The 288358-nt window shown below is 39.6% G+C and overlaps 13 protein-coding genes, 2 long non-coding RNA genes and 1 other non-coding gene across 32 annotated transcripts; 9 read left to right on the forward strand and 7 right to left on the reverse strand.

Moving 5' to 3' along the window:
- The first annotated feature begins 4094 nt into the window (after positions 1 to 4094).
- On the forward strand, positions 4095 to 23568 carry pinx1 (PIN2 (TERF1) interacting telomerase inhibitor 1). Its single transcript, XM_031731959.2, has 7 exons — positions 4095 to 4190; positions 4789 to 4898; positions 5007 to 5099; positions 5333 to 5414; positions 6145 to 6234; positions 11014 to 11096; positions 21940 to 23568. Exons 1-7 carry the CDS (start codon positions 4172 to 4174, stop codon positions 22606 to 22608), a joined length of 1146 nt encoding a protein of 381 aa, XP_031587819.1. The 5' UTR covers positions 4095 to 4171; the 3' UTR covers positions 22609 to 23568.
- Positions 23569 to 26799: 3231 nt separating this feature from the next.
- On the forward strand, positions 26800 to 30348 carry sox7 (SRY-box transcription factor 7). The gene is made up of 2 exons (XM_031731960.2): positions 26800 to 27501; positions 28500 to 30348. Exons 1-2 carry the CDS (start codon positions 27270 to 27272, stop codon positions 29489 to 29491), a joined length of 1224 nt encoding a protein of 407 aa, XP_031587820.1. The 5' UTR covers positions 26800 to 27269; the 3' UTR covers positions 29492 to 30348.
- Positions 30349 to 30874: 526 nt separating this feature from the next.
- Positions 30875 to 37559, reverse strand: LOC120433346. The gene is made up of 4 exons (XR_005608506.1): positions 37488 to 37559; positions 36376 to 36522; positions 31157 to 31215; positions 30875 to 31069 (listed from the first exon to the last, which is right to left on the reverse strand). It is a non-coding gene; the product is annotated as an uncharacterized LOC120433346 (long non-coding RNA).
- A 359-nt stretch (positions 37560 to 37918) lies between these two features.
- Positions 37919 to 38001, forward strand: trnal-cag. Its single transcript has one exon. It is a non-coding gene; the product is annotated as a tRNA-Leu (tRNA).
- Positions 38002 to 55650: 17649 nt separating this feature from the next.
- LOC116314108 (dentin sialophosphoprotein-like) lies at positions 55651 to 61191 on the forward strand. Its single transcript, XM_031732006.1, has 2 exons — positions 55651 to 55743; positions 59698 to 61191. Exons 1-2 carry the CDS (start codon positions 55651 to 55653, stop codon positions 61189 to 61191), a joined length of 1587 nt encoding a protein of 528 aa, XP_031587866.1.
- A 5414-nt stretch (positions 61192 to 66605) lies between these two features.
- Positions 66606 to 172703, reverse strand: si:dkey-71h2.2 (low density lipoprotein receptor adapter protein 1). Of its 7 annotated transcripts, XM_039598876.1 has the most exons (11): positions 172579 to 172703; positions 172310 to 172467; positions 148101 to 148243; positions 144592 to 144704; positions 136527 to 136641; positions 136097 to 136169; positions 135857 to 135943; positions 133560 to 133687; positions 132349 to 132383; positions 128361 to 128389; positions 127222 to 127770 (listed from the first exon to the last, which is right to left on the reverse strand). In XM_039598876.1, exons 2-11 carry the CDS (start codon positions 172392 to 172394, stop codon positions 127667 to 127669), a joined length of 912 nt encoding a protein of 303 aa, XP_039454810.1. In that variant the 5' UTR covers positions 172395 to 172467; positions 172579 to 172703; the 3' UTR covers positions 127222 to 127666. The 7 variants fall into 7 exon arrangements, with proteins under 7 accessions (XP_039454811.1, XP_031587824.1, XP_031587822.1 ...); XM_031731964.2 differs by lacking the exon at positions 127222 to 127770 and adding an exon at positions 122916 to 126011 and having other exon boundaries at positions 172310 to 172677; XM_031731962.2 differs by lacking the exon at positions 127222 to 127770 and adding an exon at positions 122916 to 127215 and having other exon boundaries at positions 172310 to 172677.
- Positions 70436 to 80813, forward strand: blk (BLK proto-oncogene, Src family tyrosine kinase). Its single transcript, XM_031731961.2, has 14 exons — positions 70436 to 70525; positions 71482 to 71568; positions 71743 to 71839; positions 71964 to 71994; positions 72361 to 72454; positions 72552 to 72650; positions 72779 to 72882; positions 72997 to 73146; positions 73653 to 73805; positions 73898 to 74077; positions 75813 to 75889; positions 76647 to 76797; positions 78281 to 78412; positions 78539 to 80813. Exons 3-14 carry the CDS (start codon positions 71744 to 71746, stop codon positions 78739 to 78741), a joined length of 1470 nt encoding a protein of 489 aa, XP_031587821.1. The 5' UTR covers positions 70436 to 70525; positions 71482 to 71568; position 71743; the 3' UTR covers positions 78742 to 80813.
- fndc4a (fibronectin type III domain containing 4a) lies at positions 92966 to 116348 on the forward strand. Its single transcript, XM_031732004.2, has 6 exons — positions 92966 to 93722; positions 100903 to 101018; positions 103193 to 103397; positions 111364 to 111453; positions 113937 to 114070; positions 115380 to 116348. The coding sequence occupies exons 1-6, from the start codon at positions 93647 to 93649 to the stop codon at positions 115419 to 115421; spliced, it is 663 nt and encodes a 220-aa protein (XP_031587864.1). The 5' UTR covers positions 92966 to 93646; the 3' UTR covers positions 115422 to 116348.
- A 2374-nt stretch (positions 172704 to 175077) lies between the features above and the next one.
- Positions 175078 to 202881, reverse strand: si:ch211-278j3.3 (E3 ubiquitin-protein ligase RNF19B). Of its 6 annotated transcripts, XM_039599165.1 has the most exons (13): positions 199244 to 199314; positions 197428 to 197687; positions 196971 to 197040; positions 193694 to 193758; positions 190535 to 191078; positions 189564 to 190051; positions 186422 to 186627; positions 185225 to 185372; positions 182678 to 182840; positions 182175 to 182289; positions 178940 to 179071; positions 178530 to 178800; positions 175080 to 176864 (listed from the first exon to the last, which is right to left on the reverse strand). In XM_039599165.1, exons 5-13 carry the CDS (start codon positions 190685 to 190687, stop codon positions 176573 to 176575), a joined length of 1968 nt encoding a protein of 655 aa, XP_039455099.1. In that variant the 5' UTR covers positions 190688 to 191078; positions 193694 to 193758; positions 196971 to 197040; positions 197428 to 197687; positions 199244 to 199314; the 3' UTR covers positions 175080 to 176572. The 6 variants fall into 6 exon arrangements, with proteins under 6 accessions (XP_031587826.1, XP_039455099.1, XP_039455102.1 ...); XM_039599168.1 differs by lacking the exons at positions 193694 to 193758; positions 196971 to 197040; positions 197428 to 197687 and having other exon boundaries at positions 190535 to 190696; positions 190813 to 191078; XM_039599167.1 differs by lacking the exons at positions 196971 to 197040; positions 197428 to 197687 and having other exon boundaries at positions 199244 to 199261.
- On the forward strand, positions 202246 to 212710 carry znf513a (zinc finger protein 513a). Of its 3 annotated transcripts, none has more exons than XM_039599169.1 (5): positions 202246 to 202460; positions 203170 to 203311; positions 206381 to 206515; positions 209445 to 210206; positions 210322 to 212710. In XM_039599169.1, exons 2-5 carry the CDS (start codon positions 203272 to 203274, stop codon positions 211278 to 211280), a joined length of 1896 nt encoding a protein of 631 aa, XP_039455103.1. In that variant the 5' UTR covers positions 202246 to 202460; positions 203170 to 203271; the 3' UTR covers positions 211281 to 212710. The 3 variants fall into 3 exon arrangements, with proteins under 3 accessions (XP_039455103.1, XP_031587827.1, XP_031587831.1); XM_031731967.2 differs by having other exon boundaries at positions 203202 to 203311; XM_031731971.2 differs by having other exon boundaries at positions 203202 to 203311; positions 210328 to 212710.
- Positions 212711 to 215213: 2503 nt separating this feature from the next.
- On the reverse strand, positions 215214 to 245024 carry snx17 (sorting nexin 17). The gene is made up of 15 exons (XM_031731972.2): positions 244206 to 245024; positions 240179 to 240253; positions 238289 to 238406; positions 236755 to 236819; positions 234918 to 235028; positions 232062 to 232152; positions 230034 to 230121; positions 222334 to 222403; positions 221663 to 221755; positions 221163 to 221366; positions 217109 to 217237; positions 216670 to 216747; positions 216455 to 216529; positions 216320 to 216361; positions 215214 to 216217 (listed from the first exon to the last, which is right to left on the reverse strand). The coding sequence occupies exons 1-15, from the start codon at positions 244263 to 244265 to the stop codon at positions 216116 to 216118; spliced, it is 1401 nt and encodes a 466-aa protein (XP_031587832.1). The 5' UTR covers positions 244266 to 245024; the 3' UTR covers positions 215214 to 216115.
- Positions 245025 to 245581: 557 nt separating this feature from the next.
- atraid (all-trans retinoic acid-induced differentiation factor) lies at positions 245582 to 249157 on the forward strand. Its single transcript, XM_031731973.2, has 7 exons — positions 245582 to 245724; positions 245902 to 246035; positions 246624 to 246692; positions 247139 to 247210; positions 247294 to 247415; positions 247511 to 247611; positions 247703 to 249157. Exons 1-7 carry the CDS (start codon positions 245632 to 245634, stop codon positions 247805 to 247807), a joined length of 696 nt encoding a protein of 231 aa, XP_031587833.1. The 5' UTR covers positions 245582 to 245631; the 3' UTR covers positions 247808 to 249157.
- A 111-nt stretch (positions 249158 to 249268) lies between these two features.
- eif2b4 (eukaryotic translation initiation factor 2B, subunit 4 delta) lies at positions 249269 to 255783 on the reverse strand. Its single transcript, XM_031731974.2, has 13 exons — positions 255708 to 255783; positions 255211 to 255248; positions 254917 to 255106; positions 254605 to 254820; positions 253213 to 253295; positions 252126 to 252217; positions 251900 to 252014; positions 250760 to 250836; positions 250548 to 250650; positions 250291 to 250424; positions 249936 to 250113; positions 249655 to 249835; positions 249269 to 249566 (listed from the first exon to the last, which is right to left on the reverse strand). The coding sequence occupies exons 1-13, from the start codon at positions 255727 to 255729 to the stop codon at positions 249367 to 249369; spliced, it is 1629 nt and encodes a 542-aa protein (XP_031587834.1). The 5' UTR covers positions 255730 to 255783; the 3' UTR covers positions 249269 to 249366.
- A 2060-nt stretch (positions 255784 to 257843) lies between these two features.
- LOC120433267 lies at positions 257844 to 260180 on the reverse strand. The gene is made up of 2 exons (XR_005608443.1): positions 259568 to 260180; positions 257844 to 258293 (listed from the first exon to the last, which is right to left on the reverse strand). It is a non-coding gene; the product is annotated as an uncharacterized LOC120433267 (long non-coding RNA).
- Positions 260181 to 268290: 8110 nt separating this feature from the next.
- nme6 (NME/NM23 nucleoside diphosphate kinase 6) lies at positions 268291 to 273703 on the forward strand. Its single transcript, XM_031731975.2, has 6 exons — positions 268291 to 268591; positions 268830 to 268932; positions 270450 to 270552; positions 270769 to 270808; positions 271450 to 271610; positions 272503 to 273703. Exons 2-6 carry the CDS (start codon positions 268840 to 268842, stop codon positions 272652 to 272654), a joined length of 549 nt encoding a protein of 182 aa, XP_031587835.1. The 5' UTR covers positions 268291 to 268591; positions 268830 to 268839; the 3' UTR covers positions 272655 to 273703.
- Positions 273452 to 278023, reverse strand: baalcb (BAALC binder of MAP3K1 and KLF4 b). 4 transcript variants are annotated; one of them, XM_039598536.1, is made up of 5 exons: positions 277845 to 278023; positions 277062 to 277237; positions 276605 to 276818; positions 275136 to 275335; positions 273452 to 273647 (listed from the first exon to the last, which is right to left on the reverse strand). In XM_039598536.1, the coding sequence occupies exons 3-5, from the start codon at positions 276783 to 276785 to the stop codon at positions 273483 to 273485; spliced, it is 546 nt and encodes a 181-aa protein (XP_039454470.1). In that variant the 5' UTR covers positions 276786 to 276818; positions 277062 to 277237; positions 277845 to 278023; the 3' UTR covers positions 273452 to 273482. The 4 variants fall into 4 exon arrangements, with proteins under 4 accessions (XP_039454470.1, XP_031587837.1, XP_039454471.1 ...); XM_031731977.2 differs by having other exon boundaries at positions 277731 to 278023; XM_039598537.1 differs by having other exon boundaries at positions 277058 to 277237; positions 277731 to 278023.
- Positions 278024 to 288358: the final 10335 nt, after the last annotated feature.

Consider the following 288358-nt stretch of genomic DNA (forward strand, 5'->3'; position numbering starts at 1 on the left):
CAGGTATGCACTACTGAGGCATAAAATAGTTTGGTCTGGCTGCAGGTTAAGTTCTCAGAGCCAGTCTTATCCCATAGAACCTCAGCTTTGGATGACTGTATCTGAATGTGAGTGAACATGTGTGTGACAAGAAGGAGGGGCACTAAAGGGTGGTGGAGGAAACAGAGAGGCTCTCATGTTTTTACTACTTCTGTTCTCTTGCCTCTTATGTAAGACATCTCCCTGGGTGCTGCCTTTCACCAGCCAGTCAGAGAGCTTCTCTTGTTGCTCGGCCCCCGCTGCTCTGTTCGTCATCGTGTAACGAGATTCTCACAGTGTGCAGGAGATTATGTTAGACTGGAGCAGTCAGCCGAAGACACCACAGCCTCTGTTCCACAGCCAGTTGTTAGTCCACATGGAGGCTTGTTGCCATGGGGATGGAGGGCAAGACACTCCCCTAACACCACCACCACCAAGGACCCAAAACCACAAGCCTTCGTTTAACACCCTCCACCATCAGCAGAAAACAGTAGAGGCCTGTGCTGTATGGTATAGGCCTCCCTATGAGTGCATTCACTGGGGCTTCTCTCCTCTGTGACACCACTACACAGTTACACACAGGTATGGGTGAAGGAAAGATTCATAAAAATAAAAAAAACATTTATTTACACTACATGAGTTTGCAGAAAGCGCTTCATCCCATAGGGCAATGTTGGTTACAAATTTCTCAGTGTATTTTTCACTGGTTCAGTCGTCTGGAACTGGGCTATATTTACAACTGTCGTAAAATCAATTTTTACTGCGGGGTTATGTTCCCCTTGATGCACTGCGTGGTTAAACTATCTCTAAATTTAGCTCTACGTTTTTAATTTAATGATGTTTAGACCTGATCTGACCTTTTCAACTCAAGTACACGGTGTGCACATGCTTAGAAAAGCACTTTTAGCATTTTATATGATCCGCTTCGTCGCTGTAACACACAAAGCACTCTTTCAAGATTCATGAAAAAATGAATGACGATTGATTAAGTGTAGGTTCTGCTGTCTCATGAGTTAAGATGAGCACACTTTTTGCTACTGATCCTTTCATGGCTTTGGTTATGCAACCTAATTCCCTGCTTGAGGTGTTAACCCCAGCCACAGTTCAGGTCAGATTATATGTTCCCTTGATCCAGTTTTGACCGTTAGAAACTCCAAATGATACCTGACACTGGACCAGCAGATAAAATGAGTGTCGCTCCTTCTAATCCAAGTAAATCTGTGCTATCAGGACAAGACTCTGAGGCATACAAACATGTCAGTGTCCAGTGTAGGCTGGGTTTCACCTTTATGCCAGCCTATCTACAGAGTCTATGTAGCAGTTAGTGACATATTCATTCTTGGCTGTCGGAGAAGCTTCAGTCTTTAGGACAGAAAACATGGAAACCCAAACTGTTCAGTTTGAGTGGTGATCCTAGTGACTAAACGCAAAGATTCAACAAAACAGCTGCATATCAGACAATGATCAACATCCTATGTGAAATCTTCATTTAGAATCACTGTTCAAGAATTCAATTGAAAAAGAAATGGCTTACTAGTAACAACTCCTGCTCTCGCTCTTTCTACACAAACAAATGTGAAGGTGACCCAGGTCAGCATATCAAGAATAAGAGTTTTACTCTTCAGGTTTTCTTCGAAGAAGTCTGATAAATATTCCCAGAAAGCTTCTACAAACACTTACGCCATCCCAACACTTTTGCCTGTAAAGCTAGGACCCTGCAATGTACTGCTGCAACAATTTTAGGTGTCTGTGTTTGTGTAAAAGGATCTCTGAAGTTTGTTTTCTGTGCTTGAAAGCCTCATTAGGCTCTGTCTGTTCTTTTGCACAATTAAAAATTTCTACACCTTTTATTTAATCATTGGTTTGTTGACCTCCAGCAAATTCAAGACTCGCACACCACAGGAGAAAGCTGTTGTGCTCGGGATCAAGGAGGGCAGCTCGCCAAAAACTTTTGTACAGACTGTACAGACTCCTAGTTACAGATAAAGCAAGTGTGACAACATCAATCCTGAGAAAACAACTTTTTCCTGCTTGTTAAACAATATTAGAGCTGTTACGTTTTAAAGGAATTCATTTGAATTAGTTTTAAAGCAGATCAGTGATCTCTAGCAGACATACTGAGCTATGGGCTCTTGGATTTTTTAAGGTTGCTAACAGCAGGTGAAATACATCATAATATGCCTTCATTCAGTAAAGCTTAAAATGCTGATAGATGCAAAATCATAAATCATAATAAAATATGCTCATGCTAATCTGAATATGGAGATTATATAAAGTAAACATCACAAATCTACAGCACTATACAAAGTCTTGAGTCAACCCTCATTCCTTTACATTATGTTTCCAAGGAGACAGATTTTTGTGACTTTGTGGGTATTGAGCAATTGTAAGTCGTGTCTTTAGCCATTTTGTTACCAGCAGCCTGTCAAAAAATGCACAAATGTTTCCCATTTCACCAAATCTATTAAAATGCTAAAGATGGGACAATTTGACAGGCATAAAATAGTATTTTTGCACCAACAATGTATTTCCCAAAGAGAGTTGTCTTTAAATATTTCAGGAAAGTGGACAACTTGAGCAACCCCCCCCAAAAAAAACTATCTACAGCAGATGAACGGTATCTGAACATTGTGTCCTTAAGAAATAGGGAAAAAAATCCAGCAAAGCTCTAACACAGATTTGTGAGATCCATCTAAACCTTCAGTTGATCCATTTACTGTTCACCGAAGCATCGTCAGAAATGGTTTCAGTGGAAGGGTGGCTGTCAAGAAGCCATTCTTAAGGACGGTAAACAGCAAGGAACAGCTGGAGGAGGAGGTCAGGAAAGCATGGTGGAGGCTCTGTCATGGGTTGGGGCTGCAATTCAACCAGTGTTGTTGGAGATTTCGTCAAAACTGATGCAGCTGTGAATGTTGAAGTGTCAGATTTTGATGTACCATGCTCTACCAAGCTTAATTTTTTTGCATGCCAATGATCAAAATGAAAGTCACTATTCCAGAGTCCACCGCTGCATCTGTTGATACTATTGCTGTGTCTTTATTTAAGTTTGTGCTAAGTTACATAAGCATGACTACAGTATTTTGTGTGAACTTCAGTTGGCCCACATGTGCATTTACTGTTTATTCTGCTGCGGGTAAAGCCGCCGAATTCAAAGGCAGTTAGCAGGCTTCTTTTTCAGAGTTCAAGTGCTTCTTCTGTTAGTTGTTAAAGTCCTTTCAACAGGATTTCTAAAGGTGAAAAGTGATATCGGGTATTAAGTGAGAGAGGAGAGATGATTCAGGTCTGCTTCTTTGCTCCCATGAGTTAAGCAACTTTAAAAAAAACCCAAAAAGAAAAACAAACAAACAAAACAATCTTTCCACAGCAGGTCTGCACTGAGATTTCCATAATCATTTGACATTTTTATAGTTCTTCTGGTTCACAAATCATCTTTATATAAAAACCTCTTGAAATGTGTTGCTGCATAGTCAAAGGTCGTTGTGTCACATGCACCACTTAGAACTGTGATATTTCTTTCTCCGCTGCATATATGGGAAGGACATTATGCAGTGCTTTGTTTGACCTGGGCACGGAATAGCTTGGGTGGAACTTGACTGAAAGATCCGGGAGCTGATATCAGCTGAATTGGCTCACTGCACATACATTGCCCAAGTGGTCTTGTGATGTGTGCTGGAATATAGACTGTTTGTATTAATTAATTAATTTCAGCTATGATGTCACTTACACCTCCAGCCCATTTTAGTTTTGTGCCTAACAATTATTGTCTATAGGTGGGCTGTACACTGTACTTGTATATTAAGCATTATAGCAGTATTAAATTCAGAAACCCAGAATAACTCTGATTGGCTGTTTAAGCACGCGTGAGCTGCCACGTGCAGCAAACTGTCCTGACCAATGACTCACCAATGTTTGGCTGTAGCGCCCTCTGTCGGCGAAAAATATTCACCTGTAACGTTAACAAATAAAATAAAGATAACATGAAAGGTTAAAATAATATAAAAATTCATATAGAGTTATTCATAATGAATGAGGCACACAACATTTTCTTCCGTGAGGCGATATTCACCTCCCATACCGCCGTAGTCCTGTATTTTGCACAGGCATATTTTGAGAACCCTCCTGGACCTTCGTCAAGCTGTTAAAGGACCTCAGGATGTCCATGCTCGCTGAGCGTATGTATACTTGTTTCGTTTTTTTGATATACATTTATTTTTTCTGACGTCGTAAGACGCCACGTTTAGGTGGTTGTTTTTTGCAATACCCAGTCTACAACATATGTCACATAGTTTCCTCCTGAAAACGCTCATTAGTTTGTAGAATTGTGTGTTAAAGTATTCCGGTAGTTAGCATTAGCATTTTTTAACAGCTGTCTGTGGACACGTGTTTCTTCTTTTGACTGCTTCCTAACGACAGTAACTCACTCATTTGTAGTTAAGTTTTGCTCTGGGGATACAGAGGTTTATTAAAACATGCTATCTGTTAACTCTTTAATTGTAAGTTGTGGCAGACAGCTCTCTGGAAACATGGTTGGAGGTTGGAGTGTAAAACTTTAATTGTGATCTCTCATAACTGTCAGGATAGCTCTTGTCATTCTCTCTGAACACACGCATAATGCATCCAGTCTTTGTTTTTATCGGTGTTAATCATATGTGCGTTGGCCCCATAAACCCAGTGTCAGTCAGGCGTATAGACCATTTAAAGTAAGTGAATTGTGAGTGAATTGTTCTGGTCTCCTGTTATGTAACACTGTTGCTGCTGTTGTATGTTCAGCTCGTAGGAAGCTTAAGTGGTCTGTCGACCCCAGGAACAGCGCTTGGAGTAATGATGACTCCAAATTTGGCCAGAAGATGCTGGAGCGAATGGGGTGGTCCAAGGGAAAGGTAAGTAATGAAAGCGGTTAATATTGTTTTTCGTCTCAGAGACTGTACATTGGAAGAACTGGTGAGCATGTCTTTTTTTTCTTTCCCCTTTTTCAAATCTGAATTAAGGGTCTTGGGAGGAGTGAGCAAGGCTCAACTGACCATATCAAAGTGAAAGTTAAAAATGACAGCTATGGGCTTGGAGCAAATGCCAGCTATGAGGTAAGCAAACGTTTAAAGCCCAGTTTTATATTTCAATCAAATGGGGGCTTTTAAAAAGTCACATTTGTGTTGACCCTGACCACATCATTTTGTTTTGCGTGGTGTAACTCAACTTTTTTCGACTTTACAAATCCTCATTAATCATCTAAGTTGATTTTAAATTTGACTGAAAAGTATCTTTAACCTGTCATTTTTTTTTTTTTTGTCACATTGTGTTGCCGTTTTTTTCACAGGATAAGTGGATTGCTCACCAAGATGATTTTAATGAGCTGCTTGCTCAGCTGAACAGCTGCCATGGTCAAAACAACAGCAGTGGTATGTACACAAAGCTCAATTACATTTTATGAACTGTATTCAACTAAATTTCTTAGCTGTCGGACTAATAAAGGCGATCATATCTTAATAAGACAAACTAATGAAAAACTAGTGAAGGCTGCTTATCTCGTGTCATAGCACAACACAGCAGCATGTCAAGTATACAATGATATCCTGGATGGCCAGGATTTAGTGACTTCCTACATGTTCATAATTATATTTGGGTAGTTTTATTGTAATAATCTGTGCAGAGATTCTCACTTCATTCTGCCATTGATCAACTATGTAGAGTACTATGCAAAAGTCTTGATTCACCACTCCTTGTAATATATTTTACTAGGAAAATGGGAAATAGGTGAGTTCATGCATTGAAATGTTCAAACATGCATGGAAATGCAGTATAAAATTCAACAACAGAGTTTATATAATTCTAATGACTTTTAAAGTCAATATTTAGTATGACCACTTTTATTGTTCAACTCGCTTGAGCAGTTTTCTTGTCATTTCTTTAGTCTTTTCTTTCAATCAGCCTGTTGGACAGTAGAGGGTGCTACAGTGCAACATTTAGTTACGTAAAGGCAAGGCTATATTCACAGAAACCATTATCCTCAGGGCTGTGACAAAAACATGTTTACACTACTGGATGATGATGATAGTAAATAACATTCTAATTTTCTAACTCAATCTGGGTCATGTTTCAACTTTTATCTTAAATTTTCTTCTTCTGTAGAAACTCCACCAGATGAGCAGAAAGGCTTCAGTTTGGAAGAAAAATCTAAGACATCCAAAAAGAGGGTCCACTACATGAAATTCACTAAAGGTGGGTTTATCATGAGGTGGCAATGGAGCGAGATGAACAGAAATATAAATGTGCTAAGTTATACGATGCTAAACACAGTTTTCTTGCTCTCTGCAGCAATTACCTGTCAAACTATATCCTATTTAAAAATTTTAAAAAGTCAGCCAGCAGGCCTGATATTATATTCTTAACACAGCAGAAAGTTAGAAATGCATTGTGGATAATTAGTTCATTCTAACTGCAAGCAAAAATAACTCCCCCTGCTCTCTTATTTTGATGCCAATATACACCTGCATACCATCTACTCAGGCAGACGGACAGACAACCTCTTTGACCCTTCGTTAAGCTTTGTGCTTTCGTCTCAGACCACAGGCGCTGATCAGAGCTCCGTCAGCCTGTCCTGGGTCAGTTGGCCCGGTGAGCACTAGGGGAGGTTATTTATAACTCTCCCCTCTCCTTGCATTGCTCTTTTACACGTCAGGAAGTTAAGATTTGCTGGTCAAGGCCAGAACACTGATAGGCATAAGGAGGACTTTTGTGTTCCGGACCAAAATGAATAACCACTAGCCCATATTTTACTGCTGAGTCGCTTTATTTGAGCTTGCAGCATAGTTTCACGATCACACACCTAACTTCTTTGGTGAAATGATGAAACTATGTGTTATTTTGTTCTTGGATTATGTAGCTGATACAGATACTATTTTTGTTTTCTATGTTAGTGCGCCCATCGATTGTAAACACGTCTAAATAATCAATAATTGTTTGTCACTAGCTTAAAATCTACCTCATCAAGTCACCCTGCTCTGCAAAAACAAAATACCTCAACTTTTGCCTCACCTGGAAGAGCCTTCTACACTTTACGTCATTCAATAGCAGCTTCCTGCTTCCTGTTTGGGGCATCTGGCATCTCCATTTACTGGCCCCCCAAAAACAACAACCTCCCGTGACCTATTAGATGACCCATCCTGATAAAACACTGCCTCGGTCTCTCCCCCAGACCCTCTTGCCCTGTTTTTGTATTCTTAATTTAGCAGGAGCCAAAAACGGACCCCCTTTTTTTTTTTTTTTTTTTTTTTTTTTTTTTTTTGCGCGTGTTTCCTGGCTGATGAGATTCACCTATACAAGAGACACTTAAAGCATAAAGCGTGGACATGGCGGGATGATGATGATGATTATGATGATGCTCAGTTTTTCTTGGTTCACTACAGATCAGAGCTAGATGCTGAGTACTCGTACAGCCCTGTGTAAAGTTTAGTTTAGGTTTAGGCTGAAACCTTTGTGACTCACCCAGAAGCACCTTTGGCTCATTCTCTTTCCGCCTGCTTCCTGATCGCTTTACATTGTTATATACAGCGCACTGCCTTTTTAACCACATCTGTTTTTGAAATGCGAAATATGGCCAACTAAGTTTCTTATAATATGTTATTAGGCCTCATGAGTATACAAGATAAAATTTGTTTCTGGACAGTTATGTTATAAAATACTGTGCTGAAGCTTAGATTTGAGTAGGTTTACATCAACATCTGTATGGGAGAGGATGACTGTTAAACACATAATTGGAATCGCACTAAGATGTCAAACTCATTTTACATCACGGGCCACATACAGTGAAGGTCCCCTCTCTGTAAGTGTAGAGAGATTTAACTACATGTGTAATAAATGAGAAATCATCATAGAAGGAAAAAGAAGAAAAATGCTGTCAGCATGACTCTTTGTGCTTAAATTGTAAGAATTAAATGTGTAAAATACAGAAATCCACAACTCAGTTACTTTGGTGTAGTTTGAATAGCCATGGGTGAGGTCTTCCACATTTTTTTTTTTTTTTTAAACTGTCCAGTGGACTGGAGTCTTTGTTGACCCCCAGGCTTTGTTTGACGGCTCTGGACTTTTTTTTTTTTTTTTGGGGGGGGGGGGGATCTTCCTGACGAACAAAGCTTCATTTCAAGGGTTTTCATGCATTCAGCTGAATCTAAGCACATGCTGCTTTTAATCTCTGATTTATCGTAGCATGTCTTGTGTGCAAGTTCCATTGGCATAAATGCATGCCCCAGCCGTCTCTATAGTGGTCTCTGTTGTTGAAGATGTAAGTTGAATTTTGTCTCATTAGTCTGAACTGTTGCACACCAGTTTCTTGTTAAATGTGTCTTCTACATGTTGCTAGTGAACCTGCTGAAGTGCTACTCTTATTCCCACCAGATGTTTATAAAATTTCAGAGGAAACTAAAGGGAAAATTAGCAATTCATTGCATTTGGCATGTTGAGAGTGAAACCGTTTAGGGGGATTGCAGGTGCGATCATTGTAGCTGGAATCTTGAAGGACAGTGCAGCTCTGTTGACCGTAGACTTTCAACTGTCTTTGGGAATATAACACCGTTTTAACATGTCTGTACACAAAGAGGTGACAACCGTTGTCACGCAACAACAAGGAGGCTGGTACTTCATGTTTGACCGTACGCAACTTATAATTTAATTGGAAACTTGAGACTCCCAGTTCTCAGTGGTCTGGTAGGCATTTATGTTCAGTGCACTTTGAACAAGAGAACGGTCATTTTTGACCTTTTTAAATTGAGAACATATTTATAGTTCTCTCTAAGTGGCAGGTGGCGGTATTTTATGTATTGGGCGGCACCTCTTGACAGATTGTCATGTTGTTTTCAGTTTATGGCGCAGATTACAACCAAAGAGTTACCTGGCAACATATAACCTGTCACGGCTGTTAGCAAGTTTCCACTGACTGCTCTCCTTTCTGTGAAGCTGTTGCCAAGTTGAGGCTTGGATTTAGAGTTGTTAAGCTTGTTACATGAGAGGTTGAAAAGATCAGATAATAGCTCTGTCATGGACTGTCAGCCTTTTCATGATGGTTTCTCTGGTTGAATATTCCAACTTCATTTGAGACATTTAGAAGTGCATTGTTTATTTTGTAGTTTTTTGCATCTGAAACACTTCAGCACCACCTCCCAGCTTCAGTTGAATTAATTTTATTCTGAGATTGGACTACTTTTAGCTTGGTTTAAAGCAGTTATGCTTGTGAATTGTTTAAAACAGAGGTGTCAAATTAGCACTTTCCAACTAATCTAATAGTTTATCCGTACTCTTATCTAACGCTTGTTAGCCATAATTAAACATTTTTCCATTATGATCACTATTTTAATCATCCAGGTTTTCCTTTTGGCTCTCAGTTTGTACTGCTTAACTTTTTTTTGTGCTCAAACTTGCTTTTGAATCAAAATATAACTTAAAATTCTTCCTGGGCCTTCCCCTCTCACTTCTGCCGAAGTGCCCCATTCTTGAGAATTACCGGCTTGGTCTATAACCAGTCACTGAGCTCAGTGCATTCCTGCAGTACTGCTGTAAAAACATTGTGGCCACAGCATCATCAGTACCTCTCGTTTTCAGTGCGGGTCTCCTCCCGACTCTCCCTTTCTTTTTCCTTTTTTTTTCCCTTTTTTTATTGATATCCTGTTCATGCTGGCTCTCTCTCTGCCAGCGCTGAGGATTGATGGCCTTTGTTTGTGGGGAAAGGCACCAAAATCTCCACTGCTTAGGTCCAGGGCCCACAGCATAAACCAGTAACCCAGTTTTAATTGCCACCTCCATCTATCACCTGTCAGGGCAGCAAGGGTGGTTGATGCAGAATTTAACTACAGCTCTCCATCGGCAGCTCTGTGTGGTGGCTTCATTCCAGCTTTTGGGCGTTTAATTAAACATGTTTTTGCATCACGGCCGATGTGAATTGACGGAGCTTAACAGGCCGTGTGAATTACATGTATAATATCATGCTGAGGACCTCCTGTTCTAATATCACTGACAGTGTTTTCTGTCCACTGGAGCTTCTGTAATTCTCTACTGATAATTGTTGTTTCATCTGTGACCTTGGAAACCACAAACCTTTTCCACTGCAAGGAGGCAGTACCCACGCTTCATCCCATTTGAGTGTATTCATCCAGCTTTAAACGCATAGTGGGAAAAACTAGGATTTTTTTTTTTTTTTTTTTTAAATCAGAACGTTGTTATTTGCACTTTCACCTGAAAGCCTGACAATTTTGACAGGCACTTCCTCATCCAAACAGTAGAAAGGTCAAATTGGGCATAATTTTTATGTCTGACCTGAGTTCACTAGATGACAACCACCACAGCAAACACCCCCCACCCCCCACGGTCCTTTCCATTTATTTTACTTTTCATCGGACTTTCTCGGTTTTGCTGTTTAGACCTTGTATGTGCAGGGACTTTCAAAGCCAAGAGCAGGGGAGATAGAGGTTTAAAAGCAATAAATAACCGAATGTTATCAGAGCCCCGCTGAAGGAAGAGGATGCAGCTGCATGAACAGGACCCAGGCTTGAGACAAGCGACTGTGTGCTTCAGGAGTCTTTGAGGACCCGCTTGAAAAGGGGAATCCGGAGGCGTGGCATGCCAGACCTTTTCGTCCAGTTTATTTTTCTTTACTGTTTTATCCCTGCAAAAAGAAGCAAACCATAGAGCCCCCCACCACCCCTACCCTGTTTCTTTTATTTACTCAGTGACCACCTTCTGCTCACCCCCAACACACAAACACACACAAAGGTACTCAGCTGCAATATTTAAAGGTTTGCCTGGAAAAAAGAGAAACAATAAACAATGTTCTTACTTTGGGGGAAAAAAGCGTGCGTGTTATTGAAAATGGGACTGTGAATCCATTTTTATCACCTTTTAATTCATAGGGTGGTCTTTTTATTCCGAATCATAGTGATACAGCATAAAAGTTTTCGAGCCTCGTGTTAATGCTTTGTACATATTCTTTTCTGCTTATTACTCTTTCAGGAAAGGATCTGTCCAGTCGTAGTGAAACAGATCTTAACTGTATCTTTGGGAAGAGGGCTAAATCAGCAAAAGTCCAAGATCAGGTAAGAGATTACACCTATTTACATCATTCAGAATAAAAAAAAAAAAGTTGTTTTGAGACTTCAATATCATCATTTATAAAAACATTAGGTTTTCATTTTTATTAACCAAATCCACTTAGTTTGTTTTTAACTTGTCAAACTGTCCTGTGGCCTCGAACAAAAGATTTGTAGATAGTAATTCTAATCCAGTGGATAAGTTGCTGTTCCTAAAACATTAGTGCCAGGGAACAGGACTCTGATCTTCCTTAACCTCGTCAAAGTCAAGCGTGCAGTCCAGCAGGAGATGCCGCACCACTGGCCCAACTGGCTTGCACTTATCTGTGTCTCCTTGGTAATTCCAAATGATTATTGGTCGCTGATGCTTCCATCGGTAACTCTGGTATCATCTGGTCCTTCTGCTACTGCGGGGTACGGCTCCTTGAGCAGCCCATGGCCCTAGATTAGCCGTGTCACAGCATGCAGCTTTAACACCTCTAACAGGCCACCGATGGCGGCAAGAGCGCCTAAATCCAGTTAAGGGATTTGCACTCTTACCCCCTACTCCTCTCCCTCGCACTCCTGCTTTGCTGTGCTTCTGTCTCGAAGCGTCACATCAGCTAGTTAAGAGTGCCAGCGGGCATTATTAAAGGAACATCAAAATTGCAGTGAGGTGTGCAGAAATCTGAAATGATGACGCTTGCAAAAAAAGTTTCTTTTTCGCTCTTGGCATTGGTGGGCCCGTCACTTCAAACGTCACTTTGCCATTTGGCGTTATGGTAGGTCTCATGCTTTTGGAGCATGGCTTACAGGCTCCTGTGGGTCCAAGTTGTATTTCGAATCCAGTAAGAACCTTTAGCTTACATATCAAAAACAAAATGTTATTTATGAAATTCGCCTGCATCATCTTTCTATAGATTTTTAAATAAGTTGTCAAGCTGTTTTAATCAGAAAATCAGCTCAAGTGTTTATCTCTGGTGTATGAAGCCGTACTTATTGAAACTCACATCAAAGATGTCATTTATTGAAATGAAAGTCAGATGAGTGAATTGTATAGTTAAAAATACATGTATATAACAGGTGCTATTAAAAATGATCTGAGCTGATTAATAGACCAGATTTACATGTACAGAAGAACTGGAAATTATTAAGCACCCACAAAACTTGTGCTTTTTATTATTTTATTATGAAAAAAAATAACACATTTAAAAATGTGCAATAAAAACTTTTTTTGTTGTTCTTAGAACTTTTACTGGCCCAGTAGAGGGCCAGAAGAACAATAACATATCTAGCTTTTGGACTCCAAGGCCCAGAAAAAGCCTCTTGCTGGCTTCTTGTGTTTATCTCGAGCATTTGGCTTGAAGAAATTGGCATCTTAAATATCCATAAATTGTACAAAAAAACCCTGCTCTATTCCCCCAGCAGGTGCTGAGCCATAACATCACAATGGCAGCTGCTCCCCAGCTGATTAACACTGGAAATGCAAGCAATACACACCATATTTTTTTCCTCTGAACATTTGGTTATGGGTTGTTATTTTACAGCCAGGAGGGACGCCATTGACCATATCGAAAACACTCAACACAATTACAATGCTTTCCCATGAGGCCTTGTGTTGAAACCCAGCAACATCTGAGGTTGCTGGAAAAGAGGTAAAGAGGGTGATGGACCAATCGAGCTCTAGGCATTTTGCCGAATCTCTTGCGAGTGTGTAGGCGACGCTGCCAGTGACCCTCAGCTCACACTGATCTGTGCTTACATTTAACTGCTGTTGCTGCAAAAGTATAATATATGCTTGCAGTAATCTCAGTGCCTCATGGAGTTGTAACCCTTAGTAGCGACGAGCTTTGGCTTGATGGTGTAGTTGATTTGTAGTGGCTTGCAGAAGCCACTGTCACCGGTCGCATTATATCACATATCTGCATCGTGACAAGGTGAGGCCAAGAGACTTTGACCAAATCTGGATCGGCTTCTCCAGACCTGCCCTCCTTCCCCCTCATGAATCTTCCAGCACAATCACACCCACCACCCACTGCTGTCTCTCCAGCCTCCTTTCCACCAGTCCCCCACTGCTGGTGTTTTCCTTCCTTTGCAGTGATGTGCTTCCTGCTCACCTCTTATCGCAGCTCACAACCCTCCCTGAAATGCAGACAAGCGCGCGCGCACGCACGCACGCACGCACGCACGCACACACACACACACACACACACACACACACACACACACACACACACTGTGTACACATTCAGCTGTCCCAGATGCCTCTATTCATCAAAGATGAGAATGTATTGAAAACAGTATGTGAGAATATTTTAATTGGTTATTTACAGGGAGCAGCTGCTCTGTTCCTTTAGTGTTAAAATAAATGTAAGTATCTTGTTCTGAGGGTAGAGCTCTGTTTAAGGTAAAAAATTTATTTCTTTCAGGTTAAGAATCCATTTATTTTAAAGCTGTGCATAATGAAAAATCTGCGTGGGTGTTTTTTGTTTTTTTATTGCATTTTTTTTCTGTTATTTTTGATATTTAAACAATGAGAAATGCACATGAAAGCTTAAGGGAAACTCATACTGACCCTGTTTCCTGGCATAGTTCAGCAGATGTTTGATCAAACCGTGATTAAACAAGCATTTTTGTGTCAACTTTAATTAACTGACAAGTGATTATCTGTGATTAAGTATGCTGACAGATGGGATATTGTAGTGAAATGCACATTACTCCCTCCTTTCTTACAGTGTATGATAGAGCAGGGATTAGAAGCACTCTGTTTTTGGGTTTTTTTTTTTTTTTTTTGTAAATGCATGTACAAACATGTAGTTGAGCATGATTGTAACTTAATTTTACTTGTGCAAGAGTATTTCTTAAGGTTGTTTTCTTAGAGAATCTCCCATTTCATCCATAACCACAGTTTTTATGTAGCCACATGAAAATATGTGCTTAAAAAAAATGAAAAACCTTATTTACTCTGCCTTACTGTGAGGGTTGCGGCGTAGCACCTGTCCATCTACTTACCTCTCTGTTATCCATCACCCATCCCACGCTAGCAACCCGCCTCCATCTCCTGCCTCCTCCTTGTACCCCTCGGTACAATTACTCACCGCATGACAAATGACAGGCGCTCTCTGCCGAGATATCAAAAAAGCCCCGGCCACTTTTAAATGAAGGCACTTTGGCAGCGCCCTGCTCCCCGTTCTTATCGGCAGGCAAGCAGTGCCCCTGGCCGTCTTGCGTCCTGCTCTCCTTCCTCCCCCCTCCTTCTCCACCACCCCTGCTCTCCGTGCCCTCCTCAGGGGGTTTAGTTAGGGGAGCCACATGGAGGGCCAGCCCAGCTTGATTTATCTCCCTTGCCCCTCTGCCCAGCCACTCAGGCAGGCCGAAAGAGCCAACGAGGCTCCAACGGGCCTCAACTCGAAACCCCGGCATTAGCTGAAATAAACCATTCTGCCGCCCAGTGAAAAATGTCCTCTGATTGGCTAATTAATCAGTCAAAGGGGAGCGACGCGGCTTGTGACTTGAGGGACCCAAGCGGGCGACCGCAGAGGGCCTGCTGATAAATAGACTCCCCGCCGATTCATACATCAACAAAAGTTAGTCATTTTTTAAAGCCGCCAGCTCAGTTGAAAGGTGGAAACAAGCCATAGTTTTATTTTTCCACCTACATTTCCTTCTTCCTTTTTCTTTTTAAGGGAGTGGGTAGTGGTAGTAGTAGTAGTAATAGTTATGATTTGATGTATTTTTTTTAAAACTCCTACTAGTTTAAAATTAAAGGGAATGAGATTAAATTATTATCATTATTATTTTTTTTAGTACTTTTAATCTTTCATATACTAAAGTTAAGACGCCCAAGCATGATGGAAAAGTTTGGTGCTTGAGTTTTCAATTTACCAGTTTGAAAACTAAAAACTTGGCTGGTAGTCATAAGAAAAAAGAAACATCTAAAGATTACGGTTTTATATTAACCATTATGACCACTACAGACATGACAGCTGTTCCAACATCAATCCATTCATTAGTTCTGTACTCCTAAAAGTGTCAGGGAAGAAAAATGGTGGCGAATAATTTAGTGCGAGCCTTGTTTTGACGTCTGAACCTCCAGTCAGACAGTAGGCATGGTGCGCCCTGTTCTTGGGTCAGTGCGACCCCTGCGGCCTCTCCCACTCCCACTCGTGCTCCGGCACAAAGGGCCGAGGATCGAGCCTCATCGGGCGGCACCTGTTGCAAGTGCTTCCTGCCCACGCGTTGTCGACATGAAGGATCGCGCTTCAGCAGGGGCTCCCCCCGATACTGCCGTGTTAAGGAATATGGGGCAGGGGTGACACGGGTGGCTCTTGAGCATTTGGAAGATGCGACGCCGAAGTGCCGAGGGGTCGGACGAAACTTTGCTGACGGCGCAGAAGCACGATTTTTCAGGACGTTTTTATTTGATGACATTATTTTTTATAATTCTATTATGCTTTACAGCTTATTACTGAGGCCAGTGGAGAGTAAAGTAAGTTAAAAATGACCAGGAAATGTGGGTGCTTGGTCATAGAAAAAGCCCGAGTACCAGCTTTACTTACGGCATGTAAGCAAACTGAGAAGTTATCTTTCATAGTGTGTATGCAGAACTGAAATGTTGAAAGGGGATGCAGGTGTAAACGTGCATTGTCGCTGTGTGGTTGCCGCAGTTTTAAACGGGGTGGTGCATTCGTGCAGGCTGCAGGGCTCATTGTGAAGCTGGAGAGCTCTAATACATTCTCAGATAACATCTAATTGCCTCGAGCAAAGCATTCCCTTTCTTGAGCATTTTTGTTGACAGGCCCTTTTACACGACCGCCGAAAATATCAAGGCCCGCCAAATATCCCCCCCCACTCCCCAAAAGACACACACACACACGCATCGCATTTGCCACTTTACCTCCCTGGCAGTTATGTGGATTGCTCTCATGCCAGCTCGCTGACACTTGCAGATTAGCGTGGGACAAAAAAAAAAAGGGAAAGAAAGAGTGTCTGTCTCTTAGTTACAGCCCAAGCTAGAATACATGAGAGCAGGGTAATTACCGCCTGGTAAAGCTAACCGCCCAAAGATTTCCAGCTCTCTCGGCTGTTTACAGCCGCAGACTACCGTTTAATCACTGACTCTTTAATCTAATAAATCACAGCGGGGGAAAATAATCACGGTCTCTTCTCTCCCCGGGCTTGGGGTTGGAATGGGGGGGAGTACCCCAATGTTCGTGAGGGGGGCATTGTCAGCAAGCGTTTGCAATGTTAAACAAGCACAGGGCAGTCATGCTGCATGCATAATGTTGTCTTCATTTGTTACTTATGATAAACGTTCTCGCACCAGGCACAAAGTGCAATTTTTCAAACCCATTTTAATGCGTTTTGTCTCAACTGCACACAGAGGCTATGCGTTAAGCAAAGTATTGCTTTTTGGAAGCTTCATGCCGTGTGTGGCATTTGATGTGCGTACACTACATCATTTTATTTACTTTTTTTTAGTTTTAAACTTTACTTTGTGTAGGCCACATTTATACAGAACAAGGATTCATGAAGGAATGACACTGAAGGCAGCGTCAGTACTTAAAGTGGTCAACGGATGCATTTACCTATTTCCCAGGAAACAAAGTATCAATCTATTTTTTTTTCCCTTTTCTCGTGTCCGCCCACATCAGGCTCATGAAGGATGGGGCTGCTGGACTTGCGTGTTCATCAGGGAGAGACAGCTGGCTAATCAGGGCCTGATCCATAGACCTTGAGTATCACCAAATTTATTATTGTGGCAGAACAATGAGGGCACACTCGTGCAATTACAGACCCGACCAATATTGGCTAGAAATTTATTGAAAAAAAAAAGCAAGTAATGCAAACAGGCAGTTTTTTTTTTATTATTTATTTATTTTTTTAGGAAAATAAATGGGCAACTGGAGCATTGTCAAATCCTAATTAACATGAGTTGGAAGGCGTGTTGTGTCTGCAAAACTATTCACATTCACCTGGTTTTTAATGACTTTTAGAAATCAAATACAGGTAAACTTTCTAACTTCCTCCAGGTTTAACGTGCATGTTTGTTTATGCATTTTATAACCTTTGTTTCTTTAAAAAAAAAAAAAAAAAAAAAAAAAGTGTGGTTCTGTTATTGCGTACATTTACTAGATCTGTATTTGAATTTGAGTGGATGGATTTGCAGTATTTCTTTTTTTCCACAGAAATGCACCGCGTGTGTGTGTGTGTGTGTGTGTGTGTGTGTGTGTGTGTGTGTGTGTGTGTGTGTGTGTGTGTGTGTGTGTGTGTACACATTACATGGCAAGTTTAGATCCAGAAAATTCTGAATTTCATGTTGATCTTTTTGCAACACACTCTCTGTGTAATGACCCTTACTCCTGACTGCTAGCACCCTCAAGTCCTATAGTTACTGAGATCCTTTGATCTGGTTGACTGCCTGTAAAAGCCTGGCTCATTTTAAAGTTTGATCAGATTTTTACACCTGAACATTCAACAAGGTGACTATTACAACCAATTGATCACTTACTACCTAACATATCTTGCACTTGGCAAAAATCCTTAATTTAGGATGTTACTTGAGCTGTTGTCCTGGAACTTTTGGTTTCTTTTTAGAAGTAGGCAGACATAAAGTAGCCCAGCTTGCTCTGCAAAGCCGTTAGAGCAAATTAGTAATAAATGAACTGAACATAGTTCTTTCTTTTTGCTGCATTTTGCTGGGGAGAAAAGTTTCGCATGCACTCTGGTGAACCCTTTCCATCATCTCTCTGCTGGCTTGATTGACTCTCCCACTGAATATGTTGGCCTCGGTATCCTGGCACCTCTGCCACATGTCTTACCATCGGCTTTCCAGTGACTACATTAGCACGGAGAGATAGAACTGGAGTGTCTTGAAGGAGACGGCCTGTTGAATGTCTTCCCACCCTCTCCTTTTCTCTGGGACCCTCTGTGGACCCTCCCTGTGTTCCCTGCCCAGCCCCAGCCCCCGCCAGGGGAGAGAGCAGAGCAGGAAGGGCCCGATAGCCAGCCAGGCCGCTCCTCTGCTGAAGGAGCCTTATCTCAGAACTGCACACAGTGCATTGAGCGCATCCTTTTCCTGGGGTTCTGCGTCTGGGAGAAGAGGAGGAGAAGGAGGAGTAGACATGGCTTGATATAGGTGTGTTCTACAGCACAGCCTTATTTATTTAAGTTGTTCTTCTAGTCCCAGCAATGATAAATTTGTACATTTGATACATCCTTATGCAAAGAATAGGTTAGTATATACACACCAAGTAAAAAAAATCTTTCTTTTTTTCCCCTGTTTATTAGTGAACCAAAGTACTACAAGTTTAAAAAAAAGAAAAAAAAAAGAAAATGTCCTTATCCTCTTAATACATATCTGTTATGGCATTTAAATACATACCTGTATCTTTGCATGCTGGAGATTTAGATTCAGTGTTAATGAACCAAACTAACCACTGTCAAAAGGAAAAATATCAAAAAGAAATGACATTTTCTCTCGGTTGATTTTAATAAATAATTTTATGCATACACATTTATAACTCGTAGCCTTAGTGAGAAAGTTATATGCTCTTAATTTTCACTATTGCAGGTGTTTGTGGCCAGTAAAATTAAATCACAATGTTAAGTTACGTGGCTACATCCTATTTTCCTTCTATACCAGTGGAATAATTGGCTGTTCAGTGTATTCTCACTTGAAAATAAACATTTTAGTTTGTTTTTTTTTTAATGACAGTATTTTAAAATGTAGAGATGGATAAAAGGATATAAAAAGTAAAATTGTGGCGTAGCTCACAATGCTATGACAATACATTTCATGTGACAAAAAAATCTCCCAATACAGTGATTATGTGATACTTGGTACCTTATAATACAGCTTTTATATCTGTGTAAATGAAGGAAAAGATGCCTTTAAAAGATTAAGATTTTAAAAAATTGTCTATATTGTACTTTCTTTATGTTCTTTTTAGCAAGGATTTCCTTTCAAGTTTCATCATCGTCACTGAAATTTAGTCAACTTCTGCCACTAAATCATATGGGAAGCTTTACCATAATAAGTCACGAAGCAGCCACCATTCTTGCTGATAGCATAGCATTAATCTTATTGCAACAACAAGGTTTACAATGTACTGTGAAATCCTAATTAAAAAAAACCAAACAAAAACATTTCGCTTTTTGTAGTTTGGGGTCTGTATCACATGCCGTAAAGCAGAAGAAATTACTAGAGAATAGAAGACACACCTGGATATGGGGAAACAAGATCCCAAACATTACTGCCGAGTAGTTTCTTAGTAACATGTTGCCCTCAACACTCCACGCCAAGAAAAATCTCCAGGGCTGCTAGTAATGCTGACTGGATCTGTAGGTTTATCCCCATACTGTATGTGTGTCCAGCCTGTGCTCAGCACAGCACTTCTGCTCCTGTCAGATGAGCGTCTAATGGAGATCCCCAGGCAGTGAGGATGAACCACATACCAAGCTCAAGCTACCTTTCCCTGATGATGAAGATGTTCTTCGCTCAGTCACTCTCCCCTCATTCTTCCCAGCTCTTTCACCCTCCCTCTCCCTCCTGAGAGTAATTTCACAGGCAGTTCTAAAGTGGCCCCCAGCCATCTTCCCAAATCCCAGTTACATGTTGTTTGGCGATGTCAGCTCAAAGCTCCATCTCCACTCTCCCAAGCAGAGAGGATGCCATTGTGCAGTAACGGGGAGTATAGATTTTCTCAGGGAAGTTGAAAAGTTTTGTATAATGGCACCTCACCTGAAGGGCCTCATTCCCCTTGTTAGAAGTTCTTTCTAGTCAGGCTCTGAGGTGGTGGAAAACTTTGTCCATTCGAACACCTGCATTGCCATTTAGCCTCAGTCACGTTTTTTCATATCGTTTGATTTTGTTGTTTTGTAGATGTGATTGTGTTATGTAACACGGATATCCCCACAGCAAAACATTCCCCTGTTCTGATCAGATTAAAATCTGCGTTGCAGCCTTTCTTGCACTTCAGACATTTTTTACCACATGAATCGGTGTATCAGACCACAAAGACAATAGCATTTCCCTTGATGAAACTATATTGACTATGAAAAGCCTTTTAGTTGGCTAAGACTAATTGCTTGTAGGGGCTCACTAAAGTCCCTGGTGACTGGTTTAAAGAAAGGAAAAAACACTTTTACATACAGTAACATACAGTACACCATCCCTACACAAGACCAAAGCCACATCTAGTAACTTCACTCTAGATTAAAGGCCTTTTTAAGTCCCAGAACATACATGCATTGTTTTACCCGAACATTAGTTAGCATATCTGTCTGAATCACTGCCGAGGGGCAGAGTAGTGTAATCTTAATGTAAAAGCTTAAAGGCCAAAACCACGAGGTGACTCGACACAACAGTGTTTTCAATTTATCTCTAATCTGTAGGGTTTGAAAAATGCCATCTAATAATTCACCATCTCTGAGGTAATATGGAAAGGCTATATTGTTTGGTGTGATCCTCAAGAGGAGCTTCTGTATTCTTCTGAACAAATCATTATGCATTGAGTAGGCCATTAGGAAAATGAAGACAAATGGCTCACAGGGGTGAGGTGACAAATTGTTCATGCTGTGGAGTTAAAATCTAGAGTGTAGTTGTTCCTCACAGTTGTAAAGTTGTCCCCTTTTAATGTGGAGCCTAAAGGTCGGCAGAATGTGTCTTTACTGTCCTACTTTTTAACCTTTACGATCAACGTGGGGACGATGACTGATGCGAGCACCTCTCACTTGCATTCAGTTTTAAACTAATCATGCGTCTTAGTGGCAGGCACATACAGGTGCACTACATCGCCACTGAGTCGGCTGAAGGTGTTTAATCTTTTTGAAATACTGGGCAATGAAATATCACTGTGACATTTACTAAACACAAAAAATCTACATTCACTTAGAGGCTTCTTAACAGCAGTTTTTCCAACACCACAATACAGCGATTTAAAAAATCTTTACCATATATTGGCATTGTTGGCCTAATTGGGTATAAGATCTAGAATTTTTAAACTCTTTACTGGTAAAACAAAGATTAATAATAATAATAATAATAATAATAACAATAATAATAATAATAATAATAATTAATAATAATAATAAAGCAAAGCATTAATTATTCTGTGCATTAATAAGCGTGCAACATGCATGATGCAGACAAAGAGCTGTGTACACATTTGCGCCACACACAAACATTTTGTTAGCGTGGAAGTGTTTACATTGTGACTGAAGAGACAAAGTTCGTCAAAGTAAACCATTGGGAGACCACCAGGGAAACATTTGTAACAATAAACCTTAACAGACACTTAAATCACCCTCAGCCAGCCGATCAGCGACATTTTAAAGAAGTGAACAAAGGAAAAGTGGCTAAAGCTATCCAGAGCCAGCCACAAGCTTGCAGCCTCGGTATGAGCAAAGGATCAATGTTAGGAGGGAAATTATGCAACAAATTCAAAATAGAAGAGGCTATTTGGACGGTTGAATTTAGAAACATGCTAGAAAATAATGGAAGTACCTGAAATTTTTTATTGTGATTTACTTGTGAGGAGCCATCACTGATGGGTGACTGTTTAAGAAGCTAACTGTGACAAACACCCACAGCTGGATTGATGGATTTTTGAAGATTATTAATGACTGGATGATAAATGTGGTTCAGTTCTTATTTTAAGGCTTTAACACCTATTGTTAAATCAGCATCCTGTTCTGTGCTCTTTCTTTTCACTCACTGAAGTCTGCCTGGGTAGTTTTTACATGTTGATTGACGACCACTTAAGGCCCCCCTCGCTCTACCATTGGTTGTTGTCTTTATCTGTGTAGATTCTCAAAGTGATGCATCAAAGCCTGACTCTGCCTTCTTACTCGTGTCTTTGTGGTTTAGGAGAGCAACAGCAGTGACTCGCAGGGTGAGGCGGAGGACAGCGTGAATCCTGATCCTTCTGACCAGGACCCAGAATCCATCACTAAGACTGTCACGAGTACTCTTACTATGCAGGAGTACTTTGCACAGCGTATGGCTCAGCTGAAAAAGGCTCGTGGGGCCCAGAATGCAGATCCTCCTGAGACATCAAATGCATCTGAGGAAGTCGGTCTCAACCACAACAGCAATGATGATACCGAAGAGCCCAAAAAGAAAAAGAAGAAGAAGAAGAAGAAAAAGGCTGCAGATGAGGTGGCAGAAGAGCAGTGTAGCACACCTGCTGCAGTAGAGGATCAAGAGAAAGAACGTTCAAAGAAAAAAAAGAAAAAGAGAAAAATGGCAGAAAGCGAAGAAGTAGTAAATGAAAACTGTAGCTCCACCTGTAGCACTGAGTGTGAAGAATTGCAAACCAAGAAGAAAAAGCTTACAAAACACAGTGAGCAAAGTGAGCTACTAAATGGACACGAGCCCGCAGAGGATGAAACGCTACATTTGAATACTGTGCAGAAAAAGAAGAAGCGCAGAGATGAGGTGAACAGTGTAGCAACAGAAGACGGGAAGGAAGAGCTGGTGGAAAAGAAATCCAAAAAGAAAAAGAAAAGGAAGCATCAAGAGCAGGGTTTAGATTAGGGCAGGGTGACTCAGTACTGCGCTATTCTCCTGACTCCTAAGGGGGTACTTGTATTATGAAATTAAATGCCTTGTATATACACACCATAATAATCTGTTAAAGCATCCATTGATGCTTTTTTTTCTCTCTTATTATTCTTTAAATAGCGACTGTAGAAAAAAACTGATAGGGAGTGTTTGTCACTGGAAAAAACCTTGAAGCAGCCTATAAAAAGCCTCAACCTTGCACTGGTGGCCTCTGGAACACACCACTGTAGGAGGAGATAGTATGGACATCTTGCTGACAGTGAGATGAGAATAAAAACACCACTATCATGGCTCAACGGGAAATACAAACTAGGAAAAAGGTCTGGAGCTTCCCATAAAACCCCCAACATGTTTTACCACCAGTGTTGTGCAAGTCAGAAAGGTACACCTGGGCTAGCCATTTTCCTGTTTCCAATCTTTAGCAAAGTTAGCCTCATATTTACTGCACAGATATTAAAGTGGTATAGACATACAGCTATGTTTAAACATGTATTTAATATAGAGAGAGATGGAGAGAAGTTGACATCCCTTTTTAAAATAAAAATAATATTTAGATGATACATGTGCTTCATTCTATGAATTCTGTTGCCCAATGAATAAATATGCGCATCATAGGAAATGTGGCCGATCCTAAAATGCTTTTTTTGGAAAATACAATTTTGTATATTACCATCTTATATGTAAATGCATTACTATTTGCCCATTTTCACAGTGGTTTATTTTTTTCCCACCACTTTTGATGCCCCTTCATTTTATTAAAGTGACTCAGACAGCTTCTGTCAGCTTTACAAAATGAAACGGAAACATGTTTTCTCTTTGATGTCACATGACTGATGTACTTTGATAATGCTTTGCCAGATATATGAAAGAAGTCTTGATTATTTTGCGTTCTACAGGTTTTTTTTTTTTTTTTAAATAAATCTAAATGTCCATCACCCTTTGAATCTGTCTTCCTCTGTTTTATTGTTTTTTTTCTCTCTCCATAGGTCAAGAGAAATGTTGTGCAAAAGTATTGAGACACCTCTGATTTCTTTGTTTTGCTTCCAGTGAGTTAAACTCTTTTCTTCTTACTTTTTTATGTGCTCTTGAGCAATAGTCCTCCAGGCTTCAGTTCAGTACTTGTACCTGACCATTTTCAGAGGATTGTATATGTTAGTGTGTGTATGTATGTGTAGGTAAATTCACCCCCTCCCCACCTCTCACCTATGAATCACTCAGCCATAAAAAAAAAAACTTGCATGATGAACCAGAGCTTCTACACATAAGGTATAACTTGATAAAGAACCAGTTTTGAATTGGATTATTACCGGGAGCCTGCAGTAAGAACATACTTTGTTCCCATTTCTTTAGTTGAATCTAATGAAAAATGACACTGTTTGACAAGCATAAAGTAAAATTTTTGTACCAACAAGGTGATTCCCTGAAAACCTGACATATCTGAGCATGGTGTGCAGTCTGTCCTTGAACATTTGAGAAAACTGGACAAGAAGGAACAACAGATAAACAGGATATGAAAAAAAAAAAAAAAAAAATCCAGCAACAACCTGAAAGATGCATCCGGCCCTTTATTTGATCCACACTGAAATTGAAATTGTTTTACTGGAAGAGGCTGAAGTAAACCCAAGAACTGGACTGAAGATCAACTGCAACTCAGGGAGTGATGAATCCAAATTAGAACATTTTGGTCATCAAAATCTACTAATCTATGGAGGAGGTCAGGAGAGAGTGAGTGTAAAACCTATCAGAGCAGGTCTGGCCAGCTCCAGGCCTCGAGGGCTGGTGTCCTGCAGGTTTTAGATCTCACCCTGGGTCTGCACACCTGAATCAAATGATTAGTTAATTACCAGGCTTCTGGAGAACTTCAAGAAATGTTGAGGAGGTAATTTATACATTTAATTCAGCTGTGATGGATCAAGGACACGAGCCCTCGATGCCTGGGTTTGGACACCGCTGTATTAGAGGCAACAGCTTCATTTTGTCAGCACGACAATTATCACAAACCCACTGCCAATGCCGTAAAAGCATAACTGGATAGAAAACACACAGTGGAACTCGATCATTCATGGATTGGCCTCCCCAGGGCTCAACATTATTGAAGCAATGTGGGATCAAAACACCAGATGGGTCAAGATTTTTGCACTGTAAGAGCATTTAAAAAAAAACAAACATTAAGAAAGAGATGAGGTAAAAAATCTGCTTGGTTGTAGAGATTTCAAAAAGTAAAAGGAAATTCACACAGGTATATTCAAACACAAGTGGTTTCTGGAAGATTCACCTTTTCCACTTCAAATGTGACGCACGACGTTATGAAATCTTCCGAATATGACAGCTTATTAACTAGTCTGTCTTGTTCAGCAGTCGTCTGGTATGAGTCAAAGGAGGAAAAGGGAAACTAAAGCCGTCTAGTCTTGCACATGAAAACACTGTAGTACTCTTCGTCTCTATTTTAGGTTTTACGGAAACCTCTGAAAGTGAAGATGGTGATTGGTCATCCTGTGACGAAAAGACGTCTCGGGTATCTTTTCCTCTGCAATCAATAGCTGTGGATTATGCAATTCAGTTAGTTACCACACACAGAAACCACAATAAGTTTGTGGATAGATACAAAATAAAAGTATCAAAGAGTAAATGGTTTTAGAAATGTAGGTTTTTATTCTTCCTAAATTTCAGCAAGGGCATGGAGGGGTGCGATGATCATATTTCATTAAAAACAAACTGTTTAACATTAACAGAATATGCCATGTGATTGTCCACTTACCTCTGTTTACTCACTTATTTTGAAACTAAAAGGATGATCTTGGGAAGTGTAGCAGTAGGCCATGCATGACAGGTGACAAAGCTTTTACTTTTATAACAGCACAATAGTCTATTAATAAATAGGTTTGGATATAGGCTCGATTTAAAAACATGCAGTCGTCAGGTATGGAGGCAGACGCCGCCAGGTCTTTAGTAGCCACATGTCTTCTAGAGGGTGAACAGCAGGCTGATACAGCTCTCACCCACACAGCGGTTAATACCAGGAGCTATTAGTCATTTCAGTAACCCTCAACTTTGAGCTCTCATGTGTTTTAATTCCAAATTGCAAATGTGATGTTTAGCGCTTGATCTTGCACGTTCACTTTCCTTGCATGCTGACTTTCACTGGCACTTTGACTACACATCAATGTGTGACCCTTGTCAGACAAGCAAGAGGAAGTGTGGCGCTATATATCACCCATGTGCCTGCTCCACACACAATCTGTGGCTTCAGGTGCCGTATCCTGTTCCTGTGCACTGCAAGTTTCACACAAAGCTGACACTTCAGTTTGATGTGTAAGGAGCAGGCACAGCCACCCAACTGAAAGATGCATATTGCAACTTAACATTGATGCCTGTGAACTCAACCTGCAAGGAAAAAAGAAGTGTTCCTCCAGTGTCTAGTCTGCGTACGTGATATAGATCAAGACGCTATCTGACCTGTGATCAGCGTCCGGGCTTGACAAGTGTGTTTGTGAGAGAGTGGGAGCTGCTCCATGGCTGCAGCCCAAGAGTATCCTGTCAACAGGAACTCCAGGATTTGATATGCAGCCGCTTCTTGCCACAGGAGGAAACTGATTTGTTTGTAGTGTGTGTGTGTGTGATGTGGTCTCTTTACAGGTTCCAGAAATTAATCTACATCCCCAACTTCAGAAAAAGTCTCATCACGATTCTTTGTGGGACCATGAGAAGATTCATTGTGAAAAAATAGTTCACTCAAAACTATTAAGGACTACAAAAACATGACCAGTTGTTTTACTGTACCTTTCAAGGTACAGTAATTTAAATAAAAAATGTTTTGTTTTCGTCCTCCCTCAGTTTTAAAGGTATGTGTTTGTTTTACTTGTCACGCTGTTTGCTCTTGGAGTTCAGTGGAAATCTGGAAACGCCAGTTAACCAGTTCAGTCTGGTACGTAAAGCCTTGCGTAGACTGCAAAAACAGGTTAGGTGTGTTTTCTACGGTTTCCTTGTCAACTCGTAAAATCTCTAAAATTGCAAAACCCTCTTTTTCATCATTACACGTGAGCATTAAAGCACCTGTATCAAGGAAACACCACTGAGGTTTGCAAAGTATTTATTTTCCTGTGTGAAAATCCAGCTGATGATGATCAAATGCTGATCAAACGGTGATCAATAGCTCGAAAGAATCATGAATTACTTTTATAAGTTGACCTATCTCTTAAATGGGACATCTGTCAGAGGAAGAAAGTGCTGTTTTGTAGAGAGGCGAGTTTAAAGAGTTGGTAGTGTTGAAATGTTGCGCGCTCTCTCTCTCTTCCCTTCCACGGGGCGCAACTTACAATCAAGGAGGAGCCGAGAGTCCTGCGGGGTTTTCTCCTGGAACCTGCTAGTCAAATATAAAGCTCTTCCTCCCATCCACCAGGAAAGACTGAACCAGAAGAGGAGCCGCTGCCTGAGCACATCTGTGCTTTCTCCCAAATCCGTAGCGATCTAGTGAGTGAGTGAAGCAGCCGTGGAGTTTTAATTGTACTATTATTCTCATTATTATTATTACTTAAGCACGTCTGTGTAGTTTCTCGGTCGCTTAATTAGCCGACAGTGAGAACACAACTTCTCTGAGAGACGCGCATCGTAAGTTTGCAGAGGAGAGCGCGCAGATGGCTGCTCTCATCAGCGCGTACTCGTCGTGGCCGGAGTCCTTCGAGTGTCCTCCGGGAGACGGAGACGGGGCCGACGGGCATGGTCCTCACAGGAATGCCGGGGAAAAGGCGCCGGAGCCGCGGATCAGACGACCCATGAACGCGTTCATGGTTTGGGCCAAAGATGAGCGCAAACGGCTGGCGATTCAAAATCCTGACCTGCACAATGCCGAGCTCAGCAAAATGTTGGGTGAGGAAAAAAGTTATTTAAAGTTACGAGTTTTGTTATCATTATTATTATTTTTGTTATTATTATTATTATTATTATTGTCATCATCATCATCATTATAATTATTATTTTTAAGCTACTTATAACACACTTCACTTCTACTTACTTTTCCTCTCTTAGGCCTCGGTTGTAGTAAAACACGTTTCAATACACGTATCCTGCAGTGCCAAATGAGCTGCTTTATTTAAAATGACATAAAAAAAAAACGCGTTAAAACTTTTTAAAATTTTAATTGGAATAGATTGTCCATTGTCTTTCTTAAAGTAAATGAAACTTCGCCGCAGTTAGAGTTGCCTTCAAAAGCGCATCGCCAGAATCCGCGTGTATTTAGTTTAGTTTAGTTTGCAGCAAATTCGTTACGAGGCAGAAGAAGACAGAAGCGGAGAAAAATTAGCGTTTTGTGCTGCTGCTTAGATTATTGGTAAAGGTTAAGCTTTAAATCTGGCACTTGCGGAAATCGGAAATAATCTGTGAGGCCCGCATGTGTCTATTTTTGTATTTATCTTTAAAAACTGACGTTCGGCTTGAAAGCGGACATTTAATGCGCGTTGGTAAGTTTCTTAAATGTAATTCAGAGCTACAAAAGACGCAGAAAGTTGCGGTGAAATTAAACACTGATTTTTTTTCTTGTTTGTGATCACGAACCTGAGACGTTAATTAAGACTGCGATTTCTAAACAATGACGTTTAATTTTTCCGTAGCCTGTTTTTAAGCTGCCAACGTTTCTAATTTCCTTATTTTTAGAACTGAATATTTTACTTATGAATTAAAAGAAATGTGGTTCTGTAACTTTTAAAAAATTATTTTTGCAGTTATTTATAAATTGTTAGTAAGATAAAAGATGCTGATTTGTTTTATAATAATAAAGACTGCTAAACTAGTGCATATATATTGCATTTTATAACTTGTTGAACCATATTCAGATTGAGATTTTTTTTTTCTTCTTCCTCTGCATTCAGGCAAGTCATGGAAGGCCCTTACTCCCCCTCAGAAGAGGCCCTATGTTGAGGAAGCAGAGAGGCTTCGGGTGCAGCACATGCAGGACTACCCCAACTACAAGTACCGGCCTCGCCGGAAGAAACAGCTGAAACGCATCTGCAAGCGAGTCGACCCCGGGTTCCTCCTGAGCGGGCTGGGTCCTGACCACAGCACTCTGCCAGATCAACGAGCCCTCTGCCACCCCCTCGACAAAGACGAGGGCAGCCCTAATGGAGCCGGCACCAGCTTTTCCAGCTCCAGCCCTGCTCTGCCCAGCGTCAGAAGCTTCAGAGACCCGGCTGGCTCCAACAGCAGCTTCGACACCTACCCTTACGGCCTGCCCACCCCTCCTGAGATGTCCCCGTTAGATGCGGTGGACCACGAGCAAATACCCCCCTCTTATTACTCAACATCTAGTAGCTCCTCTGTTTCCTGTTCTTCCTCAGTCTCCTGTCCAGATGAGCACCACCAGAATCAGACACACATGGGCAGCCCACCCCCTTACCACTCTGATTACACTCACACCCAGATTCACTGTGGGGGCTCACAATTAGGTCACATCTCTCACATGTCCCATACTGGAGGCGGCAGTGGACTGATCCCTGGGCCACCTCTGTCTTTTTACAGCTCCCCACCTTTCCCCCAGATTCACCACGGGGTCCACCAGGGCCACCTGGGTCAGCTGTCCCCCCCACCAGAGACACAAGGTCACCTGGAGACTCTAGACCAGCTGAGCCAAGCTGAGCTTCTCGGTGAAGTGGACCGCAATGAGTTTGACCAGTACCTGAACTCTACCGCGAGCGGCTTCCACCCGGAGCAGGGCAGCGGCATGACCGTTACAGGACACATCCAGGTGGCATCTGCTGCCACCACTTCTGCCACTACGTGTCCCAGCAGCTCCACAGAAACCAGCCTCATTTCCGTGCTAGCAGACGCGACGGCGGCCTACTACAACAACTATGGCATCTCATAAGCGTGGCCACAACTCCTATTGAATGCGTGACTGATCAAAGACACTACAAAGGTTGAAGAAATTTAGGACGATGTTGCACTTGGGTGCTGATAAAAGGGAAACCCTTAGCATCTAAGGGAAAATGAATCCAACCATGATTAAAAACTGAACTGATTATAGAGCAATATGATTGTCTGGAGCCGGGGAAAGAACAAAGAGCAATTGGAGGACTGTGAAGAGAAGGAGATGGACACCTCAGGGATGCAGACACAAAACACTTACAGTATGCCACCTCCAGTTGTCAAGAAATCTCTAAACCAGTAAAACAGTCAAAAAAAAAAAAGAAAGACAAAAGACTTGTTTGTCCACTTGTAAATGTCACCAGTTACTGTTGCCAGCGAGGCATGTACAGATGCTTTTTAGAAGCTAATTTAAGTCCTTTGATGTTTTGCATAAATGCTAACTGTAATGCTCTTATCAGCGCTTTCCATTCGAATGTTTGTATCATGTTCCTGCTCTCATTAGTTTGGGAGTCTTACCTCAGTAGTTGTAATTGAATGAGGTTTTAGTTTGGACATTTCTTATGCAATTTAACAAAGTGATGTATATGATGATGACAGAAAGGCGTTTATACTTCTTCTCAAGTACTTAATAATATATAATCGACCTCTACAATGAAAAATAATAATGCTAACTGTAACTGTATGCTGATTTAGGTTTGTGAAAGACAATAATTTAAAAATAAAGGTCAATTTTTATATTAAGGCATTTGCTGCTTGGATAATGAGCCCGCAGATTTTTAAAAGGCACAATTTTGAGCATCTCTTAAAAACAGGAGATTCATACCTCACCTGCAGAAGGTAAGTTCAGGTAGTGCTACTTAAGTCCTAATAAATACATTTAGATTTCTAAATAAAAAAAAACTGAGGATAGCAGGAGTCCTGCTGGTCTCCATGAACAAATCGGGGAGGCGGGGGGGAGCAAGATCACATCCATCTTTGAATTGAGTGTCACACCGTGTATTCTTCTATTTCAGGCTCTGTCTAGCTGTGAGAGGCCCATTCTACACACCCACTCCCCTGCTGGCTTTTTCCACCCTACATCATCTTTCTCCATCCGTCTCCTCTCGCTTTCATTTCATCCCGGTTCAGAGGATTAGTGTAAAACAGGCACATTCGTCGGCGCCCGCCTCCATCTCAACCGTCCTTTGTTTTCCTATAGTCTTATTCTGGGTGCCATTCTTCGGCACGCTGGACCCCCCCCTTCCACACCCACCCCCTCACCCCACGTTATATCTTGCTGATGCAGACCTTTCGTAATCTGTGGAAAAAATAAGTAAAAAAACTGACTGTTTTACCCCCCCCCCCCCACTCTCCACTCCTCCCCTTCTCAACCTCTCTGTTCTCTTGAATTTTTCTTTTTTCGATAAAAGGAATTCAGGGGGCTTTTGACAAATCCTGGAGTCTGGCTGGTCTTCCTGCATTTTTTGGGAATGGTTGAGTCGTGCTTCTTGTAAAGAGGATGTGGCGGAGGAGCGGTGTTTCCTGACTGATAAGGGAAAAGCCTCTCTCCGTCAGGATGTTTGGGCCTGGCTGGGCCCTGCATTAAAGAGTCAGAGTGAGGGAAGGGAACCCGCTGTTCAGCAGCGGGAGGAAACGGTGCCGTGTTGATTAGCATCTTACTTACCCGTCTTTACTTATCCACTGTTTTTCGGGGAGAGTCTCTGTCAACCTGGCTTATTGTACCTTGACCACAAACATAAAGACACATCACACAAACATACACAACAATGAGCTTAAAGCAGGCTTGTTATCCTGAAAACAACAGTTGTAGTGAGCACACGCACTAACTCTGACCCCTATAGTTACCCACAGTCAACCACAATTGTGTATTTTTTGACACAGCTCGCAGCAGATGTGATAAAACGCACCAGAATGACAACATTCATCATATACTCGTCTTTGCAGCTGGCTGGTATTGGTGTTCATTTCTCTGAGGTTAGATCATTACCCTCTGTAGCTGCAGGGTTTAAAACTCTGTGGAGGGTCAATATGCACGCAACCATATTCTGGATGTCGGACGGGTGGTGCCCCAGGCATTTAAGGTGAGAAGGGAATCGCTGATGGGGCATCAGACTCACAAGTGTCAAGGTCAGCTCGGGGTGCTACTGCAGACTCCCTTGGTAAAGATGACCAGCAATGTCTCAACAATCAAATCCACCACCTCAGGGTGGGACGCCGTGACAAGGACAAAAACGCAAGCATCAACAGAGTATCATCTGACATAAATTACAGAACAAAGCAGAAGTTTGTTCAGAATGAAGGGGGGGGGGTGTTTTTTCAGTGGTAGTAGATTTCAGCAACAGCTAAAGGGCCTAATAATATACACACATAAATATACATGAAGTCGTTTTCCTAAATTACAGACATAGTCCTCGCTTTTTATTATTATACAATACATTTTTCTAATTAATATTTTTTTCCTCAATGCTTTATTTATCTGTTATCATTTAAAACAGGGATGTCAAACTCATTGTACAGCCAACTTTGATCTTAAGTGAGCCAGAGCAGTAAAAATCCTGTTTCTGTCAGTGCAGAGAAGTTTAACTAAACGTTTAATCATTGAGATATTTTAATCCAAGAAAAAGAACAACAATTTCAAGCAATACATCTCACTTTTTCCACATGATAAAGAAGTGCTGCTTTGGGCTTAACTTGCAAGAAATACATGTGTAAAATTACTTTCCAGCAGTTATAAAACAAAAATTGTTTTTTATTTGACAGTATGTGCCCTTTTTGTTTTTTTTCTTGTGAACCCACTGCATAAATACATTTCTATAGTAAATGGTGAAAAAAAACAGGAACTCTCCATCATTTATTTGATTATCTGTTACTTTCACTTTGGTGTAGGACGAGTGGAAATAAAAGAGGTATCAAAGCAGATACAGATAAAGTCTAAAATATATTCCCTCCTTCAAAATTTCCAAAACTGTCCAGTGGACCAGTTTGGTGTCTTCGGTGGGCCAATTCTGGGCCCCAGGCCTTATGTTTGACACCCCTAATTTATAGATTCAGCTTATTTGAATTTTCATAAATTGAGAGATACATAGCTTTCATTTATGAAAGTGGTTTAAACCAACAAGTTCAAATTCCACACATATGCAAATAACCGTGCTAAAATTATATTCCAAGCCATGCTGTTTTTGACTAATGCATGCAGCCAGGTAATAAATAGCATTGTTTTTTATCTCAAACTCATCTCCACTGCCAAACTATTGCACGCCAATTGGTTTGAATTTTGCATTGATAATGAAGTGATTAGCATGCCAGCGTCACTCCTGTGAAATGCCCACAGGAGCTGCATAATTTGGATTGTTTGCTGAGATTTGTGGATTCTGCGACTTTTAAGGTTCTGGGAAGAACAAACACTCAGTTTGTCATCTTCAATTTTTGTCCTTGCTCGAAGTTGACTCATCAGCACTCTAAACCTTTAGTCAGAGCCATCTGCTGAAATCCAAAGACGGCCATTGCCGTTTTCCCAACTGCAATAAATCATCAAGAACGGAAAGACAAAATGACGTGTCAACCAGCGGTGGTGAACCATGTAAATTTTAGATTTAATGCACACATGCGCAGTTAAGCTTTTCCTCTTACAGCAGATTTCTCCACCCTGGCCGAGTTTAATAATACCTTTAATTTGGTTAATTTGATTTTTCACACATGTGCAGGACCACAAATTTACAATTTCAATGATTTTAAGGATATAGACTGAACAAACAAAAGAGGCTCCTCTTGTTATTTCTCTCTGATTGCTGGCTGGCTCAGCTCCAGTCTCAGGTCAAGCCCATGGAATGAGTCTGTCAGGTAGTCTGTTATGTTTCCTATTTCCTCCTCTGCCGTCATGTCACTTCCCTGGGCAAACAAACAACTCACTGGTCCAACGCAACACTAACTGTCAAGGTAACAGAGAAAAGCTTGGTGTGGGTGGACGGGGCCCAGAGCTTTCGCAGCTGTGTAAAGTATTATCCATCTGCTGGGACCGAGGTGATCAGTGATCACTTTGAATATTGTGTCCTCTGGAGGAACTGAGGAGGCCGGCTGTCTGGGTGGACTAAAGTTTATTGTGTAGCTAGAGAGGGAGCGTCCAGTAACGTCATATTTGGATGATGAACATTTGCGCTGTATGACGTTTTTAGCATTAACTATAGGCCAAGAGGATGTGGTTGATTTGTTTTACGTGACTAAGGCATACCATGGAGACTAAGACGCTGTTTAAACCTACGTCCTGTGTAAAAATATAGTGCATTTGAATTATCTAGCTGTTCCTGCTGAATGCTGTGTGATCACATGTGACCTCTTCTCAAAATATATCTCTTTTGCTGCTCAGTGGAGCAAACTTATTGTTCCGAGCAATTCTGAGGGAATTTTCCCACAAAGCTTTGCAAGCACACAAAACAGCAAACCCATTACAACGTCGTCGTCATCGTCAGCAGTAAATGCACTGAACTTTCCACCAAATTAAACTACTCTATGTGACGGATAAAGACACATTTACATCAGCAAACGCTAAATGTTGTTGGAGTGCATTTCCAGTTGGAGTGTGTTACAGCAGCATAATAACCTGTTTACAATTTGTACTTGGCCCTGAATCTGGCCAAAGGAGGAAAAAGAAGGGAAAACACACACACACACAAACAAACACACACACACATCTCACAGCAAGGGATTATGGGTGCAGCTATTCTTCATCTCATTGTGGCTCAACAACAGGCAGAGTGTGGGGTGGCAGGCAGGCGTGTACGTCGCCGGACGAAGAATGGACCAGACTCGTCGAGGGACAGGTGCCATGTGGCAGAGGATGTGCGGGGACACAGATGGGGACCCCTGGAAAACTTGGGGGACTGAACGAGCAGCCAAGGGCCTCCCACCCGTACCTGTGCTGTGAATGCTGCAGCTGAACGGGATCCGGCACCTGTTCTAAGCAGATACAGACGACCAGCAAAAGCACAGAGGGAGGCCAGCACATGGCTGCCAACCCGGGGAAGGAGAAGGCTAGATTTCCATTTACCCATAAGCACGGCCTGATTACCAAATCAGCACAGGCAGTAAAGCTTGCGCGCTACTGCAGAATGCACAAAAAAGGGATTGAAAAATCTTTTTTTTTTCCTCCTCTGTGCATTTCAGTAAACTTTTATAAGTTCTTTCAAAGTGTTTATTTAATATCTCAAAGCAGAAATCAAAAGGTATGAAAACTTATGCATACTACTACAGATGGATTTTTTTTTCCTAACATGAGGTTTGCAAAAATGCAGAGCGTGTCCTATTTTTGCAGCCTGGCCTGCATTGGTGCCTCTCTCTCTACTAGCATGGCTTGCACTGGTCTATAGCACGTATGCTGCAGCGCTATCTGGCTTGTTTTTGACTGCTGCAGATTTTCCCTGGGGTGGTATAACTCTTCACCTCAATGTGGAGGAGGATGTTCCTATTGTGCTTCCTAATTGCAATGTGGTTGTTCCATTTAAGAGATAGAACATGCTTATCTGTTGTGTGTGTGAACGAAAAACCGTGTGTGGGAATAAACGGGGCGATGTTACCTGTGCTGATCCATGTTTTCATTGTGCTAGTTACAATATGCATTGCAATGCTTAATTTTTTGAGAGATATTTGTAATTGATACTTGCGATATCCAGGTAAATGGCTAATTTCTAATTTGGAAACCCTAGAAATTGGTTGCATATATTTTTATGGTTCTTTTTTCCCTTTATACACAGTTATGTAGAAAAAAAAATATATATATAATAATAATAAAAGTACTGTCCAAACATCGGAACATAGCTCTTTTTAAGTGAAAGGGCAGCATGCCTTTGAGCTTAAGTCATGCCCCATCTTAATCCATTTGTAGCTCTGGCTGCGTTCTCTTGCGCTAACAGAGTCTACTCAGCATGCATCCTGAAAAGCAGACGCAGTAATGATTTAGATGAGTGATGTTATAAGTTCAGCAGTGTGAGAGAGTCCCTTTTAACAGCTACTGGGGAGGCTAGACAAAGCAAACCAGCAGGCTGTCTGATGACAGCTTGTGAGACACGAGAACAGCCATTAAGGTTTGATGTTTCAGCACTTATCATTCATAAGATGCATGCAGTTACATTATAGCAGTGGTTACAATGTAACAATTAAAAATTAAAAGGCATTTTGCGCTGTTTCAATGATGAATGCATGCAAAAAAAAAAGAAGAAGAATTATTCTGTTAAGTCTGGACTTATTTTCAAACATAGGAAGACACCACCAAATATTACAAATAAAAGCCAAAGTAATTTTTAAGAACACCAGAACAATCCTATAAAGAAGTTCTACTATCACCATCAGACTTCCCAGATTCCCACACTGAATTAGAATATAAGTACTCAACAGTCTAAACCACTGCAAGTGCACTAAAACAAAAATGTTCTTAATCTTTAGAATTAATCAAGAAACTTGTGTATTTCTTGTGTCTAAAGCTCTAGCAAGCACATACATTTTGCATTCAAGAGAATTAGTTTGCAACCCTTTGGCCCAACCTATGGACTTGATGATTCTGGATTAAATGGATTACATTTTTCAGTCGCAAAACCCCCCCAAAACTGGTCAGTTGCATCTATAATATTCTTTACTATCATCGAAATCATAAAATATGCCAAATCTACATCTCTGGAATCATATCTAAAGTCTCCTTCGCCCAAGGCCTGGAAAGCTTTGTCTCGCGTGGCTGATCAATGATGCAAGTTCCTGTACACAGGAACAACAAGCTTCGCTGTATCGCTGCTTATTCAGAGATGAAGTACGTCATTTCTGACACACAGCATTTCCCGTGCCTTGATGTGTGCTGTTTACGCTCAGAATTTCTGGGTAAGACTGCTTCTGACTGACCTTGGCAGAGGGTAAGTCTGGCATAATTTCCATCCTCGCGCCCATTCCTCTGACTTTACTCTATGGCTTTAATATTCGGGATGTTGTTGATGTCTGAGCTTGAAGGAATCCCTTCCTGCTGGATGCTCGGCCCTGTTTCCTTAAAGACTCAACATCAAAAATGACACACATGGAAATGAGTCACACAGTTGTCCCAGGAGTTCAGACACTTGAGCTAAAGTACCATGTTGACAGGTTCAAAACAGGATATGAGCTGGATGGGTCTATGTTTATTACAGATGGCAGAATACTTAAAGAGCAGTGATAGCTGAAAGCTCTGATAAGCAAATTAGGCAGCTAGAGTCACGTACCCACTATGAGCTTACAAGTGCCCACACAAAGGTTGGACTGGAAGTCACAAACCATTAACGCTAATAGTCTTACAGTAACTTACATTATAGTTTAGGTTTTTTTGTTTTTTTTCCAATGCAGAAGTAACTCTGTTACAGTGTTTGGCATGCAAACTGGCAGCAGGCTCCTTGGACACTTCAAATGTTTCTCAGTTGCTTAACAACACAGAAAAGCAACAAACGTTTGCAAATATTTATATCTAGTTTTTGCAGAATCACAGCTCTTTTATGCACATTGCACACACTTTAATATCACACCATTTACACTCAGAAGGAGCAGAATTCCCAAAGGGTTAGGAACTTTGATAAAAAGGACTAAATAATTATAGCCCATGGCAATATTAAATAAAATCATTTACAAGTTAGTTGGACCATAGTTTTGCAGACAAAATCATTAAAAACAACGAGAGTGCACAAATTACGGTCAGTGACAGCTGTATGGATGACTCGGCTATTAATAACGGTTACTTTTTCTGCCCAGTCATGTCATTGCATTATATTCATCCAACAAAGCTAACGAATACTGAACTCAGTTCATTTTTTCCCTCTACCAATTTAGTGGCTCTTCAGTTTTAATGCTAATTGTTTGCATTGCAGCGAGTTGGAGCACAGCACGCTCCCCCTTGTGAAAAATAAATTGCCTTTCTTTTGAAACAAATAGCAACCTTCTATTTGCTTAACTTCGGTCATCCCCATCAAGAAAATAAATAAAAAACGACCTACCTGCTAATTTACAGAGACACGTTTAGGCGTCCTACCAAAGTGTAGTTCTGTCGGCGTCAGCCTCTAGCGGACATGTGAGGTACTGCAGGCTTAAGCCTTTTCCTCATCCCAGCAATACGAAGCCCCGGCTACGTGTGTTTATGTCTCTCCTGTGGGTTATACTACAGGCTATATTAGTTTATGGTAGATTGTATTCCGTTGTTCGGGAGAACAGCGGGTTTGTGTTTTTAGAGGAGAGGTTAGTTTCCTGTAGCTGCGTCTGCCCTAATCATCTTATAAAGCAGGAGAGGTAAATCATCAACGTTCCCGCCATTGTTAGATTCATATTACACGTTTTGTGTTAATATTCAAACATTTATAACTAAAAGCTGTGGTATTGGTCGGTATGGTTTTATGATTCATATCAAACTGCGTATGTGTCTCACGTAGTTGTCAGGATGGCCGAGCGGTCTAAGGCGCTGCGTTCAGGTCGCAGTCTCCCCTGGAGGCGTGGGTTCGAATCCCACTTCTGACATCAAACATTTTTTGTAAGCTTCGTGCTCTACCTTGTTCAGAACAAGGTAGAGTATGTTCTCCGCTCAGTCTCTATGGTCTGAGAGGAGAACGTTTTTCGCATTTACCTTTTAGCACAGTGTAACATGGTATTTCATCACAGTATAGCTTTAAATTGTTAAAGCTGAATAACCATATTTGTAACTATTCTCAAAACAGTGTTATGTTTTTTTTTTTTGTTTTTTTTTTAAACAGTCAAAGTTTAGATTAGGAAAGTTGTGGGGATTATATTTCCTGTGCATGGAATCCAACATTCAGTACAAGGCAGGCTCAACATGTTAAACCTGTTATTTATGCTTGTCTGGGTGCATATGCAGTAATACAGCATATTTAATAGTGAATACACAGTGTGCCAAACAGGAGTTTTCACACAACCTTTGGCACAAATTTTAAATCCGGGGTTTAAGATGAGGATCCAGGGTTTAAGGGAAGGCCCTTCGTGGACTGAGGGTTTTTACAATTGTTAACAGGCTGTGCAATCGCACATTAAAGTCACAATGGGGTTGTTTTAGAGGTAACTCGGTATAGGAACAGGTATAGCTTTCTATGAATCTTACTGAAGGATGCGTCCTCTTAAAATTCAATTAATATTTAAATAGATTGTCTATTCCTTTGTGAGATTTTTGCTGGCTTACGTTTTCTTGTAAATCTGGATTACCAGATATCAAAGTGTATAAATTGCTATAAATTTAATAGCACACAAAGTAGGGTTATCATTGGCTTTAACTTTTTCTTTCATGAATCCAAAAGCTATTAGAACCACTGATTGATATGTAGCATATGGTCATTTGGCTCAACAAATTATGGTTAATAAAGGAGCAGGTCTTGTACCCTTAAGACAAAGTAGTAGATATTCAGTTTATCCTAAAAGGCTAAATAGCTTAGCAAATAAATAGATAGGGCCACAGCTTGGTTTAATCATGCAGCAAGAAGAAGGTGTTTGAGTACTTTTAGCTGTCACTAATAGGATTCATTTCTAACAGGCTGACTGCTCTAAAAATAGTGACTTTTTCCCCTTTTTGCTCAAAATAGAAATGTTATGTGAGGACATTTGCTGCACATGAATCCCAACACAGTGACACAAACATATAAGCACACTTATACACCACTTCAGTGCTTCACTACACAATACAGCACATGTAAATACAATGAACTACATATTAAACATTTCATGTAAAAGCAAATCCATCATAATCTGTTGACGTGAAACACTTTCAGATAACAATGAACAACACTACAAATGACCAGTAGCCTCAGTGTGACAGGAAAAGGTTAAAGGGTATAACTCCATAAAGCCTGTCTGGATATACTGCCACGAGACTAGCGCAGGTTCTTCTTTGTACAGATTAAGTGACATGAATCTGTAACTTTTGCAGCTTCTTTTAAAACTTTTATAAATTTAGTTTATGAAGATTACAGGCAAAAAAGAAAAGTGTGCTGCTGCGGTGCTGCATAACACATTGTTGAAAAGAAAAATTTGAATTTAGATTTTATTGTTTTACAGAAACCCCAATGTGTTGTGCTTATACCCTTAGGACTTGAGGAAGCAAATGAATCGTTTGCTTAACATTTACACCTGGAGAGAGCTCGTAGGGTTAATGTGCAAGGTCAGGTCAGGTGACTTAAACAGGGATTTAGGGCGATTTAGGGCGTCTTCCAGTACTTTCACAGGTTGAAGGCAGAGGTTGTTGGGCAGCTTTTATATTAGCATGTGGAAGGTTTTTCCATTTGTGTTTTTAGACATGCAAACTGGTTGGTTGGTTTGCCTTAGAAACATCATTCTAAATCTAGTAGTATTTAAGTTGCTAGCCTTTGTTGTCGCTGTATGGATTGTTGGCTTTTCCACTCTATAAGCCAGAAGAATCAGTGAATCCAAAATGAATCCAGTTTCTTGACAGTGTGACCATGTGTGACCACTGATGTACCTTTTAAGTGAGAGTGTTTATCCCATCTTATAGGCAACCTTTGATTTAAATGTCTAAGCCTCACCCTTTAACTGGAGCCATGTATCGGTGCTTCACCTTCCTCTGCATATGCTTCATTAAGACTGTGACTTAATATAGCAGGAGTCCTGGTGCACAGCAGGTTGCAAACTAATTAGGCCTGACATTTTAACTGCAGCCAGGAGGGGGGGAGTGCTAAGCCTGAGCATCACTGCACACGTGCAAGCTTGAAGGATGATGTGCTTCGGGGAGTCCTGCTGTGACTATGATCCACACTGCGTCCGCATGCAGTGGAAGCTGCAAACTAAATTCTAGTCATCTTAAAGTCCATTTAATGTGGACTAAAAGTTCTTAGAAACCTCCATCAGGCTGGCAGAGTATGCCTGACAGAAGTTGATTAAGGGGAGGTCTCTCCCTAGGAAAGCCCATGATTAAAATATTAGCCTCAGTTAGCTTCTGAGTCACTCCTTCACCTCATGACTCAGTAGGGGATGTGGAGGGGAGGTCTTTCTCTTATTTTCTTCTGTGAGTCAGGATATAATGAAATGGTCACCTCCACCCCACTGTGAGCCGTCAAGCTTGTTAAGACTAAGAGCAGATGGTGTAAAGGGTCACCCCGTGGATGTGCGTGTAGTCTTCACAGGTGCTCATGTGACTAAGCACTTCTTGAGACTCCCCACATCATAAGGACAGGGAGGGACTGGTATGCCGTCTGTGAGCCTCTGATAAGGAGAGACCGTCGTGCATCCTGTGGCGGTTTCCTTGTCCTTGAAAAGATTGATCTGACCCAGAGGGATATTTAGACTAGAAAAGTGCATTTTTTTAAATTAGCGTCACACGCTGTGAAGCACATGCAACAAGGTGGAACATATGCTGAAATGCTTTGAGCCTTGTGACTGTGCGTCGCCACAGCAATCTGTCAGAGGAGACTGTGCCAGCCTGCCAGTCTGGGATGAAGTAGGCTAATTAGGGGGGCAGTTCCTGTACTATTTCTATGACACGGCCCCAGAAAATAAATGGGAAATTTAAATGCTGCCATTTACAATGACACGACCCATGAGACAATTCTTTCTGCTGGCCATCATGTCTTAATTGCTTTGTAGGGAGATACCAATGAATACATAGCACGAGACAGCAATTAGAAGACTAGGTGTGAAATAGGTGATGTTCAGCCGGTAAATCATTTGAAAACCTGCAAAACCTGGTGGATATCCTTACATATTTTAAAAAATATCTCAGAGAGATACAGTCATGGTAAAGGGAAACACCCTCTTTAAATTATAAGGTTTTACATATAAGGAACATTCAGCTGTTTGCTAACACGATGCTAAAGAGAAGAAAGATCAGCAATGATTTTACAGAAGCAATTGTTGGCGACCATCAATCTGGGAAGGATTATAAGGATATGTCCAAAAAAAAATTCAAGTCCAAACAGTGAGAAAGATTATTAACAGATTGAAAACAGAAAGAGAGCTGCCAGTCTTCCCAGGAGTGAACTTCCTGGCATTCGTCCCTAGGTCAGACAACTCAGAGATAATTTTAAAAAATGGGTGGATGAAACCAAAGTGGAGATGTTTAGTCATAATGTACAAAAACCCAACAAATAAATGCTTCAGATTCTCTACTTAAAACTAAATCACAGTGAGATTAAGTTATAAGTCCAATCAAATCATCTTTTTGGACATATATCTTTAGTTCTGTTACAGTAACAAAATTACTTTCAAAGCACTAGAAGAAAGGGTTGAATATAATAATATTTTTTTAATTGATTTTTACACTGCCATATATACTAAGGTATATTAAAAAGTTGTATCAGACTATGAACTCCTCTGTAAAACTAAAGTATTAGAGTACTAGAGTCAAATGTAAGGCCATCTGTCGGACAACAAACTGGGTCATGCAACAGGACAATGATCCCAAACACACAAATCTCCAACAGGACGGCTGAAAAAGACAAGAATCCAGGTGCTGCAGTGACCCAATCAAAATCCAGCCCACAATGTGCTTGTGGTGTGACCGTAAGACAGCTGTGCATAAACTGACGTTTAAAGACCTCTGAAGTGATGTTGTAAAGAGGGGTGGGCCAAAATTCCTCGACAACGATGTGAGAGACTGATAAAGTCAAACAGAAAACCATCAATACAAGTTCATGCCTCTCAAGGTGGTTCTATAAGCGACTGAATCAAAAGGTGTACTTAGCATTTCACTCACTGCTTCTGCTTTTTCATGGAATTTTGTTTAAAAAAAAACTGACACGGTGTAATATGTCGTGTTTTGTATATTTTTTATTGCATTGTTAATGCTGTGATATTTAAAATTTTAGAATTGATGATGATGATGTACTTTCTTTTTGCCAAGACTGTATATTTAAATTGTGAGCATGGCAGACTACAATAAAGACTGAAACATGAAAAGATAAAAGGATAAATAGGCAGGTTTTGTGTTCCTGAGAAAGACAAAAAGAGGCGCTCACACTTGCTGATGATCAGTTAATCGAGTGATCATGAGCGTGTAGTTGCTACTTACCCTCCTAACCCCCATGGAAGCAGTATGGGTTTTTCACACGCTGCTTCAGTATTTTTGTTACATACGCAATGACAGGATGTGTTGTTTCTCATCTGCCAAGGACCAGACTATGTAAAAGACCAAAAATGTATGTTTTGTAGTTTGTATATATATATATTCATCTTTGAATAAGAAGATGGTTTTGATTTTTCTGTCTTTTGACAACGATTGATGCAAACCCAAGAGCGAGTTGGTTTTGACAGTGATGGGTCTGAGATGGGTTTTTTTTGTCTCCACTGTCACTGTGACAAATAATAAGAAAACCTGAGCAACAAGACCAGGCGATGTTGTTGAAAACTATTCTGGGCATTAAGGAAGCACTAAGAGGAAAAGGAAGATGAAAAACAAAATAGAAAAATGCTTCAGAGCTTTGTCATGAGCCAGTTCAGCTCATATCTATCTATCTATCTATCTATCTATCTATCTATCTATCTATCTATCTATCTATCTATCTCTCTACATATATATATATATATATATATATATATATATATATATATATATATATATATATATATATATATATATATATATATATGTGTATATATATATATGTATATCCCTATCTCGAGTGAAAACAAGGGTTTGCTATGAAGGTAAAACAAGGTATCGTGCTTAGTCATTGAATTTTACTGAGCCTGCAGTTGCTTTCTAAGTGTTTAACTTAGGGTGTTTAACACCCTTTATGCAATGGTGAAGTCCAAGTCATGTGTCCAAAGCCTCAGCAGATTTCAGTCCAATCTCAGAGTGATTAGCAAGGCTTTTCAGTCTATCCTTAGCATCCCATGTATCTGATTAGCAGGTAGGCCCGCTTCCCCAGGGAGGACTTTTCATTGGTTTCTCTTTTCTTTCCTTGCAATAGCCATGGTGCTTCTCTGGGAGTTTACATCTTACATTCTATAGTTTGGGGAGTTGTTTTAATTGCCTGGACTATAACTGTGGATCATGTGAGTATACTGCCTCTGATTATGTGTATGCTTTTGACTGTAGTTATTGCACATTTTGAGTGAGCTGCTGCACTTAAACTTGCTGGTAAATTAATATCATTTCCATAGCAGAAATGCAATGACTGCAACGATCAAATGCAGTTTCACTTGCGTGAGATCACATTAAGTATTTAAGACATTCTGGGTAATTTTTTTTTTTTCATGTTGTAACATTACATATTAAACTCAGTGGACCCATCTGCATACATGAACTCTTCTGGGAGCCACAGTTTGCTGGGATTCTTGGCATTATTCTAGGGATCCAACCCAACATATATATATATATATATCTTGCAGTTTGGTGAAAAAGAAACAAATTTTGTAGGGTAGATAACTGGCATTTAATTTATTAAATTGAATATTACACTAAGGCATTTTTTAAAGTAAAATATTACGTGCATTATTAAAGTTTGGAAATTGGTTATTTCCATAAACCATCCAGTTTATACAAACACATATAAACTATCAGTTCACACTGATAGAAGTGACACCTGTAATGTTTGACACGAAACAGTGTCAGCATTCAGTGTCACATATAACAGGACACTGAGGTACTTTATTAGTATAGAACACAGATATAATTAAGATTAAATACATTTATAAAAGAATCAAAATAAACATTTACACATAAACTAAGTGAAATGGACATTCATAATCCTGATTGTGGGCAACAAGAAAACCCTTTTCGACTCATGTTTTGGCTTCAATAATCAGAAACCTTTTGGGGGATATAAATGGATATTTAAACGTTAAACGACTTAAAAGTTAAACGACTAAAAATGGCAACATGACATAAGAGAATACGAAATAACTGGCTCTTCTTCTCTTTGGAAATGTTCAGCTTCAGGAAACACTTGCTGTTTGACTAAAAAAAATTACTAATACAAGAACAAGGATAACAGCCAAGACTGTTCTTTATAGGTGCCAGTCAAGCTTAGCCTATTTTACCATTTAAAAAAAAAATCTGTGGCATTTTTATGTGCATTTCATAGTTGGCATGCATCCCTTTTCCATCCGGCAACAATGAATTGACTTTACGTCCAAGTATTGTCACAGTAAGGCTGCATTGTGCCTATTGCAGATATTTCTGCTTTTTTTAGGTAATCCTTGTATTTTAATTGCAGGAAAAGCTGTCCGAGAGTGTATTTTTGTCAGTGACAGGCGCAGTCGCTGAGGTAATGTCCACTTCGACTGTGAGCAGAGACTTAAGCTTGTTATTTAAAGTCACTTAAGGATTTATTTGTGGCTGTAGCCTCATTATCCCTGCCTTTATGCACTCTTTGATCTTCAAAGCAGTCTGTATATATGGCACATGCATGCTGCGTGTGACACAATATAATATCACATTTTTTGTTGGGGTGTAATTGATTTGGGTGTAAATCTCTTAATGAATCCGATTTTAACTGGAATATGTTTGTCTGTGTTATTTCAGTCATAAATGTGGACATGTAGAAATGCTGAAATGAAAGCCTTACTGGAACGTTGGCTAAACATATTAAAGGATAAAATGACACACCAGCTATTTTTAATTTTTTACAAATAAAAACAAGATAAATGGAGAGCAGTATCAAACTTACTACAGTAACAGACTTAAATGTGTGTATTTGTCAGAATTTTCTCTTCTAGTCATGTATTACTATTTTACAACAGTGCAAGGGAAAGCTAAAACAGACACAAAAGTAAAAGTGAAATCGACTGTCTCTATCCAAATAGATTATAATGAACATCCAGTTCAGGTCTTCCTAATCTGTCCAGTGAGCATTATTTAAGAGTCCAGGTAAAATTTAAGAAGCTACTTGAAATTAAAATCATCATCAGACAATAGTCAGTGGATTTAAATTAGATTCATCAAATGTGGCCCTTTTTTGCCCTCCACACCAGCTCTTTACCTGCTCAAACGTGATTGGTCAAATGGAAATCAGAAAAGCTTGATTGTAAGATGTTTCTAATGTAATCTCCTTTCAACGCATGCATTTTCATCTATTTTTTCCACATTTTTTCTAGTGAGGGGAGGTTATGCAGATGTGCGGTGCAACACCTCACCCTAGGCAGCTGCAGAAAAACATGGCAACCTTTCAGGACTGTTTGCCGAAGCTGACCTGCGCCCTTCTTCAGCTCACCTGAACTCATCCTTCCTCCATTCTGAGCACAGACCCAATCATCAACGTCACCACAGTCCAAAATGTCTTCCCGCAGACGCCACTTCCACTCCTTTGATGCTGTAGGAGGCGAAGGCACCCACAGGTCTTCTATTCCTTTTAAGCGCCACAGCACCCGCTTACCCAGAATCCCCCAACATGGCATGGTGGCCCATCATGAACCCACAGCCGAATGCTATCTTTGCTCAGAGTGTAGACACGCCCATGCCTTGGAAGCAGTAGAGACTCAGTTGTCACCTTTCTATCACACTCACCCATCATGCCACCACCACCATCCACACCACTATGTTCTCAGTGGGCCGAGCAGGCCTGAAGAAACACCTCTGGACCACGAACGCCACATTCATCATCACCGATACAGTAAGAAGCTGGTGTTGGTGAAGAACAGCGACCCCTCATTCAGAAAGACCATCATCTTGCACCGCAGGGGTCTACGCAGTTTGGGGCTTTTCTTAGAGGAGGTTTCCGAGCTCATGCAGTACCACATCAGGAAGCTGTACACTGTGGGCGGGCACAAGGTGGGGTCATAAACAGCTGGAGCTAGAAGATCACATATTGAGTTTTGGTTTCCTGATGTTCTCTCACAAACCTTCTGATTTACATGAGTTAGATAAGATTTTAGACAGGAATGGTTTCCTACTACTTTCAGGAAGAAGTTTTGGTTAGGACCAAGGACCATATGTTAATTAGGCACAAATTTTTACACTGCATATCAATCATGATGAAAACCTCTTGTTTATCCTGACTTGGGACCGGGACCATTCAATTGTGACCCCTGAGGCTGTACTTGTGTCTTAAACCAAGGCTCTTTTGCATACAAGTCAAATGTGTTAACAAATACACCAAGGAAACACTATTTACAATGACGATTAAAAAAAAAAAAACTTTAAAAAAACAAATCATTGTTAAATTCCATATTAATTTTTATCTAATTCTTTGGTCCACAGGACCCAAAAAGCTTGTGAATCCTGCAAAGCCGTGCATTGATTTTCCTATAATAAAACATTATAAAACCATTAGATCTCAAAAGAAGTGAACACTTACAGGAGATTTTTTTGATCCTTCAACAAAGCATTTCAGTAAAAACAGGAATCTGCACACTAATACATTTAAATCTACAAGATGCTCTATTTTACCTGGTGTTTAATTGCTCTATAAGCCTCTTTATTGTACAACAAGCACGTTCATAATAAGTCAATAAATAAATAGCGTCATTTCATCAACTTTAGAAATAGTTATAATCCCAGCCAAGTGGGATAAAATACTATGAGGGTGTGAGGGAATGAAATGGGGATATTCCCTCACCCATGCATTCAGATTGTGGAGATTGCTCCAAAACCCATTAATCTTGATCATATCAGTGCTATTTTTGAGAGAGAAGAAACAGGTCAACGTTGAAACTCCCCTACTTTGATACCAGAGGTGTCTCAGAAATGTGTCTTCCACCATGGCAATTAATTATCTTCACCTGGGCTTCGTGTGACCACAGATGAAGCCATTCATCTGCCTTTAACAGCAGTGGCTTTAAAATTCAGAACTGCACTGTCATCACAACCAGCCGTACATGAGCCAGATAAAAATCAACAAAACACTCAATACTTCGGGGCTACATGCTTTCACAGCATTTTATGGCTGTCAGTAGAGAACATGAGCGGTAGTATTTAATATTAAAAACATAGAAAGAGCAATATTACAGGTTCATATTATTCTAAGAGTGGTTTGGTAATTTAGTTCTGTAACAGACATATTTAACATGCCTATAAGAGGATTTAATTCATTCACTTATTAATGCTTAACAAAATAAGTCCTTAAACCTTAAAAGATTGCATTCTCTGAAATCTGAAAAAAAGAATCAAAAACAACAAACATATATCAATCAAGAAGGTTACTCCTGCTAGGCCTTTGTTTGAAAGGTTAGTACACGCTCTGTACCCTGAGATTAATATGACATTTTTCAGGTTAATCATCTCTGACGCAGGAGACAAGTGTTCCTAATGCTGATAATTAGCATGCATGATGTCCAACTTTATTATCCAACTTTTGACACATTTATAGGAGCTGGAGGTACCCTAAAACAAACTAAATCTTTGTGTCTGAGCTTTATTAATATAGATGAATTCCGCAGACATTTAGTCAAACTCTTTTGCACACTCAGCAAGCTGCCAGTACTGCTGAGCCATGCTCATGCTGCTCACAATGGCAGCTCATCATCGCAGGAATGCACCGTCATTTCACAGAGATCATCCGGGATTAGGATAGATGCTTTGTCTTGACTCACTGCATGATTCACACCCTTCTTTGGCAGGGATTTAGAACTCTGCCACTGTGCTCAAGAGGTGCCAGTGTCCTGACACAATGAAGATATTTATTATTATCATCATTACTCAATAAAAGAAAGACCCCACCTGACTAAAATCACTATAACAAAATAACACTGAAATATTTTAAAATGTATTCATAATGTTAGGAAACAAAAACATGCAGTATTCCCATTCTTAGTATGACATCCATTTTCACAAATATGTTGTTATGTAATCCTAATATGTACATCAGCTGCTGTCAAATCCAGCTCTCATCAGCTGATGCTGAGCTCATGGCCCATCTGGATATTCTTTCGCCAGGTCTCGTACAGGGAGCGCTATTTAAATCATTTTAGCCTTCGTACAGTTTCTGCAGGCGATGCATGGCGCTCTATAGCCCACCTTCATCTCACCTCATCATTTTTACACTATTTCTAAATTAATCTAGTCGATCATTGTGCTCTTCACCTTAAGCTTGCTGTGTGCATGGGAAGGTGAGAAAGAGCCCGACAACCAAAGGTATAACTTTTAACTGGTCCTGATTGAAATATGGGACTCTAATTAGTGTGCCAGATCAGATTGTTAAAGGGGGAAACGATGTTTCCCCTACAGTATATAGCGAGAAGCTATTAGATTGTTTCGGATCAAAACAATGGCAGCTAGAGATCAATCAGAATCTGACAACACTGATAAGGGTAACTTCATAATTTCACTCTTCAGATGGCATTAAATTCTTACTTTTGCTGATTAATTGTAATTAATTATGGTATTCTTTTTAAATCATATTCCCTTGTGTTCCTTTAAAGATAACAGTAAACTGTAAACAAACGTATTCGTTATTTGGTTTCAGATCGACAGCGTTCAGAGTCTTCTGCAGTGCCCCGGTGTTCTCGTCTGTGTCGGCCGGGAGCCTTCTCACCCATCGATTGTGGAGAACTTTCGGAAAACATCCGATGATAAACTTCCAAAGCTGAGTGTGAGGTCACGCTCCGGTGGCTGCACTGACGGACATGAGAGTAGGAAAAACTCTTAAAGTGATAATTACATTCTTACAAGTAGTGACTACAAAGTAGAAGTACTGAAAGATATGCTATGGATGGTTCTCTAGCATCTAAATTAAATGACTTCTGTTAACGTACACCTTTAACAAAAGGCCTAATTTGAAATATTTGTCTTTTTTCTTTAATTGCTGCATGAAAAATCAAGGACTCCCTGCAAAGAAAAGTGTCATCCATCCAAACCTGGAATCTGGAAACAAAGTTATCAGGCAGTCAGTGTCATCTGACAAGTCAGGCCCAGATGGAACTGATTCACCAGACAATGTCAACTCCTGCCCACCCACTGGTGATGGGGTGAGGGAAGATGATATAGAGAAACGTGTTCGTGTTAATAAAGATGGCAGTTTATCAATGGAGATGAAAGTGCGCTTTAGACTGCAAAATGATGAAACATTGCACTGGTCCACAGAAGTAAAAAAGACCACAGGCAGGACCTGTGAGTACCACCAAGGAAACAATAACCCGTACTTTCCGACCTATCTTGAATCTGAAAACATCTCTGCTGTTCAGTCAGACGAGCATTTCATGAGTCAGCACTATCAGAGACATCAAGAAGAATCTCATTGTCCTCACTGCTGCGGTCACTGCCAGGATTATGAAATCTGGAAAAATGTACCAGGAACACATGGGGCAAGTCGCCGCATTCAAACATCTAGCTCAAGTGCATCTTCACATACAGTGGTCTCTAGAAAGACAGTAGTGTCTAGATCAAGTGAAGAGCTTACTGAACAAGTGGTGGAGACAGAGACTTGTGTGAAGCAGACTATTGAGGCAGCTGAAACTGTAGAGTATTGCACCATCGGGAGTGAGGCTTGCTCACCAAAGTGCAGTGTGCAATCTTCCACTTTGTATAACTGTCTAAATGAGAAATCAGAACAAACAAGATCCATTACTAGGCAAAATCCACCCCAGAGTCCTCAAGATACAACATCCAATGCTTCAGGACAATCTAGCAAGTCAAAAAAATCTAAACCCTCACACGCTTGTCATTGTGGAGTATCTGAGGAAAATACAAAAGGACAAATCTACACCCGAGCTGAAGAGGAAGGCAAAATACAAAGAGATTGTTCAAGTGCCATGTCTTTAAAATCTAATGCCTCTTGCAGATCAACTGTGTCTGGCAAAATACGGGACCCAGAGACAAAGGATGAAGACGAGAACAGGTCTAAAAGTGCCATGTCAGTTCATTCAAATGCCTCGACAAAATCCAAATCGGATGTTTTGGATGTTGCAGTTGGAGGATCTCAAGCATGTGATGACAATGGAACACACAAAAGACCACTGAGCAGCATGTCTGTTAAATCCTCCAAATCTGACAAATCTGTGAAGTCTGAACCTAAACAACGTAAATCAAAGGAAGATGTTGAAGAAGAAAAACCAATAAGTCCCATCTCAGCAAAGTCAGAGATGTCTATTAAATCCAGAGAATCAAGGGCATCTTCTTTCCCAGGTGAAAAAGAAACAAAGGAGGAAACTCAGCCGAGGACACCTAGTGTCACATCAGCTGCTTCAGATTCCTCTATAGAGTCACCTGAGGCATCTGCAGAAGAAAGCATTCAAAAGCCACCTGGGAATGAAACTGAACTGAGAACACAAAGCACCATGTCTGGGAAGTCAAACACTTCAGGAAAATCTACAAAGTCAAGCGCATCTGAAGATCCACATACAGGAAATGCAGAGGAAAGATCTGAAAGAACACTAAGTGAAATGTCAGTTAGGTCTGTCAAGTCAAATGAATCTGCAATATCTAGAAAGTTAAACGATGAGACAGAAGAGACAAGGGAGGCAACTAGTGCCATGTCAGCTACCTCTACTTCATCAGCAAGATCTAAAGGATCCAAGAGGCCCGATCCTCCTGATGCAACTGAATGTGTTGGTTCATCAGATGATATAAATACTGAAGAGCAAAGCGGAGAGAGACCACAAAGCATACTGTCAGTCAAATCAGCAAAGTCTGTAAAGTCCAGTATTTCTGCAAAATCCTGCAGATCCAAACACGGAGAACAGGGAGAGGAGAAGGGACCAAGTTCTTTGTCAGTAAAATCAGTTCAGTCCAATGTGTCAGCCAAATCAAAAGGGTCAAACACTTCAGCCAAATCTAATATGTCAGCGCCCACCGATATTGAAGCTGAAGAAAAGGCTGCAGTTAATGACCAATATGAAGAAAGACCTCCAAGCAATACATCAACCACATCTGCTAAATCTTTAAAATCAAATGCTTCTGCAGTTACTCCTGAAAGCTGCAGTGATGCTTCTGAAGAAACTAATATTGAATGTGAGACTGAAGGAGAATCAGTGAGCTCATTATCAGTTACATCAGATATTTCTGCAACATCATTTAAATCAAAAGAAGAAGGCACTGAGATGCTTCAAGAAGCAAATGATGAAGAGGAAACTGAACAAAGACCACCAAGCTGCTTATCAGCTAAATCACTTCAGTCACATGTTTCCGAAATATCTGCAGAGCGAGTACCAAGTGCTTTGTCAGCTAAATCAGCAAAATCACGTGCTTCTAACACATCTAATAAACCAAAAACCTATGAAGTTTGTGCTTGCCAAGCCAATGAAAGAAATGGTGAAGAGGAAACTCAAGAGAGAGCACAGAGTGAAGTATCAAACAGATCTGGAAAGTCAACTAATTCTGCAAAATCTCCCAAGTCAAAAGATCATGAAGAGGAAAATATATCTGTTCATACGGAAAATGAAGAGAGAGCTCCAAGCAATCTGTCAGTCAGATCAGGAAAATCAGGAAAGTCAAATGCTTCTGCAACATCTAAAAGATCAAAGGTTTCTGAAATTTGCTTGGAAGACTTTGCTGACCATCCCGAGGAAAGAATCATTGAAGGTGAGAGTGAAGTGAGAGCAGTGAGTGCTATGTCTCCCAAGTCGGCTAAGTCAGATATTTCTGCAAGATCAAACAGAACAAATCATTCTGTTAATGCTCCAGGTAGCGAAAACTCAGAGAACTCTAATGAAGAAAATGACAAAGAGCAAACAGAACAAAGAGCACAAAGTAGCCTATCAGCCAAATCAGGTCAGTCACATATTTCCGACAGATCTAAAAAGTCTGCAGATAGATCACCCAGTGCTTTGTCATCTAAATCAGCAAAGTCACATACTTCAAACAAATCTGTGAAATCAAATATTTCTGAAGTTCTGTGTAGTGATACTGATAAAATAGATGGTGAAGATCAAACTCAAGGGAGACCACAGAGCGCAATTTCAGCCAGAACTGAAAAATCAACAGTTTCTGCAAAATCTAGTAGATCAACGATATTGGAAGATAATATAGTTAGGGAACATAAAGAGAGAGCTCCAAGCAATCTGTCGGTCAGATCAGAAAGATCAGCAAAGTCAAATGTTTCTTCAGCATCAAAGAGATCAAATGTTTCTGTAGCTGTCTTGGAAGGCAATGTTGACCCTTCTGATGAAAGAATTATTGAAGGGGAGAGTGAAGATGGCACAATGAGATCAGCATCTGCGCAGTCAGATATTTCTGCCAGATCAAATAGGTCAAACCAATCTGCTGATGCATCAACAAAAGAAAAGTCAGAGAGTGCTGATGAAGAAAATAACAAAGAGCAAACGGAACAAAGAGCACAAAGCAGCTTATCAGCCAAATCAGTTAAGTCACATGTTTCTGAGAGATCTAAAAAGTCTGCAGATAGATCACCCAGTGCTTTATCAGCTAAATCAGCAAGGTCACATACTTCAAACAAATCTGTGAAATCAAATATTTCGGAAGTTCTGTGTAGTGATGCTGATGAAATAGATGGCAAAGATCAAACTCAAGAGAGACCACAGAGTGCAATTTCAGCCAGAACTGAAAAATCAACCGTTTCTGGAAAATCTAGTAGATCAACAAGAATGGAAGAAAATAAAGTTGATCATGAGGAACCCACAGAGAGAGCTCTAAGCAATTTGTCAGTTAGATCAAGGAAATCAGCAAAGTCAAATGTCTCTGCAACATCTGAAACATCAGATATATCTGAAGCTCTTTTTGGAGACTGCATTGACAATACAGAGGACGGAAGTGTTAAGGGTGAAACTGAAGAGAGGGCAATGAGCTCATTGTCTGTCCAGTCAAATATTTCTGCAAGATCAAATAAGTCAAAACGATCTGCTGATCCTCCAGTTAAAGAGGACAGAAAGATCTATGATGAAAGTGAAGAAAGAGCACAAAGCAGCTTATCAGTCAAGTCAGTTAAGTCACATGTTCCTGAGAGATCTAAAAAGTCTGCAGAGAGATCACCCAGTGCTTTGTCAGCTAAATCCACTCAATCGCATGCTTCTATAATATCGGTCAAATCAAATGCTTCTGAAGATCAGTCTGGCACAGTTGCGCATATTGCTGATGTAGGAGACCCTAAAGATGAAACTGAGGAAAGAGCACCGAGTACAGTGTCAACAAAAACTGAAAAGTCAGCTATTTCTGAAAAATCCTCAATATCAAAAGTATTTCATTGTCCAGCTGAAAACAATATTTGTGATCTGGAGGACCATGAAGATCGGCCCCCAAGCAATATGTCTGTCAGCTCAGCAAAATCAGCAAAGTCAAAGACTTCAGAAGTTTCAAAGAAATCAAAATCTTCTGCCATTCAATGTGATCTCATTGCAGAAAAGGAAAATAAAGAGGAGCACAATGAAAGCAGATCAGTAAGTTCAATGTCACTCCATTCAGCTGATTCAAATGTTTCTGAAAGATCAGGTATATCAAAATGTTTAGCAGAGGCTCCAGCTGAAGAGAGGGTCACCACACCTAAATCCCATGTATCTACTATATCTATAAAATCTAAAGCTTCAAAAGTTGCTTCAGAGCATAAATCACCAGAGCAAGGAAATAATGAGGATGAACCTCAAAACAGAGCAGAAAGTGTAATGTCAGCAAAGTCCTCTATTTCTGCCAAATCCAATGGATCAAAATTATTGGCTGCCCCAGTAGAAGAAATATCTCATGATTCCGATCATACTGAAAGACCTGTAAGCAGTAAATCACAGAAATCAGCAAAATCAACCAAGTCAAATGTTTCTGTGAAATCTAAGAAATCAAAAGCTACTAACATCCCTTCTGAACACAGCACTGAAATTGCTGATGCAGAGTCTGAGGGAAGAGCGAGCTCATTGTCAACACATACGATAAGGTCAAATATTTCTTCAAAATCCAAAAAGTCAAAATGTTCTGATGTACCAAATTGTGAGAACTGCAATGAAGATCATGACAAATCACAAACTGAAGAAAGATCTCCAAGTGTAATGTCAGTCAAATCAAATATTTCCCATATTACAGAAAGATCCAATAAGTCACATGCTACTGATATTACTGAAGACATTGATGAAGTCACAGATGTATCTACTGAAGAGCATGTGGCAGATGTAGTGAGAGCAGATAGTGCCATTTCAGCCGGATCTGCAAAGTCACATGGCTCAACACGATCTACGAAATCAAAAGGCACATTTCCAGGTGAAGGAAGTGCTGACGAAAAAAGCACAAAGTCAACAACAAGTTGTACATCAGCTAACAAAGAAAATGTAGAGCGAGCACAAAGTTCTATGTCAGCAAAGTCAAGTGGTTCAAGGAGATCTACAAAAGGATCTCGAGCTTCTGCTGGAAATCCGGCTGAGGAACATGCTGAAGAAGAAACTGAGGAGAGGTCACCAAGCAGCATGTCGGCCAAATTAAACAAATCAAATGTTTCTGTGTCATCAAGGAGCTCGACAACATGCGAAATATCTTCAGAATGCAACAATGCCAATGATTTGGAGACTGTACAGAGATCTCTAAGCTCCTTGTCAGCAAAATCAGCCCGATCCACCAAATCACTGCAATCCAACATTTCTTCAAAAACTGCGAAGTCAAAACCCTCTGTAGGCAAAGAAAATCATGAAGAGAATGTGGAGAAAGAAACAACTGGTGCCTCCAATATATCTACTGAAAATTGTTTAAATGACACTGATGAAAATACAGGAGAAGACACAGAGAACAGAGCAATGACCTCAATGTCTGCCGAGTCAAATGCAACATCAGTATCTACAAAAACAAGAGCCTCTCAAAAATCAGGGAAATCAAAAGTGCTGGAGCAGGTAGCTGATAAGGCAGATCCAGCACAGAGGAGTCCAAGTGTTTTATCAGTGAAGTCAAACACCTCAGCAAGAACCAAAAAATCAAATATATCTGGAACAGCCCCCACTGAAACGGTTGGACATGAAGAAGAAGCTGATGACAGTGCCATGTCAACCAAATTGGTTAGTTCAACAAAGTCAAATAAATTACAAGGTCCAGAAATCACTACTACAAACAGTTCTGGCCATCCCAATGAAGAGAATACTGAAGAGATATCTGAGAGAGCGCAGAGTGCTGTGTCAGCAAAATCAAAAAGGTCAGCAAAATCAACAAAATCTGACATATTAAGCAAATCAGATGTCCCCATCGTGACTGTTGGGGAAAATGAAAACAGAGTGCCTACAGCCATGTCAACCAAGTCCAAGGCTTCATCTTCTTCAAAAAAGTCAAAAACATCTGAGATCAGTGGAAAGAAAAGTGCAACAGCTGCAGATGTCTCCTCTGGGCGGACCAGTGTTTCTCCACTAAATTCAGAAGTAATGAAGCCAAAGGAAAAGAGCCGATCTACTTTGCACGAAAGCAGTAGTCACTCTACAACAATCAAGTCAAGTAAACAGAACAAAGAAAATCCAGCTGCCAAATCAAAGTCTGGAAGTCATTCAGCAGTGTCAGAAACAAGTCAGAGAGCAAAGCAGCAGAAAGAAAATGAACCACATGTCTTATCTCACACAGAGTCAAATGAAAGTGACTTGTCACAAACTCTGTCTAGTTCAGATATCATCAAAGAGATCTGTGAGTCTCCAGCACACAGTCAGTCAAAACGTAATGTTCCTAACAGGATAAATGGTGACCTGAATACTAAGGAAAGCGGTGGAAGTGTCACTGACAAGAAAACTGACAAAAGCAGCAAATATCTGCACAAGAGCACCGAAGCTCATGATTTTGACCTGGTCCCATCTAGCCTACCCAACGCATCCCCTACTGAGGTTGTAAATGAATGGCTGAAAACACTGCCAGCAGAGGGTGAATTAGATGACGTAGAGGAATTTAATGAAAACCACGATGGACCAAAAACTGTCCCCGCAACAGAAGAAATTAACAGAGTGGATACTGTTAACAACCCAACTGAGAATTCAAAAGGCCCAGTAGAAGGAGAGGCAAAGAAATGTGTTCCTAATAATGACTGCGAAACAAGCAAAGAAACAACAAAGGAAGATAACGCCTCTACTGACGCAGACAATGCCTCAAAAGTATTTAACTCTTCCATACAAGTGATGAAAGTCCTTTTAAATCCAAAGCTAGACAGATGCAACAGTTTACCAGAAATTTCTCCAGCTTATGGACGTAAGCTGAGCTCCTCAGCTAGAGGTTTTTTGGATTGCCTTGTGAAGCTGCAGCTAATAGACCGTGATCCAAAAAATGCCAATGAAAAAAATGAAAGGTATCAAGAACTTATGGGTATTCTTCAGTCCCTTTGGCTTTGTGATCCTCCTGAAAATGAACATGCATTACGGAAAGATGATCACCATTTTGCAGATGATGATTTCAATCATACATCATCCTCTGGCGTGGATGTCAACAGTGGCTCCACAGGTTCCGGGAACAGCAGTGATGGTATAAAGAGGGGCAATGACGTGAATGGTGATGTTTCTCAGACTCACGCCACTGTGGATGTGTTTATGAAGGTACAACAGGTGTGTGAAGTTGAAACAGATGCAGATGTTCAGAGCACATCAGTAAGAAAGGCAGAAGGAATGTGTGAAGATAAGCAAAAGGAAGTCTATCCAGCAAGCACTGATAGTCCAAGAGAACAATCTGAAACACCACATTCCTCAAACAAGAGTTCAAGAAATTTCAGTGAGGGCCAAAAACTCCCAGAAGCTGAAACCGATTCTTCAGAGAACAGCAACTCTGAGAGCCCTCTCCTCATAGAAAGAGAAGAGCTAGCTAAAATGATTTCACAAGATGATCCTGCTTGGGTCTTAACCTTATTAAATAAGATTGAAAAACAGTTCATGACTCATTATATCAAAGCGATGAATGAGTTCAAAGCTCGATGGAACCTGGGAGATAATGAGCAGCTTGACAGTATGATTAATGAACTTAGAGCTGAGGTTCACAAAAGAATCCAAGTAAGTATTGACAGGGAACTGTGGAAAATTCAAACTCAAAAAGGCCAACCAAGACCTCCAAGAGAGACAAAATCCAGTGTTTCAACAACACAAGCAGAAGAGAGAAGACGGAAACTGAAGGTCAACCTCAAACCATCGACTGATTCACATGCAGAAAAAAGCGACGATTCAGCAACAGGGACGTCTTACAGTGACCAGCGCAGTGAAAACGACGATGAATGTTGTCAATGCGAAACGTGCATTAAGAAAAAAAAGACGTGTAGGGCACCTCTTCAGGGAGATTCGATGACAACTGTACCTGCTGCCACGGCAATCAAGTGTGTATCTCACCCTGGAAATATTCATGAAACACAAGCGGCAGAAACCCTTGTGGAAAAAGTTATTGTTAAAGCTTTAAGGGAAGTGGGAGAAGTACATCCGGGCACTGAAGACATCTCTACATTTGCAGCAGATGATATGCATCAAGATGCAGTTCATGAAGATGTTTCTGAAAAGAATGAAGCAAAAGAACATGCTGCCAAAGAAATGCCTGAAAAAACTGTTGCTGAAGAAAATAAGGAGGAGAATGATGCCAATGACATAGGTGAAGTGCGAAAACAAAAAGATGATAAGTCATTTGAGTCATTTGTGGCATCAGCAACTAAACTGGAATATGACAAAGGAGGAGCAAAGAATGAATGGTTGACAGCAAAGAACATAATACTGCCATCAATGCAGTTGATCATGCAGAAGATGAGTGCTAATGAAAAGGATGCCACAGCTGATGAATTGTTACATGAACCAACAGAATCAGGGAAAATTGTGCAAATTGTATCCACAAATGGAGAAGAATTTGCTGAAGCTATCAGGTCAAATGATGAAGTCCCAAAACAAGAAGATACTGTATATTATAATAAACCTGCTCTAATAAAACATATTGTGGTTACGAGTGAAGATGACCCTAAGGAAGACACAGTAGAGACTATTCTGACATCTGATACTAAGAATGAACCTGAGGAAGAAGCAGCAAAGAAGGAATGGTTAACGGTAAAGAATACGTTGCTGCCATCAATGCAGATGATCATGCAAATGAGAATTCGGAAAGACCAGCTGATGAAAGCAGATGGAAGTGATGCAACAGCTGATGAACCGCTAAATGGACCGACAGAAGAAGCTGAAAGTGAAGACACTGAAGACTCAAGTGAAGAGAAGTCTAAGGAAGATGTTGCTGAAGGTACCATGGTTCAAGATGAAGACACACATGTCGCAGGAGCAACAGCTGAGCAAAATCCGATGCCAAAAGAAAATAAATCAGGGAGGTTTAAGGTAAAGAAGAGAGTGCATATGATGCAGGAGGAAGTGGTGAATGAAGATTTAACTATAGTTGATGAATTTGTAAAAGAAGAAGAAGAAGCAGGGTGTAAAGGTAAACTTCCTGCAGAAAATGAGATTGCTGGCTTGAGTGAAGATGAGTCAGGTGAGGAGTCTGCTGAAGCTACTACTACTGAAAATGAAACTACAGCAGTAGAAACCACCACAGAAGCTGCAAGTGAGCATGAATCGGGGACAGATGAGGTCTGGGAAGAAAAAGTACTCCCTGAAGAAGAGAAAACGTCTACCATTAGTGAAGACGAGTCTGTGGATGAAAGCATTGATGACGAATCTACAGAAGAACCAGGTGACCCAGCAACAACTGAGGATGAGACAGCTGCAGAAAAGGAGATTGGTCTCACAGGAAAAGCTGAATCAAAGTATGAAAATGCTGAAGATGAAATTGCAAACAAAGATACTGTTATGGTAGCCTCAACTGATCATGAATCTGAGGGTGAGGAAGCTGTGGAATCACTGAAGGTTGATGATGGAGAAGAGACTGATGCTACCAGCGAAGATGACTCTGACTCTGAAGATTTAAATGCCACCACAAATGAAGAAGACGAGGAAAATGATGTCACAAGTAACGATCTGTCAAATGAACCATCTGAAATAGCAACAACTGCAGATGAGTTCCTTGTAGAAAGAGAGACCGCTGCTACAAGTGAGCATGAACTTACGGAAGGCACTTACGAAGCATCCACAGCTGAAGATGAAAATGTAGCTGTGGAGAGCAGCATGGTGGCCACAAGTGAGCATGAATCTGAGGAAGATGAGGCTGTGGAAAAAGGAACAGTCACTGATGAAGAGAAGATTCCTGCTATCAGTGCAGAGGAGTCAGAGGCTGAAAATGATGACACGAACAAATCGTCAGAAGAACCAGATGGAGTAGCATCAGCTGAAGACAAGGCAGCTGCAAGGGAAGAGATTTCTTCAGCAGGAAAAGGTGACTCAAAGGATGAAACTGCAGTGGAAGAAACTGACAATGAGGAAGCTGTGAAAGCAGAGGATGCTGACAATAGAGAAGAGATGGGTGCTGTCACTGAAAATGATTCAGGAGAGGACCTAGATGCCACCACAAATGAAGATGAGACAACAGAGGAGGATGACACCACAGAACCAGCTGAAGAAACAACCGAAGATGAGCGCGCGATCGAAACAGAGATTGCTGTTTCAACCGAGAATGAACCTAACAGAGCTGCTGCTGATGAAAACGTGGAAGAAACCACAAGTGACAATGAAGCTGAAGATAATAGTGCAGCAGAAGAGCTTGATAATCCTGCATCAACTGAACATGACTCAGACACAGCAGTGGCTGTGGACACCGCCAGTGCAAGTGAATCTGAGTCAGAAGATGAGGCTTCTGAAGCAAAAGAGAGTGCTGTCACAAGTGAAGATGACCTGAAGAAAGCTGTTGTTGAGGCCACTCAGGAAGAGGCAGCAGAAGATGTGACAGATGCCGCCAAGCACGAATTTAACAAAGACACCAGTTCAGATGAGTCAGATGTGAAGGAAACGGATGAAAAACTGAGTGAAGATGAGATTGCTGAGCAAAAGGAAATTGCTGCCACAAGCGAAGATGAAATGGCAGAGGAAGCAGATGAAACAAGTGATGAGTCAGACAAGACAGAGTCGTCTGAAAAAATCGGAGAAAGCAGCGCTAATGAAGAATGTAAAGAAGACGAAAAAGGTGAAGATACAAGTAAGAAGCTAGTAGAAGGTGAAACAACTGGAGATGAATCTGAAGAACCTGGAAAGGAAGAGGTGGAATCTGGTGAAAATGAATTGACTTGTGAAGATTGCACAGAGGCTTTAACAACAGAGGGCGAGACTGAAAAGCATGAAACCACAGAGGAAGACTCAGGACAGCCTGAAGCAGGAGAGAATGAAACTGATGAAAGTGACAGCAGGGAAGAATCTGGAGCAGAAGGTACATCTGCAGGAGAGGAGGCTGAAGAAACTCAAACGGGAAAGGTGGAATCTACAGATGATACGGAAGATGAATCCGAGCAAGATGAAGGACAGAATGCTGTCAGTGAATCAGAGACTAATGCCAACAAACCAGAGAGTGGATGCCAAGAAAGTGATGTCACTTGTCAAGAAGATACTAATGATGCTGATGATGTAGTGGAGCTTAAACCAGGAGAGGATGAGGACGTGGAGGAAAAATCAGAAACCAAAGAAGAAATCAGAGAAAACAACCCAGAGGATGATGTTACACAATGTATTAACATCCCAGATGGAAGTACCGACGCTTCTGAAAAGGAGGATGAGGAAACCGAGACACCCAATGAAGACTGGAGTGAAAAAGAGGGAGATTCAGCTGATGGAGAAGACGAAGCAGAGGAAGACTCAGATGAACCAGAGGAAGAAAGTGGTGACATACAGCTTCCTTTGGTTACCAGCAAGATAGACAATCAAGATGTAGCTAATATAGTACCTAAGAACGCGCTAAAGCCACTTGATACTTTGATCAAAGAGACCGCAGAATCTGAGGACGGCACTTACGCTGACATTGAAAATTCAGAGCCTGAAATAAACAGCCAAGATGACATTAAAAGCCTTGAGACAAAGAGTGTGAAAAAGAAGTTGTTTTGAATTGACCGTGACTCTGCCAAAGCTGAGGGTGACTGATAGAGAGTGAGACATGGAAGAAAAAAATGAGGGGTATTCTTAATATTTTAGGTTAGGTCTCCTAAATGAAAAAAAGCAAAAGGACTGATGTAGATTATCCTATATCTAAAGTAGCACTATTACGCTCTAGTTAACAAGCACTAAACATGATAAGCACACAAGATGAGATACTACAGCAAATTTTAGTATCTGCAGAAGACAAACTGCTCATGCAACAATATGAAAAACTTGAATGTATATAATGCATATCTAAACTAAATCATAGAGTATTTTATTACATATAACCTGCAATTCTGAGCCTTCGACAGAACATGGCACTGTTTATGAGCTATGCTTTCCAAAACTTGACAGTATGGTTCTGTTCCTGTGAACAACTTACAAATGTCACACATGCACACACATACTGTAATTTTTGTCAGAATTGCTGCAGTTCTTTTACATGTTTTGCTGCTTAACATTTTCTGCAGGAGTGTGAGTGTTTTTGAATGAATCCTATTTAATCAAATAGGTTTTGATTCTATTATAAGCATGCAAAAAAATATGTAATTTTCCATAACCCCAAAACTGTTGGGGTGCTGTGTAAAAAAAGAAAAAAGTTCTTTAAAAATCAATTGAGATCTTTATTTATTTATCAGAGTTTTGAAAGGTATAATTCTCAGGTTCAGTATATTTTGTCTTTGAACCTTTTCTAATCAATTATAAATGCATTCTGGCTTCTACCTGTCTTATACAGCACCCACACTTTTTTGGGAAAAAAAAGTTGTAAAATAAGTTTTCTCAGCAACCTGGAAAAAACTAATAATATTTATTTATGTGTTTGGTGTACTGCTGTGTATGTAATGTACTCTTGTACTTTAGTGTTGCATATACAGAGCAAAACTTGAAGATGATCGCCATCGGTGTAAGCAGATGGAAATCTCTCAAAAGGAATGAAAGTCAGAGCTGGTTTTTATGTATCACAACATCCTGCCCTTATGTATTTTAGATGATTCAGCTGTAATTACATGAAAAATCTACGTGATTTTCTGTGGTACAGGGAATTACCTTTGCTCAGTGTACTGCACATATTGATATTAAACATACTTGAAAGTAATTTTGTTTTTCTTTTATAAGCTGAGATTTCACACAACAAACTAAGGCTTCCAAATAAAATGTTTAGCTTAAAAAAAAATCTCCACAACATAATAAGCACACTACCTATAATAGATCGCAGCTACTTTCAGTTACTCCCTTACCACAAGGGGTCACCACAGTGTGTGGGGCTGCATGTTTAATTTGTCAGAGTTTTATGGTGGATGTCGCTCCTGACACAATCCCAAAGGGGATTTGTGTCTGGCTGGAATGGAACCAGGAAATTTTCACTTGCCAAGTGATTGTGTTAACCACTACACTATGGAACTACCTATGATAGATTCAAAACTCATTAAAAATTTTTTTTATATATATACATTTTTTGCTATGACTATTTTTTATAAAGCATGTCACAGTTTGAAATACTTTATACTACTAATTCATCACAATTCACTGTGATTCAATTAAATTAAATGTTATTTACACAGCACAAAATCACAAAAACAGCCATCTCAAGGCACTTTATATTCTAAGGTTAAGACTATTTCTAATGCAGAACCCCAACAATCAGATAACTCCCTATCAGCAAACATTTGGTGACAGTGGGAAGGAAAAACGCCCTTTTAACAGGAAGAAACCTCTAGCAGGACCAGGCTCAGGGAGGGGCGGCCATCTGCTGTGATTAGTTGAGGGAAAAAACAGGACAGAAGACACGCTGTAGAAGAGAGCCAGAGATTAAAAATAACTAATGATTAAATGCAAAGTAGTGAGAGTGAAAAAGGTGAGTGAACAAGAAACACTCTGTGCATCATGGGAAGCCCCAGCACTCTAGGCCTACTGCTGAGTAACTAAGGGTTACATGGTCACCTGATCCAGCCCTAATTATTTATACTTTATGAATCAAAAATACTTTAGGCGTAAACAATCATAAAATTGCTGTTGATCACCAAATTACTTTGTGTGGCCTATTTTATGACCAATCAGTGGATCATAAATGTGTTAGCAATAGTAACTGGCAATAGCTGATAAACAGAGCGGATGGATGTGCCTCTCTCAGTGTTTCCATTTGCAGTCTCTTGCAGTCATGCGATGCACATCATTGCTGTCACTCGCAGTAAAAGGAAGAGCACTCTTTTCCGTCTAGCAAATTGGAATAAGAATACAGCTTGTACTCTCTTAAGTCATTCTGGGTGCACGTGCCATTTGCGTGCAAGAGTTCCTTGCTCTACAAAGCAACACTAACTCATAAGTGCAGTTATGTGGAGTGCAGTTTGTTTGCTTTTTTCTCTATCTTTGCACAAACACGAGGGCTTCTGTGGTGTAGTGGTTAACACATTCATCTTACATGCGAAAGATCTCAGATACTACCCCACTCAAGTTAACTACTACTAGTGCTGGTTGGAAGCCCAAATAAATGGGACGACTGCATCAGTAAGGACATTCAGTGTTATATCTTTGCCATGTCATGCATATCAATCAGCTGTGGTGACCCTTTGGGAAACTCAGTATGCAAAAATTGAAAATGGAACTTCATTTTATGGGTGTATGGGTGCAACAGTTGTATAAAAGTCCCTCCATGACTAGCTTACACTCTTGGATAAAACAGCAAGCTAGCTGCTATAACAATAAGCATACAAAATTTTAACAACTTTTTTTTTATATTCTTCTGTGTTTTCACAATCTGGTCTTGAATATGAATATCGACCATCACCAGTAGTTTGGCTACTGTTGGTTGGTTGGTTGGTAATTTATTTCAACATGTGAACAATATACAGGTACATTTAGAAAAGAAAATAAGAGAGAGAGAGAAAAAAAAATACTATACAAAATACATACAACAAAACCCCATTCTGATTAATTTACATGTTGAAAGGGAGTGAGAAGAAGTAAACACTTATTTAATCCCACCCCGTTGCCATAAATACTGTGTAGGACTGTTATGAAAATGCATGTCTTACCACATCCTTAGTGAGACAGGCAAGTGTGCAGACAAGTGTGTAGCATGTCGCTGACAAGCTGGCACAGCTTCTGCCAATCCAGGAAACTGCTGAGTCATTTAGTTAGTCTAGCAAATTTGACTGTGTCACTGAAGCTAAAAGAAGGATTTCATTTTTTGATTGATTAATTAATGATTAATAAAGGATATTGCTTACCTGGTGGTTTATCAGTGTGCCAAATATTTATTAAATAGCTAGCAGCTAGGGAGTTAAATATCTATTTAAGATATGTTTCTCAGGAAAACTCCCCCTGTTTTAAAAACTCCAGTGGCATGGTAAAGTTGGTCTGTGGATGCATCATGCAAAACTAAGCTAAAATTAAACAAGCTAAAACAAAGTCTCAACCTCTGGGGCTGAAAAATGAAGCAAATCTGGACCAGCTAAGAAGGTAACACCTTCAACGTCTGGGAAACTACAATCAATCGCAAACTGACAGGTCAGTGTTTTATCACAGTTAATCGCTGTAGTATCACAAACAGCTTTCATGTAATTGCCAACTTGACAATTCAAATGCAATCTGATGGCAGACTGATTTCACACCGATGGCCACTGTTGTATGAGACGCTGTTTGTAAACTGAAACAAGCTGAAATTAACGGCAACATTTTTCCACATTTAGCTCAAAACCTTACAAGAACATGTTTTTTCAAGTCAGTTTTTACAACATTTACTAAAATATTTGTAACTTTTTATATTCAAAACACAATTTTAAATGTTTTCAGCTTTGCTTTGTGTTGTCGACATTATGTTAAAACTTAAAAACCCTTAAAGAAAGATTGTGCGTGTGCCCTCATTAGGATAGGGATTTGTGTCGGCATGTTAGCTTAAGCCATAAATTGTTAATTGATAATTATGTGACAGTTCATTTCAGGTCATGTTACAGAATAACATGAAAGTAATGTAACGAGTAATGTAACAAATTCACTCTCCCAGCAATACTGCTGATGGCAGACAGCTTCAGTCTTATTGACTTTTTCGCAATCTTGATGCACCAGAGATGCTTTGAAGGCAACAACTGTCTGCAAGGTCCCCTTCAAACCTTTTCAAAGATTGCACGCTCACTGAACACATTGAGAAAAATGTTTTGTCGTGCTGTGGTCTCTAGCTGTCATCTTCCCTAGCATGACTGTAGTATTATAGATGAAATAAAAAACGTTTAACCTGGTATGAGACACTGTTCCAACGTGGGTGTGTATCAGAGGACATGGGGATTTTTATTATACGTCACCCATTCAAGTTCTGTCAAGGCTTAAAGTTTCTGTTATTAGAGGTGTGGCCACTTCTGCTGACTAAGTAGCTAGCTATTTGCTAGGCTTCACCTGAGCTTATTTGACTTACTGTGTTTCAACACTTCATTTGTGTTGTTTGGGCCTTTTGGCTGTACCATACACCAGAAATAACGCCAACAGTAAGAAGCGTGCGATGTTATCATACCAATCAAAAAAATGAGTCTAGTCCAGCAACCAACAAGTATTTTTTGTCCATTTAGTAAACAGGGATGAGAATAGAGATCTTTTACATTATATGTCAATGTGCCCACTAAATAACTCTTTCTTAAAATATGTAGCAAAGTATATTCTTGTATAAACTAGCTCATTTAAACAACAGTTATGTGTTTAAACAGGCTCCAGATTACAGATGGAAGCTGTCTGCGATAAGGACAGTGCCAGTTTGTTTACAGAGGAGGAAATGTGATCAACTGTTTTCCAAAATGAGTTTCACTAAAAGCAGAAGCTGTTTTAAATTCAAAATGTCATCAGTTTTTAATTCTAATCCTATCGAATAAAAATATGTGTTATTGTCTGGTAAGAATGTTGCAGTAGTGTTTGATTTGCTGAGATGAATTGAATCCTCAAATCTTCTGGAAAAGCAAAGACCTTTTGAGGAAGCACCTGCCCGCTGGCACAGGATAATTTCCACAGTAAACACTGGAAGAGTGAGGAACGTCATCCGGAGCACAATAATAAGGGGTTTTCCCGCAGCCATGTTTACCTCAGAGCAACTTGCCCCTGGAACAGCTGCACAGATTTGCTCCCAAGTACATTAATGCAAAATCCTACTGCACGTGTTATTTGAAAGTTTCATAAGCAGCCTTTAATTAAGGGCAGTGCAGCTACTGGTAACTTAGAATCTTATAGTCATGCATTATTTTACCTTAAATATGCAAAGGAAGAAATAACTGCTAGATAAACATGCTGAATTCAGCAAATTATGGCTGCTATCTTATATACAGTATACTGTCTGATTAAAAGTGCTATTACAGTGAATTCCACAAATTAAGCTACAATACAGCTGAACCAGTGGTGTGTTATGTCTGCAGTACAAAGAGCATAATATGGGAAAATAGTACAAGGAAAACTGAAGCCCAACTAAAACTCATGAACATCCTGGAGGTACAGCAAAGGGGCCTGTTCAATACATCGGGGGAGCTCAATTGTTCCTTGTTTATTGACAATCACTTTGTCTTTTTATGGCAAATGTAGCAGCAAGACCTTCTCTCAGTCGATGTGTGACAGAGGATAAAAAAGGTTCCCACACTGAGAGGAAGTCAAAGAGGGGCCACTTCTGATGCGGAGGGGGATCAAAATTGAGGAAAGTGCGTGCGTGTGAATGTGCGTGGTCTAGGTATTACTCATCTTGTGGGGACCACAATCAAAAAGGGACAAAAAGTATGCGTGTGAGTGGATGTGTGTCTGTCTGTGTATCTAAATAAATAAAACCTATGGTAAGATTTGAAACAGCACTAGCTTGCTGCACAGAAATCATTGTATAGCTTTTCTGAAAACACCCCCACCCCCACACACACGAACACACAATTATAAAACACGCACATTTGCAGTCACACGCAGTGCACACTCACATTAATAATGGGAGTTGAAAGTATCTATTGGCAGCATGTATACTTTTGGCACAGAGGTGGTCAGAAGTGCATTTACTAAAGGAGACCCACGCTCCCTTTCTTTCCCACTGTTGTTCAGGTTATCCTGTGGGGCCACTTATGACCCTTCTGCAGGCAGGATGCAATGTCTGGGGACCCCAACAGAGCTGTACACGAGCATCCGCCAAGCCCTGGGAAGAAAACAAGGGCTGATGGAAAACTAGAAGAAAGGAGTATAAAGAGAAACGGCAGTTAGTAACCAGGACGCACTCAATAACACTCACCATGCACCTGCAGCCTGTGTGTGTGTGTTTGCGTAAATGTGTGTACATGTGTGTACAGTGAAGCAAGGTTGTTCCTTCAGTGAACTACAGCATAGCACAATCCCCACACACAGCACAGGTGGTCCAAACAAAAACCTGTGAAGTGTTGCCCAGAGAGTAATATCCCCACGTTGTGTGTTGTATAAACCCCCCCATAGGAAACAAACACTTCCGGTGTTGTAAGATTTATTGTTTGGTGCACTTATAGGTTACAGTATACTGTGACTGATATCTTCCTTATACGGTTCTTTGATTTATTCTCAATATTTAATAGCAATTTAACATGCACGTGAGACATGAAAGGGTCATAATTACTGCTAGATAACTCAAGGACATATTGTTTTGTGTTTATTGTCTCACTCTGAAGAAGAGGGGTGAATTCCCTTGGCAGTGCATTGTGTGGTGAGAAAAGGAAAGACCTGGTTAACTGTTTTGTATGGTGTGAAAAACCAAAGCATTGTTGTACTTTGATAGACTGACCGCACACCATCTTGCTAAATTTTTGCCCCAGATAAGTCACGATTTGCATTCGATTTCACATCTGCACACCTCCACCTGCACCACATACAACACACAGAGAAATCCACAACGGTTCAACACTATGCTTCTATATGTGATGTCATTGTAAGGGTCATATATACATAGAAATGCCAAGAATTAGTCAGAAATGGTTTTACAACTTTGAACTGACCTACTGTAAGGACAGTCTGGGATTAGAATAAGTCTGGTAACACCCTCTAGTGTCAACACTGGGGAACATCGGGAAGCAATTTCTCATTTTGAATAGTGCTGAAAACAACAATAGTATCAGTACCATTAAAAGTAAGCTAACTAACATGAGATCAAATTATGGCCACATTTCTTGCCCTGTAACCATTTTATATACAAGCAGAAAGATGTCTTAACTTTTTGCTTGACTCGCTAACCTGAACTTTATTAAGTATTTGGTGGTATTGCATTGAGAAGTCATTATAAGCAACGTGAAAAAGAACATTGTCACAACACTCATTTCATACGTTGCAATGTTCGCGTGAAAAACTAAAAACGCCCAATGATTCAGTAGCTTATAGCAGTGACCTGAAGTAACCACTTTCTGTATGACTGCATCAGTCTGTCACTGTCCACTCTACTCTATAACACTATTTTTTTTTAAGGCATTTGTTTATACACAGCTCTCTTACGGTCCTGTAACAGCATTTGAGGTCTGGACTTTGACTGGGTCACTGAAACATCTTGATTTTTTCAGACATACTCTTGTAGGTTTGCTGCTGTGCATTGTCCACCGATTATTGTACACGATCCAGTTTCAGCCAAACTTTAGTTGTTGGATGGATGACCTCACATTTGACTCTAAAAAACTTTGGTTTAACGCCGAGTTCATGGTGGAGTCGATACCTGCAAGGTACCCTGTGGCTGCAAAACAAGCCCAAATTATCAACCCGTCAACCGCCATACGAGACATTGGTATGAGGCGTTTGTGATGACATGCTGTGCTTGGTTTTGGTTTGTTTGGCGAAAGCATCATGGCCAAACATGTTCATTCTGGTCTTGTTGGTTGAAAAGACAGTATTTAAGAAGTCTAGGTTTATTCAGATTCATCTTTTCAAGCCTAAAATGCTCATTTTAGAGAGAAGAGGGTTTCCCCTTGGTGACCTTTTCAAACCAGCCATACTTATTCAGTCGTTTTCTAAACATACTGCACTGAATGAGGCTTTTAGAGTCTCAGATGTAGCTCTTTGGTTACCTTTACCTTCGTTATTGCTATGTAAGCAGTATGAGTGTTGTTTGCTTTTTACAGTACTGCACAGAGTGCTGTAAAAACATTTTCATATGACTATATTTAACTACTTTTGGGTTTCCTGTGTAGTAGAACTTATTGCATACAGCCTTAATAATGAAAAAGTATCAGTAAATGGGAATTGTGAAATCTTGCTCTGTTATTACATGGAAACAGACTTAAACTGAGTGCATGTTTTGGGATATACACATTCACACTTTACTGTTTTCTGTGGTCATCAGGCAATATAGGCAAAAGAAGAGCTGCATTTGTTGCTATTGTTTCTGCAATAAAAATATTAATTAACACAATAGTAATCAGTTATTGACATTAAAACTTGCATAAAATTTATAAAGGGGTATATTACCAGGGTGGTTGCACATCCCACTAGTAGCTGAACACTCCCTCTTGTGGCTGGAATTGTGTATTGTTTTACAGTATTACTGTAAACATGTTTCTTGACACTGAAAGGTAAAGATATGAGTAGCAGAGGCCAGCAGAGGAACTGAAATGTGTGTCATGGAAACCATGCCCTGTTTCTTTATCTTGCATCTTATACACTTGAGCAGACAACACTCCACCACACCTACATTTAACACCAATCACCCAGACACACAATACAACACAGTGCAGACACTTCTTTTTTTCCATTGCATTGTCGATTTGATACCAAAGGTCATTTGCATTTTTTAAAAAAAGATCACAGGCACAATTTTTGCAAATCACTGACCGCATCTACACATTCTGAAGTAAAACAAGCTCTACTGATAGCTAACCTAAAGTCCTTCTTGACCAATAACTTTGAGGACCATACATTTGTGAGTTTTAATACTTAAAGATGACATACAGTTATCAGTTGTGTTCACTGACTAATTGCAGGACTGGGGCGGGGTAACTACTGCAAGTGAAGTTTAATCAGAAGATTATTTTTGCACTCTGTAGGTAGATCATCTGCCTGAGAATCAAGGGAGAAATGTAAGAGACCAGACAAAAGAGCAAACTGCTGTCTGTTTCCAGTAAACTGAATGTAACCCCCAAGGGGAGGTCCTGGTCTTCACTGTTAGAGAGAGAGAGAGCGAGAGCAAGAGAGAGAGAGAGAAATTAGAGCAGAGCAAAAGAGAGAGAGAAACTTTCCAAACCAAAATGAGTGAGTGAGAGTGACACACTGACAAGCACTCAGTTTTCAATGAGGAAATTGAAGACATTTTGCATCTGGAGTACTTCTGAAGACACGAGCCAAAGACAAGCTAAAGGTATTTATCTGCTGAATGAATATATTACATTATAGAGCAGTGACAGGCATTGAGAATTTCTAGATATTGTAAGGTAATGGTGAACATAATAGTGTAAGTAATATTTTATTTAAATAATGGTGTACAATGTTGGTAAAACACATCAAAAATTAAACAAAACATAACGCGTAACGTGGATGATCAAATATGTGCGATAAATAATTGGCAAAAGTATCGAGGCTAATTATTATTATGAATTTTCATTTCAATTATCACTTTTTTCCGCGTGAAATCCATAAGTCAGCGGTTTGTGTAAAGCCTCCCTACAGGCATGCGTTTCATGACATATTGTTATTACACACCACTGAATATTAAAGCACTGCTCTTGCTGTTTTAGGGGTAATTTTCCATTTTAAGACGTAATTAAACCATCGATATTGATAATACGGTACTTACGCATACAGTCTAAAGCATACACTACACTCTACACTACTCTGCTACATCACTATTTTATCAGTGTTGTATATTTGCATGTGCAGTCATTATCTTTAGCTTTTGTAATACACATTACATCAACTATATTTGACTTTGTGATCTAAAAAACACCTTTAAGTTTTAACATTAACACCTCATAAAACTTGCTTCAGACAAACAACAGTTCTTTTTTAACACCATCGCTTGGTTTGGTGTCATTTCTACACCAGTGTGTTTTTAGCTATTTTTAGCCGTTTTCTTTTCCTCTATTTTTAACTGAAACTTGACAATGAAGCCCCATCATAAACTGTACATGCTAATGCAATGGTAAAGAGCTGTAAACACATTTTCACTTCCTCTTTTGAGAGCCAGTTTTTGTTTTTTTGTTTTCTTGTTTCAATTTTATTATTTTTTTGGGTCACCTGTTACCAAGCAATACATCTAAAGAGATGCTCACTAAATACATTTTTAGCAATTTTGAGTCATTAGATGTCGTTTTCCAGCACCGGGCATGAAGTCAAAGAGCAGGCCCTGCAGTGGGAGGAGTGGAGACTAAAAACAGCAGCAGGAAAGCTCATCTGTTTGATCAGGTAAAAGCAAAGTATTGAGCACATTGTAGCTATGTGAGTGTCTTTCCATAAACTTGTTGAATCATTGTTTACTGATACCACACTAAACAGTGCATTCTGTAATTAGATATGTTTTTTTTAGTAAATGTTAGCATCATGTAACATAGCTAAAAAAGATTTCCACCAAACATGCAGGATGGGCTGCACTTGCAGTGGCGAGAAACAAGTAAAAGAAGAAGGATTCTACAAAGGAAAACACAAATCACACGCCTCCCCGTCATCAAACCATATAGTAAGTAAAACACTAAAAAGATTTACTCAGATGTGAAACAAATTTTACTCTAATTACCTCAAAAGGTTTACTTGACAAACTGGACATAATCAACGTCTTCTTTTTTTCTGTCCATTCTTTCAAGGGACGAAGTGGAAACGCCTATACAAATAATGGTAATCACAAACCTCCTTGCATAAATCAAACATCATAGTAGAAAGTAACAGGCCTGCATTCATGGACCCAACTGCTGCTGCGTTAAGAGACATTAGTGGCAGTAATAAGAGCTACAGTTTTGCGATCGAAATCTCAGTTGAATTTCCTCTGTTCTCTTCTGGGGATTAGATGAGATTGCAAATACATGAAAGTAATGTTAATGTCACAGATGTAAAATAACACAGCGGTTGCTCGGAGAAGGAAAACAATATCACCACAAATTGCGCATGTTAGAACACAGGATCATGTCAAAATAAAACGTCTAAGAGTAAAAAGCAGATTAAAAATACACTTTTAAAGAAACTCTGTGCTCTTCTTCCCTTTAGATGACACTATATTTATTGCACAACACGACTTCAAAGCGACCAACGACAGTGATCTGCCTTTCAGAAAGGGAGACAAACTTAAAGTATTGCAAGAGTAAGTCTCATTCTATGGTTCCCACAGTTGTGAAAGTGACAATAAAGAAAGCGCACAGAGAAATAAAATGAATGCGGCATGTTTGTCTGGTGTACAGAACCGGAGAATGGTGGCTGGCCCGACTGCTGACGACTGGACAAGAAGGCTTGATACCATCGAATTATGTAGCCAGAGCAGATACACTGGAAGTGGAAAAGTAAGCTTGAAATATTATGGAATGAAATGTAGCACGCATCTATTGATTGATTAATGTTGTTGTAATGCTTTGTATTATTATATTCAGGAAGAGTGACTTCTATGGTTTTGTGGTGCTCTCTCTTGCAGATGGTTTTTCAAGGATTTGGGCAGAAGAGAAACCGAGAGGCTACTTTTAGCACCCGGAAATAAACCAGGGGCCTTTCTAATTCGAGAGAGTGAGACCTGTAAAGGTGACCACCATCAGTATCTTTCCGTGATCATGCCACAAATCACATTTTTAGCAGCTACCTGTATTCATTTTCAGTGTGGTCAATAAACCCAAATGTCCCTTTTTCCCCTCTCAGGGTCATTCTCGCTGTCAGTCAGAGATTATGAAGGGGAAAGAGGAGATGTAGTAAAACATTACAAAATCCGTTGTTTGGACAAAGGTGGCTACTACATCTCCCCTTCCAACACGTTCTCGACCCTACAGGAATTGGTTCAATACTATACCCGTAAGTAACAACTACAAATACAACATCTCCACCCTCAAAAAGTTTGTATTTTCAGAGATATATAATTTAAGAAACCATATCTATGCACAGGATTTTCTGTTTCCGTGTTTCCAATTCAGCATTTATAATTGTAAATCCTGCATCTTGCATTGATTTGGACTCACGTTAAGCTTGCTGCTTTGAATTATAAAACATCTGCAGTGACTTTGAATTAAAGGGGGAAGTTCGACCCTTGTGATGTGTTGTGCATTTCCTGAGTGAGAGGAGTGATAGTCTTTCCACTCCTGCGACTAAACCACAAGATAAGCAGGCCAGATCTTGAGAAAGGTTGTCTCAAAGATCAACTTATGAAAAAGAAATGCATGTGAGCACGAACAAACATGCTTTTAGAATTATCTAATGAAAGATGAGATGTATGGTTTCTGTAACTAAATTTATCACTCGTGCAAAGAAAGATGGAAAAAAATATTGTTTGTTATATCTGAATGTATCGTATTTGGGTGCAGACACGGCAGATGGGTTATGTCAGCGACTGTATGCTCCCTGTAAGCCTATGGCCCCTCAGCAGCCATGGGCCCATGATGAATGGGAGATTCCTCGAGAGACATTGAAAATGGTGAAGAAATTGGGGGCCGGACAGTTTGGGGAAGTGTGGATGGGTAAGGGAAAGCCACCGATCAAACTGTTTGGAGACACCTAATAAACCAAGATGGCAAAGTCAATAAAGCATTCTGTTTGAATTATTTGGCAGGTTACTACAAGAACACCCAGAAGGTTGCTATTAAGACCTTAAAGGAGGGGACAATGGCGCCTGAGGCCTTCCTTCAGGAGGCCAACCTGATGAAGCAGTTGAAGCATGACCGACTGGTACGACTTCATGCTGTGGTCACTAAAGAGCCCATTCTTATTGTCACCGAATTTATGATCAATGGTAAGTGAAACAAAGAAGAGTTTTAAGAGTTGCTGATAATTAAATATTAACTATAATATATATATATAATGTAGTACAAATTGGCCTTTCACCAATAAATTAAAACAGAAGTAATCTGGTGCTGATTTTCATGATTTATTAAAACATTTTTTACTTGAAAATATTAAAGAACATAATATCATAATACGTTTTTCAGAGAGGTCGCAGTGGCATTAACAGCTGTCTTGATTGTCCGAACAACACAAGCGTTTCCAATAAGCATAACATAAAAACTTTTTGGAAGCAGCTTGAAACTGTAGGCAAAGGGTGCTTTTTTGGTTAGTCTTAATTCTAGAGGCCAGTCAATTATAGGATTTTTAAGACTGATACCAACATCGACATTTGGCGATTCGAAAATCTGATATTACGACATATCAGCCAATATTGTTTTTCTTCCAGAGACATGAAATACAAACAGATTTGCGTAACATTTGTTATTTATTTAATCATTTACACTCTGCACTCTGATTGGATCAGCTTATTGTTGTTTTTTGTCAACAGGGAAGTTGCAGAGTGCTCTCTGCTGAAGGGTGTTTCTCCGGTCTCTTCTTTACATTTTAAATTTTCAGTCGTCATTACAAATTCCAGTGCTGATAAATTGGCAACTAACTTATATCATCCAATAATACAGTAATACCCAATATTTCCCACTTAGTAATAACACAAAAGAGTGTTGATAAAATACAAAATTTAGCAAAAATGCAAAACTTCTGACGATGCAGCTGGTGGTGTACCACAGCACCACAGCGCCTGGATCGCGCCCAGTCGAGATCACTGTTAAAATAAACCATAGCACAAGTTACAGATGTTTGTCACCCAAGGCCTAACTTTAATCATGCAGAAAGCATTTAACTTATGAACTGAATTTTAGTTGCAAATATTTACCCAATTGCCACTGATTAAAAGTTGGTTTCTTTTCTGAAGCTTATCGCTGGTGGGAAACATGCTGTGAAATATATTACTTGTACTTCCTGACTTGGCTTTTATCATTTGTGGAAATGTGTGCAAACCTGTTGACGTCAACTACGCAACCGTTTTTTGGCAAATGTTATAGAGAAGTTCACAGTCATAGCCGCTATGGTAACAACAAGGTGGTAAGGGCGTAAAAAGATATCTGCGCCGGGGCCGATCACAGAGTTGTTATATATAAAAATATAAACACGTGGACATTAAGATAACATAAGATGACATGAGATATGTTATACTTTTTCTTTTCTATATTCATCCCAAAGTTGAGGAATATAATGTATTATATCTGAACACATTAACAACAATATTTGTGACTCCTTTAATATTCTTTTTTTGCAACTGTTTGATTATATGGTTATTGCTTAAGGCCTTAATGTTCGGTGCATTGGTGTGCTAAATGAGATTCTGTAGTAAAGGCAAGCTAATTTAAATATTATAACTACTGACTTCACCAGGAAGTGAATATTAAAATCTTTGGTTTGGGTTTTGATTGGACTGGTGTTTGTTGACTCACTTTAGACTGAACAGACGGCTCTTATTATGGCTAACGGCTAGATAATTAAACAATCAGTCGTATCCTCATTTTTTAAAAATGTGCACCAATCCAAAAGCCCCCAACAACAACTGGGACATCACAGAGCTTTTCTGTTATGAGATATGTAGGTAGAAGTTTCAATTAAACCACAGTAGTTTCAGATAATATGTGCTTCTCTTTTTTTATTTGCAGGATGTCTTCTAGACTTTCTAAAAACAGACGAAGGGAAAAAGCTAAAGCTAAATAAGCTGATCGACATGTCAGCACAGGTAGGAAACTTTTAATAAAGAAATTCAGTTACATGATTTCAGTTAACTGTCGTGTGTATGTGACATTTTCAGTGATAACAGTCACTGATACCATAATCTCATAAATGCCAAAACATTTCTTTTTGCTCTGAGTGTTTCCATAATTCTTTCATTTGTGTCTCTTTTGCTGCTTCTGACTGTGATAGTCAGCGTGACTTTAATGTTTAATTCAAAGATGAATGTATGCTTTGTTAAAAAACAAATACACTAGCCATCTGGCTGACCTCAATGTCTATTTTTACATCCTTGCTGCTCTACAGTAACATTTTGAAAGTACCGTATACTATGCGCTTTGGCATCACACACACGGAAACTGTCAGCAGATGCTATGTGGTTTCTGTGGTGGTGCTTTTGCTTGTCTGATTTGAAAGCCTCACCCTACGTCAATTATTAACATCCGGACAGGAAATCATGCTATTTTTCCATCCACAGTGAGCTCCCCCAGAACTCTTTTGGCCCTCCAAAAAAACTTTTGACTTCCTGAGAGTTGGCACATCCTGTTAAACCTACTCTACTCTCATTTTTTACAATGTGAACATAACTATTAACACATACAATTCGCTTTAGAGGCCTCTTTGCATGTGCTCGGCTTTTATAAGACATTCAGATTCCTATAAAACTGATGTGCTGTTGTCTTGTGTGTTTTTACGATGGAAAACCAACATTTCTTGAATTGACATTTGATCTAACAAATCTGCTATTTCTTTGGTTATACCAGATAGCTGAAGGCATGGCGTACATTGAGAAGAAGAACTACATCCACCGTGATCTGCGCGCAGCTAACATACTGGTCAACGAGACGCTGCATTGCAAGATAGCAGACTTTGGCCTGGCCAGAATCATCGAGTCAGAATACACAGCTCAAGAAGGTACAGTAAGGAGTTTTGACGGAAATGCGCCCCTGGTGCCACAAACAGGATTTTAGAAACACTCGCGTCACAAACAAACGCTGACGTCTCGTCTCCAGACACATTTCCATCTCCTTTAGAAATTTATGACCCAAGTTTTCCTTCTGCTATTAGGAATATAGGTTGTTTTTATATAATGTATTTTTCTGTAGTTTTCGACATTAAGGACGGCAATTAATAGTGTCTGATAAATGTCTCAAGAGGGCCTTTAATTAATATAGCAGAATATAGAATTCAATTCCTAACTTTAAACCAAAGTGCTCATTAATTAACAGATAATTAAATCATATATAAGTAGTGGAAACTTTTTTTTTTTTTATTTCTACACAGAAATTTTGACCTTTTTTTGTTTCTGATCCTGATTTTTTTTTATTAACTTGATTTGTTTCACAGATTAAGAAACCATCACTTAAAATTGGTAATTTTACATTACTTATTTCTATTGCGTTCTCCTTCTAGCCTGCACTTGTGCATTAATATTGTAGCGTTCGTTTCATTGTGTCGGGCAAGTTCTGGATTTGGAGCAGCATGTATGCTCTATTGCAATGAATTGGTATGTGTTGATTTTTGGTGGGCAGGTTTCCATAGCTTATAGTTGCTGAGATTTTGTTATATTTGCTTTTGTTTCAAAAAAAGCAAAGCAGTAAAACCATGTTTGAACTGGGTTATGGGTTTGTGACTATGACTGCGGTGGTACACACAGGAGTGTGGAGCACGATGCGTCGTTCATTATAAAGGAAGATTTTTGAAATTGTTTCAAAGCACTCGTGTTGATGCTCGTCAGGAGCAATATACTGCTTGGTGTATGCACGTGTGAGGGCGAATGTGTAAAATAGAAAAAATTTGATTTCATTTAATCATCTGAGCTTGACTTTGATTGAAAAAGGCACATATAGCATTCAACACCACTTCACATGTAAGCGCAGCTGCCGTAATTCTTTTTCGAGCTGAAGGTAATTTCCTCTGGTAGCAGAAACTCACTCTCCTCGCCTACCAAAATCAGTAAAGAGCGATTGCTTCAATTCATTTTAAAACAGCATATTGTGTTTTTAAAGTATGTCATAAAAGTGTGAGTACAACACCCATAATTTTCAACCAGATGTATACAAGTTTATATTCTAATATCAATATATATTTGAAATTGTATTTAAATTTTGTCTAACTCGGTGAATTCAAAACGTATAAATTTGTCACGGTGATTCAAAATCTTGTAAAAAACAAGAAAATAGAACCCACAGATTTATCAGAGTGATAGAATAATCTTTAAATTCTCTAATGGAAAGCTTTCTCATTATTTCAGAGTATTTCCTGCCCATTAATCATCCCACATTAAAAGGAAAATAAACATATACAAATGCGCACACACCTACATATCCTTCACAGTGAACAACAAGTAACACAACTTCCTTCCATTTTTTTTCTTTTACCTTCGTCTAATAACCAGGTGCTAAGTTTCCCATTAAATGGACGGCTCCAGAGGCCATCAACTTTGGGACGTTCAGCATCAAATCGGACGTCTGGTCCTTTGGGATCCTCCTGACAGAAATAGTCACCTACGGAAGAATACCATACCCAGGTATGGGTTATGTGAAATAACTTCATATTTACAGAAAACAGCTCAAATATTGCTTTGCTATTTTATGAAAAAAAAAGTTACAAAATATCTGTCAAAGTGTATGCTTTTTTTTCCTCTCTTCATCAGGTATGACGAACCCAGAGGTGATCAGGAGTCTAGACAGGTCATACAGGATGCCATGTCCAGATGGCTGTCCAGAGGAACTGTATGATATCATGATGGTGTGCTGGAAGCAGAAGCCTGATGACCGACCGACTTTTGAATATCTTCAGAACACTCTCAACGACTTTTTTATTGCCACGGAAGGACAATATGAGATGCAGCCGTGATGACAGAAAAAGAAAACGTTTTTCGTTGTGGACAATGAAATCTCTTAAAAAACCATGACTTGAATGGATAAAGGACCACATATCTTTCTGATGATACTTTTTTTTTTAAAAATAGAGTGATGGATACGTTTTTCTCACCTGCCTTCTAAGTGAATGTTAAAGATATTCATGGCTTCTTCTGTCTGTAGCGGATATCAGTCAGATATGCAACGCGGCTTCATGTCAGCGCCTTTTCTTGATGGAGTATAAGGTTGCATTCTTAGAACTGATGTATGATGCGTAATAGGACTATGGATATACAAATACAGTTCACTCATGTTGTAAAGCAACATCTGGACCCAGAGAAGTCAGCACAGGTAAAGTTGCAGATTAAACATTTGCATGGTACAGAAACTAGAACCCTGAGATTACATGCACAATACTTTGCACTTTTTTTCTTTTTTTAAAAAACAAATTAAGTAATTCAGCAGATTTTTTTAAAGTGCTTAGCAAAGAGAAGTTATTCTTGCATTTATGTCTTTTGTAAATAAAAATGAAGAACTCTGGTATTTCTTGTATTTAAATCCAAAATTTGAAATTACAATGCTGTAAAAGCATTTCTCATGTAGGGCTTTAGTGGTGACTACTACTTTTTACAGTTTGGTGTTTGAAACAACGAGGATGTGTCTCAATTCACCGATCATAAGAGGAAATAGCAGCGCTTTTTCTTTAAAAAGAAGTTTGACATCTTAAGTGTGAAAGTAAAGCTAGCACTCTGGATGAAATAAAAATAAAAACAACTTTAAAGTACATCACCTCCCACGTGAAAACAAATGGCAGCAATGTGAAGACTGAGTTACTAACTCTAGTTTCGATCATGTGAAAATGATGAAAGGGGTGACTGACCCGAACATGCCCCCCATTTTGAACAGCAACCCACAGGAAGCCTTTAAAAGCAGCTAAATACTAAATTACAGCAGTCTTCAACTGAACCTTCCCAGGGGGAGCACAGACAGTTAACGATAAGAGACTGGAATGGCTGTGTTAGGCAAGGGGTGAAACCCTGCCATTTCCTGAATGGACAGGAAATAGGAAGTGTGCGTCAGCATTCCTAAAATGCCACAAAGCTAGAACAGTCTCACATACCAAGTTAGTAGTTGTCTTCACGTTTTTCCTCCTGAAATACATCCGTTTGAAATTTACTTTTTGTTGTTATTGCTGATCGAGCGCCTCTTAATTGTGAGGGAGAGGGAAACTCTCATTTAAAATAATAGTGATAGTAAATAAAAACTAAAACAACTTCAAGTATTCTTAAAATATATAAAATATTATTATTAATCTTATTCAATAGGAGCACACGAGAATAAACATGCATTATATCTAAAAATGTCTGCCATGTCTGTATCAAAAAATATGGCAGGTGATTTTATGTTGATATTTGTAATATAAAACTGAATATGTTTTAAAATAACCTGTAAATCCAGCGGAAAAGTTTTTAATATGCCTGACCACTGGACTTTTTCCTTATAAATATAAATTAATCTTTAACCTCGCAGAAGACCCAAAGACGTTTCAACATTTTTAATCTCTCATATTATCCATGAATTCTGTTCCATGCATACTAATATCAGATATGGTAGGTGCTATGTCAGCATCAGCGACAGTGTATCAGTGTTTTGGATTTTTCTGTTGTTTTTTTTAATGATTGCAAGCATGAATGTGTTAGTAGTAGTTGAATTTCAGTTCATACTGTTTAATACCAGCAGTGTCTATGAAATCAATGATATAGATTATTTATTCTCTGTAATTAGATTACTCTTTTCACCTTGTGGACAATGCAAATCAAATATGAAAATGCAAATAAATGTGTATTTTTAAAAAATTAAAGTGGGAAGTGAAAAACTGAAAGGCCACAGGGCACAGTGCTGCAGTTTTTTTTATACTCCTATCATCCTGCAGATGTCAGTGTTACATAGTATAGCATTCTGAATGTATCTACAGTATAATGCATGATAGCTTTGGAAATTCTGGAAATTTTTCATAGAGGTATTTGAGAATAGTCCCGGTGAACTCACCGGAAACAAAGGAATCTAGTACTGTATATCAAAGTACTTAATGATAAAATGTCAACACTGTGTCTTAAGTTGCATTTAAAGTAAAAAGGCTTTATTTGTATACTGCTAGTTTATCCCAACTTCCCCTAAACTGTTTTCATAAATTAAAAAGAAGGCAACATGCTGCTCTGCCTACGGCCAAAATATAATATACTCACAAATGCTGTATGTTCTCCACCTTGTTCACAGCTGTGCTCACAAATTCTTCATAAATTACATATCAGTCTGAGCAATTACACAGAAATCCTCACAGCTAACCATTCTGTCACGCACTGATCCTATCACAGTCATCTGTATGTATTTAGTCTCTTTCGCTCTAATTGGCTTTCTTTGCATCTGAAGGCCGTGTTGAAAGACATTTAAGCACGGCAACACACACACACACACACACACACACACACACACACACACACACACACATATACTGCTGTTTGTTCTTTTTAAATGGCTTTACCCAGCTTTATTTGGGGGTTTTTTGTCACACATTTATTTATTTAGGCTGTTTTTTTATGTTAATTTTGCTCTTTACAGTGAATGAATTATCTATTCAACCTCCAGATAAACTCATCAACCGAGGATGAGCGTATTAAGTTATGAGACACAGCCAAACATAGACACAGCAGTCTGTCAGCCAATGAACTGAAAGGACCGCCATTAATAAAATCTCACACTGGAGAATGATTGATAAGAAACATCACCCTGAAAAGAGCTTCATGTTAACGCAAGATGACAAGACGCGAGGGGTAGAGGTTTAAAGGCCAAATCATCCTTGCTCCTCCTCCTGTGCATGACTGCTGGCTTAGAGTAATAATGAAGGGAAACAGTGGCTCGCACACAGATTAATGAGTGATCCCTGCAGAAGGCAACACATCATTAGCATTTGATAGCGATAACCCTGCACGGCCCTCTGGGACAAAAAAAAACAAAAAAACAAGCACATCACCACAGATGAAAAGAGATGTGCTTTCATCTTCCAATAATGTTTTCAGTGGTGTTTAGTTGGCATTATGCTCCTCATAAACATGTTTTCTCTTGGGCTCTCTCTTGGGCTTTGATGTCATTAAAATAATGGAGTCCATCAATCAAATGTGTTCGCTCTAATAGAACTGAGGGCTCTTGAAACCGTGACAGACGATGTCTCCAGAACATTTTACAAGAATAGATAAGAAAGTGCAGATAAGAAAAGAGGTGAACGGAGGTAGTCATGAATTTCACTGAAATTGCTCTCTCACAATAGCAGCTATTTTGTGTTCTCTGTTAAACGTATGAAAAAATAATGACTTGCATCTCTCTCCTGAAACATTACCTAATTTTATGGGCTGTTTAACAACTAATGTCTAATACTTTGAAAAAGAAGCCCAGCTCTTTTCATGTGTGCGGCACGAAACGAATCTGTAAAAACTTGCTGTGCACGAGGTCAAGAAGCGAGACAAACGGCCATTTTCTTGTGTATGCGGAAGACAAATATGTCTAATGTTATACCATATCTCTGTGATGCCATTTACAACATTCAGAAGCTCAATTTGAAGAGCTTATTCAAGTAACATCACTCAACGGTGAAGATGCTCGGACTTGTGTTTTCTCACAAATCCAGCTCATTTTTAAATGTTAAATCCATCAAATCGCTGCATATACAGCAAACACAGTTGCTCGAAGAACTGTTAACTTACTCCAAAAAGCCTCTCAGTTCTGGAGAGCACTGTTTGCTTTCACATTAATTTTGCTTTCAGACCCAAAGCAAGAAGATGACCGACTACAACAGCAGCAACGACGACGAGAAGCTGATAAAAGAACTCAACTGTCAGCACAGAGGCAGAAAGACAAAGCCTGGAACTAGCTGTTGAACATAAAGGAACCAGGGCCAGACATTTTCCCTCACAAGTAGGTGGAAACCAGACTAAAGCTTTAAAGGGATTGCAACATTATAAAGCAAGACACCCCAGCCAAAAAAGGTTCAAACACAGACATTATTTCCCCAGTAAAAAAACTGGGGGCGTTATGACAGCAGATGAGCGCACAGGCCCACAAAGGTTGACGCAGTTTCCACGTACATTGCAATATCGTCACATTATTACAATAAACAAAACAAATTGTTCAATTCCAACTACTTTGGTAAACAGTTGTATCTAACAGTCGTTTAAACATAAGGCAACACATTTGTGCCAGTCATGTATACGTATATGTGAATAATAGCGAAAGTGTCTGGACTGTAACAGCATTTGCTTCTCTGCCCTGGTGTTACATTGGTAAGTCTGTTTTGTGACCTACGTGGTGTCTATCAGTTATATATGTGGAAACGTATGATAGTCTGTGCTACAGTAACACGTTCACCACCACCGCTTTTAAAGGAAGTCATGTGTTACGCTCTTGCTTCTCTTTCTCCTAATTAAGTTGTGTCTTATGTGCTGTAGAGATATCACCTTCAATTTTCATGTAATCCCAAGTGTTGTGTTAAGACTTTTCTCATGTCTTCCCCAAAATTATTAAACCAATACTTAATCAAAGCATCTTTTACACTTACCAGCCACTTTGTTAGGTACATCTGTTCGACTGGTACCTAACGAGTCAATCATATGGCAGGAAGTTAAATAATTTAGTCACTCTAAAGATGACCTGCTGAGGTTCAAAATTATTAAAATCACCTTTCTTCTTCATTTTGTTGGAGAAGAAAGGTGATTTAAATGACTTTGAATGTGGCATAGTTATTGGTGCTATATGGACAGGTATTTCAGAAACTGCTGACCTACGGGTATTTTCCCATTGCCATGAGTCTACATGGTCTGAGAGTCTTATCTTTTATTGCCAGAAAGAAATAACCAACTCCTACTGGGGAAGAGGACAGGCGGAAGACGACGGGCAGATGATTCCTGGAGCCAACGATTCCTAGCTGTATTTCTCCATCCTGCTCCAGCCATGACAGGTTGTATAAGTGGCTGAAGAGAGCGGGTCACCAGAAAGAAGGTCGATGGTGCAGTCATAGGGGACAAAGATAGCTCTTTGTCTTTGCTGAATACCTCCTGTAGGTCACGATACTCCACTGGTATGATGGCGAGATGACAGGTAAGATTCAGGCAGGCAGCGAGTTGGAGTGAAGGAGCAGTGTCAGGACAAAACCAGGGTTCCTCGCTGACCCTGGTCCCACATCTTGGTGGATTTTGTTACCGGTTTACCAGCCTCAAATGGTAAGCAGTCATCTTATCAATGATGGACAGATTCTATAAAGTAGCACACTTCATTGCTCTCTACTCTATTTTCAGCTAAACAGTAGCCGTAAATCGGCCTCCATGTTTTTTTTGCTTTAGGTGTTTCCCTGTTTAATCTTGTGCTCTTTGTGTCTCCAGTTTCCTTTTGTGGTGTGGTTTTCTTCTGACACTGCTCCTTCAAAACTCACTGCCTGCCTGAATCTTACCTGTCATCTCTCCATTATACCTGTGCAGTATCATGACCTACAGGAGGTATTCAGCAAAGACAAAGTGCTATCTTTGTCCCCGCATAGGCCCCATGACTGCACCATCGACCTTCTTCCTGGTGACCTGCTCTCTCCAGCTGCTTATACAAACCTATCATGGCTGGAGCAGGATGGAGAAATACAGCTAGGAATCATTTCCTGCAGGAATCATCCGCCTGTTCTCTTCTGCCCATCCTCTTCCCCAGTAGAGCTGTTTTTTTCTTTGTGGTGATAAACGATAAGACTCTTAGACCATGTAGACTATCGCGGGATCAATGACATCACAGTAAAAAAATTAATATCCACTCTAATTAGCTCCACTTTTGAACCCCTCCATGGAGCCACAATCTTTACTAAATTCGACCTTCGCAATGCCTAGCATTTGGTCCTCATCCAAGAGGGTGATGAATGGAAAACGGTTTTTAATACCCCTCTCTGACTCTTTGAGTACCTGGTCATGCCTTTTGGACTTACAGATGCTCTTGCAGTATTTCAGGCACTGGTAAATGATTTGTTAAGTCTTCGTATATCTTGACAACATTGTGATTTTTTCTAAGACCTTGCAGGAGCACCAAGTTCACAACTGCAGTGTACTACAGCAGCTTCTGGAGAATTGGCTCTGTGTCAAAGATGAAAAGTGCAAGTTTCACTCACCATTCATCACATTTGTGGTCTATATCTTAGCAGGAGGTCAGATGAAGACAGACACACAGTCACAGAATGGCTCATGCTGACTTCACGAAAAAAGCTACAATGCTTTCTTGGATTCACCAATTTCTATCGCTGCTGCATCTGCAACTACAGTCAGGTAGCCACACCTCTCACATGACTCTCCTCACCCAAAGTGCCTTTTGTTTGGTCCCCAGATTCCGAAGTGGCCTTTTACAAATTGAAGGAGCTGTTCACCTCAGCAGGCTTGCTGGTCTCTGTTTTTTCTTTAACTTCTTCAACATCTCCCATCGCCCAGGTTCAATAAATATCAAGCCAGATGCTCTCTCATGCCAGTTCTCAGAAAACGCCAGTCAGCTGGATCCTGAACAAATCCTGCCGGCATCCTGTACTGTTGGAGCTCTAACCTGGGATTTGGAGGAGACCATCCAGGGTGCCCTGTCGGACGACCCTGACTGACACTGGACCGCCCACCCTCACCGCTATGTTCCTACCACAGCCTGTTCCACTGTTATCCACTGGGGGCACACTGCTACTGTGCCTGCCACCCTGGGGTAAGTAGAAATTGTCTTCTGAGACTATTTCTGGTGAGCCACACTAGAGAAAGATATCTACATACGTAGCAGCCTGCACAGTCTGCACCTGAAATGCCAGGAAGAGCAGCACACAACAAGCCTCTGGTCTGCTTCAGCCTCTAGCAATTCCTCACTGGCCCTGGTCCCACATCTTGGTGGATTTTGTCACCAGTTTACCAGCCTCAAATGGTAAGCAGTCATCTTATCAATCATCGACAGATTCTAAAAAAGTAGCCAACTGCATTGCTCTCCAAAACCTAGCCACTGAATTTGGTATAAACAAGATGAAACTATGGGTCAATCTTGCCTCTAGTGGTGTAATAGTGTGGCGGATATATTCACGGCACACTTTGGGCCCTTTAGTACCACCTGGCGATCGTTTAAATGCCACAGCCCACTGATGCCTATTCATCCTGACCATGTTTATCTCTTTATGTCTTGAGTGCAAACATCTTCAGGTGGCTGCTCCATTAGGATAAGGCACCATATCATAAAGCTCAAACCATCTCAAAGTGGTAAACATGCCATTACACTCTAACACTCTCAGAGCACCTTTGTGGTGTGTTGTGATGGGACATTCACATCATGAATGCATAGCCAACAAATCTGCAGCACCTGTGCGATTCTCTCACATCAACATGGACCAAAATCTCTGAGGAAATCTTCTAGCACCTTGTGGAACTGCCATGAAGGATTAAGGTAGTTCTAAATGGTTCCTGTTTCATCAGAAATAAGACAAACTGTCAGAAACTATTATCACAAATAGCTTCTATGTCCTGTATCTTTTTTTGGAGCTATACTTATCAAAAGAAGATACAGGAAATGTCTGTGGTGTTTACCAAGAAAGTACCTACTTACCAAGAGTGGTGTCAGTTAATATAATTCACAGATGTTATCTCATGACAGTGTTCTAAATATAAATATAACTAAATGCATAAATATAACGAGCTTATTAAGCTGTAACTGGATGACTTGTCTGTGTAAATGAAACAGTGATGCATCGCTTCTTAAACTGCACCCACACAAGAATCTCTTGTATTGACTTTATTGATAAAGTATTATTATCATAAACAATTGTCTTCTTATAGGCCAATTTTATATTATTTGCATAGAAAAAAAATGTTCCTAAGAACAATGATAAGGTTGTATGCTAAAGTAAGAACCATAGCAGTGGCAAATGTGAAACTGCAAAGGAACAGGAAACTCTATATATTGCAACGTCAACATAAATGACTTCTATGTAAGTGGTCTTCCACTCATAAATGCAGATTATTTCCATTACATTTCAGTCACTCGAGCAGTCTTCTGCATTGCTCATGACCTAGACAATCGATATATTATGTAACAGTTCTCATGAACTCTGCTGAAAGTCCATTTGGCCAGTGTAGTTTTTAAAAGTGTCACATTTTTCAGAGTGTCTGAGTGAGTGAGATTGCTTTCATGCACAGTAAAACCATGCGGCTTATACAGCTGTTACTGCTGACGCCAGTGTCCTTGAGAAGGACTCTATTCATATTTTCGATGATCTGCAGAAGAAAAATCCACCTTTTCTGTCTAAATTGGAAGCTAGTATCGGGCACCTAAAAACATTTTTATAAAGGGGTTGGGAGAAGAAAAGAGAGCAGCTTGTGCTTTAAAGATCTACACAACAAGCTGACTCAAATAAAGGCTTATGCACAGACCACTGCTGTTAATGGAATTTTCTTTGATGAAGCCAAAAACAAAAGAAATGGGCACACAGGGGGTAAAATTTATGACTGTCTGCTTCCTTTCTTTGAATTGACTGGGACGGATTTAGGAAACCATCTGCTAGATTTATTATTTTTCCTGATATATGAGTCTGTGTCAATTAATTTACTGTAGGAAACAGTAAAACCATGACGCAAAAATATTTCCCCACCCACACAAATGTACAGACGTATTAGGTAACTGTGCGCTGTGGACGTGTTCAAGGGCACCAGTAACTACAGGAAAATGTAATTATATGTGCACTGGTGCGATAAAAAGTAGTAAAGGATATTGTTGGATAATGTTAGCCTGAAATGTAACCACTGAATGTTCTCGCAGACTTTCTGCCTGCACTGTTAAGGATTACAGGAGCATTATTCGAGAGACCGATCACCTCTTAAGGTATGACTGGGAGCATTGATCAAATAATTAACTCCACATAAGCACATACACATTTTACTGGAACGTAAAACACTCACAATGCTGTCAACTTACAGTATGTAATGCGATGCATGCCATCTTAATTTATTCAAAATACAGTGTAATGCCAGTGTTCATCTTTAAACCCCTGCTGTCACCAAATCCGTTCTCTTTGAGGATTGTTTGGTTTTTATTTATCTTTATACACAGCTCAAAAAATAAAATTAAATGAAATAAAGGAACACTTAGAAAGTGTTGGATGGACAAACATAATGCCCCTCTATTAGACTTAGGTCAGGTGAGCGTGGGGGCCAATCAGTGGTATCAGTTCCTTCATCCTCCAGGAACTGCCTGCATACTCTTATCACATGATGCCAGGTCACTCACCAGGAGGAACCCAGGACCCACTGCACTAGTGTAGGGTCTGACAATGAGTCAGCCCAAGGATTTCCCCAACCTAATGGCAGTTGGGGTGCCATTGCCTGTGGAGGTCATGATGTCCATGGACATGCCTACCCACACCATCACTGACCCACTACCAAAAAGGTCACATTAACCGATGTTGCAGACAGCATAATATTCTCCACATCTTCTCCAGACCCTTTCATGTCTGTCACATGTGCTCAGGGTGAACCTGCTGTCATCTGTGAAAAGCATAGGGTGCCAGTGGAGGACCTGCCAAGTCTGGTATTCTAGGGCCAATTGGGCTCCATGGTCCCTACAAGGCCCACGAGAGGTTGTTGGTACCAGTCCTCTTGATTGGTTAAGGACCTTCCACTGCCCCCTGCAGCTTTCCTACAGAAACTATGGCACATACTGATGTGCCATCCTGGAGGAGTTGGACTACCTGTGCAACCTCTGTAGGGTTCAGGTATCGGCTCATGCTACCACTAGGCACACTGACACTAGCCAAATGCAAAACTAGTGACAAAACAGAAAAGATGCAGAGGGAAAAAATGTCAGCAGCCTCTACCTGTAAAACGATTCGTGTTTTGGAGGTTGTCTCATTGTTGCCACTCTAGTCCTTGTGTTCATTTCATAAACACTAAAACAGCTGAAACTGATCGACCCACAAGTTTAACGGACTTCATGCTATACTCTGATTATAAAGTGTTCCTTTATTTTATTTTATTTTAGCAGTGTAATTGGTTTTGACTGGCGTCCCAAAGAACATACTCTAATAATGTGAAGGAAAAAAAACAACAAGAAGGAAATTGCATGCAATATTTATGGGTTGTGTTACTATTAAGTATTATTAATAGCATTCAGCAATGTACTACCACAGCTACATAGAGTGTTTTATAATGTCCTTTTACTAAATAACCATTAACTTTAGATAACTGCTTCATACCCAAGCCAAAAAACTTTTAATGCATAGCAATATTTCTAATATTACACTTCAAATATCTGAAAATAACCTGGCAGAGCAATAAAGAGTCTATGTCTGCTGTCATTTGTTAAGTCCCTGACATCTCATTACTCATAAAGTCCTTTTACTGGCCACTGAACACCAAGCAATTAACACTTTAAGTCTTCCTCATGTCAAGTGATGCTTTCCTTTAGGAACTTTAAACCCCGGGATGCTAAAGAGATGCTGCCTGAAAGTTTTATTCAACTAAATGTAGACCTAGTAGCACAGAGAAGAATTCAAAGTAAAGGGGAGGAGAGAGAGATAAATAGGTTTCAAAAGGGAGCCGGGGTGTGAAGTGACCTTCTACCTTTTAAAAGGTTCTCTGCGTTTCATGCATTTATTAAAATGAGCCTTTTAAGACACCACCTGCATAAAAAGATGTTTTGGTTACATGAAGGTACAAAAATACTGCCAGAGGTTTGTAAAAGCCATTTTTTTCTTTCTTCAGAGTATAAGGAATGAATCTCAGTGAGTTTACCACAAGTTCGGAGAGTAGACAGAAAACAGTCAGAAAACAGTTCATAATGAGTTTGAAAATATACACTAAGAAGCAGTCAATGTGAATGACGATCAACAAGACAAATGAACTGTGAAGTTAGTTATTAAAGCTCAAATAGTATTAAAATGGTTGCCTGGGTCTGATCTTGTATGGGTTTTTTTTATCTTCATTGTAACCTATAAGCAAAGGAATCATCACTACAAAGTACAGTTTCATTGTACAGCATATACATCCCACCAACTGAGTTGCCCAAACTGATCTTCACCTCAAAATGTAATCATTCGCAGTATACTGTAAATTCTAATTTACACTGGAAATGTACAATGCACTCACAGTGAATTTTTCAAGTTTAAGCAAGAAGATAAAAACAGTATAGAGCACTCAATATATCAAGTCCAACATTAGTGAAGTCTAAATGGTAAATGGTAAATGGCCTGTATTTGTATAGCGCTTTACTAGTCCCTAAGGACCCCAAAGCGCTTTACACATCCAGTCATCCACCCATTCACACACACATTCACACAAGTCACAAGTCTAGTCAGAATTGCAATTCTAAACAACTAATTTGAAAGTTATTTTTAAAAAAAAAATATAAAAATATTTTGTGGTTGTATTTACTTAACAAGAGTCTCATTTACTTGTTAAACCATGAAGACTGACTGCCTGAGAAAATGGCAAGTCAAACTCGTACTTGCGCATTTCAGAAATCTACAGAAATTAATGAAAACACAGTTTCATTTTCATCTTTCTGACTGACACTGCTCATCTGAAAAATGAATTTACACCAGTGGAGGTATCAGTGGGAGGACAGTATGACAGTGAAGTGTGAACATTTTTGGTGGCATAATTTGTAGATGAGGCCCAAGTCACACAAAAACAGGCTTAGTTTGCACAGGTTGGCACTGGTTACGTATAACAAGTCACAAAGCATGATTTAATTTCACCTGTGATGGGTTAAAGTCACTACAGCAGACAGTAACATTTTTTAAAGGCAGGAAGCTACTGCCATAGATTAAATAAAATCCAAATCACAAAGTATTAAACATTCAACTGTTTGGGAACTAATTCCTTTTATTCATTGTCTCCTATTTTCAGATGTTTACAAGTGAATTCAAGTGAAGCTCGTGCTGGGATGTCACTCTGGAGTTTATAATTTTATTTGAGATCCATTTTAGTGGACTTGAGCAGTGGCTCGAGATTGATCAAAGATTATCCCAATAATCTTTGATCAATCTCTGTCTTTTGACGCTCATATTAAATCTGTGACCCGCTCCTGCTTCTTTCATTTAAGAAATATTGCCAAACTTAGGACTATTGTCTCCAAAGCTGAACTGGAGATGCTTGTCCACGCCTTCATCTCCTCCTGGTTAGACTATTGTAACGCACTCTTTTCCTGTCTGTCTAAGGCTTCCTTAAATCGCCTCCAAGCGGTCCAAAATGCTGCAGCAAGACTTTTAACCCACAGTAATAAATTCTCCCATATCACTCCCATGTTAAAATCCTTGCACTGGCTTCCGGTTGGGTACAGATATAAGTTTAAAATCCTCACTTTTACATTTATGTCTTTACGAGGTTAGGCCCCCACCTATATCACTGAGCTTCTCCAACAATACTCTCCAAAGTGGATTCTTAGATCCACTAATAGTGGTCTTCTATCTGTTCCACGGACCCATCTGAAAACGAAGGGGGATCGCGCTTTTCAAACCCGAGCTCCAATACTTTGGAACAGTTTACCTCCCCCGCTACGCACCATCCACTCTGTGGCTTCTTTTAAAAAACAGCTTAAAACACATCTGATTAGACAGGCATTTGGGTAATGTTTGCGTGTAATATGTTGTTTTTTTATATGCTTTTATACTTCCTTTATATTGTTATATTGTTTGTTTGATATGATTTTACATTCTCATGTGAAGCACTTTGTAATAGCTTCTTGTCTTAAAAAGTGCTATATAAATAAATTTTACCTCCTTACTTACTTACTAAATAAAGGCTGCAGGGGGGATTTGGGGGGGTAAAGAATAGAAATTCCCAGCATAGCACAGTAAGGCACAGCTTGGTGTGAGGCAGCATCTCTGTCTTCTCTGAAAATTATGGCAATGTAAAAGACTCTAAAGGAGGTTTAGGACATTGTTTACAAATCACTGCAAAACTATCCTGACTTCCAGTCTTACACTGAAGCTGTAACGTGGATAGTACTGGTCCGAATAAACTCATCTTTACATCTAATAAAAATCTTTTTTATTACACTATAGAGAAAGGAAGTTAAGCTTGATGCAAAAGCTGAAAAAGAAAAACAACAGCACACGTCTGCCTCTTCACAGAGTCCTCAATTTTACCATCAAACATCTGTATTTATATTGACTTTCATGCTGAGGGAACATTCACAAAAGAATACAGTCAATACAGTGAGTGCTAACCACAATAGACCCACTTTTCTGAGCTCTCATGAAGATAAATGCCATAGAAATGTCAGCCACAAATAGACAGCTGTCATGGCAACTCCAATATCTAATATCTAAAACGTCACTTTTCCCCACTCCATCCATTATTTTTAAAGCACCTGTCTGCTCAGACTCACAGAAAACTGGACACTAAAAGGTTAGGAGTGCTAATTTAGTTGGCAGAGTTATGAAAAAGAATTAAATGCACGATTAAGTTTTGAGAGGGTACGTGAGTAAGTGTTATTTTGCTTCTTTATTCCTAGTAATTGAAAGATTTGCCACCCGTCCCCAGCTTTACAGTAACAAGAACCCAAATATTTGATGACTTCTTTCCTCTTGTCTGAATAAAGACCGCAGTAGCCCTGCGTGCGGCTGGCAGATTCCCCGTAGATAAGCAATCTGCCTTGAAACGCTCGTCCCATGAGGCAATGCACTCAGCTTATCAACGTGATTCATCTTCCTGATTGTTTGGCGTGTCTTAGGGCGCTGTGCAGTGTGCGGTGGGTGAGAGGCACATCGACCTGCTGCAGCTGGATGGTGGAACGAAATACTAATCATCCGGTATTTATGATCAGCGGTTTAGTGCATGTGAAAGTACGGGAGGACAGGCTGTCTGTCCCATTGTACTGCCATTCACTCACTCCCCTGTTGCTTCCCTCACAGCGCATGCCAGCCTATTGCGGTAAATATTAGCCCCTGGCACTGCTGCTGAAATATTAAAGCATCTGGAGGAGGGTGTGCGCGCACAGGTAGGCGTGCAGCTGCTGCTCTCCTCTGATGACACGTGGAGGATTAATCAGTGCAATGCGCGCGCTTCGGCAGAAGAGCTAAGTGTTAGGAACCTCGCTGGTCTCATTGGCTACTTGGAGAGAGCGAGAGGAGGGGGGGAGGGCTATTTAAAAAAAAAAAAAAAGGTCCGCAGGATGACCAGCCCCGCGTGCCGTGCGTGAATAAACACATACAGGTCCGAAGCTGTAAACAGTTTAAAAAAAGAAGAAGAAGAAAAAGAAGAAAGAAAAGAAAAGAAAAGAAAAGAAAAGAAAAAAGAAAAAGAAGAAAAGGGGAAAAAACCTTGCAGAGCGTGAGGGCTCGGCGGAAACTGGAAAACTTAGGCGCTGTCCATGGTGCTGAATTTGAATAGCCCCTCGCCGTCCCCTTGGGCCGTGGGGGGACCGGCGACCCCGCTGTGAAGCGTCACATTGTTCGGCGACCTGCTCGTACCTGAGCTCACCGGATGATCGATGATCCGGAGGTCGGTGGTGATGGTGTACGATTTCAACCGCCAGGTTTAGAAGGACAGCAGACTCGGTCTCGGTTCGCACGGGAACATGGATGAAGGACTTGTGGGATTAAAAGCCCGAATGAAGACAGCATGTCTCTGAGGAGGCGGCTCACTACGTACTTTCACAGGTTATCTGTTTACTGACCAGATCGAGCCCGATTCAGCCAGCAGCAGCAGGAGGAGCGGGAGCTCATTCACTCATCCATCCATTCATGAGAGGAATTCCAACACGTTGCAAAAAAGATGAACTGCTGTAATTTAGTAACCCATCAATAATAGGAGATTTGCATTAAAAAATATTAACATTAATCTAAGAAGAGCAAATACATCCACCAAGGCATGGCTCGTCTTCTTGTTTTGGTCAACTCCGTGGTCCTGTTGCTTTTTGGCAGCGATGTGTTCTTGGTGGGAGCAAGTAAGTATGAGCCTCTCAAGCAGACTCAAATTAATTATCGTGCCTTTTTGTAGCCTTGTAAAATGCGCCATTACTCAAACTATTACAGCCCTTTGGAAGGGTTCACGCACCTCAATCCCACAACTCATTCATATACATCAAATACATGCTAAAACACGTTTATGCCATTGCATCCAGCTTATAACACCTGTTTAACCTGCTGTATGATCTGGGCCTTACATTATCACTATTCTTACCTTATTTACTCTCTCTAAATCACTAATAAAACCAGATGTAGTGTCTGCAGTGTTTTAAATACACCTTTGGTGTTTTGAATAGCCTGATTACAGATAAACAAAAATCAAACCAAAAACTATTTTAACAAGTCTATCAAAACAGCACATTCTTGTCTCCCCTCTACTCAATTTAAAGGTAATATTATGCGCAATTCTACTAAAGACAATTCAATTTAAGCCTGTTTTAGTTAGACATCCAAATCCATACATTTAATTTCACTACAGCAACACTAGTTGCAGAGCCAATGGTGCCTTAAGTTCAATGCAGCAAAGAGACAGATCACCAGTGCATAAACTGTGGTTTGTTTGCATTTTTTCCATTGTGCGGTCCGCTTCAGGCTTAATATGTATGAATCCTTGCTATTTCTGCCACAGAAGTCTCCTGAGCCTCTGTGTGCATGCATCTACAGTATCTCTGTCTCTTTATCTGTCTACCTCTATCACTTTCCCCCTCGCCTCTCAAGGGAACTGAGTCCTACATGTGATAGCGCCTTGAGAGAATCAGATTGGCACTTCACGGTTTCTGTGGGTGTGTGTGCTCTGTCTGCCTCAGACACCTATTCAGAGCTTTTTTTCTAATGTTTTGTGGCTGACATGTGACGTAAAAAGGCATCTCTGATCTCCGTGGAGTTTGCCCAGAGCTGAAGCTTGTCACTGCTGAACACATAAATGTTACACTCACAGATACAAATGTGGCGGCTGCTCTGAGGTTTAAAGTAAATTGAAATAAATGCTGGATTCATTGCTGCCAGTCCAGACTAAGCTAGGAGAGTGCTGGATTCAAAGTCATTTAGAAGGAGGTGTGACTTAATTTTATGATAATTCGGTGCATGGTGAGGGTACGGAAAAGGATCATTTTAAGTCACTTGGAAGTGCAAATGAAAATGTGTATTTATGGCAAATGTTAGTGTAATACAAAGGTTCTGAAATTAAATTTTCCTTCGTTTTCATGTCTTATTTCATCTGGGCCAAAAGCTGTTTCTGCAACTTGTTACAAACTGGTCCTGAAAGTAATGCATTAAACTCATCACTGCTCTTCCAATTTTTGAGAAAATTCCAGCACTTTCCAGACAAAACCAAAAGTGAGATGCAGTTCTTCCTTAAATCAATCAGTACAAGCATCCACACTCAATGTTTGTCATTCTAGGTGATAAAAACGACTTGAATACTAGTACCTACGTTAACATTCACACACAAGCTAAAGGCAAGCACACTAGGAAATAGATCCCACATGAGGCCGAAGCGTCAGACACCAAACAAATGTAAATGAAAACTTATTGGATTTACTGGCTTGCCGGGCTCATATCATCCTTCAAATTGGCAATATGCTGTTCATAAACCTGGTGACACATTCATGACAAATAGATGTTCTCAGTTACAGATGAATTCATTAAAATGAAAGCCAATATTTGCCCATCTTGTCATAATTTTCTGCCGTGACACGGTATTTATTTTAAACAGACACACACACATAACGGGGGAGAAACGCAAGGTAGATTTTCAGCTGGGTTTTGTGTGTCACTCTTGTCTTGTTCAGATGTCCGCAGAAACCAGTAAACACCCACTGTTGGTGCACATTACACTTTGAGGCAGATAAAGTGATGTCAGCTTGAAACTGAAAAGCCTCAAGGTTGGGCCAGTGATTATATTAACCTTAGAGCGGTGCTGTGTCCCATCTGGTCTCACTGCCATTTCACAGCCTCTGGATCTGCGCGTAATAACACAGAGGGTACCTACAGTAAGGAAAGGGGTGCTAAGTGGTCCTACAGTCAAGAGGATCTGAATTGTGTAGGAAAAGGCGCAGGACTTAGCCAGGCCCGTTTACACACATAACCACTTCACACTGCTGTTGCAAAACTAGATAGAGAAGTGGATTGAAGCGAGAGACTTAAGATCACATCAAATCACTGCTCCGCATGACATCATGTATGAAAGAAGAGAGTCTCAGAAAGGAGAGGATTGAGAGTGAAACAAGGGGGGGGAAAGGCATTCGCAGGTAATACAGGGACGTACGTTGCTGCGGCGGAAATAAAAGCAGCACAGCACTGCTTAAGAGCTCAATAGCAGGCGATTTACAAGCAGATGTGTGACAACCTCCTGTTGTGCAGAGGAGAACATTTAGACTTCCTATGACTGACTCTGAAATATGTCCAGATGAAGCCGTATGAAGATTGACTGGGCAACACGTCAAAATCCGAGGCTCAGTTATTACCTTTATTTATGTCAGCGAGAGTTTTATTTTATGAGGGAGGTTGACATTATAAGTATTAGATAAGGATTAAACTATAAGTAGTCCTTCAAACTGTCACTATCTTAGAGGTAATTGAAATGTGATTAATAATATAGGAACATTAAAAAAAGCCATTGTTCTGCCTTTAAATGTATTTTTATCAGTAAACACATCAGTCCCCCTGGACCGTTTATGCCCTCTTAACTAAACACACATTCATGTTAGACAGCTTTTAAAGTAGCAGCAGCATCAGAGTAGACGTTTACATAGAAAGACTGCAGAAAACATCAATTCAGTTCAATTGAATTCATTTAAAAAATGTGGGAAGAATGAAAAACTACCATAAAATAGGTCAGATATTGTGATATCCAACTGTAGCAGATTTTTTTTTTCATATATGCTCATTTCATGAATCTTTTACAAAATAACATTAATAGATTTAGAAAATCTCTACACATGGGGAACAAAGCTGAATACCCACAATGAACGGCAGTGATCTTCAGGCACTCAGACAGTGTGTTAAAAGCAGTCATAACTCTGTAGTGGACATCACTGCATGGGCACAGAAACACATCCAAAAACACATGCGATCACTACCCAATTCATCTATTCATCTAAAAATGGAAGTTAAAACTCTTGCGTGTGAAGAAAATCAGATATAAAAAAGATCAGAATGGTCCAAATTAGGTTTGAATTTGTTTACATTCTTTTTCGAGCTAAAGCGGAGAGAGCATCAGTCTTATCAGAACACTTGGAGATAAATTATCTGAATGTCAGGAGCAGGACCACGCCTTCAAACACGCCCCTTCCGGGTCTTTTCTATATATGACCCCCCCAGTTCTACAAGCTGTTTGTTCTCATTTTTGTGCCCCACCCTCTCTCCTTGTTTTTCAATCCCTTCACTTCTTCACTTCTCATTAGTACATGGAGATCTGCCAGCCCAGGAGTTGCCTCCAGTCCCCATCGAGGCCTTCCCCAAACAGCAGCTCAATTCTTGATTAAGCCATTCTCCTTTATCTACTAAAAAACGCTGCCCAACCTAAAATGAGGCCCAGCTAGTGAAAGTATGTAAGATCGCATCCATGACTGCTGATGGCATAGATAACTTAACTGAAGCTCAAGTTATCAATGAAGGAACCATTAATGTTGAGTGGCACATAAAGATTCTGAAGCAACACAACACAAAGCAACACAACCAGACAACTCTTTTTTTTATCGAACGCATTGCTTATTTCAGCAAAACAACAACAAATCTCATTTTGCACACATTCAATCACAGCGCTGTGATAAGACAGTCTGGGGTCTGACCGGGGACAGACCTAAAAAATGCTGTTGAGGAGATGAAATCCCTTTTCAAAGCATAATAGGATAATGTCTTGTTCCCAAAAATGCAGCAGCTGTACTCTTCAGTTCCCACAAACTTACTTAAATGATGCAACACAGCCTTAAAAATGCCCGTACTCCAAATATTGTTTTGTGTTGATAGACTCAAATCTTAAGATTTGAACTATAAAATGTATCAATTTCAACATTTAATATTTTGTCTTTGTACTATTTTCACATAAAGATGCAGTTTAAAATACTTCAAAATCATTGAATTCTGTTTTTATTTTCATTTTTCACAGCAATTAAACTTTAAAAAAAAGTTGGCCAAGTAAAAGCATAAACTCTCATTTTCCACTCCCAAATTCCTGTTTAACCATCGTGTCATGCTTATGCATTGCTGAGATCAAAAGCATCATAAGCTGTCTTCCTACAAAAATCTGAACTTTTATTTTCTGACCATAAAACATCTCCAATCAGTCTTATGGTGTGAAGCATGAGCAGCCAATAAGCAAACAGGCAGTTCTGCTTCACAAGCAAACATAGAGGTCAAAATAAGAGATGCCGCCCCTTTATCTGGCTCCGATAAACTCAACCTGGGCTCATTTCCACACGGCTCATCAGCCATTCAAAGATCCACCAGCCTTTTCTCCATGTCTGTGTGTGCACTCTGGTTAGACGGGGCACTAGCTAATGTGCTCTGCTTTGGCTATAAGCTATGATTCATCCTGGCAGTGCTCCCACATCCCGAGAGGGATGTACCTATTGCCTTTTTATTTCAGATCTTACATAATGCATTCCGTGGAGTGGGGCTTACCCCAGCCACATGGCAGATAAAAAGTACTCAAGTCTCTGCAATGACAATCATTACTGCAGTGGAGAACATCAAAGAAGCTAGAGGGGATCATTTGAACTTCTGGGCTGCACATTAAAGACAATGCTGTCTAATAAGCCAGCTGTGATTCAGTTTTATAAATGTAAACACCTATTTTGTTTACTTACTCCTTCAGATGACTGAATAGTAGTTTTAAATGTAAGTATTTCAGCAAATCCTTCATTTATAATGCCTCATGCTTCAGGTTTAAATATGCGCGTCCCAGTCAAATGTGCAAGTAATGGATACGGCACCTTATAGGAAGCGGGCTTTCACGTAGTGCATTACATTAGCAATGATTCAAGGCCTGATTGCCCTTTACTGTCACTTGCTCCATCATCACCAAATGATCCGCAGACAGAGCATCATGGATACGAGCTGTTTCTTTACCCATGCGCGACTTTGTGTGACCCTCATTACCTAAAGGACAATGAGCTTCAAGAGAAATGAACATATCCCATCTGGGATGAATGCTGCCCCCTGCTTCTGGAGAAGGCTCACTTTAGAGCACGTGCTGATGGCAATCAAGCCTTAATGGTCTGTCGCTCTGTTAACAGCAGAGTCAAGTGTGACCTCGCTAAACAACGAGCAGGGGTAACTCTGCTGCAACAACAACTGAAGATTCTGTGGAGCTAAAAGGCACCATTGCTGTCAGTCAGTCCCAGGATGTTGGGATTTAATTTGAGTGATAAAAGATTTGAGCATAAACACGACACATTCACAGTCAGAAGACATTTAAACATTGTCACAACAGAAGGTCGTTTGAACCATGATTGTATATATATCTACAACATCCTAAAGGATTTCCAAAGTTCAAAGAAAATCAAAAACTATACAGGACCTTCTGTCACTCTTAACACTGTATAGCGCCTTCTTACATAAAGTTGTTCTCATTACATGGACAAAATGAGGCAGATATAACCTCCGAACCTCTTAATGCCTGTGTTACCCCCCCCTCCTCCCACCTCCCCCGTCCTCCCCCCGACTATCTCCACAGAACATTAATTTCCTCTCTCACTTTCCATCACAGGGTAAGAATTAGCCCAGTCCCTTGTTCAGCTCATTCACTCCCTTCCACAAACCAATCCGAGCGTGTCATGAGCCAGAGAAACCGAGCGTCATTCTCGTGATTGACCCTGACCCCCATGTGCCACGTAGTGCCATGAGGGCTGGGGCAGGGAGACTGATAACCTTGTCTCACCCGGGCTCCATGGATCCACCTCAATGTCACCTTTTGCACAGAACAGAGCGGCTGTTGCTGATTGTCTCAAAGATAAAATAGGAGGCAGGAGTACCAGAGACAGAGATAAAAAAAAAAAAAAAGACAGACGTATGTAGATAAGCGCGACTGAGCCAGGAAACCGCACATCATCTGAAAAACCTCTCAATTTCATCATTTCGGCTTTCATCTTTCTTTTTCAAGTGGAATTTTTTTGACTAAATACGGTCCGTGCACAGCACATGCTGTGATCTCAAGACAGCTGTGTTATGTATTATTAAATCCGTGATGCATGACTTTACAAAAGTGACTGAAATACAAATTTACTTCATAGCCGTCGATTAATGCTCACTTTGAGGTGAATTGTTAGAGCAAGCTTTACTTAAAGGGGCCAGTTGTATATGTTTTATAAGGTCTTCTTTGATGCTATCCAGTATTTTGTCTTTTGTCATGTCATTGCAGAAAATTTCCACTCATGTGACATTTTCCACATATCACCAGCTACCAAGAGCCCATTGGAAATAATGGTAGCAACAAAAGCCTCACAGATAGTGTCCAGGTTCCAAACTGTCGAGCCTGTCCCATCTTACCTATTCATCTGACCTGAGTGATTGCTTATCGCTGTTCAGGCCACCCCCCCGTCACTCTGTGATCCTCCTGCTCTTCACTTGCCCCCGTTTTTGTCCCCACTTTGCAATCAGCATGTGTACTGGCAACCAAATCATGATAGAAGGCTGCAAAGTGACAGGCTGAAGAAGCATAACCCTGTCTAGAGAGGTGTACATGATATAGACCACTATAAGGCTAGTCAGTCAGGCTGACCCAGAAGCTTGTCAGGACTAGTGCAAATATATTTGCAGGTTCATTTAAAATGCAAGTACACGGGTTATTTAAATTAGCTTTCAGGTTGATTTATTTGTCATTTACAGTAACTTTTGGGTTAAAAGAGGCAGAAAAATACTGGTGCCTTCAAAAACACACATTAAAAATAATTAAAATAAGTCCAGAGTGTACTAATGGTTTGTGGATGCCTCTAGAAATAGATCTTATTCATCACATATTGTTTCACGAGTACAGTACATTAGATTTTACAAGTAATACCGAAATAAGTGAGTAAGTGGGTTCTCTGAATGTAAGACTTCAGAGTACCAGCACGATTTTAGAGACCCTCCATGGACACAGATGGCATGGATCTACTCAAATATCTGGAAAAGCTGCTGGATTAACAGATCTCTCTCTTGCTGTTTACTCTCCTCCAGACCGGCCACCAGCTCCTGTCAATGTGTCTGTCATGCACCTGCGAGCCGACTCGGCAACTATATCATGGGAAGTTCCAGAGGGGGACATTATAATTGGTTTCTCCATCTCACAGCAGGTAATTCTTAAAACTTCAAATGCAAAAAAAGGAAAGAAAATTAAATTCAAATACTTTCCTTCTTTCTTTCTTTTTTGTTGTTTTAGCCATTTTGATTTGTAAATAAGCTTTCATCATTTCCTGTTGAAAAGGTTTTATGGTGCCAACAAGCCAGCAGGTAGACTGGTGAAGTGGTGCATCATAATAATTACCTGCATAAAATTGGTACTGGCTGAATGGAGCATGGCTCTTAGCGTGAAGCTAGAATAAAACCTGGTATGGCCAATTTGCAGAGAGAAAAGATGAATGCACAGAAGTATGTGACGCTGCCAAAAGTGCTTTTTTTTTTTTCATAATGAAAAAAATTTCAGGCTTAAAATAGGAAAGCCAGTAAATGCTAACAATGAATGACAGAATGCAATATGCTGCTGTAATCATGTTTACGCTTTATGCAGCTGAAAACATTATGCACCCATTTACTTTGTTTTTCATTCAGTGTGACTGATGGGCTGAACACGACACCCACTCTCCTTCTTGCTCCTGTATAGCAGCTGCATTTGAACACGATCAGCATTCGCCTTGAGTGTCTATGGCAGTTTAATCACAAGATTATTCATTGTTTACAGACAGCTACATGACTTTTTTTCTTCCCCCAACAATAAAATCTCTCTGTCAAGCGCGGCCATAGAAATAAATAAGAAGACATTTGGCCTGACGTCACTCTAAGTGCAGATTGTTTGTGTGCGCTGAGATCCCTGCATGTTACTGGAGGAGTAATTCTTTTTTGCTTTAGGTCCTGATTGCTCCAATAGCGTTGTGAGAAGTCAAAGATAAAGTTTGAGATTGTGAAAACTTGTCTCCCGGCACTTGTGGCCTAACTTAATCAGACATCAATTCCTAGTCGAGACCCCATATGGTGAAAATAAAGTGCCAACTGCTAATATAATAAAATACTCAGCATGACTTTCACCAGAACCTGGAATATTTTCTGGTGGGTCACCTCTACCTCACATTGGCCTCCCTGATTGTTTTTTTAAAAAAAACAACATTGGAGAGAAATACATTGTTGACTATAGCACTGGCCTAAAGATAAAACCTCATGAGGTGAAACAAAGACTGTCTTACCTTTAGAGCCATTTTAGAGGTTGTATTTATGCTTTGTCCCTTTGATAACGATATCACTCAAACTGGTAATCACTGAATGTACTCTGCTCTTTGCTTTCTGTTTAACCCTGCGATTTCAGACATTAACAGTATTGCTAAATATCCAAATCATTTTTTAATGTTTCTGTAATGGTTAATCTAGCAGTATGTGCAAGATCCTTAATCCAAATTCTATTTTTAATGCTTTAATATGATTATTGTGTTTATCCATGAATTTTCTTATTTTTTGTTTTACCAAAAAGCTGAAAAAAAGTGCATTATTATTCATTATGTGTTGATTAAGATGCTAATTACATTTATATACCTGCAATCCTGAACAGAAAAATGAGTTTTAGTGGTTAAATGTTAAACTTGATTAATTTCTAACTTGTCAGAGAAGTCACATTTGGTTATGTGCCTAGTAAATAAAAGATATTTAGTTTTTGGCAGATTTCTAAAACATTTGTGGTATCTTATTTTTATTACTGGTGATCCAATACATTTGTTAAACAGTGAATATTTTAAAAAAGATTTTACTTTTTTTTTGTCCAAATCTCAAGGTCTTGTTCAAAGACAATTACTGTGTTTCTCTCTAGAATATATGTATGGTGGGTCTTTACCACAGAGTGTATATTAAGGAGTGACATAATCTTAGTCTGAAATGTGAATCCAGTGCAAAAAGACCTAAAATCTGCATTCTTTCTAATCATCAGCAAATGCGTTGCTGGTCTTATTTTGCACAACATGATGTCTGGTTTGTAAGTGATAGTGCAAGGAAAACAGATCATAGAGCAGGTTATGCTTTAGGGTGGACCTAACTTTTGATAAATTGTTAAAGTGTGAGTGGGCAGCAGAGACATCCCTCATTTGTAATGTCTGATTTAAAAGAACCAAGAAGGTGCCAGCCTAAATGCTTAGCTCAAGACTTCATTCTATAGCATTTGCATTACAATACAAACACTATGCAAACATTTGTTGTGAATTCATGCCAAATAAGAGAGACCTGAATTCAACTCACTATCGTTTTGTTTTTCTTCTATTCAAATATTCAGAGGCAGGATGGACACATGCAGCGATTCATTCGGGAGGTCAACACAACCAGCCGTTCTTGTGTTCTTTGGGACCTGGAGGAGGATACAATCTATATCATTCAGGTCCAGTCTATTGGCCTCTATGGCGAGAGTCAAGCCAGCAAGAAGGTCCATTTTCATACCCTTAAGAAGTCAGACCGCTTCCCGTCCAACAGCTCCAACCAAGGTATGGTACTCTGAGACCTTGAGCAAAATTCCTCTAAAAAAAGGGGGGAAAAGTCTCACAACATGCTATGAGTACCAGATGTGGAGTTGTCATTGAAGCTGTAGACAGACATGATCAAGATTACCTCTTTGCTTACAAATCATTGAGACCTGCATGCCTTCGACATGCCAGGGAAAGAAAAAGAATGTGACAAGAGCAGAATTCTTGCCAGTTCTGCAAAGAGAACAAAATGATTCTCAAAATGAGATAAATATGTGGATTGCTATTATGTTTCAAACTGAATACGCTCTTCATTTAGTGTCCGAGGAGCCTTCAATCTTATAATCAGTCATTAAACTAATTAAACAGAGAAGTACGCGGCTAGATGTTTGGTATTATTGTGTGCTCCACACAGAACAGCGAAAAGGAAAAACAAAAGCAGCAAGTTGTCTGAGGAGATAAGAAAGAAAGGATTCCAAGGCATGATGAAGGTGAAGACTACAATACATCTCCAAGCAGCTTGAATCCTGTAACCAGAGATGAAATCTAATTAATAAGTTTGAGGGCCACAGGACTGCAGCCAACCTATCTGGAGATGGATGCAGAGAAAAACTGACACAAGACTGAATAGAAGTTTAGTATGTGTAGAAGGGAAGACAACCAAACTTTGAAACAGTACAAGTCGTTTGGAGATTACAAAATGTGTGCGTGTGTGTGTGTGTGTGTGTGTGTGTGTGTGTGTGTGTGTGTGTGTGTGTGTGTGTGTGTGTGTGTGTGTGTGTGTGTGTGTGTGTGTGTGTGTGTGTGTGTGTGTGTGTGTTCACATGAGCTCTGTGTTCATAGAAAAAGACAAAATTAAGCTTTTAAAGAAAAGAAGAAAATATGGTGTTTAACAAATTTTGCATTGTCCAAAAAACAAGAAAAAACTAACACTTTAGGAATCTGTCAAAAACTTGTTTAAAGCTAAAAATTATATTTCTCATTTATTAGGAAAATAACAAACTGAATTCATGTTTTTACGCCCAAATGTGAGGCGGCACACTCAACCGGACTCTGAGAAGTCGCAACTTAGTCAAGCAAACTCATTTTACTGTTCAGAAATTCAAGTTAATAACTGTAATTTAGCATCTTAATTTAAAAAATAATAGATATATTTTACATGTTTTCTTACATTTTTTGTAAAACAGAAAAATCGAACGTTCACAGATGAGAAACAATGATTATTTTTTGGCATTAAAAACATAATTCAGATTAAAGACTCCGTACATACTGCTGGATTAACCATTCCTAAACATAAAATATGATTTTTGTAATTACCAAAATTTTGGGTAGCTATGGCATAAACCTTACATTGGGTGATTGTGTCAGAATTGTCGATGCAACACCTACTGTACATTATCATTTTTTAATCAATTTATTTATTTATTTATTTATGTTTTATTTGCAATTCGTGACACATGGTGGCATAAATGTGTACAGAGTACAATAAAACAAAAAAAATCATCAGTGTCAGAGAGATCTGTTGTGTCACAGCTGCTCTAACAGAATAATGACCTCTAACATCTTAAAGCACCCATATTGACACAATTCAGAAGTGAGCTCTGAGTCCCAATCTTAACTCAGTCATAAGAAATCGCACGTTCAACCTGACAAAATACATTCAGGAAGAGTGAACAATCTACCATCTACCAGATAAGACATGTGGAAGTCTAATTAAGTGCCAGATTCCTGAGATTGGCTTAAACAGATGGGTTATAAACGATTGGGTTAGGGTGGGCAAGATGCTGTCAAATTTGTCTAAGTGCAGTAGAACTGATAAGTTCACAAGAAGCCACAGCACCAGTTTTGTGCATCATGTAACACATTTGCTTTTAATTCTACACGGTCTGCCACGGGCCTTTTTCCCGAGGCACAGGCAGAAGCAACCCATTACAGGCACTCTTCCCGCTGTTGCTCTAAAGCTTCTTCTGACTCCTGAATGCTTTTAAGCACCCTAACACTGAGAATGAGATGCAGTAAAGGTTAGACAAGAGCAAGTAACCAGAAGCTTCCTCTCAGAGCAGCTCTCTCGCAGGCGGGGGGTAGTGGGTTTCAAGGTGAGGGGTTTTATGCAGTTTTATTTCTCCTACAAACCAACACATTATTGACAGAAGCTTCAAGCAGGTCTGCGGCCAAACCGCTCTGAATTTATGCAGCTCTATATCACTCTGGGTGTTCCTGTTCAAACTCTAAAACACTTCATATTCCATGTGTCGACTCAGCTCGCGGGCAGGAGAAAAAATGAAGACCGTGACCAACAGAGAATAAGTTTAGTAGCTCTCAATTTCATACAGCTCAGATGTGGAAAAGGCTATTTGCACAAAGTCCTCTGCTAATCTTCTCCGCAGTATTTCAGCCATGATTGTGGGATGAGCCAGATGCATTAACTCATAGAATAACGGCACGGTATTCGACATTGCTCTAGAAACACGCCTGACGCTTCAAAAACTGTTTTGTGATTTTTATAGTCTTATCAAAGTCGTATATAAGGAAGTGCTGATGCAAGGGAATCATAAATGTTTCTGTTCAGCTGACTCAGGTTGCGTACCATTAGTTAAGCTGGCAAGCCTGGCCAAAGCAAAGAGAAAGAAACTAATTCCCGTTCAGCACATGAGTCTGCTCTAGTGCAGGAACTGACATTGCATTCCTTTCCTGTTGCTTTACATTAAGTGTCCAGGGAATTATTTTTTTGGCACTTGTGTTTTTAACTTAAGTTTTCTTTAAGTAAAAAAATTGACCTCGGAAAGCTAAATAACCATCAATACATCTCAATAAATTGCTGAGCAAGAGCAAAGACACGGCCGGTGCAGACGCTTGGAAAAGATTTATTATGCAACATTAATCAGGATTTGTAGCCTCTCGAGTCATCCAACTGGGTCAGAGAAACAGCCCATTCAGTGATGCTCCTCATTTGTAGGAATTTGTTTTGGTGCGTAAAAGACGTCAGTGTCAGCTTTCCATAAATCTAATGCCGACAGTGCTGACTCCTCACGCCCCAGCTTTAAAGTCCAATCACATCAAGTTTCTAGATGCAACTTTTGTAAACCGCATTACTCAACTTCTCTTTTCTTGTTTGACCCTGTATCAGTATTTATGATTTCAATTTTCTTGTCAAACCTAATTCAGACTGAATTACGTTCACACATGATGTGACACAAATCATCCTGCGTTAATAGAGGGTGTAGACTATTGTGATTTTCCTTTTGATCAAAGAAGAACAAAAGCACAAGCACAGTGACAGCTGGTACTCTCCTAATGTGCTAACAGATTAGGAGACTACACAACACAATTTACAAGATGTAAGCTAAATACACCAATGGCACTGAAACCTCAGAGAGGAGATTAAGTAAAAAAATACATTTTGAAAAGTAGTCAGTGTTAAGTATTAGGATTTACATTCCACAGACATAATGAGCAAATCCAATCAATGACAGCATCCATTCTTATATTTCGCCCATGAAAACCTGTTCCAGTTTAACTCTTATAATAAGATCTGCAGTTTGAGCTACAGGAATCCAATGTGACCCATTTTTCACTAAGCATTCACCCACAGGTTAAAAACAGAACTAGGCTGTCTGGTGGTCACAGCCCACAACTGGGTTATAAAAAAAAGGTTTCCACATTCAGGAGTGAATGTCTTAATGTTAAAATACGCATATAAAAATATCTGAACACTACAAGGAATCAAGCAGATGAAAAGACAGCAGACTCAGCTAGCTTATTATTTATCACAATATCAATAACAAAAAAAGACTCCCCTAAATTTCTGCATATTAAAAATAAACAAACAGAAAACGCAGTGTCTGTAATGTTTTTAATTTATAATTTTTGAAATCTTAATGCACACTGAGTTCATGTGATATTTTTTGCTGGAGATCTTCCTGCTGACTGTTGTTCCATAAAAGTCATTTTATTCTAGCTGGCTCCAGCACCATAGAGCCATTTCAGAGCTCCTTTGTCACAGCCAAGTGCCTTCTATTGAAACTAAATTGATTTGTGGTATACACCAGACATCCCAGAGTCAGAGCTATGATACATATGAATCAATAGGAGGGTTTTTTTCTCTCGCTTTTTTGTGAACAAAGTAATTTTATTGATAATGTGATTACATATTGGTGTATATTATTTACCTGGGCTGGCCAGACTCTGCATCCTCCCATTTTCTATGAAGTATTTCCTGGCAAGATTCAATAAATAGACTGGAATGGACTGCAGCACTCCTTTTATAGCATCAGTATTACTTTCCAAAGTCTATTTCAGCTTCATTAGTTTCACAGAAAGCTTTAAATGTGAGTGTATATTTATGTGTGTCACCTGTCCTTCAAGAGGGAGGTAAGCTGTGCTGTAGTTCTGGCTTTCACTTGATTCCTGTTTCAGTCAAATTTCAACTATACCAAGAAGATAGAGAGCTATCCCATATGGAAAAGAAATAGAAAAAACTTATAAAACCTATATTTCATATAGTGAATCATATAAGGCTTATATGATTTACTCATGAAAGTGGCCACTTTCTCATTACTTTCATATATTGTTTTAGGAAGTATCCAAAACATACAAGTTTCATTTATATAATTTTTCAAGGGATCATATATCTGTTTTCACTCTTGTATGCTTTTCATACAAGTTTCACACAAGACAGATACAAACTTTATAAGATTTATATATATATCTTTTCCATATGGGATATAGATATAGATCTATCTATCTATCTCTCTATCTCTCTCTCCCTCTATATACATATAAAGAAATAAAATATAGGTTTTTGCTGATTTTTTGCATAATTTATTTGGCCACAGTCCATAGAATGACCTTTAAAAATCCTGAAGAACTGCTGCTCAACACCACTTATAAATAATTGCAAGAAACTCTGACTTTTTGGAAGAAAATATGAAGAAATGAGGAATGACTCAAATTTTTGCACAGTATTGGATACATGCATATGCAATTGCAAATTTAAAAAAATTGCACTTGCAGTTAGTGGGGATAGGTTAATTGGTTAATCCAAATTGCCCATAGGTGTGAATGCGGGAGTGAATGTGAGTGTGAATGGTTGTTTGTTCCTGTGTGTTAGCCCTGCGACAGACTGGCGACCTGTCCAGGGTGTACCCCGCCTCTCGCCCTATGACAGCTGGGATAGGCTACAGAGCCCCCCGCGACCCTGAAAAGGATAAGCGGAAGCCAATGGATGGATGGATGCACTTGAATGGAATTAATTTTAGTTAGATAAGCTTAGTTTAAATTCCAGTCACATGAATTTGGTTAGCAAAAGATTCAAACTTTCAGACAAAGTTGGGTAAACTAACACGTTTGATTCAAACACAAAAATCATTCCCCAGCAACTGAGAAGAAACCGCTGACACTGTCACCTAAAACCAAGTAACTGCCAATCCACTTCACACGGTGTAACAAAAAGGAAGAGTATTTTCAAAGGATGAAGACTTTGAGCAGTCTAACCTAACTAGGCAGGTGGTCCCCTTAGACACAATTACTGCATGATGCTTCAAAGCAAAGCTTAGCTGTCTCTACTGAGTCAGAAGCTACACCTATAGGGTCTCCTATTAACAGCAGTGAGACAAAGGCATGCCACACACTGTCTAATAGCTTCAGTATGATTCATACTTGAGCTTATCGCTATCTGCATTCAGTGATTTATATAAGGTTAAAGGCTATTAGCCTAGAATATTATGCAACCAAAATAGCTGCAAAGAAATACTCTTATTATTACTTTTATTAATACTATGTAAGTATAAGCATGATAAATATATGCTTATTATGACTTTCATGGGGGCAACATGTATGACAAAAGTTGGGACACAAGCTTGTTTATCACTGTGTTACATCATCTGTTCTTGTGAACTGAAGATGCTGTTTTCTATAGTTCAGCTGCTCAATGGCATGGGGCATCATTTGTCACATTTGCTATATTTTTGTGTTACAATTTTCATGTCTTTGGGCAACACGTCAAAACTACAAGCAGGACAATTCAACTTTTGAACTTTTTGGGAAACATGCCTGCAACAAAAATTGTATTTACTTTTATTGTGATAATCAGTTAATTAGTCCGATCGTGAATCAAACTTTTTCAGTGGAAAAACTTTTAAAGGAGCAATGCAGCCTAAAATAAAATTGCTCATTCTAAAGTAAACATCATGAAAGACTCCAATGATGCACCATTGTGGCATCAGCACAGAATCCCTGGTGTGTTGTCGCACAGTTCCCTGACACAGTTCACAGCTACAGCCAACATCTCGGGATTACGGGGCGAGCAGAAGCAGGGTCGACTAATTATTTCTGCACAAATTCTTTGGTGTACAGGAGGCAGCGAAATCCACTCATTCCTCTCTAGCACAAATTCACACAGCATATCTGAGTCTGCCACCAACATGAAAAATTAATGAAACAACACATGGAAATGTTATTCAGGTCCTTGTGTTATTGCAGCATCATGTTTCTGCATATATAAGCCAATGATCCAAAAGGTAATGACCACTCACACTCACATGGAACAAATAAACAAGTCTTATTTTACAGCACTTAAAAGGTCTGGTGCCAATATCTTGGTGTCAGATACATTAGAAACCAGAGTTGTTTTGGTGGCAGAAGAAGGAGACATACAAGGTTATAATGGTTAGATTTATCAGTGTAGTATATGCACACTATACAGCCTGTACCAGTGTACTCTTGCAAGTGAAGTTTGATCATTAGATCAACTAAAAAACTTCTAACAGGAACAAGAAGTTCAGTGGGGCAGTAAGAAGTCTCACAGATTGCATTCATCTCTGAAGCCAGTCTTTGATGTGCCTTCATCAACCCAACGCTTCCACCAGAAGTCTCTCTACGCACAGACCCGGCTACGTTTTCAGAAGTATCTTGCAGTGTAGACACCCAGCCTTCCTGCATATAAATGTTGAGTCCAAAATAAGGTTCAGAACTTTTTCATCAGATTGGGATATCAGCTGCAACTCCTCTCTCACATAGCACACAGCAAAAGACCATCACACTCATGAGGTTGCTGATTGGGTAGTCTTGAGGAGGCGTAACACAGGCCTCAATACTGGACATGCAACATGTATTTCACTCATACTAAAGTTTGGATAAAGCTGAATGAGTGTTTTTGTTTTTTGTGGCGTAGGTTTACAACCACAGCTGGCAGCAATCCTAGGTCCTATGACAGTTTTTCCACCACAACTTAACAAGATATTGGTATCCATGGGAACAAAATGATGGAAGTTGATGCTAAGAAAAAAAAGAAGAAAAAAAGGGAAAAAAGTTAATTTATTATGATTTTTGCTTTAATCCCTTCAAACATCCAGTCATCTGTGATTTTACATGTGGTTCCAAGTCTTTTTGGCAAATCAGCATCCTGCTTTTCTCTTTAATTTGTGGTTGATTTTGATGATGTACTCGTACTCCTGCCCTCTCACCGCTGACATCCTCACACTATCAAGATAGGGAAAAATGTGACACTCCAATTGACCTAACTATCTAACTGTTTTCATGTGAAGAGAGCTGAGTGTCTGGCATTTGAAGTCAGTTTCTTGACAACTTGATTCCATAAAAGAGGCAATTGGGAAGAGTGGGGCTCTGGAAGAGTTCCATCCAATGTGAGCTGAGAGGTAGTTTGGAAAGTGGAAGGTTTCTAGTCAATCCACTTAAAGGAGGATTAATGTTACAAGATTGATGTGTGGGAATGCCCACCAAAACTACTGTAGTTCTGTTAAATGGCATAACTGTCATGAAGGGTAGAGAAAGTATAAATTCTTGTCAATCCGTGCAGACACAAAGTGAGTTTGATTCATATTATAAAGCAGACAGACTCTCTCAGACTGTGCCAGACTGTTATTTCTACTCCATAAAGTGTCCCAGTGGATTGTATTTAAATGCGCAGTGCCTCTTAGATTTTGTATTTAGTGTTCTAATGTGCTCTGTCTTTCTGTCTCTCTCCAAGATGACCCCACTGTGCAGGGACTGGACAAGTCTCGACATCTACAAACCGGAGAGATGATCATAATTGTCGTGGTCTTGGTCATGTGGGCAGGTAAGTTTGTAGATTTCAGTCAATAAAAATAGAAAGAACGAACAAAAGAAAGAAGGACCAACAAGCAGGAAGAGGGGGGAATTAATATTCAGTGTGAAGCTCACTCAGGATCACTTTAGTCACAATAAGTATTCTAATGTGAGTTTTGTGACAGCAACATCACTCCTCCTTGCACCCACCATACAAAACAGAGCATCAGTAAAAACTGGCGGGACACTGATGAAGTAAGAAAAAACATCAAACAAAAGGGTTGGGTTGGAGGTGGTTTGCAGAGCGTTAAAGGTGCAGCAGAATCAGATTTAAGATCAGCTGATTTAGTATGAGACTACCTCTTATATTCAGGTATCATTAGGCTGACAAGGTGATTCAGTACTGTCTAAAATGCACATGTTACTGAACAGCAGTTGTTTTAAGTGAAATGAAAGCTCTGCAAAAAAAAGTCAAAACTATAATGGGACCATTTTTTCACAGCAGGTAAAACCTGCAGCACAGCAATCAAGTTTAAGCTAAAGTACAAAAAAATGTGAGTGGGTCTTTCTGTAAACTAAATCTGACAACTGCGCAGCAGTGTCAAACCAACATCACACTTTTCTGAGCATTCTCGTCTTCTGAGGTGCTCCTTTGAAGTAGTGCACTGATTAATGAAGTGCTGAGGCACAATGAGAAGTGGCGTATCTGTCAGGCAGCTAGGAGCAGGGCTACCCACCCACGAGGACCGGAGTGAGATGTTAAATAATACTAATGAGAGAAACCAAGGTAACGCGGAAGCTGTGAAGAGTGGGAGTGAAAGACAAGAAGCAACCCGTGTGGCATATTCATAATGGACTCCACATTTGTTATCAGTCAAGCTTAATGTCAGATTTACCTGATCCTCTTTGAATTTATTCATTTAGAGTTTAAAATTAATCCACTGCTCAAAGAAATCAAATCAAATAAAAGGAAACACTTGATTCTGTTAGTGTAACACAAAGTCAGTTACACTTTAAGAATATCAATCAGTCCAGTTTGGAGCGTAAACCGTCGTGAATCCAACCTGACCGATCTTTCTCTAGCTTTGCTTATTGCTAGTGACGCGAACGGGGCTCTAGTGGCAGACATGCCAGTCGAGCTGCATGGTGCTGGTCGGTGAGCACAGGTCCCACTAAAGGGCCCAGTGTCCTTTAGTGGGAGTCTATTTATGACAGTTTGGTCAAATTTCTGCACATGAGATCATTTTGAAGAGCTCTGGCAGTGGCCCTCCAGCTCCTCCTTGCACAAAGGAGCAGATACAAGTCCCACTGTTGGGTTGATGCCCTTCCACAGCCCTGTAACTGTAGAAGGGCGTCAATCCTGATGTAACTGCCCATGTTTTGATAACTCATTCACACACTTTTGAGACTGCTGGGAGGCACAGCAAAGCTTCTTGTGACAGCATGTGTGGATGCGTGATCCTAGAGATTCTGGACTACCCGTGCAACCCTGAATGGGCTTCTGGGATTGTCTCATGCTACCAGAAGTGACACGGACACTAATAAAAAGAAAAACTAGAGAAAAATCACTCAAGAAGGAGAAGGAGAGAGCAATGGTCTGTGACCACCACCTGCAAAACCTTTTTAGGGGCTCTCTTGCTGTTTCCTCTCCAGTGCACCTGTTGTCACTTTCATTTGCACCGAAGCAGCTGAGATGGATTCATAACAGTTTAAACTTACTAACGAGAAATTAATGTTCTAACATTTAACTGTCTGTCTTATATTGTGATGATCAAGTCCTTCTTTAATTTTTTGAGCAGTGTGGTATAACTAAGTGATTTTTAATATTGTGCTATCTTTTCTGCTATTCTGTTTAAGATTTCAGTGTACTAACTTAGTCCTGGTTAAACCACACTTAAAGTGTAAAGAAAAACAGCAATCAGACATACAAAGCTGTGTAGCTAAAATTTTTGCGGATACTCTCATTCTCCACTTCCACAAATGTCTTTGTAATTCTACGACAAAACAGTGAGGGCAGATGCAGAAGTACCTACTCATACCTTTCTGCTGCAGAGGGAATGACGTGGCTGCAATGCTGGAGACGACTTACATGATGCATGAATAATAATTTAATGAATGCGTCTCGGAACAGCTCCGTAACTCTCATTACCAGAACTGTATATCACTTTCTGAATATTTAATAAAAGCGCCCCCATAAAAATTCATGACCTCAGTGAAGCAAGGAAGATAATTGAGAATATACAGTACTTATCCAAATTGGAGGCAAATCTGCATCTGGCAGATTTAGCAATGAAAGAAAGCAAAGAGTATAGTGAATGACTCTCCTCCAAGCTTTGAGATAAAGGTGCAGCCGTCACCCTCCCGTGGGAACAAAATTCCATTATCCACATGGCATTTCAGCATGCGCTGTTAGAGGAATTGGTGACATGACAGTGATTGACAGCTGCCTCACGACTGAATTCCTATCCTCTTTTGTGTGTGTTGCAAATGTGCCCCTGTCTCACCTCCTGGCAGCTGTTATTGCGCTATTCTGCCGGCAATATGACATCATTAAGGACAACGACTCCAGCAACAATAAGGAGAAGGCCAAGCCGTCGTCAGAAAGAAGCACGCCAGAGCACCACAGTGGAGGACTGCTAAGGAGCAAGGTGAAGTCTCAGGACTAAGGCCACACATAGACGGAAATATTTGAATTCAGTTCTTGTTAAGCTTCACACAAGCCTCAAACAGCTGTATATATACATTCAAGTAAAGTCTCTCTATACACACCATATGTATTGCTATTGTATATTCCACTGCTATGACAAAAGTTTGTTTTCTCTCACTCTCTTGACATACTAGTTGTACACTTTGCAGTGTTGAGCTGAAACTTTCCCTGAGTTGATGGCTGAAGTAATACACCGTACGCGATCACAAATCTGATCTGAGTCACAGCAATCTAATAAATTTCCACTGGAGGAACAAAATCATCCATTTCTCAGTTGGCAACTGTCCAATATTTACACACATAAAAATGTACAAACCTGAGACTATGCTGGTCATTAAAAGTGCAGATTAAGTCCCTTGTCTTGAACAGTACGTAGATAAAGAACCGGCAGAGCCTTCAAGAAGCATCAGACTGGAGTGGATAGATTAATACAGAGCCCACCACCAATCAATTATCAAGGTCATTTACACTGAGAATTTTGACCTCAAGCAAAAATTTAACATTGCTAGACACTGAGTTCTCTCATCCTTATTAGGTAGTTGAACATAGACACCTTGGATCAGTTTCTCTTCTTAGATTCGGTGACTAGCACACTTGGTTTACCCTGAACCCAACAAATGTCTTAAATCACTTATTACTGAGACAGTGCCAGCATACAATTTTCTCCTTAAAGACTGAATGGGGCCACATTTGTTCATTTCGTTGAAAAAGCAGAAAATTAACTATTCATCAAATTAAAACAAAAAAAAAACAAAAAACTGATGTAACTTGGAAGTACATGTTTAAAGTATGTGACAAAAATTTGACATTTCTTGATAGTGATCAATCATTGGAGTTATAAATATATATTATTAAAATTAGTTGTTTTGTATAAGTGCATTTGTATTTGTGCAACTTGACTAAGATAGCGGTGGCGTGCAACATATGAGCCAACAATGTCCAAACAAAATATAAAAGTATCAAAAGTATCAAATTCAACAAAAGATAGAGCTGAATAAAAAGTTTGTTTAGCCTCATGGCTGCTACTTTATTTCCTAAGGTGTTGCCATAGCTGATGGCAAATGTATTAACCACTACACCTAAAGCACAGTAAGGCTTTCACACTCCTAAGTTAAAGAGACTCATATCCTAACATTTTAAAGAAGATACAATTGAAAACACACAATTAATACCACGTTTAATGGCTCTGTTAAATTCTGAGAGGCATCCATGAGCAGTGATTAATACTTATTTGTATTTTGTTTTTGCAGTTTCACCCTTCTGTGCCATCAATCAACATCATTGAAGTTTGAGAAGAAGAAAGCCAAACTTAAAATCCCATCTCTTCTACCATCAAAGCGTTTCGACCTTTCTCCCTGAAGGAGGGGGTGAAAGTAGAGAAAAGGAGAGAAATATACGAGGCTTCTGTTGGTCATCAGCAGAGAAAAAAAAGTGTTGACAAAATACCTGCATGCACCCAGTATTTGTAGGAAAATGCAACACAAACCGACAGACACACTCCGAATGCCATCCAGTAATCCTATAGAAATCCACAAATGCCTACACACAGAAACACCACAGAGTAAGTACAACAGAATTCTACTCCTGCGGGTTTATTGTACATAGATTAATGTTAACCCATGGTGCAGTTAACATTGATGTCTTTGCCAGGTGCTTGGTATATTATTGCAATACAATACACACAATACGGCGTATCATCTCTGGGAAGCCTGTCTTAGTGACTTTAAATACGCAGTGTATTTTTGATATTGGCATGCGCAATTAGACACCACGTTCACACGTTATAGACAAGTGCAAATAGTATTAAAAACTGCCTGGTCTCTAATGTATATTATTTTCTGAATACAGTCAGTAGACTAATAAGGTGAGAAAGCAAATACATTAATCTAAAATTAATTTGCTACATTTCTTAGTTGTTGTTTTTTTTTAACCTAATATTAAAATTTAACTGCCATGGTCTGGATGTATTTCTTCATACCTCATGTAAAACAAATATCTCTGTACATACTTCATCCATTTCCTAATAAAGTTGCATGCAAGTTATTTGCGTGTAGAATAGCCTTCAATGTGCATTCTAAGCTAGATGCCCCAAAATAGGGAAATAAACATGATTGCAGTACAATTAAGCTCTTAATGTTTTTATTCTTCTATTTTATCTGCTTTTAGAAAAGGGCACTGTCATTTATCATCCAGTGTTTTATTTCACATCTTGTACATCTTCTGCAAATTGTATTTTCTAAAGTGTAAAATAAAGCTTCTTTTGAAAGTCCCATTACTAAATTGCAGCTAATGTAATAAACTTTCTCTCACCGAAACGCATAAATCACTTTAACGTTGCACAAATTGCACTCTGACACATAAAAAGCACATCAAATGTTACAAAGATGCATGGTGTGCATTAAGCTGGGGTGAGACTTACACCAGGAAAGTGCATTTCATGCACAAATTGCTTGGCAAGCCCCCTCACAAAAACGTGTTTTAATCCAAGTAATACTCTCCAAGAGCTACAAATTAGCCTGTTAATGATGTGGTGGCCAAAATCTAAACTAGGTTTCCTCACTTCCAGATAGAAAATGTGCACAACGCTTAAAAATTGACGGATTAATTTCTATCTTGTAATAGCAGTTTTTCTGATACAACTTAAAAGCTCTTTGTGGCTGGTTTCTTACCAAAACGCTACATAAATAAATTTTACTTACTTAATTTTACTTACTAACTTTTGGAATATGCTGTAGAAGTAAAAAAAAAAAAAAAATAAAAAAAAAATAAAAAAAATAAAAAATTTATCAATAAATAAAAATCTCATCAGTAAAAACTTATTATTTTACAGGTTCTAAACCTTTGCCAAACCTTTATCACTTAACTTTCTATTTGAGTTTGTGGTTACACACTGTGTTTTGGGGGGGGGGGGGGGTTCTAATAGGTTTAAGGACCAAAGGAAGATCACGATACAGCTGGGACAGTGATATCATGTACTGTTATGGGTACTCACAGGGACTTCCTGGAGATAAAGTCATGTCTTGTTAAAGCTCTCGAAGTCAGCATGACAAATGGCTGTGTTGAAGCTTTTCTTTGATGTAGTAAGACAAACGCTCAATAAAAATCTCTAGACTAATGTCTTACAAACTGTATATTACATTCATACAGCAAACAAACCATTACCACTCAGGGATGTTTTTATTCACTGATCAAAGTGAAAAAAATAGCCAACACTGACAGAAAACTGAAGTTCTTTTAATGGCCACTTGAATTTAGCTTCAAAGCAAAAATGTCTGTTACTCAACACATGTAAATTGAATTTTTTTGAGTCATTTAAAATGTACTAAGCTATGCATTGTTAGCAGTGTGACCACTTTTACTGACACGTCGATGCTAACACATGCAACTGTTTCTGCTAGGCTAGCTTCTGCTAGACTTAAATTTTTCTTGAACTCTGGTGGTGTTGGTGGATTTCAGAGTAAGTTTATTAGCAAGTATTTGATAAACAACATGGTATTTTTCACTTATAACTTTTTCAGCAAGCACCTGTGCCATGCGTCCATGTAGTCTATGCAGCTTTCTTACCGAGCTAGCCAGAATTAGCTGATATCAAAATATGGTCACTTCATAGGGCTAAAGCTGAGGCTTCAAAATTCAGGCTTCTAAACCAATGAATGAGTGATTTCCCTGTTGAATCTATGGTACAAACATCTAAATGCACATAAATACCTATATCTGCTGCTAATAATAAACAATCTAATTGCTTAAAATGGTCAATATTTACATGTTAAAACAGCTCAGAACAGTTGGTTAGCGCACCAGCAGCTGCTGCATTTATTTATAATGAGCCTGAAGTTATGAGACTGTCTGCTGCGGTGCTTTAGAGAACAATGAGCCATTTGATCTAGCCTTTAAACTAGAATGTTCCTAATCAAAAATGTAATTACACTAAAGTATCTAAGAATACAGCGCATCTTAAAATAGAAAGAGATTACAGTGTCCTGGGGATTAATAGGTAATATTGTATTCTCTCTTAACTCACTCTCCGTACAGCACAGCAGACAATTTTTATTAGTTGTCCAGGTGATTTATGGGCTGTTAGGGCCAAGTGGTTAGATTTTAGATGTGATTCAGAGATCCAGGGATATAGTGAGGCTATAAATAAATAAAATCTATAAAAAAAATGGGTTTGCATTGGAGTCTACCTTCATTATTGTATCGCTTGGTCCCATCTTTCCAATATTAGCTTTCTCCTGTCTGTCAGTACTGGAGCCAAAATAGATGGGCAATGAAGATATATAGAAAGACATTTATTGCAACCTCACTGCAAGTTATTACAGTTTATATTGTGTGTTCTAAAATTCCAGTTTTATAAATATATTCATATTGGCCCCACATGCATATACGTGAATATAAAAAGAGAAATTCAACACTGATGGTTCACAGGCACTGAAAAGCCGACACATCCATATATATATAACTACATCAGTAAATGTGCTAAAAATGAAATGCAGGTTATGGCCCTCCCTATGATAACAATCTCAACTGCAGTGAAGTGTCAGCCTATCTGACCTCCACAAGCTGGTCTCTATGGAGTCTCAGTATCAAATGGTACAACTATTACATACACAGTATTAAGCCATTAGAGCAGGGCGGAACACCTTATCAGTCACTAATTAGCCATCACAAAATTGTGTTAAATAGGCTATTAGCAATCAATTACACACTTATGAATACTAAATGAGCTGTTCATTGCCATATCCCGGGACACAAAGGACAAATATGACACTAGTAATCAACATAACCCCCGAAAGTTAAACAGTAATTTCACATTTAGAATGACTGTTTAACTACATCAACTGTAATATTTTTAGCTAAATTTCTTTCCCCATCTTATGTGACCTTAATTTAATGTCCATGTCCAGAGGTGATCTGGATTACTGCTCGTGAAGCAAAACAATGACAAAGCACATTTAACTGCGAGCTATTTATTGCTGCTATAAAAAAATAACTGGTGATGATACTGAATATTCTTACTCTTGCGATTTCTTTTCATGCACTAGGGTTTAATTGACTGCTGCAGACTTTGCTGACATGACATGCAGGTGAGCTCTGCTTCGTCACGAAGTGAGCTGAGAGCAGTTTAAGTGGAAAGATTTATGAACTCCAGTATAATCAACAAAACAAGGCCTATGCTGCATCAACCCCAGTTCACACAAGGGAAGCAGAAGCAGCACACTAACAACGCTGTTGTTGTCAGTGTGACAATACAATAAAATAACACAGAGTGCCTTTTTAGTCTCCAGTGAGTTCTCTGAAAACATCAAAGTGGAGATTTTCTGCCACTTTTCTTTGTTACTCGTGACAAGCTGATCTTCTTTGTGAGGGTGGGCCGGGTACTCCACACTCTTTGTTCACAGAGTCAGTGATTTCTGACACACAACAGGTCTGTCATACAGCATTTTCATGACAGTGAAATTTTCTCTGAAATGTTTAACTCTTCTGATCTAAAGTTGAAGACAGGCCTTCTTTGATCTCATGAATTTGATTAGTCAGTTCTGTATACACTGATCAAACATAACATTCTGACCACCGACAGGTGAAGTGAATAACACTGATTCGCTCCTCATCATTGTACTTGTTAGTGGGTGGGATATATTAGGGATCAAGTGAACATTTTGTCCTCAAAGCTTATTTGTTAGACTCGGGAAAAATGGGCAGGTATAAGGATTAATGTTTGATGATCAGATGACTGGATGGGATTTTCCCATCTTCCTGATCTGCAGTGGCCAGGATCTACCAAAAGTGGTCCAAGGAAGGAACAGTGGTGAACCTACGACGGGGTCATGGGTGGCCAAGGCTCACTGATGTACTATACTTGAGGAACGAAGGTAGGCTCGCCTGCTGCTTCCAGATCCAGCAGGCGAGCTACTGAAGCTGAAATTCACAATTGACAATTCCCGACCCCTGTCCACAACTGGCAATAATGAGCACATGAGCAACAGAACTGGACCACGGACCAATGGAAGGAAGTGGTGTGGTCGGATGAATCATGTCTTTTTTTTTACATTACATGTATGGCCAGGTGCATGTGGGTCACTTACCTGCGGAACACCTGGCACCACATATTACTTTGACACGTACCATCTACCGAAGGATTGCTGCAGATCATGTAAACCCTTTCGTGGAAATAGTATTTCCTGATAGCTGTGGCCTCTTTCAGCAGGATAATGAGCCCTGACACAAAGCAAAAATGGTTCAGGAATGGTTTAAGGAGCACAACAGTGAGTTTGAGGTGTTGATTTCACTTCCAAATTCCCCAGATTACAATACAATTGAACATCTGTGGGATGTGGTGGACAAACAAGTACAATCCATGGGAGGCCCACCTTGCAACTTTCAGGACTTAAAGGATCTGTTGCTAACATCTTGGTGCCAGATACCACAGCACAGCTTCAGGGGTTTAGCAGAGTCCATGCCTAGATGAGTCAGGGCTGCTTTGGCAGCAAAAGGAGAACAACCACAATATTAGCTGGTGGAAGTCTACATAGTGAGCTTCTGCCATGAATCTCTAATATTTTAATCCCGAGACTTGATTGATTATTATCCTAAACACATATTTTTTTTTTTAAACCACTTTGTGTCAGAGCTGATTCTCATTCCCACTTCTACACACAGTCTGATAATGAGATGGGAGGCACCCTACTGTGATGCATCCTTAGAAATGAAAATATTTGCCAACCATAATTAATCGGTCTAAACAAACGCTCACTCAGATAGCTGACAGAAACACAAGCCCACAGAGCTGATCAGATTGGGTTTTTTAAACGTGTGGTAAAAGCCCTTGACACTTCAGTGAACTGTTCGAGATGAGCTTGTACAGAAATATTCATTCTTTAAAGGCTTTCTCAGAAGTGTGATCATTCTTCATTCAATTAAAAGAAATAAATTGTTAAAAGTCTGCAGTAATGTGCAAAAGCCTTGAGCCAACCCCTCATTTCTATATATTTTGCTAGGAAAATATTTATTGAAATACGCAAACACAAAGGGAAATAATCCATAAAGAGTTAAAACCTGAAAGTCAATATTTGGCATGACTACCCTTATTCATCAACACAGCCTGAGCTCTTTTAGACAAATTTTCTTGTAATTTCTTTAAGTAGTCTTCAGGAATAGTTCTCCAGACTTCTCAAGGACATTCCATTCTCCATCCATCCTCCAACAAATTTCCCACGTGTTGGATTAATAAAGTTTATCTTATCTTATCTTATCCAGATAATCCCACATTGCTTCAATAACATTGAGGTCCATCTCTGGGGGGTCCCATCCATGACTGATAGTGTTCCACTGACAGTGTGATTTCTATCAGCTGTGTTTTTACTGCATTGGAAGTGTGTTTGGGATCATTGTCACACTGAAAAATGAAGCTGCTCCTAATCAGATGTTTTCCAGATGACGTTTTGACATGATTTCAAACACTCACTCTTATACCTCTCTGAGGATTTCCTCTTTACATATTGATGACAATTTGAACCAAAAGTCAAATTTGGATTAATCACTCCCTAAGAACTCTTACCACTGATTTTCAGTCCAGTTCTTGTGCAATATGGCATACTTCTGCATTTTCTTCCTGTTTCCCTTCCTTAAGAATTTCTCCTTGACAGCCGCTGTTCCAATGAAAGCATTTATGCTGAGACAAAAGAGCAGAAGGATCAACTGAAGGGTCAGACGCATCTCTCGGGTCCTGTGTCAAGTCTTTGCTGGATTTTTCCCCCCATTTTTTAAGGATATAACTCTTTGTGATTCACCTTTCTGGTGCAAATAAATGAGGGGTGTATATTATTGTTTACACTTTTTTACCCCAGGTACTCAGATACTTTTATTAACTTTCCACAGCATTTGTGTGCCAGTTCACCTGATTTTGCTTATAATGTTGTATATTGTGTTATTATAATCACTGACAATCAAACATAGGTGCCACTGTATTTGTGTTATGTTTGGTATGGCACAATATTTTAAATGACTTTCATATCAATTTTGGTGCATATAATCTATAAATCCAACACAACTTGAGGTGAAAGAGCTGCAGAGGTCTGTGAACACAGTATCATAACCAGTAACATCAATAGAAGGTGAGGTTTTAGAGTTATAAACTAGACTGAAGAGTTTCCAGCCAGAGGAAGATTAGAAGTCAGATACATATACATGTACTTTCCTTAAAGTCCATCTTTGAATATTATCAGGGGTTACAAATCCTTCTATCCATGCATGTAGTATTTAAAATAATTTCCCCCAGAGTTTGTACTTTAAATGGCTGTGTAAGTGACATTACACAGGCATTTTTATTGATAGCCAAGAAGATTCACCAGACACTACAAATGGTGTGCATTTTTTTTAAACCTTTAATCAGGCAACAGCGGTCGACTGAATGTAGAGACATATTGATCAGACAGCCAAAGTGCACGTCCTTGGTTGTGATTGACCAGTAAACTGGGAAATGTTTGACAAAAGTACAGATTGAATAAAATGCTGTGGACAGTTTAGCAGAAAGAGCAAAATCAATAAAGACAAAACAAGCTGAAATGTTTGATTTTGATCTGTTTGTCTGCAAACCGAACAGCTATTTTAAAACTTTTCTGAAGATTTTGAAAACTTCAAGTTCAGAATCATATTGATATTCTGGTAGTTTCCAAACAGGATCGTAGCAATTAAACAGCACCACAGAAGGCTTCTAGTTTAATAAACACAGGCTTCTGCAGATTGGTTTCTTAATCCTGTAATTAAAATGACATTTCAGCAAAATGCAGTGTTTGTACAAAGTCCTTTATTATGCATAAATATGTAACAAACCATAACAGCCTCAAAATTCTGTACACAATTTTACACAGATTAGGACACCTGCTTGTGAATCATACACAAACTGCTATTAACATAATATCACAACACTGCTGGAAACCCACTATTTGCATAGATAGAAAATAAGCACCTTGGTAAAGTAAATTCATACTGTAAACGTCAGTGTTTATTTGGGGTTAAGAAGTACAGTAGCTTTGATGAGAGTACTTGGCTTTCCCAGTCGAAACTCTCTCATTTTTTAAAACCCTAAAAGCCTAAAATACTTTCTGGGCTCAGAACCTCACAGGGTGATTTGTATTCAGTGCACATAAGACTCAGTTTGGCATGCTGTACCTCCAAGTGCTGGTCTCTCTCTCTCTCTCTTCACTCCCAAAGACAAAAGTCTCAGCTGTGCCAAAGAACCGCATCCAGTCAAGATTTGCTGGGAATCTGCCACATCGATGGCATGCTGTTTCCAGTATACTAGCTACATGAAACAATACTCTGAGGAGCCTGATGGAATTATCTGCGTCATAATGTTATTAATCCAGGACTTTCTTCTTCTTAAATTAGATTACTTTTTATGTTTTAATTATTTACAAATAATAATTTAGCTTTAAGCCTATACAGTATCACAATTTCACCTGGACATTATTTGGGACTTTAACACCATCACCATAGTGAAACTGTACAACAAAACCTGTCCATGCACTTTCTCTCATGTCTTTGGCCACTCGTGGATTAATTGTGCCGTGCAGGCAGTAACAGAGCTTTGAGCGCCTGTTATTTCCTACGTGCCAAAAGTCACTAGCTTCTCATTTTAACAACATTACAGTGCAAATAAAACTTAAAGTGTTTCTAGAATGAGAGTACATGATGTGCTCTGTCCTTATTACAACACCCAGGACACCATTTCGTATTTAAACTGAGCTAACTACTACATTAATGATTATTGCAATGTCATTTAGAAATATTAAGAGTGGTAAATTAAAGATCATGGCACATTATCATGGTTAATGTGCCATTTTTAAACAAATATGCAACCTGTTATAACTGCTGCAGCATAAAGTAAAATAAAGGTTGTAAAACCATAAAAAAATGAAATGTTTCCAATACATTTAATAGTATGTATTAGTAGTATGTCTGTTTCTAAATTACCTGAGGTGTAAATGTAATATATTATCATAATTTAATATCATTATCATTATCATTATTATTATTGTTATCAGGCTTCACAGGGTTAAAACTAATGTTTTTTTAAGTGAAAATGGCAGATTTCACAGATTTCACAGCTCCTGGACAGCAGCCAATCTTAAAATATCTAACAGCACTGAATCAGCAGACACATCCACACAGGAATCAATCAGTCAATCAATGACGGGTCTGAAAAAGGTCAGTACAGATCATTTGTGCATTACAGCATCACACTGGCAGCGCACTCTGCTGACCTCCAAATTCACAGTCAATACTAAAGTGAACACATCGCTTCCTAGACCATCCTTGACATGACACAGGGCATTTCTGCTATCCATACTAAATAGTTTCGCTTTAAAATTTGTAATAGAGTTGGTATTTCAGACAGTCAGGAATGAAACGGTGTAATTAAGCCTCATGTCGTAACCTGATAAGCCATCCAATTATTCTGCAGCGGGTGTCATGACAACAATACGCAGCTCCCTGCTACCTCCCACCTACCACCGCCACAATTATTTTCAGTCATGATGCCGTGAATACAGAGAAGACCACTTCAACCAGACTGTGGCACAATATAACATGCTCTTGACAACAAACAGCATTTGAGTGGTGGATATAAATAAACCGCACAGTCTAATAAAAAAACAAGAAAACAATTGGAATGTATCATTTCCACTTATGAAAAGAGATGTTTAAGAGAAAAGGAAAAGCATCCTTAAAAGAGGACAGTGTGAACTATGTAAATGAAGATAACAAGTGATGACTGATTTTTTGTTACCATATAATCATGTACAAAAAAGTAAGAAAAATGAGCGACTCCTGCAGTAGTAAAACCCACAGTCATTTAAATCTGTACAAATCGTCTAACCTAACGCAAAAGCACACAAGCATCTACACATTCACGTCCCAATTAGAGTGATAAAAAAAGCCCACCTGTGAAAAGCCCTGATTCTAATCATCCTACTTCATTTATAATGATACAATATGTATACATACAGTAAATAGGTACAGCTTTGACACTGAAAAAATACAGCATATGGAAATATGTTTCTTTAGTCTAAGATTTTGGGCTTGAAACACAGTTTCCATAACCTAACAGCATTAACAGTAACATTGTCTTTATGTACAGTGACAGCTGAATGAATGAGGAGATGCTAAACTCGCCGTATTCCAGTCAGACCGTGATGATCGTTACAGAAATCTCAGCCTGTTACTTCGAGAGTAAATTCGCAGTTATATTTAGCATTTAAGACGGAAAGAAAAACAACTATGTAAACTTATGTATGCACTGCAAACCAGGCAGATCACTTTCACGCACAAGAGGCTGCATATGATTAAAATTTGCTTATCTTGTTTATCTTATTTTGCACATTATGTTTAGGTTAGCTTGGATACAGAAACTACAGATCTTCGGCATAAAGCCTGGGGTGCAAATTAGTAGTGTGGTGAACTTTTCAGACTCAAAATCAGGCAGGATTTTGGAATTAGTAGTCACAACAACATCTTATTCTCTGTTAGTTCAATTTTGATCACTGTTAGCATAAATTTTTCTATTTATTACAGTTGTAAATTGCCAGAGTAACCGTTTTAACATAAAAACAGCTGGTTGTTGTGTGCATTCCTAATGGTCTTGAAGCTTTAGTTACTTATTGAATACATCATTTTAAACCTCATAATGACACTAAATGTAAAAGGGATACCAAAATACTTTACCTATAAGGAAAAATAAAACATACATAAAAGGTTCTTTCTTGACCTTAAAAATAACAATCTGGTAACTTTCCCAACACAAGGGCAAGTTCACGGACTCCTGAAGCTTTCAGCCTCATGTTTCCCAGCAGAAAGATGCACTCGGATTTAACACTTTCTGGGTCCTGCAACAAAAGACGGATGAATAAATTGGAAGTTAAATTCCCTCTTCTCATACATTATCTCTATTATAAATATGATGGATGCCAAACGCCCCCACCTGCTGCAAACAATGACCCGATATATAACAAACTGAACCATTCCCATGACAACCTGGCACATCTATCTGCTGGGAAAGGTCACAACAAGTGAATGAAGTGAATCAAGCAGTGAGAATGTGGGACCAAAAAACTACGATCATATACAGCTAGCTGGAGATTAAATTTAAGTACTCCACTTTACTTTGTAAATGTTACAAGTATTCTTCTTAAATAAACATTTCCTTATTGACTGTGTTGCCAGGAAAAAAACCTGACACACACTTTTATATGTCTGTGTGTCTAATGGGGGCTTCATCCCCCAAAAGAAATGGTTTGTTCGATACAACAAACTGGATGATTTGTGTAAAACCCATTCAGCATCATGACAGAGTGTTCACTCCAGTGTCTGATGATGACTCCTAACACTGGACTTCTTCCAGCAAGTGCTGTGACTGGCAGCTGTTACTGCACCAAAACAAACAGCAAGATTAGAGAGCGCTGACATTTTCAGAAAGCGATAGCAGGCATATATACAGTGCACGCATCTTTGGACTGTGACGTTTGTGCAGTCTTTACTGTAATTTACAAGTGGAATCCACATGTGGAAATGTTTCACAAATTATGACTAAAAGGAGGAGACTCCAAACTTCATCCTGTGTGAATTGCATTGTGTACAAATTTGTCGTCCTTGCTCTCTTTGCTGTGGTGTATTGCGCACTGTGTGCACCAAATTTTAAGATGGCAGGAGATGGCTGTTTACACTGAGAGAAGTGGGTTTTGACTGGCAGGCATTCACAGAAATAACATTTCATAATATCAGGGTATTCACTCTGGCTTCTCTGCAGCAGTGACTGAATATCAAATACAGGCTTTCTCATTCAGTTTGTGCACCGGGGAGGGTGATATGTTTTTTTCTTTCTGATCGCGTAAAGCATGCTGTTTTTGTCAGCCTGGGTACTGGAGCGTATGCTTTTTGTCTAATTTCTGTGGTGCTGTATGTCGGGCAGCTATTGCCGGTATGTGTTATTTAAACTCATTGTTGCAGACAGGCAACAGATTCTCAGTGGAGACCTCCGGGAGACTCAAAGCTGCATTGTCAGAGACGGGTTCGGAGCGGGACTCGGCCAGTCTGACAGAGACAGAGAAAAGCAGAGCATTGCTAGAACATTTTTTTCAGATGAAAAAGGGTTTATAGTCTATACAAAGGTTAAAAAAAACTGACAGAAGAAAGAAGCATATAATGTAGCAAGGTCACAGACACAAACACACAACGGCAGAGGATGTTGATTTGACTCAAAATGACAAAGAACAAATGGGAAAAGGGAGTGTTAGTGGACAAAGTGCAGCGTGTGAGGTCGTGAGTGGCAGACAACAAGAAAATTCAGTGTTTTTGATGTCATTCGGAAAAACACTGGCAACACTGAAAAATAAAAGCCAACTCCAAAATTGAACAGAAGCGCTACCCTCTGCAAATTAAAAGGTGATTTATTTGGTATATTATATTTTAACAATAAACATTTTTCAGCACTCCAATGGCTTTGATGTGCAACTTAATGATTAAAATCATATCATTCACTCAGTCACTGTGCTTTTTCTTTTTTTTTGCACTGGTGATCGACAGGTTGACAGATGAGGTCAGGCAGGAGTCTCCGTGGGCTATGACGCTTGCAGATGACACTGTGATCTGCAGTGAGAGTAAGAAGCAGGTGGGAGAGAGTCTGGAGAGGTGGGGGTGTGCACTGGAGAGAAGAGGAGTGAAAGCCAGTAAAAGCAAGATGGAATACGTGTGTGAATGAGAGGAGACAGGTGACAGGGGTGACTTGTGACAGAAGGATAGCAGCAAGAGTGAAAGGGACAGTTTACAAAGTGAAACCGGCTGAGGTATGGTTTGGTAATGGTGGCACCAACAAAAAGACAGGAGGTTGAGCTGAAGATGTTAAGATTGGGCTGGACCAGGAGGTAATGAAGACTATCTACTAACCAAGGAAATGTAATATTAAAATTAATATTGAAAAACTGATTTTAAGTAATAGTTTAATCCTAATTGAAATAAAAAAAAAAACTAAAAAAAAACACAAACTTGAATGTGGCTCTGAGCATTTTATCATTTTCTTATCAGTGGAGTCACATATGTCCAGAGGCCAGTGCTTTCCCCTTGCAGAGAGCAGATTGGACTGGGATAATAATAGTTGGCATTCTTCACATTAAGCCTGAAATAAGGACGCACAGCAAGCATGTACTGTCATAAAACAATACACTTATCACAACACTTACCGTTGTCTGTCTCCTCCATTTCCATGTTGCTGCGTGCCAGATACAAGACAGAAGAAATCAAGACAAAGTGAATCAGTGCTAAAGGTTAGGATAAGTGAAGAAAAGGTGATAGGAACTGTCCCGCTAAAGGGCATCAGGAGTGTACATGTACACATTGTGAAGTGAGCTGCCCCACTTTCACCATCCAGTTAGCAAAGTGACACACAAAGAAGCCTAAACTAAAATAAAACGAACCCTTCACATTTCAATGGGGAGAAGCACTTCAGTGCTAAATCGGCTGTTACACAGGGTCACCGTTCATTTATGAAATTTTAAATACCATAAATGAATCATTTTAATTAAACCAGTTTGAACTGAAGCTGAAGTCAATAGTTGTGAGCACTTTTGGCCCTGCTAAAAATAGATTTTTTAATGAGGTCTAAATCCTGACCTGTGCAGCTAAGTGTTAATTAAAATTATTCTACTGAAGTTGGTTTAACGGTATCAGCTGCAGCTCAACTCGCAAAACTACAAAGTGCTACCAGTGACCCCTGGAGGTCATGCTGCTGCTTACACCAAAGTGGATTAAAGTGATTTAAAATGAATCGCCAACCCGCAGACCAATAACGTGACCCCGATGCTATATTTAAACAAGCGCACGCGTAGAAATACCAGGAAGCTGAAGAGGCACTGGTGATGGAAACTTACTGCAGTGTGTGCAAGCGATTCAGACAACCACAAACCAAACAGGCAATTCCTATACAAACACCTAATGTTATGAGCTATACAAAGTTAGAGCAAGAGTAACACACTATTGTTAGTAAAATACTGTGGGTACTGGCAAAACTCTTTGCCCCTTAAAGATGACTCTGACGACTTCCCCAGTACCCTTAATGACGAGTTTTGACACCTCACAATATATAAAGACATGGTTTAATGACCACTAGAATAGTTTCTGGGTTTTTTAAAGGGTAGCTGTGAAGGCAGAGACTACCTTCACTAACGTTTGAGGCAATCCCAGTCATTCTGTTGTATAAGCAGGCCTGAAATATAACAGAAACCACTCAGTTCACAAAAGAGCTTTTTCTATTTAACAATAAATCTTTGGCAGTTAAACATACTTACATTTTTGGAACTAAAGGGCTAGAGACTAGATAAACAGCAGAGACGTTTTAAAACAGTTCTCCTTGAACATACGAAGAGCCACAAATAAAACCCTCCTCAGTTGTATCTAAAGGCATTCCCAAAGTCACATACAACATTAAATAGGTGTGACAGCCATGACAACTCAATGTCACCCAGATTCTTCAGAGTTTCAGACCGCATCTCATTCACCAGTGCTGTACCACAACTGCAGCGCTTGACATCCTTGCTGACCCCTGCAGAGCACGTTCACTCTAAACACTTCAAACTCCTTTAGTGCGACTCCCAGGACGTCAGATTTAGTAGACGTTTATCTAGAGTTTCACCTACCCCCTATTTGACAACTGTCCCCATCCCTGCTGAGAAGTGTCTGAGTGATGTCCTGCTTTCCTTTTCTGCTCTCCACGCATGTGAAAGCAGCTTCCACAGAAACACACATGCAGAAAATCCCTTCGTCGAATTTACTCATTTGCTTTCCCCCAAACTTCCGTTAGCCACAGGCAGCACAGCTTAACGAGTGCCATCTCTTTAATGTGTGCAGCACCATCTTTCTGTAGCTCTTCTCTGTCTTTGTAGACAGATTTTACAGAGCTGTAGGATGTATACACAGTCACAGAGACTGAAAGCTGGCTACACAACGAAATTAAGAGCCATGCAGACAATCATAAGCTCAATCGACTGGCCTCCATTACTCTGTTTTAGATAAAGGAGCTAATATTAAGAGGTTTAGGTTTAGTTACTTGTGAGCTGCGAGTTTTCAGAGTGATCAAGTGCATTAAGTAGTAACAGGTGAAATATACTATGTTTATATATTTAATTTAAAAGATACGCAATTTAAAAAGCGTATCTGCATGCAAGGATTTGTACCAATCAGGCAGAAAAAGGCGGGTATTCCTTCACATCAGTCATCACATTGACATGTGACTTTTTCATATCCCTCATGTCTCACATTTCACCTGAGACTCACATTCCTGTCTCTGCAGGTATCCTACACCTATAAAATGTCAATTTTACAAGCTGTCACACATCGTGGTGTAAGCGCTGTATCGTAATCCTAGTTCAATGACAAGGTGTTGATGCATTGTGGAGCTCCCGCACTGGTTTGAGCTGGTGTGCTCCTGAAACATCTGTCTGGGAAAGTGGTGATCTTGTGGCAATCAAAGGGGGTCACTTGTTCCACATGATCTCAATGAGTCAATTATGCTTGATGTTTAGAACAAGCTTACAGCTTTAAGGGTGCATGTTGTACAGTGATGGCCTATAAAACAAATAATGTATATTTATGGCATCCTATGAATAAATATTCAGTCAAATTTACCTTTTCGAAAAAGGTTGGCCATAAAGCTAAATAAAAATACAGATTTTCAAAACAAAATTAAACACCATATTTCATTAAAAATAAACATAAATAAATAAGGAAATAAATTCCTCCTTTTAATGTGTCAACTACACATTTCACAGAAGCTGGGCGAGGGGTGATGAAAGACTGGAAAGTTCTTTTTAATGGGCGTGTACAGCAGTAACAGCATATAAATGTTTTTGGAGCAACACATGCTGTGGTGTATAAATTTTTCAGGAAAAGCCTGGATTATTTCACCAAAAAGTGCTGATAACACCATTCTGCATGTACTTCAACAGAGTGGCTCAACAGGAAGAGAATCAGGGTGTCCAGCCTGGAGTCCAGAGCTATCACCCCTTTAAAACATTTCATAAATTATGAAATGAAAAATACGGCAAAAGAGTATCTGAACAGCCTCGGAGAAGCTGAGATTCTACAAGAAGCAAGAAAGGGAACATATTTTCTTTTCAAGACAACAGAATCTGGTCTCCTCAAGTTCACAGAGTTAAAAGAACAGTTAAATAATAATTACTATATTATTACCATACTGTAGTAGCACTATTGTGAATCGTATAAGGTTCAAATGACTTACAAAAAATCATTGTATTCTGCTTACATTTTTAGGCTATTATAACTTTTCAGCTAAGAGCGTTTGATTTAACAGCTAAGACTGGGATAGGTAATTACCATCGTGCAAAGTGCTGCATCAAGTCAATTACAGCTACTGCAAAAGGCACTGTGATTTTCTTTAATGGGAACCGACAGCTACTTTATTCAAAAACTGCCAAGTATTATTTGTTTAGTTTTTCTTTTTAATTGAAACAGGTTTCTCTTGTAAATGAGACTACCTGTAAAGATTACCTGTAAAAATAAAGGTTGAATAAAATAAAAGACAAATTTGCAGAATTCTGACATTAAATTTGGTGGAAAGGTTTTCTCCTGTTGCCTCTCACACAACGGTCATATTAGTGGAGGATTCACTACAAAGTGAAACAGTGCGGCATAACTCCAGAGTCTGTAACTTCTTGCAGAAGGTCTTTTGCATGAGTCAGATCATTTCTAAAGCTTTGAATTTTTCACACAACCCTTTGGAGATCAGATAATCCCACTCGACTATTCACAGTAAGAAATTTTGATTATGCCCACCCAAACCTTTGCATGCCACTGTGAAAATATCTTAAGACAGCTGCTTTGAATATCAAGTTATTTCACCAGTTTCAATGCCAATCTTTTAAACCAAGGTACCTTGGAAAATCACGTGTATCACGTTTGCCTGCTTATTTCAGTTTCTATGTGACTTTCAACATCTGTTTTCAAAAGAAAAGATTTTTCATCCAAAGACTCTCAAGGGCCCTCAGTGTAACTCAGGAGCTATTGAACTGTAATCAAAAGGCATTCTTCATTGAAACTGTGTTGAATACATTTGTTTCTTATGTTAATATTTAAATATTAGTGTGCACAAAACAAGAAAATCTGATTTTATTCTCATTAGCGCTCTGCAGAATTACAGTCACGAACAAAGCTCACCTTGAGAATGCATCCTCAAGTCCATCTTCCACATCCTGTTGAGACACAACAATAGGACTCAGTCCATGTTCAAAGTGCTTAAAGCTCCTCCTGTACTTTCAAGCATTTGTGCATCTGCACTGAGCCAGCTGCTTGCCTGTTTGCTTATTCACATAAATGAACTGCTACTGAGGAATCAATCTGTGAAAATAGACTCTCTTAATCCAGTCACAGATGCAACTCAATTAACAGTCACAGTAATAGATATTTAGTACAATATGATGAAGTACACTGGAAAAATACCCCACTTAATAAGCACGGACAGATGATAAACTGCACGACTGCAACAATAAAATGAACTTGAACCAGCTTGAACCAGGTCTCGTTCAGCCACACGATCATTTGTCACAGAGAGGAAAGGCACATCAGGGAAAATGTGCATCAGCGGGATTTCCGTGTATGAGATCAGTGTATATGGGAGACATTCTTATGGGTATGGTGTCACCTAGTGTTGAAAATCTGCAACTGAACACCAGAATATACAGATGTGCAATAAATGTATAAAATTAGCTCACATTATTTTATGCTTTGCACATATTTATTACGTTTATAGAGGATAAATGGAAGGATATGATCAATAATCATACTATACTATTCCTTCCCACTTTCATTTTTTCAATTTCTTTATCTTTATTCATTTAATTGTACATTTTAATCTTTTTTTCAACTGAAATTTAAAGTTTCATTTTTTTCCATTTCAATTTGGCTCATGTAAAGAAGAGGTCCGTGGATATATGACCATATTCATCATTCTAGTCCACTTATTCAGTTTAAAAGTTTAAAGCACATTTAATAGAAAGACAACATCAAACTAATTTGAAATAATAAATTTTACATGAAATAAACATGGTTTAAAAAACTCAAATCAAATATATTATGTATGAACATTTAACAGTGGGATTATTTGATTGTGAAAGGAAGGCTACTGCAAAGCCTTGGAGCAGCAACCACAAAAGCACAATGTCACTAACTGCAGTATTTAAAAGCAGCTGGTTTGAGGATTTAAGAGACATAGTGATATATTAGGAGTGGAGAACTTCTGAAATGTGCAGTACCCAAACACTGAAGCAGGCATGGATTTATAGGCAAAAGGAGCAAACATTAATTCTGTATTTGACAGGTAGCAAGAGCATGCAAGCTAGCACTGATGTAACGCTTTAAAGCTGACCTACCCAAGAGTCATGTTTGATTGGTCGCCTTCGAGTAGGGTTACTACGAGGTGAAGGCGAGCTGAGCGAAGCAGAGAATAAGGGCCTCCGGAGCTTTTCCTCCATCCCAGTGGGCTTATGTGCCTCTGGATCTGTGAGAGATGGCAGGTGCTGATGAGAGGCTGCCAAACAATAAAGCAAAAGTGCAGGAAGAAGGAAACATAGAGGGCAGAGTAGAGACAGGCAGATGAGCGGTAAAGGACAGACACATCCGGACGCAAAGGAAAGGAAGAGTTGTCAGATTTCAAAGAGGTGAAACAACATCTCCAGCCCGTGGCACTCAAAAACTTCTCCATGACAGGCACAATTTAAATCATGTCTGTAAAACTTTAATGCATCTGTCTGTGTAGTTATTCCAAAGGTCCTTGAGGCTTTCACACCAGACTTTCTCTATGTCCTCAGGCCACTACCACTGGGAGCAGAGCAAATTTTAATTGAAAGAATCTGGGAAAACCAGGCCGCGACTAACAATGGATGATTAAGTCTCATTTTGTAAGTCTGCTGACCCTCTGAGGTCAGGAAAACATTTTGACCTATAAAGAATAACCTATAAATGTCACAGTCATTAGAAGGCGCTTAAAATTCACTGTTTCCCTGAATACCTAACGAGTGCTGCATAAATAGGTGATTTGCCCTGAGCGTGTATGACAAGTGACAGATGACTGATACATTTGTGAGAGAGCAGTGTCAATCAAAAAATTAAAAGCCAAAGTTGTGATACTTAGTATAACTGAAAAGGTCATTTAAGATCATCATAGGACTGACTAGCAGTGACTTCCACTCAGTCCCGATGAGTTGAAACGGTTGGGTTCGTACGGATGAAACAAATCGGCAGCTTATCATTGCTTCACTTCCATAACACAGCATATTATTTTCACAGCATTAATCAGATCCCCGTGTGCAGACTGATTTCAAACACGGATCTTGAGAATTGATTACAGAAGCAACAAAACTGAAAGAGGGTTTAAGAGAAAAAGACACTCTTTGGCGTTCTTGCTGAGAGATAGATGACAACATTGACGCCACTTTCTCGTCTCGACAGTAAATACCGTGCGACTCAAAAAGACAGCTGCCAGTTAGCAGAGCATAAAAAGTGGAAACTGCAGGAAACTGAGCTGTGACGCATGATGAATTCTAATTTTTTGACATGAAGGCCCCAAACAGCTTGAGCAGCATAGATCAAAACTTTCAGGCGTTTTAATGTGTCATCTGTGCCCAAACACAAACAGAGTGGTTTAAAAAGAAAACGTAATGCTGCACATCCCTAAAGGCGCTTTTATCTTCTGAAACATGTTGTCTGCCTCAAATTCATTAAAAATCACATTTTTTCAACATTTAATTAGTTGTATTTGTACTATTTTCAATAAAATGAGAGCAATAAAAAACATTTTCAAGTCATGATCCTATTTTGGAAAGCGGATCATCTAATAAGCCTCTGTCATATCTTAAAGACTTCATAGTACCTCATTATCCTAGCACAGCACTTCTCTCTCAGACTGCAGGCTTACTTTTAGTAAGTGTTTCAAAAGTTTTCAACAGTAGAAAGAAAAAGTCGAATCCTGATAAATCTTAGAGTTAGGGCTGGATCAGATTATCCTGAAGCATCTCATTGTTATACTGCAACAGGCTTGCAGTCTATCCCATGATCCACTGAGTGTTTCTTCTTCACTCACCTCTTTTAACTCTGTGTTTTTACATCACTACTATTTAATCATTAGCAACTATTAAACCCAGGTTCTCTCTGCTCTCTTCTCCCCTCACCCCCAACTACTCACGGCAGATGGCTGCCCGTCTCTTAGCCTGATTCTATCGGAGGTTTCTTCCTGTTGAAATGGGGTTTTTCCTTCCCACTGTCACCAAGTGCTTGCTCATTGGGGGTTGTTTGGTTGTTGGGGGTTCTTTTTAATACTGTAGGGTCTTTATCTTATAATATAATTAATATAACACACCTTGGCACAATGCTGATTGTGAATTCAATTGAATTTTTATAATCTTACCCCCCTCAGTATGGTTTTATGGTGATGTGTCAGACTTGTAAAAAACCTAGAAAATTAATTTAATTTGGATTTGTTGCTATTTCTAATATTGAGAACTAGATAATTTGTTAAATCACATTAAAACAACTTCACAGTTAACATAGTGTTTAACATTCTGCTGTGTTCAGTTGGGTGATGCTGTCTTTTACCGTTCACTAATATAGTCATATCTTGTTCGATATGCTGGGACACAATATGGATGAGGACACAATAAAATGAAGTTACCTGCTGGGACACACTGAGTGTCCGCTGCCTCTGTCTGCCCATTGCTTGCTGCGCACGTACAGCAGGTCCTGGCCTTCTTGCTTTTGTCTGTGAACCGAGAAGCTGTTTCAAACTCTTAGAAAATAACAGACTCCAACTATATTTGAATCTTTCATTTATGCACAGACAATTTAATGTCCACAAAATGCTGAGTATAAACTAAAGTTCCAGAGTCATTTCCTCTTTGTTCAGGGAACTTACCTTCCTGAGCAATCTCCCAAAGATCTAAGGCCACTTTAAAGGCCTGGGCTACTGTTAATGTTACAGCCTGAGCCTGGAAAGAGAATAACACAGAGAAACTAGATGAAAATAAATTATTATTAATAATGGGTATTTGATTTTGTGATAAAGAAGATATTTTAACTTTTTCTTTTTATGAGAATGCATCTATTATCATAGATTTGTCAGAAAGCAGTATTTTTAATACTAACCACAAAAGTAAAACTCGAGTCTCACTAAGGAATCAGCCACAAGATGGAGCCACACACCACCCATTGTTATGTTACACTTAGAGTTCATAATTCTTGGTCCTGAAACAAACTGAGCATCCTCCTAAAGTCTGACAACATATATCCAACACATCAGTCTAAATACAGGTATATACAAGAAGCCCACAGCACTGCAGACTTACAATTTTCTTCTTTTGGCAGAGAAAGGCATGGCACTCTAGAGTCTCGTTGAACTGACTCTGAGAAACATATGCAAAGACCTTATCCTGAGTTTTATCTGCTGTGCAGTATGAGATTCTGTTTTAAAGGAAAGAGAGAGAAATGAGAGAGAACAGAAGTTTATTGCAGTGTAGCAGTTCCATCAATTCACATGATATACAGTCAGTTACAAAGGCTCTATACATTTCAGCCAAGCACATAAATAAAGCAATATCTAGTCTTACCAGGTTTTAAAAATAGGTAAATAAAACTAAGATCACATGACATAAAACACCATGTCATTATTTATTTGACAAAATGGAGCCAAAATACAGAAGGAATGCATGAAAAACTAAGATGATTTAGTAGTTTAGCAGAACCACATTTGGTAACGATAACTTAAAGCAATCATTTTCTGTCTCTCACATTGCTGTGGAGGAATTTTGACCCACTCTTCTTTACAATGTTTTCTCAGTTCATTAAGGTTTGTTTATACACAGCAAACCTAAGGACTTGCCAAAGCATTCCAATGAGGTTGCGGTCTGGACTTTAATTGGGCTACTGCAATGACTTGATTTGGATTTTTTTAGCCATATCTGTTATATATTTGTCCCTTTGCTTTGAATCATCATCCTGTTGTATGGCCCAATTTAAGCCACGTTTTAGCCATTAGACAGATAGCCTCACATTTGACTTATTATTGACACATTTGACTTTGGTATGCAGAGGACCAAATCATCACCCCTCCACCACCGTGCTTGACAGTTGGTGTAACATGTTTGTGCTGATATGCTCTGTTCGGTTTTCACCAAACATATCGCTGTGCAAACATCACGTCTATCCAGAAGTCTTCTGTTTTTTTTTTTCCCAATGCAGCTGTGTTGAATGTTTTCCACTTGGGAATAATCCTTCTCGCTGCAGAATGATGGTCTGTTTTTATAATTGGCCTTAAAACACTTCCCAGATTGATGATCAGCAACAGTTCATTCATTGCTGAAGTCTTCCCTACTTGGCACTGTATTAACACATACCTGAATGTTCTAAACCATAAAACTATGGGAGATGCTAACATTTACTGCTAACCAGTTAACATTTGATTAGCAGCACACAGCTGCTACTTACAGTCTTAATTCCTATGGAAGCAGTAAGGGTGTAATATCTGTGTATGTGCTTTTGTTCATCTAAGGTTGCATTTAGTTAATTTTCAGACCCAGTGTGGACCATATAATGTTTTTTAATTATGTTCTGATATGTAAAACCTTAAGAGTTAGAATTTTGCCATGAGTGTACATCCATTTATAATGAATGATACACGAAAAACTACATATAGGAAGACTTTAGTGTCACACATGCAGCACAAAGTACACAACATTACCTACTAGTCCACACTGTTAATGAAACCTCGTAGATCAAGGTAAGCTGCACTGCCTACATGCCAATTAAGGCTGTTACTTTGCCTTTGTGGTTTACCTTTTGCATATGCATGAGCACACCAGTCACAGCACCAGAGCAATGGATATGAATAATATGCTGATTGAGTCCCACAGCTGGGCAAAGACAAATGAGCAGCAGTGACATCCATAAGTGAGTTGTGCTTGAAGCTGTAGGTACTTCAGAGTTTGGATGGAGCAAAAGTGTTTCATGCTGAAGTCAAATGTTAATAAAATGTTACCTTTAAAGACTGAGCTTGTCAATTAACCCTAAATTCTCAGCAAAGGAGCATTATTTACACTTTTGTGATGAAAATGATAGAATTATTCAAAGGTACAGGACTTTAAAAAAAAAAATATTATATTCAGATAAACTGTTTGCTGTTCCTCATTTTTTATCTGAGAGCATCAACCACTGCAGGAGGGCATTTGAAACTGCAGGAAATCTGCTGAAGATTTTCTGAAATAACCTCCCTGACAGTTACATAATATATTGCAAATTCTTATCAACCACAGAAAAATGTCCCCATCATGTGGGTACATATATATATATTTTTTTCCTCTGAAGCATTTAAATTTCTACCATCAGTAGAAAATAGAAAGTCTAAGATTACAAATTGATCTCCACTGTGATTGTATTGCATTTGAGACCTCATTCCCAGCAGTCACACTGAATCCACTATCTGGTTTTCAAGAAATCCAATTGTCTGCAAATCCAGACACAGCCTCAGCCCTGTGATTTTCAATAGTTATCTAAAACCAATCCAGACAAAGTCCACAAAGCCATTTTGTTCTCCCACAGCAGCTTGTTTGGGGCTCACTGAGGCAACAAAAGAACTGAATTTCTTTTGTCAGATTTTACGCAGGCTATTAGAAGCTGTATTGATCTTTAGTCACTCTGTGTATCTGCGATGGTTACCTGAATCGGCAGCGTGCGTCATTTGTTTGTTGCCTAAAATAGATATGCAAATTAGCCACGGTAAACGTTGCACTTGACCTTTTTCACTATAATTAAAAACAGCACAACAAGGACAATTAGGGGCTCCTTCCATAGACCGGCAGTAGAACTCTTCTACACAAACTATGTTGCTATTTTTGATATTCATGCTGTCATCATCGTCACTGGAGAAAGAGAAAGCTCTGGGTTGATGACTGTATAATCTGCCATCATTAGAGCAAATTGTAAACTACATGCAAAGGGGATTTGTGGATGGCTGACACTCATTTGCTACCCCAATTCAGAGGTGGGGGGTGGGTAGTGGCGCTAAAAATGAAGTTATGTATTAGATCAAACAACAACCATGAAATCAACACCGCTCACTACTCCATCTCAGATTGTTTGCTGGCTTGCACCACTGATGCATGACCCACATAGCAATGCCCAGGATACCCAGCTCTGCGTGTTACCCCCTCTCCCGAAGCGCGAACTTATATTTGGGGCCGTAATTGCATAAAAATGAGCAGGGAAAAGTTGAAAGGGTTGACCTATTTAAAATTAGAAAACAAGAATGACGAAACTCAAATACTACTCAATACAACTCAATTATCATCCTATTGAGATAGCATGTGCTTTTAATTAACTTCATATATTTTGCACAAGATGAATTTCACTTATTTTAAATATTTAAATATCCACATGTTTTCATAATTTTTTGTGTTCTCAAAATTTTATTTACTAAATAATATGCTCCTTCAAGGCATCTCCTTGTGCACATCTGGATCGCTTCTAGCATACATAGATTTCCATTCTTACCACTACACTGCATCTGCTATTTCACAATCGACTTGCAAGTACAGAAAACACTACTGATTAGAAATTATCCTGACCTGTGCCTAAAGGTAGCATAAATTGAGCACAACCAAGAGCATAGTAATCTTTATTTTGGATTATGGAAGTTAAGTCTGTCAGTGACCCAAAAATTGTCTCGTACCATGCTTTCATCATGTTGCAACCATTCACACCACACTCAAAAACAGTTGTTTGGCCACACCAACACAATTCCTACTAAGCTACTGCCCTACTTGCCAGATTTGGCTCCCGCAAAATGAGATTTATTTTGAAGAATCATTATTTTGATCTAGTGGCGGACATCCAGCACACATGCAACTGATCAGAAGGGCTGATCTAAAAATAACTGGGGCTTAAAGGAAGTAGACCCTTTGGGCGATAGCAGTCAAAATTACATCAGGCATGTTGTGTTTTTTGCATTTTTCTTGCTTCTTTCTTTTGCTTTTTAAGGACTGATTTGCTGATGTGAACTCAGATAGAAAAAGTTCTATGAAGAGAATTTAAAATCAGTAACTGCAGCATTTGACATTTTATTTTTATTTAATGGCAGTATCTAAGCTTTAGCTGTTCTTGACATATTTTTAAAACCTTTTTAAGCCTTATTAAGAAAAAAAAATAAAACATTTCACAGTCAGTCTTTAGCTTTCCCAGAACAATGTGCTGTAAGCAAAATATTAAAATAGGTCAGTGCACACACAGTGCATGTCTTGCAAGTCAGTGCCCCCAAAACTGTATGTGCATCAGTTATGATTCACATTACTAATATTATTATTTTGCACTGAACTGTCCAAAATCCCAATATCACAATAATCATATTAAGCAGCACATGCCACATTGACCTTTATGCTCTTGACAGTAGAAGTCAGACTAATACATATAGTTACATATATTCATCAACAAAGAGACCTCTGTCCAGTGAATGTACATGTAAGATTTAATCCATGTACCAAAGATACATTTCTTCTATTTATAAAAACTCTTAAGAAAACCTTTTAGTCATTACAGGATAATAAGTGTCAGATGTGCGGCACAGTGGATCTTATTTTCAATACAGGCCTTCAGGTTTAAACAACAACAGGGAAAAAAAACAACCTGAAAGTATCGCATAGTTCCCGCTAAGCTTGAACAACAGAAGCTGAGCTGTCAGTCGCCATCATATCTCCAAAGGGGCTGTCTGGACTGCAAGCCTTTGATCTTCTTACTGTGTACCGCACCGGTATTTGTGAGGCAGCGAGAGAACGTCATTGGATATTATTTAAATATTTACAGTACAAAGCCTGAATAGATCTTCACACATCAAAGCCTCAAACTTTTCATACGCTGAATGAAACAGGTCTGCTGCTTAATTCGACAGTGAACTACTTCTGTTCAACTTTCAACTTAGCAATAGTGCAATACTAAAAAAAAAGAAAGAAAAAGCAGTGGAGTTTTTTCATCTTTAAATAAAATTATGAAAGAAGCCATGTTTCCATGAATGTTTAGGATCACTGTCACGCCCAATATCCTCAGTTTAGAGATCGTACAGACACATGTCAGAACCACGTGTATCATTACAAGGTGCGTTGTCAGTCTGCATTTCAGCTCTGCTTTTCTGACCCGTATGCTCTGCTGATTGATATGCTGGCTGTTCCCTGAGAGCTCTTGTCAGAATATGAATCAGCAACGCTAGCCCAGATGGAGTCTGAACACCCTCACAATGTTCTCTGCTGGGAGCATCTTCTGTCTGCATGTTTTAAACAAAGCATGTTTTTAAAAGGATGACAAACATCGATTACTGTATTGGCGTTGAATATCTGGATTTTTCTACACCGGCGCATATAAAGGCCTCTCAGGAAAGAAACAAACCAGCCACTTGTCTACTGATCCAGTAAGTGGCTGCATTAATCAAACTCCCACGTCTTCTCTTACACCTGCAGATCTGCAAATCTGTGCATGATCCAGTAACAGAAAACACACAGATTACTTATATTCTGAACTATACACAGGAGGGTTTTCTTCAGCACTGATTTCGGTTCAAACATCTATAGGAATCCTTTGTTAGAGACTGAGCTAAGAACAAGAAGCTGTAACTTCAGCCTAGCATAAAGACTGGAATCAGAGGTAAACAGCTAACCTGGCTATTCTTGATAGAAAGCGGTCACACCAAACAGGTTCTGACATTTAATTTGGATTAATTGGATCTTTGGACCCCACCTAATGTGCACTTTTGAAAATTGTGTTTAGTTAGAAGCAGAAAATTTGACTTCTCCCTAATAGGAACTCTTCTTCATTATCATATCAATGGATGTTTTCCACTTCCTTCCTTATATATAAGCTCCATCACTGATCTCTAAACTACCGACGGGTATTATCATTACAATCCAGGTTTACGCCTGTGGTAGAATATCAACTATTCACCTCCTGTGTGGTGTAATCCTTCACCGCCGTTAGCAGTTAGACAACAGCAGCTCTGCAAATCCTGGAACATCAAGCTTATGACAATAAGCTTTAACCATTTAACATCAAAGTATTATACAGGCTGCCTGGACTTATTTTTTAATTTTGGCTTTAAAATTACAAAATCATTATCATCTTTCAGGAACCACTTAAATTTTCTCTATAGTGAAAACGTTTCAGCAGTTATGATAATGTGAAGCGCACATGGTAACATCTAGACTGAGATTAATTTTCTGTGTTCAGACAGAGGACCTTGTGAAAGCTTTGTGCTACCATGATATGCCAAATATCCCCATAAAGCTTGTCTTCTCTCATTTCTGAAACCCTTTTAATTCTGTCTCTGGCACAAATGGTAACAAAGTTATGATCATTTAAAAAGTGCTGAGGGGGTGATGGTAAAAAACAAAAAAAACAAAAGGGGTTTAAAAGCTATTGGATACTTTGAAACTGTAAAAAGTGAAATTCCACCCATACAGGTTAGTACTGCATTGTTTCTTTGTAACTTGGGTGGTGGTGGGTGTGGATGGATGCAGTGGGAGGGTTATGGGTGCTGGGATCCTATTTTCTATGCCATGCACAATGCCCTCCTGTCTGTTTTCTAACCCCCACTAAGCTTCCCCTGAGGGAAAACAGGCTGGCTTTAACCCAGTGTGAATCCAAAATTAATTCTACAAACACACAAATTTAGATACACACTCACTGTGCAAGTTACATCCACAAAGTCTACCCAATGTGTGGACATGTGCACATAACTTGTGTATCTAACTCAGTTCCCCCTGTGGATGCTACGCACTCTAAACACAGTCTTGATTTGCTTGATTTGAATTCTTTCACACTCTGCTTGCTTTCTTGGCCAACAAATGGATTATGTGCAGCAAAAAAAAGATACGAGGGGGTGGGGGGATGGCTACAAGGAAGTGGAGGTGGGGGTGGGGTTCCATAAAATCTTCAGTCAACCCGAGCACAGCATGTGGTCCTTCACTGAGTCCTGTATCATATCTCGGCAAACAATCGAAGCTCGAGTTTCAGTCTAAGAACTCTGTTGTCCTGTGTTCAAAGCTCAGTTTAAGATAATGAGCATAAATAGGACTCTTTTTTTTCGCTAGACCGTATAAAGGAAAAGAGGAGAGAAAAGAAGGAGATCAAAGACGAGGCAGGTTTCACGAGCCTGTGGTCTGTTACTGCTGATAAGGTGGATCAAGAGGGGATCCAGACCTACACCTGCACACACATCGATTCACCTTCACACACATCCGTCTTTTATCAAAGCTTGTTCTGTAATCACAGTCCAGCCATATGATATTTAGACTGTAATCCCCAACAACAAGAGGCCAAGGCTGTATTACAGAATGCTACCCAGAGAGGAGAAGCCAGCCAAACATATCATATCAACACACACAGACTGATTTGTTAGAGTGAAACCTAGCTTCTATTCACATGAGGGATGCACTTATTGGGAAATTATGGGCTGATTTAGCCATTTTCTGTTATGTTCTTGTTGTAATTGGTTTCATTTACCCTTTGGTGCCAGGCAAAAAAATATATTTCATTACCCCATCTTTCAACATTTAGTTCAAAATTGATGTGATACAACAGATAATCATCTTGTGATGTACCCCTAAATGACCCACTCACCACAGCTCTGAGCAGAAAACTGCTTAGTTTAATGTTGCAAAAGAAGCACAGCAATGGACAGAAGGGAAAATGACCTATAGAAGGTCAAAAAAATGAAGCCATATCATAACAACAACAGCAACAAGACATCATTAATATTAAGAGCATTTTATCAAAGAATGGCTGAACCTAGAATAAAATAAAGGACAAATAAAATAGCAGCAAATTATTATAGAAAAGAGAGGATAAGACGAACCAATGACCTCTTGTAAAATGAATCTAAAAAAAATAATTTTAGTGAATTTGAATTTAAATTGAGTTTGGTACAAATGAGTTCTCTGCTGGAGTGTTTGTTTCATTCAGCCCCAAATCCCTGCAGGTGTTTCTGCTAACTCTGATAGCAAACTAGTATATTACATGCACAAGCTGCTTGGGAAGTTTGAACCAATGCTGGTACCTCTGCAAGGTTGTACTCAGCTATAATGTTTTCCATTTTAATTTAATCAGTTTATATCTAGAGCACAGATAGATAGAGAGTACATTATAGCAGTACAGTAGAGCCTGAGAGGAATTGTTTCTGATAATGAATGTGAATTTTTATGAACCATGTTGATCATGCAGTTTGGAGGATTTTTTTTTAATAAAGAAAGGGCAAAAAAATTGAAGTACAGGAAAAAGGGGGAAGGGAAGTTTTCTGGGGAACATGAATATTAAAAAAATCTTAGTAATCAATCACTGTTGTGGACCAACAGGTTCAGGGTAGAAATGCGATGGCCGTACCTGTAAATGGAGACATTCTCTATGAGGTCTGTGGTTTCTGTGTCTGTGATAACGATGCCTTTCGGTGAGACCGTCAGTGTTACTTTCCGAAACTTCTTAGCGCCGGCTCTGGCCTGTGGATATTGAACACAAAACACATACAGTAATGTGCAAAAGTCTTGAGCCACCCCTCATTTCGTTCAGTGAGCCAGACTTTATTTAGATTTGTAATGTGGTCTTGATCAACAGTTCTCCGGGCTTTCTGAAGGTCTTTCAAAGTTTTGGAACGTTTGTTGCTTTTTCACTCATTTTCAGTCCAGTCCTTGTACCTGACCATTTTCAGAGGATTTTTTTTTTCCTTTTTGTTAAGACGCTTAACTCGCATATATATATTTTTCAAGTGTAAAAAGGTACCCAACTCAAGGGATGAACCTGTATCGTATCTACAAAAATAGCATAGCAAAGAAGGAACTTCAAGCAGTCTTTTTAAAGAGTATCTTTAAGCACTTCGTTACTAGTAGCCTGTACCATTTCTCTAGTTGACATAAAATAGTCATTTTGTACAACCAATCAAGAGCAGGTGAAGAGTATATGAAGGTCATGTCTTTAAGAAATAGAAAGCAATCCATCAAAGACCTGACACAGGATCTAAGAGATGCATATAGCCCTTCAGTTGATCCATCTACTGTTCTCTCAAGCCTCATCAAAGATGGTCTAAATGGAAGCGTGGCTGTATTTATGCCAAATTAAATCAGTGGCAAGAGTTCTGATGGGGTGATGAATTCAAAATGACATACTTGGTTCAAATTTCTGTCAACGTGTACGGATGAGGTCAGGAGAGAGGTACAACAGTGAGTATCTAGAGCCATCTGTAAAACACCTTGGAGGGCCTGTCATGGTTGCATTTTAGCCAATGATGTTGGAGATCTTGTCAAAACAAATGCAATTATGAACACAGATAAATATAGTCAGATCTAGATCCAACATGTAATATCATCTGGAACGTGTCTCAATGGCATGTTCCAGATGGTATTTTTGCATGACAATGATCCCAAACCCACTGCCAATTCAATAAAAGCATACCTGGATAGAAAAACAGACAATGAAAAATACTTTATATTGTTGAGGCAGTGTGGGATCATCTTGATAAAGAATGGAATAAAAGGCAGCCAAAATCCAAAGAAGAGCTTTGAATGTCCTTCAATAACTTAGAGAAGTATTCCTGAATACTAGTTAAACATTTTTTTCTTAAAAAAGAGAGCATGGCTATGTTGAGGAATAAAGGAAGCCATTGCTACACCCATTTCTCATTTTCCTATCAAAAACTAGGAAAATGAAGGGTGGCTCAAGACTTCTGCACAGCAGACACACACTGTGTACACAAACATAGATGAAAGAAGATGAAGAAACTGGAGGAAATGTTGCATCATAGAAGAAAATACAGACCTTCTATGTCACTCTGACATTAATACCAAATGACCTTCTGATCAAACACTAAAAGCCCTCAACTTGTAAACAGTATGCTGTTAAGCAAAACCAAGCAGCCTGCTTTGTCCCAGAAATGTAGAGAATTTATAAAAAGCGACAGAATGAGGGGAGAAAAGCTGCAACATGTAGCCCAGAATGAGCACTCCAGGTCGGGCCGGCAGCCACTGACTCCCCCTGAAACTTTACACCATCTGGACTTCCAGAAAATACGGCCATAGTGCTGAGATTTTGCCCTACGTGAGTGAATGTTGACAGTGACAATAACCTCCAGACAATGCAATTAAATAGCAAATGACAGCAGGTTTTTTTGTGACACTCAACAGATATCAGGCTAAGCATCAGTAGAGTGACAGCCAATGAATGGGGAGGGAGGGGGCATTATACGCACATACATCGAAAGGACTGCATAATTTAGTTTGTCCATATGTTCAAATTGTGTAAGAACTCTTTTATTCATAAATGAATGATGGTGAGAAGATAAAGATCACTAGGAGTGAGATCCTTGCTTAAACAAAACTAGGACTTCTCAAGGACAATGGGAATGGTGCCATGGCTTGCTGTAGGAATTGTAATACCCTGGAGATGGTGACAATGAACAATAGTCTCTGCTTAGAACCACAACTCATAAAATAAGGGAAAATTACATTATAAGGGTGGGGAGAGCATGCTGTAGCTGATTGTGGTAGCTCGTTCATGCAGGAAGCGCTAACAGCTACAGTTGCCGCCGTCATGTTTCGAGTTCCATGCCACAAGGCAAAAACCAATCTGTCAGCTTGAGATACGCCAAGTTCAGCCTTTCTCTATGTTTGCTTCCCCTGTCTTGTCTAATCATGTCTGACTGAAGCATGTAGTGAATAGAAAAGTCACCTATTTATTCAATATACCCATTCAGTTCAGTCAATTATAATGGTTACCAAGGGAACAGACTTATTGTCTTGGTGTAAATCAACTGAATCTTAATCCTACCATTAGGTTTGGTTTAGTCTCTAATTGAGAGGCGGGGGATTTATGATTATACTGCTGCCTGTGCCAGGCTGTTCATTCTGCAAAGAAACATCAGACATTTGCATTGTTGAGAAAGTGCCAAGTGAATAGGTGTGCAAGTGTGAGCGTTAGTAGAAACAGAAACATGAGTATCAATTTGCATGCATAAAAACAGTCCAGGAATTGGCTTCTTGGTATATTTCTAAGTTGACTGGTTTAAATGCAATGGTTTTCTTGTAGTTTCAAGAGAAAACTGCCAGCTGGCTGAACTAATGTGGAAAACCGTACCCAGAAATCCCCAGTATGCTGTTGGTAAGCATGAAAACAGAGATTGGCCTTCTGCATGTGTGCAACCCCTGATAATCCTGGATTAGCTGCTCTATTTCCATGCATATACGTGCAAACCTTGACACAGAGATAAACTTTGTAAACAACTTGGCAAGCGTGTTACAGAAATTTAACTGTGAATGATGCTGATTACTTGGTTTAAGAGTAATCGCAGTAAGCTGTTGAATATTTCGCAGAACGTCTCAATCAAAACATTTCCCTTGACTGAGCTGTTTATCCTTAATACTCGCATAATGAAAGGTTATAGTTTAAATGATTCTGACAGTGTCCACAGTGATTTTGCTCCTGTTGTGATGACAATCAAATTCACTGACCCTTTGCTTGCTTATCTTTCAAATAATGTCCTGAGCCATTAAGATGACATGGATGACATTAGTCATCTTAGAGTCACTCAGATAATGTGCAATGGAATTTGAAAGTACATTGTCACAGTAATCCTCTAAATAAATATCACTGCAGTTGAAATGTTCACAGTTTCCCTCTTGAAACTTTAGAAATATGATTGTGACCTTTGTGGTCTGGTACAAGCAACTGTACAATGACAATAAAAACGTTCCAAGTTCTAAGTTCATGACCTTGTTGACAGATTTTTGCTAATAGGGTGGTAATTTATACACTACTTAGTTTAGTAGTAATACCAGGATGCCTCATATAGCGACATGCATTATAAGGGTGTAGGTTTAAGCTTCTAATGGGGGACAGAGACTCACCGTGGCAACAATTCTGCGAATGGCAGCAGAGGCCATGTCCTCTCCTTTAGGCTGGCCCACCAGAGTCATACCCAGGTACTTCACGTTGAACACCATCCCCTCTAACAGAGTTTCCTTCGTGTCTGTCCAGTTCTCTGGCAGCTCTGGAAAAACAAGTTCATCACAAAATAAGGTGTTAAGTTACTTTTGCGGAAACTGGCACACTTACAAAGTACTACATTTGCAGGTCCATGCATATAACCTCAATTCCAAAAAAATTTGTGACACTGTGGAAAGTGGAAAAACAAAAGCAGAATGCAATAATTTGCAAATGTCACACATTCTGGAAAATTTTTTTTCACTCTTTCAGGATCAGTTTCTAGGTCAGCGTGTTCATTCTAAAGTTTGCTGAGCAAACAGTTTACGGGACTCAGCACCAGCAACCTGTGAGGTGGCAGAGTGACATCACCGCTCAGCAGATACTGGTATAAATACAGAGTCCGATTTTGTGTAACATTATAAATGTAAAACATGAACAGCTCTAAATATTTAAAATATCTCTGTGATATTTTAAATGTGACTAATTTCAACTTCACTTTTAAATCTAAATTAATTTTGAATGAAATAGGTAACCACTTTTGAATGATTGCATCATTACAGTAGAGAATAGTACGAATTTTAGTAAAAAACAAAACAAAACAAAACAAAACAAAACATCCACTGGCAAGCAAATCCAGTATCAGGGCTCTGATAAACAGCACAGAATGCCTGCAATATCATGCTGTCTCTGCGATTCCCAACAGGTAGTACCAGCTGTCCTCGAGCTGACTATTGTAGGCAGTGTCAGTGACTGCACCCATGCAGAGAGCTGAAAATATCTTTCAGAGACACCTGGACACCCTACAGATGAGCAGCAGGAGAACAACAACTTACAAAACTGCTACAGGCCACATTCTGTGATAAAACCAACAGTTGAACAAGGGAAACATATGAGCTACAGATTTTCAAATGACTCTTCCAACACCAAAGTGTGATTAAATTACAATAAATATAAAACTATGAAATAATCACCATTAATCTCCAGCGCTTTTCCCTCCTCTGTCGTTCTTCTCCATATAAATTCAATGCTGCTTACACAATTGAATGAAATGAGAGAGTGAGACTGACAAAAGGAATGAGCAAGAAGAGCAGGGAGAGAGAAAAGAGACATGCACACACTGTGTCCAACACTCTATTGGGATATACTGGCACTAAATTCTCCACATGGGCTGAGCCATCTGTCACTGGCAGACCCCATGCAGCTGTGAAGGCGAACAGCAAACACCGCCATCCCCGTCCCACTGCTTCCAACGACTCTGAATTATTAACTAATCTTCAATCACACTGTGGGGGCTGTTTCAGAACCAGAAAGCACATTTGGTGTTATGAAATGCAAATTCTAAGGTACGTAGTGGCCAGCTTACTGCAAATCATTTGACAGCTCTGGATGAGAGGTGGCTGCAGATAAGGAGTCCCATAATTTGTCCTCCATGAAAGTTCTGTCTTTAAATGTAATATATTTACAGTCCTGTGTGACCTGGCTCACTACCGCTTAGGAATGGTACTTGAATGATTTCCTGACCCCTTCTCACAGAAGGTCAAAGGGCAAGTTTGGCTACATGACAGGAAAAAGGGGTTTCAAGCTTTTAAACAAGAATACATGAAGGGAGAAATTAGATAAGGGACTCTATCCCTGGAAGGATTACTCACAAACAAATTCCATTGACTTCCACCGGCAAAGGGAACAGGACTCTATATAATTACATTTTTGTTCTATTATGAATGGGTCGATGAGATTTTACTGAACTAATGCATTTAGGTTTTTCAAAATGTTACTGACCAAAGACGCAGATGTTGATGGGAATTTTTTTTTTTTTTTTTTTTTTAAAGAGCACACACACATTTTTTAAAACACTAAAAACTGGTATCAGTTTTTGACTGTTTGCTGTACCCCTCAATAATCTCTTCCTTCCACTGCCCATACTTATCATTGTGGTGTGCTTCAGGCTATAGTATAGACAAGAGACATGCGCATAAATGTAAAGTATGGTTTAAAAGCTGTGCCTCCACCCTGACAGAATCTGCACACCCTTCCTAGCTTTCACAGTTAAATATAGCTTCAGAGAGCCACATTATAAAAATATTTTTATACTGCACTGCCATATGGTCTTAGGAAGGTTACATGAATAACTACATCTAACAAGTGTTATTAAAATTCTATTCAATTACATTTTCAGTTCAGTTTTATTTATATATTACCAAATCACAACAACAGTCGCCTCAAGTTCAAGAAAATTTTAGAAAGAAGCCTCATCAGATGAGCCACTATGAGCAAGTACATGGTGACAGTGGGAAGGAAAAACTCCCTCTTAACAGGAAGAAACATCAAGCAACACCAGCCTCAGGGAGGGGGAGCCTCCTCTGCCACCACCAAATGAGAGTGACATGAGGGAGAAATCAGTTTATGTTTTGTGTGTCTTAAAGAAAAAAATACCAGCTGAGATTGGCTTTTTTAACCACCAAATATCGGTATCAGCCTAAAAACCCAATATTAACCTAAATACATGCAGACTTTTTTTTTTTTTCTACAAAAACTGGTCAACAGCTTACTCTCATGGGTGGGGTTGTCAAAAAAATATATTCAATACTAAAAATTACTGTCAGATAAGACAGCGGTCCCCGAACCCCCGGGCCACGGACCGGGCCACGAGAGTCGGGTGTGAAATTTATGGTTTTCAGGGTTTTTATCGTTAACTCGGTTTCCCTGGGTCTTTTCCCGTGTTGTAGTTGTGTGTCTTATTTTGAAAGAAATATTTACGTGTTACCATAGCAACCAGATAGCATTAAGGGGCAGAGAGGAGGATGTTACGCTCAATGTTGTTGTCACATTTCAGGAGGACGCTGCTAATAAAGTTACACAATTACACAGTGAATTTGCGATTATTATTATATTTACAAAGTACCACAGTTTTTGCGTGGGTCGTATCATTTTATTTTGTTGTATTTATCCGCGACACCTTGAAGGCCGGTCCGTGAAAATATTGTCTGACATTAAACCAGTCCGTGGCGCAAAAAAGGTTGGGGACCCTAAACCTAACCTAACCTAAAAAATAGGTTTTAGGCTCTTTTTGCACACTATGTTTTTCATACATGCCTTACAGTTGCGTTACTGTATTTGTTTTTCACTATGTGAGAAATTAGTTACATTAGTAAACTAATATCATAATCCTATTCACAGTTAAGTCATTTGTTACACGCCAGCTGTGCTCAGGCAAAGCCTTAATGTTTACCACTGCTCGTGGGCCAATCTGTTTTAAAATATCAATAAAAAAATCTCACAAATAACAGGGAAAAAAACACATTTTTGTAGTACACATGAATCAAATGTTTAACATTTCCTGTTTAGTTTTCATCATTTCAGGTAAGGGATAGCTGACTTTACCTGGGACATACACTTTTCTCAGTCTTTACCATCATATGCCTATATAAGACCCTTTTACATCACGAATGTTTTATACAAATTAAATGGAAACATTAAAAAGTTAGATTTAATTAACAAGTTAAGCTCAGCTCATAAAATCTGCTTCTGAAACAACAGCTATACTTTATTTTTTTTTCCAGGCAATAAAATCTACACTTGTCACCTAAAAATAAGACGTCTGTTTTTGTTTCCTCCTGTGTGAAATCAGGGGACCATTGTTTAAAAGGATTTTTGAGCCCGTCTGTCACAGCTGTCACTACAAACTGCATGCACGGTGTTAAAATAGAAATCCTGTCACACGGCGCTTCTGCAAGAGTGGCAGGGCTTAGAGATTGGTCAATCCAAAACAATTAAATACACTTCAACCTGTCAACTTTATTACCAATCTTTCAGTATCCACATGACTTTAAGTCATTCAAAGCTGCAATGCGTCAGCTTCTGGTCGAAAGATTTATTGCACAGTTTGGCTCTGTAAAAATGTCACAGCAATACCACAGTCCATACTGTGTCTTCCCCAAGCTACACAAATGAATTATTAAACAGCTTTATGTTGATGCTGCAGGGTTTCCAATATATTATCTGCCTAAAAGAGGAGGTCTTAAATTTTTAATAAATCCTATGTGAGTCTACAGAAGGACTGGGACTGATAAGAGTGGCAGGAACAAGCATAGGGTGGCTAATTGGATTTAACACGTTGAAGAAAATCCTCAGGACAACTAAAAATGCGAAATTTGAACTTTAAAGGAGGCATGCGCGCATATATTCGTGTTGTGTTTGCGAGATAGTTCTCATCAAGGCCGATCAAATTTGGATGAGGACAAAACAAGATTAGGGTTTGAGCGAGGCCTTGGCAGTGCACTGGTGACATTTGCATCTCTAACAAATTGATGCCTGGCAACACTTTCACACCGAGTATACTGCAGCAAGAGCACTGATTTCACTGTGTTCGCACAAAGGCTTCACAGTGGGGAGTCTGGGGACACACTCTAAAGGAATCAGTGTATTACAACAAAGGCACAGAACAATTTAATAACATTTTCCTCCACGGGGCTTTAAGTGTATTCGCATAAAGTTACTTTATAATACTACTGCCTTGAGATGTTGAGCACTGTAAAATATTTCAGACTGTGTTAAACCAGCAAATGACAAGAGCAGCATTTCACAGTAGCTGATCTGACTCTGGGAAGTGCTGCTGTAGTATAATAGACGCCATGTGCTCTGCACGCCTTCAGCTACATGCCGTGATCACCAGCTGTCTCTCTGAGCTCCACGCTCGGTAATTTAATTTGCTCCGAGAAGTCAAAATCATACCCAGGTGAATTCTGCCGTGGCTGAACACCTCGGCTGATGGCTAATTAATAACATAAACAAGAGTAAGCAGAGACGTAGAGGGCATATGGACAAATAGGGGGCCGATACGCTATTTTCCTCGAGACGCTTAATCTCAGTTACTTTCTAAAACTGCAGAAACAAGCATGACACCCAAATGTATTGTCTATTTTTTGCCTCCATCTCTTTACAGGCAAACTGGATATTCTTTCCTAGAATGTTTTTCACAGCAACTTGACTAGAGACCAATGGATTGAGTACACCATCATCATATGAGTAGAGATACATTCAGCATGCTTTAAGACCCCCGCTGACACCCCCATCCTCCACATCCTTCTAGATGTAATCTTTTTGCCTTAGTGTTTTACTCATCTGATGGAACTTTGAATCTAGGACACCACCTTGACAGTGAAAATAGGCCGCACATTCAGGGAAGATGGTTGGCTGGGATGATGTGGGTGTATGAGGGGGGGATGTAACTGGTTTCCTGATTCTGCCTTGAGGGGAAACCAAGTAAAGCTAAGTCTTTTCATTCAAGCTCTCACTCTTCAAACTGCTTTTTTTAAACCCGTCCCCTAACTCACCTTATGCATCTTCAGTTCCTCTGGCACTAACTGAATGCACAGAATAAACTCCAGTTGTAGCTAATGAGAGCAGCTTGGGCTCCTCACAGCCAGGAGTGCAGTACAAGCTATTTCTCAAAGCCTGACAGCATCAAAAAGAAAGATACGAAAACGCAATCATGGGATCAGACAGATGATGTCTGAAGCAGCGAGGTGGTACTTGCAAATAGCATTACTAAACACCTTGGCTAAGCATCAAAAGAAGTGCATCAACTACAGTGGAATAGTAGACCCTGCACACTCAGCTTGAGTAGTACATAAAAAACCCACACATTCACCAACCTAGAGTACAAAACATCATGTCATTCTATTTTAAACCCTCACAATCACAGCTTTTGATTTCCTTCACTGCCCTGCCCTACACTGATAGAGAAACCTGACATCACAAGAAAAAGGGTTAGGGTTATTAACAAAGCGCCTGATTCAATAGGAAGGAGAAGGAAATAAGCTTTACTAATAAAAACAACAGCCACGTTACTTCAACGTGTTTATGCAAAAGTAGTTAGATGGAAATAATATGATTGTTTTCAGGTAGTCCTCTGAAAATTTCAGCTTGGAAGATTAGATAAAAACCCTGTTTGTACCATATGCCCACAAGTCATGCACTTTTCTAATGGAATCACAACTTGTGGTCAGCTGATCGGAGAGGCTAAAATCTATTAGAGCTGCACCGATTGGCCGGGTAGGGTCTGCAATCACTCGGTTTACAGCGTTCTCAGACTGGACTGGTCAGCCCTGTCATGCCTGTGCAACACTGGCACAGCAGCACAAGTAAATAGTTGCTCGCACAGTCACAGCTACACTATGAGCATGGCTAAAGCTGTTAGCGAGTTCTTCACTATGACTGATGTTTGCAAAACTAAGCCATGAGGAAACATGACAACTGTCATAACAACATACCTAACTAGACACTTAAATACCCTTCATCCAGCTGAACACAGCTAACAAGGGGGAAGTAGCTAGCTTTAGCTTTAGCCACTACCCCTCTTGTCTAGTTTAAAATGCATACGAATATAGCTTCTCGGAGAAGAAGCTGAAACCCAACGGAAAAAGGAAAACAATGGATTTGGGTTGACACTGGTTCAGCTTTCTATTATTACCTTTATTATAACAACTTCAACAAAGCTACTGTTCTATTTACTTCTAAGCTACTGTTTAATTTAAAATTTCTTGAGAGCTTGAAAAACCTTTTTATTCAACTGATGACTTTTGACATTCACATTTAAGTGTGATGCTTTTAATTTTCCCTGCCAGAAAAAGAAAACTTTTGGTAGATTATTAAATCAGATGACTATATAGTGATTTATAGTGGATACAAGCCAACAAGATTCAGTTTGTACTTTGTAAAACATCCTGAAAGCTCCTGAATTTAGAAAAATTCATTTACACCAACTGTAAGAATAAATTATTTTACGCTAGAGTAAAATAATTTAGGTTAATAAACCAGCAATTTTCCCCAAAGGTTTGTCCGTGAATCAGTGCTAGTGCCCCTCTTTCAGCACACCACCCCTTGCTTGCTTTTACTTAAAACACTGTATCTGCTGTTAATGCTGATTGAATTATCTAGCATGGCTGAGCAAATAGAGCAGAAGCAAAGTGGAAGCTGTTCTGCTGAGTGACTGACATGGGCTGAGCCTCTGTAATAAAACACAGATAAGAACGTAAATATTAGCAAAGAAAGATACCACCTAATACCGCACTTGATTAATGTGTTAAGCACTTTGTTTCAGCAAAAAGAGAAAAAAATCATGACTGTATTCAAAGCTTAAAAAAACAAAATCTGCAGGGCCTTTAAATCACTCTAAGACATAATATCTTGTTTGTGTAATACAAATTTTGCCAAGTTAGGCTTTTGTGGTCTTAAAAGAATTTTGGGACTGTTATTCATGTTCCCATCTAGATCTTGATTATGAAAAGCCAATTATGTCCTGAATGTTAATTGCCATAACTGTATTTATTATGCAAAACATAAACCTCAGCTCTCCCATCACAAAGCCTTCCAAAGGTTCCATGAATCCTTAATAAGAAAGCATTAAACTGACATTCACGGACACAGCAGTGAAACGCTCTTATCTTTTCCTCTCAAACTAGGATGTTTTCCACTCAGAAGTGTCCAGGGAATAAAATGGGATTAACATTAAGGTTATTTTGTGGACATGCGTCATTACACGGTCAAATTAAAAGCCAACACAGACGTTTAGGGTTTGTTCCTGGATGATTTCCTGCACTCTATTTATAGCTGGCATCCCAGTGTGAAAATTGTGCTAATATTTACTCTGCAGACAGTGACAGTTGGTGTGTGGCTGGTATGATACTGTGCAGGAGGACTGAGCCAGATAAGCAGACAATGATTAAAGAGAGAGAGAGAGAGAGAGAGAGAGAGAGAGAGAGAGAGAGAGAGAGAGAGAGAGAGCACGCCACATGGATTCATGCCATCATACAGAATTCAGGGTGTAATGGCACCAGAAAAACTGAAAACAGCATTTGTGGTAATCTAGTAACTGTTGTCTCTTCTGGAAGAAGACGTAAAATGTTGCAACGTGCTGTATCTGTTTGGTACAAATGGTACTGGAAAGAGGTTGGGATTGTTTGCTGATCAGAAATCACAAAGTCATTATATGTGTGCATTTTATCTTTATATTTAAATGTTAATACATTAACTATAACTTGTTTTGGGGCAGTGTAATGACAAGCTGCCATTACCATAAAATATTGCTACTGATAATGTAAGTAACCACTGCACACACTACACTGACACTCAGGACTGCTGTATTGATACACATCGTTAACACATTGCCATGTTGGGAATAAATGAACACACAATGTTTTTGCAGTTTATCTTTCATATTATTGATTGCTAGTATGTTGGAGTGCAGTGAGTCACTTGGTCATAGGAGGAACACAGGGTTGTATTATTGTATTACATGTAGGTTTAGCTTAATGTTAGCGAGACATTTGCTCGCTACAGACTCATGCTAACCTGAAGAAACAAACAAACTTACCTCTGCCTCCTCACAGGGAGTTAAGACCTTTTCTGGGTAACATAAGTGGGGTATAGATACAACAGTAGAACCAAACACACCTGTAAGTGTATTTACTTATTTATATTCACTTCCAAGTGAATGGCTTGTGGCTGGCTGTAAGCGCTGGATAGCTTTAGCCACTTTGTCTTTGTTAGCGTCTTTAAATTGCTCATGTTTGATAAACAGTGGTGCAATGGTTAGCATTGGCCCATCACAGCAGGCATGTCCTGGGTTCAAATAAAGTCTTTATGTGTGAATTTGCATGGTCTCCTTGTATCAGTGTGGATACTCCAGCTTCCTCTAACATGCATGGAGTTATGCTAATTGGTGATTCCAATTTTATCAAGCGTGACTGGTTGTCTGTCTCAGTGTTAGCCCTGTGACAGATTGATGACCTGTCCAGGGTGTACCTTGCCTCTCACCCTGTGAAAGCTGGAATAGGCTCCAGCACAACCCTGGACTGAATAAGTGAAGGAAAATAGATGATTAGGTTTGTTGAAGCAAGAGTTTTCATAGTGGTTCCCCTGTCGTTTACTTTGGCAAACTATGTGCCTTCCCCATTCACAGCAAAGAACTTGTTAACAGCCAAAGTCTCACCAGCTTCTCGCTACGAGAAGATTTGCCTGCGCCGCTGTGCATGTGTTGCACATTCGTGAAAGGGGCCAGCTCATAACTAGACATATGTGACACCCAGGCCAAGAACGCTGAAAACCATCCGATTCTGGTCCCCGGCTGGTTGATTGAGTTGTTTGGTGGAAAATAAATGTGCTTCAACATTTCAAACTCCTGCTGGATTTTCATCCCGTTTCGCTTCAGCCAAGCTCACAGGCAGCTTGTTTTATGTAATCACTAGAGCCAGCTTTCTAAGAACCCCTCTCACTCATTTTACTGAAAATATGATACTTAGGTCTAGGAAAATGGAAGGGAGATGGAATACACTCGTGTCTAGAATGTAACTCGTGTCCTACACTTTTGTTTTTAACAGCATGTCCATGATTGTTTCCAAACATTCATCAAGTAGCTTTAATTTTGCATATTTAATCGGACCTTAAACATTCACCTGTTAGGTCAGAAAAGCGCCATTTAAAATGTTCAATTAGTTGTCTTACTATGCAACACAGAGCAGCCCTCATTTGTCAAACAGGGTGTTTACAGTTTCTTGAGTTGTGGTCTAACATTGACTGAAGGGCACTAAACATGGAGGTGGCTTGCACTTTAAGTGTCCATTAGAAACACCCTGAATCATCTTTACTGAGTGACTCAGCATCCACCCTTGTTTATACATGTAGAGCACTGTGTCTGTTAAATTATGTGATTTCCATACAGGTCTGAACCACTACGGTCAATACCCAAGGATCTAAAATAACACTGCATCCTAGATTTATTACTTTACAATTTTTTAGATTGTAGCAATTGCTTGTGAAAGCACTAAACTCAACCACAAAGGACAGACTGAAAACTACTAACTGTATAATTATGTATGGAGAGAACAATGATAGTCATCATCTATAAAATGATTTTACATCAAAGTTCACTAGAGGGAAAGTAAACATTTCCAAAGTCATGGCAAGTTAACACAGCCACAGAAGAGACACTTTAATATCGGAGCTATTTCCTCGCGGCCATTTATTCATAAAGTATAATCGCTCTGCACCATACAAGGGTTGTTTTCATTAGCAATTCAAACAGGGCGTGATTTTCTCTGCGCTGATACGGATCTGTTCCCCCAGGAGTCCTCGAGCTCCCATTTCAACATCTTCGTCAACTATAAATAGCCTCCCAAAAAGAAAATCTATTCAGGAAATAATAGGTTTATATTTAATATTTTGTTTTCAACTCAAGACCAAGGCTGTGACTCAAATGAAAAGAGGAAAACTAGAATCCCCACATTCCCCAGTGCTAATCTCAAGCTGAGTTCAAGGGACAAACAAAGCAGTCATTACTTTTCCCATCCATTATCACACCAAAGCAAAACAAGTCACCTTTGAGAGCTGCTGATCTCATTTAAGACAGTGTATCTCTGCACCCCTTTAATAGATGAGGGCATCTCACAGGAATCCCTTCTAATGCAGTGGAGCACTTCAGACCCTTCCATCTGACAGATGGATGTTAGTCCGGCAAGTACCAAATACATCAGCTTCTAGGGTGTTACGCCTTTGGGATAACAAGATAAAGGGATAATCAATGTGAGTGCTTGAGCTGTGCATTTGGAAACGACTGATTTCAACTGTATACATTTTCCTGGCTTTTTTGATTTTCCTTTATATCAACTTGTGAGTTTCAAGATCCTTGGCTAGATTTCCAGAATGCTGCAGGCACTCCACAGGCAAGGTCATATTTTTTTAATGTGTTTGCCTGTTTGTTTGTGTGCCTGTAACTGTGTAGTGGTTAGTGCACTCGCTTGGCAAGCAAAAGGTCGCTGGTTTGATTCCAGCATGAGATACAAGTCCCCTTTGGGGTTGCATCAGGAAGAGCACCCGGGGTAAAAACTCTGCCAAAGCAAACATGCAGTGCGACCCCTTCTGGCAAAGGAGAAGCCGAAAGTGTGATATTATCCAGCCACAAAAACTGACGGCTATTTCCTGCATTTAGGAGCTTATTTTGCTTTCAAAAGAGCCGAAGTGCTGTCATATGGTTACAGTAAATATAAAGCTAGAGCCAGCAGCTGTAAAGCTAAGCTTAGCACAAAGATGAAAAACAAGTGGAAATAACCTTCTGGATACAGCAGATCTTAGTAATACTCAAGCAGCAACCTTGAAGGTGGTAAAAGCTGCAAAACCCAATGTGGGTTTGCCAAAAATAAAGAAATAAACATGTTTAAAGACTGGTACAAAAAATGGTTTAGTCACTGCAGCCAATTTCCCCCTTTTGTGGCAAATGTAGATGGGTTGATTCTTCTTCCAACTCTTTTGTTTAGATTTCATTGAGCCTTAAAGGTATATATTATTAGTCGCATGGCCACTTTGAGTAGTGATTCAGTGCTGAATCAAAATATCAACATCGCAGCGAACAGGGGACGCACCTTGCTACACATGCTAGCTGACTTCCCATGTTTCGATCCATCTAAACATGGTTATCTTACCTTAATTATAACAGGATTGTAACTGCAAAGATGCTGAACCTGAGCCTTCAAAATGGAAACGACAGATTGCATAAAAGGATAGCTGTAGCTACCAAAACAGCAGCCACTGGTTTCTAAGTTGCGTTTTGAGATGCCATCTTGAACAAATGGGGCAGATCTGACTATAAAAACCACACTATATCTCACACTGTTCCTTCATAAGCTTATAAGTTATCCTTGACACTCATCTGATACTTTAAGAACACAGAATTTACTGTGCTTTCCTGCTGATGTAAATGCCAATCCACCCCCCCCAAAAAAAACATTTAAATAATTTTGGATGTAAAACAGATCTCAATAATATAAACCCTAAAAAATATTATCTAAAAGAATTCAAAATTCATCAAACAGCAATTTTCAGAAGCTTTTAAAGCCAATATTCATCAGCTAGCCTCATAATTAATACCAGTATGATCAGAGGAATCCATTGAAGTATAACTAACTTATCTAAGCTGGGTTAAACACTTCCAGCTCATCTTAATAAACTGCAAAATCAAGATAACTTGTCTTATGATAAAACTTCTACTGGGATTTTTGATGCTTTGTTTCATTAATAACAAACAGAATGGGTTTCTGTACAGCGCTGACGACAGGCGTTTTCCCCTTTTAGTGTGACAGCATAGGGTTATTTTTAGGAGTGGGCTCCTCAGCTCTCAGTGCTGAGCTCAGGCAGGGACATGACGTGTCAGAAATGGTAAGGGGAGTTGAATTTTTCAGAGGTACAGAGCAGATGTGGGATTTGGCTCTCCAGTGGAGGGACAGGTTCAGCAAGATATGCATGCGTGCACACGCACAAGCACAAAATGCATCTGCAGTACTTAATCTCTCTCCTACACATACAAACACACACACAGAATAACAATTGACAACATGCTCATAAAGACTCTTACACTGGAGTGACAGCATATCCTATTTCATAGACACCTGTCATAGGCATCAAACAAGACAGAGCACTCAAATGTTTGGACTTCACACAGTAAACAGGAAGCTGTATTTGTGTGAGTGTGTGTGCACATTATAGAGGCTGTGTGAACAAGGACCTCTCCCAAGATAGGGGCTCTCAGTTTCTCTCTGTTGCATAATTCACTTCACTTCAGGCCAGGGAACCTTGTTGGTGCTAATAACACTCCAGAGAGAATGCACCGAATAACATTCAGCTCTCTTTAAGCCACTAAAACAGTAGTTTTTTCTGCACATGTTACTGTTTATAAAGGGGAACGGGGACACGTGGGAGTGAATCATGTCCTCTTGGCTGTAACTGATGTACTGGATGAAACTGTTAATAACCCCAAGGCTTTAAAAAATGAATTACCAAACATAAACATTTATAGCAAATATTCTACTGTGGACCACGAGAAAACGTTACGCTTGCCACAACACAACACAAACCCTCGTGGGGGGGTTCACAAAGAAAATCAATATGGAATATGATGTGCAGCAGTTTTTAATAACATGAGGCTGAGGTTTTAAAAATCAATATTTGTGGAGTGAACCAGGGAAGAAAATAAACCTGCTTGCTTCAAATGTAACAGGCGCAAGACAACATGTGGAAGAGCGAACAAACCACGTCGTGAAAAATCTGATTTACTTTCTGAATGTTGGCTGAAATCGATACAACATATAGAAATGTACATAAAGGTAACATCTGCACTACCCTTTCCTGAAAAATTAATAATACGATATGTGAAATGAAATCAAACCTTAAAGTATTAATACAGAAATTATTATGCTATGGAATACTACAACTCATCTTTGAATGAGGCTTCCTTCAGTTTCAAAATATCCACCGCAAACAGGAAGTTATCACACAAGCATACAAGCGGTTTTCAGCTGATTTTGTGGAATAGTTTCATGTGACAACATCCCAAATCCATTTAATACTGCATATACTCTTGGATGTGGAAAAATGAAGACCAAAACTTCACCTTTGCAGCCTGAACTGGATTTACAAGAAGATGAAGGAAAGCGGCAAAAAATATAGAGGATATGCTAGTTTATAAATGTACTTCCACTACCTACTACTACCAGGCAGAAATAAAAAATACACACTAACAAAACAAAAGAGTTTATTACACAGTCAGTTCTATGTTTCTGAGCTAAATTTGTGCTAAAGGCAAAGTAATGCTTTGAATGAAATGCAAACAATGAGCGTGCCGATATCCTCACAGCGGCGATGCCTGCAGGCTGGTGTTAAGTGGACAAAACATTTTTACAAAGATCATGCCCATATTTGGTAGTTTGTACAAAATTAGCACGCCACTTACCAACCCCATTTATTAGCTGTACCATGCTAGTATAAAAATGAGATTTAACAAGATCCTGAAAACATTCCTAAGAGATTTTGATCAATATTGACATGACAGCATCACACATCAAAGCTCCTGTTCCACCACATCACAAAGGTGCTCTGTTGGATTGAGATCTGGAGACTGTGTTGAGTACAGTGAACTAATTTGTCTTTTATGCCAATTAAATGATGCTCCAGTGGTAATGAGGGACCCAAACTGTGCCCAAATATATCTTGCACACCAATACACCACCAGCAGCAGCTTGAATCATTAATATAAGGCAGGATGAATACATGATTTTATGTTATTTATGCCAAATTCTGACCCATTCATCCATCTTCTCCCGCTTATACGGGGCCAGGTCGCATGGGCAGCAGCCTAAGCAGAGAAGTCCAGACCTCCCTCTTCCCAGCCACCTCCTCCAGCTTGTCTGGGGGAACACCAAGGCATTTCCAGGCCAGCTGAGAGATATAATCTCTCCAGCATGTCCTGGGTCTGCCCCAGAGCCTCCTCCCGGTGGGACATGCCCGGAACACCTCACCTAGGAGGCGCCCAGTGGGCATCCTTATCAGATGCCTGAACCGCCTCAACTGGCTCCTTTCGATGTGGAGGAGAAGCAGCTCTACTCTGAGCCCCTCCAGGTACTTCTCACCCCATCTCTAAGGGAGAGGGCTTCGAAGGAAGCTCATTTCTGCCGCTTGTATCCGCAATCTCGTTCTTTCGGTCACTACCCACAGTGACCATAGGTGAGGGTAGGAATGTAGATCGACAGCTAAATTAAGAGCTTTGCTTTTACACTCAGCTCTCTCTTCACCACGACGGACAGGTACAGGGTCCGCATCACTGCAGCCGCCGTGAGAGAAATTCCCAGTAGATCAGCAGTTTCTGAGATACTCAAACTAGTCTGCCTGGCACCAACAAGCATGTCCCATTCAAAGTCACTTTAATCAGCTTCCTTCTCCATTCTGATGCTCAGTTTCAACTTCAGCAGGTCGTCTTAACCATCTTTACATGTCTGATTGAATAGAGTTGCTCCCAAGTGATTGGCTGATTAGACATTTGGTTTAACAAACAGTTGAACACAGTACAATGGAAAATTTTGACGTGACATGGCCTGGTATAACACAGAAAGGCTTTGGATCAGCAAAGTGATTCATCCTCATGTGGGCGCCAAGAACAATAAAATTTCATCCATAAAGTAGTTACTGAGATATTTTAGTCAGAACAAAAATGGTCGACTGATACTTTCATTTTTCACCATCTAGAACATAATGACAGCCGGTTGCTAGTCAACAAGTCTTCAGATTACTCGATTATTTTGCCTCAGAGTTGAGGAGTTTTATTTAGCGACCAGCCACTTCATGACGCTGACATTTATTTTTTTTTCTCCCATTGTCGCTACAAGTCACTGAATTTCAGTGACACTCTGTGGTCTCTGGTTGCCACATGCCTGCCAGTCTCTTCCTGTGTAGGCGTCCCTTTAGACTCTCAGCACAAGCATGGCTAAAAAGGTCACATGCCAAGCACTGGGGTATTTGCTACTAGAAGCCTAAAATAACATTTCTAACACAACATGACATTTATACACATATATATATATTTTGTCAGTTTCCTCATAAAACAATGCAGGAAAAAAATAATCAAACAAACTGTAGCGGAAAAAGGCTATGCAGAACTGTGAGATAGGTCTATGTGCTTTTGACAGTAATCCCACTAATCAGACTGCTGGGGCGATGGAGCTCCTGCATTTCCCGTCTGAAGTGGAATGCTTGAAAAGACACTCAGACAAAAACATCTCTGCTGTTATCTATGCAACTAAATAGCACTGATTTGTGTTTGAAATGTGGTTATAGATGAAAAAAACATTCAAAAAGAAAAAATATAATGACTGCTGTTTTATTTTTTAATCAAACACAAGAAACACAGTGAGATCCTATTTTCAGTGACAGTGTTTTCTCAGTTAGACACACAGTGGGTTAAATAATTTAAAATCTTTACTGCAAATAATAGCTCACAACTTAGATAGTACTAATCTTTGAAATAAAAAATCCATTAGACAGGTTTCTTGCCTTAAAGCACGCCCTGTAAAAACTCATTAGCAGCTTTTTATCATCTAATCTACCATCAGCATGCGACTGGTGGGACTGATGAGTAGTGAACATGAATTATGCAGACTATAGGTGGGAAATCTGCTCACTCAAATCATCATCTGATGTAGTGGAGCTCAGCTAATGGCATATACTGGCTTAACTGATCCTCTAAATCACTGTGTGCTTATACATGAACCCTAGTGAGTGCAAAGAGAAATAAGAGTGCCTCTACTTTTAGCAGAAGAAATCCAAAAGCACAGCAACATATGCACTGTATATAAGACTAAATATATGCACTATTCTTGCTCCATTTGCCTCTTTCTGGGTGGATGATGTTCTTTAGTGCAACAGTAAATGGGACACTGCTGGTTGTGTACTTTATGCTAATTCAACCTTTCCTAAAGATGTCATGTTAAATGAATCAGGTCTCTACACTTAAGTAGCCAATGCATTGAATCCAGGCAGTCTACAGATATAGTTGTAATGGTTTACTGCCAGGACTGCATTATCCAAAGCCAAGTACGCTGAGTTTTTTACAAAACATGTTGCTGTTGACTATTTAATTTACAAATAGTTTTAGGACTGTCAATGTTGTGCTGTATCAGGGTCAAGAGTCATGTTTAAAACCTGATCACACATAAGGACAGCCACATGGCTACATCTGGTATTAAAATATAACTAGTTTGGTTTTGTTTTGTTACAGTGCAATGAAAACACATTTTAGGCATGAACAAAGTCTAGAATTTTATTCGGCCAATCATAATTTTGGTTTTGTTGTTTCGTTGTGTGTTTTGCATCATCATCCTACAGCATAACTTCCTAAAAAGCTCCACTTGAGCTTCACGCCATGAACTGATGGCCAGACAGTCTCCTTCAAAATTTTCTGGTAGAGAGCAGAATTCATGGACCGTCTATATTCTGAAACAACAAAGCAGCCCTGGACCATCAGACTACCGCCACCATGTTTGACTGGTGCTATGATGGTCGTTTTATAAAATGCTGTGTTAGTTCTATGTAGATGTAACAGGACTCAAACCTTGTAAAAAGTTCCGTTTTGATCTCATCGGTTCACAGAATATTTTTCCAGAAGTTTTAGGAATCATCAAGGTGCTTTTTAGCTCCTCCTGGCTGAGCTCTTGGAGTGCCATTGCTGGCATTGTAAGCTTTTATAGACTGAGAGATGTCAATGACTTAGTTTCTCAGATTTTCTTGGGTTTCTTTAGTTGTGCTGATTTTTGAGATCTTTTAGCCAACTTCACTTTGTCAGACAGGTTCTTTTTAAGTAAATTCTTGATGTAACAAGTCTGGCAGTGATCAGGCCAGGCCAAAACATGCGGTTAATCACAGTTGATTCATGATTTAACAAGAGGGCAGTTCAATTTTCACATAGGGATACATTTCACATAGAGATACATTTTGATAGCTTTTTGCTCATTAATGAATAAAATCTACTCAGGTTATCTTTGATCTGAAACATATAAACACAAATTAAACACCCACTCACATCATGTTTCAGTTCATCTGTTTAATTTAAACAACATGTTTTTTTAAAAAAAATCTGGGACTCTCGAATATTTTAGTCTTGGAACTAAAGAAGTTTTTTCAGTTGTCTTCAAGAAACTTAAAGAAGACCAGTCACTTTTCTTTGCAAGCTCCTTAGATAACACCATATAATGTAACTAGTACCTAATAAAGCTATATTACTAGTACTTATTTCTGGATCCTAACACAGCTCTGACTGCTCAATTAGTCACTAATTCATCATCTTATTTATCACATTCAGATCCTGGGATCCACAGCGGTGCGTGTGGGCAACAAGGTCTCAAACAGCATCACCCTGAGCACGGGGGCTCCACAAGGCTGTGTGCTCAGTCCTCTGCTCTTCACCCTGCTGACACATGACTGCACACCAACCTACAGCTCCAACCACCTTGTGAAGTTTGGGGACGACACAACGCTAGTGGGGCTCATCACCAAGGGCGATGAGACCCACTACAGGAAAGAGGTCGAGCTCCTGACCACGTGGTGCAGAGACAACAACCTCCTGCTAAATGTTAGCAAGACCAAGGAGGTTATTGTCAACTTCCAGAGAGGCCACACCTGTCACCCCCCATTGACCATCGACGGCGCTGCAGTGGAGAGGGTGAGCAGCACCAAGTTCCTGGGGGTGCACATCAGTGAGGACCTCTCCTGGACCACCAGCACAGCATCACTGGCCAAGAAAGCACAACAGCGCCTCTACTTCCTGCGCAAACTCAAGCAGGCAAGTGCTCCACCACCCATCCTAACCACATTCTACAGAGGAACCATTGAAAGCATCCTTTCCAGCTGCATCACTGTGTGGGGCGGTAGCTGCACTGACTATAACAGGAAAGCTCTACAACGCATTGTGAGAACAGCTGAGAGGATAGTTGGTGTACCACTCCCCTCCCTGCAAGACATCTACACCACCCGCCTCACCCGCAAAGCCATCACAATTGTCAACGATGCAACCCACCCCGCGCACTGTCTGTTCAGCCTCCTGCCCTCCGGAAAAAGATACAGAAGTCTCCGCTCCCGCACTACCAGGCTCACCAACAGCTTCATCCACCAGGCTGTGAGACTGCTGAACTCTCTCCCTCCCGGCTCCCAGCCAGCAGAACCACCAGATTGGAATAGGAAGACAGACTGGACTCTACACCCCCCACACACACACACACACACACACACACACACACACACCCACAACAAGGAAAGACTCTCTGAACCAAGAACTGGAAAACATTCCTGACTGAAAACAACTACCTCTGCATTACAATTGCACACACCTGCTGCTATATATTTTTAGTATTTTTTTAGCACTATTTATATTATTTATATTACTATTACTGCTGCTACAGTCTTATGCTGCATTAAAACAAAAACACTTACCAACCACAACCTGGGACTACCTCAAGTAGACTAGTACACTACTTTCCAGGGCACACTGTTGGAACACTTTATTATATGTTAGGTCCTGTCTTGTTATATCCTGTATGTTACCTAAATGTTGTGCATCTGCACTTTATTGTTGTCTATGTCTACGCATGGGACAGTGTGAAACGTAATTTCAATTCCTTTGTATGGCAAGTACATCTGAAGAAATTGACAAATAAAACTGACTTTGACTTTGACTGGGAACCCTGTGTAAATTGATCTTTACTAATCCTGGTCTTCAGCCCTTTATTGACACTCCCTTCATTCTTCCTTAATGGTGGAGGGGGACTATGCTTCCTCTTCCTCTTCCTCCTCACTGCTATCTCTCTGGGTCACGGGTTCCTGAGTCTTAATGAGCCACTGAGAGATAATTGCTCCTTCAGGACAGTGTTAACTGACACCAGTGTCTCCTGGATGACATTCAGTCAAGCCCCTGTCAGGTTCAATATAACCAAGGGCTATATTCACAGCCAGAGATTGAACCTAATGACTCCTGAGTCCACCAACTTCAGATCGAGCTATGATCTGAACTGCAAAGCACAGCAAAACAAATTGCATATTCTGACAGTTTGTTCAAAGCCACAGGGCTTGAGAACTCAACAGAGAGACACAAGAGATTTTGTTAAGGATGCTTGTTGTCTTCTGTTTTCTTCTTCTTACATTGATCACACAGCTACGCAGCAAAAAAGAAGATATGATCCATTACAAAAAGCACTTATAAAATGCAATACTAAAGCAAATTACGCAGTCTTACTTGGCTTCAGCTCAGTCTCCTCCAGTCACAGCATTTTGAACTGATGCAGCAGGGACATCCTTTAGTGCCAAGGGCAAGTGTGTGTGACTTCTAAGACACAGGAAAGGTCTGTACTGCTACTGTGTGACGTGATGCAAAGGGACGGCCTGTACTCAGGGTACATGCTGTGTCCTCTTCCATGCTGCCAGTGGCTTTGACCTCAACAGATGACAATGGGCAGCCACAGTGGGCGATTAGAAAGTGCTGCACATGTCAGTTTTCCACTTGCTAAAGGACTAAAGACAGACTACATTTAAGGTGGAGCAAATAGATCACTTAATTTTAATAAGGTTTATTAAGCTGGCTGGTTAAAAATAAAATTGTTATTATGCATTGTTTTTGTCTTTTTGTTTTACTAATGAAAAGAGTGGTCACTCTTCATTTCATAGAAACCTATAAATATGTTATATATATAAAATTTTAAAGTGCTTTAATTCCACAGCTATTCACAGAGGGGGTTCATGACTTTCACATGGTTGATGGTAGGTAGCAGTGGCCGCAGTGACTCCAGAAATGCTTGCAAAAATGTGGGACGGGTTTGACTACCGTATGGACATATATCCAGAGGGGGACATATTGACCACTTGTAATAAAATAAATAAATAAATTTTTGTTATATAGGGTGTATCAAAAAAGAACCACACAATTTCAAAAGGGTAATTCAATTCAGTTTTTTCAATTCAATTTTATTTATATAGCGCCAATCATAACAACAGTCACCTCAAGGTGCTTTATATTATAAGGTAGACCCTACAATAATACATACAGAGAAAATTCCAACAATCAAATGACCCCCTAGGAGCAAGCACTTTGGTGACAGTGGGAAGGAAAAACTCCCTTTTAGCAGGAAGAAACCTCCGGCAGAACCAGGCTCAGGGAGGGGCGGTAAGTTAAGTGTAACCTTACAGTGGTGGACAATTAGAGGTCAGAAGGCAATTAAATTAATCAGTGTAACACTCCAGACACAAGTGATCATCCAATTAAATTCCTCTGTCTCATTCCACCTTCACACTGGAGTCTCATTTAAAACAAACTCTTACCTAAATTAACTAAATACTGTCCTTAAAAGTGATTATTTATCCACAGTGACTTACCATCCACACTCCACATGCAGTTTCAGTTGGCTGTCAGCACAAATAATTCATCGCTCTCTTTCAAACTTAACCACACCTAATGTGTGTGAAAGTGCCAACCGGCTGCGATGTCACCTTATTTAAATTCCGACAGGCAGCTCTGACGCATTGCCACATGCTGGCGTGCAGACACTGTCCTCTCTCCACTTTGCCTGCTTAAGTAGCATCTGGACATCAACAGCCGCTCTTACTGCCTGCACCGTTTCCTCACTGCTGCGTTCACATGTTTCCCCAGCCTGATCTCTGCGGTGTTTCTCAGACACAAACTGCTTCTGTCATCAGGTGCCGAAATCCAGCTGGATTCTGCTCTGACAGTGTCACTCTGCCTTTTCTTCTCTCTCTCACTGGCAACAACAATAAGAGAAGAAAAGCACAATGCAGGGGCTTCTGCTTACCATGTGTCACAATCGATGTCTTTCAAAATGACACGCTGATGGTTTGTTTGTCATCAAAAGTCAGCGCGGTTGATGCGCAGAGTATTGTGATGTGGAATTTTTTTTTAAATCCCTCACTGTTTGGGCACAATCAAAGGTTTTAGCCCAGCAGTTACGAGAAGCTGGCAAACCCAAGCACTTATTTGAGACAAGACGCCACTTAAAACTGCCATTTTGTGCTTGAGTTGAGAAACAAAATGCATTTAAGGCACCCAGAGACAATCATTAAAGCCCAAATCCAACAGATTTATGTTCGGGCATTCAATAATTTATGTAGAACATGTCCAACACAGCAGAAGAAACTAAGAACATCTTGCTGGCTGTGAAATTAATCAGTCATGTTTAATGAAAGCTGGCACTAAGTAGGAATTTTGGATGAAGCATAACCAGCATGCTACCATTTATTGCAGTGGGAAGCTCACAGGCAAAGTAGCAGAGAGGAGGGAGCGTTCAAGGCGGCACTTGACACATTTGTGTTACAGCAGGGCTGCAGGCTGCAAGGCAGTCTGCCACTGATGGTGTGACGAGGTTTGCTGCTCTGACCCTTCACTCAGCACTCAAAACCTCCTGTACTTCACACTGTGGTTGTCCTTAAGCAACACTGCATATTGAATATGGTCAAAAAAACTTTTTTAAAAACCAATAACTAAGAATTATGATGTAAATTCAGCTCAATTATTAAAGATGTGTTTGTTGCATATTCATTTATCTTCATTGAGTGATAATTAGCCGACTTCTGTGGATGAAACTCGCTGAAAAATGGTTTAATTTTTATATTTTTTAAGTAACTGTATAATCTTATAAGACAGCTGAAGTGTATTCAACAGAAAAACTAACCTAGACCTTTAATTAGATCTTAGTAGGATTAGATCTTAGTATAGTTCTCAGTTCTAGCTGCAACAAATGAATACCATGCTGCTTTTAACTAAGACAGTCATAGCCAGAGGCAATTTGATTGCTGTTGCCAGTCTGCCCTTATCCCCAACCTATTTTCACTTTTTTGAAGACCTTGAATGAATTTTCTTTCCCATTAAGCACCAAAGGATGAACTTGGACCAAAGGATGAGCACTGATTAGCCTCTCAAGGTCACTGTGACCTCCCAAAACACATTTTGACTGTAACTCAAGAATTAATATACTACTTATGACAAGATTTCATGAAAATATCTAACAGGATACAACAATGAAGTGAGGAGATTTTATAAGCAAAAGGTCAAAGGTCAACTTTCTGTGTTATTATAATGTTCCTACAAACACATGCATTATTCAGCTCCATAACTCAGGAACAGACTGGGACTATGCTTAACTTTGATTAGGTGTTTCAGTAATCTGTATTGTGTTGTAATCTCTATAAAATCCCTGCAGTTTTCACTACTGATTGATGGCCGAATGTTGAACCTGATTTTACAAAGTACAAAGTTGCAGTATTGATCTATCAGCGGATTTATTTGTTTTTTATCTATAACTACATATATACAAGTGATGAGATCATAGTTTATGAACTGTGTAGGAACCTACTTTACAAATTAACAAGTAGCTTACCTTATTTTTTTTCTTAATATTTTCCATTAAAATAAAGATTGCATTACAATTACAATTGCATTGTAGTATGTTACTAATAATACACTGTTATGAATGTGCCTGTGATTGCAGAGAACATCTGATAGATATATATGAACCAAAATACCTCATCATTTGTTTTACCTTCCTAGTGCCAGGTTAGACTCTCTTTTGCCTTCAGAGCTACCTAAATTCTTCGTGGCACAGATCCAACAAGGTGCCGGACACATTCCTCTGAGATTTTAGTCCATGTTGACATGATAGCATCACACAGTTCCTATAGATTTAATTCAGCTGCACATCCACAATGTGAATCTCCTGTTTCACATCCTAAAAGTGCTTTACTGTTATAATAAATTATTATTTATGTTACCATTACCATCCTAACAGCTCAAAGCAGTCTAGCTATTCTCCTCTGAAGCAAACTTCCCAGAGAACTGCAGCTCACTAGGTAGCTTCTCATTTTCACACCATTCTCTGTAAAACCCAAGAGATATTTGCGTGGAAAAATTCCAACAGATCAGCAGTTTATAAAATACTCAGAGCAGCAAGTCTGGCACCAACCAAGTCGCTTAAATCACCCTTATTCTCCAATCAAATGCTCATTTTGAACTTCAGCAGGTTGTCTTGACTACATGCACTGAGTTGCTGCCATGTGATTGGCTGATTACAGATTTGCATTTATGCAAAGTTGAGCAGGTGTACCTAATGAAGTGGTAGGTGAGTGTAGATGGCTGTAAAATGCAGCTAGGTGGAAAACTTGCAAAGCTCTTATGCTAGCATTCTCAATTAATCTATCAATTATTGTACATATTACTAGATTAAGCGAATCCAGTGGGGAAAATGCCAAAAAGAAAGAGTCCTAAGATCCCAAAGTGAATGTTTCAGTGTTTCCAACAGTACACAGCTTTAATATATTTAACTAAAAAACAAGAACAGCAGCTATTTAGATTTTAGTTTAACTTGTTTAAACGGGTAATAAAGAAATACTGGCTCTAAGTAGCCATTTATGTTGGTATGGGGCAACTGGCAGCATTAGCTCCATATCACACAGGAAGAAGTAAAAGTGACAGGACTGTGCTTGTGTTTCTTATTATGTGACAGCTCAGAGTCAACAGCATAATAAAACAGCTTGTAACTGTACAGCTATGGCGCTTAGATTTGGCAGAAGGACAAACAAAAGCGCCCGAGCAATAAAACAACAAGTCCACTAGCTTGCTGCGAGCAGCCAGAGGCACACACTGCCCTCCTTTCATACTCCCTCTCTGACAGATGATGATGCCGCTACGCCACATGAAAAAAACAAAAAGAATCTTTGCAAAACTGTAACCGTTTCCAAACATTTGTATCATCTCACTCACTTTCGTGTTTTGAAGTTCCCCATGTGTGCCGCGGAACTCCCGGGCTCTTGATAATCGCTCTGCCGGCAGATTTCAGGGCATCCATCACGAGGTGTGTCTGCTCTCCGGCAGGTGGATTCCCCAGTCACCGGACCACAGGGAGGAAAAGACGGAACAGCCTGCGCTCGATGGCGGATACGCCGGAAAGGAAAAAGGCGAGGGAGATAGGATACAGATTCAAGTTCCAGCCCCGAGCCTCTCTTCCTCGCTCTCTCTCTATATATCTTTACCTCTCTCTCTCTTTCCCAAGTGATAATGTGAGCGGCTGAGGGCACACACACGAGTCCACTGCACCGTTTCCAAAGTTGAGGGCGTGTCCTTCTAACCTTCACGAGCTTCCTTCAGTGAGAGGGAGTGACCTTAATGGAAAAAGTCATTACAGTCTAAATGTGTGTAACGAGGACTTACACACACTAATGAGTTTATGCCTAATGAGCTTACAACTGCACTTTCTGTCTCATAGGATTTCTTGCGGGTTATTGATCAGTGGTGGGCCCATTGTTACCATGGTTTCTTTTTCTTTAAGTTTTAATTTTTTTCAAAAAATGTCATTTTAGCCCTTTACCATGTTTAATATTTTAACCTTGACTAGAAACAACCCTACAGTTTTATTTAAGGGTGGAGATAAAATCATTAGCTACTGCTGACCATTTTCTGCCATCTGTATTTTAATGTTTTTTCCACATGTCCGTCTATGTTTCTTGCTAATAATAAACAAAGTAACAAAAGTAGTCAAAAGTCGAAATAATAAATAATTTTTTGGTATTTTGGCGCCATCTTTCGATTGTAGCTCGAAATTGCAATGTCCTTGTAATAACTGCTCTGACATCCTCACCTACTCGACAACATATAGTAAGATTTTAAACAGATTAAAATGTCAATAAAATTTAGATGGCACGGAGAAAGTGCTTTAGTTTTAAAGGATCTCAAGACAAAAGGATAAAAATTCTGTTCTCTAAATGTAAAATGAAACCGAAATATATAAAATTAGAGGTTTATTTATTTAATAAAACTAAACCTATACCAACCACGTATATTTTATTTAACCAGATTCCATTAAATTTAACACTTTACTTACTCTTACACCTGTAATTTAATTAGTTAAAGTCAGCATATTGTACATTTTTTAATGCAAGGGGCTAAAATCCACTGGTGTACCTTTAACATAACCAAATATCTTTCTTTGATATGTTCTGCCCAGGTTTCATATATTTCCCAATACCAAATAACAATCATAACATTTACAAACATTTGTTTCATATGTGATTATGCAATATTAAGACACAAGGGTCTACAGTTGTGGTCAGAAGTTTATATGTACAGATCATCGGCATGAATGTCATGCTAATTTGGAGAATTTAATGATTTCTTTAAGCAGCATATATCTTAAATGGCTATAAAAACAAGAACTGGGTACACAAGTTTGAATTGCTTTCTCTTTTCTCTAAGAGAAAGAAAATTTTCTGTAATTCACACAGGGTCAGAAGCATACATACAGCTTTATATACCTTGACCACATATTTTTGGTGTTCATCAGCAAAAGTCTAGCTGGATATTTGATGACTCTTCTTGGCAAAATTTCATTTAAATTGTCTGGTTTCCTAGCATGGACCAAGCTTTTAAGCATGGTGGACAGATTTTCAGGGCTGAAAGTCGAGGTTTTCAAAAGGCCATTCCAGAAGCCTTCCAGTTAGCCTGCTTTGTCCATTCAAAAAGCCAATTCTGATGTGTGTATGGATCATTGTTCTATTGAAGCACTCAACTGTATCCAAGTTTTAACTGCTTAGCTGTTAATGTGAGGTGATGTTGAAGAATTTGAAAGTAGTCCCCCTTCCTAATTATTCCATCCACTGTGCAATGGACCAGTAAAACTAGCAGCAAAACAACCCCAGCACATGATGCTACCAGCACCATGCTTGACAGTTGGTGCGTAGCTCTTAGGTTTGAAAGCCTCACCTTTATGCCTCAAACATACCTCTGGTCATTGTGGCCAAATAGTTCAATCTTTGTCTTATCTGACCACAGAACCTCTTTCCAAAAGGTTTGTTCATTTCATTTGCGCTTTAAAGTATTGGTTTTGGAGCAGGGGCTTCTTTCTTGGTGAGCACTTTCTCAGCTCATAATGATGTAAAACTTGCTTTACAATGGACAGTGACGCCAACGTTCCAGCAGTTTCCAGTTCATGGCACATTTAAGCCTTTGTGGTTCCTGGATTGTTTCTCACTAACCTAACCAATTTCCTCTCATCTGAGGGTGGCAGTTTGGGTCTTCTTCGAGACTTTGGCAGCAAGTGTTGATGGGTCCAAATAATTTGTACTTACAAACAATACTTTGAACTGATGATCTCGCAATTTGCAGTTGTTTTGAAATGGCTCCGAGAGACCTTCATGACTTGTGTAAATATTCATTTTTCTGAGTTTTGTTCAAACAAACCCTTTTTGTGCTGGCAAAGAGAAACAAAGACTAATGGGGCCTAATAGGACTTGGCCTTGTCAAAAGACACAGAAGAACCTTTACCACCACAAAAATTAAGTGAGTGTATGTACATATTTGAGCCAGTATGCATACTTTTAACCCCGTGCGAATTAGAGAAAATTCAAAATAAATTCAAACTCGTCCACCCAATCCTTTTTTAAAAAAGTCATTAAAGATGTATGCTGTACAATCATTCCACTCTGGACAAAGAACAGTTCAAAGAAATAATTTAAAGCCACCACATTACCCTAACATCCATGCCCATGGATGAGTTAATGTAATCTTCTGACCACAACCGCAAGCACCTGTACCAAAGAAAAATAATTTCTGAGACATAGAGAACGTGAAGTTTGTTTTTTTCCTTCATGGTGAAATATTTATTTAAATTCTCTCCACAACCCAGCACAGATTATGACTTCTCATTTTAAGTCTAAGCTCATCTCACAAGTATTTCACACTCAGGAAGCTAAGCAGTGCGTGTACTGTATAGTCAGGGATTTCTCACAAATCATCTAGAACGGGTTATTACGGTTTAGCCTGCGGTGGCATGCTTGCTGTTGTAGTAATTTCTGGTGCTCTGTGGTCATTTGAGAGAGTCTTTAGTTTATATTTAATGCTCTGAGCAGCACACACTACTGCAACTACACTGACTGCTTTGCATGTGATCATGTGAGTATGTGCCAATCTGCACGTGTTAATGTGTTGTTATTCTGGATATAGCAAGTTGGAGAACCATGCAGCTTTTTAAAATTCAAGAAGGTTGTGTTGCTCCCGTGTCGTCCTGCATCAGAGTGAGCATTTTTACAAACTAAAGAATCATCTCCCTCTTCAGTTTAAAAAAAGAAACAGCTTCTTGAAAGCTGAAAGCTGCACTGAAACAATGCAAAAAAACCCTCCGACCCCGCCTCCACCTGTTTTCATGGAAGACTGGATCTGTGATAAATCGTAATTCTTGGTATTTAGAAGCCCTCTAGTCACTGGCACACTGTCACAGAGCACCCCTGAATCCAATAAAAAATAGCAGTTAGAGGCTTTAGTTTCAAATTTAATCTTCCACTAGACTTCTTTGACAGAAGCGTAATTGAACAGTGCAGCATGCATCATCTGTTTAAGGTTGCCCAATTCATGTGTGAACACTGCATCATAAAATGCTTGAAATACCCATTTAGATTGAAACAAAAGAAAAAAATCATCCTGTTTTGCAGCATGTTTTGGGAAGATGTTTACATCAAGTCACTGACAGGATATTTGAGTCTTAGTCCCCCATAAAACAATTCATGCTTCTGGTGGTCTCTGAATTTGTAAAGGGTGAGGAAGGCAAGATCACTTAAAGAGCAGAGCCAGATGAAGGGGAGGACTTCATGAAATAGACTTAAACAAGAGGGAGAGAAAGGTAGTTTCTTTAGAAAGGACAACATAGAAAAAAAAACAGACTGGACTAGTCGGCTAACATGCTCTCCTGTCTGCTTTACAGTATATAGCCCTCCTGGGTTTTTTAAAATATCATAGCCTCATGCTTTTTGTCTCATACACACACACTCAAACACACACTCTCATCTTTATTTCTAAACCCGCATCTTCCTCAGAGGGTGCAGCTACAAGGCATCTGGTTGGAGGGCCCATCTTGGAAGCAGAAGGTGACCTTTGCCAACTATTCTCAGGTCAATCCAATGTCAGGTGATGGATTAGTGTACATCCATAAAACCTGACGAAATCTTCAACCAAGCACAACACCTGCATTGAAGAACCTCATACACCGTCCGTTTCGAAGACTGGGAAAACCGTCCCTTCGTCTTCTCCTGTTTCCCCTCCTGGTTTCTCTCGTCCCTCCTGCTCCTCTCCTCCTCCTCCTCTTCCTTCTCCCCCCTGTCGTCTCTCTTCTCGTTCTGAGGCACACAGGTAGTCTTGGGACTGGGGCTGCGGCTGTCCCAGTGACTCCGCTGACAAGCTGCGGCTAGACAGGATGCTACTTAGGCTGGACTGGCGGGCGCCCCTGGGGTGGGTCTCAATTTCAACGCGAACCTCAATATTCGTTCTTTCCCTGCGGTCACAATGAAGAAACACATTGGAGTCATTATACAGTACCGTCCAAAAATATTGCCATTTCATAGTGCACTGCAGTCGGTCCAAAAATCATTATTTAGCAGAAGACATCAAGCTCACAGAGAGAGTCATAAAGAGCTGTCATTGGTGATGAGACATAGTGGCACACTACAGAGCCTTGACGAAACATTATCGAATCAGTCTAGAAATGCATTTACAAGAAATACAAGCAAGTACTTGCACAAGTACTGTTTTAAAAGCAAAGACTGATATACAGAATACTGTGATGGTTTGCTTCAGTTGTGTGTGCATTTGTCTATTTGGTTACTGTATGCGCCATTAACTTTAAGGTGTATCTCCTGAACTCTAATAGCAATATGTAACAGCTGCTTTATCCCACTGACCAACAAGTGGTGGTAATGCACCAACAAATGCAGCAATGGCCCAGCCTCCGCTGCAGAAGAGGACTGCTTGCAAATAAACAGAGATGGGTGCTTTTCGTGTTTCTGTTTTGTGCCTCCTCACCTCCTCTCTACTCCATCCACCTGCTGCTGACTTGAAAATGATTCTAAGCATGTTAAAGGAAGTCTGAATACCTAAAAAGGTCTCTCAAAGAGGGAGGGGTGAGGTGACAGGGTGTATCCTCTATGGAAGTCAGACTATATGGACCACGGAGAAAGTCAGACTTAGCAAATATATGTTTGTAAGACTAACAAAAAAATGTATATACACAGCTATTCTGGTGTCAAGATCTATGGAGTGTTGACCCAGAGTTTAGAGTTTTGTCAGTTCTTTGTTCTTTTTGGATTTTTAAAGTGGTTTATGTTAATAGTGTTTTTGTATTTCCTTGGTCTTATAAGTTATTTTCATCCCTGGTTTTGGTTCCCTATTGTTTTGTTATTTTTGCCTCTACTTCTTAGTATCGATGATTTTAGGTTTATTAGTTCCCTTTAGCATTCCTGTCCTGTTCCCTCTGTCTCATCTTTGTGTTAGCCTTGTCTGTCTGCAAGTTAATCTCATTATCCGGTCCTGTTCTGTCTCTCTTCCTGTTTAATTCCTGTTTTGTTCTCTGTGTCTTGTGTCGAGCTCAACTTCCCGCATCTCGTCATCTCTGATTTGTTCCCGCCGTGTCTCCCATCTGTCAGTGTAAATAAAGGCTAGCACTCCATCATTTTTCAAGTTTAAATCAAGGATGCCATGAAAACTTTTATGCTCATCTAACAGAGATAATAAAATGCAGCGGCCGGCTGCTGTAACAAAACAGATGACGCAGCTGCACAGTGACATTACTTTAAAATGACAGCTCCGTAGCGAGGAGGACTCTGCTTTCTTGATATGTTCCACTCGCATCTCAGATGGGAGTGACTTCAAGCCAAACATTTTCTCGATTAACTCTGAATAACTTTTGTTTGCTTATAAGAAAATTTCCACAGGATATATTTAATTTAATTGCGAGAGCATACCTAAAACCATTACACACATTATTGTGCAAGTGGCAAGTTATTTTATATTAAACGTTAATGCATCAGTCATTGGACAAACATGTTATTGACCTTAAGTATAGGCATTAAAGCAGGAGAAACTATAAATGGTTGCTTTCAGATATTAAAGTCCTTTGTAAAAACATGTAAACACCTGAGGAAATTGTAAAGGCAATATTTACCTTAAAGGAATCATTTGCATCTCATCAGTCTTGTTATCAGGCACAATAACCACCTTGCAGTCAGACTGGCTGTCCTGCTGGGTGTATCCATGGCGTTTTGTGGCTTCATCCAATCCCGCATATCTATCTGGCTCTGGCGGTGTGGTGCTCGTACTTGGGAGGTCGCCAACTTCCTGTACACTGACTCGAACTTCTTGGACGCTGGTGTTGTTGAGTGCTGGGTTGTTCTGACCCGTCCAGTGATCACTGACTACATGAGAGAATAGAAGATCTATAAGAGAAGTTGAAACTTCATCAGATCGGGTCGAAATTCGGGGCACAAATCATAACCGACTACTCATGTATGCCTTCATACGGTCAGACAATATCCCTAACCTGAACTATAGACTGATTAAATTATTGATACTCACAGTTGGCTAAGTCTTCCAGCTGGATTTTGTGTGTTTCAGGGGGCTCACTCTGCGGTCGACACCAACCGTTCCTACAGAGTGACATGGGAACGACCCCATAGACATAAGTCAGCATTAGCGGTACACCCACACCTGAAAGAAAACAGCAAAGAGTAAAGACCTCGTTCTTAACATATTTTTCATAATGACTTTTCTGGACTTTGTGCTTAATGTTAATAACCATATAACCGAAATGTCTTTGCAATAGTGAAGCACTGGATTACAGATAGGCCCGTAAGGGTTTTTGATCATTGTCTTGCCTCTGTGTGCTACGGTAGTGCATTTGAAATCAAAATATGATGATATGATCGATCTCCAAAGATTGATTCTGTTCATCTGGACGTAGCGTTTTGAGTGGGAGAAACATTTCGTCACTCATCCAAGTGACTTCTTCAGTCTCAGCTGACTGCAGGTTTCCCCAATCCTATAAACAGTACATTTGACCTCCCAGACCTCCCAGCCCATTGTTCCTTCATTGGGCTGGTTTCAGTCATTATGCAAATGTACTGTTTATAAGTTTGGGGAAACCTGCAGTCAGCTGAGACTGAAGAAGTCACTTGGATGAGTGACGAAACGTTTCTCCCACTGAAAACGCTACGTCCAGATGAACAGAATCAGCCTTTGGAGATTTACTTACCTGGATGATTGAGAATGCATCAAGACATGATATGATCGATTTTCAGACTTTTGGCCTTAATTGAAGAGGTCAAAAGTATTGCATTATATTCTATTTTTACACAAAGTGCCCCTTTAAGGACTTCAGTTATTGTCTTTTTATCAATATCATCATAATTATTATTATTATTATTATTATTATCACAACAACAACACAAAACAAACACAAGGGGGAGCCTTTCCTGCTTTACCCTGGACTGGACACATTCAAGCTGCCAGGCACTTATAGACACAGGCTTTTTTTTAGAGGCGTTTTAGCCATAAATAACTGGAAAAAATTAGGCATATAGAGTGGACATAAAAAAGGAAGAAATACTCATTTTCCCTGAAATTATATCCTCATAATCATTATGTTCTTTAAGTGAGTAACATTGGTTTCCTTCCAAGCTTTTCTAAAAATAATTTTAGTTGCAGACGAGGCAACCGGATCTTCATTTAGTCATCTATTTTATGTGCTGTTTGTAAGAAGCTGTGTTTTATTCTATTTTAGCAACAACAAACTTTTTTTTAACTTTCCTATTTCATCCTTTTGATCATGATCATCATTTATATACAGGATTTTATGCTGTATATAGTATTTATTATAGGAGGAAAATAATTAGAAAGAGAAGCGAAATGTGTTTCCTGGTTAATTACTGTTATTTATATGAACTGATTATGGTGCGGACAATTGCGCAGTAGACACCTAAACAAAAAGTGTCTTCTTTGTTACATTTGTGAATGTAGAGATGAACACAGATGTTTCCTTAGAAGCTCTAAAAATGTGCAGTCCATACCCTGTCAGGATACAATAAGACAGTTTTCACAAAAATAAATCATCAGTCACTCTTATGGATCGACTCATCATAATAGCAGAGGAAAATTAGAATGTTGCAGGGCACAGCTACGCTGGGAAAGTCAAATTTTATTTAACGAGCTGTACTTCTTTTGATTGTCCTTCGTAACCTTCACAAAAGTGCTTTGAATAAAGCCCAAGCCTGATGACCAGCAGCCTCCCTACGCTGTGCAATTATGCAACCTGTGATTGAGACAGGAGTTTGAGAACACAAAGAAGAGTGCCAGCCAAACAAAGGGACATCATTAACACAGCGGGAACACTGGGGCGCTATTGACTCAGCAAGAGGGTGAAACCAGGGCAAGAGGATGAACCTGCCGGCCAAACAGATCACACAGGGAGAGGAGTGAAAGCGAAAGACAGTGTGCGTCTGTGTCCAAGAGAGACACACACACACAAAAAAAACAGAGTGCTTTGACTCAAATATGAGAAACAAAACAACAGTTGGCGGGCAGTGAGAGCACAAAATAGAAGATGTTCGACAAAACATATGGCGGCGAGAAAATGAAGTAAAAATGGCTAAAGAAACTGCACAGTATGCAAGCATAGTTGTACATGCAGGGGTGAGAGGTAAGGTGACGAGTACAATGCGGCTAAATGTGTCTTTGAGTTTCTGTGCGGCAAGCGAGGACCAGTCAGAGTGGGGTACAGTTATGGCTGTGACACTGCAGGGGAAAGATAAGACTCTACTGAAGTCTTAAGAATTTCTGTCACGGCTGGGACTGTTATCTAAAGTAGCATGAGTCATTGAAATGCTACTTTGCACTGTGTGTGTGTGGAGCAATGAAATAACGTGGTATGTTTGTATACAGTAGCCTGGCTTGTGGATATTTGTATGGCTGGCACTAAACCCTATGCAGATTGCTTGGCTGCAAATTCATATCTGTAGTATTTATGGAAGAAATACAGCAGTTTAGGAAAAATTCTTCACTGTCTTGCTGAGTTATATAGGAAAATAAACTGTGCAGTACTGCATAGAGGTAACACATGCAGACTTATTAATTAAAAGTCAAGGATGAGTTTAGAAAACAAATAGATTTATGATTTTGGGTGATATTTTTTTGTTTAGCAGCATGTTTTAGAGCTGCTGTTAGGTCAGACATGTTAGTGTGAACTAACACAGAAGGCAGAGTGGGATCAGTTCATCATCAAACTTTCAGGGTGAAAGCAAAAATACAGTCATGTAAAAAAGAAAGTTTTCACAGCACTCTATGCTCTAACTCTCATCAAGTACATCCTTGATGCTTTTTATACAAATTAACAGGGAACGTAGCACACTTACCACCTCTGTAAAAGCAGAAGTTTTGGCAGTTTGCTTCAATGAACTGAAGCAACACTGTAAAGACGAGTGGGCCAAAATTCCTCCACAATGATGTGAAAGACTGATACAGTCATACAGAAAGCGTTTACTTGAATTTGCGACTGGCAAAGATGTTTCCACATGTTACTAAATCATATGGCACGCTCAGTTTTCGAATGGACTGAATGTTTTTTACAAAAGGTTTATTTATTCCTTTCACTTTAAGTTTTAAATTGAGTTGATACATTTTCTGCAGTTTTATCCATTTTTTTACTGAAATTAATTCTTTATAACACAAGATCAACAACAACAACATTTTGCCCTTTGAATGTTCTCTCTGGTTTGCAGGATAAAAAAATGTAACATTACTATTTTATGTTCCTTACCCACAGTGACAGCTGCTATGACCGGTGACACAAACACTGACATCATCACCCCACTTGCCACAGTCAAGTAGTGCTTACTTCCTGAGATATTGTTTTTCTTACAACGACCATGGACCTGGAAGGTAATAAACAGAGCACAAATCACATTACTGAAATTCAAAGTGCTCAGAGTTTTCATTTTCTATCTCTGCAGCCACTTACTCATGCCCAATAACACACACACACACACACACACACACACTGCAGCATGCCTGTGAAGACATTATAAGACACACCATGGCTCTGACAAAAAGAAAACTAATCATATCTAAGGGGATTTCATTTGCAGCTTAATTTCCCTAGGATATGTTTTTAGTTTCTAAGGTAAGGGGAGCTTTGATCTACTAGTCACATGTGAAGTGCAAGGTAAGCAGACATGTTATTGCTATAAACAGCATAAAACAATACATTAATATACAGCACAAAGTTAACAAGTTACACAGTGTGACATGGGCTTTACTGACCTTGCGGCCCATGTAGATTGGTATCCCAACAATGATGACTGGGATGGCGATGCCTGCTATAAGGGAGATGACCACAGGTGCTCCGAGCAACATCCCCACCTGCCACAGTACCTTGCGGGTTTGAGACCATGGCTTCTTCCCCCAGAATGTACATCCTGAGGGACTGAGAGACAAAGCAGACACATCAGGAGAGATCAGTTACTGTAAAACAACAAAAGATTTGGTACAGACATTCCCTGCAGACTTGGTGATCCCTTACAGTAACTCCCTTTTGATGTGCAAAAACACATTAAATTCCTGTAAAAATGAGCGGTACTTTATTTTAAGACTTCAAATAAATGCCCTCATAATCATTTGCTATAATCAACAAAGCATCATCATGTAGGTCTGATGTCAAATAAACCATTTTTGATATGGATTCCTTATTATAGTCCTGCTTTCATTTCCTGAAGTGCAATCATTTACTACTTATCATTTATTCAAATACTCATTTATCATATTTAACCATTTCCGATAGAGAAATTGGTAAAACCAAGCTGCCTGGATTGGTTTATCAGCAATAGCTAGTCTCTTACTTAAAATATGACTGGATAAAAAAGTCTATTTTGCCTTCAGTGTTACCTTAATCTGCTACCAGCCTTTGGTGCTGTGGTGTAATTTTAACTGTCTAGAAGAGTAATACAATGTGACGAGTGCTGTCTGATTTTTAATCAAGCGGAAAAATAACTTTTATAAAGAACACAAATAGCACCCGAGGGCTATGTTTTTCTCGAAGTATGCATTTAGGCCACTTTGGGGATTTTAAAAGCATGAGTGGGGGAAATTATGGTAAGAGATTATGGCTGCGTTATTCTGAACTGGCTGACGTTAAAAGCTTTGCCATTCTGTACGACATCCACTGTAATTTGTTATATGAAAGCCAGAAAAAACTGAAGGGAGAGGAGAGAACAAAGGAAGCGGGGAAAGGAGGACAAAATTAAATAAAAAAGGTCATCAGAAATAGTCGGTTTCAGATGACAAAAAAACAACAACTTTGATTAAAATTTGATACAGTGCATATTACGTATCCAACTACAGTGTATTAATTTTTTTTAGTTTAATCAAAGTTTAAATGCAGCACTTTGTCTTCCTGTAGAAAATAGCTGGTTATCCTGTATAGGGCTATATTAAGACAGAGTCTATAATAATATATTTTTATATATTTGAGGTTAGTTTTTAATCGTATGCCTGACAACCTGATTACCACGCTTTTGTGGTTTTTACTGTGTTAAAGTATGAATAAGACACAGGTAATATTCATGTATTCCCAGTAACATTGTTCAACTTGTAGCTGCTACTGCAGGATGAGCATGAACCAGCAGGGGTTAAAATATGCATTGAAATTAAGATTAATGAAGATTATTTATATAGAAACACAATCAAATAAGAGCTTGAGAAACACAGTCTTTGCTCGACTTACACATTGTGCTGATTAGGAGTATGGAAGGAGAAACATTGGAGGTGAATAACTGATGTCAAGTCAGCAGTGACTCCCTTCCAAGAATCGAAAACAAATGAAAGCTGAGATGAACCATTTAAACTAGTGCAGCTTCTAAATTATGAAATACGGGCATGCTTCCCTGACTGGCGCGGTTTTTATCTCTGCTTAGGTACTGCATTGTTGATGCATTAGCAGTTGTGATGCACTGAAGTTGACTGTTTTTAGGATGAACTTTTGCCATTGAACATCCCCCTCAAACATTTTACAGCTACCAAAACCAATGACGGTTGCTTTTGTCTGACCAGCTGCTTATAACTAAGCCTAAGAAATTCAAACCAGGCAATGTTCAGCAGGCTTATAGCTTTAGAGTCCTAGTTTTTCAACCCAGCGTTTTGAGTTTGTTTTTCATGTTTCTGTCTTTGGTTTAAGTTCATGCTCTGGATTATTTTGTTCTGAGTTCAGTATGTCCTTTTGCTCCTGAGTTTTGCTTTCTACAGTTTCTAGTTGTTGGTTTCTTGCTTCATTATGTTACTTCCGAGCCTCATCTTTGTGTTTTGTCCTGGGCATCCCCTGTGTTTAGTCTAACTTGTCTCCCTGCTTTGCCTTCTGTCTGTGTCAAGTTCACATGTCTTAGTCCAGGTCCGTGTTAGTCATTTCTTGTTTTATTCTGATGACATCTTGTCTCTTGTGCTTTGTATTCAATTCTACTTCCCCTGTCTAGTTATCTGAGTGGTTTCAGCAGTCCTCCCACCTCTCACCTGTTCCCATATTGTCTCAGTTTTCCCTTTGCCTTTTGTTGTGTCCTCTTTCATGGTTGTGTTGTCTCTTGCAGTGAGTTCCCTGAGCATTCATAAATGTAGTTTTCCTTGTTTTCTGACTTGCATTACTTTTGCACTAAGTTTAAGTTGAACAAAACTGCTTTTGGTTTACCCGTCATGTTTCCGAGTCCTGAGTTTGGGTCCTACTCCTGCCTGCTACACAGCCAACCTTGACATTAGAGTAAGTATTTAATAGGACTTCCGGCTGTTAGTTTTCTTGTTCTTGTGAGTTTAGCATGAACAGCATACCTGAGGTAGTGCACGTCAGTAATCTCCTGCATACAGAGCCAGCAGAACTGACAGGCACACACAGTGCAGTTCATACGGTTACAGCTGCCATCATTGGTCTTCATGATGTAGGCACCACAGCGAGGGCATGCTTTGATTTCCTCTGCATCTGCAACGGAGGAAATACTTCAGCTACTACAAACTTGACAAGCAATATCTATATGTCATCTTAAAGAACCAGTTTAATTTTTGTAGACATGCTCTATTTTGTTCAGAAAAATATAGTTGGAAAGATGAGACTAAAGTGGAGATGTTTACTAATAATGCACAGTCCAAAAGCACGGTGGTGGAGGCGTGATGATTTGGGCTTGTTTTATAGCCAAAGGACCTTGGCAGCAGTTATTGAGTCAATTATAAACTCCTCTGTATACTAAAATCTAACAGAATCAAATGTGAGCCCCTCCGTCTGACAGTTAAAGCTTGGCTAAAATTGGATCATGCAACTGAACAATGATCCCAAGCACGGCAGCAAATCTACAACAGGATGGCTGAAAAAGAAAAGAATCAAGGTGTTACAATGGCCCAGTAAAAGTCTAGACCTCAACCTGAGTGACTGTGGCAGGACTTTAAGAGAGTTGTGCATAAAAAATGCTCAATGAACTGAAGCAACATTGTAAAGAAAAGTGGGTCAAAATTACTCCACAACTTCTAAAGGGATCATAAAACTAAATGGAAAACGGTTTAGTTTTCAAGTTAGCTAAAGTTATTTCTACAAGCTACATCATGGTATGTACTTATTTTTTCACCTGACTGCAAACTTTATTTTTTTACAAGACTAATTTCCAGAAATCTTTGCTAGTTGCCTTAGAAGCCATGAAAAAAAGCCTGCACATTACCACCCTCCAAAAAACACTTGTTTCTATAATATACCAGGATGTGAAACAAAAGTGAGGTAACTTTTCCCAAAATGAAATGTTGCAATGTTACCGTAAGTTACTGGCTCTGCCAAATTGAATGGAAATTATGAAAGAAATTACAGTACAACCATAACAGGACTTCAGTCTGTTTGGTTTATCTATCTGTCTAACAAACCTGAAAACCACAAAGGCCTGGAAGTACTCGTGGCAAAACCAGGTAGACTTTTTCAAGTGGTTGTTTAGAGCAAAGAGGCCCACAAACGACTTGTAGCTTCACTTAATCACATGGCTCCTGTCTCACCTCCTCCAGGTTCTTCATTGAAGACGTACAATGTAGAGGCATCGTTGCCGCCTGAGGTGTGGCGGGCTCGCTGACGCCGGGCCTGGTCACACGTCTGGTTGGGGTGCCACAGCTGCCGACAGTGGTAGCAGAACTCTGTGTCGCATCCCTCACGGCCACAGCTCAGCTTGGGACACTCTGCACAGCCGTAAGCTATCACAGCATAGCTGAGGAAAGAGAAAATGACAGAAAAATATCAGACGTTCGGTTGGCTGATGGGGATTCTGGGGGACTGCTTTCCAGAATTGAAAACCTATCATCTGATAATAAATAGATACATGATAATAACAAAAATCTTACTGGCTCCATACCCAAATATGACTTTTAAAACTTTGTATCAATAACTAAATAAAAAAATGAGGCAGTCTGGTCATGTGTGGGTGCTTGTTGTGCTTTTTTTTTAACAAACATTCATTTAGTGCAGTGTTGACTTTAAAGTTGTGGTGTTTTTTCTTCTTTGTTGGGTTAGGATTGGGGCAAAACCTACACCTCCCTTGTTGCTAGGAAACTGCAGATTATGCTAAAGTTACGGGCTGTTGATTTTTTTTTTACATTTTTTTTTTTTCACATTTGTTAAATAAAATCAGATAAATTTTATGAGGAACAGAGACAGTAGCATCCCCATTTTCTGATACAAGCATGTTCACAAGATTATGTGATTTAGCTACAACCAAAAAAATAAAAAAAGTAAAAGCAATCTTAAATAATCTGAAGGCCTCTGGGAATCAAACTCTGCTGTGAAAAACTAAGGCTCTGACAGGCTGGCATTTCCAGCTCTGTGTGGTTTTCTGTTTGTCAGACAGGCGAATGAATCAAACAGGCTGAAGGCGACACAGACTAGAAGATAATTACAGCGTTACCTTGATTCCACTACGGTGTCAGACCAGATTTGAAGTGACTTTGATTCTCTAGTCCAACATGTCTGGCTGAAGAACAAAGCTGCTGTTCATCCATAAAATATTTCTAGATACCAGTGAGTATCCTGTACCCATGAAACAAGCAATAATTGGATTATTTATATCGTGTACAAACTTCTACGCTTTGTCATACAAAGAAATTAGAAAGAAACAGTTGCAAAGCCAATGACCACTTGAAGTGATTCTAATTTTACTTTATATATTTATATATGTACTACACACACACACACACACACACACACATATATATGTATATATATATATATAAATTCAGCCACTAAAACAAATGTGTATGTTTAGGAATGCAAGTACATAACTGTAATTAATGATTTTGTGTGTGTTGACAAAGCCTAACACATCTAAAAATAGTCTGCTTTGATGAATAATTTGTGTCTGATATGGGTAAGTCAGCTCATTTAACCTGTTTGTTTGTGTTAGCCCCAAGAAAATCCTCTTAGAACAAAGGAGTGCTGAAAATCAGCAAGTATTAATTGCTGTTCACTGTGGCCACACTTAAATACAATCCTGTGAATTTCAGAAACGTATAGACCCCCTACTCTGACATCATAAATGTGTGGGGCATGTTTCTGTAACATGTTGGATTATGGTTATAAAATAACTTGAAGCCAAGAGGGTACTTTTAATCTGGAAGAGGTTTTTTGTTTTGTTTTTTTACTGAGATATCTAAATAATTCCTACTTGCATTACACATGTAGATAAAATATGATCAGGTGCACTCATAGACCCAAGTGTGTGTTAGACAGTCACACCTAGGGCAAAAACACACAGTTTTCACACCCTCTCTCTAAGAGTCTTTCTCCCGACATTATCTTCAGCTAAGCTTCTGTCACTAAGACCTCGGGGAATCTCTGCATGTTGGGAACACAGGAATGCACCAATCATAACTGTTAAAGACCAGTTTACATAATGAATCACAGCTTCAAAGTCTCTTTTATGTGAGAGGTGTTATTGACTGTTATTCAAAATGCCTTTAACCACACTTGTACAGCGTTCTAATAAATCAAACGCAAAACACACTGAATTTGTTGTAGATATTTTAAAAACAGGATCTCCTGTTTCTCTGCGTTATATTTAATTCACCACTGTGTATTGACTTTTGCTCCTCTCATTCATCATCACTGAGCAGCAAGCACTGACAGACTTTCACTGAACGGGGTCCTGAGCCCTGGTGCGTACGTGCTTTTGACCACAAAATATCAACTTAACACGTTGCACACAAAAAAATGGACGCACGTCGTGACTTCCCATCAGCCCCCCTTATCCAGTTACCCATGCATGAACATTAAGCTGATATAGCAAGGGATCAGTGTCAGCGCCAGTTCTGAACAACAGAAAAAAAAAAGAGAGCTGATTGACGCCAATGTCAGCGGAAAGAAAAAAAAAACATCTTTCCCTCGTAAGATTTACGACGACATCAAGGATCGATTTTGTAATGCAATCATATTGCAGCTGAGCTTTGCAACTCAATGCAAGATATATTTCAGGCAGTTACTCTGAGGGAAAAAGAGTAACAGTACAATAGCGCCATAAATGCTAAGCACGTCACTAATAATATTTTAAACCGATTAAATGTGAATGTTTCTTACATCTCACTAAGGGAAATCTTTTAGGTATTTCTGTTTGAGGCCTATTAGGATGCCTCAAAGAGTAACTGTTACCAATATGTAGAGGACTGGTTCCTTTTTTTTTCACAGTCCATTCTCTTCCAGGATCTGCAAAATATATAAACTGCAGCAAACTTGGTGAACCATGGAAAATGCTTTAAAAATTCTGCCAATTATCCTTTTAAATCTAAGTCAATTATTCTGACAGTGACAAATGCGTCAGTCTTGTGTTTTACAAAATAAAGCCGGCGGTGGGATGACAAGAATTTGACAAGGGCTGCCACATTGTAGTGCTGGATTAGCTCTAACGTATTTTTTAATAAGTAATTAAATTGTAGTGGATTGTTGCTGTGTCAATCATGTCAATAAAAGACCTATTTTTTCACAAAACAAAGTCATTATTGTTAATTTCCAAATTATTATTCTCCCTTCTAATTAACAGGTTCTCTTTACTAGATATAGGCTGAAAAAAAAGATGTTCTAGTTTTATTACAGTACGCTTGAAACTGTTCTTGATGCCTAAAACAGCCTGTTGGTAGATGGTATCAGTTCACGTCTCACCTGCAGTCAGGCGCAGGGCACCAGCGTGTATCTGGATCAGAAGCCAGAAAACGCCTCAACTGGTACTCCTCAAACCTTTCCAGCAATGCCCGGTCATCCAGAATGGCACGAACATCCAGAGGTGCCAGTGTTTCCGGGCACTGCGGGCACGCGATGCCCACCCGACTCTCCGATATCTCAATACGCAGGTACTGGCGTAGGCAGTCAGAGCATGCCCTGTGAGAACAGGAGGTGAGTCGTGGGAAGTGGCAGCGCGGTTGACTGAGCAGGCACAGTGGGCATTCTTCTAGGTGTTCGTCCAATAGCTGGTCCTGGCTGGAGGAGGAGAGGGACAGGACATCGGTGGACACCCGGCTGACCCCACCCACGCATTCGACTGTGGCAGCGCTGTTCTCGCCCACCTCAGCCAGTGATGCTGGCGGACCTCCTCCTTCTCCTTTTTCTGCTCCAGAAACTCTTGATTCTCCAGCCTCTTCTGCTGTGAGGTCCTAAGAACAGTTACAGGATATGGTGATTTACCAAATCCAAACACAGCACGCTTGTGAGAATGAAGAGCTCTTAGAAATGAAGGGGGTATTGGTAAGTGTGTACATAGCTGGAATGCTGTAATTCATTTGGTTTCTTGGCAACGTCATTTGTACAAATGACCAATTAATTGTACAAACACGCTAATGGATTTGTTCAGTAGCAGCGCAGAACAAAGCAAGCAAACGGGCATGGCTCTAAAGTTAATGATCAATAGCCTTGTCGTTTTTCTTTCGACATTATCTGTGAGACATTTTCATCTTCTGACTGACAGAAGGATGATGATCATGTATGAGCTACAAATTTCAAAAATAAATGCAGATTTCAAAATGGTATACATATATGCCAAAATACTCTACCATACTCTACCAAAACTTGTATAAACCCAAATAAAGAACACCTTCATTGCTTATGCTCACTCCAAGCAGACAAAGCATCAATCTTACCTGTTCTGGATGCTCGCTTGGGGTCAGGGTAATGGCCACCTCCTCTTTGGGACAGGCTTCCACAGGCCTCTCCGCCCTTGGCTCTGATTTGGGCTTTCGGCTGAAGAAATTTAGGAAGCTCAAGGGCCCAGTCTGCTGCTTGGGCCTCTTCATGGTCTAGAACTAGAGCAGGAGCAGCAGCTGAGGAGAGCAGGCCAACGACCATGAGCAGGATGCAAAAGCGATGTTAGAGTACGTGTGTGTTTGTGTGCGGGTGGGCGAGCACAGTGCGCTCTCACGGCTCAGAGTCTTGGAGCTGGACGGCTGCTCTGTTGTATGAGGGAGGGTGAGTGGGTGAGATGGAGAGAGAGACGACGGGGAGGAGGTAATCCCTGCCTGAGGGGAACATCACCGATTTGGAGCCTTTCCGAGGCCTGATCATGTGGTTTACTTTGTCTCTCTTCAGTCTTCCTCCTCCACCCACACAGAAGTCTGAATTAGTCCTGAACTGGTCGACTGTTGTTCATCATTTTAGGCTTTTCTCCACTGTTAGCAGTCCTTCAACCTGGAAACACAAGTATGTAATGACTATATTACACAGCAAGAACTACAGACCTTTGGATGTGCATTTTGGTTCACTGGAAATCAATTTTCTAAAAATAACATTACAATAAGAAATAAATTAAGAATATCTAGTCATAGCTTCTGAAAATTTGTTTTACACAATGAAAGAGTTTGTCCAAGGTAAAATATTACAATAGAATAACTAGACTCTATATCGATTTAATTATATTATTTATGTAAATAAAGATTTTTCCAACCTCATAGCTTAGATGAAGTACCAAAACCTGTAGCTAAGAGTCTGTCTCCTAAAGTCAATCCTCATAAACTTCAATATTAAAATCCCAACTTTATAGCAGAGGCCAGCATGTTTCTGGCCTGGAACAGAAAAATGGTTTTAGTTTCTATGGTTAATTTCCCCCTTTGATACAATCGGTTACAATTAGTTTAGATGACAGTCTATTAAATGGTTTTATGACTATCTTTCTATCAGCAGTCTCCAAAGATTTCAGGTCAAGTCTCCCTGTCATTACTACAGGCATTCCACAGGATTTCATTGCTAGATGTCTTTTGTTCACCTTCTACAGTATAATCTACACCTCCTAAACCTTGAAACCTATTTTTATGCAGATGACACTATCGTATATGCCACTGGGTCCTTCTTGATCTGGCTATTGAAAAATCCAAAGCTGGCATTTCAAAATTATCTTATGAAACATAAGCTTGTTTTTCATTCCGATAAAACCAACTGAAAACTATTCACAAGGTCACCAAGGTCAGTATCCACCATACAGTCCATATTAAAACCCTCCATTGTCATATAAAATATAAATAAAATACAAATAAAAAAAACAAATCTTGGTTCTCATTAACTATTGTATTATCTGTCATTTTGTCTGAGCTTGATTATTTTTTATGCTGATAGTTTATATGGGTACAATGACAGGTCATTGGACATTTTATCATTAGCTGTGCCTCTTACTGACATTAAACTTGAAAAAAAAACAAAAACAAATGGAAAGACTACAAAAGACTGCAAAGCTACATTCTGTGATTTCATTACAACGTAAAATATGGGAAACTGTATGCAACTGTCCTTGCACATGCTTTTCTTAATTTCCGAACGCCTATAATGTGTCCTTGAATTTTCTGCCCGTCTACTAGTCTGTGTACTCTTAATCTGTAGATGTCTTTTGTACACAGGTCTCTCTTGAAAAAGCGATCTTGAGTCAATGAGACATCCTGTTTAAAATATTAATAATAACATAACACCAGTATTATAAATTGTGGAGTGCTAAGCAGGTATGAGACTGAATGTAATTTACATTAAACCAAATCAAACGCATAACAGAGATCTGATTCAAAAAACTGATCATCGATAGTATTGGACAAACAGCTTTTTCAAACATAAGGTGTGTCATTTTTACTCTTGAATCTCTATCTGAGATAAATTTGAAAATGCAAACACATGGAAGGGTGTTGTCTGCACCATGGTCCATTCGTCATATAGCCCAGACAAGCACTGAGGCCACGGCTATGAGACACAAAGAGCAGAAAGATGTGAAAGTTGTGAGTGATCAGACAAAAAGGACTGGGGGAGACAAGAGGGTGAAGCAGTAGAGAGGCGGTGACAGACACCACAGACAACTCATTCTGCATCCATTAGGCAGCAGCAAGCTTTCATAATCAGCCCCAGAGAGCAAAGGGAGCATGAGGTGATTCATGAAACCCCAGACCAATTAAAATAGCTGTCTCCATGCAACTACGTCAAATCAGACCAAGGGATATGGACTGAAATGTGATATGATTATAGATCATCTATTTCAAGCTCCCCAGTGTTGCTTTTAGTAATTCTTTAGTTGTGGAAAACGGTAAAATGTTTGAAATCTATCTATCTGTTTGCTTGTCTTATTGTTATTATTATTAAATCAAATGCAATGACTACAGGAGTTGAGGTAATTCTGCAGATACTATAAGCTTCATCATTCTTTAAACAGAGACATACAAAGGATCTGCATTTCTGATACACTGAAGTACCTAAACTGCTCTCTCCCTCTCTGAGAGCAGAGTTAGGGCTATACCTTTATTTCATTAGCGTTAAATCAACATGAACAGCAGACCCTTTTTAGATCATTACTTTATATGGTAATTTAAGGGTAAAGAACCAACATTCTCGCCCTTTGAAAGTTATCTCCATATACTGAAGAGTCATGTTAATACTGTAGATATTTATGACTACAGTGTACCCCTCTTCTGATCTTCCAACAGGATAACGCATCGTGTCACAAAGCTCAAATCATTCCAAACTGGTTTCTTAATTATGACAATGAATTTACTGCACTCAAATGTCCTCCACAGTCATCAGATCTCAAGATTCATTTTGAATGTGAAGCCAACAAATCCACAGACAGTATAATGCTATGGACCAAAATCTCTGAGGAATGTTTTCAGGACCTTGTTGAATCCATTAAAGCAGTTCTGAAGGCAAAAGGAGATCCAACTTGGTACTAGCAAGGTCTACAGAACAAAGTGGCTGGTCAGTGTAGGTGATAATTGTTGGAACCGATCTTCCAATAAGAACTATGAATGTTGTTTAGAGTTGTCTGTAAACATACTCACATTTGACACAGTTGCAGCTAGTGTCCATCCAAGTCTTCCAGATTGCTTACTGCCTTGGGAATTCCCTTGAAGAACCCAAAAAGATACTAAATGTGATGGTACTTTTTCAAAATCATTAGGAAAAGCTTCAGATCAAGAACCTCCAGGGTGTTTTGTATTTCAAATTAACTACCCTTTCTTCAAAACCCACCAGTTTAAAGAATTTGGAGTTCAGAGGTATAAAATCTTTACTTTCAACACATGTATTAAAAAAAATCTTTACTACTGGTCCTCAAATGACTTGGATTTCACATGGATGCCTTTGTTTGCTTTAAAATAAATATTTAAGTAAAACAATCCAGTGAAAAACAAAACAGAAACCAGCTCATCATTTCTATATCCAGCTATGTCCGGAGTCTAGTAACTCAGTTCTATCCTAATATAGCATCCCAGTTGTGTATCCACTTGAATTTCCCCATCATCCGTATTCTGTGGGGACTGACCTTCACCAAAGCACCAACCTCTGTGATGAACACACCACTGAGCTGCTGTTTATTTATAGAAATAATTCCCACAGATGAAAACATCAAAAGCGCACACGCAGGACACACTAAAAAGAGCTGCACGCATATATGCTCACGTACATATAATTATGCAAATGCAGACACTCAAGTGCACGCCGGCAAACTGATGCATGTAGTATTGAGTGTTTTTAAAGCATAGCTCAGTGGGTTTGTTGCTCTACACTATGAGACAGATTGCCAAGCAATTAGACAACACAATTCGCTGCCTAACGACATAGATAAGTTGTCACTATGAGGAAATGAAGTAAAGATGAAGAGATAAGCAGGCAGTGCCTTTGTAGAGACTGCTCATTTGAGATCAGATTGTACAGAACATTATAGCAACAAGAAACAGAACATCTCAAAATCTAATTCACTTGATTACAGCCTAAAACCACACGCAAATAAATAAATGAAGGGATTTTTTATGGATTCATTGAGGTACAATTTCTGATGTTTTACTAGAATAATTTACCGACTTATATGTTTAACTCTTTTTTGCATTATATATATAGTGATTGTAATTCTCTGCTAAGTGTCTGTAAAGTTTGCTGGGTTTTGGCTCCAAATGACTAAATGTAACTTAGTGCTGATTCATGCTGCTGTCAGACCTGACAAGGATTTTTGAGCTCCGGGTTATTAGGATGAGGGTCATCCCAAGTTAGCAGAACTACCAAGAAGATTTTCAGTCTAGTTATGGCTGAACATTCAAGAAAGGCAGTTTGAATATTGCATGAGTCTCTCAACTAAGTGCCTTAAACTTAAGTCACCACTGAGCTGCAATCCTTCTGGGTATCTTGGTTCTTTTTTTCTCTTGTTTCTCTTGCTTGCTTATGTTCTTTTAATTAAATTCCTGCTGCAGTCCAGCTCTCCGAACTACAGAGCATCCCTTCAACTGTAATGCATCATGATTTTGAAACAGATCTCCCATCAACTGAAAATACTGACATGCACATGCACACACTTACATTTACCCACATCATCATATATATACGTAACCTAATTATGTGGATACACAGATGAAATGGCCAAGAAGATGCTGTCTGTTTTCCATGATCAGTGGCTGTGAGAACAGGGTCAGAATTAGTACAAACTGCTGTTTGGATCAGCTCAATGTCAACAATACCATCAAAATCGGACAGATAAGCATGATAATAATAACTTCATGAGGTTCATGTTAGGGAAATGTGTATTACATGATACACAACAAGATAATGGGAGAAATTTCATTCAAGAACGTCTACAAATTAGGAATCACATCGTTCCAGTGTATCAGAACAAGCATATGAATGTGACTGTGACACAAACACAACTTTGACCTTATGTAACGCATGCCACGTATAGTTTATAACATACATTCTATATCTACATATACTCTAAAGAGATATAGTTAACAAATTATTCATTTTAAATATTTCAAATGGAATAATTACATAACAGAAATGAGTGATGTAGTGCTGTTACCATGGTGAGATATTCACAAAACTCCAAAACCACTGCAGCTGCAATCTCTGGCTACTGACAATAAACTCAAGCACTTTTTTGCCAAGCTTTGCATCTCTGCTAATAAATGAAGCAACAATCCATCTCTATACATATTGTGAGACAAGAAGAGAGAGAAGAGCCCTGCTGTCATCTCTCAGAAAACTCAGGACGACAACAGTTAACACAGAGATGCTGTCCATAAAGAGTGAGCATACACTCTCTGGTTTTGGTTCAGGTATTATTAACATGTTGTCTCTATTACATGTATTATGGGAACAAATACGTGGTGAATCAATTAGTTTTCAGTTAAGTGTGTTTTAGGTTAGGGTTAGCTTTAGAGAATCGGCATTAGAAAGTTTGTGAAGTTGAAATATCTATAACCTGCACTGTTTTAACGGCCAGCAGGGTGCGACTCATCTAGCTTTCACATGCTGCTCTAATAGGATATTAGAGCAGTGCACATAAACTGTGCACTGGGGGCTTCATAGCATGGGTTTCCATTGCTTTTCTCTAGGTATAAAGTGCCATTTTGTCCATACAGTGTAAGCGGATTACCATTTGTTAGTCAATCGCATTAGCAGGCTCTTCAGTGTGACAATATTAATCTTAAGTGACTTTCATTTTTATTAATTATTATTATTTATTATATATTATTCATTATTTGTTAATACTTCATAACTCATAACAAGTTCATAGCAGAAACCACCTTTCATTTATACCATTCTCAAATTTAGGTATTTACAATGTACGTAATATAGTTAATGAACAGAATAAATATAGTCACGAGAATTAGTCAGTGAGTTTATACGATGACAACCAAATTGTGAATCACACATTTGGGATTCAAAGTTCAAACAGCAAAGAGACTGTGTGAATAATGCCAGTAACTAATTAAAAAGATGGAATCCACTATGAGACTTTTTGAAATAAATAACATGCTGAAATCTCACAATCTGTCAGTACCATTAAAGATTTAGGATATTCACACCACAAAGTATGAGCGAAACCAGAAAATGTGAACCATAACCTGCTGTTATGTGTTTACTGAGAGCTTAGGCGCCACAAGTTCAAGGCACAACCCACTATAATTTTCACAGAGCTCAGGGTACAAACAAATCACAATGAATTGACTCCTATTGGAGCTAATCTATATATATGAAATTTTCAGAAGAAAAATAACCAATTTCAGTTCTAAAAGAAAAATTCTCTGTAATCCATGAAAGTTTATTCTTAAGAAAGTAATTACTTACAAATCAAACTTTTCAGCCCATTTCTTTTTCTTCATCCATAAAAACATACCGTCACCTGTGTATATTTGAGCTGTGAGGAATGGGTGAAAAGGTGCTAGGATCTTAAGATGATTTAAACAAGATGTCACCTTGTAACCTGTTTAAACTCCTCACAACTTCCTTTTTTAGCAAGCCAAAGGAAGTGATACTGTGAAACTGTCCTCCTTTCGTGTCCTGTCAACGCAAAACAAAAGCTTAAAACCCTCGTTTTAGTCTTAATTCACAGCAGCAAACGCTCATTTTTTATTTATTTCAAACAAGCGAAAGAAAACGGATCCCTCGGGCAGAGTATCACTGGACATCATTACATAACATACTAAGGCATGTGCAGGAGTCTCGTATTGTTACCCTCTGACATGAATCAGCATGCTGATTCACACCGCCTTTACTGTGACCAAAAAGAGTGACACACACTTACACAGTTTCCCACAGAAAACACACGCGAGCAAAGTTGGCAAGGCTGTTTTACTGATACATGCATAAAAGGTCATCCCATTTGTCCTCTGCAGCTTCGGAGGAGCTTTACAAAGATTAAAAAAAAAAAAAAAAGCTGTGATGATGTCAGATGTTTTTGACTTTGAGACTTTTTATCAGCAAGTCTGTGTTGCAAACTGGCAGGGAAGGTCACACAAACTGATACTGTTAGTAGTGATGCAGGCCATCTGGGATCCAGCCTTTCTGAAAAAAAGAAAATCGATATCTGCTGCTTCTCTTTTTGACCATTTTCTTATGAGTTCCCCAAATTTATTAAAGCACAATAAGAAATTACCTGAGTAAAATTTCTAGATATGGTTTTAATATACTCAAAATGTTTTATGTTTATCCCAAATGTGCTTCATTAATGTATGCACAGACTACAACGGAGTCACCTCAGAGATATATAGAGAACTATAAAACACTTCAAGGGAGTATTGACCTATTGCTGTGACATTTGACCTTTTCAGATAGCTGCTGTGGGTCAAAAGAATGTCATCATCAATTATACATCATACAATTACAGTGAAACCATGAGTTAAATGTTTTTAAATCATGCCCTCATGCTATTTTTTATAAGTGAGCAAAGGTACAAAAAAAAAAAAACGAATTCACTGTTCTTAACTCTGACTTCACGAATAATTACCTACAGTTAGCGTTTATAGTTGTTTATGCCACTCCACCTCTAACAGATGGGATTATTACACAATCAGGATTCTGCCCCAAAGCAGCTTCCCATCCTCTGAAAAGCCAAACAGGGAAGAAACAGAGCACTTTTTTTCAGAATCCTGTCCTCTGCGTGAACCTCTCTGTCACAGCCATTATTACAGTATGTTCTCGCTTTGGAGGCGTTTTCGACGATGTGACACCTGTTAATAAGCTGTTGCTATTTTTAAAAAATAATAATAATAATAAAACAAGAGTGAAATAAATAGTATTTTTCAGACGGATGTTGAGTTCTGCCTCGGTGGAGGGAAGCGTGATGATACACCCTATTAAATATCCCTCCACTGGACAGATGCCCGCATCAGCAATGCGGGTTTCAGAGGCATGAGAGTGACCTCAGCCTACCCACACATAGACACACACGCGCGCGCGCACTTAAGCGCTCCACGGCATCCCTGACCAAAATATTGAGCTTCTGTGCCATGCGGCGCGTAGCGGACAGTGTTAGTGACCTGTGAAAGCCTATAGTCTGCTCGACAGTATTGAATAACCGCATGCAGCATAGGGTTTTAGTTTGATAAGACATCATATTATTGTTGTAGAATTTTACAACACTGTAAGACCATGTCTTGTAAATCCACGCTAACTCTCTGACACACACGTTTAAGCACTGCGGTTAAAAATGATGCAGTTACACCGCAATTACCTTAAACTACTCAATAATATAAAGTATCGTTTTAAGAATAAACCACGGGCCTGCGGGGTTCATCTTGGGAGTGCATCTGGAAATTATATGAATGAAAAAAGCGGATTATTATAAGTCAGCCGTGCGCAAATACCACTCTTATTGGGGTTATTTGGACATGCTGACAGAATATTTGAATCGTTTAATGAGGATTTGTCCGGAGCATCAGTATGCTATTGCAGGGAGTGGCATGTCAGCCTACGTATTCGTATTCACCTCCACCTCCACGTACCCCACACGGCCACGAGTGAAAAACACCAACAAAAAATGGTCTGAATGCACATCTGAAAGTGTGTCCGGGCAGCGGATAAAACGCACAATAATTTCTATTACGTAAAGGGTATCTTACCTCTCTGCACGGCGCCTTCTCTCCTCGCAAGCGTAGAATCGACAACTGGCTCCTCCCCTTGAGGACCAAACAGTAGCACAGAAATCTGCACCCCCCACCCACCTCCCTCCACTCCCCACCCCAGGTCGCCTCCTCTTCACTGCCGCACACAAACCGTGTCCGCCCGACGGAGCTGCAGAGAGGGGGTGGGTATGGTAGTTGAGACCGGTCCGGTTGAGAGGCGAGCAGAGGGAAGGAGATCCGCAGTGAGGAGAGGCTTCCCTCTTACAGCAGCTGCCTGATGGCTTTTCTGTGCGGCGGCCTGGAGGGGAGGCACACTGCAGAGATGCGAGCCAATGAGATGACGCAGAATCCCAGGATCTCCGATTCATAAATGCCCAGTCCCATAAAAACATAACCATTCTCCCACGTTTCAGATATAGAGCCAAAACAGCCTACACGCAGGACTTCTTCTTCTTCTTTTCTTTGTTTTTCCTCCCCCCCGCCCCCCATTTTGACATCTTGTCCCAATAAACCTGGCAGATTGTTTATGTGGTTTTGGTTATTTATATTGACACATGGCAGCTTGCTGTTGTCTCCACTGAGTGATTGTTTCTATTTTTGATTCCAGAGAAACCACACTCTCTTTGTTCTCTGGGATTTCTTGCAGCCCACTCTGATCGGGGGTTAGCAGACTAGAATTCTTCTTCAAGTTCCCATTTCTGTTGATGGGGAAGTACTCAAATGTACTCTCTATTCTTTTTTTCTCTCAGACAACCTAGATTTTAGTCCCATTTAAGTCTACAGGCCTTTGATCGAACTTCCTGGAGAAACTGAGAGATTGATTGGCCTACTTTGTGTTGTACTTTATATCCTAATGTTTTACTAACGCTTTTATCCGTAACAAACAGCGTATTCGTGTCTTTGCACAGAAAAAGCTCCAAACTGGACAGTTTCTAGCCTCCTCAGACCTCCCAATAATGTTTAGTTGTCACATAACTATTCCTAAACTGGCATCTATTTGATGGCAGTCGCATAGTAGCTGTCAGCCTTTGGCATTGGACTTAACTTTATGGTCTTAAGTAGGATCTGTGATCATTTTGCAACTAGACATAGTTGTCTTTTTAATTACTGTAAAATAATTCAAGCATGATGCTCCTCGCCGCAACTTAATACTCAAGAACTACAACTACAATAATCCATTGAGGTACAGAAGCCGGAAACTATTTTCGGAACGGAAGCGTCTAAGGACGAGAGCTGTGCAGCCTTTACAATGGAGTGTGGAGTCAAGATTCATCCCGCAAGGAATAAAACATCCGGCATGCGTCTGGGTTTTCAAAATAAAGGCAGAGGGCTCAAAGCTCTTCACCGTTTTACGTGCTGCAATTTGAAATTTAACCAGACCAGTAAATTAATAATAACAATGAAGAAATAAGATAAATAATAATAAAAAATTTAAACCCTAGAGATACTGGAGGCGCCAGCATGAGGTAAAAGTCTTTCTTTCTTGTCTGAAACAAAACATGTGACCATATATATATATATATATATATATATATATATATATATATATATATATATATATATATATATATATATATATATATATGTTTAGAAGTGATAAAATGTCAGAACAGTAAAAGGTAAATCGACGTAACACAGACCACAAAGAACAAGAAACAAATGAATATTGTGAATTACTGGAATTATTGCTTCTTTTTGTTTGTTTGTTTGTTTGTTTTTTGTTTGTCTTTTGACAAAACTGCTTTAAGGTGTGATACCTTTGGAAAGTGCAAAACAAAGATGGTCTCGAGCTGACCTCTTTAACCATTCGCTGCTCAGCCATTGCACTCCAGCTTGTATCTTATCAATACACCAGGTTAACAGAAGGCTAGAAATTACAAGAAATGTAAGAGCTTTTCATTCCTACAATGACAAGATCCCGTATCTCTGGGGTGACAATGAAAAAAGACACAAGAAGTCACTGAATAGTTTAACAGGTATAAAAAATAGATTAATTATATGCTATTGCCTTTTCTTCAATCACTTTTTACATCAATGGGACATTTTTTATATGCAAGGGCAAAAGTGCTCACCACCTTAACCATCAAAGTAAAATGCCACATGAGGTTATATTCTGGGATGTCTCCTGCAAAGATTCTCCAGACTTACATACTAAAGCACCACTTGCACTGAAGCTTTTAATCACAACACAACACTTTACAAAAACATTTGACCTCTATGTATGTTTGCCTATTTCCTATTTCCCAGAACTTTATGGCTCAGTTTATTTTTAGATTATTTAAAAAAATTTATAAAAATATATTGTTTCACCAACAAGTTGATTCCCAAAGATGGCTGTAAATTTGGTAAATCTTAGCATGGAGCACAGTGCATCCTTAAAAAATCTGAGGAAACCGGAGAAGTGAAAGACAAAAGGAGAATTTTCAGGCCTAAAAAAGCTCCCTACAGCAGATAATCAGTGAATGAGAGTGTATCCTTAAGAAACTGGGAGGCTCTACTATATAGAAATAGGTCAAATTAAATATATATGGTTACAACTTTACTGTAAACTGTAGAACCTTGTTATATTGTCATTTTCACTGTAGAGGATGTGCAAATATTAAGGGTGAGCAAGTATTACTACTACAGATCTCAACAATGTTGAAACAGTATGGGATCATCTTGATACAGAATGGAGTAAAAGGCAGCCAACATCCAGTGAAGATCTTTGAATGTCCTTAAAGAAGCCTGGGGAAATATTCCCGAAGACAAGTTAAAGAAACGTTTAAGAAACGTTAAAGAAAAGTTTGCCTAAGAGAGTTCAGGTTGTATTAAAGTCTAAAGGTGGTCATATTTAAATGTGACTCCAAAGCTCTGTCTTTACCTTATATAATGTATTTGCATGTATCCTATTTTCCAAGCAAAATAAAAAAGGCCCGTGTATACGAGCGTTTGTGGCGACATAAGTTTTACTATTAAGCGGAGATGCCGCTTTTATTCTGAAAGACGTAAGTCGGAAGTGTCTTTGTTGTTGCTACCGCTGGATCACAGGCGAATCAGAAAATCAATTAAGTTATGAAAAATACCATTAATTGCCTTTCTTTGTCACCGCAGCTCATGAAGAAATGGCGGATCTCCAGACGTTGGACATTTAGGGAAAAACACTTGACACCTAATGGCGTTTTAACCGACGGTAACAACCATCTCAGTCGACAGGAATATTTACGTTTTTTAGGTAAGTTAGCTCGAAAGCTAACTAGTGAAGTTGACATTAGCTGCCCAGCTAATTTAGCTGAACGTTACCATGCTTAGCTCCCGGCTAATACTAAGTAAAGATGGCACTTGTCAATCATACTACCCACTGACGAGGACGCGCTTTGATTAGACACTCGTAAGGTTGTGCGCCGCCAGTTTTCTCAGATCTTACTGTCATTTCTTGTTGTATACTGACATTTACCAGCTTCATGCAACACAAGGGCATGTTTGAACTTAATTTGTTACCTGACTGAGTGGTTTCCTCTGTTGGATTTCAGCACCAGACCTAATGGGCTAGCCATTTTGTTTAAGTAGCTTGGTGGTCTTTACTTATTTACTGTTTACATGCACTAGCTCAAACCCTGATTCACCCGTGTCCTGACAATATTGGTTATCTTTACGAGAATTTGATAATGCCACCATAACTGAATAAAGTGCTAGTTTAGATTACGTTAATATCAATGTAATGCCCCAGCTGGTGTTATTAAAATACATGAAAATAAATCCGGATCCAAACCTTTTTTTCTTATGCCCATGATTCGTCACACTTTATGAAATTTGGCCTGTTAGTTTTTGCATGTTAATGGTATTCTCCTATTATGTTAATTGTATTTTGTATAGATTTCTACGTGTTTTTAGTTATATACCTCGATTATCGTGGTATGGTAATGTTGTACTTTAATCTGTAGAAATGCTGAGAAATACTCTCCAAATATTCCAGGCAAGAATGAGCTGATAGTTGTGGAAGTCTGCAAGAGGACATTGCAAACAGGAGAGAGGCTGACTGGAAGATGCCAAGAAAAAAACAACAGAATCCACAGCCAGTGAAGTGTAGGTATTCAGAAATGTTTTTTAATGTTGGGAACTTGATGCAGACCTGAGCCAGAGTCCTAGAATTATTTGTCACTCAACACCAGGTGTGTCAAGGATTAGCCCGGCAAAGACTCTAGTCAGGCCCACTGGGTAGCTTTGGAAAATGTGAAGGAGGTTATATAGTATAGTTTCACTGGGCCAGCCCACTTAATATCAAAGTAAATTGCATGTGGGCCACAATGTAAAATGAGTTTGACATCCCTCCTGCACACTGATTGTAACTGTAGCATTTTAAATGAAATCTATGTCTATGTGTCTTGATTATTTATTTATTTATTTTTACATTGATCCTCTTTTTTTTTTTTTGCTCACATCTGAGTTTTTAAGGAATTTAAATGTTTTATGTAAATCATACTGACAGACAGTGCTGTAACAAATGTCAGTGTTAGTGTGAACGTTGAAGTCGCTTCTTCCATTGATGTGGTGCTATTTTATGTTCCTAAAATTAGATATTTCGAGTTATTTAATGGCAGAAAATTACATTTTTCCTCTCTGTCTTATTCTGAGCAGTAGCTGAATTAGCATGAAACAAACTCATATGTTAGTAGTTGGATGCATTAGAAAGAGTTTAAACTGTAACATAAACTTGATGCCACCAGCATTAACCTATCTTTTAACAACATAACATAAGTAAGTAGTTAGTCTAATTGATGTTGCAGGTTACCTTTGTTTTTTTATAGAATGGAAGTGGCAAGTTTATAGACAGGAGAAAGTGCAAACCTGTAGTTATGCAGTTGCCATGTTTTAGTTATATATAGGGCTGCTTAATTATGGCAAAACTCATACTCTCATTCACATTGGTTAATAATGATTTTGTGATTATTTGACACAATCTATCCCAATTTTTTAAACTTTAAAAAAGGAAAAAGGTATGTCTTTTCAATCAAGTGGATTTCTGAGAAAAAACCCCAAAAAACTAAATAAATAAATGTGAAGCGAATTGTCTGACAGCCTGGTGGGAGTGAGTGTGAGTTTTGTTTTATGTTTTTTGCTTTGAAGGATTAAACATAAGGGGAAAAGATGGAGCAAAATGATAATTTTATCCTGAGGGCATGGATTTGATAGCTGGTAGAAGCCAAAATTATAACTGAACTTCAAATGTGATTAATTGAACAGTCCTAATTATACAGCCATTTTTTAACTTTCACGTGGCTTTCTTCCACAGGCTAGTATTTTGATTTATTTGACCAGAACACCATAAGGAGATGTTTTATTATCCACCTATTCATTTAAAATGTAAAAGTAGAATCAGCCCACACAGTTACCATACATTATTGTTTATGTGCCAAATGCAAAAATGACCAGTAGATGGTAGCAAGATGCTGGTACAGGAGAGTTACCAAAATGGGCTGTTGAGCTTGATGCCCTTCAATTGGCCTGATTCTAGTTTTCTGAAGAGTGACAGCTGTGTGATAGCAGTTTGGATTCCATCAAATTCAAAAAACCAAGTTAAAATTTCACACATCATTACTTGTAACTGTAGTACAAAAAAAAACTCCATCTGTTTGCTTGCAGATATTTTTGTTGTTGTTGTAGGGTAGAAAAATTCTGATTTTCTGCTTTTGGCTTTTATAGCCATATTTAAATAGATACTGCACTCTATTGCCAAAAAATATTTGATTACCTGTCTTCACGTCCATATGGACTTGTGTGACATCCCGTTCTTAATCCATAGGGTTTAATATGATGTCGGCCCACCCTTTGCAGCTGTAACAGCTTCAACTCCTCTGATAGACTTTCTAAAAGGTTTAGGAGTGTTTATGGGAATTTTTGACAATTCTTGCAGAAACACATTTGTGAGGTCAGACACTAATATTGGACAGGAAGGCCTGGCTTGCAGGCCTCTCTGTTCATGTTTTCTATTGGGTTGAGGTCAGGACTCTGTGGAGGCCCTTTAAGTTCTTCCCCACCAAACTTGCTCATCCATGTTTTTATGGACCTTGCTTTGTGCACTGGTTTGCAGTCATGTTGAAACAGGAAGGGGCCATCCCCAAACTGTTCCCCAAAGTGAAGGGTGAAATTGTCCAAAATGTCTTAGTTTGCTTAAGCATTAAGAGTTCCTTTCACTGGAATAAGGAGCCGACCAACTCCCAAAAAACACCCCCACACCATAATCCCCCCTCCACTAAACTTTACACTTGGCACAATGCAGTTTAACAGGTACTGTTCTCCTGGTAACTGCCAATACCAGACTCGTCCATCGGTTTGCCATACAGAAAAGCAGGATTCGTCACTCCAGAGAACACGTCTTAACTGCTCTGCAGTTCAGCTGTAGCGTGCTTTACACCTCTGCATCCCCTGCTTTGCATTACCCTTGGTGATGTTGGCCATGGAACCCCACACCTTGAAGCCATTTTTGATCTAATCTGAAGGCCACATGAAGTTTGGAGGTTTGTAATGATTGACTCTGTAAAAAGTTAGCAACCTGGTGCACTTTGCACCTCAGCATCTATTGCTGTTGATCGCAGTTGCTCCCAATTTGTTATAATACGACTAACAGCTGACTGTGGAATATTTACTAGCGAGGAAACTTCACGACAGGTGGCATCCTATTGCGATATCACACTGGAATTCACTGAGCTCCTGAGAGCGACCCATTCTTTCACAAATGTTTGTAAAAGGAGTTTGCGTGCCTCGGTGTTGATTGTAAACACCTGTGGCCATGGAAGTGATTGAAACAACTGAATTCAATTATTTTGATGGGTGACTGAATACTTTTGGCAATATAGTGTATCATGCTTTTATAAATGCCTAAAACTAGCATCCCCAAAACCAAATAATAAAGTTATATTTACTAAAAGAGGGAAATATCACTCCCTGATTGATTTAAGGCAGTATTCTTACTATAAATCTTTTTTGGCTAGGCTCGTGTTCATAGTGAGTGAGATATCATGATTGCCATGGGATGTTTACATAAAAAAGTGTAGACAGCTCAACTTTATAATGGAACAAAATATAAATGAAAAATGTAATTAAATTGTAAGAAGTGATGTTAGTGATTAAATGTTTGATTTTCTGTGACTGTAGTGGATTCTGAAGATGATGTAGCCATTGAAGCCCCAGAAAACCTCCCCTTAGACACAGACTTCCTTCTAGGACAAGACCTTGAGTTTGATGATCCTGATCAGGACAACAAGATTCTAGGCCTGGAAAAGTTCTCAGGTTTGTAAACCATTTTTTATGAATAAATCTAAAGTTTATAATCCTCACTGTTGTATTCCTGCTTGTTGTGTAGATACCCGTGGTTTCTGTGGTTGGTAACTGCACTGCAGCTGTATCTGCACACAGTGCAACCAAACAAACTCATGATGATTTAATAAAGAAGTAAAAAAAAATAATGTAACCACAGGGTATTTTACGCTGCACAAGGAGTTGGTATAGTGCAGGTTCATCTCAATATCGCTGTGATTGGCATTACCTTAGACTGGCCTAATGGTGCATAGTACACCTACAGGGTCTAATATGGGTTGTAGTTTTAGTGGCTCATTCCAAATCGATCTGTGTATTTCACACCATATCTTGTTTGTTTTTTTGGATATTTTTTTCAACCTAAATAAACCACATTTCGTGTGATTATTTCACAATAAAAGCCCCCCTGTGTTTAATACAAAGCAGAGGCAGTCATAGTAAGTTAGTAACTTAAACGAGGTCTGATGCGGCACTGGGAGTGTGAACATGAAACCGTGAAGGCTTTCTCAGTTAAAGAAAATGCAAACAGCAGTGATCCAAAATACTCTTTATTGTTACCATCCTCAGCACTTTTATATTTTGTATGGTGCCTCATTAAAATAAGTATAAAACAGATAAAATGTAGAGTAGAAATAAAATGTGCAATGCTTGTTTTTAAAGGTTAGCAGCAGTGATCATAGCGCACAATACAATATAAGCCTCCCACCACATAACAAAAAACTACTTTGTGGTGAGTTGCAGTAATTGTTAGGTAAAAGTACATTAAACAGATCATGCAGTGTATATAAAAACCTTGGTTTCCTTTCAGAAAAATCTTAGTGATTAATGATAGACGGTATGTAAAATGAACGTAGTTTGCAGGTCGAAAAAGTGAAGCCAATGCCGTAAAACTTGCATTCTTTCTAACGGCCAGCAGGGGGTGCTCTTTTGATTGTAATAAAAGGCTTCTGTTTGTATTGAAGTCTGTGGGAAAATATCCCTTGTATCACCCCCAGTAAACACTTTTCTGATAACTTTAAAGTAATAAGTTCATTTTCTAAATTCTGATCATTATTAGAGTCAGAAAGGACGATGAGCCAGTGGATGCTCATTGGCTAATAAAGTGCCATTCACCATTCGTTAGCCAATGACAGTGCTGTGCTGAAATGCGAGCGTGTTCTCAAAAGGCAACAAGGCTGAACTGTCTGTGCACTAGCATCCTTCACTGTATCTGCTCATCTATTTATTTTCTAATTTTTGTTCTTTTAGTGACTTTTACTTTCCTACTTGTGTAGTTTTTTAAAAAATTCATTATTTATAAAGATCTTAGTGCGCGTTTTATATAATTAGACTACTGATTAAACACTAAATGGACTGGATGATCACACAGCTTGATCTTCATGGTGTATTTCAGCAGCGGAGCAGTGTGAAGCAGATTTGTTTCAAAACAATTGATTATATAAACGTAACATGGAAATAGCATATTAAATAGAATCAGCCATCTCTTTTTTTTCCCTCTGTGTGCCAGGGTCACAGGTTTGTACAGTTTGTCAGTAATGAAGTGTTGTCCCACAATGAATCAGTAAGAGAATGGGAGCTATCAGCTCACATTTCCCAGCATGCCTCTTTGTCAGAGTGATCTGAAAAATGGAAAAGTAGAGAAAGGAACTGAGACACCATTATTATATGGGGTCATAAAAATAGGACTATTACCATCAAGGACACCATTATAAAAGGGCATTTATTCATCATCATCATCATCGTCATCTGCTGCAGCCTCTGCTCCCACTACCCCACTGCCATTATCGTTTCCCCCCTCATCATCATCATCATCATCATCATCATCATCTACCCTCATCATCATTATCATCATCATCAGAAGCAGCAGCCTCGCCATTATAGTCATCATCATTATCATTAGGCTCGGTAATCATCCACGAGGGGTTTCCATGGGCCAGGATAAAAGGGCAGCCTCAGCTCTCGCCTCTCTCGCACTTCGTCTCAGCCTCACTGACGGAAGGTGGTCTCCTGGCCTCCTCGCTTTCCAACGTATCAGACGAAGTCGCAGAGCGCTCTGCCCCGAAGCTTTTCTTTCTGCCCTTCTGGAAACAATATCTCTCTCCTTTTTCTTTTTCTTTTTCTTTTTTTCCTTTGATGTCTGAATATTCTCAGATGATATTTACAACATCTTAAAATGCACTTAACCTTGCAGCTCTGTGAGTATGAAGTGTTTTCATGAGATTCACTACTTCCCTCAGTTTGATGTGTTTTGAGCATGTCTTCTTTTCAGTCACTGCTGGTTTGTGCCGTGTTTAAATTGTGTCCATTAGTTTTGAGTGATTAAGTGAGTTGACAGTGGGTTGGTGCCTGATGTCCCTACGCTTCTTTTGTATCAATCCCCAGCAGTATAAAAAGAACTTCAGTCATTTTTTTCCCTTTATGTTGAAATAAGTTTATTGGAACGTGTCGTATTTTAGGACGAATGTCAGTTGCATATTATATTGGCGTTTTTTCCTGTGACAAGTTAAGTTTTGTGAAAAGTAATGCATTTTGTGTTGATGTATTTCACAATTTTTTGCACAAACTGTATATTTTAATTTTAGTTATATGTTATATGTTTATTTCATGATTCCTTATGAAATTGGATTTCTGTAAAAGTCATGCTCTCTTTTGAGCCAGCATGCCTGAATAATACAGATTAATAACAGATACCCAAGGACAGAACTATACTATGTTCCTCTTCTGTCTTTTCTTCTTCTGTACTTTCTCTTTCTTGAGCTAAGTCATTATTTCCTGTTTAATTAGAGTTACATACTGATTAATACAGGCAGTGCTGCAAATGTAAAATTTGGTGTGACACTTGGGTTTAAGCACAGCTCTGAGAGTTGCCTAATCAAATATTTCTGTTGTCTTCCCTGCACAGAAGTTGCTGCCGAGATCGGTTTCTCCGTGTATCCTCTGGGTGATGAGAGTTCTGCTTACAGCCAGCTGAGCATGGAAAGTGAAACGGACAACTCGCGCTGCACGACGGACAATGGGAGGGAAGAGGAAGGCAGAGCGACCCAGTCTGAGCCCAGTTTCCCTCCTTACCTGTCCTGCAGGGGCTGCGGACAGCTCCGCGATGAACCTCTGGGACCTGGCATAGACCTCGTTGGCCCGTACTGCCTTAGGTGTTGCAAAGCCTCTCGGGAAGCTAAGAGTACGGACTTCTGCTCACCTTTTGGAAACATCGGCGGTATCCGCTCAGGTTCCAATATGCAGCTTGATTGCGAAGGGGTGGGAAATGGGATGGGTGACAAGGCGCTGACAGCCGAGGACAAATCGGCTAAAATGCACTCGTGTCATCTCTGCGGATTCTCCTCACGTTACGCCAACCACGTAAAGCGTCACATGAAGACGCACAATGGGGAGAAGCCTTTTAACTGCCCGCTGTGCACGTACGCCTCGGCTCAGCTGGTGAACCTCCAGAGACACCTTCGCATTCACACGGGGGAAAAACCATACAAATGTGACAGCTGCACTTTTGCCTGCAGCTCTCTCGGCAACCTCAAGAGGCACCAGCGCATGCACGTACCCTCTGTGGGGGTGGGGCAGGACACATCGCCACGACCCACCAGTGTCCAGAACAGTCTGAAGAGGCAAGGGACCGGGCAGAGAGAAGAGGTTTCTGGTGCTGCAGGCAAAGGTGTGTCTCATTTCTTTTACTTTAGTTGCTGTTGCCAGTGCTGATACACGAAAGCTCATTTTGATGTCTTTAAATCATCTTTGATGCCTAATAACTGTCTAATCTGATTGTGAAGTTACAGAGGTTGCACGGCCAACGTCAAACCTGACTTTGGCAGCCCAGAACAGCGACTACCTGTCAGCCTTTGATAGCCTGAAGGGAGCATCTCCGCCCCCCATAGCAGCTTCCAATCCAGCTCCAGGTCATCAACCTCCACCCCTGCTGGAGACAACAGGCAGCAGCGGAAGCAGAGCATCAAGAGGGGGTGTAGCAGACAGTAGCGGCCTCCCACCGTCACTTTTCCCTTTTACCTGCCGGCTCTGTAGCATCGTCCTGGAAGACGAGGATGGCTCCTCGGCCCAGATTTGTGCCAAGTGTACCCTCGAAATGCTGACTAAAGACTCCTCATCATCTCCCAACAGCCCCGGCGAGCGCAGCGACAAGGTTTACACGTGCGCCGCCTGCCCCTTTCTCACACACTACCCTAACCACTTGGCACGCCACATGAAAACTCACAGCGGCGAGAAACCGTACAAGTGCCCACAGTGCGATTACGCATCAGCACACTTCGACAACCTCAAGCGGCACCACCGAGTGCACACCGGCGAGAAACCCTACAAGTGCCATTTGTGCGATTACGCGTGCGGGAATCTGGCCAACCTAAAGCGCCATCAGCGGGTGCACTCTGGTGCCAAGCCCTTCCAGTGCGCCGTGTGCAGTTACAGCTGCAACCAGAGCATGAACCTGAAGCGGCACATGCTCCGGCACACCGGGGAGAAGCCCTATAAATGTCAAGAGTGCGGCTACACCACGGGCCACTGGGACAACTACAAGAGACACCAGAAGAAACACGGCCTGGCCACAGACGGCTGGGTGAAAGTGCCGATGACGGGCAACAATGAAGAGCAGGAAGTGAGGAAAGGGATGGGAGTTGGGCTTCCAACTCACAGAAAGGAAGCAGGGGTCGATATGCAGTACATGCCAAGGGAGGGGAGTCAGACAATACACTCATGCTACAAACTTGAGATTGTATAAATTCTAACTCAGCAAAACTAAGCTACCAGCAAGTTGTCCTTTGATTTCCACAGAGCCTTTATATTGTTTTGGTGTGTGTTGGTCTTTCAGTGTTTTGTCAGATGTCTTCTGAGGCTGCTAATTGTTCGTTTGTAGGATCTCACACAAATATGATAATGTGTTGATGTCTTCTAGTCCTTTTTTGTTTTGTTTTTTTCATGTCAAGACAAAAGGACTTCTTTTTCTGTGGAAGTCCACTCCCTGTCTAATTCTGTATGTTAACACACAGTAGGCTAACTGTAAAAATATTCCTCTCACACTGTAATACATATCTGATTGTTCGTTCTGACGAGGACACTACCAAATATTCCTTGTTACATGGAACTGATGCAACTATTTGCCTGGACTTTTAAAGCTGCACTGTGTAGTCTTTGAAATGTGTTCATGATGAAGTCATTTGAATGTTCAAGATTGTTTTTCACGTCTTACATCATTAGAAGACAGAAGTTATTTTGACATGTGTTCTGTTTTTCTACTTTTCCCAAACTACACAGTGCAGCTTTAAGCAGAGATGAGTCCTTGAGCGGGCCATACTGTGCTTTGTTTGCTTTCAGCAACAAGCTCTGCCTTCGGTTTGATGTACTGATGTATGTACTACTATAAAAGTGCTATTTAATAGTACTGAAAGACTTAACTCATCCCTCTGATTTGGTGCTAAAATGCTTAGATGATGGTAAAGAACAGATTAGAATAGAATTTCATTCTAAAACTGGACTCAAAATCATGTAGAAAGTTCATCTTCAGTCTGTATGCGGTAAAATAAAAAGCACAATCTTACACACACAGCTGCATTTTCCAAGTTTGGGATTAAGGAGTAAAAAAATACAAGTGAAAATGAAACGTATGAGCATGCTGTTCAATTATTTATTTTTTTTGCCCCACAAACTTGTATTACATTGACATATCAGTTATTTTTGATTTAAATGATTTCATTGTTTTCAAAAGGTTCTTCGTTTTTAGAGGGAGACCACTTAATCACCTCACCTGTGATTACTGTTTACTGTGAATTGTTTTTTTTTATTGTTTTGGGAAAAAAAAGATGACACTGTTAGCAAGCATGTGAGTGTGTATTGGTTGTTTTCTTTTTCTAATGTGGCTCTTATACACTGCTAGAAGTGCATACTTTATAGAGTCTTATTTTGAATGTGTGGTGTGTTATTTACTTGCCATGGAAATAATAACTGTGATTTCAGATGTACTCTTTGTGAATGACTGTTTTATGCAAGTGAGATGTTTGACAGGTTGCCAACTTGCAGTGTCATGATGGAGCATTGTACCTTTAGATTAGTGATGACATCCCGCAAGTGGCCATTTGTGTCTTTATGCAGTGTCTCATAAATGCCTTAAGTGAGGAACTTTTGAAATAAACACATGGAATTCATTTCATTGAATGTCAGATGTCAGACTTCTGATTTTTACTCAGATCGTTGTGACCTTTTCACACACAAGCATCTATATTCCTAAAGACAAAGGCACAAAATAACCAAACATAATCTGGTTTGAGAATGTTGTATATGTTCGCTGATTAGTAACCAGAAGCCACTGTAGAAGTACTGTGTGTAAACACATCCCGATGAGCCAGAGTTTATTTCCACAGAAGGATAAGATAAACCAACGGGTTTATATTGGTTTGACTGTGTTTAGAAACAAATGTATTTATAAAATCCTATCAACAGACCATTACTGGATATAATATACTGGTTGGGAAGAAATATAGATAAACTAATCATCTAATCTGCATCTGATCAAAGGTGAAATATGGTTATAATCACCCATTAGGTATTTAATAATAATAACCAGGAATTTGTTATAGCACAGCATTTTGAGTCACTGTGAAGCTGGCCTTTGATCCTTTAGATGCTCGATTTGTTGCCATCAAAAAATAACCAGTTCAGAGATGTGACATTTACAAGAATTAAACTTAGTTTTGAGGGTGTAAGTCGACCAATTGAGCACAGTGAACTCATCGATACGCCCAAAAAAACAGTTTGAGATGATCTGAGCTTTGTTACATGGTGTGTTACTCTGCTGTAAGCAGCTGTCAGAAGGTGTTCATAAAGAGATGGACATGGTCAGCAACAATACTTAGGTAGGCATTTAAACAATGGCGAGCTGTTACTAGGGGCTCCAAAGTGTGCCAAGAATATATCCCCAATACCATTACACCACCAGCAGCAGCATAAACCACTGATACAAGGCAGGATAGATCCATGCTTTTATGTGGTTTACGCCAAATTCTGACCCTATCATCTGAATGTTGCCGCAGAAGTTGAGATTCCTCACACCAGACGATCTTCTGTTGTCCAGTTTTGCTCAGTGTGAATTGTTGCTCAGTTTTCTATCTTTAGCTGACAGTAGTGGCTCCCTGTGTGGTCTTCTGCTGCCGGAGCCTATCTACATCAAAGTTCATCATGTTGTCCGCTCAAAGATGCTCTTCTGCATATGCTGGTTGTAATAAGTGGTTATTCAAGTTACTGTTGCATTCCTATCAGCTCGAAGCAGTCTGGTCATTCTCCTCTGACGTCTGATAGCAACAAGGCGTTTTCCCCCAAAGAAACATTGCTCGGTGGATATTTTCTCTTTCTGTGCATTCTCAGTAAACGCCACAGATGGTTGTGTGGGAAAATTCCAGTACATCAGCCCGCCTGGCAACAGCAACCATGCCATGTTTAAAGTCATTTAAATCACATTTCCTTGCTGCCATTTGATTGGCTGATAGCATTTTTGTGTTGATAAGTAGCTGAACACTTGTACCTGATGAAGTGCTTGGTGAGTTTATGTCTGCAGTTAAAGTCTATAAACACTGCACCCCCTGGTATCTTGACACTTATCTGTGCTACTCTTGGCATATAACGTGGCAGAGTACAAAAACTGCTGCTGCAAAATAAATGGGACTAGTGATAAAAGATGACTGTTACATAATAAATAAAATAAACCCACACAATTGTTGAAGTTCAGAGTTTATTTTAAGCATCATGACAAAATGACCCGACAGCTGTCACTGAACATACCACTAAAAATCAACATGAAAATTAGTGGAATGTATCAAGACGGTACAACCTTCACAAAATCTAACATTTCCTTCAAAAGCAATGCTAAAGAAAAAAAAATAAAACAGCACATTAGAAAAATTTGGCACCTACACATACACTAACATCAAGGACCTTGCAGCTTTGTGTACTTGATATCGACAGGAACAGAGAAAATATAAATGAATCGCTGCGACCGTGTCTCCCTACGGTGAAAGCAACCGAACAGAAGAATCACACCAGTGAAAGAACAAGACAATTATACTGAGAACATTTTTGTTTGCAGTTCTGGCTAAAAGTGACAGTAAAGCTGTTGATAGGTTGGCACTGATTTACAGTTAGCGTCTTTAAAATCTGCTGGCATGAAATAAGTCAAGTTGACAGCAATAGAAAAAAAAAGAAAAAAAAAAGGAATAACACACCTTATAAAACAGAGGGATATGTTCACTCTTTAAAATTTTGTTCACTCCAGCAATTATGATCACATTAGCCGCTTCATCAAAGCACCTTTTACCAAATCCTCTGAGATGACTGGAACAACGTACGAACAAATTACAATGAACTGAAGCCCCGCGATGCCATCGCTTCCCCCAAAAAAGAACACAAATCAAAATCAGATGCAAAAATTTGTAAACAATTTCCATTTCAACTAAAACATTATGTAAACATGATAAATGTTGGTCCATTTAAACTTTGTTCCATACAGCTTAGATTACATTAGATCTGATTACAATAAGCTAGATGATAAAGATATTAGTAAATGTTCAGAATACTTAATTGCATGTACATAATATAAAAAGTGACTTTTTTAAATGTTTATTTTGTGCAAAATGCTTTAGTAAACTATAATTTGGCATTTATGAGAAACCTTTAAAAAAAATTGTTAAAAAAAAATCAGATGGATTTACAGAGCCCCCCAGGATAAGAGTCTACGCACGTTTAAAAATTCATGCTCAAACATTCATCTCCACCGGTTATACTGTGCAAAAACGATGGGTTCAGCAAGTGCAAGCAGCTCAACCAAATCAACCATCCATTAAATTCTGCAAGATTCTAGTTAACATCTCTTTAGTTTCAACCCACGTGAGAAGGTGACCCCAGAAACTATATACTTAAAAAAAAAAAAAGCAAGTTAAGGCCTCGAACTACATCTGAATACAAGTGACTCTAATGTCTAATATAAAATGAACCCCTGCTGATGATCTCTGTTAACTTGGCACACATGTAGCATGACGCACAAGAGGACCACTGACATCAGAGGAAGCATTTTGGTATATAGCAAAGCCGAACATTGATCGTCACGCAGCTAAGCAGTTGCTCTAAATATTCTACATTTTGAGTTAAAGAGAACATTCTCAGAAATATGCCTGGTCACTTCCAGAACAATTGCGTCCAGTTCTGCTGTATCTTCTCTAGTGCCGGGTCTAACCAAACAGTTGGCTCTCTGGTTGGAAACAGACATGCAGCCAGTCAGGGAAGAATCCAGGATCTTCGAATAACGTACGTTAATGACGTGATAAGTTCAATAAGAGAGCTGGATGATATGATGATTGTAACTAAAATGCAAATCAAGATTACCCTTCAGAGTCTAAAACATGAAAGGTCACCGTCAAAGATTAAATGAGAGCTTAAGGCAGCAAATTCTCCCGGAAGAAGCTACAATCTTGCAGAATCAGACGCCTGCGTGGACCGCTCGGCTCGGCTCAGCTCAGCTTGTAATCTTTGTCGTTAACAGTGGAATGAGAAGGGGAGGAAGGGAATTGTGGGTTACAGGTCATCGTCCCCAATTCCCTCAAAAGCATAGTTGCTGATGTTGTTTGCCGAGTTGGAGGCGCTGATCCCTCTGAGAGACACCGAGGTCAGCTTGGTCTATATGGAATAATCAATATAAGTATAATTAATGCTTAGCTGATGCTAATTTATTGGAATATTCATTAGCTATTCAGTAAAAACGATGAAGAAGGTACTCACTGAGAGTTTGACAATTTGTTCACGGTTTGCATCAGGGGAGTCCTGCAGCATGGAAGGGAAAAAAAAAAAAGGACAGTCAAGAAAAAAAAGCTACAGCTGAGAATGAAAAACTTGGCATGCTATCCCATTTCTCACCAGTAGAGGGGAAGATTTCACAGCTTGCTGACTGTCAGACCGGTGGATGGAGCCATTGTGTCGTTTCCTCAGCATCTGAAATGTGACAGAAGACGTCAAAAGAAATAGAATAAATGTCAAAGCTATAAATGAATGACTTATACATTTACAAAAGCTGTGATATATATGGAAAACAAAATGATGGCATAATGTTGTTAAATGCAGTCAACACAAACCTTTTTTATGCTGCCACCGGACTTCTTTACCATTAATTCATCCACCATAGACTGGAGGCAGATACTCATCATGATAGCCTGCAATCACATCCACACAGAAACCAGTCAGACATAAAGCAGCAAGCCTGTGTAGTTTGAAAAAGAACAAAACATACTAAAAATGGCTGACCACACAATGAGCTGCAAGCAACTTATTGTTACACCTCTTTGAAATCTCAGCTTTTTATAAACCATGAAAAAACAAAACAAAACAACACGGCTGTTTTCAGCCTTGAGCCGCAGCATTTTTGAGGTAATCCAATGAGCACTAAAGAGGATTATGTACAGTACCTTAAGAAGCTAAAAAATTCTAAATACACAAAGGAAAAAAAATTATCTTTAATGAAAAAAATGATCTAGTTTACCTATATAAAAGTTAAACTATCCATCATCCTCCTACCTGGTCGCTGGTGATGGTGACCCACTGGAGGCGGTCCTTGCTCATCAGGTACTCAAAGGAGAGCTCTAGTTTGATCTCAAATTGACCCGAGCTGCAGGGATTGGTTGTACCGTTGGCAATTGGAACTTGCTTCAGTGACAAAAAACAAAGACAAAAAAAAGTCACCTTCTGTTATCATCGACCACTTCTGATTTGCTTATTCTGTTGTGGCCCTTTTCCTCCTTCCACTTTCAATTTGTTGTCCTGTGTTTACATTTGAGAATGACAAAGAAACTGATTTCACATTTTTACAACCAGCATCAAACTTCCAATCTTAAGCGGATAAGCTCCGTCACTGGAGCTCCATGTAAGCAGCTAAATCTCATTTTCTACCCTGCATGTCTTCTCCTTAAGCTTCTATTCTTGAACTCCTGCATCACAAATGACAGGCAGGCTAAAAGATAACATGAAAGATAACACTAAAAGAAATATTTGTGATGGGTGTGTTACGCTCCCTAAAAATAAGCCCTCATTCCTCGTTTAAGCAGTGTCTGCCCTTCACTACAAACCATTTCATCTCCGGGTCAGAATGTAGCTGTAGTGGAAATGCAAGACACACAACGGTCTGACACAGATGCACAAACACATGCACATGCTAAGTGTTTATTGTGGGTTCTTCCAGATGTAATTTGGCTACGACGGATGGGGGGTCTTGCAGAGCTACAACAAATGAGATGTTTTGAATATTTGGCTGCTAAGGAAAGGACTCATTAAATGACTCTGACCTCTGAGAATGAGCTCAGGAATTAATCACCCTGCCTGGCAGTGTGGGGGCTCAGTCTCTGATCACACAAGCTAGGATGCATTGCAATTTTAGATGTGATGCCACGTGTCCACATCATTAACTTTTAGAGAATCGTAAAAGCTTCTTTGACACACATAATGACTGTAATGCTCAAACACAAATGCAGTACAAAAGTGAACTTTTTTGCCCATCTCCATTCAAATGACATATTTAAATGTTCCATCTTTCAAATGGCAGCAGAAATTATGCGGGTAGAGCTTCAAGTAATGCTTTTCTCAGCAGTAAAATAGACTGTTCTGCTTTCAGTAAATCTGTCTTAAATACAAACGACTGGGTCCAAACACAAAAAATGCATATTTCAACTGTTTCATGGACAATACTGGTTAATGAGATGCTTTATATTCCCAAAATAAGCCGTTTTTCTAGATGGCTTATGAGCTGAAGTTTCAAATAAGGTTAAAAAAAAAAAAATCCAATTAATGAGTTAAATTTAGCCCATTTGAAATTGTAACTTTTTAAAAGGGGATCAAATGTATTTAGTATTGCACAGAAAGAACAAAATCTGTATAGCTGAAACTAAATATCGTTTACTGTTTGTGATGAAGCAAAGAAAAAATGGTAAAAGACCATCAATCTAATCTGTGCACAAAAATAGTCAAGCGCTGATGTAATCAAAAACATGAGGCTTTCCAACATTCCCGGTCTTTGTTATCTTATCTCCACTGTCTGCAAATACCTACCACAACTACAACTAACTTATGTTTAGAAGTTTACATCCATTCATCATGTGGATGAATATCATGATAATTGGTACTTTTAATGATTTCCTTTAACTGTTCTTTTTCCATGGTGGAGTGATTACGCAAGATACTGCTTTAATAACATCTCTAATCCACAGAGGGTTAAAAGTATAGATATAGGCTTAAATATACATGCACTCACTTAAATCTTTCAATATGTGGTGCTGAAGGTCGTACAATGTCCTACAATGAAGGTCCTTTAATGAGTTAAAACTGAATGTACGTTGCCACAGACTGGCAACGACTGATTTTGGAGCAGGAGGTTCCTTCTTGGTCAGCACTCAGAGTGCTGACCAAGAAGGAACCTCCTGCTCCAAAATCGATACCTTCAACCTAAACTGGAATCTGTAGCTGCCCACACAGATAAACCATATACCTTCTAGAGAAAAGTTTCAAGGTCAGACAAGACAAAGACTGAAGTATTTGGCCACAATGACAAGAGGTATGTTTGGAGGAGTATAGGTGAGGCTTTCAAACCTAATAACACTGTATCAGCTCTTAAGCATGGTGGTGGTGGTAGCATCATGCTCCGGGGCTGTTTTGCTGCCACCGGTACTGGTACACTGGACAGAATTGATAGGAAAAATCCATGTTATATATAAGAGCCTGAATGTATATGTTTGACCCTGTGTGGATGAGAGAAAATCCAAAATAATTTCAGACCGGTGCACCCAAGTGATAAAGATTAGATTAAATATAATCAGCACGCATATCATTAAATGATATATGTGCTACAAATAAGCATTTATCTATTCACTCATTCAGTTTGATTTCTTCAAGTAAAAATTAATAAAAAAAATCTTTTGCATCATTATCTAGAAGTACTGAAAAAAGTAGAAAAAATACATGTACAATAAAAATTGTACTTTGGCCTATTTTTTACATTTTGTATTTCCAGAATAAATATGGATCTGGAACTTAATAGGACCAACCTATATGTGCACTTCTCTCAAACTAGCTTTATCCCCAAACCAGTCCTGATGGTATGATCAGGGCTGTATAACGAGCTATGATGATAATGAGTTCTGTCATTGTTTTGTTTTGATATCTTCCTGTTTTTTTTTTTTTGGGGTTGTTTTGTTTTTTTCGCAGAGACAGAAGCCCATTTGAGAGTGACTCCGTCTTCTGTCTCTAACATTTGAGGAAATAACAACAAGAGATGGTTTTTGTTCCTTTTTTCCCCCCACCATCAACGCAACAGATAACACTCATTAAATGCTGGGCATTGGACCAGCAATATGTTAGCCTGATCAATCAATTACAGTCATGTGCTCGAGGGACTCTGGCACCATCTCATGCTGATCAATTGATTTAAGGTCACAGTTGAAACAGAACCTTCATGGATTAACTCATAAATCTTTGGTGTGTGATGTAGCACCATTACGCTTTCATTAGACTCACCACCAAAAACCCACTTTCAATGTGTTTAATTCAGTGTTACTGGAGCTGTTAGTACTGTCTGATAGCTTTTTTGAGGTTCCTCTGCACTTCAGCACACTTCAGAATAAGATAATGGATAAAATGCATTACATTTCCAAGTACAAAGAACTGTGTGTGAGATACAGCACTTTAAAAGACAAAGTAGCCAAGAAGCAAAAACACTCAGCTAGTAAATGATTTCACCGTCACATCATCTACAAAGAACTCACAGATGGCTCAGATGATGCAGAGTTGACATTTAGACTGATTTTGAGTTTTCTGTTAATATAAAAGGTAAAGAAGAAACTGTACAAGTAGTATGCTTTAACAGTTCTACAGACTAATGATAAAAATAGTTTCATTCACTGACTGAAAGAGGAAGCATGGAGGAGGAACAGCTCATGACCAGAAGTACTCCACCTTAATACCATAGCAGCCAGTGGACATGACACACTGATATTAGTTTATTACTTCATGAAGGAAGTGACAGCATTAATTCAAAGGCATGAAAAACAAGCAGAAGACCAGGCTGAGACACCAATAAGTTCAAACTTAAGGTGGCTGCTGTGACTGCCTGAAGAGACTGCATCATGTCTGAGGGTAAAAAGACTAAAAGCAAAAACTGTCTTGAAATTATGCAAAAAACCCTACTGAATTTGAATTCAGCGTATTAAAGAAAAGCACGAGGAATAAAACTTGACATTTACATTTTTTCTACACATGTAACTGTTTACAGAGGTGTGGAAGTGCTTCTCCTCAGTGCATGAATCTGCTTTTCCCAATAGACAATTTGCAGTTCAATACCATTTTAGGTGTTAATCAATACAAAAGATCAATTCAACCCTATTCTTGTGTGGGCTGTGTGTTTGGGTAATTGGACTGATGGCAATGGATGGTGTGGAGGTAAGCATTTTTAGCTAGCTGTTAATGCTAAAAAACTAAGGTTTATTTCTGGTGCAATGCCAATGCCAATAGGTCACTTTAGAAACAGGATGGTCTTCATCTTGATAAAATAAAGGTACACTTCTCATGCATTCACGCTTCCACTTACAGAAGATGTGATTCGCCAGCACCTCATGCGAGTAACTTTGAAGCTCCCTTCTTTCATCTGTTCATTAGGCAGCTTGACATGGAAGTTGAGCTCATTGTTTCCGGCGCTGACGATGACTTGGCAGCCCTTCTCGGGGAAGTCAGTGACACAAGGGTCAAACTTAATATAGCCATAATATTTGAGAGTCTGGCCTAGATGGATGAACTGAGGAAAAAAAGAAAAAGAAAAACAGCCAAACAATTTTTAGACGTCATTTTTTTAGGCTTACCTAATCCCTGATAGAAAATTCTGAAATTCTCTCCTGGGATGTGTTTAAAAATTCATATTATGGGGCAAACGAGGTTAATTGCATAACATGGAATTCACTAGAGGGCGTATTCTCTGTGGTCTACAGATTTGTCCTAGCACAAGGACATTTCTGAGCATCAGCTGGATTTAAGTGACAACTGGCAAAGAAAATTCGAATGGCAGAAACACCAAAAAGAGGCGCCCTTGCTTACTTCTTTCTTGGAGCCTTTCTCCTGCAACGATTTGAGCTGCCTGTGCTGGTCTTTGTTGACGAGTATCCAGCCTCGCTCAATGTCAGATACTGTCTGGTGAAGCAACAAACAGAAAGTTTATTTTTCTACACAGGTAAATACAATAATTCAAGTCAATGAGTTTCCTTTGCTAGGAGAAAAGACACTAAAAACGCCATGTTAACAGTGCAGCTCAACAAAATACGCACATTGACACTATTCTGCTTTGCAGAGGCAACACTCAGAGGTTACAGATTCTGATCAAACTTGCTGCCCCGAAAATGCTTAATAAAACCAGACATTCGTTATTACAGCAGAGGGAATTTACTATAATAGGAAGGACATCTCTTCTGAAAGAGGGACGCAGAGAGGATTCAAGGTGTTGCAATGTCAAAACAAGCTGACACCAATATTTCGATAATGGATGTACCCAGGGGATGCACAAAAGCATTTGGCAACCAAAAGATGAAGCAGCTGCTGATTCAGTTTTGTTGGTGAGAGGCTGGCACCAAGCAAGCTCAATAAAAGACAACAGATGCAATCTGGAAACAAATACAATCAAGTGTAATTTAAATTTTCTGCTTGGGTGCACATCTCAGCGGGAGTTTAATTTAAAACAGTGTCTGGTTTATCTAAGTGATGAAGCCTCTTACCTGAGCGTAAAGCAAATTCAGGCCAACTCGGTTTTCCATTACATCACTATCATATGCCATGTCCCAGTAGCTGAAGAGACAAAAAAAATAAGACAGTGTCAAATAAAGCAGAATTAACACAGCCAGTACGAATTGTCAACTTTGAGTGATTTGAAGAGAGCTAAGGGGGGTACGGCAGTCATGTGAAAAGCTTTGGCAGCAATAACCTGAAGTAATCATTTTCTGTATGACTCTGGCATCATTGTGAAGGAATTTTGGCCTACTCTTCCTAACAACGCTGCTTCAGTTCAATAGTTTATTCACCGCTATTAAGCTCCTGCAACAGCAATCCAATAAACTCGAGTTCTGGACTTTGACTGGGCCATTGCAACATCTTGATTTTGTTGTAGATTTATTGCTGTGCTTGGGATTTTTGTCTTGTTGCATTCGCCAATTTTAGCCAAGCTTTAGCTGTTAGACAGACGGCCCCACACTCTAGAATACTTTGGTGTAGAGAGTTTGAGATGTAGCTCTTGGTTTTGGGTTTTTTTTTTTGCAGTTTTTCTGACCATGAACAATCTGACCTCAGGGTGAATTTTGCTGGGATGTACACTCCTGGGAAGATTAGGGCATTGTGTTAACACACCTGAATGCTCCAGACCAGTCAACTGCCAAAATGTCTGCTTTTAAATAGGTGGTCTTTTCTCACATGCATGTACATGCAGCAGAAAGCTGCATTCTTACTACTGATAATGCTACTATTTGTTTCAGATCAGATTGATACCAGAAACTAAACGTGCAAGGGGCAGGACAGAGAACAAAAGACTGCTAGCCATCAATTCACTGTCTACTGTCAGCCCTATTCACATCACATGGACTTTGTACCATGGAGCAAGCAATGAAATGCAATATAATGCATTAACCCATTAACAAACCTATTTCTATGGACTATGTATTTATTAATACAAGGCAATGGAGACGTCTCTCAAAAACTGTCCGGTGTACAGTCAAACTCCATCCATGAAATGAGTGACTTATGGAAAAACTTCTCAGCTCAGTCAGTGAGTAAGGCATGCAAACATTCATCTCAAGAATTATTTGCAGCTGAGTTTGAAAGGATGTGTGTGAAATGGTATAATTTCCACACAGCACTGTAGCAATATTAGAAGTACTGCTTGTACGTTTGTGCAAAGAGATGTGTGGGAGCCCGAGGCCAGCTTGAGGATCAGAACATGATGTTGAAAAAGAAATTCAAGAAATTCTATCTGACTGAACACCCAGCACAACAGTATAAAATTTAGATGTATCACTTCCTCACTGCTGGTTGTGAAATGTCTTAAGCAAACACTTTCTTTACACCACAACTGAGGCATTTTTCCTGCCCCAGTTACATTTTGTATTTACGTTTGTTCTTAAATAAAATCCTCCTTGTGCTCATGTTTCCCAACAGTTTAGCGCAAAGGTGTGAAATTTAACATGTAGGCGCTTGGCTGGGGTGCTATAGAGATTGAAAATGTGACGTCATTGAGGGGTAAAACCGCAAAGGATTGTGGGAACCCAAGGCAAGAGGTACTAGCGCACGCAGGCTTTCAATTGAAATAAGTTACACAGCGATAAAAAGAAACAAAAATGCCAAGAACCTGTTGTATTATTAACTGCACAAGCCGGGAGAACGACAGCCGCGTGAAGTCGACGGGAAATGCGTTTGGTTTTATCGGATTCCGGCGTGGAAGAGAAATTCTCCAAGCCATGTCTCCGAAGTCACGAAGAGGCGACGGATGGCCTGGATTGCCGCTATCAGAAGACCTAATATAACGTTCGAAAACACTCCACCTCACATGTTAGTCTGCTCCAAGCATTTCCACAACGGTAAGTGTTTTGTGGTATTTAATACGTCTTATATGGCGCTGAACAGAAATCATCACGCTATGCTCCTTTGTTTATTGTGGCTCTGTGTAATGTTTGCTGTATTTTGTAGGCAAACCAGCCTACGAAATGCTGGAATGCGATCCAGACTGGGCACCCTCTCTCAAACTGGGCCACACAGAAGTTAAAGCTTCTACCACTGCTAGATTTGATCGGTTAAAACAGAGATCGAAATCAAAACAGCCACGAAAAGGGCCCGCGTTCCTCTGGGGCAGAGACAGCTCATGCAGGTGAAATCCATCCAGGTAAAATTGTCAATGTACATAAATAAATACCACTTTTTCCACATTAAGCACTGTCTTATTTTTGCACTTTCAATGATCTTGTCTTTGTCTGTGTGCATGTATGTCTTTCAGCACCAGTCACTACGGAAACTATAGCTGAGAGCCAACCACAGCAGATAAATCCAAAGCACGAGGATGAAGATCTGCAGGAGTGTAAAATGTGTTCTCAAAGGTTACAAGAAATAGCACACCTTCAAGAAGAAAACCTAGTGTTAAAAAGAACTGTCCAAAAAGAAATTAGACATGGAATTCTTGAAAGACGAGAACTCTAAAGTTAAATTCTACACAGGGCTGCCTTCTTTTGCTTTACTAATGGGGTGCTACAACAAATCAGCCCGAGCTTGCCAGACACTGACAGGAAAATTTCCCAGTTTCAGATGCTCTTGCTAACTCTCATGCGTTTAAGACTCAACCTTCCGATTGCACATATTGCACACCTCTTTGATATTAGCCGGACAACCACTTCCACTGTGTTTAACATTACTGTAAATGTGTTGTACGCTCACCTGAGTCCATTGGTGCACTGGCCTGGAAGACATTGCATACAGGCCAGTATGCCACACCAGTATGTAGAGATGTTTGGTGACCGGTGACAGTTATTATTGACTGTTTTGAACTGTTCATAGAGAGGGCACAAAATTTACGTGCCATGGCGGAGACATATTCAACATACAAAAGTAGACACACAATGAAATATCTCATTGGGATCACACCACAGGGGACCATCTCTTTCATTTCTAAAGGATGGGAGGGCATACAAGTGATAAACGAATAGCGGAAACTTCTGGCTTTTTACAGAAGCTTTCACCCGGGACATAGTGCTCGCAGACCGGGGTTTGATATCAGGAAAGTGTTGCCTTAATGGGTGCCACTTTAAAAATTCCAGCATTTACACGGGTGCAGTCAGCTACAAGCAAAAGATGTGGAGGACACACGAAAAACTGGCACATGTCAGGATCCATGTTGAACGTGTTATAGGCTGTCTCACGGTCCAAGTACACTATCCTAAACGACACCATCCGTCTAGGTTTTGTGGTGCCATGCGAAGGTGAGAACATGACTTTGCTGGATAAGATAGTTGCTGTATCATGTGCGCTCACAAACATGTGCCCAAGTGTTGTTGTAAAGCAAGCAAGTGATGAATAACTGTTTTCCAATTTGGTCTTGTTTTGTTGTGCAGCTATGTTTTTAACAAAATGAAATAATAATGCACAACGGTATATTATTTTGCCTTTGTCCTGTAAGCTTCGATAGTAACATGTAAAACTTGTCAGTTATAAATAAAGACAGTCCTGATGAATGACTTGTGCAACACTTACTTTATTTGTATTGGTTCTGACACTGTATATTAGTACAGTCTGAAAAGAAAGATTGCGTATGGACATAAAGAGATAATAATTTACAGCACAGCTGTAAAGTGCAGTGGTGTGAGACACATTTATTGCAATTTTAACACGTTATAATAATTCACTGTGCGTAACAGAACAACAGATAACAAACCATAAAGTGCAGAGTACAGGAAGATGTGTCCACCTTAATGTGACACTAAACATGAAATCACAAGAAAGTCCTTCAATATAAGAGTTGTCTCAGAATGTGTGTAACTGAAATACTTTGATTAGTTTTCTATGCAAGCTTTTGTCTTTCTTTTTTTTTTTTGTCACGGTGACATCCATGTAATGTGGCCCTTGTGAAACACTGGTTTCTGGATCACTGTAGTGATTGGCCAAGAGCTCAGGCATCACAACTTTGTAGAAAAAATCCTGAGCGACAGGCAACATTTTAGTCCACAAGTCTATATCTGGCATCACACGTGTAACAACACAAGCTTTTGTTGTCCACACAACAATGTCACAAAAGTGTGACTTTGTAACATAGATCTGTGTTTGTACCTGCTTGTAGTAAATGTGTGTCTTTTTCAACTCAACCTTCCATCTTTTAACCCCAAACAAAACCTGTCATCTTCACAGGCCTGCAGGAGGTTGTTGTTGCGGTGTTTATATGGGCACTTAATTTCCACACATCCTTCACCACAACATTCACATTTTACGAGCGCATCAGGGTGGCACCTAATTCTGGGAATGCGGGGTTGATTATGAAACCACACTTATCAACTTTAAGTTCTCTATGCTGCACCTTTCCCTGTGAGGTGTACCACTCATGTGCTGTGTTTTCATTGTCTCTTCCCACTTGAATTGTTGCGGTTCTTGGTTGGAGAGCTGATGTGACAGTTTTTGTGGGTAGCACACTTTCTTTACAGTTGACAACGCAGGACTGGCAGTGGAGGTGGACACAACCGCATGTATGTTTGACGCAGTGATTCTTCCTGCTCGTGCTGTGTGCCAAAGGTCACATTTGTGCTGCTCCCTGGTTTTCTCCTCCAGTGCCTCTGCCTCAGCCTTTGAGACAACGACACAGTGCTTCAGACGTTCACAGTGCTGCAGAAGGACAGATAGCTGACAGCCCTTCAACTGTGGGTCAAAGATGCGTAGCAGTGATTTGGGAGGACACGAGGCTGGACAGGGTCAGCATATAGGTGGCAGAAGTCCTCCATAACAGCGCATAGGCCTGACCGGTTTTCATGCATGAGATCTGTGAGAGACTTTAAATCGGCCAGTGTGCGCACTTGTAGTGAGCTGCCACCAGTGCGAGTCCGGATTTTGGGTTTAGGAGAACAGTCACTTTGTCCAGCACTACATGATTGGTCGAGTGCCCTTTTTCTTGCTGCACTGGTGGTGTAGTCAATTGTGTGGCCTGGTACTCCTTGCACTCTCTTGATGTTGGAGGGCATAATCCAGTAAGCTTTGACATCTGTCGGCGTGATATTACCTCGTGACGCACAGTAGTGTCAACTTTGTAAAGGAGAGCCGCTACATGCACACACTTCTCTGCCACACCAGCCATGCATGTGCAATGTGCACTTTCAACGTCCCCATTAGATTGCAGAATAACCCAGGGCTGAAGAGGCTTTTGGCTGAGGCGCATGGAGTGATTTACCTGAAACAGTCAATGCAGAAAAACATGTTTGTGAGGACAGAATGTACAGTAAATGTGTAGCTTTGCATAAATGGTAAATTGTCCTGGCAGAATATTGCGTGTCGCTTCTGTTATTACCATGGTACATAGACAACAACATATACTTTTATTCACAGGATATATGACAGATTTTGTCTCAGTGATTGCCCAGTACGATTACAGCATACAATATTATTATCACTGCTACATTTCTGTAATGCATACCATATATTCTTTGCACTACTAATTAATTACCGTGAGCTAAAAGGTCCTATTTATAAACGGTTCACGAATGTGTATTTATGAAGACGATTTGTGAGACGGGTAAACTTACTTGTCAGCGTAACGATGGTCTTGTGCTCAACACGGTGCATTTCAGGTCCTGTACCCATCCGTCCGTGAACTGCACCTGGGCCTGTTGCAGTGACCTGAAGTTACTAAAAACTTCATGAGTGTATGCACTCACTCCAAGAACCATGTAATTATAAATCTGAGCGTGGTTAAAGTTGGGCAGCACGCTGATGTCTTTTGTCCAGTCTGTGTGCTCGTAAGGGTCTAACCCTTTCACTCCTTTGATTTTTCCAAGTACCTTTTCTTTGCCTTTTCCTCGAGTCTGTCTTTGTACGGACCGGCATTGTTCTCCTTCGTTTTGTACATTATTTTTGGTGAGAAAAGAAAAAGCAAGACGGTATTGGAACGTGAGAAAAACGTTTTGCGGTGCTGCAAATGCTTGCATTTGATGCGGTAATTTAAATGTCCTGCCTTCACCTCCCGGCATGCAATGCGCGAAAGTCACGTGGTCTGTCAATCTCTATTAGGAGCAGCTGAATAGAGCAGTTGTTTGAGGAGATGTTAAGCTACTTGGCCACATCCGCAATTCAAAAACGACCAGTAAAATGCAGGGCGGTGAAAGGGAGCAAGAGAGTATCGGTGGTGGAATCAGAAGCACTGTGTTTGGTTCAGAGTCCTTTTATTTTGTCTCATCAGATGTAATGGAAAGTGCACTAAAAGACCCTGTTGAGAGAAATAGTTTTTCTTGTTGGACTGGTTCAAACCACCTCCTGGATCTTCTTTACCGCATACAAAGACTGAAAATACTATACAATCTTACTAGTATATAAGTTATATTGTTCCGCTCACTAACCTTGACTGTTTTTCATAATCCTGTTTTCATTTTGTGGATGCTTTGAATTGGCAATAGAGAACTGCATCATACATTTTAGGTTTTCAGTGGTTTTCCTCCCTACATTCTCCCTGTTCGTCTGGATCTCATACACTGGGGGTCTGTTTTTTCTCCACCGCCACTTGTTAGTTCTACGTTTATTCTTTCCCTCACTCTTCTACACTCCACAGCGAAACTAGGTCAGCAGGACTGAGACTTTCCTTAAGGCAGAAAGAAAGTAAACATCCTGTGTACCTCCAGAGTCCACAGGAGGCAGAATAATGAAGGAAGAGAAAAAGGAGGAAGCAGATAAAAGTTATCTTGAGAAAAAGAGGACAAATCCGCGGACTGGACTGTAGGCTTGAAACTGAATGAGCAGTTAGTCTCTTCTAGTTTATTTAGCTGTTTCACTCAAATAGAACAACAGTAAGATGAATTCTATCACTTTTTTCCCCGTTTTTGTGGCACATGACATTCCTGGTGCACTGTTCTTCACACCAACAGCTCAGACTCAGTGGGTTTTTCTATTAATTGAAACGTAATACAGATGTCTGCAGCAAAAAACACTGTTGATGCATTTCTTGTGCTGACATTTAGTTTCATCTGATGATTATTGAACCCTGACCCAGTCAAATAAATTATAAACCCGAAAAAAACAAAACAAAACACTGATGCAGCACAATAGTCTGTTGGAAATGCGACTTTCGTGAGGTGAGAAGTTCAATTATATAAAATGTTTGAATCTATCTGTTTATTTTCAGGCTAAGTTTTGTGTAAATAAAAAAGTGAAAGCTGGTGATCGATGAACCCTGAGAACAGGTTTAAACCTCAGAGTAAATGATTCATCAGAGCTCTGGTTATCCAGTTAATTGGTAATGAAGATGTTAGAAATTGCAACAGGCATTCTGCACCAAGGGTAAAAGAATGAAATGAAATCTATAGCAAGATAAAATATAATATAAATTTGTTTGCAGTAGTTTCGTCCTTTAATGTGTTGGTTAAGTTCTGGTTGAAAGATTAACTTGTTGGATCAGTGCAACTGATTGTTGTAGATGCTGTAGCTGTAAGGAATGCCTACTGCAAAGACAAACTGCAAAGTGGTGAAATTTAAGTAGATGTAGAATTCATTGTCATTTCATTACATTTTCTGGCCCAAACCCACTTACTGTCAGGTCATGATCATCATTCTCCCTGACAACAAAAAAGGTAACTTTTCTAGCAGCCCATCTTTAACCTTCTCTTTTGACATGTCTACACCAAGACCTTTACCACAGATAAAGAAAAAAGACGTGACCAGATTCATACTCATAATGTAAACAAGAGGAGGTACATACCTTTTCCGTAAGACTATGTGAAATTCTGAGCTCCGCGAGCTGGTAATGGATACATAGGGCAGCTCAAATTCTTGCAACTTCCGCACAACTGAAAGAGGAAAAAAAGCAGAATTTGTCATAAATGTAGCTCAGGTCCCAAAGACATGGATAACAATGTCTACAACTGGGAAGACACCATCTGTGCAGGCCCCAGCAGGATAAAACTTGTGGTAAAATGTGTGTGTGTGTGTGACAATGCTTTTTTAAAAGGACTCTTGTGTACATGGACCTAGAATCTGCAGCTGTTTTATTGCAGTCAGTTCCCTAAGGAGAGTGAAGCAGACTGAAGGTCGTTGCTGCTGCTACTTTGTTTTCACCCATCAATAAATGTGCTCAGTGCACACACAGAAATACACACAAATCAGATGACTAAAGAGCCCTTTAGTTTATCATTAGGTTTATAAAAGTGTATTCTGTCTTTTTTATGGGCAGAGGGGCTGTGTACTGAAAACAGAAACACAAAGTGGTTACTTTGATGTTGAAAATCTCATCTGGCATAAAGAGAAACAAACTCAATGCTTAACATGTAATGGGACATTTTTAAGCAAAATAAATCATCTCTGGAAAGCTAAAAATGCCACAAAAAGCAAATGAGAGCAGCACTAATTCAAACCACATCCTGGCTCTTCTCAACATGTCCTTACATATTTTACATTATATCCTGAACAACTCACCGACCTCAGCGAAAATTACTGCCTGAATCTTTCTCATTATCCTGTTATGTCAATCATCCCACCATCAGTTTTGCTTGATCAATGACCTGCTGCGTAGTTAGCCATATTTAGCACATGCCTCTTCTTTTTCATATCACTCAGCCTCAGATTTAAATGGCAGGATGAACAACACGAATCTCAGACTGTGGAGATGTTTGACCTAAAAAGGCTCTCTTCCTCTGTCACTGGGGTATACATGAATGTAAATGCTAATACTATGCGATGATGTGCGTCAAGTGAAAATGAGCCACATGAGATGTGGCCATTTGGTCTTTTGAGGGGGTCCTGTAAGTAACATTGACAACAAACAGACAATGGACAAACCACATGTTAACTGCTACAGAGTCTTCACAAAATGTACATGAGCAAAAAAATTATTTTGCTCTGACTTGAAACAGTATCATTGTGTATTTCCATTTACAGCGTACTGTTTTTAAAAAACTCATTTATAATGTGCTGGAAGTCAACACTCCTCTTGCAGTCTGGAAAAACAATAACTTTACTAATCAGACGCCTGTAAATGTGGTACCACTCTGGAACTGTTGGTAAACCACAACATGCATTTCAGCCGAGAACACTGCATAGATGATGCTGTGCTCACTCACACCACTCCAGCACTGCAAAATGTTTTGCATGCACCAGCCAACAAACAGCTGACTCTCGTTGGGAGTCAGAATACCCCCCCAAAAAATTAATTATGCATTCTTGTTAGAGACTTAGAAATACAGCAGAATTTGGATTCAAGATAAACTCTCTAGAGGCGATACACACCATTTTTTTCCCCCCCTCAACTAAACTGAAGTATTTCTCAGAACAGAGAGACAAACACACTCAGCCGTATTCTTGTTGCCAGAATAAAATTCCCTGTGGTTCCACAGGAATCTACTCTCTAGCAATTCTTAATGAAAGTTTAAGTGTTTAAACCAAAATCCTACTTTCATTTATTTCTGTGTGATTTGTGTCTTCTGAGAATCGCCCCTTTTGGTTACTGAGAAATGAATTCCAGCTAGAACATAAATAATCAGCAGTAATAAATGATGGATCGTTTTTATGGATCTTGTTAGCTGGAAAGATAATCCTTAAAACATTTGCTGGCAAACTACACTTTCAGCTCAAATGGATTTTTGCTACAATTTACTTTACAATTCTTATCAGGGAACATTTCTGCACCTTATGTAGCACGCAAAAGAAAACTTTCCAGCAATAACAGAAACGGGAGGATGCTGCACAAGTTCAAGTTGCTTTTATGGCTCTGTTTTTATGATTTTGAACTTACACGATAAACTTCCATCCACACCTTCACGAACCAGGAAAAGACTGAAGTAACCAACAAGGTCATCTGGGAGGTCAAGCTTTGTTGCAACAGCCTGCAGAAACAATAACATTTAATTTCAGCGACATTCAATCAATCGTTTCATCAGAGCTTTATTTTTCAGAAGGTTAAAAAAACATGAGCAGATTAAAAATACTACACTAAAAAACCAAAGAGCTAAACACAAAGGAAAAAAAAATAGATTTCCATTAAAAATAAATAAATAGTATACTTATGTTGACAATTTGCTATAGCTTATTCGGATGATTAATAGCAGCTGGGACAAAGCCATTTCTGTAATGTTTTGAGACTGCAAACCTGAAATTACTAAGGGGTGGGAGTCATTGTTTGGCTGATTGCTTAATGGTCATATTCTGCAACTGTTTGATATAAATAGGTTAAACTAAACTTTGCATCAGTTTGTTCCTGTTCTTCAAAGACAGGTTACCGTATCATGACACCAAGAAAATAAGATTAAACTGAGTCAATAAAAGATCTATAAAATAGATATAATTGCTCACATTCCACAGTTTGACCTTTAATGTTTTTGGCATCAGGTGTGATGGAATTTTTGCTGAACTCCACAAAGCAGTTTAGTATTGCTGACATATTTACTGAAATACAAGAGCTTCCTTGAAAAGGACATCATCTGGATGGGAGCATATGTTGTTCTATAACCTGTTTATACCTTTCAGCATTAATGGTGCTTTTCCCAATTTGAGAGCTGCCAATTCTAAAGGCACTGATTCACCTCCACGCCATCAAAGATGAATGCTTTTCAACTAACCCTTGATAACAAGCCAGAAGGTGTCTCATCTTTAACCCAGAACATCTGTGTTTTCCAAAAAAAGAACTTTACTTGTTTTTTTCTTTTTTCTTCTTCATCTGACCACAGAACAGTTTCCCACTTGGATTCAGTCTATTTTAATTGAGCTTTGGCCCAAAGACAGCAAAGAAATTTCTCCAGATTCTTCAAGTCTTTTGATATTATATACTGCAGATGATGAGATATTCAAAGTCTTCACAAAGTTACATTAAGGAACATTATTCTAACATTGTTCTGCAATTTGTAGATGTGGTTCTTAGCAGATGGGTAATTCAAATGAAACAATATGCCCCAGTTTAAAAATCCGATTTGTTTTCTGTGCTCTTGTGTGAATGAAATGTGGGTTTATGAGATTTTTTTATTTACATTTTACACATTTCTGGATTTGAAGTTGTAATTCTCATAATTTAACGGTAAACGAACCCAAAGCAAACCACTGGTAGAGGTTTTGAACTGCTGAGACAAAACAAACAAACAAACAAACAAAATCTAGCATTTTAGTTAGTAAAATAATTAAGCAATACTACATTGAGGCAGAAACCCTGACTAAAATATACACCAACTGTGTGCTCTGACAGCTGCTGTTCTGATCAGAGTTTAACTGTGGTTAAACTTTCATAAGAGTACTCGAACAAGTTTGATTTACAGCCAAGATCGACAAAGTGCACGCCACTGAGGCATCACCATGTTTACTGGCATGAGTTAGAGTGTGTACTTTAGTGTGTGTTTATGGTGAATAAAGAGCAGAGGTGAAGTGCATATACTGAATGGTTTGAACATCACCACGTCTTGCACAGATTATTAAAAAATAAAAATAAAACAACAACAACAACAACAACAACAACGACAAAACAAGTCAAATATAATAAAGCTATTTGATAATAATACTGTATATTTGTTTCACTGGCACATTGTAATTGCTCTTTTGGGATTATGGCCTGAAAGCTTAAGTAGGCCTGTTGGGTATTTTCATCATGCCATCAAGTGTCTTTAGAGCAGGGGTCCCGAATCCCAGTCCACGAGGGCCGGTGTCCCTGCAGGTTTTAGATCTCACCCTGGGTCAACACACCTGAATCATATGATTAGTTCATTACCAGGCCTCTGGAGAAGGTAATTTATCCATTTAAATCAGCTGTGATGGATCAAGGACACATCTAAAACCTGCAGGGACACCAGCCCTCGTGGACTGGGATTGGGGACCCCTGCTTTAGAGTGTGCTTAGATTTGTTTTCTTTCCATCTGTCTTGGTCTTGTACTGAGTTTTCCTTAGTTTTGATTGAAGTAGGCCAGACTTCATAAAGTGCTTCGTGAAATATTGCTGTACTGAAGAGGTTCTATACAAATAAACATGGCTTAATTTCACTTATGGTATGTAGTGCCTCAGAGCTCACAGGAGATTGTAAAGCAATATTGCTTGCCTGAGGCGAATCCCTGGTGTCTGTCAGATCTGTTATGAAGAGCTCAAATGCCTCTAGGTCAGAGATGGCCATACCGATTTAAATGAAATAAGCAATGGGCCACACTTTAAATAACTGAACTGAAACATGGCCACAGGTTACAATGAAAATATTTATAACTTGCCTAGATGCCTACATAAATATTTAAAATACGCTACATTCTGGTAGTGTCCTGGTATATATGCTACTGCATGGGTCACTGATCAAACACACTGCATTGGAATTGAGTCAAATAGCAGCGCAGACCCATCTAGTTCATCCAATTCCAGCCCTCGGGGCTGAATTTTGTCCATGTGCTCTCCAGCCAAACACACAGAACTAATGCAAAAGTTGAAACCAAACAGATAAAAGTTTAAGACTTTAGTTTCTTTTAACTATATCAAGATATGTAGCTGACAGCAGTATTCACTTATAGTTTTTTCATGTAAATATTTTTCTGTCTAAGCAAGACTACAACAAACATGGCACTTAAAAAGCACTGTACTGTGTGAGACAGTAAAAACATGTTTACTCTCGCTTTAAAAGTCCAGCACTTACATCAAGCACATCTTCCGTCTTATATGATGTGAGAATGTTGACTGTGACCTTCTGGCCATTACAGAGGCAGATTTCTATTGCAACCTCTTCTGTGGGGATCTGCTGGGTCTCCTGTGGAAACAACAGGAAACAAAAGGATTGAATTCAACTTTCTGGGTGAGCTACATGTTTTCATTCCTATCAGTCAACAACAAAAATCACACCAAGCCACACAGATGGAAAAACTGTCTGGTTAGAGGGGAAACCCCCCCAACCCTTTCCGTGACAATGGACAACCCTCCACTGTAACATTTTCTCAAACACCAATTTATAATGCACTTCAAACTAAATGGCTGTAGTTTTAATCCATTCAGTCTGATCACTTTTATCTTTACTGTCACTTTTGACATAAAAGCTTAAAAGATGTTCAAAGTATGCTAAGGTTTAATTCAAATGGAGAAGGAACAAAGGCAATGGCTCACATATGGGAATTATTTAGTGAAGCATATAAGAATAGGAAGTGTGCAATGAACAGTCCGGAATAAGTAGTAATTAAATATTTTTAATTATTAAAATCACCTATAATTATTCACTAACTTTTTGGGGGACTGGACAATACTGATCACACTCATTTTCTTTGTAATTGATTGTTATCTACATACTGTTTGGAAAATATGAAAATATTTACCACAACTTTACTAAAGTGTTGCCTTGTTTTGTCTAAGCGACAGTCAAAAGGAAAAACTCCATAAAGATATTCAAAAGCAGGGAAATGTTTCTTGGGTATAGTGCTACATAGTCTTTTGTTCTGGATAACAAACTTGCAAAAAAAGGCAAATTCATTGAGCCACAATTTGACTACAAAACAATAAAAAAAAGCACCATACAACAAAAATGCTTACTTAAAAAGGTAAAAGGAATTAGGTAAGAAAAGGCCTCTAACACTACATAAACCAAGTGTGCATTAAAAAAAGAAAAGAAAAACATATGACAAGACAATAAATAATAATCTCATCGTTTATATTAAGGGTGCAATCTTGAACTGGATGACTCCGGCTTCTTCTCTCCCTAGGCGGTCTCTCGTCGCCCTGGCTAAATCATCTATCATCTTCCCTGTTTCCACAGCAGGGGGTCTCTGAGAGCACTGAAGGCACAGATGAAAAGCCAACACTGGGAGGCAAGTCATCTCCTATTCCAGACCTGCTTTCCTCACAGTACGTGAGAGAAGTGACATAAACACTGACTCTAATGTGCTAATCTGAGAGGAGAAGAGGGCGGAAGAAAAAAAAAAAAAATAGAGAATGGGTGCGATGTGGCTGCAGATGGATGAATCTGAATGAATTTACAGCCTCAGGTAATGCAAGTCACAGACTAAATGATGCAACCTGCTATGAATAAGTTATGAATACACCATCCATTTGAAATGACTTAGAATCAGCTTAAACTGAAAACCTGCTTAGATTTTTTGGTATGGAAAAAGCTTGTTTTGAGCTGGATGTCTCTCACACAGACACACACACACAGACACACACAGTAACTATGTTGCTGGGTTTTACAAAAGACTTGTTGCATGATTCATGTTATCATTTTTCACGTTTCAGCATGCAGGCCAGTCTTGATCTGACACATCGAACCAGAAGCTTACAAGTACAGATGACACAATCCAAGAAAGCGTATGTGTGCTGCTGTGATAGACAAACCGCAAGAACAGCACTACCTCATTTCAACGCAATGTCAAAGTAATTGCTAGTGAAGCAAAAATCACTGCCTCAGCATTTTAGTATAAGGTGCATTGCTCCTTTCAGACCTATTGACCGACAACAGCTTGACACAGGTTAGATATAAAATAACCACCAACCTGTTGCGCCTTCCTTAAGAAACTGTTGAACGACTCGCTGGCTCCAAGCAAGGGATCCTGACGGACTGAAAAAAACAAAACAAAACAAAGGACAGGAAAGCAATAAGTCAAAGTAACACAACTACATGAATGCCTAACTGGTGTTGGTATGCAATTTTGGGGGTTACTCATAAACATCAATGTTTTTAGGTAGAGCCACTTCCCATTTCTTAGTTTTCTGCTTTTTGAGCTTGCTATTGTGATATAGGTCATACCTTCCAAGTTATTTGTAAAGGCAATTTAGCTTAGCGCACAAAAACTTTATGAAGGAAGGGCTGACCTCTGGCAAAGTATCAATGATCTTAACTGCCACTAACCAGCTCCAACACACCATACTTAGTAAATAAAAGGCCGGATGAACAACTCTCTTTTGCTTTGGCTTCTTATTTATTCCTGAGGCAGTTTTCAGTGGCAAACCAGAGCATTTAACATTACATACAATATGACTAAGTGTGAGCATGTGTGTGTCATCCTGTATACTAACTTTACAAACTCTACTTGACAAAAAGGGAAATTTTGGAACCATCTGCATCAGTGCATATTGTGTTTACGTCAGTTTATTTTCCATAACTATGTAAAAAGCCATGATGTAACCTAGTGAACTTGTAGCCAAGTACACCCTGAATGCGTATGCTCCCAGACTATGAGCAAATATGCACTCAAACAATGATTCCTTGTTCTGCTGTAACTTCCAGTGCTTGAAAGGATTAAAACCAACCCTCCATGTTGCTGCCAGTTGCACTTATTTATGTGTACTTGGATAGTTCACCTTTGACCTGTTTACACAACGTGCAATATGCCGAAAACCTCTCGAATTGAAATACTCTGAATGGGTTTACTGACCTGATGCTAAATAAGCTTTTAAAACTGTCAGGAGGTATACATGTTCCACTTGGTTTAACCATGCCAAAGATTTTAATTATTCTTCATGGTACAAAAGCCGGGTATAGTTCCTCCAAAAAACCAACCAACCAACCAACCAACCAACCAAACAAACAAACAAACAAAAACAACAACAAAAAAACCCCTCTTCACTAAAAAATTCAAATCCATAAATAAATTATTTAAATTACTGACACTTTCAGATTCGAGATTCTGCATCTCGATATTTTTACTCATAAGGCGTGTCAGCATTTCACTCCCAACTGAGGCTTTGTATCAGTGTCCCTGCTCACTCTATGCCCAGATCAACAGTTCTTTCACACTTATGTGGCATGAAGAGAACAGTGTATGTTTGGACTCCCTGCAGGCACCAAGCAAACTTGTTCTTGTGATTGCTGTGGGGAAAGCTGTCAAGGAAACCATGTTTGTCCTGCAAATATTCTGTTTTAAAAACAAAGACTTATTATACACAGACTACTAAAGAGGGGAATGTGTGCAACTTAAAAAACACTATCTAATTTAAACACTGGTTTAAACAACCACTCTACATCTGAATGAAGTGAAATGCAATACGAGCCATCTGTGAAAAGTCCATCCTGCATGAATAACTTACTAGCTTGCATGTATTTCTCCAGCTGTTCTCTTCTCTGTTCGACCTCAGCAGGGGTCAGTGTGAAGATCTTCTTTGGGGGGAAGGCAGGCACCACATTGCTTCCATATTCTTTCTTTATCTGTTGATGCAAACCACAAGTTGTGAAGCTCGGAGGGAACAAAGAGTCGGCAGTCTTGGAAAAAACAAACCCTCGCAAAACCAGTATTTCTCTGGTTTTAACAGAAAACAGAGTTTGTTCAAGCAGTCTGCTAGCTACATTCTTATTTTAACAAAGCCATAATTACAGAAAAGAGATTTATGTTTGAACTATCAAAAATGATAACTTTGCTACAGAACAGCAGTCTTCTGAATTAAAGAGCTGTGGATTAATTTTTCTAAGAGGTACATTGAGGTTGTTTGAGATGAATCACAGGTTTATTTTAAGCACTGCTTCAACAGCTAGCTGCTGGAGTTTCCGTGCATAACACACACAGACACAGACACAGACACACACACACGGACACATCTGGAACCCTGAATGTCTAGTCATTCCAAGTTTACTTTGTCTTCCAGCTTCTTGACTCATTTCTTTCCATTTTCTATCATCTGAGCACTGGTAGCTTGAACCATAGAAGTCTTACAGCATTTGGTGTCTGATCTAAAAATCAAACACTTTCATGTGGTTTAATTTTTAACCTGCATATTGCTGCAGGTATGCTATGATGAAGGCAGACCACAGCGAGTGCTAGAGGAAAAGAGGCGATTTTCACCTCTGCATATTTCCCTGTGGTATTTTCAGTATGCCAGAGGCAGCAACTGGTTACACATACAAATAAGCTTTCACAGCCACACACACCGAGCACAGGTTGCAGATTCATAAAAGTCCGTCACATCTGAAATACATGTGAGCTCATGCGGAGCATTTTGGCAGAGCTTGTCGTGATTTTTTAATGTTTACTTTAAACAGGATTTGAATCTAGCACAGCTTCTGACGTGTTGCAAATCCTTACAGGAGAGAACACATGAGAAGCACTTAAAAAAATCTAATTTTCTGAGCAATAACTGAGACGAGTGTGTGCACCACAATCAAGTGTGGAGTGTTTTGGGGTCATGAGTACGCCACAGGAAGCCCTTTGGGGTTGATGCTTAAAGATTTGAGTGTGTCTTTCCCACTCCCTGTTGCCAGGCAACAGCAACTGTCAGGATGGTAACACGGAGTTGAGGATGGAGATTGTAAAGTTTGGCCCTAGCTCTCTTAGTTTTTAATGTGTATAAGCGAACAGGGCACTGGACACTCATTTAGGGCCGTGCTTTATACTGTTGTATACATTTTAGTGCACAAAGCACTTAAAAAACATCTCTTTACAAGAAAGAAAAATACATGTGAAACACTTTAAAGAGTAGTTCATTTATAAACACAGCAATTGCTCCTAAACAAGCAAATGCTGAATACACTAATTGCCTATTAACAGCTCTGAAATATCAGTCTGGCTGTGTGTAAAGCTTAGCTGAGGCAGGGACCAAACAACTCTCAAGAACAGACAACTCAACACTTTCCCACCACATTTCTTTTTCAGATTAAATTCCTTTTCCCAGCAGGTAAAGTGTAAGAAAGGCCAAGAACATTCTTTCCATGTCACACACCCCCACCCACCTCCCCCATAATACACTCTATTTACAGCCAATAGCTGGAACTCTTGGAAAAGCATAAGCCAAAGACTTCAAGGCATCGTAGTCATGATTTGAAGTGACGGGAGGCTGGCGTATGAACCGTATGACACAAATACGAGTAAAAGGTCACCATGGGTGGATGTGATGGCATTTACACAACAGTCAGAGCACCACACATAAAAACGTGCTTTGAAGCACACTGACAGTGCGGTTGGTATATTAACATGGCTGAAACCTTACCTGTTCATGGAGGCCAAGAAGTTGGCTATAGCGTACCCGACAGTGCAGCACACCATTGACATGGATGTTGTAGGCCTGTGGGGACAGACATAAGGACAAAGACTATGTAAAAAAAGCATAAAGAGAGTGCTGAATTTGCTTCTTTAAATGCACACCCAACAGTGATTTGGGTGACTTCAGAGGCATTGTGTTTGCATGGAGGAAATAAAACCACAACTGCTGAAAGACGTTGGAAGAACCAGCATTTACCATCCTGTACCTTTAGCATCAAGTTTCACTACTGATTTCATCTGATCATCCCACTGCAGTGTGCTTCCTCGGCTTTTGTTTTCTTAGACCAAACAAATGAAGTGTGAACTGGATTCAATCATATTCCAGCAGCTTCCAAAGAGGAAAACAGAACCTGCTGCACAGTTTTCATTCCAAACCGCTTCGCTTGCCTCATCCAGACATTTAATATAGAGAGAAAGTATTTCATGGGGAATCTTTAACTCCTTCTCTGGAGACACTTTGCTTGTTTTGACAGGAGCTGTCACTGAAAACTCCTCCACAAAACAACCACTTGGAGCTAGCAGACCAAAAATCTGCTTGCCTTCATGTTGAGAGCCAGCCACAGAAAGCAAGGAAGAAATTTTTCATGTCAATGAATACGATAGAGAACCAAATATACATAAAAATGTAATGCATCTATTACAGAACAACCTACATGGAATAATCCTATTAATATTGTGTTATTTACACACTATTTATATTTTGAGAATTATTATTTCCTCCTTCATATGCTAACCCCCCCCCCCAAAAAAAACAATCAGCTTCCAGCAGGCTGTGCACAGTGATAAGGGAACAACAAGCTCACTGAGAAGACTTCATATTTGGATATCAAGACATAAACTACTGTAGTGCTTTAATCCTCTTCCCCTTCTGTCTGAATTAATTCTTGCAGTCAACATGGCAGGTCATCTGTCCAAACAAAAGGAATTTTACAGTCTTCTGACTGCACATGTACATGCTCTTGCTGAACTGCACAAACAATCAAAGGGAAAAACAAGAGTATAACGCCAAAACTTGTTCTTGCAAAAGAGGAAGGCTTGGACAAAAAAAAAAAAAAAATATGTCTGTGTAGGCAGGATCCTGACAGGAAGGAAGAATGAGTATGCAGAATGTCTTGGCTCTAAAAATGCAAAAATGCAAAAAAACAAAAAAGAATTACCCTAGTTTTTCTTTTGGGTGGCTACAAGCAGTTCAACTTGGGGACAGTTCAAGAGGCTGTATGTGTTTTCTTACATATTCCCACACTCATCTTTGTTTCTGCACCCCAAACTCTTATAAATGTATTAAATAGTGTTACATTTTGATCCCAGTTCCTCATCATGTTTAAAAGCTTTTGATTTCATAATCCAGCAGCTAATCTAAAATTTGTGTCATGATAAAGTTTCTTACTGGAGTGAGATGCTGTCTGATCCCATTGCTGTAATCAGATCAAAACACTGAATGTTCAGACCTGAGAAAGACCAGATTTAATCTGAGACGCCCTCTATTAGAAATAAACCTGTCAATGTTTATACTTTTTTTCATCACTGTCCACTTTAACCCCTAAAACCATGTGTGATCTAATCTTGTCAACCAGTATCTGTGAGAGGATTTCCAAGATACCTGCTACTGTTAGCACATTTTAGGGAACCTCTCTGTGTTTCTAAGTTTATACATCTGGCCCAGTACATGGAGCCAACTGACACAGCTACACTGTTGAGCACAGCTTTCATGGTTTGAAAAAACAAAACAAAAACCAAAGTAATACAGACACAAATGAACTAGTTTAGAGCTAAGTCTAAACCTGTTCCTCATCCTGAGTAAATGAGTTACCATCACTTGTAACACCAAAGTCTCTTGTTCTCATATCCACAAACACTCAAAAAAATTAGGTTGAGATAAAGGCACAAGTGTAATAGCGGAAAAAAACAACAACCCAGAAACCCTGCCATAAAAAAGAGCCCTTTTTAATTCTAAGAAAGCCCTTTGCAAACGTGGCAAATTCTGCGGCTTACTGGTTCCAAGGTACACAACCCATCTCTCTCAGTGTTACAATCAAGCAAAGTCCCTTCCTTTCAGCTGGTTATGGGAAGGTCACAGTGACAGTCACAGGACTCCCAGCTGAGAGGTGAAAGGCCTTTGCTTTTCCCACTGGAGTACAGACTAAAAATGTGCTTGGCTAGGTAGAGATACGTCAGAGAACGACATCAGTGAAGAACACCTGGAGAACATTGTAAAGAGGGAAATAATTCTGAATTATTCGACATGTCCACTTGTTCTCTTGCAAAGCTTTTTATGTTTATTTCCTAATTCTGTGCCTATTCAAATATTATTATACCTATTCCAAGAATTTTACTTTCTTCCAAATACACAGTCAAAATGGAAAATACTCATTTACAGGTGTATGACACTGAGAGCAGCCAGATGTTTAATGTTACATTAAAATCAGATGGTGCAATGTTTGTGTTTTTAAGTACACACACACACACACACACACACACACACACACACACACACACACAGGGACCTGACACAAAAACACTTTTAATAAATACTATAGACACTGTTTTCTATAAAAATCCCGAATTATTAACATTTGTTGCACGACATCAACACATGAGAAGAAGCAAACTTGGGAACCGAGAACAGGTTCCAAATTATCTGATCCATCAGAGCTCTGAGCTTTCCAGTTCCATTCATCAATGCTGGCAAGGTTTTCTGACAGTCGCACATTGCTAAACAATGACGTCCCACTGGTGGCAGTGGAGCTCTTGCACATCTGAGTCAGATGCAAACCTTTTTTCTACTCTGTGTTCAGAAGTAATGAAACTGTTGTACTTATGCCATAAACCTGCAAAGGCCTACTGCTAGAAACAAATAAGAAAATGGATCAGGAATGGAAGCACAATTCATAATGACATCTTTAAAATCATTATCCATCTCAACTTGAACCCAAGCAGTTTTCTGGCAACTTGCGATCACCAATAGATCATATTTATCGTCTCTGTCCAAGTAATCAAGCAACACAAGGAAGAAATCTTTTGAGTTGACGCAAACTTTGAGAAATAAACACTGCATCTGGCAAACATTAGTACAATGTATCCTGAGTGTCAGTCACTGGGTTTTTCATAAATAGCAAGGAAAATGGTGCTTTATTACTGCTGTCCTTGATCAACCTTCACAAAGGCTACCTTCAGAGCACAGCAAAGCACAATGGTAATTCATGTTTCAAACAACATTAAACACAATAAGAAACAGAAAGAGAAAAGAAACATAAAGAGTATGCTGCAGCTCCCAATGTGCTTTGAAGACTACCATAGTTTAGACTGATATATATAACTGCTAGTTAAGGGATGAAGTTAAAGCAATGCTGGCTGTATTCTCTTTTTCTAAATAACACGGGAGATGGCAATATCATGGTAAGCAAACCTCAAATCTCACTAAGAATTTAGGTGCTGGCTCAAACCTTTAAAACAAAAGAGACTTTGTTGTGGCTGATTTGAGGCTATAAAGAGACGGGGACACATGCAAGTTTGTGCATAAAGCTTTGAGGGTAAATCACAGTGTGTTAAACTTCAGAAATGGCATAATGATGCTATATGTTTATACTGTAGATCTAATTTTCTCCGCCAGATGAAGGTAAAACGGCAGAAACTGTGTTGAACACGATAAAAGCCACATTACTTTTCTGCTGATGCCTCAAAGAATCATGCTAAAATAATTTTTGCCTAACTTGCTCAAATTTTAATGCAACAAATCAAGTTTTTATTCACCTATGCAAAGCATAAATGGCATGATTACACAGTAATGTTTATAGCTGATTTATAACCCAGCAGTTCCGCCTTCCCAATAATTTGTGCACAGTAAACACTGGAGCCCGTGCCGCACTGACATTAGCTCGACATGTGGGCAGCTGAAACAAGCATTAACACAGTCTGTGGTTAAAGCGGGTACAACAACAACAACAAAAAAAATAAAGACACAATGTCGTGCTTACCACGTAGGTCGAACCGTTTTCTCCCGAACGAACCTCTGTGTCGGGTATGGAAAAATGCATCTTAGCTCGAAACACAAGCAGCTCCCAGATGATAAGTTCTTTAACGCCACCACAGTCTGCGATGGAGAGGAAGACACCACAGTTTCCCCACAAAGTCCACTGCAGTGACTAACGTCGGTGACTACGGAGGAGGAGGACGACGACGAAGAGGAGGAGGAGGAGGCGTCTCTCTCTCGGTTAAGCCACTGGTTTGAGAGTCCGGGGGGATACTGTTGCCGGACTACAGGGCGACTGCTTACGACTTTATTATGTGGACAACAACTCGCATACCAAGTCGCACTGACGTTAAACTTCTCCCACGTCAGTGTTAAACTTTTCCCTCTGCCGTTCGAGTAGCAGCCATGTTGCAAGTGTAATTACACCTTCACTGTTAGCATTGCAATATGCTATTAACTCACTTTAGGCAAGTTGTAAAAAAACCTTTAAAATCACCTATTGGTTAAAAAACAAAAAACCCCAAAACTAAGTTTCAAGCTGTGCAGTCAATTCAGTTCATTAGCGTAACCAGATGAAGTTGCTGGATAAAAGGTGCAGTTGGCTCTTGCAAGCCCAAGAGCGCCGCACAGCCCGTATGGTACACCTTTCGAAATATGTGAGTGGACAGTTTTACTTAAACGTTTTCTGCTTTCCCGACGTCCTACCTTTGCTGAAAAAAGTTTACACAGCGACAAGGCATATACATAGAGCAAATGTGGCAACTATCGCGCAAGAAACCAGAGGATACCCCACCGTCCTGCCACTCTGCGTTCAGCGTACGTATTGGCCGATCAAGGGGCAAAGCAATGGTTTTGGGTCAAACCATCTTACCGTCAGCACAGGGGTGTGTACTGCAGTTTATGCAATTAAAATAACACAAATTCACGCCCAAGACATAAAATTATTTTACTGTATGGCACAATATCTTGTAAACATAACACAAAGGGTTTTTTTTATTAGAATTAGTTTTACTTGAAGTCCCCACGTTATTTGGTCCAATCCGTTATTTGGTCCAATCCGAACTGACAGTGAACGCGCAGTCAAAATTCATTAGTCAAACATGCTTTTTTCCACTAGTTTTACAATATACATCAGTTAAACGTTATATTTAAAAAAATATTTGAAGACGTGAAAAACGACTTCAAATGTTTTGAATATTAAAAATATTTTGTATTTTGTAATATTTCGTATTTAACCTTTTTTCTATAGCAAGAAATGCTTACTGCACATTTTCATACTATTGTTTGTGATCGTGTGTAACAGAGAGCGTACAGAAGCAGGTAATGTTAGTTAAATATCCCATAAAATCCTGTAAACGTCATAAAATGCTGGACCCGCTTCCTGTCACGTGCCCTGCTGCGGCCAGATCATGTGACTCCAGTTGCTAAAAATGAAAGCTTTATGTAGCTGTATGAGATTTGTGGCGCTTGTTTTGATCCTTAATTTATTTTTCCAAGCAAGTTATCAGCTGACGGAGCTGCAGGTAAGGCTGGGCTTTCTAAATGCAATAACTGTAGTCTTTACTTCAATAACTCTGTGGCGCATATATATTACTAAAAATAAAACAGGTTCTGATGTAGCTGTATGTGCCAGAAAGGAAATGGCCAGCAAGATTGTTGTTTACAGCCCCCCCCCCCTTCTTTATGACGTGTAACCACAGGTATGTAACCTGTGTGGTGGGATCATCCTAAACAGCTCTGCGGTCGGTCAGTTTTGCTTCTTTTCCGCTGGACGGATAGACGGACGTTGCTGTTTGAGAAATGACACCACAAACGACCCTGAACACATCATCGGGTAGGATTTGCTGCTTTCAGGGTCCGTCGGAAACAGAATTTACACCCAAGCTGAGATTTGTTAAGCTCTTTTGTGAATAACTGTTAAAAAAAAAGAAAATGTAAATGTCTTTTCTTTCTAGTGACTTCCAATGCTGACTGTGTATTAACTTGTAGGAAAGGTTTCGTCTTCATAATCTCACTAACAGACAGGAGGCTGAGCTGGAGGTGGCAGAATTGGCAGTGCTACCATTTTCATTAGGATTGACCAGAATGGGCAAGGTTAAACATGAAAATATCAGAAGTACAGCTCAGTTTGGGTTTTTTTGAGACACAGTTAGAGAGGCAAAGGTGAGATGGTTTGGATAGTGGGATATATTGGACAAAGGGTGTTGAATTTGGAGCTGGCAGGCAGAAGAAAAAGAGGAAGACCACAGAAACGATTCATGGATATAATGAAGGAGCACATGCACAGAGTTGGTAGAGAAGGATGCTAGGGATAGGGTGAGATGGAGGCAGATGATCAAATTTGGTAGTGACCCCTAAAGAGTGCAGCTGAAAGAAGAAGTTCTTCATTATTTGAACTTTATTTGTGTTTTTTGTTTGTCAGGTTGGATCTCTCCAACTGTTCACTAACTTGTGTGCAGGATCTTCAGGGAGCATCAACAGCTTTCATGATGTAAGAACAGTAAATACAGTTTCACAAATAATCCTCTCGTCTGCACGCAAAACAACAAAAGCTCCTGCTTACACGTGCTTTTTCTTTGATTGTAAGGTTATTTTTAATTCAAAAGGAAATAACTGCTCTTATCGCTACTTCTGGCCATGCATAACAACTTTTATCTCCCTTTCTGGCAAGCACTAAAAATATTTAACTTCACAAAAAATAAATATAGCTGAAGCAAATAAGGACCACACAGGGCGGCTGTGGTTGAGCAAATTCTCTACCAAATTATTGACATATTGAGGTAACCTTGGGCAAGACGTATCAAAGTTAGACAAAGTGTTTAGGCATAGATACAAGTGCAGTGTGACTGGATGACTGATAGTTGTACTAGAAAGTACTAGTGTTTTTATCAATGTGGTCGCTCTTTTAAATGCATCCTATAAATGTTTATATTACAGAGACCTCTCGTTCAATCCCATTGTCAACATCAGTGATACAGCTTTTCAAGGATTTAATAAGTTAAACTACATGTAAGTATTTTACCCAAAATATGACAGATTCTCCTCAGTATTAGATTGAAATTTATTTTTTTTCTAACTTAATTTCTCTGTAGGATTTTACCACAAAATATAGATTGTCCAGGAAGCAACACATCTTGGGAAAAGGTTGAAATCAAAAAGGGAAATCGCCATTGTGAAGGCCAAAGGAATATGTGCAACGAGACTGGACAGCTGTGTAAGTTCCTAACTTTTGCTGTGACACATGCCATCTAAAACTACAGTTATATATGTTACACGTGACATCTGTTCATACTTGTTGGTAATCCACAGCAATGAACTGTCCAGAGAACTCCCTCTGCGCCCCCTTCGGCCCAGGCTTCTTTGAGTGCAGCTGCGCTGAAAACTTCCGTGGATACAAGTGTCTTCGAGAGGTTGGTTCTGCAAGCAGCTTTATGCAAATCACCTTTTGATGCTAAGCTTTTCGATTATTTAGAGTTGTGCATTTGTTAAAACTGTCCATAGGGGGAGTTCCCAGCTCTGCAAGTCTTTGGACCTCTTGCAGCTTCTACGGTTGTGATCTCGGTTCTTCTGTGGGCCACCCAGAGACGTAAAGCCAAATCACTCTAAAGCTGAACCTTAGTCAGCTGGTTTTAATCTGAAACTGACTGTTCTTAAAGGGAAGATACTGATAGGGAAAAATGCTGACAAAGTCTGAGGGGACTTTTACAGGGCTTCTTTTAAATGTGTTTTTATTCATTTTACACCTTTTTGAGGTCGGATGTAGTTTTTGTTTCAAGGAAATTTACACGTTTGACCTCGAAGATGTTTCAGTGCAATTTTAAAGAAAAGATTTGCTCCGCCTTTCAAATATTTTTGTCAAAATTGACCACTATTAGCACATCAATTATATTTGTAAATGTATTTGACTGACACCATGTGACAGAAGGGAAAACACTGTGTTTTACAAAATCCTTCAGAAACTATGTGCAGTTACACAAATACTGACTTCAGTCCTAAAGCCTGTCTGGGCAGGCGTGCTGAATTTCCACTTTACTGACAGCAAAGACTAAGTTTGTTTTGATATAAATTTTAACAGTAATAATTAAGAGTGCAAGCTTATTTGACATCTTTAAACCTTTAAAATTATTTTAATAGTCCAATAGGTTAAATTCTTTTTTTTTCTATGCACTTGAGTGACACAAAATCCTTTCTTTTGCAACAAACCTCTTTTTGAAGTGTGATGTTTTTATTTACATCTTTAATTTCAATTTCAGACAAAACACAAAATGTGGAAGATACTTGGCTGTTACAGCCACATTTTGTTTATAGGTCACATGTGCTAAATGTCTTGACATTCAAGGGTAACCTCCGTTGATACTCTTCTCCAGTGAGATTCAGGGTTCTACTAAAGATTTTAAAACAGGATCCGTTTCTGCGCTTCGGGTATCATGTTTACATGCATATACAGGATTTAATTGTACATTAACTGATTTTCTAGCTGTTAAAATGTAGAGTTCTCCTATTGCGAAAATTCAGTGTTGAAGGGCAGCTCTAGTTGCTCTATGTTCAATACATGCTTCTGGCTAAATAAGTTGTGTGAATGTTAATGCACTGACTAAATATTGCAACTAATAAATAATTCTTGTAAGGAGAGAGTGCATCTACAGCATGCAGAGTATTTCTCCTGGTTTTAACTGAACTTTGTGATGATATATGAGCAGTGAGAACATAAACTCCTAGCTGCTTTACCAAAAACTGTAGTACCTGGTTAATGTCTTACTTTTCTTTTGTGTCATTAAACCTAACTTTATGGGAGCCATAAAATTTATCTGATGCTTCAACTCCAACTGTAATCAGGAAAAATTTCTGTCTTGTTTCAAATTGCATGCCATGGTTAATAACCGGTGTTGTGACGCTCGGTGGGATTGTATTGGCAATTAAATGGTCTGTTTCTAATAAACAGTGGGTCTTATAACATCTAGCACTACTTTTTTTTTTTTTTAAACAAACAGAACAACCTTGTCATATTAGGCCAGGAAATATATTTCCATTTATCCAATACTACCGTAAAAACACACATGGACTCAATTTAAAAAGCATATGTCACTTCAGATATATATTTATTGCATGCTAAAAGCACAATTTGTTGTGTGTGTACAAGCTCTTGTGCACACAAACTGAGTTGTTCACTGGTCCACGTTTTTGACTCGCAGCACCACAGGGACAGAGGTACACGGGATCATCCCGAGCTCTGTGATGACTAGATCTACGAAATCAGGCGGCGTCACGTCGTAGACCAGGTTAAGAAGGCCAAGAGAGGACTCATTCTGCCATCCCTCTAGCGGAGTCGTTCCTTTACGGGTTACAATGAGGTCGTCGGGGTCATCTGGAGTATGGAAATAAAGTTGAGCCAAAGGACAAATTGAGCTGAAAGGCTCGCAGACATTTATGTAGCAACTGAACACTTTCCATACCTAGTTCATTAGATACGAAGGAATCTGTCTGCACCCTGTCACAGAACTTGTAGGTCTCACAACACACCAGCACAGGCACATTAAAAGCTTTGGCCACCAGAGCTATCTGTGATGTCCCCACTCGAGACATGACATAACCATTAGCCAGCAGAGCATGAGCACCAAGGAAAACCTTTGACACCTAGAAAAGAATAAAACTCATTGTGCTTAGAACCAAATCTTTTGGGGTTTACTCTATATATATCTACACCTTGCTCCATTTAGTGTAGCTCCGTGATTACCTCTGGAAGGATGTAAGAGACAGCAGAGATAAGAACATAGGTGCAGCTGATGCCTTTCTGGACCAGGCGCCTCAGGGCCTCCTTGCCCTCTAGCCGAGGCCTGCTGTCCACAACAATAACACGGAATTTTCTGCTTTTCTCAAAGGCCTCGCAAAGGATGTGGTTGACCAGTGATGAGCTGTCAGGGAGGAAAGAGGAACATTTAATGTCAGGACAAAAATGCGGAAGGAAGGTTGCATCAAACCAAAACAGGGAAGGGAAAGTGTTAAGAATAAACAATTAAGCAATGCTCGCTAATAAAGAACAGATTTAACAGCTGAAACCAAGTACATGCACGCAGCTTTTAGAGACTTACCATCCATAAACTAGGATAACATCTCCATCACTGATCTTTTGTTTTTCTATGGCGCACTTGGCAATAGCTACACCAGCAAGAATAATCTTCTCATTAATGTAGGACTCGATATCGTTGAGCAGTTTGCTCTTTGCCTAAAAACAAAAGGAAGTGCATGAGTTCTTAAGTATCAGAAACTTAAAATGAACCACACAGTGTGTTAAAAGTCTTATTACTTAAATGGATTATGTGATTACAAATACAAGAGTGTCACTAACCTCCTCTTCTTTACAGTTACTAGGAATATTAGAGATCTCCTTCTTGATGTATTTGATTGCATTACCCATGCTGGCTGACAGAGGGCGACACTGATTCAGAAAACTAAAATAAAAACAAAGCAAAAGGAATGATTTCATGTGTTAAACCAAAAACGTGTCAGTAGTGTAGGAAACAGTGATGAATGACTAAAATTAGTAATTTTTCCCTTTACCTGATATAAGGTTTTAGCTTGTTGACCAAGTCTCTTGATAGCTCCTCATTTGGAGGTGTAGTGTAGTCCCGTATTACCTAAAGGGAAAAAATGAAACACTGGACTTTGACTGGGCCATTACAACATTTCTTTTCTTTTCCAGTTATTCTGTTGTAGATTTGCTGCTGTGCTTGCGATCGTTGTCCTGTTGCATGACCCAATTAAGGCCAGACTTTTAGCTGTCAGACAGATGGCCTCACATTGACTTTACAATACTTTTATATACATAGGAGCTCGTAGTAAACTCGGTGACTGCAAAGTGCCCAGGTCTTGTGGCTGTAAAACAAGCCCAGATGCAACTTTGAAAAGCTAAGCTATACCACCATGTTCTTTTTTAGAAAGAATAAGTTTTCCCTATGACAGCACTTCCAAACAAACCATACTTGTTCAGTGTTTTTCTAACTGTACTGTGATGAACTCACTGAGGCGTGTAGAGTCTGAGATGTAGTCCTTGAATTTTTTTTTTTGCAGCTTCTCTGAGCATTACGCGCTCTCAACTTGATGTGAATTTGCTAGGATGTCCATTCATGGGAAGGTCGGCAGGAATTTTGTGAATAATCTTTCTCACTGTGTAATGATGGACTTATAGCCTTATAATCCCTCACAGATTGACAGTTGCTTCTTTGAAATCGTTGCTGATTTCTTTCCTCCTTGGCTCTGTGTTAACGCACACCTGAATGCCTAAGAACAACAAACTGTCAAACCTTCCACTTTTATAAAGATGGTCACACCTACTCATGATCACTTAATAAGGTATATCTGATTACCAACACCTGGCTGCTACTTGCCCTTGTATTTTCAATGGATGCAGTCATGGTACACTCAGTTTTTCACACGGTGCTTCTGGATTTTGACTTCATTAAATAATGACACTGTAATATGTAATGTTCTGTAGTTCATTTGAGATTGTATCTACCTGATTTTAATGACCAGATTCACTTTTACAATGTCCTGATAAGTAAAAACTTGGACCCTCTCCAATACTGGCCGACTTCTTTGTAACTGACTGCAGTCAAACGGTCACTGTGTCAGCCTCAGCCTCGCCCATGAGAGAGGGGACTGTGGGGTTTGAAGAATGAATGGTCTATGTTGGGACTGTACCTGTTTGAAAGCATGCAGCAGGGCGACAGAGCGAGCATTGGATCCTGCAACAATGCCGTGTGAATACTGCAAACCCAGCCTGACAATAGCGGGATGAATCACTGTAGAAGGAATGCTGCAAACCACAAAAGAGTCTGTTAATAAGATTTAAGGAAATCCTAATAGGTTATATCTTATAACACGACATAAACAACACACTGTAACATACAATTTAAAGTCAGTTTACCTGAGTTGCTGTGTTAGAGGAGCTTTGCGACTGTACTGGTGGAGATGAGAAAACAGGCTGACTTTGTAGCCATAATCTAAGCGCAGCGGGATCTGAAATCCACAAAATGTACACCAGGTCAGAGATTACAGCTGAGTTAATGAGGTGAAAACAGGGAGTCGCAGCAAAGCCTGTAGACCGTATTCATTAAGAGTTACATTAAACTTTGAATTCAGTGTAGACCTAATAGAAAGAAAACTGACAAAATTCAAAATTACTGTTATAATTATATATGACTAACAGAAGAGTAGCAAGCGACGGACAGCCCGGTGTTTAGGTGACCACAGCAAACAACACACATACTCTGTAAAAACCTACTTGCAAACTTAACAGCTGTCTACATGGAAGAGATGTTTTTACATCTCTTTCATTAAGTTTGTAACAACTGGCGATAATGGGTTAAGCTGGATTAAGATAACAGGTTAGCAACCGAAACAGAACCAAAAGAAAAAAAAAGGTTAATGGCACACATTGTGTAAAGTCAGACGCCGATGGCTTATACCTTTTTAGCAGCATAGTGCTCTGGTGTCTGAAAGAAATGTTGGGTACAGTCACATGCAATCACAACTGCTGTTGCTGTATGCAAAGCTGCAATGACTTAACCAAATAAAGTTACTTTATTTTGGAGTTACTGGGCAAATAACAGGAATTCTATTTATGTGCACACCTGACTGACTTTTGTTTAATTAGAGAATGTCTCAGATTTAACTAGTAAAAGCTTAGATTTCCAAAAACGAACCATGCACCTGCAGGAAATGTCACACTTCTGTCCAATATAACATGTTGTAAACATACCAGCAGTGTTTTTTCAACTGAATCAACTGAATTTGTTTACAATACAGTATGTTAGATTCAAACATAGAAAATAGTTACTTTAAGCATCCAAGATCAAGCCATTTTCATAATGTAAGTCAAACATTTCCCCATGAATCTATCCATTCTTACAACAAATCTAAAGGTTATTTAGAACCACTGTGTATCGTGTGTATCCGGTGTGTCTTGAATCTTTTTTTAAGGGTGTTCAGAAGTTCCTCATAACAATACTGACCTGTTGTCTTTCCAACTTCTTGGCAAGTTTCTTTAAAACGTCTGGGTTGTCCACTTGAATGTGTTCTGGGAGCCTCTTCACCACTGAAAATGCAAAGAGTGTTAATATTCTGACGAGCCCAAAAATTAAGACAAACTTGAATTACATTCTGCTGATCCTTTGGGAGATGCTAAATAGCTTTGAGGCCTGTACTGCGAAGCAGGATTTTATCTTATCCAGGTAATTACACGGTTAACCGTGGACTTTCTCTACTACAATTTGTTCACTTCTTACCAGCCACGGTAAGGATATATCGCCATGGTAACTTGCACTACAAAGCAGGTTATGCTCCACATTCGAGATCAACGCACATGTAAAACTGCCTAATAACCAATCAATCCTCTAGAAAATAGCACCACCATTCCTGGAAGATCCCTCAGACCTCAATGTGTAGATATAGTAATAGTAGTAGTAGTATAACAGTGTAAAGTTTTTTAGTAATAAATCCGTAATAAATATAGATTCTCAGAAACACCTTTTTTCTTGATTTTCTGCTCCCTGTTTTTGCCTGTTAATCTGAAAACAAAACACATACATTCAAATTCTGTGTTTATATTTATTCTTTACTCTTTACCCATGTGTTAATGAAAGAGCTCTCATATTGATAAGTCTGTTAACTTTGCAGAGCTGGTATTTTTGCCAGTTTTCTTCCCAGGCTTCGTCTTGTCTTACTGGTCAAAGCACTTAAAGCTTACACTTTTAATATATTATTACACTACAGTCATTTTTCTCTCTCACACACTCATATTGCTGGTTTGTCTGCAGCATCTGTGTTGCTTTCAGTCTATTACGTGTTTAACGTCTTCATATTTTCCCATATTTCAGTACAGTTTCACCTTCCTTGGTAAAATCAGTCGCTCTACTGCTGATTCACTTATTACCATTGCCACCAGTATCATGTGAACGCGCAAGGGAAAACCAACATAGTGTGTTGATAACCAGCTTCATGTGAGTGCTTATTCTGACTGTCAATCTTAAGAGAAAGATACTCAGGGTATGTTGAATTTGCTTCATGAACAGGCCTTTGACCTTTACATTTAACACTTCACCAGTACCGGCATATTGTTGGTTGAAGTTACCACCAATCAGTCTTGTTTCAGCATATTTCGCTGAAGCCAATCATTAGACCAAAGTTTGGCCCTACAACAATCACTAATCACTGTTAGTCGGTATTTATCACAGCCAACTAGGAGCCCTCCACAGCCATGCAGCTTCTGTGTTGGCACAAACAGCTTCTCAAGGTTCTATAGGTAGCTGTCTGTTGTTCCTACTTGATTTGGCTCAACAGTGCATGCAGTATTTCAAGTTAGATTATCCAAAAGACGTCTGTCATCGTAGGTGCAACAGCAGTACCTGGCTGCAGATCACTGGGCGGAGCTTTTGGTTTGCTAGTAGTCGCCTGCTGTCCTGTCTCTCCCTTCTTGCTCTGTTTGCTGGCCCGCTCAGCCTCTTGCCGAGCTCTCCTCTCAGCTTTCAGCTCTGCTTTAGTCTTTGCCGGCTTGTCCGCAGGCCCAGAAGCCTCTGAGGCAGGCACAGAAACGGGTGCTGTAGCAGGCACTGCTGAAGGAGCTGACAAAGACCAAAACGGACACAGATATCAGGGTAAAGAATGAATCACACTGTACACCCAGATACGACACTTGCTGCTGCCTAAATGGGAGGCACCTTTCTGCATTGTGGGTTTTGTCGGAGGCTGGGATGCTGGAGCTGCTGGAGCTGCTGAAGTGACCGGCTTCTTCTCCTTCTCATTTTCCTGTGATGCCTTGTCATCTTTTTTCTCTTTGCTTTTCTTCTGCTGTTTCTTCTCTTTCCTCAGCCGTTGCTTCTCCTCCTTGGTTAGGTCTTTGCCTTCACTCTGTCACGTGACAGGAAGAGGCGTCAAGAAAAACCTAATTATTAAGGAAAGCATTTATGCACACAAAAGGCTGTAATAAATGTCAAGAAAACACCTAGACTAACCTTTGCGCGTTCAATTTCATCTTTCCTCCCGGGTCCATCTGTAACACAAGCAACAGAGGATGATAAGAATAGATTATTTATCATTATAACGTACTTCTGTTACTTTTCCCACAAGAGGCGGTGATACTAAGGTCGAGTCTGTTAGCTGCTTTTAGTTTGCACCGTGTCAGCGAAACCAGTAATAAAACTAGTGTAGTGCATCATCGTCACAGCACAGTGACAACGAGAAACATGCGTATTGTATATTTTAAAACTACTCGAAAAGATGATGCAATACATTCTCCGTGTCTACGGCATGAGTACCGTTTACATGCTCTCGACGCTAACGTTAGCAGGTCTAGCATCTGGGAAATTAACTTTGCTACCAGCTAATAACAAAGTCTACATAATAAGCGCTGTGAGTATGAGATACTTCTTCGTAACTCCTACAACTAAAGAATAAGAATCAAAAGGAAAAACCAAATGAACTACAGCTATTTACACACTCTGAAACCCACCTATCACTCCACTGTCAGCCATGTTTACGATGCTGCTTCACTTCCTCATCTGCTGTAGAAACTACTGCCATAGAAACGTATATCGCCCCCTGGTGGATGACGTTGTATGAGTATGTAGTGCGGTCCATTTTCCAAATAGTATTAAGGTTTAATGGGTGTTATTAAGGCTCACTCAGTGACATACTGTTATTTATTTTATGTTTACATTTGATTCTAAAGGCCGAACTTGCTACATCAACTTGTAGACTCTTTGAAAAAAATCTAAAACTATCAAACTTCCTACATCATTCAGTAGCCTACTGTGAAAAAGTCTTGAGCATTCCTTTATTTCTTTAAACAAAAAACCTTCTGAGTATTATACATATGAACATTAAAAGGGGAAATAAATAAATAGTGTTTTGTATATACTGTTTTGGTTACTGCACATAGAATTAAGTATTGCACAGTGATTGCACAGTAGAGGGAATCACTGTGCAATACATAGAGGGAATATTGAATATTGAATTGAATATTGGAATATTGATCTGGTCAGTTAAGTAGCAGAGGGGGTTGTTGATCAGCTTTATCTGTTTTGGTGTGAATAAATTCACAACAGGTGCACTAGAGAGAAAACAATGAGACACCCCCATAACAGTAATTATTTTACAGATGGAGGCCACTAACCTTTTTTCCAATTCTGGCATTAAAATGTCACATTGCCAGAAGGCTTGATGTGTCTCCCTGCACAGTATCAACAGCAAGGAAGAGATTCCAAGAGACAGGCAGTTACTCTAGGAGAACTGGACGAGGCCGTGGAAGGTCCTTATCCCACCAGCAGAACTGGGATCTGCTCCTTTGTCTAACAAGGAACATGAAACTACAAACTACAACTGGACTGATTAGGAATGTTATTTTGGTGACTTTGCTGTAATGATAAGGGCAAAGGTTCATAATGAAAATCCATCCATCCATCCATCCATCCATCCATCCATCCATCCATCCATCTATCCATCCATCCATCCATCCATCCATCCATCCATCCATCCATCCATCCATCCATCCATCGGGTAGGTGGTATGTAAACTCTGGACAGATCGCCCGTCTATTCCGCTGATGTTAATTATCAGTTTACTGTTTATATTATGACTCAGTGCATTACAACTTCAGCATCCTGGCTTTTGGTCAGTGATTTCAATAACAGCAGCAGATTTTTGCTGGTTTTGACAAAAAGTTTCAAGTGAAAAAGTTGGTAATGGATGTGCAGCGCTGTTCTTTGTATGCTTATTTGCATCCCCATTACATCTGCATGCTTAGAGGAAGTTTATTTTCATGGAGACATCTGGAGTGTCATTTTTGTGTGTATATTATCCTCCATCACAAAAAAGACTGAAGACAGATTTTATTGTACCACATTATAGGAAATTTGGATCAGGTTTCCACCCAGGCTGTATTTATAAAAAATGTTTAAACACACATGAAATATAAGTGAAACAAGAACAAAAATACACAGACACAAGCATATGTCCTATTTATAGACCTATACAGTAAAGTGTAAAATCCATGTAAACACAAAAAGAAAAAAGATCTGTCATTTTTTACTGATGCATCCCTATCTCATCATTTAAAACTGACCTTGAAGTTGGGATAAAAGAGATTTAGTCTAGCTCTAGTCTCAGGCACAGTGATATTTTAAACCTCAGAGTGGTACTCGGTGTGTAGCTCATATAGCGCAGGGTTATTAGATTGTTGGCTTGCCTCTGCACAGCCTGTTTGTAAATAGTCTGCAGGCATGAGTACACTCCACACCCACACAGAAGGCAACCTAACTAGAAACAGCATATTACTGTATATATACATCATGAGTGCTATCCATGGTACTGAATTCTCTGGCCCAGACTGTAATATTAGCTTTTCCCATCTATGCTACAGTGTCTATCCCTGCACTGCTACACCTGCACTCTTTTTCTGTTTAAATAATTTACTAAGTTATACTTTGCTGCCATTTTAGGCCCTATATTTATATCATCTCATACTGGGTCAGAGTCTATTCTGCAGAATAAGGTGAACTCAGCTGCTAGACTTAATGTATCTTTGTGTCTTTCCTCAAGTACAGAATGGACTGAACGTGAATCAGAAGAACAGGAATTGAACACTGTACATCATCAGTGATCTTTTATTTGGTTTCTAGTCACATATTACCATGAACAATCAATATAGAGCTCCTAAAGAAGATTCACGTTGCATCTGTGCTGTATAATCTATTCTATTCACCATCTCCAGATTAAGCAGCGCTACACCACAACGTCACTGCGTGTTTGACTCCCAGCCGGTGTGTGCTGACTGAATTCACGGCGCAGTAGCTGGTTGAAGGGGACCAAACCTCACAGAAACACCTGACTTGGTTCCGTTTGACCAGCCACAGCAAGGCGTGTTGCTTCAGCTGCAAGAGGCAGAGCAAGAGGGAGAGCAGGAGGGGAGGGGCAGTCAAGAGGAAAGGTTACAGGGGTAAAGGTCACGGAAAAAGAGGGACACGAGAAAGATGAAATACAGTAGGAGATGGACATCATCTGCAGGCAGTCAGGGCTGCTGAGTCCTCTTCAGTCTTACCTGATGGAACACACAGAGAGAGAAAAGGAGAAGTTACTGCACAGGAACAAGTGCCTCCGTGTTACCAAGCAAATAGTTCCTATTTAGAGGCTTGAGAACTCTGATAGCCGGTGACATCTCTCCGTTTCCTTCCAAATCCAGCCCACGGCAGCGAACTTTCACCCCCAGTGACAGCTCCTGCATCTCTGCCCTTCCCTCCCCTCTTCCCTTTTTGAGAGCTCTGCGGTTGCTATAATGGGTGACAGCTGTGCTCTGTCAATCCTCCTTGACTGTCAGCAGTTGGGGCAGGGCAGGAATTTTTCAAGAAGTCCCTGAGACCCGATCAGCGGCCCTGGGAGTAATGCTAACTGCACACGTGCCTGAGCTGAAGGAGAGGGAACAGGCCTTTCACCTGTTGTCCTGCCACACACACACATGTTCATGAACTCTGACACCCCCCAACACACACACACACACACACACACACACACACACACACACACACACACACACACACACACACACACACACACACACACACACACACACACACATGAAGTAGACAGACACCCTCACACAATTTTCTGAATGAAGACAAATGAAAGAACAATATGAGAAATGTCCACGTCGATGCTCAGGTCCCCTTGAAACCACACACTTCCTTACATTCCATAAGTGGCGTATTAATATGGGGATATAAGGAAGCATGTGCTCACAAGGGACAACAACTGGATTCGCTGCTCCTCGAGACACAAAGCACCCTTTCATAGCCATGCGTGAAGAGTAGCGGGAAGAACCGGCTTAACAGCGGTTAACTGTGACAGAGTGAGTGAGTGAGTGAGTGAGTGAGTGAAGGAAAAATGGAGCGAAAGAGGCAGAGAATGGTGGCTTCTATCATCTCCATGAAACTAGAAGCGAGGAAGAGGAAATTCTTCTTTCTTTTCATTTGTATGGGTTAAACCTGACCATTGTTTTATCAGACAAGTAAAAAGTGAATTTTCTGATACTGACAGATGACTGGACTGGTCATACTGGCAGATACTTGATGGGTAATGCCAGTGTGATGATGCTGAAATGAGTTTAAATAACTCAGGCGGGTGAGGCAAATACCGACTCCCATCAAACAAAGGTCATCGTCCTTTTTTTATTTCCCAAACATCGTGCCATGCCAAGTCAACGTGATGCCGACAGTTGTGTCAAGTGATCCTTAAAAGTGGAAAAAATTCAATTCATTTTAATCACAACCCCTTATTAAAATAGCTTGAGCTGATTTTTAAAAAATGCGCTTTACTCACCTTCCTCTGGTCTCCTTGCGCCTCCTCTTGTGGTTTTCTCACGGTGAGTAAATGGGGTCAAGATGAAGGCCACAGTCCGCCTCTCCTTCACAAGTGGTGACTTCCTCGATAAATCTAAACACTTCTGAACCAAATGGCCACCAGAAAGTCTGTCTCGTCTACTGTAATTAGACTAGGATGACTCCTCTGAGAGGCACCAGATTTCCTGATTCTTTCCTGCATCACACCTCAGCTTCCCCTCATCTGACACAAGTGGCTGCCATGTTGTGCTGTGTCTTCAGTAAAAGTGAGAGAAAGCTGGTTTGATACCAGATTTTTACTCGTATTGTGCTGCAGTTAAGCTGAAACCACACAAGCACAGCAACCCAAAGATTTTGTTGCCTGACATGTGTCTCTTCCTGCGCTGTGAACTAAAGTTTTAGAAGGAGAAATCACAAGAGTGATTCAAAAACAGACAAAACTCAGACCAACCTTACTCCTCATCCCTGAAGTTGTCCTCTGCCTTTTATCCACCCTTTAAACCCAAGCTCATGAAACTAACCCTCTGCTTTCTGAGAACCACTCCTCGGCTTCACCCTCAGCTCTCCTGTGATCACCCATCCTCCTCTGTATCTGGTCAGTGGATTGTGCCCACAGCAGGCCTTGCAGATCGGCCTTTTCTATGGCTCCAGGAGCGGCCCCCTCCAATGCGGCCTCCCACCTGTTGGTGTCCTTTAGAAGCCCGGGCCTCTCCTGCGCCTCCTGTCCGGCCCAATCAGCGCTCTGACAGGGGGGAGCCAGCCTGTGAAATCACACCTCTCAGCTGTTCACACTGGGCTCAAGACACCCTACACCCCTGCCGATCCTCTGTTCAGGCCCCCCACCCCACCCTGCCTCTATTTTACACCGAATGTCAATGGCTCCTTTTTGGATTAAAAAAAAAAAGAAAGGGAAAGACAAAAGAAAAGAAAACGGGATACAGGGAGAAACAAGGAAGCAACTGCAAGAGGGGCGTGTTTTACTGGGTCTGGGGGTACAGTCAGAGCAGCAGTTACGGCAGGCCGTGAGTCACAGCTGAAGCCAAGGTTGAGTTTCAGCCCTCTTTGGTTTCTTTGATTCGCTTTAGCTTCATTTTACAGGGGAGGAAAAAGTGACGTTTATGCTTATCAAGTTCACGAGCATTTTAGGCCCCTTTATGCGGTGATTCGGGCGACTGAAACAGGTCCCTTTGTGAGACATCACATGATAAGAAGCCTGTCTGCTTCACAGTGCACCAAATGTGGCAAATGCTTTGACAAACTGTAATGTAAACCTCTGTCCACGAAGCAAGGCCAGTAGGATATATAGGTGCTGCTGTGGCATCATAAAAAGAAAGCAATAAATTCTTCAGTGGCCACAAGGTGACCATTCTGCCACCATGACTCTTAGAACACAAGCACTCGATGTGAAATGAGCCACTTTAGGAGGCAAAAATCCAAAGCCTGAAAGAATATGTCTTTTCTCAGGATACGTGCTGCCGTATAGAATGACAGGTCTGAAGGTGTGACAGCTCTGAAGCATCTACACACACTGATCACCAGCAGTGTAGAGGCAAACAGGCCCGGGCTCAGGGGGTTCATTTTCCTCTGCAGCAAGCACAAGCTGCTCCACTAAGGTCAACACCTGTGTTCTAAAATCAGCGCTGGGGTTGGGTGTGATAGGAACCCGGGCCTCATTCACAGAAAGCTCGAGCTCAGAGAGAGGGGCTTATATTGAAACCTAACGCTCTCGCTATTTTCGAGGCACTCGCCGTCCACAAATAGCAACCTGGCTGCATCTTTGTGGCTCCCGTTTTTTTTTTTTCACCCCACAGGATGTTGTCTAAATTCGACAGTTGTTCAATATTTCCCATGGCGCCGAGCCAGGGTGTATCACAAATGCAACATTTCCACTAATGCCAGCGATGTGCCACGGCCTTGCTCGTTACATCTGAGCGCTTAGAATATCGAACGACTTTTGTTGCTGAGTGAATTCTTGGTCGCTCGCACCGGACACGATGGTAAAGACACAAATCATAATCCTTGTGTTCCTCTTTTGCGGGGACAGCTGATCACTGTCACATACTGGCTCACAGGCCGGGGCTTTGCCAGCGAACGCTCTCATCTAATCATCTGTTTCTCCTTCATCATGTGTCATGCATCATTCAGAAGAGCTCACCTTACCCTCTGATTTTTTTTTCATCTGTCTACACCTCTTCTGTTTTTTTCTTTATTTGACTTCCAGTCATCCAGTCTGGTGATCCTTTATACTTCCAAAACTCACTGTAAACATGGACACTGGATGACAGGATTTTGACTTGTTCACCAATTTTGAGATCAATTAAATCAACATGGGGGAAAGTCAGTGATGGGGCTTAAGTGCCCGAGCTGCATGTTATCTTCAAATCGGGCTAGGGAGGTTATTTTTAACTACCGTTCACATACCGGGGCCCCCGTTTGCTAATCACTTTGTTCCCCTCTGTCATACCCATCTGCCCTGCTGCCAATGTCCCACTGCTTCTGGGGAGGTCAAAACACACTTCACTTGGCAGGAGGAAATAATTTCCCTCAGGACACCAGACAGGAGCTTTGAATGATGAACTCCAGAGCAGTTTCTTCAACAGCAGATAAAAAGGAATTCTATTGGTATAAATAAAGTGGCAGCTGACACCAGACCAGATCTTGGACATGCACACGGAGTGACCCCCACCTCTTCTAGCAGGAAAGCTCCTGTAGGAGGTGGTGGTGGGAGGTGGGGGTGGGGGGGTGGGGGGTGGAGGGTTGACAAATAACTTAATAACTTCATAAGAAATAACTTAGAAGTAAGACTAAAACTGTGATTTGAGATGGTAAAGAATGGCATCATGGCAACAGATAATAGCTTAAAGTGTCTAAAAACATTCGCACACATTTTTTTATGTATTCTAAAGGCACACTAAAAAGATTAGAAGCTGGCCTAGTTGAAAAAGCAATAGTGAGCTGCTTAATCCTGACAATGGTAAGACAGTGCTGTGCTGCTGACTCATTACGTGGTCTGATATTAATGGCGCTCTCTGTCCTTCCCTGGGCACAGCAGTTGCCAGCATCGAGGTTGACACAGCTGCCAAAGGAAGCCCGGTCCGTGTGGTGAAGCAATGGAGCAGAAAGGTCAAAGGTCAGCAGCATTTATGCTGAAAGCGAGAACAGGTGATGGAGAGGTGAAGGAAACTCGCCCACATGACTCAAGGAGAGGACAGAAGGATTTAAACGGATACTCTGAGGCTGTGAGATTTAGGACTGAGGAAATGCAGCAGTTGGTGACATCAGTGTCTTTATTGTTTGGTGTTTGGTTAGAAAACAGCAAACAGTTTTCATTTCATTTCACCAACACAGAGAAAAAAGCTTGTTATTAATGTGGCACGCTAAGTAATTCAATTCAAGTCAGTTTTATTTATATAGCACCAAATCACAACAACAGTTGCCTCGAGGTGCTTGGGATTGGGCTTCGGTCTGTTACTGAAGCCACCCAAAGGTGCCAAAACAGGAAACACATCCCACACTTTTCTCACCAGCTTAGGACATGAAAGGGTTCTCGGTGTTACACTGGAGCCTGTGTCACCCTAGAAGGGCCTACTGCAGCAGTCAGAGGTGACACGTGAGGTCTGATTTTGGACGATAGCAGGGGACAAATTAAGTACAATTTTATTAAACGATCATATTCACCGTGCTATTGTGCCAAAGCATGGTAGGATGTTTTGGGAGCTCAATTACATAATGGCAATGACAGGCTGAAATGACTTCGCAGGCAGGCATATCTAACTGCTAATATTAAAAATCATAGCATCTATTATACAGTGCTTAAAATGTCTATTAGATCACCACCCAATTTAAGGTTTATGCCACAGTTTTCCTAATTAATAGTATTGGTTATTACTTAAATGATTTTTTTGAATGTTTCTGTAAAGGTTTAATCCATCAGTATGTGCCAGCTCTTTAATCAAAATGATGTGTTGAGTGCTAAAATGTAACTATTGTTGTTAACCATGAATTTTCAAATTGACTGTTTGACAAAATTTTAGTTTTTGATTAAGATGCCAAATTATATTTATTTATTTGCATTCCTGAACAGAAAAATCTGTTTTAGGGGTTTCTGAAAAACATGATTTCAGGTTTTAATTCTGCCTAATAAATACAACTATGATTTTTTTAAACAAGTTTTTATCATACTTGGTCTAATACATTTGTTAAACACTGTCATACAGAGTAAGAGTCTTTCAAATAATAACTGGATCACTTTGTGAATGTTTCTTGTCATAGAAACCAATACCTGAAGGCGAAAAGTATGTGACACCATACATCCTCCTGTGTATTGATATACAGCATGTGTGTATGTAAATAGTGAAGCAAACTGTAGATCCATATTAAGATACCGATTACTGCGGTCAAAAGGGGCAGTTTCATTTTCACTGTAGTAAATCAGATGGAATTTTTACTAAATGCCTCAGTGTAGAGGATAATAAAGGGTAATTATAAGGGAAGATATTAAACTGTTTCTTGTTTAGGCTCATTATTTCCTCGTGAAATTTCCTAAACTGAACCATTCAGTTTGGATAAGGTTTAACGACATTGTTTAAAGGTGATTTTATAATAAAGGATTTTTTCTCATCTGAAGACAAACCTGACTTGTTTTCTTTTTTATTAATGTTCAACTTCCAAAGAGTTCAGTGGAATTGATTCTTTTCAGGGAATAACGATTGGCATATTACACATTCCTTTACTGAGCCTTCTTGTGCATGTACAGCTGTCAATGCCTTCCTGTAACACAAGCAAACTTACAGTATTTTATACTGTAAGTACCAGTCAAACAAAGAAAATGTTATTTATGAGGCAACATGTGTGAGCTATTACAGAGACAGCAGACATATAACTATGTTGTGTATGTAATACATATTTAGTTTATTTTAATATTTATTTATAACAACATATGCATTATTGTTGATAAAACAACCAAGTCTTTCAGAGGAACAGAAATCATCAAGTGCATGAATTAAAACCATTAAAAAAAAGGACTTGATATAAAAATGACACAGCCTAAAAATTAAAAGAATAACAGGATAATAATTAAAACCAGCAAGAGGGCAGTAAAAATATAACACATTTAGTTTAAAACCAATAAAATAAGCAGACATTCAATCAATCAATCAATAACTGACACTCTTTTAAAACAGTGTAACTACATAAAGATACTGTGCACATTTCCATCACAGTTGGTCATGACAAAAGCTCCGTTTTTCCTCACATTAAACATTCCTCCCTAACATGTTTTCACGTGATACTTTGCTGTGGCTCCTGGCAAAAGAATGAGCAGCCTATGGACACCCAAGCACCCATGGGGGTCGTGAGTAAGTCAGTTGTCAGTTGACTCCCACCAAAAGGGAATGACAACTGCATGAGAGCCAGAAGCAAGGGAAGGAAGAGAAGCAAGAGAAGCAACAGCAGCAGCGGCATGGAGATGAAACAGAGATGAGTTTTATGGTGGTCAAAGAGTGGAGGATCAGCTGAATCAGCCGACCAGCTGAGAATGCTTGAAGTGAGAGTCAGCAGTGAGCATCAATGATGTCTGATGCTGATGGACACTTGGACAGAATGCTGATGATTCTGTCCAAGTGTTGCGCTCTACCCTGTGAAAACTGCTTTTCGGGAAGTTTGGTGTACTTTTCAGTGACTACTCCTCAATACATCATCTGCAGAGATGCTGAGCAGACACAGCTAGAATTGGAAGGAGCCCTTTGTAGAAAAAAAAAAGAGCCTTTAACATTAACATGTAACAAGTTATTTCATATTAAGGCAATAACAATTTCAAGATTAAAACAAACACTATTTTTTAACACTTCTGAGCAGTTTTTGTATATAAATGGTGACAACAAATTATTTTTACCATTGATGTTTAAAAAAAAACTTTAATATTAAAAAACTATGTTTCCTGGAAAAGACGCTGGTGTTGTGTAAATTTAATGCTGCTTATATTAAACGGATATCGCAGTATCTCCATAACCAGACAGTTCAGCCATATCAACTAATTTGGGGGATGTGAGGTCCTAAAAGTATTTCAGGTTTTCCCATCGATTAAAATGTTGCCAGTTCCCTAAAAGGTGGTTTTCTACTGTAGTCAACTGTTGACTGCTGGAAACCAGATAATAAAATTCTTGCTGGTGTTAAATGTGCACTTATTAGCACAAGATCAAAGGGCGACTAGGGTACTTTTGCATGTAAAACTGAGCTACCCTTACATGTATTGACTCCTTCCACTTGTAATACTTGCTAATATGGTGCTGACTGCCAATGTGATTATTAAATTTTGCTGATTAAAAATGTACAGGATATCTGTGTAAGCATGGCTGAACAGCTACATTTTATCCTGTCATGTTAAGCTTTGATTTGATATCATGATACCTTAGACCAGGGATGCCACACTCATTTTACATTGAGGGTTACTTTGATATTAAGTGGGCCAGAGGAGTGAAACTGCACTTTCTGTCAGTGTAAAGACATTTAGCGACATATTTAATCCCAGAGATATCTTGATATGAGATGAAGTGTAATTTCAACAGCACATCTCAGTTTCTATACATGATCAATTTTCTTGTAGCTCACTGCTCAGACTGTCCTATATTTATAAAACATAAAGTTTTTTGTTGATTGATGAAATTTCTATAATCCACAATGAAAAACATAAACTCTTCTGTCATTTTATTGTTTATCTATTACATATCTACTTTAGTGTAGTATGAAAGCTTCCAGGGGAGAGCTTTATCAGCAGGAAAAAGCTGTAAAACCTATTAAAATATAGTTAAAAGTACAAAAGTTCATGCACTTGTTCATATTTTCCAAAGTCATCGAATGGGCCCAACTGGAATCTTCGCTGAGCGGATTTTGACCCTCACACCTTACGTTTGACACCCTACCTTAGACAATTCATAAGTGTAAAAAATACAAAATAACCTGTATTTTGTGTCACTCAGCAACAGTATTTCATTTCCAATTTATTTACAGCAAAGCAAATGATCAGAAAATAGCACAACACCCTCACATAACTTTCATATCCAAGATTCTTTTCTCTCACGTCTTCCTAACGATTGAGTTGAATGCCTTTATTGTCAGTGGAAGATGTGTATGTATATGTATGGGTTGTAAAGCCAATAAAAACACAAAAACTACAGGTTACATAGAATTTGGGTCTTCAGTCTGTACTCTTAAAATATATCCAATTTAACTCTGCACCTCTTCTTATCCTCTTCAGCCCTCTCATGGGAGGTAACAGCTGTCCTGTCACCCCAAGTCACATGACATGGGCAGGTGGGCGAAACCTATGTGGGACATCTAACTACCCTCCTCCCCCCATTCTGTCTCTCTGAATGTCAGACACACACACACACACACACACACACACACACACACACACACACACACACACACACACACACACACACACACACACACACACACACACACACACACACACACAATCTCTACTCTTCAAGGGTGTGGCCATTTTGCATTGCTGGAATGTGCTCTGTGTTTGTAATTCATACTGTATGTCTGATCTGCCCCAGTGTTGAAATACCAGAGACAAAAATCTGTCTCGTTCCAGTCCCTGCTTGTAGCTGGTGTGCTGCTGAACTCGACGTCTCGGTTTTATGTTCAAACATTCTCGCTCACTTTGATGTGCTGGGAAATTTCTCTATATCGATCGTCTATATCACATACTTGGAACTGCTGGTCCTTTGCTGATAATTTGATCTTTGTGACATGGAGTGTTATTTCTACATTAACAATACTCAGGCATGCTGTGGCTTTTTTGCAATGCTTAGTTGGTACTAAAGTGTTCCAAGAAAATATCTCCCACATCATTATACTGTTTACACTGAACAGTTCATATAAAGAATTATGGATCCATGCTTTTGTGTTATTTACATCAAATTCTGACACTGCCTTCTGACCAGATGACATTTTTTAATTTTTCTATTGTCCAGTTTGGTTGAGCCTGTTAGAATTGCAGCTGCAATTTCCTATTCTCAGCTGACAGGAGTGTACCCGGTGCAGTCTTCTGCTGCTCTAGGTCATCTGTTTCAGATTTCAATGTGTTGTGTGTTCAGATCTTCGGCAGATCTTGGTTGTAACAAGTGGTGATTTGATTACTGTTGCCTTCCTAACAGCTCGAAACAGTCCAGTCATTCTCCACTATTCTGAAATCAATGAGCTATTTTTACAGAGAGAATTACTGCTCTATTGCTGCTTCAATAGAGCACCTTTGAATAATGTCTCTTTTTAAGACCATCTTCTTTAAACCCTAGAGATGGCTGTGTGGGACAATCCCAGTATATCAGAGCAGCCCGTCTCGCACCAACACTCATGCTACATTCAAGAATTATGGATCCATGCTTTTGTGTTATTTACATCAAATTCTGACACTGACTTCTGACCAGGCGACATTTTTCCATTTTTCTAGCGCTCCCATACGGGAACAATAGGAAAGTATTTGTCTCATTCCAGTGCCAAATGCAATAATAAGTGCAGTATTTATATATGGAATCTCAGTAGGCCTATACCAGTACTTACGTGTAGTTACGTTCCTATTCTACCTACATGTTATTGTGGAAATCAAGAAAAATAATTCCAAAAAGCTTCTATTAGAACTAAAGTTTATAAGACATGAAATCTATGTTTTTTCTTCTTCTTCTCGCGGGGGAACAAACTCTGCGGGCACTGTTTCTGGGGACCCTTTTTACGAACGGACAGACCAAGCACCGACTCGTTCAGCTAATTTTCACATTTTTAGCGTTGTTTTTGGTGTAATTGGACGAGCAAGGATGCAGACTGTATTCACACGCTACAGTTTAGATAACCGCTAACTCAACAAAGTTAAGCGTTTTTATTTGCAACAGTATTTGCACAGCGTTTTTATTTAACAGTATGTCGGCGGCTGTTGCTCTGCTCCCCTTTACAAACTGATTGTTGTTTCTTTTTTTGGACAGAAGTCACAACAGAGGTTAGTATCAGTCACGAACTCAGCACTGACGTGTTGGAAACTGTGTCACGCAGAAAAAGTTCGTATTTTTTTTAATTAATTTTATATGATTTATATTAATGGTAAATTAACGATAAAAAAATCGAAAAAGAAATCGCATCTTCGTTGCTTGTGGTGTTTGTTTTGTATTAATTTAACTAAAAATTTAAGTACTTTAGGCGAGTTGGATCTTATCATTGAGGGCGTATTTTCTGTTCAGTCTTTAGATAATGTTGCTGACAAGTGCTCGCCTGTCCAAAGTGCTGCAGCTCACCCTGGCGGTCATCAAACCAGATGCTGTAGCTCATCCTTTGATGCTAGAGGTGAGCTGCCCTCATGTTTCTTTTAAGTTACAGAATTTAAGACCTAAGATTACACAGCTTAAGTGGTAGTCTGAAAGCTCACAGATCAAAAAACTAAACTATCACTTCCTCGTGGCACAGATTCAACAAGGTGCTGCAAACATTCCTCTGAGATTTTGGTTGATATTGACATAATGGCATCACACAGTTGCTGCAGATTTGTTGGCTGTACATTCATGATGAGACTCTCTTGTTCCCCCACATTCCAAAGGTTCTCTATTGGATTGAGCTCTGGTGACTGGCCATTTGAGTGCAGTGATCTCATTATCTATGTTCAAGAAACCAGTTTGAGATATTTTGAGCTTCCTGAGAGTTGTAATACTCAGACAGGCGGTGGCATTTAAGTGTTGCTCAATTGGTACTAAAAGTGTTCCAATAAAATCTCCCTCATTACACCACCACCATCAGCCTAAACTATGCATACAAGGCAGGATGTATCCATTCGTTCATGTTGTTTACACCAAATTCTGACTCTACCATCCAAGTGTTACAGTAGAAATGGAGACTCATCAGCACCTGATAACATTTTCCACTCTTCTGTTGTCCAGTTTAGGTGAGCCTGTGTGAACTGTGGAATCAGTTTCCTGTTCTGGGCTGACAGGGCTGACACCCAGTGTTTTCTTTTTGCTCGTGTAGCCAATTTGCTTCAAGGTTCAAAATGTTGTGAAATTCTCTTGTGCAGACCTTTGTTGTAATGGGCGATTGTTTGAGTCACTGTTGCCTTCCTATTAGCTCAAAGCAGTCTGGCCATCCTCCTCTGACCTCAGGCCCCAACAAGTAGATCATCGGTTTCTGAAATACATCTATTCTGACTGTCTGTTTGTAGTTCAGCAGGTTGTTTTCATCATGTCTACATGTCTAAAAGCATTAACTTGCTGCCATTTGATTGGCTGGTTTGATGAATGAGCAGATGAACAGTTGTACCCAATAAAATGACCAGTGAATGTTATTTTCATTTTTCAAGATTTCAAACATTTGTTGCTCTTTCTCAGGGCATTACAGTTTGCATGGTGTGGTTTAAATACTGTTCCTTATTTGTTTAATCTGTAAAGATTAGTTTTTGGAATTAATGAAGCATAAATGAACACATCTTTCTATTTAATTATGTTTTTTTTAACCCACTGTCAAATAAAACAGCAATTAATTAATTGATGTTATCTGTTCTGATATCAATTTAATTGAGTAGTAAAGAATCGGCATTTGCTCACTTCACAGACCTGGAGGCTTCAAAATCATAGCAGCTATGTCTATCATAAAATATTCCATCAGTGATAGGTTTAATTTCACTTGTTAATGTGCATTACTTTATTATCATCTCAATTTAAAGAATAAGAGGATGACCTTTTGAATCAGAGCTGTCAATTTTTACCCTTTTCTCTCCAAAAAAATCTACCCACAGTAGGAAAAAGCATATAAAGTTGATCCAGTCATGTTTTGATGCAACTTGGAGGACAAACATGATGATTTCTATATTTCAGGCTCTTCACCAGTTAATTCTAGACAACAACTTTGGGATTGTTAGATGCAAAGATCTGGTCTGGAGACGACAGGACTCTGAGAGGTTTTATGCTGAACATTCAGGTTTGGAAATATTTCATTTGTGTTTAAGCTTTACTTAAATGAGAGAAGTACTGCTGTAGTATATGATGTAACCAAATAAACGAGTCAGCAGCCTATTTTAACAGGGTGCACTGTATGTATGACTGTTAAAAGAAATAAATGTCTTGTCAAATGAAGGATAGCTGTTTTCTCCTTTTTGTTATTGAAGGTCTTTATTTTCTGTTTTACAAATCTCAGGGAGATTCTTCTATCAAAGACTTGTTGAATTCATGTCAAGGTAAGCCTCCATGCTTATATCATGGACACATTTTGTTGACTCCATGTGATTGAGTTATGATTTTATATGTTTGGATGATTGTTGTTGGGTGTTGTATTTTAAATGGAATAATGGATGGAGAGCCATCAGCACCTCTGCTGATAGTACTCCAATTTCATGCTCAGTAAGGCACCAGTAAACGATTTTCCCAAAACAGCATAACAGGAGTTTCAGTTATCCGTGTTTAGAACACAATTCCCTGGTGCAGTAGCCTAAATATCGCTATGCAGACCACTCACAATACGTCCTCCCGCTGCGAGCCTCCATGGGATTGGTAAAGGTGTTTGTAATTACTTTGTCTTTTTTTTCTCTGCTCACAGCAGTGAAGCAGTAGTTGCTACAGCAACCCTTCACTGACTGCTGCTATTGATATCGCAAACATAGGAAGCATCTTCAAGTGTGTCAGCCAGTCAAGCTTGATGCCGCACCAGCTGGCATTGTTTAGCTAAAACGGATTTATTTATGGCTGAACTGTCTTCCCAGGAGGTCCTGGGGGCGAATAGATTAGATTTGTATGAAGAGTGTTTTTTTGGTCTGCTATCTAGAAAACATCAGCAATGTTCAAAGTCAAATTCATGACTGCTGTTGAAATTTGTCTGCAGTGGGCCAATGCGAGCGTACATTTTAGCCAGGGAGGATGCCATAAGCCACTGGAGAGAACTGATGGGGCCGACCAAAGTGTTCAGAGCCAGATTCAACTCGCCTGCTTCCATCAGGGGCCAGTTTGGACTCACAGACACAAGGAACACAACTCATGGCTCAGGTAAAAAAGCTCCCAAGCTCCATAATGCTAAAAAAAATTATATGTGTAATGTTAACAATCTATTATTGTGAATATATTATCTTAAACATATGCAAGAGGACATAACTCCTGCGGTTACCAGGTTTACACATCACTAAATTTCACATCTTTTAAAGCCCATCAGTTTCTATAATGGTGTTTGGAGTCATTGAGCAGAAAACAAAATAGTGCAAAACTGTGCAAAACACCTCTTTTCTTTTTGTTTCACTAGAAAATTGGCAAATGGGTGCAATGATTTATTGAAACGTGCAAACATGCATGAAAATATAAGGCAAAACAGCTTTCTGTAGTTTCAGGAATAGTTCTCCAGGCTTTTTCAAGGACATTCAAAGCTTTTCTTCAGATGTTGGGCTGCTTTTTTCAGTCCTGTGTCAAGATGATCACACACTGCTTCAGTAATGTCGAGTTCTGGGCTCTGGTTCCATTGTGCCCCACTGGTATGCTTTTACTGCATTGACAGTGTGTTTGGGTCATTGTCATGCTCAAAAAATGAAGCTATTGCCAGTCGGATGCTTTCAACATAGTATTGCATGGTGGATCAAAATGTGACTGTACTTTTCTGTGTTCGTAATTCCATCAATTTTGACAAGACCTCCAACACCACTGACTGAAATATAGCCCTAAACCATGACAGAGCCTCCACTGTGTTTTACAGATGGCTGTATACACTCACTGTTGTACCTCTCTCCTGACCTCCTCTGTACACACTGATGTCAGTTTGAAGCAAATATTTTGAATTTGGATTCTTCACTCAGTCAGTCCTGTTGCAACTTAAATTTTTAGACCAATTAAAAAGAAGCCTGTTATTACTATGCTAATTTTTGATTTTCCATTCTGTTATTGTTTTCTGTAGATTCTCTTGAGTCGGCTCAAAGAGAGATTACTTTCTTCTTCCCAGACTTCTGTGCAGACGAGTGGATGAAAAAGGAGGAGCCATTGTTTAGATCAGGGCAGATACGTTATGACCATCAAAACCAGATTCACACACTTTCATTGTCAAGCTGACACCAGATCAGCTCAACACTGTCAACATCATCAGTATAAAGACTATTACTATTACTGTTTATCTATTGCTCACATGTATACAGAGGTACCTCAGCTGAAGGCCACACGATTACCTGATTGTCTTTGAGCATGTCAAATGAGTTCATTTTAAAAGGACAGTACATTTCGGTGTTTAATTTATTATCATTAGAAAACACAAATAATGACAGAATTTTAAAAAGTAATCTCGATTTCTTACAAAACAACACGATGCTGTTCGTGAGCGCTTTTTCTTTTTTATTATCACAAACCTCCGTCCAGGCTTCACTGTAAATAGTGCAATCATCACAGTCAGTTTCCTGAGCCTTTTGCTTTGTAGGACAGCAGCGACTACAAATGGTGCATCAATGCCAAGTAACAAAACTATGAAACATTTATATCATATTAAATAATACTGCAGTAATTGTTTTACGCCTATGTTCATGTTTAAATACATCTTAAAATGTGAAAATACTCTGGATTAAACTATTTTCGAGTTCAGTGCTAAGCAATGATTTCTTTACACTGATGTGGAAACAAGCTGTCAGCTGTAATATACTACAATTGCTTTTAATATGACATTTGCTGTAACATACCACGTTTTGTTTTGCCTGTTAACCCATGCTTGTTTGATCAAATGTCTCTTGTAAAAGTCTCCAACATGTCAGTGAAACATACATCGTACAGTATTAAATACACTAGAAATCAAATTTTTGTGCTTTCGACACTTGTCGGACCACAAAACCTGTTCGATTTCTTTCACAGTCATGATTATTGTCATTTTTTGGCTTTTTCCAATGTCCCCTCCACTCAGGTGTTTTGTGTTGCCACCTGTTTGATAGCTTCCACTGGTTTCATGACCTCATATGTCGTGAGGGACTTCTTCACCTTCCCGTTCTTGTCCACCTGGTGGATGCTCTGTGTGACTGTAATGGTCACCTGCTTGGTCGACATCCGATTGTCCTGCCATTTTGTCTGTTAATGGAAAATAAATGGACAACAAAAAATAATAAAAAACACTGAAATACTGACAGTGTGGCAAATATTCTTCCTGGGGTCCTACACACTCAAACCAATATCAACAACATGTCAGTGTAAAACAAGCCAATTCTGCTTATACAGACAGCAATGAATTTCGCAGAACATAAAACTAGTTTATAACAGGACACCAAAAGAAGTGATAGTCAACATCTGCATTACTTCATTGCATCCAAGTGACTTCTTCAGTCTCAGCTGACTGCAGGTTACCCCAACCTTATAAACAGTACATTTGCACAGTAACTGAAACCAGCCCACTGAATGAACAATAGGTTGACAGGTCAGTTCCTTGATCATTAATATGCAAATTGTCATGACCATTGATAAACAACCATTGATCAAAGACCATTGGTCAATGGCCATAAGTACCATTCACAGAGAGTTGGGGAATGGCTACAATCACAGCATTGTAAGATGGTGAAAGATGTACCCTTTGGCCCCCTCCTCGATTCATAGATAGTCTTTCCCTTTTCACCTAATGTCTCTGTCTTCATGTCTTAACAAATATTTAAATTCATCTTTAGTACTCTGTTGCATAATATAAACTGGTAAGGAGTTCTATCCTATCATAGCTCCGTAAATGATTGTTTTCTGTGTTCACAGTGTACAGCTTTATTTTGAGCTACCTGCAACTTTTTAAAATTTCTTTTGATGAAGCACTCAACCAGATTACACTGCAATAATCAAACTGCGACAGAACAAATTGATTGAAAACATGTTTTATACCCTCTGGTGTCTGGTGTTTAAACCACACCACTGACAGACCTCTACCTATATTACTTATTAAATTATAATATCAGTATGTTTTGACCATGTTAATTTACAATCCACTGTTCTACCTAATCAGTTTCTCTCCTGGTCTGCAACTGTTCCATGGGAATATTATTATTACCAAAGCTTAAGTATTTGTTATGTTTTTGGTTGATACCTGTATTACCATACACTTTGGTTTGCTAACATTAAACATCAGTTTATTATCATTCATCCAATTTTCTACTGCCTTCAAGATATCTAACATATCAATTGAGATATTAAAAATTTTAAAGAATCGTTAATAAAATCCGAAACTAACAGTGGCCCCAAACAGGTACCTCGAGGCACTCCACACATCACATTTCTTGTCTTTGAATTACTATTAAAATAAACGGTCTGCCTGTGATTTGTCAGATAGCTTTCTAACAAATTTCAATGACTTGCTTGAAAAAACACAATTTACCAGCTTACTTAATACCTAGACAGTGATCAATAAAACCAAAGGCAAAATCTTAGAAGTGATTGTATGAATGTGTTTAGCTCCAAATGTGAAACGAAATGTTTGATGTGCCACACCTTCGATGTAGGTCAGTCTTCCAGGGAATAAAAGGTGCTGTGATGCTGTGAGCTGTTTCGAGCACCTTTAAACACATTACAGAAGGAAAGGCTTACGATCTCTTCAGTGTGCAGAACACTTCTGCGCTGCACTGTGGTTCCAGAAGAAGGAATCGTCGTGTCCTGCTGCGGAGAGCCCAGTGCTGTTGGTGTGCTGCTGGGCTTCACATCGTTCAGGCTGGCTTCAGACATGGCCGAGCAGACCTTTAGGTAGGCCTGAGCCGGTGGTGGGAGGCCGTCTTCAAAGAAATCTGGAACTGTAAAGATGTAGAGGTTCAGCTATGTCTGCTGGTGCGACTAAGACAGCTGTCTTTACTTATGTGTTTGTAGCTTTTATACATTTCTATGAATTTTCTTTTTTTTCTCTTGAAGTTTATCAATTTCAGCTTGATAAGATAACCGCTATGCCACAATTAGCTTCTATTAGGAGTCATTGGTAAATGAAACAGTAGCGATTACATATTGACAACTTAGTTGTGTTACACTGAACCAACTTGATGGTACTGTGGAGGCGTGAGCTGTGATCAGTTATTCGCAGGTAGTCGATGTTTGCATTTTACAGATGTGTGTACACCTCATCTCCTCGTTAATGTGTGATCATGTGTCTAATGATAACAGATGACATATGGTGCAGGTTGGACAAAACCAAAACACAAAATGAGGACATTTTAATGAATATTTTCTATAGATATACTGATTTTAATTTGGAACCACAACTTATTATGATTATAATCATAATAATCTGTTTGGTTCCCAGCTGCTGATTAATTTAGCCAGTTTTGGGTCTGTTTTATCTCTCCAGATTGAAGCTCAAGTCAATTTGCCTTCACAATTACATCAAGGCTCCTCTCTCTGCATTCACTCATGCCTGTATCTGTTGCCATGAGAGCTGAGCCCTGTTTGAGCACAGTGGCTTTTGAAGCAGCCTAACATCCCCATTTACTGACTCATCTCACCTTGGCTTCAAAGAAAAGAAGAGGATCCATCTAAGAGATTTATCTGTTTCTGATGTCCTGACCTGTATGTAGAGACACATACAACTAACTGCACACTAGAAGAACAAAGGTCTCTAAAGTGGATACTTCCTCTGTCACTCATGTTTCTGTTTTCTTTCTTCTGCATAATGGATTCTTGTTGAAATCAGGCATGCCATCAGCACAGCCCTTGACATGAAGAGATGGTCCACTCCACTTTGATAGAAAGAGTGTAAAAAATGGGCAAGTCATTGCTAGTATGTTCAAATTATTTACAGCAGTGCGATTTTAAAGGATGTACCTTACTCATTTAAAACGGCAGTAGAACATTAGAAACTACGGATTGATGCAAAAACAAATAGACTTAAAATCATCAGTTACAAATATATTAAATTCTGATGGGGGAGCCTCCCACCCCCCTTTATATTTCTTCATACAGTAATCAAGGATATTTCTTTTCAGCAGGTTAAACTAATGCCTGCTCCGGTTAAGAGATTAAGTCAGTATTCATTCACCCATCTGCTCAGCCATACAGTAATTCATTCTTCTTACCAGGGCTGATTGTTTTCTCAGAAGTGAAGCCAGCCTCTGAGTTCTCAGAGGGGATGCTCTGGATGGATGACAAGGGGATATCTGTGTCTGTGCTCGTCAGCCATGTCGACTCAGTCTCTTTTGTCCAGCTCTCCAGGTAGCGAGGCTCCAAAGCGTCAGTTCTGCTGCCCCCACAGCCCATGGCTCTTCACTTCCCAGCTCAAAAAGATTCACACTGGAAGTGATTTGAATCACAGGAAACTGTGATGTTAAGTGTGTGTCTACTGATCCAGTTCTTTACACGACATGCACTGCAAAACAATCTAAATGACTTAAAAATGATGAGATAATTTCTCAGTCTGCCTGCTGTGCACTGTGAGTGAACAACCAGACCTCTGCAACACAGGAGTCATCCAAATACACTTATTTATGCACTTTATTCTCTCATATGAGAGATATGGCACAAACACATACTTACAGCACAGCACACAGCTGTGGGAGAAGCTGAGGGCCCTCATACAGTTAGTATTCATCAACTTCTATCCTTCAGAGAGCAGATTATGTGGTCCCACCCTGTGTTAACTCAGCTATGTTTAGGTTTGTTTAAGCAGCATCTTCTGATTATAAAGTAGACCAGGGAGACCGTGTTCAAATCTACAGGAGACAGATGAGAGAAGTTATTGAAATGTGTGTTTTTCTATCTATCTACGTATTGGAAAATCAAGTCTTCCTCAAATTACATGTAAATAAAATCTCGGTTTCACTGATTGTCAGACACTGAATTAGCCGTTCGCAGTCAGGCCTTCGGGCTCTTTATACCGTCCTATTAACTTATTTAGCCACCCCCCCCCCCTTCAGATCATGTAGGTGGAGAGCGCTGCTGTAAAGCCATAAAGTCGCATATAGGCTCTTATATAAGCGAAGAAAAACACATAAATCATAGTATATGGATCTGTCAGCTGGCGATACATTGGAAGCTTTCGCGTCACTGTCATCTTCAAAGGCCATAGGAAAAAATATCAGCGCTGCCGTGAAATACATAAACAGACAGACGAGATGTAAATATGTATGACGGAAACGCGAATGACGCTGTAATGCAGATGAATCAAACACCGGACACTAACACAGATGATCTCTGAAGGCTTACGGATGCTGGAAAGTCGGGTTTTTGTCTCGCCTCGGTGCTTTTCCAGTGTGTCGTCTGCCAGTCAAACCAGTAACACACTGTTAATAATGATAATACTAACGACACGAGCACAACCGGTAACACGCTGCGCGTCCGCACGCTGCTGCACCACCAGCCTCTTCATTCATCCTCCTGTAAACACACTGAACGGCGGATCTGTGGCGGAGCGGTGTATGTTAAAGCGTCCATCCTCTTGTCCTGAGGATGAGGGGGTGTACTTGAATTCAAGCAGAAAAAAATCAAAGTATTACCTCAGCTGTTGCCAGGTAAACTTCAAAATAAAATAACGGTCCTCTGTGAACGTTGATTGACTTTTGTTTGATAACTGTGAACTGAGTTGCACTTTATTTATTCATTTCATATTTTATGACAGTATCTGATTCCAAATTTCTTGTCTATGCGGCCTTTAAAAATGTGTTTACAGTCCTGACAAAAACTACTACTTCTACTATTACTACCACAAACTACTGCTACTTCGATGTGTAAAGTGTGTAGTTTCACACAAGTTATAACATTTGATCTTCCCTAACACCCCTTACAATATTTTCAGTACCACCTGCCTATCTCCGCTTCCTGTTCTCAGGAGTGGGACCCATTGCGGTCCTCTGCTGCTGTAGCCCATCTGCTTCAAGGTTCAGTCTGTGTTGTGTTCAGAGATGCTCTTCTGCAGACCTTGGTTCCAGTGAGTTGTTATTTGAGCTGCTGTTCCCTTCCTATCAGATTGAAGCAGTCTGGTTATTCTCCTCTGACTTCTGACATCAACTATTTTTTTTCCTAGTTGATCAGCAGTTCTTCAAGTATTCAGACCAGCATGTCTGGCACCAACAACCATTCACAGTCACTTAAATCTCCTCTCTTCCTTATTCTGGTTTGAACCTCATCTTGACCACTTCTACATGAATCCACCATCTGGCTGATGCCTTTCTTTGCGGGGTTTGCATGTTCTCCCTGTGTCTGTGTCAGTTCTCTCTGGGTTCTCTGTCTTCTTTCCACAGTGTAAAAACATGCAGTTTGTGGGGTTAGGTTAACTGGTAATTCTAAATTGCCCGTTGGTGTGAATGTGAGTGCGAATGGTTGTGTGTCTCTCTGTGTAAGCCCTGTGACAGACTGGGGACCGTGTCTAGGGTTTACTCTGCCTCTCGCCTTATGGTAGGTGGGATAGACTCCAGTCCCCCAACCCTGAATTGGCTAAGCGGAAAAGAACAGATGGATGGATAAATACACTGAGTTCCAGTGGTTCTCTACACTGACACGTCAAAACATCCTGTGCACAAAAACACCCTGTAAACATTTAAATATGCTACTTCAGTACTGCTTCAGTACTGAAGCTTCCCTTCACAATAAAAAGGCCGCTTCTCTCTCAAATCTGCATTTCACTGATTGCTTGTGAAACTCCTCACTTGGCTGCAAAATGCACATTCATCACACTTCTGTGCTGTGGTTCCGCAATGAATTGAATGAACAATAAACATCATCCCTCTTTGTGCTTTACTACAGAGAGAACACTACAGGTCTGCTTGTGGAAATAGAGGTCATTTATTCCTGACATATCTGCTGCCAATAAAGCACACTGCAAAAAAAACAAAACACACACACACAAAGAAAGAATGGAGCTCAGACTGTAAAATCAATTCACTAATGTGAAAGTTCGACATTTGTTCCTGTCAGAAAGAAAAGATTTAATGTGCAACATCATATGGTCTATGCCCCGGTCAGTTAGTGATGACTGCTTCCAGTACTGCAGATGAGGTCCTTTAGATTCCAAAGACTTGGCAGGATACACCAAACTTCTTAATATACAGGTGCAAACATAAAACTCGTCATTGTTCACTTTTTCATGTTGAGGGAGCTCACCGTGAGCAGCTCTCACACACCTGACCACCCTCCTACACACAGGTGCATTAGACAGAAAGCAGAACACACATTTCACCTCTGGCTTTACTTTGGGGATTTACCAAACTGCCAGCTGCCCTTTAAATACACGATAAACCATTAATTTGTGCAGATCTGGCCGATCCTGAGCCAAATCACATCTCCATGACTTCCTGTGCTCATTCCCCTGTCACCTGGCAAATAAATCTTGCTTTCTGTGGACAGCCTGGTCAATATGAAGCCGGACAGCTTTGATTTGTATATCCTGAGCCTCTGTCCTATTGGACTACTGGTCAATAGGCCTGTCTTCCCATTACCCTGGTGATTAATGTGGCACACGGCCAAAAGCTACACAGGAGTAAATTATTCCAGCAACAAACAAAGATCCATGCAACAGTTTTTTATTTTAGCAGTGAGCAAGTCTATGATACACTGTAATGAGTAACATGTTACATTTAAAATATGCATGGTGCATATGAAACATGTCCAAGGTGTCAAATAATGAGGTAAGTTTCAGATAGATTTTTAAACTGCTGTTCAAAACTTCTATTTATGAGGGGCAGCCAATCAGAGGAAAGAGAGGGCATCATTAAAAGGAAGAATGCCAAAAACTACTTGTTTTCAGCTGAGGATAGAGTGAGGAGGGGCTGTACCAAAGCCCATGTGTAAGATGGATCATTTTGAATTTTGAATCATGCAAAGCTAATCTGGTAAAGTCCATGAATATATAAAAATGGAGCTGTAAAGGTCGACTTTAAAAAGTTATTTCTTATAAAGCAGCTGCTAAAGTTCAGCAACTGTTAAATGTATGACACTCAAGATAAGAAGTGAGTTGTCATATTCCCTTTAAATTTATGTACAGTCTGTATGTGTCAAACCAAACTGCCTTAAACCTCCCCCCTTGTGTTTCCAGCTGGGTTTTGTTGATAACAAAAAATATGCACTCTCCACTGATTTGCTAAAGTTTCTATGAGAAAGAAAAGAACTTTTTCTGGCAAATTCAGTTAGGCAAGGGAGTGAATGAGCCTATGTGCAACAGTGAAGCGGCCAAATCCCAACTTTCACTGGGATTTTAGTGAGACAGCCAGGAAAACTAATTAGGACGCTTAGAACTTGGGAAAGGGGGGTAAAAAAACATGGTTTTGCAATCAGATTAGCTGCAATGATGATCAAAGGTATGCCATATTGTTCTAAAACTTAAAACTTTTAGAGTTTCAATTCTTTAAATTAACATCACAGGGAAAAACAAAACCCTTTGGAAGGGACACTGAGATATTATCATGTCCGCTTGTCTGGATTCCATCAGCAAATTGTTGATACTGCAGCTGCCAGCAGCACAAAGAGCAGCTTATCCAGATTGAGGTTTGCCTCGAGGTTGTGGTTCATCGGCATCAATCACATCTCGGGGCGTTTTTCTGGCACAGACGCGCCTCCTCTCCTCAGACCGGCAGTGGCAGTCTCCCCCTCTCATGAGACGCTTTGCCAGAGATCTCTCCAGAGGTTGTGTTCTTTCAATCCATCACAATCTCAGCGAACATGACACCTTTTCATTAGTGCAAAGTGTTCCAGAGCAGAGGAACGACCACTGGCCCGAATAAGCATGCGTGGCTAAAATGAAAGTATTTACTCAGTCAGTGTAATGAGATGTGGATGGGTTTATTTACACAGGGCCACGAGGGCTCAACGCAACACTACTGAAAGATTGTCAAAAATTAGTAACAAATCTGCTTCCAGCTCAGTCTTTTTATTAAAGGAGAAATTACTTTTGGACTTTGCCCTAATGGAGCCAGGCGAAAGAAACCACACAGGACAGCATCTTTAAATATCTCTATATCCTCCTTCCTATTAAAAAATTCTAATCTGAAAACATGCTGTATAAATTAATGTATTTCACCATATCTTGATGAAATGGCTTTTTATCCTATTTAATTACCCAAGTAGCATGAAAAAACCCCACTGTGCAGCAATTCCTGTGCAGCACTAAAAGTCATGTTTGCCCTAAAAATGATTCATATTGGCTCCATAAAAACCTCATTCTCCATGACTGATTTATGTAATTTCAGTTACTGTCATTTTACATTATCAGGGGGAAGTGCTAAAATTGATCTTTAGCCACTCCTCTGGCCTCAATTGATATTTCCGCCTTTTTAATTTCTGGCGAGGGCTGGCTCATAAACGCAGCCTTTGCACTTTATGTGCTCCATTCGTTTTATCCTGCTAAACACACAACTCTAATCCTATCAAAGGCAAAGAATATTCCAGAAAGGCCAATAGTGGAGGCTTAAGAAGCGAGAGAGCCGAGCATTAGTATTCATGGAATTTCTTTGGCGAGAACCTTAGTTTTTAGGGAAAATTATCTCATGAAGGGGATGAAGCTTACGTAAACAAATGGTAGGAGCACCCCCCCCTACAAAAAAAGTCTGGAGGTCAGCTAAAGTCTATCTATCTTGTGTTATGAGTGACACAACATAAGTGTTTAGCAAAGGTTTTCCTTTAGGGAGCTATAATAAGCTCAAAAAACGTCTGAGAAATCACTGTGTCCCACTATATTCTGTAATATATGACTAATATATGACTATATGATGGCTTTGGAAGGCCAAAATCAATAGATGATCTTGTGCAGGCAGTGACTCCTCACAGCAACGCTGGACCAGTCTTGCCTTTCGTGAAACAAAGATTATAAATTAATTGGCTTAAGAATGACACTAAAACTCATGTAATGGGAAAGAGGTCCTTAGGGGACGTGTGAAATAGTTCAGTAAATGTCAGGCTTATTCCCATTTCACATTCACAGCTTTGTATAAATTTAGTCTTATGTGTGGCAGCAGAACAGAGGGCAATGAGGTCATAATGAGTAGCCATTTACATTTTGAGTATCAAGAACAAATTCAGGTATCTTATGATGATGATAGTTTGACCTGCTGCAGGGAACCACACAGGGCAGGGATGTCAAACTCATTTTACATTGGGGCCACATTACAGCACACTTTCATCTTAAGTTGGCTGAAACAGAAAAACTCTATTTTCTGTCAGTGTAAAAAGATTTAACCACACATTTAATCCCAGGTAATAGAAAAGAAGACGTTACATTTATACAGTACGTCTCAGTTTTTCTATGTGGTGAAGAAACGCTGATGTAGTGAACAAAAGAAATCTGTCAGCACAAATAAATAGAAGAGTGGAATTACAGAAAAAGTTCTGGTACCTCATTACCATCTCCTGCAATTACAGTTACAAGAGAGCAATTCATAGTTAATAAATTATAATTAAGAAATATTGGTGATATAGAAATTTCTATTATTGCTTATCTGTTACTTTGTTGTTATAGGAATGGCTGTGGAGGAGGTCTGCCCTCCTTGACATTTTCTGGAGGTGTCCAGTGGATTGGAGTAATATTTGGATTGGAGCTGGGCCGATTCCGGTCCCCGGGCTTTATGTTTGACACCCATAACATTGCATATTATTAGTAGGTTTGTTTGCATTTTTCCTGGTAAAATTTGATACTTTTTTCTTATCTGCAATTACAGGCAACAGCACAATGGATAAATGTACCCCAATACCAACACCCTGCAAAGAAAGCTCCCAATCAAGTATAAGGCCAACATTTTGGTTCACCACTTTGATGTAACAAGAACTTTGCGATTCAAATGCATGGGCATGCAATGCTAAGGTTGTTCTGGGTTATCACTAACTGTGATGGACAGTGACAGTGAATTAAACCTGATTACCTTCCCATTCATTGACTGGCGTGCAGCTAATGCCTCTAAAAGCACGAGGACATCTCTGAAAACAAAGGTGCGTTAGTTTGCGTGGGATCTCCACCAACAATTACACAGACCGATATAATTCTGGAAGGTTATTTTGCTTTTTAATGGGAGTAATAAAGATACCGTGCGAAATGCATCAGCCTTGATTTAATTTTCCGCGTTTGATTAGTTGCACGGCTATTATTTCACAGGCACGAGTGACATTTTGACAGTGTAATTTCTACCATTGTTTAAAAAGTGCCTTAGCAGTGTCAAGAGCCATCCGAAGCTAATGAGCCCGCGAGATAATTTGGGTAATTAGTCACTCTATACTCTTTGAGTGCAGAGCCGCTAATTACTTTGAGGAACGATAATGTGCCCTCAGGGGAGCAGTCAGACATTCGTAAAGTCAATGGTATCAGTCAAAGAGCTAATTTAGATTCATTTCTGATATTTTCATCCAAAGGCATAAAATGAGCTGTGGATCTGTTTGTTTAAAATGTTACAGATATCCTCATTTAGAAACTATGACACATTAGTTCACATTACACAGCAGTAACGTGAGTACACCAAAGAAGATCACCACCCATCTCCTGTCCGCTGACTATCTACCCCTTCTAATTAAATGGTGAGTGGTTGGCTGTGTTACAGTGATGACGAACTGCTGAGTCAGAGGATCATCCAGCAGCACTTGTGTGAGTCAGCTCATCTTAACTGGTTGTTTTACAGATTTTTCTTTTCTTATCAAAGTGATACTTAAGCTCTGCTTGTATTACACATTCTGCTTTCTCTGCATACCAACAATTTTCACTTTAATACAGAATCAATACATACCAAAATGAGTCCACATTACAGAAGCGTGTAGAACAATAAAAGAAGAGCAGGCGGTGCAGCAGATGGGATTGTTTCATACGCTGCTGATTCACTGTAATGGGAAGAGTGCACCTCCATGTCTCATAGCCTGATGCATGAGTCTCACAACTCAAACTGACAAGAGGACAGCGAGAAAAGAACATCTTATCATTATGGCTATTTCTTCCGAAAACCCATTTCTATTTTTATTTAACTGAAGCTCCTGTTTGTTGTAGGTTTACACTGCTCGCTAGTCGCTGCACAAAATGATCTTGAAAGCAATCCTGATTTAAAAAACAGAGGAATTAAACATGTACAAAAGTGAGAGGAATGTATGTAAGAAGGATGAGAGAGACAAGGATGTGTTAGTCAAAAAAAGTGCGCGTCTGAGATGATGCCCCTGCTAATCATGAAACTGTCAAAAAATAAATTTAAAGTGCAGGCAGACAAACTGGTCCACTGCTCTTATGTTTTATTATACATCACCACTGCTGAGGTGAGCTGCAGTGTGTATTTTTGATGAAATGGGGGGGAGCTCTGCTGCACATTTGCTCTGAAAACACATAGAAGCTGCAGATTTTTTTGTGGATACTCAGTTACATAAACATATGTGTCACTCTGCAATCAATTTTAAAGCAGCACAAACTATGACGTGTGTTACTGTTTAAAAGGCCACATTAAACAGCTTTCCACTTTGAATGAGAATCCACATCAGTGTCTTCTTGCACACGACCACAGAGTCACGGAGAACAACGAAAGACTTTTTGCACATTCTGGGCACCTCTTTGGCCTCAATGAACTATAAAACTGAGTTACAGCCAGCACTCTGATTGAGCCTCCTCTCTCTATGGCTGTTCACACTCTCACATTTATCTGACGTGACATAAGCGCCAACCTTCAGCTGCTATGGCTGTGTTAGTGAGTGACTTTGTCAGTCATTTTGGCAGCCGCTATTGCTGATTCATGTCTCTGTCTTTCAGCAGAGCAGTTTGCACCCGCTGACAAAATCAAGTTACACGACATCAGTTCAATGACAGCTACCACTGCCTTTGGGCTTCATTTTAAAATTGTTCTTAATTGCAGGCGATGATCCTAATCGACCTGATGCTGACACATAGTTAGTCACCTGTGATGAAGTGCATCCCAAGTGGAAGATAATGACATTATTATTATGCTGGAGAATAATCACTTATGGTTGGATATTAATCCGAAATTAAGAAAAATTAGACAGGTACTCTTTAATGCATATGCAACATTTCTTTTCATATGTGAAAACAATGACAGACTAAATTAAAAAAAATCAGCTCATCAGATGACGGCTGGCGTTTCTTATTTTGATCTGGAGCAAAACAGCTGACTGACTGATTAAAACTGCCATTATAGCATGACTGAAGGGCTAAACATCCACCTCTGACTCTGATCACATCACTAAGCCTTGAAAATGAGGAAAGTATTAAACGGTTGAGGAGCGAATATTAATCCCAGATTATCTGCAATGACTGTTGAGATACTAGTTAATGAACAGCAGGATTAAGCGCAGAAAAAACACTAAAAATACCTGAGTTGAACAAACAACATCCATTGAGGAGACACTTTATTAAGTATAATTTAAGTATATCTTGCTAATACTGTGCTGGAACCCCTTTGGAGTTCAGGACTACCTTAAGTCTTCAGGGCATTGATTCAACTAAGTGTGAATTGTAGCCTCGGTTTTCTGTTCTTAGCTGACAGGAGAGCCACCCAGTATGGTCTTCTGCTGCTACAGCAGAAGATGCTCTTCTGGATACCTTGGTTGTAATGAGCGGTTACCTGAGTTACTGTGAGTTTCCTATCAGCTTGAAGAAGTCTGGCCATTCTCCTCTGACCTCTAGCATCAATACTTATAATTTAACCCAAAAAATGCTCACTAGATATTTTCTCTTTTTCATTCTCTGTAAAGTCAGGAGTTGGTTGTGTGGGAAAATCCCAGCACTTCTCGTCTGGTACCAACAACCATGCAACATTCAAAGTCACTTAAATCCCCTTTCTTCCCCATTCTGATGCTCAGTTTGAACATCAAGAGGTTGTCTTGACCTCATGTCTGCCTCACTAAATGCGTTGGGTTGCTGTGGTGTGATTGGTTCATTAGACATCTACATTGATGAGCAGTGGCTGGTGGCCAGAGACTGTGAGGTCAGTGATACAACTGTAGGCAGTGAATATTTCCCACTGCCACACACTTACCCATCTAGCTGAATAAAATTTTACTCATCCTCAATTATTACACTGAGAGTTGAACACAAAGAAGGGAACAATATGAAGACATGCTGAGCAGAGTGCTGCATGATATGATGACATCAGGTAAATCAGATGAATTTCTCCGGTGAAGTAAGCCTTGATGAGAAAAGCATGTTGAAGTCGACTCTACATAATTAATTATAGACAAAGCTCATTATGATTCTTGAACATGTTTCGATATTCTTAAGGGAGGAAGTAGTAATGATAGTAGTAATTTCAGGAGCTGATGGAGCTCTACATTATGGTTCTGGGTGATAACACAGGTGTGTCAATGCTGACGTGCTCTTCAGATCAGACAGTGACTAATTCCACATAGATGCAGTTTCCATTTATCTTTGTGCTAAAGTTGCAGGCTCGTGTGCTTCTCGGAGAGCAAAGATGTGGAGGTGGGATGACGAATACAGCACAGTATGAGAAAGATGGATGATGCGTAAAACCTGAGGCTGTGAATTGTGTGAGTGTGGAACACTGAACAAGAACAGTGATTACGACCTTCAGACCTCACCCTGAACTCAGCTGTCCATCACATCTCAAAACCATGGAAACGCTTCAGTGAGTGGGGCATCAGGTGGACCAAGGCTTTCTGTTCTTTTCTCAAAAATCGGTTTAAGTTCATGTTATAGTTTCATTTGCCAAATACTTGGGAGGTTGAGTAAAATACAAATAAAGGCAAAAGACAAGAAAATGTCAATTGTGTGAGCTGATTTTGTTTTTTGAAAAATATAAGCTCATTGTGAATTTGATGCTTGCTAAATATTTTCTATAGTGTTGAGACAGAGGCATGTTTCCATTCCATCACCTCTTCTTTTCACTCTGTCTTTGAGGACCAATGGAACCAAATCCTTTATTTTTGAAAATAAAATGTTTGCCCATTCTTGCTTCATACAGGATTTTAGTCATGCTGCTTTGCTGTATGTTGTTTTATTATAAGTCAAATCAGAGTCAGGAAGTAAGAGTTTACCCAAAAGGCAGTTTGTTTGCATGATGGCATAGGTTGCTTCAAAGTCTGTATACCATATCACTTCACTGTCCACACTCAAGTGAGTTTTACATCCCCATGAACCTAGAAGGTGTTGACCAAGAAAAATCAGTAATCAAGCTTGATTGAAATTTGCAGCAGCCTGCATGGACAAGCTAAAGGCCTTCTGGAGAATTGTTTTATGATCAGATGAGACAAATATTGAGCTCTTAGGCCACAAGGGAAGGTGAGGCTTTCAATCCCAAGAGCAATGTACCAGCTGTTAAGCATGGTGGTGGTAGCATCATGCTCTGGGGTTGCTTTGTTGCCTGTGGTACTGGTACATTACATGAAGGGGATAGAAAAATGAAGAAGACTAGCTCCAAATTCTTCAACTTCATCTTAAAACAGCTAGATAGTGGAATCTTAAACACAGTTGGGTTTTCCACCAGGACAGAAATCCCAAACACACATCAAAAATAGTTTAGGAATTGTACATTTGTGGATTATGCTTAAAAGCTGGGCCCATGTAACGAAACCAACCAATTTGAATGAACACTGTAACATCTGCCAAGAAGAGGGATTAAATATCCAGCCAGAATTGTGCACAAAGCTTCTTAAAGTGTCTGGCTGAGGGGCAACTTTGTTAAATGACATTTAACCAAATATTAGTGCAGGTTTATATATATTTCAGCCTGTGTGCATACTACTGAATGTATAAATGCACTCTCACACCATTAAAGAAGCTGAGTTTTGAAAAGTGTGTTGACAGCTAGCTGTATGGCTTTCTCCTAGCTGGCTTCTTGCTTATTTTCTTTCTTGCTGAGCTGATGCAGAGAATTATTTCTGATCTTAGGGGCCAAAGATCACAGCCATGCAGTATT

The sequence above is a fragment of the Oreochromis aureus genome, linkage group 15, assembly GCF_013358895.1.
Source record: "Oreochromis aureus strain Israel breed Guangdong linkage group 15, ZZ_aureus, whole genome shotgun sequence".
NCBI classification, from domain to species: Eukaryota; Metazoa; Chordata; class Actinopteri; order Cichliformes; family Cichlidae; genus Oreochromis; species Oreochromis aureus.

Bases quoted from the DNA above. Each gene is read 5' to 3' on its own strand.
- pinx1 (XM_031731959.2), top strand. The intron at 4,899-5,006 runs GTAAGTAATGAA...ATCTGAATTAAG, and splicing joins TGGGGTGGTCCAAGGGAAAG to GGTCTTGGGAGGAGTGAGCA. The intron at 5,415-6,144 runs GTATGTACACAA...CTTCTTCTGTAG, and splicing joins TGGTCAAAACAACAGCAGTG to AAACTCCACCAGATGAGCAG.
- sox7 (XM_031731960.2), top strand. From the start codon at position 27,270: ATGGCTGCTCTCATCAGCGCGTACTCGTCGTGGCCGGAGTCCTTCGAG. The intron at 27,502-28,499 runs GTGAGGAAAAAA...CTCTGCATTCAG, and splicing joins CGAGCTCAGCAAAATGTTGG to GCAAGTCATGGAAGGCCCTT.
- LOC116314108 (XM_031732006.1), top strand. From the start codon at position 55,651: ATGAAGCCAAAGGAAAAGAGCCGATCTACTTTGCACGAAAGCAGTAGT. The intron at 55,744-59,697 runs GCTGCCAAATCA...ACAACAGAGGAG, and splicing joins AACAGAACAAAGAAAATCCA to GATGACACCACAGAACCAGC.
- blk (XM_031731961.2), top strand. From the start codon at position 71,744: ATGGGCTGCACTTGCAGTGGCGAGAAACAAGTAAAAGAAGAAGGATTC. The intron at 73,806-73,897 runs GTAAGGGAAAGC...ATTATTTGGCAG, and splicing joins GTTTGGGGAAGTGTGGATGG to GTTACTACAAGAACACCCAG. The intron at 74,078-75,812 runs GTAAGTGAAACA...TTTTATTTGCAG, and splicing joins CACCGAATTTATGATCAATG to GATGTCTTCTAGACTTTCTA.
- fndc4a (XM_031732004.2), top strand. From the start codon at position 93,647: ATGGCTCGTCTTCTTGTTTTGGTCAACTCCGTGGTCCTGTTGCTTTTT. The intron at 93,723-100,902 runs GTAAGTATGAGC...ACTCTCCTCCAG, and splicing joins TGTGTTCTTGGTGGGAGCAA to ACCGGCCACCAGCTCCTGTC. The intron at 103,398-111,363 runs GTATGGTACTCT...TCTCTCTCCAAG, and splicing joins GTCCAACAGCTCCAACCAAG to ATGACCCCACTGTGCAGGGA.
- si:dkey-71h2.2 (XM_039598876.1), bottom strand. From the start codon at position 172,394: ATGGATGCCCTGAAATCTGCCGGCAGAGCGATTATCAAGAGCCCGGGA. The intron at 135,944-136,096 runs GTAAGTTCCCTG...CTCGGTTCACAG, and splicing joins TTGGGAGATTGCTCAGGAAG to ACAAAAGCAAGAAGGCCAGG. The intron at 133,688-135,856 runs GTAACTTCATTT...CATCTCTCACAG, and splicing joins CACTCAGTGTGTCCCAGCAG to ATCCAGAGGCACATAAGCCC.
- si:ch211-278j3.3 (XM_039599166.1), bottom strand. From the start codon at position 190,687: ATGAAGAGGCCCAAGCAGCAGACTGGGCCCTTGAGCTTCCTAAATTTC. The intron at 190,052-190,534 runs GTAAGATTGATG...AACTGTTCTTAG, and splicing joins CAAGCGAGCATCCAGAACAG to GACCTCACAGCAGAAGAGGC. The intron at 182,290-182,677 runs GTCAGTAAAGCC...ATTACCTTCCAG, and splicing joins CAATCTACATGGGCCGCAAG to GTCCATGGTCGTTGTAAGAA.
- znf513a (XM_039599169.1), top strand. From the start codon at position 203,272: ATGCCAAGAAAAAAACAACAGAATCCACAGCCAGTGAAGT. The intron at 206,516-209,444 runs GTTTGTAAACCA...TTCCCTGCACAG, and splicing joins AGGCCTGGAAAAGTTCTCAG to AAGTTGCTGCCGAGATCGGT. The intron at 210,207-210,321 runs GTGTGTCTCATT...CTGATTGTGAAG, and splicing joins TTCTGGTGCTGCAGGCAAAG to TTACAGAGGTTGCACGGCCA.
- snx17 (XM_031731972.2), bottom strand. From the start codon at position 244,265: ATGCATTTTTCCATACCCGACACAGAGGTTCGTTCGGGAGAAAACGGT. The intron at 221,756-222,333 runs GTAAGAGGCTTC...TTGCTTCACCAG, and splicing joins TGAATTTGCTTTACGCTCAG to ACAGTATCTGACATTGAGCG. The intron at 217,238-221,162 runs GTAAGTGGAAGC...TTGTCACTGAAG, and splicing joins GCTGGCGAATCACATCTTCT to CAAGTTCCAATTGCCAACGG.
- atraid (XM_031731973.2), top strand. From the start codon at position 245,632: ATGAAAGCTTTATGTAGCTGTATGAGATTTGTGGCGCTTGTTTTGATC. The intron at 245,725-245,901 runs GTAAGGCTGGGC...GTGTAACCACAG, and splicing joins ATCAGCTGACGGAGCTGCAG to GTATGTAACCTGTGTGGTGG. The intron at 246,693-247,138 runs GTAAGAACAGTA...TTTATATTACAG, and splicing joins GCATCAACAGCTTTCATGAT to AGACCTCTCGTTCAATCCCA.
- eif2b4 (XM_031731974.2), bottom strand. From the start codon at position 255,729: ATGGCTGACAGTGGAGTGATAG. The intron at 255,107-255,210 runs GTTAGTCTAGGT...GTCACGTGACAG, and splicing joins ATGAAATTGAACGCGCAAAG to AGTGAAGGCAAAGACCTAAC. The intron at 252,015-252,125 runs GTAAACTGACTT...TGTGGTTTGCAG, and splicing joins CCTCTAACACAGCAACTCAG to CATTCCTTCTACAGTGATTC.
- nme6 (XM_031731975.2), top strand. From the start codon at position 268,840: ATGTTGCTGACAAGTGCTCGCCTGTCCAAAGTGCTGCAGCTCACCCTG. The intron at 270,553-270,768 runs GTTTGGAAATAT...TACAAATCTCAG, and splicing joins GTTTTATGCTGAACATTCAG to GGAGATTCTTCTATCAAAGA. The intron at 271,611-272,502 runs GTAAAAAAGCTC...TGTTTTCTGTAG, and splicing joins GAACACAACTCATGGCTCAG to ATTCTCTTGAGTCGGCTCAA.
- baalcb (XM_039598536.1), bottom strand. From the start codon at position 276,785: ATGGGCTGTGGGGGCAGCAGAACTGACGCTTTGGAGCCTCGCTACCTG. The intron at 275,336-276,604 runs GTAAGAAGAATG...ACATCTTTACAG, and splicing joins TGAGAAAACAATCAGCCCTG to TTCCAGATTTCTTTGAAGAC. The intron at 273,648-275,135 runs GTAAGCCTTTCC...TTCCATTAACAG, and splicing joins TTCTGCACACTGAAGAGATC to ACAAAATGGCAGGACAATCG.